The sequence below is a fragment of the Melozone crissalis genome, unplaced genomic scaffold, assembly GCF_028551555.1.
Source record: "Melozone crissalis strain CALT ecotype California unplaced genomic scaffold, PUWL_Pcris_2 ptg000004l_1, whole genome shotgun sequence".
NCBI lineage: Eukaryota > Metazoa > Chordata > Aves > Passeriformes > Passerellidae > Melozone > Melozone crissalis.
In genome coordinates, this window is record NW_026535782.1 from 5655171 (window position 1) to 5872347 (window position 217177).

The 217177-nt window shown below is 39.5% G+C and overlaps 2 protein-coding genes and 1 long non-coding RNA gene across 6 annotated transcripts; 1 reads left to right on the plus strand and 2 right to left on the minus strand.

Moving 5' to 3' along the window:
• Positions 1-14212: 14212 nt before the first annotated feature.
• LOC128937881 (uncharacterized) lies at positions 14213-16622 on the minus strand. Its single transcript, XR_008483111.1, has 3 exons — positions 15705-16622; positions 15457-15523; positions 14213-15168 (listed from the first exon to the last, which is right to left on the minus strand). It is a non-coding gene; the product is annotated as an uncharacterized LOC128937881 (long non-coding RNA).
• Positions 16623-17047: 425 nt separating this feature from the next.
• On the plus strand, positions 17048-72573 carry KMT2E (lysine methyltransferase 2E (inactive)). 2 transcript variants are annotated; one of them, XM_054278934.1, is made up of 26 exons: positions 17048-17322; positions 25786-25842; positions 35095-35279; positions 42069-42180; positions 42552-42781; positions 44360-44440; positions 44614-44672; positions 48793-48965; positions 49973-50011; positions 51608-51820; positions 53196-53326; positions 54366-54483; positions 54634-54743; positions 55593-55854; positions 56781-56879; positions 57623-57787; positions 58770-59078; positions 60899-61153; positions 61330-61474; positions 62182-62435; positions 62587-62643; positions 63502-64065; positions 66912-67213; positions 68919-69007; positions 69380-69471; positions 70301-72573. In XM_054278934.1, exons 3-26 carry the CDS (start codon positions 35209-35211, stop codon positions 71813-71815), a joined length of 5445 nt encoding a protein of 1814 aa, XP_054134909.1. In that variant the 5' UTR covers positions 17048-17322; positions 25786-25842; positions 35095-35208; the 3' UTR covers positions 71816-72573. The 2 variants fall into 2 exon arrangements, with proteins under 2 accessions (XP_054134909.1, XP_054134917.1); XM_054278942.1 differs by lacking the exon at positions 25786-25842.
• A 1611-nt stretch (positions 72574-74184) lies between these two features.
• SRPK2 (SRSF protein kinase 2) lies at positions 74185-202613 on the minus strand. Of its 3 annotated transcripts, XM_054278969.1 has the most exons (17): positions 202583-202613; positions 202401-202485; positions 115141-115292; positions 109190-109298; positions 108564-108651; positions 108226-108313; positions 103055-103161; positions 102521-102686; positions 100492-100517; positions 98812-99058; positions 97400-97888; positions 93574-93674; positions 93373-93480; positions 83394-83463; positions 82593-82685; positions 82073-82165; positions 74185-75852 (listed from the first exon to the last, which is right to left on the minus strand). In XM_054278969.1, exons 1-17 carry the CDS (start codon positions 202596-202598, stop codon positions 75668-75670), a joined length of 2223 nt encoding a protein of 740 aa, XP_054134944.1. In that variant the 5' UTR covers positions 202599-202613; the 3' UTR covers positions 74185-75667. The 3 variants fall into 3 exon arrangements, with proteins under 3 accessions (XP_054134944.1, XP_054134937.1, XP_054134928.1); XM_054278962.1 differs by lacking the exon at positions 82593-82685; XM_054278953.1 differs by lacking the exon at positions 82073-82165.
• Between the last annotated feature and the right edge of the window lie 14564 nt (positions 202614-217177).

The window sequence follows — 217177 nt, forward strand, 5'->3', positions numbered from 1 at the left end:
CTTCCTTTAGTGTACTTTCACCTAGGGTAGTTGGAGAAAAGAGAAAGACTTGTTAAATGTTGCAAAACGAATTGCATTTCACCTCCATCAGCTGTGCAAGAAGAGCAGAAAAAAAGATCTGGATGGATTAACTGGTTTTGATCATTTTGCTTAGGAAAAAAACCCAAAACACCCCACAAAAAAATGTTATAGGATTATACCACAGTCTGTCACTGCAATGGAAGTAAAGCAACACATCTCAGTGAAGGCTTTCAGCGTGCTGGGGTAGGTGCTGTAGGCTTCCACATTACAGAGACTGGACAGAAAGAAGGTACAAGTCATTTTCTAGGCAAAATAACAATAAAAATACCCAAAGAGTTTTGTTAACATCACAAGCCACATAAGAGAAATAAATTCCATTCTGCTCCCTGCCGTTCCCATCTGGTTTCAATTTGCTAGAGAAGACTGAAGCCTGTATTCAAAAAACAGACTGAGTTGTAAACATTAGCCTCTGCCAGCATTACCAGTAACTCATGAGGTTCCAGAGTTACCATGGAAAGGCAAGGGGAGGGTAAGAGAAAAAGGTTTATGAAAAAGCAGGACTTACTCTGTCATTAAGCTCATTTTATTGCATTGGTTTAATCCATGAAATGAAAATGAAAAATGTTTGACGCTCACAAGACACACACTTGCAGAAAATCCAGTTCTACTTATTTCTGTTGTTTTGCAGCATTATGAAAACAGGTGAAAGTTGAGAAAAGTTAGAACAGACTGCCTGGGCCACTGGATGCCTTTGTTTTATATAGCTTGTAATTACAGGCTGCATACTGTTGCCCAATTTATTTCTTGTCATGTTATCAGTAAAAGATCCCTCCTTCATTTCCTGCAGGAATAGTTTTGTTAAATTGTGACAAAACAATGAAACTACAGCTGAGAGTGTCTCGTGGTAATATTTAACAATATGCCTTGAACAAGACTTTGCCCCATCTCAAGCCAATAGTTTCTAGTTAACTGTGCCCCTGACACAAGGCAGTGATGTGCTTTGGAAATCCACTCACATGGTTAAACAGTGAAAAAAGGAAAAGGGTATGGGCAGAGATTTTGCATGATGTGAAACACAGTCCCTACAGGACTCTATTTTGACTAATCTTAGGTCCACAGTCAGTCCCAGCTGAAAAACTGAATATAAGAGTAGGAAGAAGTGATCTCCTTATTAAACACATCAGTCCTTTGTTCACAGCATAGTCACACAAATGATCAGCAACTGGGGTGATGGAGCACTACACTGTGCCATCAGAACATAGGACTTGTAAAGAGCAACTGCAGAGAACATCTCAAGCCATGATTGCCTCTGGCATCCACAACTGCCCCAACACAACACTTCCTAGCTCAGGCACAGTAAGAAGCTGTTTCAAGGCTGAGTTGAACTCCAGTCACTCACCTTGATGAACATGGCCCTGCTGCTAATCACTCATTACTAAGCTGGGTTACTACTCAAGTAGTTACAGTCTTTTCCAACCACCTAGCACAGGTCTATGACTTCTCCTCCAGCCCACAGGTCAAGCTGAAAACCCCATCAGCTGTCTCAGTGCTGTTTTTGGCCATCCCATGATTCCAGACTTCTGCACTGACTCCCTGATGACAGGTATCATTAGCTAACAGACATTAACTTTCAGCAGGTTCTCATGCAAGGCTTCCAGTGTTCTTTCACTATTTCTAAAAACGGCTCCCATCACCACAGGCACTTCTCTTACTCTTGGATTAGCTCACCACACTTTTCTTCTTGATATCATCTCACCTCACCAATTTCCCCAGCCCCTTTCCTCTAGCTTTCAGTTCCATCTTCCTAACTGGAAATCCCTAATTTCATCTTAATGCACTCCCTTTAGCCTTACTGTATTATACGTCAATCTACCACTTGCATCCCATTACTGATTCTTCAACAGCACCAGAAAGCTGTAACAATGTGTTTTCTTCTTTCCTTTCTTCTCAGAGGTTGGTGCAGTTAGAAGTAACTACCAGTAATATGTGTTCATGCACAGATTAGAGCAGCTCAGGGTGACCATCATATGAAGAAGTTAGCCCAGTCTTCTAGATGTAGATAATGTTATTCTCAGCCTGCAGAGGATACATGGCAACAGGCCACATCATATCTAGCTAAGCCACATGCTTCACACATGTGAAGTATGTACAATCTGACCAGAAGCAGGAATTGTGAAAGGCTTATTTTGAAACACAAGCTTCTTAAAACCACACCCCCCACTCTTCCCATGAAAGGCTCACAACTTGGACAAGGTTTTTGGTGAGCTCTCAAATAAGCAGCAAAAGGCTTTATTCTAAAGCATCAAACCACGAACTGGAATGTGATTCACCTTTCAGCCTCAATTCTACTATCTCCAACTTCATCAAGAACAGCAGGAGAAGGCAGCAGCCCTCCTTATGTTCAGACTGCTCAATACCTACAAAGAGCCTGGCTGCAGCGTGCAGACCCTCCTGTCTGAAAGCAGTGGATACTGAGTTATGCCCATCTTTCATGTGATTCACCACTTCAGCTTATATTTATATACTGTTTAACAACAAAGGCTCCTTTTCATCTCTTTATAGGGATATTCCTACCAATATTTAACCAGCTAAGTATTCACAAAATTTTTAGTTTATTATTAATTTTGTATTGAATAAGACTGTTAGAAAATGGGAATCCCCTGCAGAGCAAACTGCATAGGTCCATAGAACTACTGACAAAAAAGTTTAACTAGCATCAAAATTCTTGATTTTTCATCAGCAAATTAAAAATATATTTGAAGCCAACTGGAATTGCTTAACTTTCTCACTAGTCAAGTAAACATACTCTGCTATAGCTTCTTAACTGAGTATAATTCAGACATCAGATTAAGATTTGACTGCTTGTGCCTAATTAGTGATGCAAGAGGTTGCAAGTCTCTGTGAGCAGACACTCCATTTTCTCCAGAATTCAAGATATTGAAAGTTGCATTCAGCTTGTTCCCTCTCATACACAGTTTGTTTCCCAAAATATAATACCACCATAAAATTTTTGCTTCAGCTAGAAGGATCAAAGTAAGCAGCAAGAACTGTTCTGTCTCCTAACATCGTAACTTTAAATGAAACAAGACCCTAGACCTAACTGCAAACCAATATCCCCCAAGACAGCATAACCATCATTGCTAAATAAGTGGAAAACACACAGAAGTCTGAAAAAAAAACACAGCTCTGCATAGTAGTGTAGTTACATTTCTGTGTAGCTGCTGGAGGAGCATGCTAGGACAAGCCTGGTGTTTCTATCTGGCTCCACACATGGGGACACTTCTGCATGCCAAAGCTAGTATTTTTCTACTTCTTGCCTGAGTGATTCTAAGCCTGCTCTGCACACGCTGCACAGTGCCAAGAAGCTCTGTACTCCCAGGTGGATTGCTGCAGACTGGTTTTTGTCAGGAAGAGTGATCACTTATGAAGTGGATGTGCACACTGATGGCAAATGAGATTCACACAATAGGCCCAGACACTTTTTCTCCCCAAGTTAACACCTGGGTACTGCTGCCAATACTCATGCAAGAAGAAAAGAAGCAATTATATTGTCTTACACAATTTTTACAGTAAGCAGGACCAAATGCATTTTTTGCCTCTCCTTGTTAGGAAAAAAATCCAAGGCACTGCTATGGCTTTTTTTTTGCCTCTGGATCAAAGTAACAAAAAACCCCCTGAACTGCCAAGTGAAGCAGTCTGGTATATCTTGAACTGAAGAAGTACTGTTACCAAGTTATCACATTTCTTTGTTTTATAGCATGGATATGTGCCAACACCTACAAGTAGGATGAATTTGTAGCTATGTAGAAGAGAAACAACAGCTGATATAAAGATGGTTATTGCCTAAATATACTAATGTTACATTAGCTAAGAGGAACTGAGGTATTCAGTTTCACTGATTTCTCAAGTTAGTCATGCTTGTGCATAGCACCAAAGTTCACATAACATCAACTAGAGGACTAATTCTAGTTATAAGCTTCAGTAGTTGATTCGGAGACTATTCATATGCAACTATGAAGTAAACTGTGGACTTGTTTCAGTTGAAACTCTCTATGCCTTTGTGTTGGTTCAAAGGGGAGAATACTGTCTAAGTGGCTGTACTACTCCTTCCACAAAGCAGGTCAGGAAATGTACTGACCTTGTTCAATAGGAACTGGTAAACCAACTCAGGGGTTGCTATATTTCTTCTCCTCATTAACGTACCCAAGGTTCCTGGGGGAGGGGAAGACAGGAAGCAAGTACTCTTCCTGCTCCCCCAACCTAAAAATAACTGAGACAGTCTTTCTGCAACATTTAAGCCACACAAGCACTCAAAGCCTGAAATATTTATACTCTGGGCAAACAGTCAGAGAACTCTCGCATTTTGCCCAGTATCTTTTTATCATTATCCAAACAGATCTGGACATTGTGGCAGAAAAGTTTACTTTTCTGGGGGTATGCATGAGCCTGTTGCCAGCTGTGCTCTTAAAACTACAGCTTTTTTCCTGCCTGTCAGTTAAGCTGTAACTGCAAGCCTATTTTGATTTGTGAACTTGAGCACTAGCTTCCCCTCTTCAAGCACCTCTTGCTCTGTCTTGAAAAATCTGCAGGTTTAGCAGAGTTTTTCTTTCACATTAGAAACCAAAGGAAATAAACACCTCAATAATAAAGTTGAATACAATGTTGGGGAAAAAAAAAAATGAAGCTTAGCACCATGAGAAAATTGACAGGAGAAACACCGCATACATTACAAAATAGGTAAAAAACATTATCTATAAACATGGAAATTAAATTCCTAGCAACTGAGCATTGTAAAACACAATACTGATTGTGCTATTCAGACAAATTTAAGTAAAAGAACATTTACAGGATTTGGGAGGCATGCATGCTCACAGCCTTCCTTACTCCAGTTCTCCTGCATTTAAAAAGGCAACTGATTTGGTTGTTAGAAATTCTTCCCTTTCAAAAAGCTACAAAAGGAGACCGGGCATGAACATCTAGTTCCAAAACCGGATTCAAAGTAAAAGGCATATCTAGTTAAAGATAAGCACCTTCCCTTCTGTACTGCAATCCCTCATTCTTCAGCCAGTATCCATGATTTCTTGATGTACTTCTCACAATCTGTTCACTGCATGGAAAACCTGCAAGCTGATTTAGGCAGTCTGTTTGGCAGGTGAACACTTTGACATAAAACTGCCATTCTTGGAGCCAGCCTTCAGTCTAGCATTTTCTTTTGAAAATCAGAAATAACAATTTCAATCAGATACAACAAAACTACCTGAAGTTTTGAAAGAGTCCTTAAGTTTGAAAACAGGAAAGCTTAACTCTTACATGCTATATTGTCAGCTCATACATACTATGAGCTGACCATGACATACAGAGTGTACCTAGTTGTATGCATGCAGAAAGCTGGGCAAGGAGACAATCAGGGAATGACTTTCTACTTCCACAGAAAGAAATCTCCCAGTCACCCTCTCCACCCTGAGACACCAAAGCTTACTCAAATTTCACATATGGGCAGGAAATCAAAGTATACCACATGGCCAGAAATCTGCAGTAGCTCAGATGTGAGTTCCCAAAGGGAAGGAAGTTGTAGTTAAATACAAGTCCAATCTGTGCTTCCCTCCACAAGCTCCAGAGGATGAATGGAAAAAGGCTGAGATTTCCTGCTGCACAACAGCTAGGAATCATGTGATGTAGGATGCAGCATAACTGCCTGAAATGTTACTTACAGGCAGATCCCTCTAAACTGATCTTTCAGAATTCCACAGTTGCATACAATGCCTCTGTTTTCACAATTTCTATGATCAGTAGACTACAGACATACACAGCCTTGAGCTGCTTGAAAGTTGTACACTGTTCAAGAACTACAGGTTAGGCCTGTTTATTTTCCAACAAAGACAGATTTCAGTCAGGTTCCCTTCTTACAATTCATCTTGTTGCTGCAGTTAAGGGTAACCCCTCCACTGATGATGTATTCAAGTTCGAGCTTTTTTCAGTTCCCTTTTTTTAAATACTAGGGGAAGAACAGCTTAGAGAACCTAAAAATGCTGATAAAAATATTGTTTTAGCAACTGTTCTCTGGCAAACATCAGGAATACACTTTTGGTTCTACCCACCCTTCTAAAGAGCTGCAGTTACTGGTAGAGGCCTCCATCATCCTCCCTTTGTCCATCTGTAATCCTAAGCAGTCATTCACATATACTGGTATTTCATACTTTCACTGGTTTAGCCTCCCTGTGCTGAAAAACAGCTAAACAGGCTAAATGGACCTTGGGAATATACTGTATATACACCCACTATTGACAGAATAATATATTCAATTCTTATTTTTCCTTGGAAGAGCCAGAAAGACCAGGAATCCCCATTCAAAAATTTCCAGTTGAGAATCAAACCTAAAGGAGTCTCAAAAAGATATCACATGTCAGACATGCTACTGCTTAATGGGACTCAGAAATACATATTAAAATAAATGCTTACATTAGACTCACGTAACAGAAAAGCAAATGAACTTAATGAAACATCTCATCTTTATTTATGATATGGCAAACAGCATTTCAGCTTATGAACTACAGTAGAAGTGTTTCTTAGTAGTAAAAAAAACCCTTTCCTTCACTCCAGTGCCAACTGGGCACATCCAAAATTCAGATTCAACCAAGAACTTTAGAAACACACAAAGAAAAACAAGGTCTACTGGACCTGCTTGTTTTAGACACATAGTTCAGTTTTTGCTCTTTGCTGATCTATTTCTATAGTAGGACTGATGATGCAGAAGGATAATATCAATACTAAAACAAAATTCATTCTTGCACCATGCAAGAAAACCCCACTACATAAACTGTTACTTCAGATATCCCTTAAAGGCTTCAGATTTGAAATGTGATCCAAGACTGCAACATGCTGCTTTTAAAAAGATGAAACAGATGTTTTACACATATTAATACACACATCCAACACAGAATGCAGAGCTTACTTTTACTGAGTGCAATCAGTACATAAATCTTGCTCAATGCTATTCAAGCAAAAAGAAGCACCCAAAGCAAGACACTTTGTTCAATACATAGGTGGGCTACAGGGAAAAAAATCTAAGCTTAATGCAGCACCTACAGACACACAGAAGCACCGTTCAGCAAGTCACTTCTATGTGGAAGGAGCATTTGTAGACAGCTCACTAACTCTAAGTTGTAATAGGCTATCTACAACTACATTGGAAGGCTGTGAGGATCAGTCAAAATTTGGATCAGGAGAAATTTGAAACATAAGGCACAGCCACCACACTGAACAGAAAGTATATGAGTATATTCTTGTTAGGTTACAGAAATATGTGGGATTAATGAGGTTTGTTTTAAGTGAGTTAACAGTTCTAGAGCCCATTTCAGTGTCATTACATTACTGAAATTAAAGGGCATCTTTAAGCAAACAGACAAAAGGTACCACACCCTTCAAAAAGATCCCCCTGCTTTGCTCACTGTAGGATGAGCTTAAAATAGGCCCAATGCTAAGTTCCTCTCCTTCCTTTAAGCAGAAACACTTGCCCTACAAGGCAAAATTTAGGTAGCTGCTCTTCTCCTTGGTTTCTGTTAACTACTTCAATTTACTTAAAGGGGATTATTAAGTAGCCATACCACTGAAACAGAAGACAAGACAAACTGATTTAACTAACAGCTGCACTTATAAAGCCACTAATATTTGTAGCACACAATCTGTGAGAAGTGTGGAATAAGGGCTTGCCTATTCTAGGAAAAAAAAAGAAATCAGAAGACCCTCCACTGTCAACTCCTAGATGTAGAATAGGCTTGGCTATAGCCCACAGGCATCAGTCCTAATAATACTTTGAAATTACAATTCCCTCCCATCAATTAGGTCTACACTAGCAATTGCAGGGTCCCAGGAGTGTCTTGAAAGAGTTCTAAGACACACAGAACTCAGCATGTTAATTTGCTCTGTATAAATCATTTCATAGGAGCATGACTTTTTTTCCTTCCTGTTCATAGTAGTTTCCCTAGTTTGAAATATCCCTGCCTGCCAGTTTTAACAAACAAAATCAAGTCTAAATGCTTGATTTGCATTCTTCATTTTTTGACCCAAACTACATAATACAAATTCTCTGAAGTAGTCCTTCCATTCTGGACTTCCCTCTCCAGCATAGGAGTACATGAACACCTATATTTAGTGTCTGTACTTCAGGCCTAGACTAAAGCAAGCAATGTTAGAAACAGGGAGAAAAAGCCTTAAAATACTAGTTTCCTACAGAATCACTTGCATTTTTATGCAGTTTTCCACTGTTAGTGAAAATGTAAAGGTGGCATACAGTAGTGTCACACAATTATAGTAAGTGGGCTACCACAAATCAGTAGCAGATTAACCAAACCTGTTGTGCTCAAGATTCATCAGGAGAGATACCATTTAAAGTGTTTAAAGCTCTCTTCTTGCACTCTCTGGAGCATAGCAAAGCAGCTGCTCTGATACTAGGCATCAGGATTCCTATTGAAGTTTGGCCAGGCTGTCAAGCACCACAGATCTACAATCTTCAAGATGCCAAGTTGGGAGGGATCCATCAGGACCATGGAGTCCAACTCCTGGCCACAAGCAGGACACCCTGAGAACCACCCCATGTGCCTGAGAGCACTGTCCAAACACTTCCCAAACTCAGGCTGGTGCTGTGACCACTTCCCTGGGGGAGCCCATTCTACTGCTCAAGCACACTCTGGGTAAAACACTTTTTCCTGATATCCAACCTACACATCCCCTGCCTCAGCTTCATGCCATTTCCTCAAGCCCTGTCACTGGTCACAGGAGTGAGGATACCTGTACAATCTTTTATTGTTTGTACTAGAGTCAAGGAGTCAACAGCCCACTACCACTATTTCCCAGTGGATCCATCATCTCCCCTCTGCAACAGCAATCAGGGCAGTTCAATTTCACTGTCACTGAAGAGGAGACACTCAAGTTCAAAAACTACTGTTAGCTGAGCCCAGACATCATGGCTCCTGCATAGTCTTTCCTATGACTATGCAGAGATAGGGAAGCAGAAGTGTTTCTCAGAAACAGTTTAAAAATAGGATCTGACAACTGCCCAGCATGCCTTTATAAGCTTATGAGCTTGTTCCAGCATATGTATGCTGGGGTAATGGAGCACAGCTTTGAAGATGAATTTGAAGTAGCACCACTCTGATAAAAGCAATAGTTTGGTTTAATGAAGAGTAGTCTTCTAAATCAGGATATTTGTGACAATGACATTCAGTACTATTTAATAAATCTCTAATTAGATGACCCATAGTTGTTCTGGATGGAATTTGAGACAGCCAGCTCACCCTGGCTCAACAGAAAAGACCACAGCGCACAATCTATCATCAGCCTGACAAACTGGGCCACAAGCACAGTGGCCCAAAATGAAGCAGCACAACCATGGCTTAGCATGAACCATAGAATGCAGCTGGTAAAGCTGGAATACTGCTTGGGCTGGAGATTAAATTACTGTCTCAGTATCATGAGCAGCCACAGCCTCTTTGAGGGATTCTTTTATCTGCATTAATAAAGTGGCACAATTCTGTACCTCCAATTTTTTTTACTCACTTCACTAAAATTCAGGGAATCATATGACAGTCCTGTGTCATGACTAACCTGCTAATAAAGGCAGGAATGTGGAAGGAGGGAGTTTAGCACAAGAACTGGATGCTAATGCTTGTTTCCCAGCCACCTCTTCAGCTTAAGCTCTTGTGCCCCCCACACTAGTTCTAACACCTCCTATCTGCCACACAAGCTAGTTTTGGACTTGTATTTGGTACATCTACAGCAGCTGTATTAGCACTGGATCAAACAGCTATCAAAAATCCATACACAACAGCCAACTGGACAGAAAGAGACTAACTTCTGTCAATAAAATACTAAAAAGAAATACTAAAAGATATTATTCACTATTTACCAATCTACTGAAGCTTGCTGGAAACAAATCCATTACTATAAGCAGTGGTACTCAATGACAAAAAGGTCCCCATTCTTAGTGCACCTTTCTGCTGTCAGACACCACAGAATGGTTTGGGTTGGAAGGCACTTTCAGGATCATCAAGTTCCCAGCCCCTACCATGGGCATGGACAACTCTACTTGGCCAGGCTGTTCAGGGCCCCATCCGACCTGCCCCTGAGCACTTTCAGAAATGGGACATCCACAACTTCTCTGGACAACCTATTCAAATGCCTCACTATCCTCTAAGCATCCCTTCCTAACATCCAATCCAGATGGCTCATCTTTTAGCTTAAACCCATCTCCTACCACTCCCTGCCCATGGAAAGAGTCACTCTGTTTTTCACAAGCCACCTTTAAACACAGGGAGGCTGTAATGAGGCCTCCCCAAGAGCCTTCTCTTTTCTGTGCTGAAAAGCTCCAGCTCCCTCAGCCTGTTGAGTATTTCTGTTTTGCATCTGAACAGACCACACTGAGTAGGACTGCAGCAGTCTTCACAAGCTAAACCTTTGAAGGGACATGATATATTGCTGCATTTCTACTTTTGAGCAACATCTACTACATGACCATGCCACACTAACAAGCTCACAGATGGAGCAGTCACAGTAAGAAGTTTCAGTACAGTTTCTTTTCTCCAACACTTAATAAGCACAAAAACCCAGTAGCTAAGATTTGTTTGGTTTCTGAGCTTACAAGGGACACAAACTCTTGCCTTCTGTGACAGGACTAACTTCAGCTGTACTTATGGGATGCTAGAGTCTCCAGTTCAGTAAATTCCCAACTCTGGCACAGTCCAAGTCTCCAAATTGGCAGTATTGTCTCCCATTTTCTTCCTAAAGATCCTCAAAAAGTACCATATTGCATCAACTGCTCATGAGCCATTCAATCACTGGTTCTTTTCATCAAAGACTGCTATTGACAGCATTTCAGGGCTAGTGCTGCATTATAAACATGTCTGAGCAGGACCTCACTTATGAAAGTAGCTACTTGGACCTTAATACTGCTCTCCAAAGCAACCAGTAGTTCATCAGAAAGGCTCTACTTCAAGTAACAAGGTCATGCTGGAAGGACAAAACAAACTAATGCCCCACTTCACTACACAGAGGTCACAGCAGTGAACCTGGTACAAATTCCCACTAATTCCAGGATTAGGAGGCCACACAAGAGCTTTAAGGTTGCCTCTTTAAGTGAGGAACTCAACTGTTAAGAATTGTAGAACCAGCCAATAAACTATTTTCCTGCTAAAGCAAAACCTTACTAATCTCAATTTTTTTTCAGAAAGATTCATTGTAACAGAAAGCCTAAAGCAGTGTGCAAAGGAAGTTCTTGTCCTGCTCCTGTTTGAGCACTGAACACAGTCAGTCCAAATCCAGGTGGATAAACTGATCAGCTCTCAGTCACTGGAACTCCTTTTTCTCTTGCAAATAATGCAAATTCATTTGGTTAGTGACTACCAGCCAAATTCATGACTACTGTGACCCACAGGCATCTCTTTTTATGATTAGCTATGATCTCATCCTGTAGAAATACTTCTTCACTGAATACCCCAGCTATCAGATTATCAGCTACTTCTGGATGAAGTAAGTTTGTTTCAGGTTTTACCCTGAAACAAAATAAACTTAAATCTAAAATCCTTTGAACACTTAACTAGCCTGTAGCTGAGAATAACACTTCACTTAATTTTACAGGCTACCAATTCAGTGAAGCTGAAGTGCTCTTGCTACCCACAACAGAAGGTCAATCTAGCAATGACTTATTAACTCACAGTTTAGAATTTTTGTTTTTGAGAGTCCCTGTCTCAGTGATTCTAGCTCCACTAGCCAAAAGCCTTTAAGAGGTGCCCCTCAAAACTCCTTAATAACTGCAGCTTTCCTGAGAAAAAGCATACCTTACTTCACCAACAATTAAAACCTGCATATCTCCATTTTCCCACCAGGTGCTTCGTTCTGCTCCCGTTCAAACAGGAATGTTTGTCAAGCCACACAATGAGGAGTCACATTAGAAAGCCATCCATTACTATTTGGCTTATGTTTCATCCATTCTTCACTTCTATTCCCCCCAGGATCACTTGCAGAAGCAAGAATGAACAGCTGAAAAAGTGCAGGATCATCTTTCAGCATGAGCACTTTTAACTGTCGCAACTATGACATTAGTGCATAGCTGGATCTATTACACTGTGAGTATCTCTCTCCTTTCTCCCCTAAATACCCTTGAACTCCTGTCAGTCCCTTTGTATGGCTAAAGGTAAACAACTGTTTAAACAGCAGGTCTTAGCAAGGGCTCAGACCACACATGCATGCACAGACAGGCTACCAAGGCAAGTTAGAGCCACAGGTCTGACTGCTGGAGAGCAGCCAGCCCATTGGAGTATCCTCCTTAAGGAACAAATTGAAGTGCTGTAGAAATTGTTTGTTTCCCTGGTAAGCTACACACCATTTTTTACCCAGTCTCCTACAGCTCTTTTCTTCCCTTCAAGATTAAAACAGCTTGCATCAGAATGGCTGTAGGGCACTCTGTCTCAAAGAAATAGACACATTTTGGTTTTACTCATCTCCTGCAGCACAAATAATTCAGAATTTATATGGCATTGTTTTGAGACTGCACTGCAACACTACCAGAGCTACTGCTTCTTTCAAGGTAACTGCTTTCCTGAGAATTGCTAATAAAAACAACCTTGAAACAAACAAGGAATTACTACCAGGTCATTAAAGCTTGCCTTCATTTCTATAGCTTCATAAAAGCACAGCCACACCTCCATTCAAGTACTGCTGCAATAGAGAGCTTTTAAAGTAATTCATTTCTTGGTTTTCAAGCAAAATCTGTTATCAAAGTGAGGTACCTAAAAGGCTGCTTTAAGAATTAACATTCTAGCTATATAAACTATTCTATAACATAAGCATTCAAACAGTCCTTACACAGTGAGGCAGGCAATTACTGTTTCACAATTACAGAACACATGCCTAAACACAAATACTAATAAAATGTTTTTTCCCCTCATCTTTAGTTGAAATTAATGTTCTCCCTTTAACACATCTCTTTAACACATCTGCAACAGTCTTCACAATGTCAAGTCCCACATAAATCAGTGCTGTTCTAAAAGAATCACTGTACACTGAAAGCCTCTCTGGAAGCTTCCATTACAAAGGAGTATTTACCTTGTGTCATATGATGCCTACACAAGAAGAATCAATAATCCAGTCATTTTAATGTTTGATCAACAAACCAACTGCCTCCTCCTAACACCATTTCCAGTAAGCTTTTTCTTTTGGTTCACAATCTCTAGGCCTCAAGAATCTTGCTCTTTATAGTCCACACAGAAGTCAGTTGGCACAAGGCCCCCCTGGCAGCCACCTTCTGACACTCAAAGGAGAGGAGCCTGCTCTCACAGAAAACAGAGCTTACATCCTAAAACCTAAGCTCAAATGAGACTACAGACATATGAAAGCTTCACACTCCGTCATTCCTAATTACTGCCTTCTCCCTTTCTTTCCTGGTATCCTCTGTAAACCTACAAAGGAAAAATGTAACACTGTTAGATGCTTCCAATCCTGTTTTTCTACCCCTCCTCCCACAACACAGGGATGCCCTGCAGGCTATATATGCGACCAATATGAACTACTTACAGCAGCTCCCAAGTCCCCAGTCAGTTCTTATATAACTGAACTCCACCTCACCATATTACTTATGTAACACATATTAAAGAGCAGCTATTATACAAAAATCTTCTCTATTAGTCATACACTCAGTTACTTTCATTCCTGTTCTCAAACAGCACATTTGTGAAATAGTCAAGCTTTATGCCCATTCAGGTTGCCACTGTGGAGGTAAAAAGAAAGAAAATCCATCTATCCAGGGAGAGACTAAGAATTGAAAAAGTGAAACATTTCCAAATAGAACAAACCAACATCTTTAAATCATCAACAATTTTAACTGTTAATTTGTTCATTGGGTTAGATGCCATGGCTAAATTTACACTGTGGCATACAAGAACAAGACATGGGAACTAGCACCGAATTGCTTTGAAAATATGAGAAGCTCAACCAAATTGTAACAGGAGTTGCATTCCTTAAAGAAAAGGGTTAGGATTGGAAAACATACATTTTTCACATCCCATCCAGCAAATATTGAAATTTTTTTTAAAAGACCCGGAAAAATATATTTGCCAACATTCCAGGCCTATGTAATAAGTTCATTTGCCTCAAAGTAAAACATGGGGAGTCCTCACAATATTTGCAGACCATATTTTTCATTTGCACTAAGTACAAACATCAATTCCCGTGTTAAAGATGCAGGCCATCTGCGGCCTGACTTTGGAATACACCTATCGCTCCACAGAAAGCTGCTCAACTCCTGCAACAGGATTCAACAGCACACAAAGAACAGCGATCCACTTCTCCTGTTCAAACAGAATAAAGTCATAAACACCTGAGAGATTTTCCCTGGGCCTCCCCACCCGTACCCCCGGCAGAGCAACACTGGAACAGCCATGACCTCCTCGGCAGAAGAACAACTCCGCACGGCCTGTAACATTTTCCTCAGCGGCTTTAATGAGGTCATTTAGACATCGCTTAAAACGACTGTTCCAGTAAGAACCACTCCATAACCCCCTGCAACTTAACTTAGAGCAGAGTGCCTTCGCACCGAGCCGGCTCCCACGCTCGGGCGGAGCCAGCAGGCACCCAGGGGGAACTTTCCCTGGCGGTGGGTAAAGCCTTGCGCAGAGAGGGGGCGGAATGGAAAGCTTCCCCCAAGAGGAGCTACACCCTGGAGGTGGGTGGAGAGTAAAGAGAGAAGCGAGAACCTTCCTCGGCAGCAGCTACACCCTCGTGCATAAGGCTGATGGGGGAAGGGAACCAGCGCGGGACCGACGACGTTGTGCAGGAGGAGGGGGAGGGAAGCCCGGGCTCTCCCGGGCAGCCGCCGCCGCCTAAGCCAGCTTGGTCCGCAGCCAAACCCCACAGGAATGCAACGCGGTCACATGACCTCCGGCGGACGTGCAACTCCCTTCCCTCTCCAGGGACACCCTGCGCCATCTTGTACTGACGCAGTTACAAAGGCAGGCGTGAGTTGCTCCCCTCTCGCTCGTTTCCCGCTCCTCTCAGCACAGCCCCGGCACTATTCGGGAAGGAGAAGCCCAGGCCCGATCCTGCTTTTCTTTTAGCCAGCTCTTCGGGGACGCCCTGCCCGCGGAGTCCTCCCTGGCGCTGAGATCATGGCGCCCGTTTTCTCCCTTTGCCTCCCCCGACAGCTCCCGACCCTGCCCAGCTGCGGCTGCCCCTGCTGCAGGATGATGTCAGCGCCAGCCAATCAGGGCGCGCCGGGCCACACGGGCCGGCCCGGCCATTGGCTGCCGCGCCGCTCCCGCCCCCCTCCTGACTCGGGCTCCGCCGCGGTTCGCTGCGGAGCCGCAGCCAAGGCACAAGTGCGGGGAGGGGAATAGGAGGGGAAGGGAAAAAAAAAACCCTACACAAAAAACCGACAACCAAACCCACCAAGACGCCAGCCGCCATTTCGCGCAACAACAGGCAGAACCCGAGCGAACAGCCCCAGCCAAGCGCCCTAAGGAGAGAGAGAGAGAAAGAAACAAGAGACACACGCACAGAAGAGTTAGACAGGAAAAAAAATACCCATAGACTCCGCCATGATCACAAGAGGTTTAATCGCCCCCCCTCCTCCCTCAGACTTAATGCCCCATTACAGCCGCCTCCTCTGCGTCCAACCAGCTAGCAGATCCCTTCACCTCGGCTCCCTCCTGCCGCAGCAGCAGCTCTTTAGAGCCCCAAACTCTCTGTGCCCAAGGTGTGGGGGGACGCTAGTCTATGGCGCTGCTGCTAACTGCTTCTCCAGTCACCCGAAAGTGGCGGCTCCATCGAGGCACGGTAAGAGCTGCCAGCCCAGCTTTTATCTGGTGCCCCGAGTTTGCGCACTGAAGAAGGCTCGCTCAGCCCCTGGTGGGCGTCGAACGAAACCCCAGCCGCCGCCTCCCCTCCCTCCATCAGCCGTAGCGCTGGAGGGGCTGAAGCCGGGCAAGGGAGGCAGGGCGTCGTAGGGGTACAGCGGAGAGAAGATATGGTGGTTAGAAAGACGGGCTGCTTACGAACGGCAGGAGCTGTGTTTGCACTGAAAGGCTGAGCGAGCTCCTGGCAGTGGCAGCGCCCGCTGGTCTGGATGGAAGCGCGCCATTCCTACTCCCCAAGCGCTGTTCCCTAACGGGCAAACGAGGCTCGTTCTCTGCTTGTCTCATTCCCTGCAGAACAGAAATGCCTTCAGCGAGTGCAATCGCATTCGCTCTGAGGAAAAAAGCTTTCTCCCACTTGCCTTTGAGTCCTAAACGCTTCGGGGAAGATTCTCAGCCTCGAGTGTCTTACTGAAAGTTTCAGTCAAAACCTCCTGAGCAGGTCTGCAAAAACTCCCGCTCCTTTGTCGCTCCCCTCTTCCCCTCCCCTCAGGTAGTTCTTCTGCGTGTGTGAGATCCAGCGGGTCTGCCCGGCTTTTCGCGCAGTTTAGGCCGAAAATGTGCTGTTAGAGATTCATAAAGAACACGTATGCTGACAGCATCGACGGTCGTGAGGAAGAAGCCGGAGGTTGGGGGTGTGAGAGCGGCCGAGGAGGCAGTTTTGGCGTTTATTCCTCCGAGGATGCAGCTCTGACTCAGACACCCTCGCTCCCGCCCGCGCTCGGCCCCACAACAGGCCGGGACGGCGCCCCCGCCCCTCCCGCGCGGGCTGCGCCGCCGGGGCTGCGGATCGCCCCCGGCGCCAGCCCCCGCTGCCGCCGCCCCTCCTCCGCTGCCCTACTTCCCTCCTCACGGCCCCCCTGCCCAGCCCTGCCGCAGTCTGGTGCCGCGGCCGCGCCCAGACCCCGGAGCCGTTCTGCGTGTTGCAAAATGGACTCTGAGGGCTCGGCGGGCGCGGGCTGCGCTCCCGGCCCGTAAGCAAAATGGCGGCTGTTTGGCTTCGCCTTGGTAACCCTGCCCCTGTCAGGCGGGGCGGGTGAGCCCCGTGCAGGGGGAGGGAGGGGAGAGCGGACGCCATTTTCCCAGAGAGAGGCAGTGACATAGAAGGGAGCGTAGGAGGCTGGAGGGAGGGAGGCACGGGAGCAGCGGCGGCAGCAGCGGGGTTTGTACACAGGTCCCAGGGCAAAGGCGCCTTTGAGCTGGTCCCTGTAGGGTTCTGCGCACTGAGCTAGGTTTGGGGGGAGGGGGGGTCTCCTCTTTCCCTTTCTTTTACTAGAGCCTGCTGAGGGCTGAGTCCTGCCTAGGGTAGGGATATCCGCAGTGGGGTTGTTGCATTGTTTTGGTTGGGATAGAGAAGGGGCTCAGCTGAGGGGTCCTGCTGCCTGGCCTGTGACCATTACAGGTGAGTCTTTGGTTATTACGAGCTTATTCTGCTCTGGGTGCTTTGGGGGAGGGGGGGTGCAAAAAGAGTGAAATGCGACGGGAATGTCTCATTACCTTCGGTGCGAGTATAACTCCTTCCGACCCTGAAATGTGTTTAATTTCTGTTTAAGTTGCTTTGAATTTGCTTTTCCTTTTGTGGGGTTTGGTTAAAAAATGGCAGGCTGTCGCTATATCTTATGAATATGGCGGGTTACTGTAACTGGAGGAGCTGAGGAGAATTTTTTGGCAGTTACGCCAGATTTATGCATTATGCTCGGAAAATGAGCCAAAAGGAGCTATTATGTGACAACATAGGCTTCCTTGGGCTGGCGGTTTTCAGAACGGGTTTGTGCGTTATTGGGACTGCGTATTGAGTTTTACGAAGCTTGGGGAAGCCTATTCTTTTCCTCCATCCTGTATATTTTTGCTCTGTGGTACTAAAATGGCTCTTTATAGGCCTAATCTCTTTGCCTTCCACACCCCCGCCTCCCTGCCTGCCTCCCTGTTAATATCTCCGCTTCGTGGTGTAACCTGGACAAACGGAGAGCTGTCCCCAGGAGTTTCTGTGCCAATTTAAAAGGGGATCATTCTCCCCACCCCCTTTCTCGAGGCTGTAAGGAGTTGGACTGGTGCACCCCTTTCTCGCTTTAGTTTCTGCAGCCAGTGTTCGTGTTCCCTGGGTGGCATATTTCATTCTCTTTCCTGAAGCAGTAAGTGTCGGTGGGTTCGGCCGTATTGCTGCAGACACCGGGGAAGAGAAACAAACGGTTCCCTGTGTACTACTAAATAGGGGAGAGAAACATAATATAGCCTGATTATAAAGGTCCTGTATTCCCCCATACTCGGCTATTAGGGAACGTGCGGTGTCTGAAAGCCCTGAGGTCCCTAAAATGCTACATACTACGTGTCATCAAAAGCAGAAGTTCAGTGCTGCATCTAGATTTACGAATGTTTTAGTCTGTTTATTTACAGTAGCTTAAAGGAATAATAACGAAGCGTTTTTGTTACTCAGGGTTCAGATCAGAGAACAGCAGGAGATATCCGTGGCAGTACTTGCAATGCATGATTAATTGGTTATTATCACTATACTTTTGAAGTTACTTTTTTAAAAATGTGGAGCAAATTTATTAATTTCCCTCTTTTGTCCTTTAGAGATTCTAAAAATGGCGGCCTCAGGCTGATGTTGTGGTAATCTAATCAGCTCGGGTCCTCCACACCCCATGCAGTGCGTTTGTCTGCAGCATATTAGTGTCTTACTATGTTAAAATGAAAAGGCTGTTCCCTTCAAATAACGTACAAAACAGCTCTTGGCTTTTACTGCGATTTAAAAATGCTGTGTTCCAGCTGATTAATTTTATTGGTTATGTGTGTGAAAGGCAAGCGAACGAGACCACTCTTGTCGGGGAGAAGGGGGGTGGAAAGAGGCAGCAGACTCAGGCAGCTCCTTCGAGGGGTGTGTGTGGTGCTCTAAGGTAATCTGGGTTCGGGTTGGTGAATTGGAAAGGCTCCTGCGTTTGTGATCGATACGGTGCAGCTGTCTGTCCTACTGACGGCATAGAATCAGTAATATTTATCAACCACAGTCGTGGATTACGGTCACTAAGACACTCGGCTAAATTCTTTGTGGAAACACATTTGTGAACGTCACGTTCATCTTCCAGGAAATACCTTCACTGGACATCGGTGTAGTAATTCCATATATTCATAGTTAGAGAATACAGAATGAACTGAAGGGAATAATGCACGCGAGATTATAACCTGTTACTTTATTTAAAGACACAGAATTTCTTCTACTGCCATGTAATTTTGGCATTGCATTTTTTTCTTCAATTTTATATATTGCTAGATAAATTGTGTATGTGATAACACAGATACAAGTCCTGAGGGAAGGTGCGATTCCTAACGTCTAATTTTTTTCCTAAATGAAATATGAACCATTTAGTATCACCACTATAAATATGTTTGAGTGGGGGGAAGGGAGGTCACAAGGATTCATTATTTGGTAGTTGGTGTAGTGTGCTCTGATACATACTATAGCAGCTGCAAATTGTATGTTTTAAGCAACAATAACAAAAAATAAATTTTCACCTTTTTTTAATGCCTGTCTTTATTCTTGTCCTTTAAATTAATGAGATATGAGTTCCTATTCCAGTATAGCTTTAGAACCTTCTGGATTTAAGAAATCAAAAGTGAGGTGTTGAAGTGGCAAAGCTGTCTTCAATCTGTGATGAATTTTAATTTCAATACCATTTAGAAGCACTGATGTAGGATTTGAGGTATACTTGAAGTTGAACAGTAGGATAGACTTTTAGGGTATTGTTAATGCATGCCTTTAGTGTGTTTTGAGGGCAAAGGCTGAGTGATTTCATTAATTCTCCAGTAATGCATGCTCCCATCATCTTTATTTATATAAATACAATTTTTTCTTCTAAGCCATGTCTTATTATCTCTATTTAAGAGTACATGAAAAAGACAAAGAATATATGGGCCTTTATGGAAACCTTTTGCCTTTTTCTTTCCTTGCCTTCAGTTGGAAGCTGCTGTTCTTGCTGCTCTACAGTCTGCAGCTCTTCATGGCTTCTGTCATGTTCTCAAGCAGATATCTGATTGACAATTAGAGGAAAATAACCTTGTACACTTTACAAAAAGTGTTTGGGGGAGGGTAATGAAATAAACCAAAAATACTAATTTTCAAATTTTACAGTTTGTTTTATGCACTAAGAACCTCTTGGGAATTTAGAGATCTTCCAGAGTTTTCCTGTATGAGTTTTAATGACTCAGTTTGCCTTCGTGACTCAGTTTCTCCATTTGAATAAACAGATCTCTGGTTTGTTTTAAGGAGATGAGACTACAAAACAAATTCTACCTTTATTTTTTAACTCCATTGATGTTTTTATTTATATATTCATAAAGAATGAAATACCCCCCCACCCCCAAAACTAATACTAGCTTCTTGAAAGAGGGAAGATCTGAAATCTGAATTCTTTTTTTTTTTTTTTAAGAATTCTGTTCCACAAACATTGTGTCACAAATGCAATAATGTGGATTGGACTTATGAATCCATTTATATTAAAGTTTTTAATATCTAAAGGAGAATTTTGCTTAATTGTCACTCAGGCTTTTGTGTGAGTGTTTTTGCTGTCTGGGAAATTCCAGGGGGGAAATAATACTGACTCTTTAGAGTAAATCTAGGGAAAGTTTCTCTTAGGACTAAGTAACCTCTTCAGGTTACTCTGAGGTGATGCAACTCCTGATTTCTCCTGGACAGCATACACAACTATTACAGTTCTTCTGGAAAGCAGCAGAAATGCAGAAATCAGTGTCACTCTGAAGGCTGAAATGTTTCTCCAGTTCTGTTCTTGGTTTGACTAAGGACAGTCTTCATTTTGCATGCATGCTAATACTAATTTTAGTAAGGACTATTTGTGGGACTGAGTTAAGGAGTGGTGTATGTAATTGTAGAATCATGGTATTGTTCTAACTAGATTAATGTAAATGAAGGTTTAATGAAAGTATTTTGCTGTTGTCATGTGACATTCTAACAAAATTTAGTGGGAGGGGTGTAGATGGGTAAAGATATAAAATAGAAGCCAATTCAGACTTCTGCAGAGATCCTAAAGAGGTGCATCTGTGTTATTTGCCTCATGACTTCCATGCAGATGAGCATTTGTGAATCTCTCAAAACCAGACTTTGTTGGAGAGTGTTTTTTCAGCAGGTACACTGTTGAAGTGTTTCCACTGTGCAAACAGTTCTGATTTATTGCTGAGAGTGACACTTCAGGCATCTCTGGGGGAAAACATTTCCACAGATGAGAAACGTGGATTAGGGGAAAAAATCCTCAATTCTATGCTTCCAAATTCTGGATTATTTAAAATATTAACTGTAGTGGTCTTTTGAATGGTGCAAAATGGATATTTCTATCTGCTTCAGTGTTCATATTTTTTTAGTAACAGAAGAGTTGTACTCACAAGACCTAATCTCTTTGAGGATCCAAAATTCTGCTCATAACCTTCACATTACAGAAAAAACCTGCTGTAGTTGTGTTCAAAGGAAAGCTGCTGTTAACCTTTAAGGCATAACAAACAAGTACTTAAAAGAAACCTTTTCAAGGTTTCATATACTTGCTAGGAGATACTGCTATTATATGTATTTCCTTCTGCAGATCTTAATGTAATAATGAAACAGGATTTAAGCTGTGTTGGTTGTTAGAAAATTTTAAGAAGACCTTTGAAGACAGTTAGTTTTATTGCACAGAGTATATTTTTTTAACATGCCTGACCTAAGTGGTTTTGTATCTTATTTTTCAAAATTAAAATGTGGGTAGGAACTACAGTAAATTAGTGTCTATTCAAGTTATGTGTTTGAAAAGTGAATGTGAAGAATATATCATAGTAGCACACAGATTGCATCCTGTGCAAGTAGAGTATATTTGTTACTTTTGCATATTTTATTACCAGAGTGCTGCCTCTTGTTTCATGTGATAGTTCATACCCTGCTCAGATGGAGATCCAGTGCTGTAAAACCTGAGTGAGACTTTAAAGGGACCAGCAATTTTGCAAATCAGGCACTTCCAAAATAGTATTGTTCCTAGTTTGAGAATTTAAAATTAGCACTTGGATAGTTTAGGTACTAAAATTTCATATTGCAGGCTCAGGTTAAGGAAAGCTTTTTTATTTTATTCTCATTTGTAGTTGTGTTTTTTGTGTTTTATGCCGTCATAATCTAGGTAATCGTTCACTTTCCTATCTTCATCACAAAAGTAAATTGCCTTCAAGTTCAAAGACAAGATGATAAGACTGAATTTTAATGACATTATTGTACTTTATATTGCAACTTAAGAAGGAAGCCATATAATCTGTTGTTGGCCTCCTTATCACAGAATGGTGTGGAGCTGGAAGGGACCTTCAGCAGCACTTTGTTCAGCGCCCGTGCCGTGGGCAGGGACACCTCCACTAGAGCTGGCTGCTCCAAGGCTCATCCAGGTGTGCCCTTGAACTTCCAGGAGAGGGAGGGACATGTGCTGCTTCCCTGCACAGCGTGTTTCTGGTGCCTCAGCAGCCTCTCTGGGAAGGATTTCTTCCACCATCTCATCTGGATCTCTCATCTTCCTAAAACTGTTCTCCCTTGTCCTGTTACTATCTACTCATGTAAAAAGTCACTCCCTCTTTTTTATAAGCCCCTTCTAGGTACTGAAAGGTTTCATTGAGGCATTTGGAGCCTTCTCTTCTCCAGGCTGAACAACCCCTGTTCTCTGAGCCTTTGTAGGAGAGGTGCTTAGGCCTCTGGATTATCCCTGTGACCTCCTCTGGATCTGTGCTAACAGATCCACTTCTCTTTAGTGCTGCAGACACCAGGGCTTGACAGAGAACTGCAGGTGGCATTTCTTGAGAGTGGAGTAGAGGGGCAGAGTCACCTCCCTTGACCTGCTGCCCACACTGCTTTTGGTGCAGCCCAGGGCATGGCTGGCTTTGTGAGCTGAGAGTGCACACTGTGAGTTGTGTGGTGCTGCTCACAAACCAGCACCTGCCAGCCTCTGTCCTCCTCAGGGCTCCTTCTCCACCCATGCTCTGGCCAGCCTGCCCTTGTGCTTCCTGGGCACAGGGGCAGCACCTTGCACTTGGCTCTACTGAGCTTTGTGAGGGTCACACAGGCCACCTCTCAGGCCTGGCAGGGTCCCTTCCCTCCAGCATGTTGGCCACACCTCAGAGCCTCATGTCACGGACAGACTTGCTGAGAATGTGTTTAATCCATGTCGTTTTAAACTGCCATGGTCCCACTAGCAGTGTGTGAGCAATGCCACTCAGCACTTGTCTCCACTTTGACATCGAGCTTGGCAGCTTTTGCAGCTTGTACAAGTGCAGCCATGCAGCCAGTTCCTTACTCACCAAATGCTCCATCCATCACTTCATGTGTCTCTCCATTTCAGAGTTCAAGATTATTTATCACTCACAGAAACTGATCAAACTAATAGCCTGTATTTGCCACTCAAGACTTTAAACTTCTATATAGAATGGTAGATTTGGGTCTTTTACCTTGAGGAGTTCTGAATATTCCAATTTGTTTGGTGTTCATTGCTTTTTAACTCTTCTAAATTGATAGGACTGGAGATACTTTCTGACTGTTGGTGATGCTCTTAGCTTGCCTTGGGTAGACAGAGGGGCCTAACTTCTAATTAGAATGGTTATAGTGGGCCTGAGTTGAAAACTGTATCACAAAACAGATGATAGTCAAGGCTAGATGGTTAATCCTGCTTTAACTATTGCTTTAAAGAAAATTTTCTAATAAGGAGTGGTTTTAGTCAGTTCTGCTTAAACTGAAGATTTGAGAATTACAGCAACTTTATATATAACTTTGGAGGAAGGTACAGAGTGATTACATGTCTCTTTTGGTTTCCAAACCTATCATTCTAGAACTGTGAAAGAAACATGAATACTTTATATATAATTCATAAACAATACAGTAGTTATTTTACTGGTGATAAGGGTGAGGTTCCTCCCTCAAATGCCTTACCAAGTGATTCCACTGAATTTTTTCCTTTTGCTTAGGATAGGAACGTTTGATGCCAAACTTTAATATCTTTAATATTATGAAGGATTTTCATGAATGACTGTGTTGTGGGGTTCTTTTAAATGCTTGTTCCCTGTCTTACTTTCCAGTGATCTCTTTTGTGCTGAAAGACAAAAGCCAACACTGCTTTTTGTTCCCCTCTGTGTGGCAGTAGTAGTGAAAATTAAAGCTGTTTATTGAGCTTCCATCATTGGGCAGAATTTCTTTGTGCTTATTTAAAAATCAGGTATTTTATGTCTCTGTTACTATAATTGAAAAATGTACTGAAACCTCCATTGAAAACACAAAGCTATGGAGTTAAAATGCATGGAATGGAAATTTCTTAACTCAAATAATACAGTTTTGCAAAATAATAGTAAATAGTTGAAAATAAATCAGTTTTGTTTTCTTGAAAGTCAGAAGGATCTTTTGATCGTACACTTCTGTAATTTTTCTGTGTCCTTGAACATGAAATAGTCCCTCCATCTGTTCTCTCATGTTTTCTTGCCAGTATCCTCCCCAAGTTTTTGTAAAGAACATTGAAATACTGCCAAATTGTTATGAAAATATATAGTCCAGGTTGAACTGTAGTTAATGGACTTCTTCTGACTGCCAGAAAGAATTAGAAGTTTGTGTTTGAAATAATGTGACTTTCTGACTTGCTTGTGTTTTGATTCCTAGGCATAGGTGTAGCAGTCAGGTGAATGTCTACAAATTGCTTCCATGAGTAAAAGTAGAATCACTGTTGAGCTATTTAGGTAAATCAAGTGTCAGGGATAAAAAAGAGGAGGTAGTTTTTGAAATCTACATAAGTGAAATCATATCAAAACAAAAATATGCTGAGCTGAAGTTAGACTTGAAATAAATAAAAAGAATTTACTTCTTCTGTAGTAGGTAGCTAATAATTGCAGTAACTCCTAAGTCTTATTGAGCAGCATAGAAAAAATTAATTAGTTTATTTGGGATCATAAAGCCCACAAAATATTTATACTGTTGAAGGCAATGCCAATATTTATTTTTAGCCACCTGTTTTTTCACCCCAAAATCTGTACTTGTTGGGAGGAATATTGGTGACTGAATTGCCATGAGGTATACTGTTATATTTCATAAAAAATAAATAGACTTAGCCCATACAGTTGTAGACGTGAATTTGGGTATTCTTACAGAATGTGGACTGTATATACTTGCAGAAAGCCTTTATTTTTTAGGATGTTTGTCAGAATAATAATGTAAGATATCAGATAAAATGTTTTCATTGAGAGTAATTGCTAAGTCACATATAGGCAGTTTGTCTGAGTTTAATCAATAGCTTTTTATCATTTTGTGCTAGATGGAGAAATACTCATTTGCAGTAAAATAGCTGATGCAAAAAAATGACATAAAGCCAAGATATTTTTACTGGGAAACTACTTTATTAATGTTCCTAGCCTTTGAATTTTTCTTTAAAGGCATTTTATATTTTTCAGTGATAGACTGCAACAGGCTAATGTTAGGTAGATAATATAAACTTCTCATAGCAATATGCAATATTGCTATGAAAAAGTAATTTTACACCTCTTTATGTGCTGTGGTTGTTTTGTATTTTACAGTTCCTTGGCTCCAGCTCAAATAATTGATGGTTTTTGAATGGCTAGGACTTTCTTGTGTAATTTATTTTAGAAGTATAGCAGATGTTTAGTAAACTTACTGACATCAAGCAATTGGCAGTTAATTTTCAGTCCTGGGTGTTGAGTTCTGCAAATAGAAAACCTAAAATCTGTAAGTGTGGTGTGTGTTAGTGTATCTCTGTTTACTGTTTCTTTCATTGATTCCTTTTCAATGAAGTAATCCTTATTCTCTCTCTAACTGCTTTTACCTTTATTTCCTTTCTACCACTCATTCTTTTTCTCTTCCTAGTCCCCTATTTTGTCTAACTTCCACTGAGAGAAGAAAAGGAGTGAAGAGAGAGAAGAGGTAAGGTCAAGCCTTCATGTTTAAGGGACTAGCATAAATATTTGAGGAAGAGACCTTGCTTTCATTCACAGCAGTAAGCAAGAGCAGCACTGTAGTAAAGGAAAATCGCTTATGTCCCATGGAAAGCAGCTTTGTGTTAGCAGAGGCTTGGCTGAACTGGCAGACTGACTCCTGGGTTGTGCTCCCAAGCATGGCTTGCTTTGTGCAGGCTGGAGTCTGTGTGGCGCTTGCTGTCCCCTGTGTACCAAGGGAAGCCTTGTGATGTGATGGAAACTCACATTTTTTATGCATCTTGGATACCATGAAGGAGGCAGGGGTTTTTATTTCCCTGTTTTAGGTACTAAAGTCTGACCGATTCATAAAGTTTGGCTGTCATTCCAAATGTGACTGGTCTTTAATGAATGTAAAATCCTGCATTTGTCTCAGGGTGTTCCTGAGCTGAATCAGGTTGCCCAGAGAAGTTGTGGATGTCCCACACTGGAAGTGTTGAAGCCCAGGCTGGATGGGGACCCTGAGCAACCTGGTAGCAGAGGTGTCCCTGCCTATGGCAGGGATGTTGGAACTGGATCATCTTTCAGGTCACTTCAAACCCTGGCCATTCTGTGATTCTGTGCTAGTGAATTTTGCTTATTGGCACTATTTTAAAAGCATAGTTTGAGGAAGAGTCTTACTTTGTAGTTGGTTGTAGTAAGAGTGTTTCTTAAATAAGTTGGTCTAATGATTAAGTAGGTCTGTGTCAGTACAACCAATAATGTGACAAAACAGAAATTTGACAGGGCTGGGAACTTGGTGCCCTTGAGCTCTCTGAAGCTTTCTGAAAGTGCAAAAGGAGCTGGGGTTAACTATGAGCAGTGTCCTGTGAGGAACAGGGAGAGGGAGCGACGATTTTAGCCATGATCTGTCATGTGTGACTTCAAACCAGCCACAGCAAGTACTGTTTTGGGTTTTTGTCTGTCTGACAGGGTACATGAGCAAGGCTAGATGGACATGAGTACTGACAATGTGCAGGTGACCCTGAAGGATACTGAGGGGCTTGTGAGTGAGGCTAGAAGCAGTTAATATTGTGAGGAGGAAGAAGATGATGAGAGGGATATAGAGAACATTAAATCAGTGGGAATGTTGGAGCACACACTCCAAATACCAGATTTCTTCTAGAACAGGTTGTTTCTTCTATATGATTTGCAGGACTTGGTCATTAATTGGTCTTAATTTGTATATTTGAGTGTGCCTACTGTGTCTTGTTTTTTCTACTCCCTTTTTGTTTCAGCACAAATTAGAAGTAAGCTATCTGTTAATTACCACAGAAAGCAGCAAACAGTAGCAAAGGTCTGAATTTGGACTTGCAGTTGTTTCTAAGTCTGTGCAGTTCTTAATGCAGTGGTGTAACATCTGGAAGTTGGGTATCCATCCTCATCTCTTAGGAAATCTGTACAGTTATGGAGCATGCTAGGGGAAACAGAGAGAACTTCTTTGTATGTAAGATTAGTCATTTATTCATGTATTCTGCTTCTAGGTCTGATTAAAGGCGTTACCTCCTGAGAAACAGACAGCAATGAATAAATATTGATTACTTTATACATTTATTTTATGGTATGTGTATATATGCTGCTTATTTTTGCCATATTTGGTGTTGATACAACTATATACATATACACATGTGCACAGTAGAGTTTATTATTTGAATGGTACCTAGAGTGTGCTATTAAAATGCCAGCGTCTCTTGCTAATTTTAAAAATAATCTCATTTCTTGTTAGATTTGTATGCTCAGAGCAGTAGTAGAAAGCAGCAGTTTAGAAAAGCATGATTTTGTTTAATGAAACCTTCTTTAAATCTTCCCTCTTATTCCTTTCCAATTAAAAAGAAAGTTAAAAAATCAAACCCAACAAACAAACAGAACCCAGCACACACCTCCCAAACCAAAAACAAACAAAAAAATTCCAAAGGAGGGAAAATCCTGTAGGTAGGAAAGCCAAGTAATAAAGCTTAGTTTGTTTGCCTTGTGACAGCTCAGGACATGAGTTTTCACTCTGTGTTTGTGGAGCCTGACAAACTATTGATAGTTGCATTTTTAATTCGATTTCTGCTGTATAGATTGTGCCAGGGCATAGGTCTGTCAGCTTTCTTGTGGTCAGGGGTGGTTCCCATGACCATGTGTTACAATTATCGGCCTGTAAATGTGAAGGAAAGTATGACAAGAATTGCTTTTCTCATGATTGCAAAACGTGTGTACACACATGATGTAATTGCAGGGAGGAGGAGAATGTTTAGATTGCATTCTCAATAAATGCAGCTCACGCATAGAAGATGCATGCTGAGGTAATAAAATGCAATAAAACAGAATGCTAACTTTTGGTCACCTAGTACCTGAGATGGCTTTGTATAAACAAGTGACAATAAGATATGCAGGAGTCAGCAGAGGTCTGAAAGCAGTAATACAGTCTTGGAAATCTTTGCATCTTCCCTGAAAGGCCTTATTGATATGGGAAACAATAATTAGTTTTGTAGTGGTCCTTTGTAACTTTGGAGCTAACCTGGACTCACAGTAGTGTGAATTTTCTACTGGGAGCAAATGGAAATTGAGAGTGCAACACTTGTACATTCAAATTGACTTGAAGTTACAGCCAGGTTAGCATTGCATGCTGGTTAAACTGAAAGGTCTTGCTTTACTCAAGACTGTCATATTTGCATATTTGTGTGTTTTAACACTGATTTATTTTTTATCTGTGAATCTTGTAACTCTTCTTCCTTGGTCATTGCTTGAGAGGAAAATTGACTGTTTCAGCAATTTCATTTGTTGCTTCAAGTTGGTTCCCTTAAGATTCGTACACATCTAATGAAAATGAGCTTTTATATATACTGTGTGTATTGTGATACTTAATATAGCTCCAGAAAATGGTTATTAATTTCTTGCCTGGATTTAAAGGTGTGAGGGAAGGGGTTTAGCAAAAGGGAGCCTCTTCTGTGCTTGTGTTGAGGGGAAATAAGCTCTTATAATCATGAGGTGAACTGTCCATTGCTGGGTAAACTGGGAAACAATGAGACTTTTTAGATGTTGGAGGGGGAGAGACTGACAATTATTCCTGGCCATTTCAGGTACTCAATTTACTACATATGGGAAAGTGACTGCTTTCACCTTTGATGTATTTTGTAATTCACTTTTCAAGTTATATAATTTTGCTTTTAAGGAATGATAGTTGTCATATGTAGATAGCTTAGAAGGTTTTGATTAATTTTTCTTCAACTCTAGTTATGTAGATTTTGTATATAGGCCTTGTGAAAGTACAGAGTATAGAGATGGTAATTTGGTTACTGTATAAATCCTTCTGTAGTGACATGAGTTAAGGACTTCATGGTGAAGTTGTATGCATCAGTAGAAAATCTAAATAATTATTTATCTTAAACCAGCACTGTTGCATCTAATGGAATAGCCTGGTTAGGGGGTAATTAGAATTAGATTTTTCTCCTTAAACCTCTGTGTTTAGGAAGATCCTGGTAATTTGCTTTGCAGAGCCATTCTGTGATGAAATCTCCCAAATCTTGAAACATCTAAACATCTAATAACTATTCTTTTATCTTGTAATTTTTGATGGGTGATAACTGCAGAGGAAAATACTGAAGACCTTTACATGTATACAAAATTCATAAAAACAGGAACAAAAAGATTTAGTGTTTTTGTAATGCCTAGTGAGGTGAGAAACTTGAACTGATCTAGCAATCCATGCACTTAAGTTAGTGTAGTCTTCTGTTTATGTGGGAAAATTCTTATATTTGAGATAGGATATAATTTAACTGTAAGCTTAATTCCATGTTCCACTTATGTCCCTTTATAAATTAGAAAACAAATGTTAAGTTTCAAGTTGCTTTGAATCTCTTCCTCTCTTCTAGAGTAAGTGTATTTTTTCTAACTTCTGTATACTTTTTGTATTTGTCACATGACAACAATGTGGAAATTGTTCATGGTAAGGGAAAAGCAAGGAACAGTGACACTGCCTGTAAAAAGTTGTCAGAGATGTGAAGAAGAATAGCAGAAACAGCTTTTATTTTTATTTTTTCCTCTTTGGTTTTTGTAGTATTAGACATAAACATTGTTAAAAAACCCCCAGCAAACTAGACACCCTCATCATAACATAATAATAATATTTCTGTAAGTATTATAAGTAGTAATGCTGTCTTGATATATTAGTGTCTCTTTAGGATTTTTTTATGTTTAAGACAAATAAATTGTTAATGGTGTTGCCACCATCTCTTCCTGATTTTTATGAAAAGTTTTGTATGTGCATCTAGGCAAGGGCTTTAGTATTCTTAGGCATACAGCATAGGTTCTAGCAGGTTTAACACTACTGATGTAATTTCAGGAGATCACAACTTTACCTTCTTCAAGGTTGAGCTGTCTGTATTTGGGGGTTTTCCTCCTTTGGGTACCAGTGGCAGAGTTAAGTTTCTTCTCCTGATGACAAGTGATCTTAGCAGGACGTGAGAGAAAGGAAACCTGTGGTCTCTGCTAGACCACAGAATAATGTTGTTTTAGTGGAATACCTCAGGGATAATGTACGAGTTATTTCCTGTTCTTTAAAGCATAAATTGTGCTCTCTGTACAAAGCCACAGAGATTAATATTTTGGAATGTATTGCACTCTTACACTTCTGGTTTTTGAGTACAATTAATTTATACAGAAAAGGGTCCTGGTGTCATGAGCAAAGTGGATCATAAGAAATATGGTGAGGCTTCAGGTTTTTTAGACGTGATGCAGCTGTTGTCAAAAAGCTCCTGTGTATTTTCTGGAGACAAAGAGAAGTGCCATTTGAAGTGTAAATCAGTATGAGTGAATGGTGAAGTGTGATGGATGTGAAGAGGTTGATCTTGCACAAGATAAATGTTTTAACCAGAAATTTGTCTGGGTTTTAAGATGAACATTTTAGTATTAGGGCAAGATAAACTTTTTTACTGCAACTAAATAAAACAAAATTGATTTGAATAAGGGAATTTTTTTCCTCCTATAATAAAGCTGTAGGGTGATTATGAGAAAATTTGGTGAATTTAGGAAATTGCCAACATGCTTTCAGAGCTTAGAGTGTACTGTTACTAATGGAGTAGACTATAACAAAGTTGTTGTTAATTAAGGTACAATAGATGAGCCACTTTGCCCAGTAAAGAGCTGATCAATGAACTTTGGACTAGCAGTTTTTATATGGTGGCTTTTAACTCTGTGACCCTGAAATTAACTGGAATAACCAGTGTGGTCTTCCTGTCTTTCAAGTTCATGTACTGCTTGAAGAAAGACTTTCTTAAACAGTAAGTTGTGGAAATGAATGTACCTATGAAAACAGTTTCTTAAAGGCCATGGATGACAGTTTGTCAGAGTTCTAAAAGAATAATTACTTGAAATAGATGGATACTTGCAGGAGTTGGAAAGTACCAAATCATGACAGTAGATAGTATTTTATGACTCATCTAAAATACCAAGCTTCAAAGGATAAGCAATCTCTTCATAGATAAAATTCCCCAGTGGTTGTGTTACTTTCTTTCTGAACTTATAAAAATACTGGGAATATTAGTATGTCATGGCAATGCTTCTGATTCTGGCATGGTGGAAAATAATTATTTTCCATCATTCCAAATTTAACATCACTGTAGGGATCATAATTGGATGGCCTATATATAAGGTCACAGTTTTGTTTAATAGGTGGGTGTAGTGTTATTAATTTATCCTAGATCTCCCCCCACTCTCATTACAGGCGTTTGTTGGGGATGGCTACTCATAATTAATGAGCAATGTTTGTTTGAATTAACTTGGCTATGTAGGTATTGCAAGCCAGTGACTGCCTGCATTCTTCCATACTGAACTGTAGGCAAAGGAAAAGCTTTAGGGAGTTCTGTGTAATGAAGGTGATAAAAACCAGTGAGTATTGCAGTCATGTTCCACTTCCTTTTAGATAAAACATGTTTAATGCTCTTCAGGCAAAAACATCTTGATTTCTCAAGTTTCTGACCTTACTCAGTGTAGATCAGGTTATTAGAATTTTTTCCTGAATTCTGACAATCTGCATTTGAATAACTTGCCATAGGGCAGGAAGTTGGTTTTGGTTGAGTCTCCCCTTTTTTTGTTGGGTTTTTGTTGTTGTTGTTTTTGTTGTTGAGTTTTTTTAGCATGAATGGTGGTGTATTTGCATTGTCCTGAATGGGGACATGGATTAGCCATTGATTTCCAGTCTATACATAGCTGTAAAACATTCATGGCTCTTCTTTTTCTGCATTATGTTTTAAAAAAGCCCCAAATATCACTTGATTATCAGATTCAAGGGACATTCACTGACAACACAGAGAAGATCTGCTTACCAAATCTGTGATGATTGGGTAGTCTCAGGTGTTTTATGTAAGTTTGGAGATGTCACAGCCCCTGAGAGAGCTTTCTAAATGTGTCTTCTTCAGTCTCCAGGGCATTTTTGCCTGTGTTGTTTTACAGCTGATGCTCTAACTGGTTAGAAGTGTTTAAAGTAAATCTTTTAAGAAAAACCACACCATCAACAAAATCAAGTTTAAGTGCAAGAAATACCTAAGTGAGGATCTTGATCCCAGACAATGGTGTCTAATATGTCTTTTAGACCTACATTGAACCACTAAAGCTGTTTTTTAAGAATTACCTAATGACAGGCATCAAGTAAAAACTGCATTCTGCTGATGATTTGGCAGCATTGGTCACACTGCAGGGAGTACTGGAACAGCAGTTAACCCTGGCCTAGCTGATTTACCTGGATTTAGAAAATTTATGGCTTCTTTAAAGTTATTGTGTAAATTTTTTACTTTTTCAGAGGATAGGGACTAAATGGTGAGTTGATGTTTCCTTTAAATTGAAGGTACACCCATTCAGGGTTCTGCCCTATGAGTAGAGTTAGCTATATGGTGGGAAAATGACTGCTCACTTCAACTGTTAAATGGGCTTATGGGTTTTTCAACCCTTCTATTGAAAATATTCTATACCTGCTTTTGATTTAACATATTTTTCTTGCTACTTATTCTTGACAATAATATATTTTTTCTTAATTTTTTTGCATAGCTAGTGATGCAGTTTTTTACTTGTGGTATTTAGTAAGAAAATGCTCAGTATTTAAATGAGGAAAGCAAAATATTCCAATGGCTACTTGGCCCAAAAGCTTTCTAGTTCATTGTATTTGGTGTCTCATGTAATAGGACCAAATCACACCTTTTGCTGTCTAGGAGGCTGAACTAGCTGTAGGTTTAGGCACTGCAGACATCTTGGCATGTTCTGAAGTTAATTGCCAATCTTCACTAGTGTTAAAAAATTTACGAAGTTAGATGAAGACTTGCTGCCATCTCATACTTGAGAGATGTCTTGTACATGCCACTTTGTCATCTTGAAGGCACTGACCTAATCAATAAAAGAAGACAGTTCAGATTTAATTCACAGGGTTTATCTGAAGTCCATTTCTCACCGGGACTTGTGCTTTTTGTCAGTGTAGTGTTTGGCAAGGATAACGTGTTGAAATGAAGTTCAGCCAGGATAGGTGCTGGATTCTACACCTGGAATAGGGCAGCCATGGATGTATGGAGAGACTGGGAATGAGAGGCTGGAGAGCAGCAGGCACAGCAAGGGACTGGGGGATCCTGGTCCTGACTGTCTGAACAGAGCCAGGAGGGCCACCCATGTCCAGGGGCCATCAGGCACACCAGCACCAGCTGGGCAAGGGAGGGGATTGTCCTGCTCTGCTCTGCGGTGGCCTCATCTCCAGTGCTGGGGGCTGTTTTGGGCCCCACAATATAAAAAAGACATTAAAGTATTAGAGAGTGCCCAAAGGTGGTGAAGGACCTTGAGGAGAAGCTGTATAAGGAGTGACTGAGGTCACTGGGTCTGTTCAGCCTGGAGGAGACTGAGGGGAGACCTCACTGCAGTTACAGCTCCCTCATGAGGGGAGCAGGAGGGACAGACCCTGATCTCTGCTCTGTGGTAACAGTGACAGGACCTGAGGGAGCGGCCTGAAGTTGTGTTGGGGGAGGTTTAGGTTCAGCACTATGAAAAGATTCTTCCCCCAGAGGGTGGTTGGGCTCTGAACAGGCTCCCCAGGGCAGTGGTCCCAGCACCAGCCTGACACAGCTCAAGAAGCGTTCGGACAGTGCTCTCAGGCACATGGGGTGACTCCTGGGAGTGGTGCTGTGCATGGCCAGGAGCTGGTCTTGATGATCCTCGTGGGTTCCTTCAAACTCAGCACATTCTGTGATTCTGTGAAAATACATTGATCTCAAAGTTATTGTGCTCATGTAGACATCAGCTAAGATACAACATTTTGTGGTATGAGAGGAGTGTCTTTATTAGGCACAGTATGTGCTTCATTGCAAAGTGGTTTGTGGTCTTGCAACTTTGACATTTTGGTGAGAGTTTGCAATTATTCATTATGTAACTGCTGAAGGTACTGGGCTACTTTACTTAAATTACCTAGTCACGTGTTAAACCTGGTCTGTGTTACTGTATAAAAGTGATTAATTTACTCTTCTGTGAATAGCTGGGAGCTGTTCACATTTCTCTTGTACTTGGTTGGGTGTTCTGCCCTGTGTAGCAGGGGAAGTGGGGGACTGGTAGTAACTGGCATACAGGTTGGATCCTACATTCACTCGTGTGAGTCAAGCAGATTGTAGTTTACTCTGCAGTTAAAAACTACTACTGATTATTTTTATTTTACTCCTTTAAAAACACTTCCAAAAGTGGTACTGAACAGGCACAATATCTTCTAATGGTGATTTATTAAAATGGAAAATGTTTCCTATCGTTATTGTGAATTATTAGAATTATTTTTTTTAAAATACTACGTGGCAGTTAAGACATTTGTTTTCTTTTTAAGTGCAAAACAAAAGAGAACAGTGCTGGCTGAGACTTACTTGCAAATTCTCTAACTGGGTTTCTATTGAAAGGTACAGCAACTAAGCTTTGACAGGAGAGGGCCAGTCTATGGCACTTCCCTGATTGTGCTGGGGTTTTTAATCAGAAATTTGAATGATTGTCCATTTGTAATATATTCAAGTTTGGGTATTAAGACTATCACTCTCTTTAAAGAGGTTTATTTGCAGTTAATTTTAGGGAAGATTGAATGTTCTCCTTTTGCTTGTGTAAAATACAACTAGCGAAGTAATTGTGACAGATATAAATGGCAAATTTTAAAAATAAAATACATGATGTAAAATTGCCTGGGTTTGAAATGAGTTGACTTAATGTGGTGCATGTTGTGTTTTGTTTTTGGCAGGGTTTGTGGATGCACTTAGATGTTTGCAATGAGCACTGTGGCTGGCATGCCCCAGTGTTTTGGATACCAATGCATAGGACTCCGTAGTAATCGAATTTATCAGAAACGAACGTCATGAGCATAGTGATCCCATTGGGGGTTGACACAGCAGATACTTCTTATTTGGAAATGGCTGCAGGCTCAGAGTAAGTATGTGAACATAATTTGTAAGTGCTCTTGCCTATTTTTTAATTACTTTACTTTTTTCCTTCATGGCCATTTTTTGAATACTGTTGGAGAAAACTTGAAGAATTTCCTTAGTTTTTTTTAATTTTTAATTACTTAAATTAATAACTGTCACTTCATTCTTATGTCAGTTTCTTCCACTTCAGGGGAGCAAAGGAGAGAAGCTGAATGTTTCTACAAGTGCATGCTTTTCTTGCTTATCAGACTGACAAATAAAGATGCTGCTTGGGTAACTTCTCATGCTTCAAATATTTTGCCATTTCAGTTTCCTTTTTAACTACATGTAAAAAATTTTTTTGATTTTGCACGTTAGAAAGATAAAATAATTTGGTGCATTAAACTGCAAGAAAGTAGTAGTAATCAAGACAAGTGTGTGAAGATATGGTATTAGCATTTCAGCTAGGCCTTCATTTCTTAAAATGAAGGCCTAGCTGAAATGCTAATACCATATCTTCAGAAAGTTATTTCTAATTGTAAAGCCAGTAGAAAATGATTTAGTAACTGTGTATAAAGGGTTACAAAAGAGCTAGTGAAATCATGCATTCAGTAAACTCTGACTTGGCACCAAATATTGTGGTGTAGTGAGTTTCTGGGTTTTGGGGGATGGGGAAGGTGACATGTGGGGGATTTTTTAGGGTTGGGGGGAGCTGTTGTTGTGCATGTGTGGTTTTTTGTGTTGTGGTTCTTTTCTGGTTTTTCCCTGTAATCTCCTGTACAGTATTGATGGGCTAAGGTTTAGGAATTGTTGATCTCTGACTGGATACATTTCTTGTCAAGCAAGCCTTTCTGTGCATGTAGCACACAGAATGTTTAAGAAGCAAGTGGTTTTTCTTCCGAACTTTGAAGGAAAGTTTAAGGAGAACTCTAGAACAGCTTTTTAAAGGGTTGTTTCTCTACTGTGCTTCCAAGTATATATGAGGCTATTCTAGGTTTGTGCCATTTATTTGAAGAGAACCAAGAATTTGCAATTCAAAAGTTTTTGTTACAATAATTTTTTAAAGTTGTTTTATCTTTTCATATTGTAAATACTCTTAACCTTGGTGCAGAAAAAAATTTAACTGTAGTGAACCATTCACATTTCTTTTCATTTTTTTCCTGTGCTTTTCTTTTATGTTTAGAGAGGGTCATGATTCCTGAGGTTGCTGACATTCCTTGCAGACACAGCATGTCATGCTGAAATAAAAATAAATAAATTTAGTTGTCAGTATAAACAAGATAGAGTTCACAGTGTGTTATTTGCTTGATACTGTGGCAGAGCGACCCAGTTAGGAGCTACTTTTCTTCAGATGTTAAGTGGCTGTTACCACTTAGATTAATTCTTGTCATCTCTGCCGTGCTCACACTGAAATGTGTGCAGTTGCATGATTGGTGTACGCTGATTTAAAAGCCGTGTCACTGTCACAAGAAGTGTGACACAGAGGTGTGTCCCTAATCTACCAGCTTACACAGTTGTAAGCCCTTGCTATCACAATCCGTGTGGTTTACTCTTTGTTCTTGTGCATTTTCTTGCAGAGGGTAGCATGTTGGATGTGGGGTGTATTGGTTACAGTCCTAGATGGTCTTTGAGCAAGTTGTGGGGTTTTCCCAGGAGGGAGGAGCTAGAATTTTTCCACTGTGACTGGCAGGTCGGATATTGCTTCATCAGTTGCTGAAGCATGAGCAAACACAGGAATGGGGGAGTGGCACACTTGATTATGCAGCAGAAGCAGCTTAGGGAAAAGCTCTTTGTGTAGTGCAGTCTGCTAGTGCTGAAAGATTTTTCCTTATATTTTGAACCAAGGCATAAGCCTATTAAAAGAGGGGATATTTTATATGATTAATAGTTCCACATATTTTAATAATTGTAGCAAATAGCTGTGTGTGGAGTAGCCTACTAAGAGGTTTAAGGATCTTAAAAATTGAGTGAAATAGTTTGTTTATATTACATGTACTTAAGTGGAGTCTCCAGATAGATCTTTGTGTCATTGTAGTAAAAACACGCATACTTGGCCTTTATGATCTTACTAAAGATGGGGATTTGTGACATCTTAGTGGTAAGGTGCTTGTACTTGTAAGGAGAACAAGCCATTTCTGAAGGTTCAAAAATGAAGCTTCCTGGCTTCAGAGAGTGCTTGTGGAGTTTAGAGTGTAAATACAAGCTACACATTGGGAAATGCCATTGATGGTGCTGCTTTTCTGGTTATATCCATACATGTTTTTTAGGGAGAAGACCTGTATGATAAACCTCACAATCACAGTGTAGAGATCACTGTACTGAGTTCAGTATGCAGGAGAGAACATTGGTGGAGTCTTACCTACAGACAGGATCGGGCCAGCCTCTACTTGCAGGGCCTGCTGCAAGGTGCTTAGGTAGCAGAACCCAGTCCCTGCCAGAGAAGCAGTCCTTGGTTCTTGTTGTCTGGCTGTCATGTGTCTTTGGTTAGATGAAGTGTCTTGAAATAGAAAATGTTGTTTCTCATACAAAATATATTGTGTTCTTTTGTCTGAGATGGTCTTCAGCTAGATACTGTTCAGGTGTGCTGGTACAAACAGAAAACAAACCTAAACTCCTTGAAAATTAGACCCATCAAACTGGATTGTTGGAAGATGGATGTTGCTGAGAGGTTGCATTTGGAGTTCAGACATGTTCAGGAAGTACTTGTAGTATGCTTAGCTCACAGCCTAAAGCTTGGATTCCCCACCTGCCTTTGAGCATTTTAGTGAGATTTTGTTTCTTGCTTGTATATCTATATATTTATGGAAGTGGTTGATGGCCCCAAATTGCAACTGACTGTATTTTGGGTATTAGTCAAAAATTGTGTGCTTTTTTTTTTTCTTTATCTTTTCCTTTTTTAAAATTTATTACTAAATGGTCAGAAGCAAACAATGTTTAAAAGGAGTGAAGTGGGGGAGATGACATTTTAGAGATGAATTGGCTTCCTTTGAATCATTGCAGGTTGATTTCCTTAGTACAGGTTAACTAACTACAAAACTGTAGTGACTGAGGTTTTTTGTAAATTAACTGGTCTCGGGTGTTGCTTTTAGTTTCTCACTAATGCCATCTGCTGGCAACATGCGGAATATTTTGTTTCCATTTTAGAAATGAACAGTAGGAAATGACTCATAACATGAAGTTGTTTCACTTGCTAAATGAAAGTTCTGTCAAGGCTTTTTTTTAATATGGTCATCTTTGCATTTTAAACTTATTTTAGAAAATATTATATATTTATTCTGATTATATTATATTATTATAATATTATATATTATTATATATTATATATAATTATACTAGTATATATAATTATTATATATTATATATTATATATAAATTATATTATTATTATTATATTATATATTATTCTGATTTCAAGGTACAGTAATGTCTTAAATCACTGCTGCCCAAGAGCATGTGGAAAGCTTTTGTGTAGAGCTTTTTGTTTTGTTCCCTATGAAGATTTTGCACAGATTTGAGTTGCTGACTACAATGCTTAACAAGTATATATGATATTTTAGCAAAATATCATGGTCAGTTTATCACAGTAATATTTATTTATTTAGGAAATAACATTTTGTTCAAGCTTCATATATACTGTGTTGCAATACAAACATTGTAGTTTGGATGAAAACCAAAAATACAATAAATATCTTTTAGTTATGCAGTAAGGCAGCAGTTGTTTGAGGTGAAGCTGAAAAATGTGGCATGATCAGAGGACTGACAGAATTAGTACCTCAGTCTGACAGAATTGGCTAATGTCCAAAATACAAGCAAGGAAAGCCTTACAGTGTTTTCACAGCTCTGAATGCTGACGTGTTTTCCTCCTGAAACCTTGCTTTCTGGGATGGCTGTAGGAATGGCAGTGGTGAAATGAGGGATGTCTGTCTGTAGTACAGTAGTTAGTGCCTTGCTGCTTGGACCCTGCCACTTGAGCCCAAAAAAATCTAAAACTTGATTTTTAAATTAGGTAGCATCTCATGCTTTAATCATCTGTACAATTAAATATTTTACCAAGAGGCATTTCTTCTCAAAGCCTATTCTGAGATGCCTATTTCAGAAGAAGGGTTTGACCTTTGAACAGACAGGTGTATAGAGGGCATCTTTTCTGTTTGAGGTCAAGCACATGGTTGGCAAAACCGGGAATGATGAGGAATTCAGTAACCTGTTTGTCAAATTGATTTTGTCTGTGGCTCTCTGAAGAATGGTGTTCATTCTGTACTGGTTTATGGCATCTGTGTCACTTTCCTGTTGGCTGTAAAGGAAATCTGTGATGGTTCATTTCTAGTTTAAGTGAATGCTTTGGAGCTCCTTCCCTTAGTTCTTGGTTTGTTCCCCACTTCCCCAGGCCAGTGCAGTGGGTAAATGGAACAGTAACAGTTACAGTCAGAGCTCTAGTGAGCATCTGGTATGATTGAAAGTAATGTCTGTGCCTGGATAAGCATTTAAAAAAAGTTTTACTGAAAGCTGATTGTGCTCCAAATTTTTTAATAGTTGCCTTTCTGTATCACCTGACTTTGCTCCCACCATTTTTCTGGTTTTCCTTGTTCAAGCAAAGATGTGCCTTTTTCTTAGTAACATTGTTCTCTGAATCTGTTTTATGAGTGTTAAAACAGTTGGTGATAAATGAATGTTTTTGGAAGCTTTACACTTTTGCTTCCCACCACTGTAAATATTAAATTTTGTTCTCTTAAGTGGTTTATAAATGGCTGGAGTAATAAGAAATGGATGTAGGGTGTTGGGTATATTGTCTTGCCTCAGGTCTTGAAAGGGACCTGGACTATCTTTTTGATGACTTCTGTAGTCCGATGATGAAATACACAACCTCCTTTTTAGGACACTTTCATTCTGGTATCTTTCACTGAATGTTCCTGTGTTTAAGTAGCTGGTATTTAGGTCATAGTAATACTTATTTTTAATGAAGGAAACTCTCCTAAATTAATCCAGCATGGATTGTACCAGAATCCCCTCCTGCCTGTCCTTAGTAAGCCTTCCTGCTCTGAAAACAGAGTATTTTTCAGCAAGACCTAGGTTGAGCATTGAGCACAGAGGGGATAAGAGTGCCTGTGCTGCTGCTTGTCCCACTGAGGAAATGGGGAGGAACAGCAGCAGAAGCAGTGCAGTGGTCAGGACATCCTTGTTCCTGGGGAATCTAATTTCTGCCATAGTCATGATGGATGTGTGGCTACTGCCTCATTCACTGGCATTTTGGTTGGCTGGGTCATCACAAGGATTACTGGAGCACAGAAAAGATGTGTGATTACTGCACAAATGTGTTGGTAAATAAGTAAAAGCAAATTGGTTGGAAAGGCACAGTTTTTTCATCTTTTGTCTTTATTTTAGTCATGAGCTTAAGTTCTAAGCTGTTTCTAGAAGCTAATTATAACAAACTCCAAATAAAATTGTATTTTCAAGTTGTGAAAGAGTGTAAGAGTAACTGAGGATTTTTCTGCATTTATGAGGTAACAAAGAACAAGTGCTGTCAGATTTGGTTTGTCTTATGCTAGTCAGAAGTTGTATTTTTAATGTTAGTACTTCACATGATTTTTGTGCTCACATGTTTGTTCACTCTCTCAAAAAAAAAGGCAGCTGATGACTTTTGGAGACAGTAATCTTTTTTTTTTTTTTTCCTTTGGACTTCAGAAACTAAAGCCCTCCCCCAGAAGTGCTTTTACCTAGTTTCTTCTTAAACAGTTTTGTCATTAGGGTATTAACCTCACATGGGAAAAAGCTCTTAAGAAGAAATGGGCCACCAAACCCATTAGTAGGACACTTTCAGAGATGTGAAAATACCACCCTTTGTTCAGAAAGTTAATGATTAATTATATTTTTTCCAAAAAGTAACAAATGTAGGTTTCTGGTGTCCTTTTAAAACAAACTAATATTGCTTCATGGCACAGCAAAAAAGTGTCTATTAATGTGTAAGAAAAAATCCCATCAGTCTCTGTTTTAATTTAAGATTCAGGAACACCAAGTTTATTTTAAAAATTACCTCAAGGAATTAGTACGATATGTGAGAGGCAATAGAATTCACACATAACAAAAATAAAATTAGAAAACTGAACCAGACCTGATTTGTAATGTGAATCAAGTCCACTTCAGTTCTAAATGTTGATATTTTGTGGTGCCTTTTGTTTTGTTTAAAAGAAACCCGCATTAGTAACCTGGATTCATTTCTCTTGGTGTTATTAAATCATATGGTGCAGTGAAAATACTGCAGGTTATCTCAGTCATGCACACATGAACAGCTGCTCAAGAAAGGCCGTGAAGATGTAATTTTGTGTGCTCATCTTCCTGTTCTAGTATTCCTTTATCTTTCTTGTTTTGTATTGCGGTTTAGTGCATATAAGACATAGTTTGTATATTGAAGAAGGCACTGCCTTTGATACAAAACCTTGTCTTGCAAATTATCAGCTTTTTCTTTCTATCTAGAGATAAATAAATAGAAGCTGCCTTGTTTAGCTGATTAGCCCTAGTTGGATGTGTGCTCGCAGGAGCAGCCGGTGCGGTGGTGCCGCCGCTGCCGCTGTGTGTCGCTGCAGGGCTCGCTGGGTGTGCGGCCCCGGAGCGCGGCATCGCTGCTCGGGCTGAATTCCCTTCGGCGGCTTTGCTACCGTCAGTGAGCGGCCGCCGGGGCTTGGAGCTTGTTACTGCCCCCATACTGCTTTAAACACGATCAGCAGGAGTTAATTAGAAGTTGTGCAGCAAGTACCTCCAATTTATTAATATAAATTACATAGTAATTGCATTTGTTGCTCTTCTGTCTTTTGCCTTGCAGACCAGAATCTGTAGAAGCTAGCCCTGTGGTAGTTGAAAAATCGAACAGTTATCCACACCAGTTGTATACCAGCGGCTCGCATTCACACAGTTACATTGGTTTGCCCTATGCAGTAAGTTTTGTGCAAAGTATTCTGTACGTAATACATTATGGAAAAATATGCTGGTTTTATCTGGATAAACTGATTCATGCTTATCTTTCTGTATCTTATTGGGAGTTGGGTAGGTCAGATAAAAATGGTCTGTCAGAAGTAGAACATAGTGAACTTAAATGTATAACATAGTTGAGAAGTTAGAAAATAAGATTGAATTGGGATATAAAATATAAGTACAAAATTTAAAATATTTTAAATATGTAAAATTGGGATATAAAAATATAAAATCTTAACCTTTTACTACAAAATTAAGAAGCCTGAAGTTCCTTGCTTGAATAGCCATCAGTGTATGGGCATTTACAATAAATTACCTTTTCACAAAATTCCAGGACCATAACTATGGTGCTCGGCCTCCTCCAACGCCTCCAGCTTCTCCTCCTCCATCAGTGCTTATAAGCAAGAATGAAGTAGGCATATTTACCACTCCCAACTTTGATGAAACCTCCAGTGCTACTACCATCAGTACGTCAGAGGATGGAAGCTATGGAACAGATATTACCAGATGCATTTGTGGCTTTACACATGATGATGGATATATGATCTGTTGTGACAAATGCAGGTAATGCATATTAAAATAACTTAAAAAGTAAAAATTACTTAAGGCTGCACTGAGAGTGAATGTAACTAAATGGTGTTTTAATTATGATGAGTCACAAAAAATTTCCTTCTATCAAAAAAGTGCTTGAAGGTTGTGTGTTTTTCTAATAGGCGACATAGTCAGTTCAGGCCAGCAATTATTTTATAATTTAATTCTTGTCAGTCTTGACTGCTCATGAATTTGGTCATGCCTTTGCTTGGGCATTGCTGCTTAATAAGGGTACACCTTTTTTCCCCTCTAAAAAGGATGTCTGTGGTGCTCTGTCCCAAGTTATTTGTTAGTAGGGTAAAATGAAGACCCAGGCATTACTTAATGTGCATGTACTGAGTAATAAAGCATCTTGGTGAATTATGTATATGTAAATCAAAGAACTTGAAGGATGCAAAATAATGTGAAAGAAACTTCTTGAGTATTGGTTTCTCTGTGCATGATCTTTCTGATTACTCTTCATTTTTCAAAGGATTTGGTTAATAAGTATGAAAAGACTAACCTGGGTTCTTAGTGGAGAAGCTGAAGTTAAATATTTAGACTTCTGAGTTTATGCTCAAGCACCTACCTGATCGCAGTGTAATAAGAGATTGCTTTTGAATACTTGGAATTGGAAAAATAAGAATATAAATTTTTAGAGCTGATACACTTAACAGGAGAAAACAAATGTTATGTTTCTACTCTATTAGCCTGTCTTTTTAAATTTGGTTAATGAATACTGCTGGATTTGTTAGATCTTTGTGTATTTATAAAACAATAGTTATAGCTAGTTAAAATATTAATTTGAGCTCCATTCTTCTCTCTACTTATGTAATAAGCTTGTTAGCAATTTCTGATGGTCCTAAATTCTGATAATCTTGCTCATTATTTTGAAATGTATTAAGATGTTTTTTCCAGCAGTGGAGCTGTAGGCAGTCACCAGTTAGGTAGAGTCTTTCTCCTTTGAAGAAGAGATTCTCTGCGAGGAGCTGTGAATTTACCACAACTCTTTCCAAGTGGGAAGATAATTCTTTTTGTGTCCCTCATCCTTCTAGCAATGGAGGGCTGACTATAAACTACTGTTATAGGTTAGACTTCAGTCTAGCAAGCAGTCTCTTCCCTGACTCTGGGAAGAAGTTAAAGCTCTTTCTTTGCTGTGCAGCAATACTACCAGTTTTATAACAGGGTGTATAAAAATGTGTTTCTCTATATAGAAATACTTTATGTACCCATTTCTAAAAGGGAATTGAATCCTTTTGTTTAAAACCAAACCTCTTGTTGCTATGTAAAACATAAGTCTTGTTACTGAGGGTGTTTGTGTCTGTCTTGTTCTCTGTTGTGATAATTTACCATTTTTTTTCTGATGTTGGAGAAAAAATTCCAAGAGAGAAAACGAGTCAGCTAGCAGAGTGGTGGCAAAGATAGTGATTGAGATGTTGTTTTAAGCAGTATTGAATCTGAGTAAAGATGACAATGAAAAAAAAAAAGAGCAGCTTACTTTCTCTGTGTATTGTGCATGCAATTTTTTAAATTGTTCTTTAAAGTAGGGATTTTGTTTTGATCTTTTCATAGTGTCTGGCAGCACATTGACTGCATGGGGATTGACAGACAGCATATTCCTGACATATATCTGTGTGAACGTTGCCAACCCAGGTGAGTAGTTTGGTTGATTTTGAACTCTAAAACAGAATGGAGCAGTGCACAACTGGTATTTTTCCAAGTATCTGAATGTTTAGTTACTTTACTGTTTATTCTGTAATAGTCAATGGGAAATGCCAGAGGTGTGTTCTAATACTGAAATGTGCTGATTTATTTTCTAATTTCAGGAGTTTAGATAAAGAAAGAGCAGTGCTGTTGCAGCGAAGGAAACGGGAAAATATGTCAGGTGAGTAAAATGTAAAGCTCTTTTCTTAGTAAAGGTGATAAAATAAGTGTAAATTATATATAAAGACTTCAGAGCACATACATGGTTCCTACAGTTTTGAGAGCCTTCAGCATATAAGGTTCAGTAAATCAATGCCTTTTACTTGATTGTATTTTACCAAGATAACATAGTATCGGAATTGTTGTAGCTCCACCTGTTTTATTAATGGTTTTCAGCACTCTGGGTTTTTTATAGCAGTGTGGAATAATTCAATCTGTTCAATAGTGATCAAGTTTCTTAATAAGCAGTGTTGCTTTTATAATAACTGTAACTCCTTTAACTAAGGTGCTGAAAAAAAAGTGGAAAAGCTTTAAGTTTCTTCTCTTGGAATGAGAGAGGATTTCTAAGTCTTCTTTCATTCTGGAAAAAAATTTCAGAGAGAAATCCTAATTCTTATATGTTGGATGTAGATTGGGTGTTTTGGTATGGCTCTGGAGTTTTTTGGACAATGGGAAAAGTTGTTAAACCAAGCCCATATGATGTAGGTAATAATGATGTTTTGAGGGTTTTTTGCCTTTGATAACCAAGGTGGCATGTAGTGCAAGTACCCATTTCAGTCTGAGTATTTTATGCAAGTAGTTCTTGAGCTTTGAAATCTTGAACAGGATTTCAAAACTCACCTGGCCTAACTTGTCAGGAGTTCTGTGTGGCCATTACCAAAGCCTGTTGTAGAATTCTTGGTTGACAGCTGCTACTTTCAAGCTCTATTACAAAAGTAATAACCTGGGAGGAGGTCATCTCCTAAATGTAACATGTTTTACTTCCAGATCATGTCTCTGAAGTAGTGGAGTGTGTGTGTGTGTATTTGAAGATTTCTTTTAAAATTACCATGTAAATATGGTCCTGCTTCCCATGTCATCTGGCTTCAGAAAGTCTGAGGGGTGTGTGGCACAACTGTGCTTCTTGGTGCAGTTGACACTTGGTGTTGTCTGGTACTAAGTTGTCTAAAGCCCTTTAAAGGTGTTAATGACCTACTTACAAAACCAGAGTCATTTTTTGTTTTGTCTGTTTTCATTTTAACAAAACCAAGCTCAATTTATACAGTTTTGGTTGGCCTACTAAGTCAAATTTAAATTGTAAAAATTTTTTGAATTTAAAATGATTTTTGTTGATTCTATTGAAATAGCAGAACAAGTAGATTGATAATTCATTTGCAGTTTATGAGTTCACTGACTGCTCTGATAATACTGTGAAGTGGGACTTGAATTTTCATAACAAATAGGGGAAGTTGATGATCTGAGCTATTTAATCTCTTGGGATTTGCAGGCACACTATCTGATCATTTACTGGTAAACTTAAGTGAAGAGAGATTAAAAATCTTAGGAGGAGCTGATGAGATCTTCCTTTGAAGTTAGTGTTTAACCCTCCTCAGTCTTGATCAGTGTTCTAAATCTGTTACATGAATTCAGTAGGAAAGGAAATACTAAATGTTAAGCCAAAGTATCAAAACAGTTGAAAGGCAAATTCTGGTTCTCTTTAATCTAAAATGTGATCAAAGTGCAGTATTGATTACTGTGATTTATAATACATAACTTGAATGTCTGTGCTTACACCTCTTAATTTCCATTTAGCTTGGGTGAATGTACTTTATGTTGACTGCTGTACAGTTTGGTTGGACTCAGTGGTTTTGGATATAAACTGAGATGTGTGACATTAGTAAAATGGGCAATTTTCACTGATGATTGCAAGTAGGAAAAGCGAAAGTAGCATCAATTTGAATGGATCTTTTCAATATTTTAGATACTCAACAGAAGCAGAATGTTACTTTTAACTTAATTATTAGTAATTTACAGGTGTTTGATAAAAGGTAGGACTGCATAATTTGTCTGCTCTTTGATGAATAAGTCTGTATATATAGGACTTTTCACTTAAATATGAGAATTCTCTAGAGTAAAATATCTTTGTTGTAAAGATTTCTAAAGAGTTACTGGTTTAACCTTTGGATGAAACACAGCTAACAGTGGGGAGAAAGTAGATCGGTTAGTTTGCTTCAAGAAAAGAGCTTTTAATTGAACATTTCACATGGTAGAAAATTTTGTGTGTTAAGCTTTTATGTGTAACCACATCATCCTTTTTCTGGCAATGTTCTTAGCCCATTCTTCTGGGCCCTGTGGTTGGATGAGATGGTGTTGATTTTGTTTTTCTGGTATAAAAGTCCAGTTCTGGTGCAGCTCAATGTGCAGTGCATTACTGACTGTGGTTCAGTGAACTGAGCACCTTTGTCAAGCCAATACTCTCTCAGTTGTATACTGGCTGTTTTGGGTTTTGCTGGGAAATTTCTTTTGGGTTTTTGGGTTTTTTGGCTTTTTTTTAAGATGAGATATCTCGATGTGTAACATAAACAAGGATGTTGCTTCAAGCCGTTTGGCCTTGAAATTGCTGCTGTCAGGATCACTTGCTGCTTATGGGTAAAATGATCTGGGCCCAGAACTTGTGAAATTTGGAGAGTTTGTGATTTTGCTTCTGACTGCAAACTCAAGATCTCCCCTTAGTGTGCTTTACCAAGGCTCTTCAAAGTGAAAGCAGGTTATGTAGGTTAGAAAGGAGTGTCTCAAAACAACTCCATGTAATTACATGTTCAGCTGAGGTAATTATTTTTTACAGTAAGTTAGAGCACAGTGCAGACAGCAATACTGAAATGTTGCTTCCCTAAGGAAAACAGTGTTTTGTGGGGTTTGGGGCAAGGGGAGAGGTGTGTGGCTGTGATGTCATGATTCTGCAGGCACTAGCGTATGGACTGCAGCCACTGACAATTTTAAGTTTCTGTTTCCCAGACATTGGTTATTTTGCTATTTACTCTTCTTTGATTAGACGTTTCTTCTTTCCTTGTGCTTTTTATGCTCATTTAGAAAATATTCTCAGCAGAGATGTTAACAAATTCAGTAAACATCATAAATTCCTAGCTTATGAAATATAATTATGTGCCTGATAAGGTGTTCAAAAGAATAACCATGATGGTAAGGTGGGATTGTTTACTATGCACAGAAGAATCCTGTTAAGGAATGTTGTGAGCAGGAAAAATCCAGAGTAACCAGAGTAGCTGGAGTTCTTTATTTAGTAAAGAGGGTTTTGAGAATTAGGACTGCTGAGTGCACTGATTAAAGCAACATCCTTCTGAGAGCAGAAGGAATGTTTTCTCTGCTCTCATATTAAGTATTTGTAAAGCTTGCTTCTGTGCTGGGTGAGAAAGTTTTACTTAGTGTGAAGTGTATTTACTGAATGCAGAGTATTTGGAAAAGCTGCTAAAGTCTGAGAAGCCTGTACTGAGCACATGCAAACAACAGTCTCTTATCTGTGTGCATCATCTCTCTTCCAATCCTCCCCATCCTTCACAGCCTTTCATCTTGACAGAACTAGGGTAATCCTGTTTCAGGTCAGGATATGTGTTTGTCTGACATAAATGCTGATGTATGCTAGATTTCAGGCTTTGGCCTTTAGGTCTGTGAGAGCACAGCACAAAGAAAAAGTATCTGTCAGTTTATGTCTGATCATCTCTTTTCTCTTCCTGAGTAGCAGAATGTTACTGTTGGGGATTTTGAGTACAAAAGGCTTTTGGCTAAATTGACGTATTAACCCTGAAAAAGGCACTTGACAGTGCAAATTGCAGCTGAAATAGTTGATTATGACTATGACATGTGATTAATTAATAGAGCTTCACAAGAAATGCTGGCCAGTCATTAATTTTAATCCCTTCCAGAATACAGTCATCTGAGGGAATCCAAATGCTGTATTACAAGTAAAAGCTATATATAAGTGAATGTGTTAACAGATTTTTTTTACCTTTTTTGTTCTGGTTCTAATTTTGTTTAAAATGGAATATGGTCTTTAATTCCATTCAAAGAATGGAATTTATTCTGGTACCTTTTTCTTACCTTGCATTACAAACCTGTCTTAATTACCAGTTTCTCATTGGTCCTTCATTTTCATGCTGTTGCAACTGTTGGTGAATTTTGCATATGAATGCTTGGAGCATTTGTCATTATGAATTTTTGTATTTTGGAAACAGATGTAGAGTAACTAGTGAGTGTTCTAGTGTTCTTTCTGCAGTACTTGATTATTTAGAGTGTTCTTTGTTTTAAAGATGGGGACACCAGTGCAACAGAGAGTGGTGATGAGGTTCCTGTGGAACTGTATACGGCTTATCAACACACACCAACGACAATTACTTTAACTGCTACAAGAGTTACAAAAGTTAATGATAAGAAGAGGAAAAAAAGTGGAGAGAAAGAACAGAACATAGCAAAATGTAAAAAAGTAAGTGAATGTAATTTCTCTTATTACTTTGTGTTATAATTTATAGCTATGTGACATTTCTTACCAAGAGACACTGATTTAAAAATCAGGCTATTTTACTACCTGGGTTTAGCTTGAAATATATTACTCTGCAGTAAATTAGTGTCTTCCTGGGTGCCTGACCCCCACGACTCCTCCTTATTTCAAGTTAATATATCCTGCCTGGGCATGTTCAGTTTTATAATGGAGGCAGAATCTCCCCACAAGAATTGCATTTACTGGACCATTTGAAATAGTTAGAGGTGGTACAGAACAAGCTTTGGGTTACCCAAAGAAGAATTCCTTGGAAGTCTTCATTTGTGGTGGTTTTAAGTACAGAAATGTTTGCCATTGGTTGTCCTGATGTGACTCCATTTATTTGAGTAGAAATTGTGTAGAAGTGTGCTGTCAGAAAGCTAGCTGCTAAACTAATTAGAGTAAAAAAATAATGACATTATGCTGTTTAGCTGCAGATGTACAAACAGTATATGTGAAGACAAAACATATGTGAGGAAGTAAAGTACATGAAACTTCCTGAACAAGTGGTTTTCATGGTTAATTTCCTTGGCTTGTATGAGAATTTTGTTCTTTAAAACTTCAAAGTCAGAATAAGTTATTGATGTCTTTTTTGCTATCTTTAGTAAAATGTTTCCTTTTGATTGAATAATTCTCAGTACAAATCAGTTGCCATGTATTCTTCTGTTACCTCTGATATTTTAGCTTGGATTCTGAATTTCTGGAGAACCAAGTTGTAATGTGAGAGAAAGGTAGAGGTACCTGACTACTGTGCACTTAGTTAGGAATGCTGAATGCTTTTAAAATACATTTTGTGAGACGTAACCTCTTACCTTCTTGAGATTTCAGCATGGTTTGTTCTGTTCTTTTCATCTTTTGTGTTTAATTGAAAAGTTGTTCATTAATAGGTTTTCAATTCCTTAAGAGATTTTGTATTTCCTCCAGTGAATATGAATATCTTAATTTTATTCCAGGCATTTCGAGAAGGATCCAGGAAGTCTTCAAGAGTAAAGGTAATGTGATTTTGTTTGGGTTTTGTTTCATACCTTAACTGTATGTTACTTAAATAATAAGCATCAAGAATATAATTGGGGCTATACACTAAGAACTATTCTCTTCTTGGTAACTAATATATTACATATGCATCATAGTGATTTTAAATTAAGGCATGAGCACTACATCTCTGTCCTCCGAAATTAACTGAAATAATTAGTGCAAATTTTTATTTCAAGAGCCAGTGGATTAATTGGCGCTCATGTGTGCTATGCAAGGGAGTAAAATTGAGTGAACGCTTCATTTAAGTTTAGTGGTTCCAGCTTTTCATAACTGTTTAGCAGCAAAATAATGAAATAGCTGTACTGAATTTGAAAGCTAAGTTAGTGGTTCTGCTCTGTCAAACCTCCATCTACACCTGGTGGGACTCCTGTATATCTGGCAGGATTTTAATCACTGGTACTGGCATAGTCTGAGGAAATTTTATTGGGATGTCTGCTTTGTAAGATTTAAGCAGTCTTTAAATTTTCTGTGATATAAAAATGTGCATGGTGTGAGAACTAGGTATTTCCATAGTTCATTCATACTTGGAATATATAAAAACAAGTGGGATGCAATTTATGCTTCAAATGTGTAAGATGTGCCTTGGGAACAGTGAAGACTGAATTGAGGAAGAAAAATCTCTAATTTTGTGGGTTTTTTTTAATATGGTGCTTGTAAGGTTCCATTGTTTTTTCATGGCTGTCTTAGCATCACACCTTTGAAATGCTGTTTGTATGTATGGTTTTCTTCATGCACAAAAGAAATGTAACCAGGTCAATTGAATTGCTGAACTACTTGTGTTTTATTAATGTTTAATAGTGTCTCTGCTCAGGTGGATAGAAAAGGGAGCGTTGGCTGGCTGCTGCTGTCCGTAAGGAGCTTTGGTTGGCTGCAGCCTGGCTGCTGCTTGTGAGGTCTGGAGGTACAATGGCACTTTCTTTAAAAGTGAAAGGATCTGAAGCACTGCAGAAGGAAATTGTATAGTGAGGAGCAGATAAGGAGGGAAAAATTTTATGTGCAAAGCCTGTAACATTAGAGTCACAACCTTAATGTAGCAGGTGTACGGTTAGTGAAGTTTAGTAAGTTATGCAGCAGAAGAAAAGATACAGCATGATCTTTGAAGTTAAAAGGAGAATGAATATCAAGTCTGTGTATTACAGGATAAAAGCTGGAGTTCTCTGTATTTGCATATGTTCACAAAAGTTGAGTGGGCAGGGAGACCTGACCCTCCAACTCTTGCACTTAAATTCGTGATGCAGTGCAGTTGTGGGAGGAAACAATGTCACTCTCCATTCTCATCCCACTAAGAGCAGGAGTCACTGTTGAGGAGGGAAAGCATTCCTGAATTTGGGTGATACTTAATAATAAAATTCTTTAAAGGACGAATGTAATGGGACGGAATTTAACTCAATGTTTTTAAGTAATACAAAGTTTTATACTAGACTTGCTGAAGAAACCCAACCCATAAAAAGTGGCATACCTTTGCCTATCAGTTTGTGTCTTGTTAAAGAATTTTTCTTTTTTTTTTTTAATATCTTGCCTTCTAATATCTGGTGACTTACTTCAATTTTTAGGGCTCAGCTCCAGAGATTGATCCTACTGACAGTTCGAACTTTGGATGGGAAAATAAAATCAAGGCATGGATGGATCGCTATGAAGAAGCAAATAATAACCAATACAGTGAAGGTGTCCAGAGGGAGGCACAAAAAATAGCTCTCAGATTAGGCAATGGAAATGACAAAAAAGAAGTCAGCACCAGCAATCTGATTTTCAAACCTCCAGTAGAGGTAATGAGCTGTGCCTTGTTGTGTTACTGCATGCTCTGTTTGTGCCATGACATTAGATGCCTTAAAGAAACCCCAACCAACCAAAAAACCCCAAACCAAAACAAAAAAAAGCCACAGGAAAAAAACCACAAAAAAAGGGACTTCACATTCACTTTCTTTTCCTTGTCTCACCAGATTTGAGCATCAGAATTTTAACATATTTTTCAGATTTTTACACATCCTGTAGCACCCTGGTTATGTTTACATTTGCATATCATTTATCCTAAAAAGTAGCTAAGGTGTTAGTTTCAGCCTGAATATTGGGTTGCCCTTAGACTGTCTCTTGACACATAGTCAGCTTTAGTCAGCTTTGCTGCTGTTTCTCTCTGAGAGATACCTGGAGTTGTTACAGTAGAAAGAACCATTAGAAGTGAATTTATTTTTTCCCCCTACTGTGTGTATCATGATGTTCATTGTCTACATTTTTCTTAAGGTGTGGTAAGTGTTCTGGATGTTCATGGTGGTATTTCTGATACTGATTCTTTTTTGACTCATGATCCTGTAATTTCTAGTTTATGAGGAAATTGTGCAATGCTTTCATCTAGCCTTATTTATCAGTAACTTACCAGTTATTTACATGCTTAAAATCAGAGCCATGTAAAAAACTTAGCATTTTGTAGCAGAAATCTGGAGGAGTAGTTACTGTAGCAGATTAATGGAAGCATCTTTGCTTCTTTTTCTCAAAGACCATAATGGCATATGGGACACCCTCCTTAGAGGATTATCCCTACTTACAGAGCCTTTTGCCTACATAGAGGCTACTTCCTTTTTCATTGGTGATGGCAGTTATGAGAGGTGTGAGTTCACTAATTGCCAGGGTATGTATTGGTTTTTAATTAAAGCCATCCTTCCATCTAAAGATATGAAAATGAATTTGGAAACTCTGTCAGGATTCTTTTTTTTCCCAATTATTATGTTATTCCCTGTTTTGATTTTTCTTTAATGAGTTGTGAATGTCTGCATGTTTTGTTTTGTTCAAAGGAATTGTAGCTTTTTGAAAGTGTTGTGCAAAACAATGCAGCAATTCATCCTAGTCATGGTGAGAGTTAAGTGCACTAAAGGCTATAGTACTTGAATTGTAAAAACATGAATATGTTGGTTTTTAGCCATGTCCTGGAGAGCTAGGGCCAAAGCATTCCTTATGTCTAAATTGATAACTAGTGGCATTGCTAGGTGAGCAAGACAGCTTGGTCAGTTCAGTCTGGAGGTTTAATTACAAAAAGAAGGGGTTTTTTTAGTTAATATAAAATTGTTTAATAGTTGTGAAAATATAATATGCTATTAATGGAAAAATGGTAGAAAGTAAAAATTCATAAATGAATCTATGTCTTTACAGAGTTATGTGCAAAAAAACAAGAAAATTTTAAAGGCTGCCAAAGACTTGCCTCCTGATGCACTTATTATTGAATATAGAGGAAAGTTCATGCTGAGAGAACAATTTGAAGCTAATGGATATTTCTTTAAAAGGTTTGTTCATTCTTTATGTTTCAGTCAAGTGATTGTTAAAATGATGCTTGCCAAACTGTTGCTTCAAGTACAAGTGGATCTTAGTTACCAGCAGGGTCTTGTATTTTACTTTGTGTGATTAAAAGTAATGACAGCTGGAACCTTTTCTGTCCCCTTCTCTTCTGGATATCCTTACAGATTTATTCAGGAACTGGTTTTCTCTTTTTTGTTCCTCCCTGATTATAGAATTCCTGCATGCTCAATTGGGTAGGAAAAAGACAGGTTCTGCCATCATAAAATAATGACTATATTAATGGTAAAAGTTTTATTTTTTGTGAGAGAAATGGATTTTAAGTCCACAAGGCTGAGAATGAAATTGGACACAGATCAGCTTGGGGCTGTTTTACTGCCAGAGCTCTCTAGTTAGTTTACTGAGCAGTGTGTGGCTGCTTCCTTCTTCTGTGGGTTGGTTTTGATGCTGCCACTAACTGCATGAACACACCTCCTCAGAAATTTGCAGAAGGCCTCTTGGGGGAGATGGAGCTTTTGCTCAGTAAAGATACAAGGTTCCTTGGAAAAGCAGAATTTAAAGTAGGACTTCATAAAGTATTTGGAGGCCCCTTTCCTTCAGGAGGGTTGGTGCTAGTGATGCTGCAGGTATTAGGCAGGGATGTGGTGGTCTTACTTTTTTAAAAAAACTATTCTATGTGATGTATAAATTTCTGAGTTTCATTTTGTCATAAAAAAAGTTAAAGAAATTAGAAAAGCTTTAACTGTGTGTCTTCCATGTCTAGTGCTTGCTGTGTTAATGTTCTCCCTGTGGATCCTATGCAGATGATACAGGGCTGTAACTCCATTTTGAGGTATTCTGAGAATATATGTGGGGAATATATCATTATAATACATATAATGAAGCTTGAACATGTCATTCTTAGATTAGCCTCCAAATTTGGTGTATTGTACCAAGCATCATGTTACAAAGCTGTCTAACAAGGAGAATAAGCACTGTTTATTATCTTGAAAAATTATGAAATTCCCAATTTTCTTGTGTGTTTTTCAGGCCGTACCCATTTGTTTTGTTTTACTCCAAATTCCATGGGCTAGAAATGTGTGTTGATGCAAGAACTTTTGGAAATGAGGCTCGATTTATCAGACGTTCATGTACACCAAATGCAGAGGTGAGCTCCTTTAGAAAGTTGAACTAGGTTTCATTTACTTAGGAATCTCCTTTTCCATGAGATTCCTGATAATCTGAGCAATCCCTACAATTTTTATACAAGAACTTGAAAGTAATTCATGATAATATAATAACATTCTCTTGATTACAGGTGAGGCATGTAATTGAAGATGGAACAATTCATCTTTATATTTACTCCATCCATAACATTCCAAAGGGAGCAGAGATTACCATAGCATTTGATTTTGATTATGGAAATTGGTAAGTATTTGAGAATACTGTTCTAAAGTACCTCTGATGCTCAGTAAGTTACTTTGCAATTCAGAATGACTTTGGTTTTGCATCATTTACTTTCTTGCATGTTTTAATAACACAAAGCTCCTTAGGCACTGTATTTACAGTGAACAATGTGTGTGTGGGCAGAGTTGTGTATTTTTATTACTGCATTCTGTGGCCTGCTCTTAAGCCAGCTTGGATGCAGTGCTGTGCAGACCTGCCTTTGCTGCTTGACCTGAACTGTGTGTGGCCAGAGCACGTGTGCTAATCAGCACGGGTTCACACTATCTCAAGATACTGGGCACTGTTCAGAGTTGTAGACATACTCCTTCTAAAAATACATAATAGTTGTGTTTAGTACCTGAAACAACTGACAGCTTGTTTCGGTTGAACAGGTTTGAATTTCCTGTGTATTCAAGTGGAACTTAGAATTGTGCAAAAGTGAACTCTGCGTTTGGTGTGCTTGTGCTGTAAATTGTGTTTGCCATTTTTGCATATAAAATGAACTCTGACTAAATGCATCTGGTTTGTGTTGGTTATATTTTCTCCTAGGATTATACTCAGGTTTTAGGTGTCTTTTGGCCTTCAAGCAGAATACTAACTTGAATTTAAAGGAATTCTGTGTGGCAGAGCTAAAGAATTAACCTGTAGTTACAGTTTTTGAGTTACAGTAGTGTTGTATATTGTGGTGAAAACTCAAGTGACCTACATGTTAACATGATTGGTTTGCATTATAGCAGATGTTTAATGTGAAATATCAGTGATTCAGTATTGAAGGGTCTCATTGCTGTACAACCTAATCAAATATGCCTTCTCACATTTAATTACTTGCAGTAAATACAAAGTGGATTGTGCTTGCCTCAAAGAAAATCCTGAGTGTCCAGTTCTCAGACGTTCCGAGCCTACAGAAAACATCAATACTGGATATGAAACTAGAAGGAAAAAGGGAAAGAAAGAGAAAGATGTTTCAAGAGAAAAAGAGACTCAAAATCAGAACATCACATTGGATTGTGAAGGAGCAGCCACCAAAATGAAAATTGCAGATAATAAACAGAGGAAGCTCTCTCCCCTCAGGCTGTCCATTTCTAATAATCAGGTACTGACACAAAGATGCTCAGAAATAATTTAAACTTTCTCATTTGAGAGTGATTTTTGATCTGTGTTTTGTGTCATGTTTTCAAGAAATGATAGCTGGTATATGGAATCTTCTCCTGGTCTTTTTATGTAATATACAGTGCTTATATAGAACATTCACAGGAGAACTTGTGTTGTTTTTCAAAATTGAAGAGTAGGAATTGTGGGAAGAAAAAAGCTGTTAAAAGTGCATTTACATTTTCCCATACACTTTCTTTATGGTAGCACCATATGTATCACCCCAGGAAAAAGCTACTAATTGCCTGGTGTCTATGTTTAGATATATATTTTAGGACAAACTTTCAATCTTTGTCTAGTCCTTTATGTAAAAGTGAAATCGCATATAGGACTAGTGAATGCTTAATTAGTTTCAAAGTTACACTTTCATGCTTGTTTTTTCTTTGAAAACAGAAAACCATTGTTAGTTAGGTAACTTCTGTGTTTCCATATGATGTGGCACCATCATTAGATTCTATAGTGAATGTTCAAATGGAAAATGTGACTTCAGTTGAGTACACTTCAGAGCTGAGTAAAACTTCTGTGTAATTGATAACATCTATTTTGGCATTCATTCCATTTCACTAAAAATAACACTTTTTTGTGGGTGGATAATATAAAGCTCCTAACTATTTAACTGATTATAAAATGGTTAGAGCAGTGGCCATTGTTAGTGTCCTAAAGTTTCCTTTGTTTTGAAGGTTTCATTCTGATACTTCTTTTTGCTTGGTGGGATGAGGGAGTGGGGATGGAACACTTTTCATCCTGATTTGTTAGTTTGGCTGCTTCGGATGTAGTGGTCTGAGGATTCTTAGTTCTTTGTAGCTTTCAGTTCACTCTGATTTGCAAAAGGAGTAGAATTTCTGTAAAACAGTCGCTTCCATCTTGCAGGAGCCAGATTTTATCGATGATATAGAAGAAAAAACTCCCATTAGCAATGAAGTAGAAATGGAATCAGAGGAGCAGATTGCAGAAAGGAAAAGGAAGATGGTAAGTTGGGAAGCAAGTAGCTGCCTAAAAGGCATCATTAAGGCTTAGTGACACCTGCTCTTCCTATGCTAATTGCTGCCTTTTTGTGGGCTTGTACAATCTGAGCATGTGCAAAGTCAGATCCTTACATGAACTTAGCCTTAAAATGCAAGGCTTGCTATTTGAGAACAGTTCATCTGGGTTCATCACTGCATTCTGACAAAAATCTGCTTTTCTCTTTAATTGTATATCATTTTTTAGTGTCTTTAGATGATTTCTGCAATGCCTGTTTTAGATCTCATTATTTGCTCTTTTATTATTGCTTGTGATTTGTAATGTCTATTTTTATAGCTAGCATTGGGAATTAAGATTTTCCCCTATTTTATTTTAATTCCCTACTTGAATAAAAAGTCACAAAAATCCTAATTTTTTGGTTTTGGTAGAACAGTGTTAATAAAAATAGCATCTTAAAATCTTCCTTTTTTGTTAGTATTAAAAAAATTAGGCAAGTTCTTAAATTCAGAGTAGGATTCTCTTGTTTGTCAAGCTGGTATGGATGCAAGCCTTTCTTCAGAAGTCCCGTATTTGCAGTGATTGTAACATATCCTTTTAATCTGATCTCCTCCTAAACTTGATCTTCATGTCAGACATATACTGAACTTGTTTAGAAGTACTTGAAAAAATAGAAGCGAGAGTAATTAAATATTTTGTATGTATGGAAGATTATGACTAAAACTGATCGTGATTTTTGTTAAATCCATCAGACAAGAGAAGAACGGAAAATGGAAGCTATCCTGCAAGCTTTTGCCAGACTAGAAAAAAGAGAAAAAAGAAGAGAACAGGCTTTGGAAAGAATCAGCACAGCAAAAACGGAGGTTAAATCAGAATGCAAGGAAGCACAGATTCTCAATGATGCTGAATTTATTCAGGTAGTTATCTGGAGCTTTATTATAAAGCTAGCTTTTAACATTGCCTATTTTATCGGTTTGGCTGGCACACTGCATGTTAAGATGTATAAATTTTTTTATCTCCAAACTCAATTATATGTTACCAAAATGTTCTTTGACATTACACTTTATTAGCTCCTGATTTTTTTTCCAGATAAGATACATATAGAATTCTTTAATGAAGAATTTCAGTTACATGAATTTATGCAAACATACACACATACACCCACACTAGCTGTGTAATTCAGTCTGTCTTTGAAGTTCAGGATAGAACATTTATCAGTGTTGACTTTAGCCACAGGAGGTGACTGTCCTTAGGCACCCTCTGTAACCAATGGAGAGATATTTGTTTTTTTCAGTGGGTTTTTCAGGAACGCTTACTAGTGTTCCTGAACAGATAGTATTCTAATATTTCTGTTATTTTAAAGGAAATAGGTTAGTCAAGTGTTTTTTTTCTGAGTTCTTGCAGATGATACTTCATGTTTTATAACAGTTTTTAACTCTGTTGTTAATGGATGCTTCTTAGTTTGCAAATACTAATTTAATGATTCCCAGTCCAGGTTGTTTCCCTGAGCTGTGTATGTCAGCATTCTCTTAAGTACCTTTTGTGACAAAGCTAAACACCTAGTTAAACTATGAATTGCTAAAAGAATATTGGATTGAAAGATATGGTGAGACAAGCAGTTGATTTCTAGCTTATGGATGAATGAATGTTGTGATCTGACTGGTGATGGGTGTGTGTGAGCACTGCTGCTGATGATACAGCAGGTGCTTGGGAGGAAACTACAGGAAATGCTGTCATTTGCCTTCAAGGAGGAGAAATTGTTGTAGTTCTGACAACAAAAATGAGATTGAGACTTTCTTCTGTAAAAGAAGAGAGAACTGACTTCTTTTCTTTCCTAAGAAAGATAAGTAGCTCTAGACATGTGTGGGATCTGATTACTTGACTTTTGTCGTGTCCCAGGAACCGGCAAAAGAAGAAACTGCCACCAAGCCCACCCCAGCCAAAGTTAACAGAACTAAGCAGAGGAAAAGCTTCTCCCGGAGCAGAACTCACATCGGGCAGCAGCGCAGGCGGCACAGGACCGTCAGCATGTGCTCAGATATCCAGCCCTCCTCTCCTGATGTGGAAGTCACTTCACAGCACAACGAAACTGAGAATACAGCACTGGTAGCTGAGCCTGAAACAGAAACTGTTGTTACAGAAATGGTTACTGAAACAGAAGCTCCAGCACTTAGTAAATGCCCTACAAAGTATCCAAAAACAAAGAAGGTAAGTCTCTTGAGGGATGAGGAAAAGATGGACCTTAACAGAGTTTTTAAAAAATTATGGGCTGCTTCATCAGTGTGCAACTGCATGTATGGGTTGTTTTTAAAATGTTTACTCATTTCTTGAAAAATCACCATTGTATAGTCACTCATTGGTAATAGATTAAAATAGGAGTAACATCGTTTGGTGGAAGTTATTTTGGATTGAAGACACTTCCAAATTACATCTTCAGAGCAATTTGGGAACAAAATGTTTTCTAAATGAACTTTCTAAATGGATTGAATATATTTTGAAATAACCAAAATATAATTAAAGCTGAATTTAAAGAGAAACCCAAGGAAATAAAAGTTGCCAATCCTTTGTTCATTGTATGCTTCAGATAGCAAACAATATCTCCAAGAAACTCACTGACTCCTAGTACTTCTCAGCTGTGTTCTGATGTAAATGGATCTAAACACCACAAATGTGTATGTGCATGTTTGGAGGGAAAATTCTTTACTTTTTAATGCTACTTTTCTTTTAAATTTCTTTCCATTAGATGCATTGCAAAAAAGTACAAAATGGCACAATATTAAAAGACACTCAAAAATCTTGTATCTGCAAGTACAACTAAAGAAGTACATCTTTCTGCTTTAAATTTCACAGAATGCATTAAAAAGTATTTGTAGTGTGATTTATAAGAAAATTTTAATCAGTGGAGGAAAAGGGGGGATGGGGAGTCAAAGGTCAAAACTTCTTGTCAAAAGAAAAACAACAATTTTAAGATGGTTTTCTATCTTAAACCCCCAAACATAATTTAGATAAGTTTTTTCCCAAAGGTACCTGAGTCATTCTGTAACACTGCTTGTTTGCATCACTGTTACATTCTTGTGAGGGGGAACACTTCTTCCTTTCTTGCCTGTTGCATAGCAGAAAAGAAGGAAGAAATGTTGAATACTCTGAAACAGAAAAAAAGAGCAGTAAAATTCAGGCTTCAGGTATCTGTGAAATGTCTCTGCATTGCATCCATTGTACCCTAAGTGCAGAGAAGGTCTTGCTTTAAAAATTAATAAAATAAAAATGGATTTTTAAAAGACAAAATAAAATGTATTATGATACTTTGTGTTAAAGTCTTGATATCATACTAATATTATTTACTGTTGCGTGTCCTTAATTTTGAATCACTGTAAAATCCAGGAGGTTAGTTTATCTGTTAATAAAAACTAAAATTTACTGGCATATTTTTTAAAACACTGAACTAGCTAGGAAATACTAGCCTTTTTGGACCAGTGTGTCTTTGTGTTCAATTACACCAAGTTTACTACCACAGTTGGAGAGTGTTGAAGGCAGCTGCCTGACGTGTTGGCTGAGGCACAGTCCTGACAGTATGGAAATCAGATGAGAGGCTTCTTTAATTTTGCTCTGTTAACGTTACACTATTTGTCCTCAGCCTGGTACTCAAGCAGAAGTTGAAATTTTGTTTTAGAATTCTGTTACTGAATTGACATCCTAATTGATGTAGATGCTTTTATTGTAATGTTGAGTGAGAATTAAATGCAGAAGAACTAAGTGTAGTTTACAACAAAAGGAAATAACTAAACACCCCTGTCCCTCCCCCAGACTGGTGTGTCAGCAAACCTGTACTGATTTTTTCTGCTGTTCCCATGATTTCACTAAACTGAGCTCATTCTTGCCAGGTCTTCTTAAACTTGGATCCTGGAAACTGTATCTGGTTTGTGTAGTAGTTGACTAGATGAATAATTCAACTAAACACTTCTAAAAAGCCACTGGTAAACACACTCATAAAGTACTAATTATTGTTTTTTTTTTCTTTCTCTGTTTAGCACTTGGTTAGTGAATGGTTAAGTGAAAAGAGTGAGAAAGCAGGGAAGCCTACAGACACTGTGCCAGAAAGGCCTCTACGCATAACCACAGACCCTGAAGTTCTGGCTACCCAGCTGAACTCCTTACCTGGCCTCACTTACAGCCCACACGTGTACTCAACTCCAAAGCACTATATCCGCTTTACTTCTCCATTCCTTTCAGAAAAGAGGAGGAAAAAAGAACCTGTGGAAAACATTACTGGCTCTTGTAAGAAGGTAACGCTTCCCTTCATTGTGGTGTTCTATCCCATATTAATTAAAAAGAAATCTTTATTTACTAGCATAAATTCAGGCAGAAAAAGGCTGTTTGGGAAACCAGTCGTGCTACACATTTTGAAATGTTCATCATTAAAGTTTTAAGTTGCTAATTGGAACTTCTTGGTTTTTTACAGCGTTGGTTGAAGCAGGCTTTGGAAGAAGAAAACTCAACAACGATTGACAGATTTAATTCACCATCACAAGAGAGATCTAGAAGTCCAGCCATCAATGGTGAACATAAAAGTCCTTTATTACTGAATGACAGCTGTTCCTTAACAGGTGTGAAGCTTTTGTAAATACACCATATAAGAGCTATGATGAAGTAGCTGATTGTGGAGCACTGTGTTTTTAAATTGATGACTTGATGAAAATTCCAGGGATATTTTCATGTTTCCTGATACTTACTTTGAAAGAAATGTTTAGTTGCATAGCAGTTGGGAATTTTTCCCCTTTTAATGTGTATTAATAAGAAACCATTATATATCCTAGCATTTACAGTCAACAAAAGACTAATGGTTTTGCTATTAGTATTAAGAGGTCAGGTTATAAATTTAATTTTCTATGCTTTCTATATACTTAGAATCCCTTTAAAACTCAGTATGCCAGTGTAGTGCACAGGGGGAAAAGCTGTGTAATCTTGTAGGCATAATAGAAAATTGGAGTGCAGTAAAACCACCTTTTAGCTGAACAGTCTTAAAAATGCATAGAATTTGACTTGGCCTTCTCTGAAGGCATAGACAGTTCTTCCCAGCATCCTGGCACACTGAATTCCCTTACTGATATATCTGTAGGCTGCTAAGAGTTTATTTTTCAGGAAGCCTGTGGGTTGTTAAAAGTTCATCTCTCAGCAAGCCTGCCCTTCAGAGATTTTTTTTATCTTAAAATTCGTTAATTTGGAATTAACAATTTCATTACCTAAATTAATTAAACAGCTGTGATTGTTCTATCTAGAAATCATACAACTTTTTTCTAATTTTAACACACAGATCTAACCACACCACTAAAAAAACGAAGACTCTATCAGCTGTTGGAGTCTGCTTTCTCAGAAACCTCCACACCTACTCCTTCTCCCTATGCCACACCAACCCATGCTGACATCACTGCCTCCGAGCCATCGTTGTTTGCCACTCCTCCCCGGGTGAAAACAGAGGATGACGCTTGTCGAAATGGTTACAAACCCATCTATTCACCAGTTACTCCTGTAACTCCATGTATACATGGAAATACCATGCACTTTGAGGTGAGATTTGGCGTGAATTCTAGAGTGTTCAGAGGAAGTGTTCAGACATTGCAGTGTAAATCAGTATTTTGTAAAACTCCTGCTATAAAATGCAGGAGAGGTATTTCTTTAGGCTAAAAAATTGACTTGCAATTTCTTCTTGTTTATTTAGAATATTTCCTCACCTGACAGTTCCCCAGAAATAAAAAGGCGAGCTTACAGTCAAGAGGTAAGGAAATTTGTAGAACCTGCAAATGGTATCATTGCAAGTTCCTGAGAATTTAAAGGCTAACTTCCCCATAGATTTTACTTGCTTTCTCCTTTGTATTTCCACTTTACCTCTTATATTTTCTATTTTAAACTGGTTTCTCTCTGTATCACTTAAAAATCATGATTTGGATCAGGATCACCTTTTATAATGGAAAGGAGTAACTACTGCAATTTGTAAATAGGAACAGAAAGAGAACATTTTGTTTTCCAGGCTGTAGTTAGATTCAGATTACCATTTCTCCTTGTTACCAGCATTTCTAAATTGTTTCTGTTGATCCCAGTTATGCTCAAAGTGAAAGAGCAGAGCAGAAGGTTAGTGAGTCAGCATAGGCGGTGGATTAGTTGAAGAACAAGTGCTGTTGGAATATGCCTGGGTATTCCCAGCCTGCAGGGGGCATGTGTCCTGCCATAGGGCTTCATCCTAAAATTCAGAAGTGTCTTGGAAAAACTTCCTTGTCCTGCTTTGAAATAGGTGTTTTGACACTGAGGGAGGATTGCTTTTACATTGAAGCAAGTGCTTTCAAGCTTCCTGGCCTGGGACTTGCTCCTTTTGAAGCTCTTCCCCTTTCTCTGCCAGTCATAAATAAACCCTGACACTTAAATATTTATTTTTATTTTTGTTAATGTACATTTATTTAAATGCTTTCACATAATACATGGGAATAGTAAAACTAAGAATCTGGCTGTAGAATTGTTTCTTAAAAATTCATAAATTCATGGTACTGGCAGGCCTTTAATCCCACTTAACAGCACATCTGAATGTCAAATAGGTTTGATGGAATGTGAAGAAGTAGTTACATGTTTTTTCTTCATGCAGGGCTATGACAGAGCATCGATTCTAGCACTGAATTCTTTCAGAAATTCCAACCTGACAGAAATGGGCCTGCAAGAAATAAAGACTATTGGATATTCTAGTCCAAGGAACAGAACTGATGTCACACGGCAGTGCACTGGAGAAATGGAATCTGTGTCAGACCTCCAGCTGGGACTCGAAGTAATTGAGCAAAGTGCACTGCATAAAAACCTGGAAGCCCCCACACATGATAGGACTGATTCAAACAGCCAATTAGAAACTGCTCATTGTGGACGGGGCACAATTTATTCTTCCTGGGTAAAAAGTCCTGACAGGACAGGTGTAAATTTCTCAATGAATTCTAATTTGAGGGACTTGACCCCTTCACATCAGTTGGAGGTAGGAGGTGGATTCAGAATAAACGAGTCAAAGTGCCTGATTCAAGACGATGCGAGAGGCATGTTCATGGAAGCATCTGTTTTTTGTACTTCAGAAGATGGAATTGCACCTGGCTTTGGAAGGACTGTCAATAACGACAATTTGATGGATGGAAATTGCACACCCCAGAACCCTCCACAAAAGAAAAAGGTTATACATTTAAGAATCATTTGGTCTGTCTTCCATTGTCTGCTGATGATGTTTCTATAACAGAAAGAACCCCATTGTAATAAAAACCAACTCATGGCTCATATTTACACACTACAGTGTAGTAGACATTCAGGAGAAGTACTGAAGGGCAAAGAGCAAAGCTGCATAAAACTATTAGTAAATTTATTTTTCCAACGTAAAAGATACAAATTCTATTTCATATGAGTCTTAAATGAATTGCCCAATAAATAATTGCTTTTCAGGTTTGAAAATGGTTGCTTATGCCACCTGGTGTTTACAATGCTCTGTTATACATAATATATACTATCATCTTAGAGACCACATACTGTGAACATCTGTTATGAATTAATGCAAGAAGTTGCAAGAATAGATTTATGTTACTCAGACTTGAAAGTTACAACTGCACAGAAATCCTTAGTTCCAAGAAATATTTTTCTTGGCTTAATTTGGTTTTTTGGGGTTTTTTTTATTGTTTGAAAAATAAGCTCAATCTAAATTTGCTACTCTCATGAAACAGTTGTAGATAAGTGATATTGTCATGGCTAACTCAAACCAGGGTTGGAAGTTACTTTGTCTAATTCTTAGACTGCATTGTACTGTCAGGTTGACTCCCTTTGCAGAAAGAATGACAAAGATGGAAGGCAGTGGGCTCCAGTGTACCAGTTTGCCTGTTCTGTCTCATCACAGACTCTAGTAATTTTTCTTGTTTGAAAGGTGTGATTTATTTTCTTTACAGAAGTAGTGGTGAGGAGGTTGAGGTTTTCTGCATGTGTACATGGCTGCACAGTGGGGTCCAGGGCTTTTTGGTCACATTGCAGCCCCTTGTATATTCTTGCTGCTCTGGAGCATCCTGCTTTGGTGCACTGAGGAGTCTCCCTTCAGTAGTTCTTCATCAGAACTGGATTTTTGTTTACTTGCTTCAAGCTGAGACATAAATGGAGCAATATTGTAGGAGCTCTGATCTTACCTGGTCACAGCCCTGAGAATTTGATAGATCGTGTGTGTGTTACTGCAGCCCTGCTAGTTTGGCAAACCAGAAAAGAAAACAGAAGCCAAAATTCCTGTAACTTGACAGTCGTCTTTTTCTGAAGGGTAAATTAGGCTTCACAAATCCCAGCAGCACTTAGTACTTCAGTGACCCTCCCCAAGTCCCTTGCTGGCAAGGGTTGCTCCAGGTTGTTACTGCTGAGAGCTTACACTGCACTAATCCTCCACTAAAGAAAGGTGTGGCTGCCCCTGACACCCCCAGTCCCAAGGTTCTTGTCTAAAAGGCTCAGCTTGAAGAAACAGCCAGAGCAAAGTGCATCTGTACCCCTGAAAGAGAAGAGGGTTTAGGATTTCTGAGGACACACAAAAATTTGGAACTTTAGACAGTATAAAAAAAGAGGTGGTGGGCTAGATCCCACCTAAGGTGAAAGGTGAGGATTTGGGAATTTTGTAGGAGACTCATAAAAGCCTTTTCCCTAGACAAGCAGTATCCTTAGGTAGGTCTTTGTAGGATGTTTTTGCATATTTCTGTATTTTTGTGGACATTTGCTTCTCTTTTACTGTTGCACAAGTCCTTTATCAATACAGACCTGTACATTGTGCCACACTACATGGGTTCCTTAAGTTTTCTTTAAAGCAGTATTCCTTAGGGGGTCCCTGTTACATGATGTGGAAATAATACAAAATTGTTTGAAAGTGAGATCAGTTCTTTATCTGAACTTTTTTATGCAAAATCCTGTATTTTTCACTGTTTTTACCCTGACATGTGGATGGGTCTCTAATATATCTGTTTGAAAGCAAACAAACAAAACCCCTTAGGAATGGAAACAGCCACAGTTTTGGTTTTTCTCTCTGTTTAGAAATGGATGTCCAGTTTTATAGAGGATTAAGCCAGTTAAACATTAATTTTTTTTCATTATTGCACTTCAGTTTGTTGGTTTGGATGCTGTATGGGTTCAGAGCAGGATGTTGATAACTAGAAGAAAATCTGTAGACATTAAATGTAATTTTTACCAAACGAGTGTAGTTACTCAATAAAGTAGGTCTGAAGGTCAATATTTTAGCTTTGTAATTCAAATCCTGAAGATTCATGGTGAAAACATTTGAGCCTGTATTTTTTTCACTGAAGGCAATTTACTGACCACCAAAACTGGTTTCTCTTACATGGAACTTTGGTGTAGTGATTGTATATACATAATACATTAAATAGGAACCATGTGTCATTATTTATAGTAATTTAGTTAGCTTAAAAATATGTTCTTAATCAGTCTGTCTTAAAGGACAGTAAAGACAAATTCAAAACAAATGGGAAAAATAAGTTGAAAATTCTGGATGTTAAAAAAAGGCATGAAGAGCTTAGTGAATTCTTTGATATATGAAGCAGAAGGGGGTAGTGGGTTCTCATGCAAGGGAGTCAGTCTGAGACCTGGATGTGACATCTCTTGAAATTAGCTTTACTAGATCAGTGTAATAGTAAAATTCTGCAGTTCAGGAGAAACTGTAGAGTCCTTTGTAACCACAGCCAAGAGTATGACCTCAGCAGTGGACCTTTTGCTGACGTGTGTCATCTGCTGCTTCTCTGAGGCCGAACACATAATGCTTCTCTTGGCAGAAGCACTTTTTAATATCACCTTTGCAGTTGGTAGCTCAGTACTCTGTAAATTCCACTGCAGCTGTGGTGAAATATCTTCAGTTAATTTCTGTCCTTTTTTTTTTTTTAAACCAGTTACATGGTACATATTACTGAAATATACAGTTCATTTAACAGAAACTGTGAGAAAGAAAATGGGTAAAACTTCCTTTCTAATGTTTGTTTGTGGGTTGTTTTTTCTCCTCAGGTGTCCTTGTTAGAATACCGCAAGAGGCAGCGTGAAGCTCGGAAAAGTGGCTCCAAGACAGACAGCTTCCCCCTGGTTACTGTATCTCCTCATGCTGCTGGTGCAGGAAATACAAGCAGTAATAATGGTGCTAGTGATGGGTATAACAACAGTGCTGAAAATGGGGAGCAAACTGAAAACACTGCAAGCCTGCCTTTACCACTGCCAACTGCTGTTTATAATGCAGCTCCAGAGGACACTGGCAACAACTGTGCAGTTAAGGAATCTTCCTCCAGTGAGAAGAGTGAACCAGAAGTTCAGTGGTGAGCCACAAAACTACAGGATTTCAGTTTAATTTGGAAGAATTATTTATATGAATCTAAGTCTTTGGTATTTGAAATCTATTTTTCATTAAGACTGCTGTTGCAGGTTACTGGCTGGAAGCTCTTCTTCCAGCTCAGTGAAGAGTTGTCTTACCTTTTATCTCAGAAATACAGCAGACACCTCATAATGATTCAATTACATGAAGAATTACCCAGAAGATACTTATTAAATTATTTTATCTTCTAATGGCAAAATAGATATTGGTTTGAGCCTTTGTGTCCTTGTATTTCCACTGCTTTGTCTGTGAGATGAAGAGATTTTTTCCTGTTAAATCTCAAAGCCTTTCCAAAAGTACTGTAGGGCATAAGGTGCAGCAGGAGAAAAATCTGTGCTGATTAGCAAAGGCTTCTGGAAGACCTTAGGAGGTCTGGTTTTCAGTCCTGGCTGGAATGTGTGTGGGATGTTTGCTGTTGCTGAATTGCCCAGTGCAGGGCTGAGTGCAGCCTGGCCAGCAGCTCCTGCTCAGCTGGGAGCATGTGGTGACACAGCATTGTTGGTGTTTGCTCAGTGGTTCCTTTTTGCAGACCATATGGGCAGTGTGTGCAATGCCAGATACTCCAGACAATCCAGATCCTGAGGAGAGGTGGAAGTGTGGATGGGGAGAAGATGGACTTCAGTCTGTGTAAAACACTGCACAGATTTTTCACTGAGATTTGGTAGCTTTAAAATAGATCAGCTGTGGTGACACCGTCTCCAAAACATTAGTAGTGCAAAATAAATCCTGCTGATGTTCTTTGTACTGTAGTGGTGGTGTAACTGTAGTGAGGATGAACCATGGGCTTAGGAATTGAACATCCTTCTACTCAGATGCTCCAGCTGTTCCAGAAAAGAAGATTTTGTAAGCCAGTTGACAGGAGAACATAACAGCCACTTTTCAGTGGAACACTGAACACTGCACTTAAGTTCACTGTGCAGAAGCTACTGCCCTAAATTGTGGAAACAGACTCAACAAGAAGAATTTACTACTTAGATTTTGCAGGAACCCTGCAGAGCAGCACCAAAACTTATTTCAGTGCAGCAGTGTTGTAAAGTGATGCCATACATCCTTGCCAGAAAGGAAAATAGTTTTGTGGAGTGCTGTCACTTAGGATGTTCTTGGTCAGGTTGTGATTGAGAGATGTAATGGGTGTTAAGAGAGATGTGACTGTCACTGCATACCCATTGTCTGGCAATTGAAGTTTAGAAGTTTAGACAGAGATTTGTAGTTGTACACCATTTAGAGCTGTGCATCCGCTATTAAAGAGCAGATTCTTAACAACAAACAAACAAAATTACTACTTCCACTTCTGGACAATGAGAGTTTTCTGCAAATTGAGACTATGAACCAGTACCCGTGACCTTTATTTTTTTACTTTTCAGTTGTTTAGACAGAGAAAAACCCACAGATCTTCAGATACTTCCTTAATAAGAGGAAATGCCAGTTTTTTAATGTAACATGGTTGCAGGAAATGACTGTATTTAAAGTGGGAGAAAATAGCTACAAACCACTTAAGTAATAATATTCCTTGTGCACAACCAGTTATTTGGTTGTTACATGCAGCCAACACTGTAGATTTTCTCTGACTCTGTATTTGCATCTACCTTGTCCTAAATTTGGGCCATGGGAGTACATCCTCTTAAATTTAAAATGGCCTTCTCTTGCAGGACTGCATCAACCTCTGTGGAACAAGTGAGAGAACGAAGCTACCAGAGAGCTTTACTTCTCAGTGATCATAGGAAAGACAAGGACAGTGGTGAGTTGATTCACTGTTTTTGAAGATACATCAGTCTAACCAGTTCCCCTGTGGTAATCTGTAATAATTCTAATAATGTGTTTGGGTCTGCTTCATCTGTAGGGGGAGAATCACCTTGTAGGCCATGCTCACCGTCTCATGTTCAGTCTCCATCTCATTCAAATCTCATTTCCCAGTTGCAGCTTAAGGCCCCTTCTTTCACTGAAATTACAGAAGGTCAGTAAGCAGATGACCTTGTATGACACTTGAGATATTCAGTGGTCTAACAACAGCTTTAATAGCTCTTTTAAAGTCAAATATAAAGTGCTTAGTGATTTCTGCAAAAGATTTAATTTTCCCGCTTTGATATTTATGTCTGCTTTATCTCTGTAGAACCTGATTCTGAAAATCCAGAGCCAACGTCTGAATGTCCGTCCCCAGATACTTCCCAAAGGACTTGTAAGAGTCCATCAAAAGCAAGCAAGGTAATGCAAGGTGTTTGCACAACATGCATAGGAATAGCTCCATCCAGCTCTGATTCACCTTTAAAAATGTTAATTGTAGGATTTACTACTTTGGTGACATACACACATTCATCTACCTGTGCAGTAATTCAACATAGGTAGATATTTGCAAGAATATTTGTCCATATACACTAAAAAGTGGGTTTATTTGCTGTGCTTTCAGTAGGTTTGCATGTTTATGGATGAGAGAAGAGATTGTATCTGTGCTGTTCTGAGGTGTGAACGCTGAAGAACTGGCACTCAGAACCAACAGCTGTGATGTGACTTACCCTTAACAGGAGCTTGCTCTTGCTCTGCAAGAGTTTGGCATTGTTTGGCAGTCTGATAATATGGAGAAAGATGTTGAGTAGTGAAGTGATTCAGGTTGTCATGTTTAGTCTGTTTGCTTGCACTACCTCAGCTTTAAAATTTTCAGTCACTCTAAAAATTGCTTTATTCCTGTAAGTGGTCTTCTCTGGAATTACTTCTTTCAGATTCAGAAATCTACAACTTTTAACAAAGAATGGATTCAGACTTTGACCTAATGGATCATATTTCTGTTACAACTTTAAAATATACTTCAGTAGTCTTTGACTTGGAAGAATTATTGATATATACTTGATAAAAATAGTACCTTCTCAAGCTTACTCTGTTACTGATGTTTTTCTCGCACCAAATACATATCCTTCACCTTAGCACTTCTTCTCACAATCTGGGGAGGAGAGTGTTCTGAGATGTTCTTTTTTGTTCATTGCATGCATGGTTGAACATTTCAGACACTGAGCACTGACTGCCTTTCTTTCCATTCCAGCCCTCTTCGCCGAGTCCTGTAGTTTCAGCACAGCCTCTGGGGAAAACCCCCACCAAACCAGATTCGCACTGGGAAACTGCAGCTGCTGCACCCGAGACTGAAAGTGCGAATCCTCCCAAAGCTGAGCTGCAGCAGAAACAGCTGACAAACAACGTCCAAGCACTTTCAAAAACTCATCCATCTCAGTCACATCTGCGCAGCTCTGCTGAGCAACTTTCACATTCACAGAAGTTGCCTTCCGCACCTTTGAAGCTGCATTGCCCCCCTTCGCCTCACGTGGAAAATCCCCCCAAGTCCTCCACCCCCCATGCGCCTGTGCAGCACGGTTACCTTTCACCAAAGCCTCACTCACAGCAGCTGGGATCTCCATACAGACCTCATCACCCACAGTCACCTCAAGTTGGGACGCCCCAGAGGGAAACACACAGGAACTTCTACCCGGCGGCGCCGGCCCTCCAGCCCAGTAACCAGGCGCAGGCTGGCGGCCCCCTCTTCCCACAGACATCGTCAGGACAATCTTCAGCTTCCTACAGCCAGTTTAACCAACAAAATTTGAACAGCAATGCCCCACCTCCCCCACCCCCTCCGCCCCCTTCTTCCACTTACTATCAAAGCCAGCAGCCCTCTGGAAACTTCCAGAGCTACAGCCAGCTGAAGGGCAGCATACCCCAACAGACTGTGTTTTCATCTGGACCAAATCAAGCACTTCCTGGCACTGCGGGTCAGCAAACGGTGCCGGGCCACCACGTAGCTGCAGGGCATTTTTTGTCCTCTCAGAACCCCAATATTCATCACCAGGCATCGGCATCTGCTGCTCCTCCTCCTCCTCCACCGCCACCTGCTCCAGGACCCCACCTTGTCCAGCAGCAAAGTACTCATCAGCAGCACTCTGTAGCACATGTTGTCGGTCCGGTTCACGCCATGGCAGTGGCTCCTGGATCACACATTCATTCTCAAGCTGCTGGTCACCATTTGCCACCGCCACCTCCGCCACCAGGTCCTCTCCCCCACCACCAAGCTCCCCATCCCACGACGGGACACCAAGGTTTGCAAGCACAACACCAGCACGTTGTAAACTCGGCACCGCCTCCCCCGCCGCCCCCTCCCTCCGGCGTCATGGGCTCGGGGCACCACCCCTCATCAGCACAAGGGTTACACCACCCCTCTCATCAAGGACCCCCCCATTTCCCTTCCAATGCCCACACGAGCGTCTCCTCCTATTCCTCTCAAGCCCCACATCACACAACGTTAGGACCTGGACCTCAACATCAGCCTGCTGGCACAGGACCTCATTGCCCGCTCCCTGGTCAGGGTCCTCACATCCAACCTCAAGGACCAAACGCTATTGCAACACCCACTGCTTCCGGCTTCTGCCCACACCCCGGCTCCGTGAGCCTGCCCCACGCAGTGCAGGGGCAGCAGCAGGCCTCGCCCGTGCCAGGACAGATCCCCATCCACAGAGCACAGGTGCCACCCACCTTCCAGAACAATTACCACGGCTCGGGGTGGCATTAAAACAGATCCCTTTAGTTATAAACATTTTTAAAATGTTCTGTAATATAAACTGTGTATATTTAATATGTACCTATTCAAGGTACTTTTTAAAGCTTGTACATGATACTTTGTATAAAAGCAAACACCAGTGCTCTTCCATTGTATCCTTTCCATTTTTTGCTTTTTAAAATTCCTGAAAACGTGCTGTTAAGCCAGTATTAGGTATTTCTTTTTATTTTGTAAGTGGACATTCCAGCTGTTTTTTCTGGCAGTAGGTTTGATGCTGCATAATGTTTAAAATTTTATTGTTGCAGTTAAATTCATTTAGTGAAAGTTTTCTATATTACTTTTATACATATGTAATTAAATAAGTACACAGGCTAAGTGATGGCACTAACAATTTTTTTTCCATTTTCTGTCAACAGTTTTTTGTGTGCATAGAGATAGGAAACAATGCAATACAGATTTTTATAGTTTTGGTGTGGACATGGCTTTTTGTTTCATCAGTTATTTGCAGAAATTGTAATTTAATGTATAGACTGTTTCTAATGTCTCGGACGAGTGCTGTAAATACTGTATTTCTTTCGCTTGTAAAGTTGCTTAAAGCTTCTTTCATTTGATATAGTATTGTATATAATAAGTCTTTTGCAAAAAAAAAGTGTGATCTTTGTGAAAGTAGTACAGTATATGATCTTTAATTTTTTTTAATATACTGTCACATTGCAGCACTGGTTGGGCATTTTAATTCATGTTAATAAATCACAATTATGTCAGTTTTACCTACTTGTCCTGAAAGGGTGCTATATCAGCAGGAAAGTGGCCTTAAGTCTCTGATGTCCCTGCTCCCTGTGAGGCTCTTCACTTCTCTGCGGTTTCCAGCTGTGGCTTCCCTGCTGTAGCACAGACAGATGTGGAACAGCCTGGAGGAGGGGGATTCTTTCCCCTGCTCCATTCAGAGGTTGAGGAATGATCACCCCCAGCACAGCAGTGTCCTGTATTTACCACGAGGGTCAGCAGGGCATTTTTATGCTAGAGGTGACCTTGGTCACAGAGCAGGGAAGCACCTGCCCGCTGCAGGACCTTTCTGCTGGGAGGAGCTGTGTGGCAGTCTGGGGTTTTCCTAAGGGAAGTGATTGATTGCTGCTGCTGCAAGCGGCACTAAGATGGTGCTGTTGTGCTCCTCAGTGCAGCCACTCTGTCTGGGTGAGGCTGTCCCTCCATCTCAGCAGGAGCTGCTCTCAGTGCTGCTCACACAGCAGGAGCTGCTCAATGGCTCGAGCAGAGAGCAGATCCCATGTGTGAGGAACCCTGAAAGGGCACAGGAGGGAAAGTGGCTGCTCCTACCCACTAAAAAAAGAGTTAAAAAAGGGGGCCACCTTAAATTCTGATTTGCTTCTAACTACAGAAGAATCTTGCTAGTTAAAATCATACACTAGAAGTGCTTTCCTGAAGACTTGCTGGCTCTGCAGCATGCACACAAGTTCCCATTTTACACTAGCATGTGTAGTGTAGGACAGCATAAGGCTCTCAAAAACAGCAAAAAAAACCAATGCAACCTCTTTGCAGTTGCTCAGACACTGATTCTGATGTGCATCATCCTGTCTAGCCCAGAATCCAGATCTGGTTGCCTCTCTTCCACACCTCCAGCAACAAAATCATTTCAAACACAAGAGAACGTTAAATACCCAACTGTGCTTGGCAAGGTCTGAGTGCAGTTCAGGGAGCTGCTGCGCTGGGGAGCACAACAGCACAAGGCCTGGGCAGGGCTCCCAGTGCTGCTGCAGCACCAAGGCCGGGCAGAGGCAGAGCTGTGCCAGCCTTGGGCTGCCCCTGGCACTTCATTCCAGTGCCAGCATCTGCTGTGTAGTCAGGAATGCATTTGTAACCAGGCACTGCAGAGCTGGGCTGGGTGTGAAGCTGAATGTAATTTTTACCTCCATTGTGGCATCGTCCTGAGCAGCGTTGTCCTTGCAGCCACAAAGAGCAGTTCCAGGATGAGGGTGAAGGGACTCGGTCCTGAAACCCAGCTGCTGCAGAGGCCTCAGCACTGGACATGGACAAGAGAGTTTCACACTGTGGTGCCTTGGCAGTCTCTGCAGGAGTGGCTGCCCCAGCTCGGGACGGCACAATCGTTCCCTTGTTTACAGGACACAGCTGGTAGGAAAGACGCTTTTTTTTGGTCACATTTCACCCAGCAAACCACTCCCAGCCACAGCCCCTCCTGCCACAGGGCCTGTGGGGCTGCTCTGACCCACACCAGGTGATGTGTTCCTTAAATGAACATCTGAGCTCCTTTCTCTGGCCAGGACAGGCCCCCACCTCCCACCCCTCCAGCACCCCCACCGCTGAGTCGTGGCTAGGCAAAGATTCCAATGACCAGCAACACTGTCTGAAAAAACAAAACACTTTAATTAGACAACTGCAAGCACCTCAAACAACTGGTTATTGTTACAGCATGGGGCTATCTTCTCACAATCTAGTTATTGCAAAGGCATGTGAATAAATTTTATATGGACAAAGTCAAGAAAAAAGTGGCACTGTAGTTACATGAAGATCAGGAGTAAGCTTACATTCATCCCACTGACTTCTAAAAGAGGCCCAAACACACCTCCGTACTGTACATTCTAAAATCTGTATTGCCTATAAGCTTCAGCCTATGCAGCTTTTTTCCTAGGAAACACATAATTGTTGCGTGCAACTTACGATGGGCAGTCGTATGTCTACGGATGGGAAAGAATAAAGCTAGTGCAATTTGTTTTAGAAACATGTAAAGCTATGAATGGAATGAGCATGATCTTGCTTCTTGGATTATTTAACCCACTGCACTGTAAATATCTGCAGCTATATCCTTCCTTAACTGATGCCAAGCACACACTTTTATTATAAAAGATCAGTAATTCTACACAGAGAGTGGTTCTCATGCTCTACTTTTAATTTTTTTTCTTTTTCTTAAGGTATAGTACAACTTACAGTGCTTATAAAAAGGCAACACCATATGGTACCATGTCTTCACTATCACATTGTAAGGGAAATTGCTATTTTTCTTTTCTTAAAAGCACTTAAAATAGGCAAAAGTTCTAAAAGGGAGTGCTAAATGATAATGCATACTTTATTAGAAAGAAGTCTAGCCTTCCTTTAAAGTGCCGTTTGGGGAATGAAATCCTGTAAACCAGAGCCACTTTGTTTAAAACCCAATGAACAGGAACTGCTACAGAATAGAAAGTTTACACAATTCCTTAAAGCAGTTTAAAGTCCACTACATGCAATTGGTTTGCTATAAAGCTCTCTAAAACTTAGTCGCTTTACTCTGAAATTGAGTCCCCAGTCCCATATTTAAATGGAAATAAACATTTACAGGGTGCATTTACATACACTATAATACAAGAATGACATCCCTTTGCCAGAAGATAAAATTGTACAATTCCTTGCCGTAACTCAGTTCTGACTTGATAAATTTCTTACACTCGTAAATTATATAATATGCATCAGCTAAAATATTTTTTTTTTTTCATAAATAGTTACAAAACTTGCCAAAACACATGGGGGGAAGTTTCTTTTGTTCAAAAATCTGACATCTGAATGTCACACAACACAAGAAACAATGCTTAAAGACACGTTAAGTGTTTTCTGAAGAAAGTGGGTGAGTAAACTACTAGCTGAGGACAAAAAGACTACCCTTCCCCAAGAACACAGTGCACAAAAAGCAAAATGTCAAACAGTACCTCAAGCAAAATAAAGGTCTGAGGATTGAAGCCAGCTCACGTGTGATCCTGCTAAAGATTTTGTGACAGTCACCATTTAGGTCCAACGCATTGGAAAGTGGTTGCTGGCTTTTTTTTTTTTTTTTTTTTTTTTTACAGCTGGGAGATTCTGCTAAGAATTCAGCCACGGATGCCTAAGGCATTCTCCAGCTGAAGCACGTTTCTCTGGGACCATTTCTAGCATGGGGATCAGGAAATCTGTAAACTGTGCAGCATCTTCATGAGGCCAACCATACTTCTCCACAAGCACATCAAAAAGACTCCAAGGTTTCAACTTGGTAATGTGTCGGAGTTCTCCTGCAAACAGAAATATTGATGGCATTAGAAATCAAACACCCTTTTACTTGTGTCAGTGACTAATCCCTGTTTGTTTCTCTCCCACTCTGCATTCACAGCACCTTGCCCGGGCTGGCAGTCGCTGTTTAGGAAGGGGAGTGCACACCAAGCTTGCTCGAGGTCATCACAGGAGAGGGGTGTGTTCCATGTCCAAGCCAAAAACTGTTCCTACAGCCATCAATCAGCACGTTACACCTGGACTCCAGTGATGCTTCCTGCTGATTTCACTCTCCTGTGCACACAGGCACTCATGCTCCCACCATGGCCAAACCTCACTGCAGGCCTCTCCTTCTCCATCAACCAAGGAACCCAAATTTCACAGAATCTGCTCCAATCCCAAGATGGAGGGCTCAGAAACACAGGTCCTTGCCTCACCACGTGGCATTTGCCAGCAATGCAGCACAGCACTGATTCATCCCTAGCCAAGCCAAGCAGGGGTTTGGTGCTCCAGATTCTGCTCCATCTCCCAGGCAGACACCCCCAGAAAGGCTGGTCTGAGTCCCCCTGAGAGGGAGGCACCTGCTGCTGCCCAGGTCTCTTTCAACCAACCACCAACAAAAACGGTGGCAGCAGCTCAGGACTGGGGCTCCCCCCAAGAGGGGAGACTTTGCCAACCTGACCAAAAGGAAGGAGGTGAGAACTGTTCTGCCATTCAAACCAGCAACACTACCCAGGGCTGTCCATGGGTCATCCAGCACGATGGGGAAAACTCTTCAGGTTCCTGCTCCTCCACTGTGTAGGAATGAGGCCCAAAGCCATGAGATTGCCATGAGGTACGCGGGGAAGGGATTGCTGTGGGCACAGGAGGGACGAGCAGCTGCCAGGCCGAATGAGCCTCACTGCTGCCACCAGGACACTGATCTGCCACCTTGTACCACAGCCTCTGCAATCCAGGCTCTCAACAGCCCTCATTCACACGTGGTGTGGCTGCCCCCTCACCACTCAGGATGGCAGTAACAGGGAATTTCACTACAGTCACACCTCCACTTCTCCCAAAAGTGTAAATCTGACATGGGACATCCTCCTTGGAGAGGATGAAAACAAGACCCCACCTTGCAGACAAGTCAACAGGTTTGCTCCTTTCTCCTCCCCCAAGCAGGGACATCTCTTTGGTAACATCTGCCTTCTGTGTCAGACCACAGCCAGGAACACCTGTGTGCAGTGCACTTACACTCTGCAGATCCAGGGCATTTATCACCAACAATCTAATGAAACTCTGGCCTCTTGCTGCAGCAAACTACTGCAGCTGGCCATGAATCTGTGTATGTGAAAGCTCTTTCTGAATGTGACCAGACTTAAGACTGCCTGATCTGTTCTGATCAGGAATTAAGCCCTGCCACACCCAGCCCCTCTGATGTTTGGGCACCAGCTGAAACACAAGGGCAGATGTTTTCTGCTGAATTTCTATACTCTTAATGCAACCATCTTGAGCATGTGTATAAGGCAGACAATCTCCACTGGACACTGCAAAAAGCACTTGAGAGACTCCTGTGGTGCTTCTGCACTGAGCAGAGTGCTGGGGTCTCACCCAACACTGGAGGCTTCACAAGCTCACTCCAACACCTGGGATGGGGCATCCAGGCCACACTGCTTGTCACCCAAGTGGTTTCTCAGCGTGCTGCTTGTCCCTGCTGTAACCTACTGCCCATAAAATGCCATCTGACACCAGCTCATGGCCAGTGCTCCTGCACATCCCTGTGGCAAGGGAAGCCCCAGGGCAGGAGAAGTAACCCGTGCCCATCTGACTGCCCCAGGGGCTGAACATCTCAGTGCAATGATTTAAAAGCCCCAAAGGCTCAGCAGGCCCTGTTTCTGCTGCCTCAGCTCTCAGCAGCAGGTCCTAGGCACAGTGCAGTGCCTGAAAAAGCAGCTCCAGCTGCTGTCACAAAGCCCCACAAGAGCAGGAGTGCAAACAATCCATCGCCCACAAACTGCAGAAACAGGAGCTCGAGGTGTGCTGCCCACAGGAGGAACAGCAGCAGAGGCCACGCTCTGCTTTCTGTGTGAACACTCACAGTGCAGGCAGGTCCCACCAGCACCCACAGGCACAGAAAGGTTTTGCTTTGGGCCCACAGCTGCCCACACAACAGGAAGCACAGCACACCTTGGAGCAGCATCTTCATTTCCAGGCTCACTCTCAGTCCTTTAAATCTTTGTGCAACCCTGAAACTTCACTGCTGAAAATCTTACCTTTTGGAAGGTTTCCAAAAGAGTGCATTGGTGACTGCTTACAAGAACAGGTAGTAAATTATGTAAAAGGAATGCATGAAGTCAAATTACTGCCCAAAAGTGACAGAAAAATGACTTGGTACTGACTGCAAGCACAAAACTACTAGGAAAAAAATCATGTCCATGGTTTCTCCAGCTCCCAGCATTCACTGCAAGGGCTGCTGTAATCATGTGCCAAACAAGGCTCAGCTCTGAGGGAGGGTGGGTGTGTGTTCCCATCCAGCACTGTCATCATCTCTGCATTCACATTTTGTCATTTCCAGCATCTTTCCCCTCTCAGATCTAAGGTAAGATTGCACAATGAGGCTCCTGTGCCACTGTGGAAGGAGAGTTCTGCTGTTTGAGTACTCCTCATTGTGTGACTGCCCATGCTAAGGCCAGCACAATAGTCAGCAGTTTTTCTGCTAAGGAATAAACTCTTTTAGCACTGTGGCTGAAGTTTTTCACAAGAAATTCCATGAAGATTGCAAAATCCCTTAAGAAGACAGGATTCAGTAAAAAGTATCTATGTGGGGGCCACGCTTAAACTAGTGCTTCAGTTTTCAGTAAGGATCATGATGCTAACTATGGAAACAAAATAGGGTAAGTAAAAAGAAAATCAACACCACTTAAGTGGACACAAAGTCTTAGAAATAATTTTCATGTGGGTCCTTCTCATTTCTATCTAAAGCATGAGAAGAGCACAGGAAATGGAGGTGCCTGCCAAGTCATATTTTCACCTAGTTCAAGATGTTTGTACCATGTAGCTGGAGGAGAGCAAGGCTGTGCCTATATTTAAGGGAGAAATTTAAAAAGCACAAGCCCCACCAGTCTGACACCATCTGTATTCAGGGCATCAGCATGCATTTTCAAAGAAGTGCTAAAAATGTAATACTGAGAGCTTCCTCAGAGAAGCTCTTTATTTGGATTTTTGATAGTGAAGCACACAGGAGATAATCTGCAGAGGACAACAGAGTTGTCAGAGCTGTAAAACTCCTGTTGCCAAAGCAGAGGCAGCAATGATCCCTCTGAAAAAGGAAATGTTAAGCCAGAAGGAAATTACTAAAAAAAATTTCAGAAGGACCAGGGGAGAAAAATGCTATTTAAAGCTGTCTCTGCTGACTGTAACACTGAAAAAACCAGAGCTAGTTTGTAAAATTTGTCAAAGACACATTTAAGATGTGTCACCAGGCAAGAGGAGGATGGATCACTGAACAGTGAGACATGGATGATGTGAAGAACTGGGGAAGCAGCAATGGGATTTAATCTGCTGCTACACGTCTATGACATGATCCTGAGAACCAATTCCAGGGCTGGTGGAGCAGTGCTGGGAGTGAGGAGCATGGGGGGAGCCCTCCTCCCCTCCAGGACATCACAGTGAGTGCTTCTCATGGCTCAGCTTCCAAAGCAAGGCCAGCCCCAGGCCAGCACCTTGCACAGGTTTAGCTCACAAGGAAACAGGACCAGCCAATACCAGAAGAAAAATAGAAGGGAACATGGTCTAGGAATAACAAAAAGATTTTACATTTTAATGTCAAAACATATTAATAATTCTTACAGTCAAAAGAGCTTCCATGAAGACACTGAAGAAGTGGACTCCCTGGAGTCCTTTACTGGGCTCAATCAAGATGAGACTCTATAAAAATATGTGAGCATTTGTGTCACAGTGTAAGAAGCAACTTAAAAATATGCTTTTCCTCTTTTAAATGCATCCTCCTATTAGAATGTCTAAAACTGCTTCAGGCAATTACTGAGAAAGGAATTGATCCTCCAAACTCTAAGTTACTAGCACCTTTATTTTTGTGCCTGGGACTTCAGCAGCACAACTCAGATGTTTAAAGCATCTCTCTGAGGTCACACTTGCTGATGGACAGGAGCAAAACTCAAACTGATTTTCACCCAAGACTGATGTTTTCAAAACAGGAGCTCAAAGCAAGATTTCTAAGCCCATCCTCAGACCACAGTGAGAAATTCTCCGAGAGCCCCAGGCCTGTACCATGAGGCTTCTTATCTCCAGTGCTCAAGCCACAAGAAGTTGAGTACAGAATGCAGCAGCTGCTGGCCAACTCTGCACCTCCCTCTCACACCCTGCCAGCCCCCCATGCACAAATCCCAGCTGGGGACAGCAGAGGCTGGCAGTGCTGGCGTGGCCAGGGAAGAGGAAAAGGGTGCCTGATGCAAAGAAAGATGCTCAAGGAAGGACACTTGGCACCTCCTGTTTTGTTCCACAAACATTTCAGCTTTCCCAGCCCGCAACAGCAGAATAACTGTTGGGTATGATCTGAAAAAGCAGCTTGGTTTGTTACTCCTTTGCCTTGCATTTGAGATCCTCTGGTTTAAGCAGAAACAGGTGGGATCCAGTCTACTTAATCTTCCACAGCAAACCTGCACTTTTATGTTGTGTGGTTGGTGAACCAAGCCTTTAATCCTACCTTAAGTCGCACCCTGAGGATGCAAGAGGCACCCCCAGTGCCTCTGAGCAGTGTCACTGATGTTCAGGCCCAGAGGACAACACTGACACTCTGCAGCTGAAGATGCTCATGGAAGCACCAGGGCCTCTCCACATCACAGGAATTTCACAAACTGCCCTCTCCTGTGCCCTGCCCACACTGCAGCTACTGAGTAACTGCTGGGTCATTTTACAGTTCTGCCACATCACTAGAAAATGCCAACCTGTCTGCTGTAAGGTGAAAAATAAAAATGTGAGATACATCCCAGCAGCTGCAATCCCTGACTGGAGGTGCTGCAGTGAATCTCCTGCCCAGCCCTTACTGCTTGATACATTTCCAGACCCATGGGCTTGACTTTGTACACCTCAGTTACCAGGAGACTGTTTGAAGCCCTCTGACACAGGCCCCCTCTCTGCCCCCCAAGGCAGCTCCTGAAGCTCATCACTGCCTGCTGTGCAGGGAAACACTTGTTTTAAATCCACCCTCTGCAAATTCCACTGCCTTTCCCCCAGCTCTTACACGGTGAGTGCTGGCAAACAGCAGCTCTGCCTTCAGCTCATCCACCGACTTTCTGATTACATAAACCTCACTCCACACTCAAAAGCCCCACCAGCCTCCCCCAAAGGGCAGCTGCTCCCTCTGGGACCATCACTGCTGCCCTGCTCTGCACTGCAATGCCACTGGCAGCCTCCTGAAGGACACAGAGGCACAGGGAATCAGTCCCTGCTGCAGCAGGAGTATCCAGCACAGAGCAGGAGGGAGGGTCAGCACTGCTGGGAGGGCATGGGAGGGTCAATCACTGATTGTGTTCAGCCTCACAACCCCGAGCTCCAGAGCTGCCAGCTCAGCCCCCGGACACCAACACCTCACTGGGCAGCCCTGGGCAGGGCAATCCCCAGCTCTGTCAGCAGCAAAGTGCCCTCCCAGCTGTGCTGACAGCCAGGATGCTCCTGACAGAGCCTGTCCCTCCACACAGCACAGGCTGTCTCACAGCCGAGGGGATGGAACACACCTGGGGCATCACCACGTCCCCCACGAGTCAAACCCTGCCCTCAAGAGCAGCCTGGGCCAATTCCATCTGCCCTGCCTGCTCCCTGGGTGTGACAGCAGCTCAGTGCCCACTGCCCAGGAATTCCCTTCCTGCCTCTGCCATTCCTTACCAGTAGACCCTGCTGGACACCACTAGCTGGGATCCAAAGCTGCTGGCAGATGATTTTTCACCTCGCCACAAGCCATGCATCACTTGAGTCCTCACACTTACAGGAACATTAGACAACAGATTCACACAGACACTTGTTAACATCCACACTTTGCTGAGTACATCCCCAAATGAATTTGAAATGAAATTCTGAAATGAACACCTCAAATTGGGGCTTTTCCCAGAAAGCCAAGTTTACATCATAGATCTTCTTTAGTAAGTGCTCTCCATTTAAATGGATCTATTTCTTCAGTACCAATAAATGAACATATTCTCCTTTTGGATAGTATTATGCTTTAAATTAGTGTTGCATAAATACCGTTACCTTTTTTGGTGAAAAACTCCTTGGAATATTTCCCCAACATAGCGTATTTTCGAGGGATTTTTCCCAGCAGTTCAATGATCAATGCTATGTGGTCTGCATTGGAGAACATTGCCAGCAAAACAGAAACATACAACAGTTTAATCAGTACATTGCATGCACACACTAACACTGGCCCGGTACAGACAGAAATAGATTGATCCTGGTAAAAAACACATGAGCACACTGCTCACTCAGTGGCTACTTTGGAAGGATGCTTTCAGCAAAACTTCCTTCTCAAAACAATGAGTGGCAGCTGCCACAAACAAATTTTCCCATGTAATTTAAAATGTACCAGTAGTTATTTTTCAGAACATTTGGGTAAAAAAAAAATTTCAGAGATTTGTGGGAATTTTGCTTTTCAAAATAGAAAATTTTGTTGTGTGATTTCAGGAAATGCTCCTTGCTGGGACATGATGCAACCAGCCACAGCAATTCCACTTCTGTCTGCGTCACGGCACCTTTCAAAAAGAAGAGGTACTACCTCTGCGATTGAAGAATTCCCGAGAATATTTTCCAGATAGAGCAAAGTGCCTTGGGATATTGCCTAGCAGCTCTATGATGTGTGCTATGTGGTCTATGAGGGAGAGAAAAAAAGGATACGGGAGTGGAAGGGGCAGGGAAAGGATGGGATAAAAAAGAAGAGGAAAGAAACTGGAATTAGTAAAAAATCAGAAATAGTTTCAAATCAACAATGTTTGCAGCAAATCCATGCAGAGGTTTCCAGGATCAGCAGAGCTCTGGCATCATTAGTAGCATTTAGGAACAATGAATGATGCCCACATTACCACTGCAAAGAGCATTTACAAGCAAACAAGCATGAAAATGGACAGGTATACAGATGGAAGCAGGCGTTAACTCTGATTTAAAAAAAATAATTAGTAATTGCCTAATGCAAATAAAAATACACAATGTAAACATTATTCCAGTGTCACTCTTGTAAAGAGAATAACAGAATAAAGTTCAAATTTGTCGTTTCTCTTCTAAACTAAAATGTTGTTATTTTCAATCAGGTTTCCACACATATGCAATCTTACAAGAAGGGTAGTTTAATTCCTTCAGGCAGTTGTTAAGTGGATGAATATCTGCAGAAGGCAGTTTTTGCCCACCCACTGCTAGTGGTGGAACTTAAAACTAAAAAGAAAAAAAATCATATTTATACTCTGAAAACAACGTGTATGAACAGTTCTACTCAAATACAAAAACCCCACTGTAAGCTCACTGGAAATTTAAGAGGTGTATGAAAATACAAAGGAACTCTTACAATACCTCAAAAGAGTCATACCTTCATCCCTGGAATAGTCTTCACCAGAGTGTGGCTCAAACAAGTAATCTCCAGTCGCCAGCTCAAACGCCTACAACGCAACAGACACAGTCAGGGGCTGCAGAAATAACGCCTTCCATCGAGAGGTGTCAGCACAACACCACAGCTCCCTCACAAACCACAGGAATCCACACTCGGCTCCAGCCTGACACTCAGGAGCAGCCACTTACCTGGGGACATCATTCCTGCACAGCAGCAGCACAAACCCAGGCTCTGCACAGAGCCCCACGTCCAGCCCCAAATCCAGCCCTGTGTGGGGCTGGGGCTGGAGCCTGCCCATCCCCAGGCACTCTGCCCTTGCAGGTGGGATGAAGGAAGGAATCACACACAGGGCTGGAGTGCAGCCCCTCCCTGCAGCCCTGGGAGCCCTGGGAGTGCTGCCACGCTCAGAGCAGCTCCCCAGGGTCTGGCAGTGCTGCTCTGAGCCAGCCTTAAACACAGCCTCACCCACTCGTGTGCAGTGTGGTGGTTGTGCCAGCCACCTGAACACATCAGGCATTTCAAAATATAATAATAATATATATAAATAATACAATATATATAATAAAAGCTACACATGTATCTGACGGGTATTTACCTATCAGGTTGCATGCTGGAGGCTGAATTTAAAAAGTCTGAATCACAAATAAAATCCATTTATGACTATAACTAATCACTTGAAATTAGCCAACAAAAAAATCCATTCATGGCTATAATTAATCACTTGAATTAGCTTCTTGGGTTACTCTAAATCTGAAAGAGTTTTTTGAAACACTTCAATGGTGGGAGTAAATGGCGAGATAGATACTGATGGGGAATCCAGAACAGACACCAGGACATCAGATCCCCTCAGGGCAGGCAGGGATGCTAGCCCTGTGTTAGGTGAGGGTAAAATTGACTTTCTCTGTATGGGTGTAACGAACATGAAAAGCTGCAAAGCTCTGAAGCACCTATGAGAGCCCATACTTGTGTCCAGACATGGATTCATCTGGTCTAATTTGTTAAACTAGTCTCTTTCAGCTCTGGCTCACCAATTGCCCAAGCAGCCACAGGAATCTAATTCCTTCCAGGTGGTTTAAACATCAAACTATTTTCCATGTCCAAGACATGGGAAAACAACTGATCCAGAAAAGCATTCCAAAAATCAGGCAGAGCTTCCGAGCACAATTCTAGGACGGGATTCCACTCCATTAGAACATTTACTACAAAATACTTGTCTCCTGAAAATAGACACTTTTCTGTTCCAATTTACAAACTAGAGTTGTTAAATCACCTGTAAATTTAGCCTATTTATGAGCATTTGGCTTCTTCAAGCTGTGAACTGCAGTGTCATCCAAGTGGGCTACAGCCAACATAACTCAGTGCAATCACACACGGCAGCCAAGAAAACAGGAACACCCCTTGTTGACATTTCTGCTGATCCTATGAACAGGCCTTTAACTTCTAAAGTTACCACCACTAATAAACAGTCATTCACTACTTTTCTTATTCCACTCTTAGCTCAGGATTGACAGTTTGCATTGTACAGCTGAAAACAATTGGAATGATTTCATAAAATACCAGGTTTCTAAACTGAAATAAATGTTAAGAGCAGCCAGAAGTGATCACTGGGATAGATCTCTGAACACACCACAGAGAACACTGTTATTCTGAGGTGAGACAGAGAAGACCCAAGTGTCCTCTCTGCATCTCATGGCAATGAATTTATTCATAGGGAGAGCTGGAGCAGCTTTCCCAGGAGAGCACACACCAATGGGGCTGATTCCCAAGGACACTGAGGAACTCCCTGCTATTACACACAGATCCCTGGAGAAGAATGGAAATGCAGCTGAATTTAGCCACAAGGGTAGACTACACAAGAATATAGTTTCTGTCCATAAAATGAAGTATTAATAGCTTGATATGTCTGTGTGGGACTAAAAAGATTAAACTGAAAAACTGTGAAAACTGTTTATAGAGAAGCACAAGAGGTAAGCATACTGCTGTGATGCTCTGAATTTCAGATCAGTTTGTGTATCACAAGAGCTGAAAATTCCCATAGATTTGGGATATTTTTTTTGTATACCATCTTCTCACTGAACAAAAACCACAGCTTTGGAAAGTGACAAAGATGCTTCTCTTGTCCTTTTGTACAGCTCTGACTGCATGCCCAGGATGGGCTGGGGCCGCAGCACTTCACACATTTCATTTTCTGACTCTCCCTAAAGGACTCCAAGAACAAAATCACTTCTGACTCTGATGCACACAAGGACAGCCCAGAGGCAGGTGCTGTGGTGTTTGCAATGATGGTTCTTAGCATCCATGGAAGACAATGTCTCACAGGTTCATCTGTGGCACCTGGTAATATGTTCCCAGCAACTTTCAGGGCAGACTGGCTACACAGGGCAAGATAAATGAAATTAATTTGTCCTCATATAAAAAAGAATAAAACCCACATCAAGGTTTTTGTCATAAAGAATCAGTGCTAGAGATACATTAATAAACACATGAATAGCTGTAAGAAGGACAATCCCACCTCGGGACTGTATCAGTTTTTCTGCTCTTTTAAGCACTCTCCAAAAGGGTGGTGCCCTGGAAAGCCCAGGCTGGGATGGAGTGGGAGCCATGCAAGAGCAGATCTGTGCTGCTGCAGACTGAGAGCCACAGCTCTGGCTGTGCCACCACTGCTGCTCTGCGCATCCTCAGCACTCACCCACACTTCACACCCACCTGCAGGCACAGACAACCCCCAGACCCCACAAGGGAGGTCACTGACACTCTGTGATGACACAGGGAGACCCCAAGGGCAGCACAATGACAATGGGTCTGCTCTGCCCAGCTGTGACCAGTCTGGGGCCACCAGCGTGACAGTGACCCTGTCCGAGTCGGGAGAGGTCAGGGAGGAGCTGAGGCATTACAGGGGCTGAGCAGAGGAGGCAGGAGGGGAGGCTGGCAGGGCTGGCTTTGCTCAGGTGGGAGAAGGGATTTAACTGCAGCACTCCAATGCATGAAGGCAACAGTGGAGAAAAACAAGTTCAACTCTCCCCAGTGAACAGACAACACAGGCAGCAAGATGGGAAATTCCAATCAAACATGAGGGAAAAAATTCTTTGGTGAGACTGCCTGAGTACTGGGACAGGACAGGACAGACTGACAGTACTGGGACTGCTCAGAAAGGCTGAGGAAATGCCATTGTTATGGGTACATCCTGAGGTATGTACCCCTCAACTGGACATGGCTCTGAGTGACCTCATCTAGCTTTGACAACAACCCTTGTTCAAGAAGGAGATCACTTTAAAACAAAATTTGTCTATAATTTCTGTGACGGTGTTCACAGGGGTTCTTGGATGAGGGAAGAGATGAGGATATGACTCCATGTTTCAGAAGGCTTGATTTATTATTTTATTATATATATTACATTAAAACTATACTAAAAGAAGAAAAGGATCTCATCAGAAGACTAGCTAAGAATAGAAAGGAATGATAACAAAAGCTTCTGTCTCAGACAGAGTCCAAGCCAGCTGACTGTGATTGGCCATTAATTAGAAACAACCACATGAGACCAATCACAGATGCACCTGTTGCATTCCACAGCAGCAGATAATCATTGTCTACATTTTGTTCCTGAGGCCTCTGAGCTTCTCATGAGGAAAAATCCTAAGGAAAGGATTTTCCATAGAGGAAAAATCCTAAGGAAAGGATTTTCCATATAGGATGTCTGCGACAAATTTCCAGGATGCGACAAATACAGACTAACTATATTTACTTATTTTCCCTTTGAAAGTAATAATTTCTAAAAATTTCTGTCAAGTTTCTTGACAGAAATTCCAACTCTAAAATACCATGATTTTTTTACTTAATGTTGACATTTACCTCAAGACAAGTCAGCATTTCATTTATTACTTGGAGATAAAAAATTAGATATATCACACTCAACATATGGCACAGAAGCCCAAGGCAACCATCCATCTTTACTGAGTGTTCTGGCAATTTCTACTTACCACTTTCCTAAGGTTCTCACAGAAAACCAGTCTAGACTGCTTTTCTCCATCTGCAGATGGTGAACCTTCCACAGAAATGGTTACACTGCTGTTTTATAGGCTCTGAAGAGGCTCTCTGTATGTGAACCCAGCACAGCACAGACCTGGTGCCATCGCTACATAATGGAGCCATATCTAAACACACAATTGGAAATAGCTACAATTTCACTGTGTGACAGCTGTGCACTCAATCTGCTGATTGAAAAATGGATGCATGCCTAGGGAAAGCTCTCTGGGAGAGGACTGGAAGAACAATTCACTTGGACTGCATCAGCCTCCCTGAATTGAAGCCCCAGCTGGAAAAGAACAACAAGCTATAGGCCAGAATTATTATTTTGACAGGTGAGATGCAGCTCTTGGCCAGAGCTTCTCCTACCCAGCTGAAATGAAGAGATGTGAATGTGAAGACTGTAACTGCTTTAAAAGCAGGTTTGGTTTTAAGAACACTGTTCCACAGGTCGGTGGGAGCATGGAAAGATCAGAAAGCTTTCTGGGATACACACACCAGCTGACAGCTTGTTCTCCCATGGACATCTCCCCCTGAAGGGTGAGGCAAGGGGAAGAGTATGAAAGGCATTTTGCATGGTTAGTGCTTGTAAGGAAGGCCAAATATACAAACCAGAGACTTGCATGGGATGCTTGGAAAGGAAACAGGGTCATTTTATTTGCTGTACTCCAATCTTGGAATCATGCATGCTGAGTGGCTGTTTTGGAAAGTCAGCTCCTCTGGGAAATCATTTTCTTTTGAGTGTTTCAGGTTGTCCACCCACCACCTTCAGGAAGGGTGCACAGCGAGTAATAACAGCATTCTGTACTGGATCTGCCTACTGAAAAATACGTGCATAGCAACTTCAGCTTTTTCTCCCCTCGAAACCACATTTCTGATTTTCAATTTTTCCTCAAAATACTGCTTCTGTGCAGACTGAAGCTTGTCATCACACCTTTGGTATGTGCCACTCACACATACTGACATGATGATACTCATGATCCCATGGAGACATGATCATTTTTCCCTGCTTACAACAGTGAAGAGTAGTTAAGGACAGCTCCCTCTCCACTCCACACTGGAGAACAGCACACAAAGAAATAAACTGGGGGCACAAGGCTGCAAGGCACCCACAAGCACTAACATGTAGGTTTAATTTTAACATAACTTAGGATATCCTGTTCATTCTCCTCCATTCTGTTCCTCTGAGTTCTCTCACACAAACAGAAACGGCCATGAATAAACCCCAGTGCTGTAAACTTGCCTGCCTTGTAGTAGCACATCCTTTGTTTTGAAAGCTCTTTGTCTGTCCCCTCTGCATCACACCTTGTAGTGTTTTCTTTCATCATCTGTCTTCTCTTTGGGTAGATAAAATACCAAGTACAATTTTCACCTTCTCTGACTTCCTGCTGATCTATGGCTGTCTGTTTGCTAGGTCTTATTACAAAGAGAAGATATTGCAGGAATCACAATCCTCCACCAAAAACACCTCAGAAAAGTGTTAAAAACTTAAAAAGCCTTGTTCATGTCCCAGCCTGTGACACAGTCACCTCTTGCCAGCAGCTCAAACCAAAGGTAATGAGCAAAAGTCAGATGATGAGATTCATCACTTCAGGTGCTTTTCCTGTCCCCAATCCAAGGAGACTGGAACAAGGAAAAGCAGTGGAATGATGGTGCTTGCAGTCATTTCCAGAAGCAATACAAAAGGATGCTGTCTGCCAGTACTAACTCCCTTATCTTGCCAGGATTTCTTGGCAGCAGCAGTGGAGTACTGTGTTCTGTGTTTTCTGGGATTTAGGAAATGCTAAATCACTCAGAGTCTGTTCAGTTGCTGCTCTAAAGAAAGCAACTGCTCAATACTGTTAATGTGGAAATTCAAACCAATACAACTAAATCATCAAGGATGTTTTCAATCCTGTCAAAGGTACTGCTGCCTCCAAATCTATTCCCTTTTTTTGGGTGAAAATGAGAGATGCATCTCCCTGCTGGCAGAATTTAATTAGGGCTTAGTACAGGAAGGGAACATCTTCTAGAATTTAGTAAATGTGGAGAGATTCCCAGTGCGTAGCTCTCCATGAGAGGAGCTGACAGTTCCACATAAACAGGCCACAATGTTAAAAGAAAAATAAAAGGGCAGTGTACAATTTCCTTAACCAAACTTATGTGGGTCCAGCAAATGACAGCAACAATCATTCCAACCAAGATCACCAAAGTCTAGAAACAAAATATAAGTTACACTTTCCAGAATTCTTTACCAAGCACTGAGCAAGCAAACAACTCCACTGAGGACTGGAAAAGCCCACTGACATCCAACCCCTTTCACAGCACTTCATGTACGCTCTGCACTGATTATAAGCCTCCAAAGATATGGATCATCCTCTTTCTTCCCTTCCTTCCTTCGTTTTTTCCTGAGCAACTCTGCAACTTAAATCACCTGAGCAGAGGACTGGTACTGGTCTGAGGATATTCACACTCATCCTTTAAACCTGATTAAAAGAAGTTTGGGGCAGAAGAACTGGGCCATGCCAAACCATTTAAAATTAGAAGATTCAGCTCACAGGCTGCTGGCTTACAATGCTACTTATTCACTGACATAACACCAAAGAAACAGCACTGCAAGATCATTAGCCCTGAGTTATCTTGCCCTCTTTTGCTGTTTGGGTAGAGCCCTTACATGGCTCTGATTACAAACACTCCCAGCACAGGTAATTCTGGTTAGAAACTGGCTAGTCCCATACTAAAGTCAATACAAATAAAAAAAGGACTTTTCTTTCCTGGAAGTTGCATGAAAACCATCACACTCCTGGCTAGACAAAGCCATCCCAAACTAACTGAGGCCAGGTAAAGAATGCTCTCCATTCAAACACAAGGTACCTTGTCCCAAAAGATTCCTAAGGGGGTATTCTGGAAGTTGCTGTGCACACAGAACACAGATGCTTTCCATGTTCAGGGCCTGATTATCAGAGGTCTTGTTTAAAAACTTCATCTTCATCCTTATTATTAAAGACCGTGTAAAATGGACTGGCAAATGGTATGATGGGAAAATATATTCTACTGCTGCTGAGATAAAAAACAATCTTCTGTGCTTAACACACTTTATGCCATAAATACAAGCCAATAGAAGAACCAGCAGCTGGGCCACTCATGGTCAGTGCTACCCTCGGTGAGCAAGATTATTTCATTAGCAAGCAAAATGCAGTGAAAACCTTGGGCTCAAATGGAGATCTATCAAGCACAAGACCAAGTTAAGACTCCAGGTGAATCCTGGTACCAAGCATTCCAAGTCATCCTTCATATAATCCAGGACACAAAGATTTGTGAGTTTTATATGCACATAAATCTGTGACACAGAAACCCTACAAACACTAAGTTCCAAGAAAGGCCCTTTTTTTGCCATTTTTTAAATGGAGATGTGAGCTAGAGTATCTGACACAGTAGTAGACACATAATACATGGAGAAAATCTACTTTGCCAGTTAAGCAGTGTTCATGTGTGCTTGGTGCTGTCACATTAGGTAAAGTATGGATGGATGGAAACTTGCCAAGGAAAAGTAATGGCAATACTGCTGGACCACTCATTTCACACAGTACTGCTTCCAAAATATCCTTAATGACTCAGGACTGGTACTAGCAGAGCTGCCTCTGCTCTCCTTTGGGAGTCCTGGACATCAAGGCTAACAGGGTATCTGAGCTGTATTTTGGCTGAAAATAAACCCACCTGCTCCAGCAGACAATCCCTTTGAAAACACAGTAAACATGGAACAGAGTGAATTAAATATGAAACAAGAGCAAGATAATCTAGAAGGGCATTTTCTGAATCAAATCTAGGTACAACAAGGAAACCAACCTTGAGAAACAAGTAGAGGCATTAAAACACTTTGGCACTTCACAGTCCTTGACTGCCTTAGGGATTGGAGAGGTTCACACCATAATTTCCAAAGACAGCCTAAATAAATTCGGGAGTTTGCAGCTCCACATCAGGAATGCTTTCCTGGCTGTTAATCTCTATTACAAGTCCTCTGCAGGAAGAGGTATTAAGGCCTCCAAGGCAATCCCTACCTCAGAGCTGTTTTCATCTGATACAGGATCAGCATCCCCAATGCTCTGACCCATTTTCTCAGCCACACAGCAACGCAAACACATTCTAGGGTTTTTTAAATGATGATTTTTTTCTGTGAGCTTGAGAGGCTGCTCTCTATTTTTTACACAACTATACCATGATGACAATTATATTCAACAATTGTATGTAAGTGCTGTAATGTTATAAAATTTCTACTGTATTTCTTAAGGACAAAAACCTAAAGACTGTGAAAGAAGACAGAATTACAGTACTTCTGCCTCAAATGCTTTACTACCTGCCAGGCTTACATGACAAAAAAAGCAGAACTACATTTTTCTCTTTAAAATGGTGAAATTTCATACATAATTGTGAATCTGAGTTAAGGTACCTCCAGTGGCAGTGATGCTTTAGGCCTTTTTCTTTCCCTGAGTCTGAAGCAAGCAGGAACACTTACATAACACAGAGGAGAAGCTGTAATAGGCTGGGAAACCCCAAGTATTGCAAGAATATTACATTCCTTAGATGTGATATTGCTATTTAGTACCCCTCTTTCTTTAAATTCAGTTCTAGGTAGATCTCAGCCTGCTTTATGTGCCTTTAGCTCCAAGACTAAAAGACTTTATAGGACTATAAAATTAGCAGTGACAGGTACAACTTCAAGATGAATACAGGGTGTCCAATAAAATAAAAGGTTATCAAGTTCAACTGAGGTTTACAAAATACTAGGTAAAAGAACAAAGTCTCTATAATGACTCTGTAGTTAGTTAAGAGAAGAATAACTTAAGGAATTAAAGAACAAACTGAGGAATATTGTATATGCTTTGTTTTCAATGTAATAGAAAAATTCTCCATTTTGTCCCCAAACAGAAGAGTAATTTTGGAAATGGATGGGTTTGCTGTGTACTAAAGAAAAAGCTAGTATTAAACTCTAGAGCAGACATACTTTAATTTCACTTATGGGATAGCTAGCTCCAACACATGGCTTGCTGAACTTATAATATCTGTAGGATTTTATGTTCCTTTCAATCCTCCTCCTCCTCCTCTCCCTCTGAGCTGTGTAATTCTTCTCATCACCCACACATGCAAACTGTGTCTAGTATTTGATCTTCTCCTCCTCCTCCTCCTCACACACTTACTCTTATCAGACATGTATTTGTAAAATATAAAGATTTTATTAAGATTTTACTTTTAAAATATGCAAAGGTATTTCTAAATTTGTTTTTCTGGATATACATACTGTCTTAAATGAGAGGATGCAACGTGTTCATCCTCAAAGAGATATCAAGGTGTTTCAGAAAGCTGCATGATCAAGTTTTCACTTTTTCTGTTCTATAAAGACTCCTAAAAAGCTGTAATTTCAGTTGTGTTAAAACTAATTCCACAGAATGTTACCACATATTTTATGCCAATAAACTGAATTCCTACTCTTGAAAGTTTAGAACCAAGCCTAATCCAATCCATGTTTTCACTGCACTTGGCACCAATTTAAAGTATTTCCCTATTTTGCTATTTCACACAAGAAAAGGGAATGCAATCACAGCTAACTGTAGCCCAGGTTCTAAGATTGGAATGAAACAAACAGTTGTACTTTGTCAGTTACATTTTGTCATGCAGAACAGACACGTATTTTTTCTCTAAACTTGCATGTATCTGGCTACAAGTTTAAAATGCATCATATGAAAATTAGATGTGCTCTCCAAAATATTTCCTTTTGATTAAGAAGGCTTGAGAAATTGAAAGAAAGGGAAGAAATCATCAGCAGCTATCTGATACAGCATCATTTATGATAATAAATTTGTGTCAAAACATCAAAAACATCCCCATCAGGCTTCCTCACTAAATAAACAACTGTTTCAGGAGCTTCACTCTTGTAAAATACGCATTGCATTGCTCTTACCATACATGCTGTACTCCAGATATCAGCAGGTGTACTGTAACCTGCTCCTATTAAAACCTCTATGGATCTGTACTGTCTTGTCTGGATGTCTTCTGTGAAGTGTTTGTGCTAAAATAGAAAGAACCACATTAATGGGGAAAAAGCACTATAAAAAGACCTGTGCTAAATAGTGAACAGCTAAAATGATGTAGTTCCACTTACCACCCAGCAGGCATTCCCCAGGTCAGCAATTTTAACTCTAATTTTATCTGCATTCCTTGGGTCCAGGGGATTCACCAGTAAGTCAGCAGCACGAGTTTTTGCTAACACAAGCAAAATGCAGAACAGTTAGAATGTTAAGCCCACTATTCATTATCTCTAAGCAGTTTTGCCTTGACACTTTGTTCAGTGTTGTCATACACCGAATACATGAAAATAATTTGCTGAATGTTACAAGAAATTTAAGCAACATAAATAGGATTTCTTCCCCTGATTTCTAAATATCCTTATACATTTCAAGTGCAATTTTTTTGCATTTTTTAGCTGCCAAATGACTCTTACTACAATAACCAGAGGAGCTTCTAAGCAAAACCAGTATGTTTCCAGGAACAGATTCAGAAAATGTGAAAACTCAGACTCCAAGAACTCACCCACTACACACATGAAAGGTATGTTCTTGGAACAGTTTGGTTGAGAAAATAAATCCTGCACTTCCATGCCTGGCTACAGTAAATAAAATCTGGCTGAATTCTTCCTTTTTTTTTTTTAAACCTTACCCAAGGTGTAAAAGACTCACCAAAACCTGGCTAATTTGAGAGCCATGGGGGCTGTCATGCTTTTCACAAAGAATTCAGCATTCAAAGTCCCCTGAAGGTCCTATTTGCATCAATTATGATCCAGACTAAAAAGGCAGAACTTTGATCTTGCAATCTTTAGAGGCTCTTGGGACACTGAAACCTTAACACCCCCAGCAGAGGTGCTGCTTTTCTCTGTTTTGACATTCCACCTGCTGTTCCTAAACTGGGAAGAGAGCAGATGAAGGCAGAAGACAGAAGCAGGCATCACACATCACAGGGAAGCACAGGACTGGTCTCTGTTTCCTTGCCCCAAAGCTGCAAGGTGTAAATTGGAAACTGAAGGTAAGATAAGAAAGAGGTACTAGATCCGAGGAGCACCTGTGGCTGCAGTGACCTGATAAGCTGGAGAAAGCCTTGGAGTAGGAAAATACACCAGACATGGCACAAGGACAAAAAATGCCGGATGTCTAATGGAGAATTAGGAGTGACTGAAATCAGATGGAGATGTTCAGCTGCTGGCACAGGAAGGCTGAATGGGTCATCAGAGCACTGAATTTCAGCCAACCAGAAAAGAAAGTGGCAGGGCCCACCAGAGGAGAGAGGGAATGAAAATACAGGACTAAATAGCAAAAGGCAGAGGGGGCAGTGACCACAACAAACAGCCCTCTAAAAAAGCTGGAATGGAGTCCAAGACTCAAGTTTATAAAAAGCATCAACATAAGGAGAGAAGTAAAACACTCAAAAGATAGGAACTAGTAAGACTAGTAAGCTTAATACTAAAGTCTTCCCTTAAAAACATGCTGCATAGTACAGTGCAATATTTTTAACACAATCACATGCACTACTGAAGACACAACAGGACCTTTCTCAGTTCAGTAGTCTTTGCAAAAAAAAAAAAAAAAAAAGACAATGCTGGATAAATCCTTCCCACACGTGTTGTTGAAGGACTGCAGAAATAAAGTCAAATGAAGGGGGGAAAAGCCCCATGACTAAGACATCTGAATATGACATTATGCAACAGCTTTCTTCAACCTCTTCCTAAGAGAGGGACCTGAGCTGGCAATAGGCAAGTGCCTACACTTTTGTGTTTTTCTAAAAACTTGTGATGCTTAAACCTGTCTCTTCTTGGATTCTGTATTTGACAAACACAGATTATTTACAACTGAAAGTGAAGGCAGAGTAAGTGTATTTTCTAGAAAATACTCACAAAAAAGCATCCAAATAAGTTTAACCTTTGAACAAAATTAGTGAACGCTTCTGTGTCCTAGTTCCACAAAAACTAGGAAATATCACCTTAATTCTCACAATCTCTGCATGACAATGTACTTAGCAAACATTCAAACACTGGAGAGAGGAGGAGGAGAGTCGTGAGGAAATTAGAGATCTATCTTCAGGGCATTTGGTCACGCAGTGAAAACTTGAGAAAAACAAAAACTGCTCACCCACTAAACACAAACTGGTTTGTGCACCAAATAAAGCAAGAATCCCAAAAAAATTAAGATGAGACCATGCCACTTAACAATGCATAGCAATGCCTAGAGAAAGAGGAACAAATAAAAGTCTACTTCAGTACAAAAAAAAGGAGAATAAAGATATGATGAAAAATTATGTAGCACTATTTAAAAATATTAAATAGCCTCTAAGTCCTGTATGCATCTTTCTAAATACCTTCACCTGTTTTATTACTGTTATACTCAATGTTATTATTGATGCCATTAATATCTCTAACATTCAGCTTTTCTCCCTTCTTCAAAAAAGTCAGCTATCACTGAATTTACCGTCTGTCTTCTCTCTTTGCAAGAAAGGTGTGTGAACTGATGGGATAACATCAAGGAGGAAGAAAGTAGGTTTTTTTCTCCAGCTAGGGAGCTAAGCTGTTTCCATGAGGACAAAAGCAGCTTTAATCTCTGAAGACATGAGGATTTTACACACCACCCCAAGAAAGCAGCAGTGGAGTCCTTCTGCCTATTTGCAGCTGGCAAAACAAAAGAAGAAACTACCAGGCATTCAGGAACCTCCTCTGTATTGTTTCAGGGACTTGAGAGTGTAAGGAGGTGGACTAAAGCCTTATTTGCCAGGATGTTCCAGAAATGCAGTTCTACTGAGCTGTATTTTATTTCACATTTCTTACCTTACCTGTCAGACCCTGTAATAAACTGTGTGAATTGCTCTTCTAAAGTCTTAAACCAAGAAATACACTTGAATGCATTTTTCAATGCAGCTCCAATTCATCTGTGACAATATTGATGTCAAGCTTGGTGATCTTCTCCCTAAGCTCCCATTTTCTTCTATCTGCTCACAGATTTAGAATCTCAGTATTTTCTTTATTAAAGCTGAAACCCATATATTTATCATTTAACCACTGGCAATATAAATAAGATCTATGTGTAATATCCTGAAGCTATTTAATTCAATGGCAAAAATCCAGCTCTTTGCAAAGACACCAAGATTTCACCTTCCATGTCTTCAAATGGATTTACAGGCAAAAGTTCTGGACTGATGGCCAGAATTTAAATGTCCAAACCCATGCTGAATATAGAAACACCACAATGAGTTGAGGGTTGGCAACATGCCCTGTTGAGTATTAATAAAAGGTTAAAACAGGAACTGTTTGACACAGAAAGAACAATTAATGAATGAAAACACAGCATAATACAGAATTTTTTCAATATGACTGAGAAAAGATGTGAAAATAAGTAACAGATAGAAGCAGCAGCCAGACAAGCTCAAACTTGCTACAGTTCTTCTAAAACAATTCAGAGTACTAAGCAGTGGAACACGCTTCAATCACACTGGATTATAACTTCATTTGTCCATTTAAGAACAGGTATTTTTTCTTTTGAAAAATACATTTTAAGCCAACAATAAAAGTTACTGGGCTTAAAAGATGGTGTATTAGTGACTTGTTATCAAAGGATATCAGGTTACATGATCTCATGCTCATCTTCTACCTTCAAACTACAGGAATGATGCTTATTTGCAACTATAGATTTCCTTTTCTCTTTCATGTGTAGACTGACTTGTCAATGCAAATGTTTATTCTACAATAATTTGTTTATCTAATACCCCTTCAAAGCAAGTTCTAGAGTGGAAAATAACTCATAAATTACAGTTCTGCAACAAAACCCATCCAATTCACTTAATCTTTTCTTAACCTAACCACTGCCTTTGCATTCCATTTACCTGCCTCTTTTATGTAATACAATACACACCCATGCTACAAGACAAAAGCCATTAAGAGGAACACTTACTTTTTGGCAAATCCCCAGTGCTGGAAGCTGAAACCGTTCTGCTCCTGTCATGAGATGGGCTGCTCTCCTCCCTTTCAGTTACAGTGGATCCTTCAGACACAGCAGAACCACAGGCTACAGACTCCAGAGCCCCAGAGAACACCGACACTGAAAATTCCGAGAATTGGGACTCTGGAATTTTATGACGTCCATTTGGCAATTCACCATTAAACTGTTCATAGGAGCTGCTATAAGAGTAATCACTTTTTGCATTTGGATCATCAAGATTATACTCCTCTGGATTTGGACATTCTTCCTCTTCTTCTTCCTCATCTTCAATCTGTTGTTCCAATAGGAATGGGCCGTTCACAATATGGCCGTTTGTTTTGGGGGATTCTATCCACTTAGGGTCTGTAGAGTCAGTGTTGACAAGCTCCTGCTCAACATCATCATCCTTTTCAGTGTTTTCCTTCTCTGTGTCTTCTTTTTCATCCTGATCTTCAGCTTCACCTGAAAAATTTCAGCAAGCAACACATTACATCACACATCAACAAACCAGACTAAAATTAGGCATTCATCATTTTTAATTCTTTAGTAACTACCTGACTTCTGACATATCACACAAGGAAACATTGAATGTCACTGAAATATGCAAAGCTTCAAATCTAAATTAAAGGTAAAAGGATGGACTAGTAAGACTGCTGGAAAAATAGAAAATAGGAAGGGCTTCAGGAGGGAATAATCCAGAAGAGAATAATGTTATGAAGGGCAGATGAATCAGGCCTTGAATGCAAGTTTTTAAAATCTAGAATTCAACCTATGTCAATGGAGTCATCACAGAAGCAGGAAAACTCTTTGTAAAAGCAGAACTAAAACAAACCAAACTGAACTACAGTCTCAGTAGTTACATCTTTATCAGGACTGAAGAGCTGACAAGAAAATCAGGGAAGCCAGAATGGAGCTGGACCATAACGATTATGGTCCAAGTCACTAGGGCTGAACAGGAATTTTAACAAGTGAAGAAGTTGCAATCTTTGTTACCTGAGAGATCGTTACAACAAACACTGTAAGAAGAAAAAGGGAAAGAGCAATGATGACTCCAACTATGTCAATAACATTATAGAAAAATGCCTCTTATTGTTCTTCTATTTCATCAGGATACTCAGTTATTCCACTCAATGTGGCATGGTGACTTATGTGCTTTTTTGAATACTTTATAGCTATTCACACTACTATTCATGGCCTTCTTCACTTCTGTAGTAACTTTGATTTTTCTTTACCTTTTGAGGTTTTGTAGTTACAATTTTAACTACAAGAGAAAATGAACTTAATTACTGGAGATTTTGTTCACTGCACCAGATACAACACAGCACAGTTACACTTTCTCCTCTGAAACAGTAAACTCAGGGGCAATAAAAACAAGTGATACTGACCATCATCATTTCCAGGTTCTTCATCTACTACCTCTTCTATATCAGCTGTTTTTAGTTTCACCTCTGGGTGGTACTCATCTTCTTGTTCATTTGATGGTACAGCTGAGGTTACATTTTCTTCTATTTTTTTCCTTTCAGCTTCCCGCTCCAATTCTTCTATTTCCTGCAGGCGTTTTTCCAGCAGCTCAGCTTGCCTCTTCTGCTTTTTCTTCAGTTTTTTCTTTTTGTTTTTGGATATTTTTCCAACCTGAAATATTAATACCGAAGAAAGAAAAAGTAATTATTTATTTTCAAGGCATCTCACATCAAACTAATTTACAGTTTCATTACCATTTTTTTGAAAATACTAGATGGCAACTAATTTAGTAATTATATTACTTTTTACAGTTTACTTCAAATCAAGAATGATACAGGATTGTATGAGGCAAAAATCCACCAAAAATTTTTACACAGTTAATCGTGTTTTTACATGGTCATTATTAGATACAAGAGCAAAATACATTTATACATCTAAGATGCCATAATAAAATTCTTATGATCCCATAATCTTGATAAACACAATAATCTTAAACTTAAATCCAGATTAACAGATGATTCTGTATGTGGAAAATAATCAGGTATCATATTAGCTGTTTACATAGAAATTCAATGCCTTATTTCTCTCTCTGTACAATGCAGTTAATAACCAGCAAAAGTATTCTGAGCAAAAAGACACAAGGAAACAAAAGAGACTAGAAACAGTGAATTCTAAACAAAACCTGGGTTTTTTTCAGCTATTTTCTACTGAAAGGAATGCATTTTTATTACTCTCTTCTGGCCCAAAACATGAATTACAAACAGCAGATGGCCATTATGAAGTTTCTCGTTTTATATAACATAAGGATTGAAAAACTCAGGTACAACAACAGGGAAATGAAAAGTGAATGCATTTTAACAGAATTGTGGCTTCCATTTCTACTATCTGATAAATGAGATCTATTCATTTTTCATTCATTGTTTAAATATCACAATAAGAAATCCTCATATAATCAAAAAATAAAGTACAAGGTAAAGAGAAAAACATTTCCTCAGAGCTTTATCTGTTAATCCTGTTATTTCCATAAAAAGCCATGGGATCACCTAAACAAGACATTAAATTTCACAACCCTAATAATTTTCATCCATGTTGTATACCCACTGAAATGATACATGTTCTGTACACACAGAAAGCAGCGTTGACCACAGATATTTCTGAACAGCTGTATTACCACTGGTTATTTCCTATATGCATGTGGCAAAGAGATCTTTCAAACCTCAGAAAATTGCCTCAACTTTCAGGCCTTGATGATTAAGGCCTTTATGTCCTTAAGATATCTGCAATGCACAATATTATTGCATTCTCCCATTTTTGTCAAGATTTGGACAAATGGGTTATTCATAAAGAGAAGAAAACAGCAATGCTTAACTTAGTTTGACATAGCTATAGAACTGAATGTCTGTGAGAATTTCCATCACAGAAATACTGTGCTTAAAACTGGTAAGGCCACAGACATGAAAAGAAAAATGTTCTTTGAAAGATAAAAGCTTTATTCAAAGGAAGCTCTTAAAAAGGGTTGAGGCTACTAACAGTCTAATACATATTAAAAGCCAGAGAAACACAGAAAATAAGGCAGTTAAATTGTATTATATAACAATACTTACAGGCTTTTGTTGTGGAGCTGTACTCACTAAAAAGACAAAAAATAAATTGTAAATAAAATAAAGGTTTTCTTTTTCAAAAACAACTTCATTAAAGCAAAAACAAGTAGAAATAATTTTAAAATATTCTTAACTAAATAAGGCAGCGTTAAGTTTACTTTGTTAGCCAGATTTTTTACTCTTTACAAGTACATGCTGCCTGAAATCATTTGATGTCTCCATTAGAGCATCTGGGATTGGAAGGAGCTAGCAGCTATCTGTGCTCACTGTGCTGTGCTTGGCAGACAGCTCACGAAATTTAAAAAAAAATTAAAAAAAGGCTGAACCATTAAGAGTGGATAGAAATCATGGAATGGCAGAGCAGGTATAGACTGGTTTAAACAGTTCACAGAATATTAGCAAAGACAGAAAAGCCAAATACTCATGTGTCTTACTCTGCAACGAGGCAGTTTGATTGCTAGGGCTGGAGGCATGAAGAAGTGCCTAAGGCAAAAACCACAGCATATCACAGAAAAAGCAGCTCCAGCACGGGCCTTTGAGCAGCTCTGAGCAGGATCCCAGCAGTGACTGCCTCTGATGGGATTGCAGTACTGGCACACTCACAGAGCACCACAAGGCACATTAAACCTCCCCCTGTGATCAAAACCAACAGAAATATCCAAAAACAGGAGACAGAAGCAAGAGGAACTGAACAGGGGAGAACCTCTCACAAACCTCTCCAGACACACAGGCCTATGGCAATTAAGGAATGCCAAAAAAAATATGGAGTTGTTTTATAGGTTCAGATCCTGCTGCTAAACTCAGGGAAAAACCTGCTTGAATGCCCCTGAAAGGGCAAGGTTTTCAAAAAGATTCTTAAACCTGAGCACTATCATTGTTATAAAAAGAGAAATTATACACAACCTATTCTATGTGTTGCTGTAAAGGCAACACATGCTCAGCTCCTGTGTGGAAAGCCATATATTTAATTACAATTTGCTAACAACCAAGTGTGACAAGAATGCCATTCCTTAAAATAATACTTATTTTAATGTCAGGAAGCAATATAAAGGCTGCATGAATAAAAACAAGTTATTTCCCACTTAAATAACATAAAACCTCTAGCTATGTGATTGCACATTATGACAAATTCAATGTAATATATTCACCATTTATACAACTTTTCATCTAACAATATATAATGCTAATCCAGTGAAATGGATCCTGATCACTGTATTTGCTCCCAATACAGAAAGTATTTTTAGCATACCTCACAGGTTTTAATCTGTGATATATTTTCTGACAATATTACAAAGGGAATTATTTTTCCACTGCCTGTAGCTGATGTGCTCAATTAGCAAATTAGTAGCAACCACAGTACTAAAAATATATAGTACATAGTACTAAAAAGAAAATTACTAGAAATGCCACACTTCCTCTTTGTCTTTGCTAATTGCTGTGAACTTTTTTACCTTGGCTACTCCTAGCTAAACATAAGGTACAGTTGCTATCAAAACTCTTGGCAAGCTTAACATAAAACATTTTATACCCCTAGGAAAATGGGCTTATCATGAGTTCAGTTAGGTACAATAAATTCCATTTTTAAGGGTGAAAAACTGTGAATGTAAAACTTTTCATTGCATCTTAAAACTAAGTTACAACAAACAAAAAGGCTGATGATTTCACAAAGATGGTGGTGAACTTATAGCAGAACTAGACATAATTTAGGTAAGATTAGTAACTGTTGTCAATATTAGAGATGTAAGCTTCCAATGTGACTAAAACCCAGGCATTAAAGGTTGTGGGATGGGAGGGGAGTAAGTTTACACCAATAAATCTTTTTCTGTTTCCGGGGACCCTGAAAACTTGAACATGCAAAACCAGCAAAAAATCATTTCTCTGACAGCTTCCAGAGCAGGGATAAGAATTAAACAGAAATGCATTTTTTTCACACGCAATTATTTAAAATGTGAATTGTCACTGGACAAAATACTGCTAGCAATACTGTACTGCTGGCAGTTTCCCACACTGCATTTGAAGATGCTGTTCATACCTGCAGAGCCAGAGGGGGGAGGAGCCCCAGCCTTCTGCCACTCGGTGGCCTCAGCTGCCATCCTGCGCACGTAGGCATCGTCCACACACATCAGGATGTTCTCGGGCTTTATGTCCGTGTGGATGATCTTGCACTTGCTGTGCAGGTAATCTAGACCCTGAAGGACCTAATCACAGAGGGATTTTTTAAAAATCTGCTTCAAACTGCAACTAAATTAATTAAGAAACTCAACTTTCAACTGCATTTTAAAATAAGGCTGATTTTATCACATTGCTCAAAAGTGCCAAGAAATTGGAAAAAATACGTTACCAAGTAGTAGCACAAACACGTAATTTTCCACTGCAGCATGGAATTACAGAAGCTTATGAAGCAAAATTGTTTGATGCACAGTAACACCAGTGCAATCTCACCCCACTGAGATTAAAATAAAATTATCTCAGATAGTAGTAAGAGTTCAGTTCAAATATTGTAATTCAAACCTTCAAACTGTTAACAATTGTGGAAAAACCTGATTAGAGTATTAACTAAACTTACCTGTCGAATTATGCTTTTAACACAACGGATGGGAAGGCCTTGATAATTGGACTTGATTATCCATTTTAGAAGATGATGTCCAAGTACTTCAAAGACCATGCAGACATCTGCAATTTAATTAAGGATAACTTCCAAATAAACTTGTTCATGAGATCAAGTTTGCCTGTGTTCTGGCTAAAGGAGTCATCATCCCCTTTAGAGGGAAAATGATTCCCCCTAAAATGAGCATGGTAAATGCTTTGGTACCTTGTTTCAATGATATATAAACCCAGTGTCCAACTGCAGAGTGAATTAAAATAAAACATTTTAATTACACAAATCTTGTCCATTACTTCTACATGTTAACAACAGCACTAGGGTGAATAATTAAGAAAGTAATTGTAAAAAGTAACTAACTAATTTTTCTTTTCTTTGAGACAGCTGAAAGTACTGATTTGGCCTATGATCCCTATTTTTTAATAAATTTTAAATTATATTAATAGAAGGTTTCAATAACAAAAGTGTGCAGCAACCATGCTTTAGAAAATGAACCATAATAACCATTTTTTATTAAGCTGAATAGTCACTTGACAACAAATACTAACATAGTATGAGAATGGATCTCTTAAAGCCTACAGTTTTAACTGCAGAGAATAATGGCAATCACCAAAGAACTCTCAAGCAAAGAAAAGCAGAACTCAGAAACAACATGCAAAAAACACAATGCCAAAATATTTAATTAGCACAATTTACTACTGGCTCCTGACAGAGGCAAACAATCAATTATCAGGGGAGATTATTAGGACAAAACAAGATGTAGGAACTTCCTGTGATTTCTGCTTCAAAGGCTTTCTAAGTTAAGAGATTCTACACCCACATGCCTGGGTAGGTTATCTTTCTATTGAGAAAATCTTCAACTACTGAAGCTAATTTAAAGTTTTGCCATCACAACATTCTGGCAAGCTCTACAATTAGACTACATTCAATTAATCCTCAAACATGAGCTGAGAATGACCTTAATGTACCTGGAAATCAGAAAACATGTTAAAATCTTAACTACATGATACTATAACCTTGCAAAGAACAATGCAGTACAAATAACCAAAAATTAATTGATGGATATTGCAGGAAAATCTCGATGAATTAGACTATGTCAGAGACCATTCATACAGAAGACCACTTCTACACTGTTAGAAATCTTACCTAACTTCTTTAAGTTTTATTAACTAGAGTCTTGGCAATTATCTTAATAGTCACTGTCTTGTGTTAAAATGAGACTTACCTTGTCTGTCAGTTTGTCACACACATTCTCCTCAAGTACCTACCTATATACATAAGGTAATGCAAGTTTTAACATCTGCATCCTCTATATTGAAGTTACACCAATAGTAAAAGGTCTCAAGACCGGTCAAAGCACACTAACACAACTGTTGCCAACAGTTAATCTCATTTCACATTCCTGAATTCCTGTTTTAGAGGAGACACTGAATAGTCCTTTCCCACTCACATCAGCTGGGTGTGCTCAGAACTCCATCCCATTCAGGAGAGGAAACAGCCTTGGTTATTTTACCCCACAATGAACACAAGTCACTGTAGTGCACACAGCCATCACAGGATGAGCAGAGAGCATGAGCTCTGCAGGGCTTATTAACTGAGCCCACACAGTCAAGCTGCAAAGCTACAGCAGCACAGATTGCAAAAAGGACACTGCAACATTCAGAAATGAAATATAGGACACCCGCCCACAGTCTTTCAGACCATGCTGCTGCACTCACCAATGCACATTCCTGACATTCCTTGCACTTACAGAAATGTTAAGCATTGCCAGTAACCAGAAGAGAAAGGGATGCAGGGAAGTAAACAGCTGAGAGGCAAGGGAGAGCACCAAGAAGGAAGATGTAAGAGGAACGGCAGAGGCAGGCAGGAAGAGGGAAGGTCATCAGAAAGTGATGTCTACCTGAAAAAAAGAGATTGCAACATTCTGCAGGGAGGACTTGGACAAACTCAAGGGACACTCCATACTGGAGAGACAACTGGAAGGGAGAGAAGATACAGAGCAGGCTCAGTGTTGGGAGTAGGTATGCAGAAATGTGCCTGCTGTCTGATTTACCACCCTGATCTGAAAAACATTAAACCTTAAGCCAGACTGCCCAGAACAAGGAGTTTGGGAAAAGCTCTGCATTAACTACTAGGAAAGCAGCCTTGCAAGTCCCAGGATCCTCCTACAGCACCAATAACCTGACTGGTGAGAAGGTCCAAAAAAACCCTGAAGCCCACCTAGGAGACATGCTTTTTGTGAAATTCTCTTCAAAGCAGCCCAGGGGATGGCTCACAGGACGAAACCAAGTATGGCAGCAAAAGTGAAAGTAAATCTAACATTAATCAGCTGACAAGTACTGGGAGCTGTTCTTTCTTGACTCAAATCCTACCTGTAACTATCTATCTATAAACACACATTACTTAAGCATTTAGAAATATGACAAAGGATAAAGGCTAGTTAAACTCTAGTACCAGCACAGAAAACTTCAGGATGCATCTCAGTTGCTTCTGGATTGGCAGCATTTAGACACTATGATATAATAATCTATATTCTTTGGAGATACATTTATTACAATCACTCATATCATCTGACATAATGTCTGATTGTGTGGGAATGCTTCCTTCTTTATTTTTCCACTTGTCTCTCAAAACTTGTTCCATTATATGATTATCTGAATCTTTCATTAAAAAAATGCTACACTAAAATGAACACTTATTGCAGCTCTAATAAATGTCCACTGCAAACAAACATAATAATTCACACTTATTGAAAACACCAAAGTGCTCAAGATCATAAATTCTGTTATTTCACGAAAAAGTCATAATTGCAATCTTTCAAAAATAAACAAGTAGGTAAAAAATTACCAGCCTAGTGCAGCATCCCACATTATTAAAATTCCTCTGTACATAAGCACTTACTGCAGCTCCTAGGAGAGAGAGGACAGTTTGCAGTCACACAGTGCAGGCCAATGGCTCTGCACAATCCCAGCTCTGTTCTACACGGTTCTTGATAATCTTCCCTGTTTGGAAGCTCCATGACATTTTATGGTATTAGCCATCCAAAGGATTCACCCATCTCTCTTCTGTCTTGTTTTAGCTTTTAAATGCATTCCATAACCAATAATCAAGCCTCTATGAAACATATGTGGTTTTATTTTATAGTCAAGCAACAGATATTTAGTGAGTTGCCCAAAGGAAGCTGGAAACAGCAGAGCATGGAAAAGATCTCAAATTACTCTACTTCTCTCAACCTGTGCAACTCAGTGACACTAATGTAGCACTAATATGGCATTTTAAAAAGTAAACAGCACCAAAACGTTAAAATCAATTACCTGCTCCATCCTAAGAGAACCTACACCAAAGATTATTTTCCCTAGAACCTAAAAAGGAGCTGATGAAATAATGCAACCAACCACTGCTCAAATAACTCAGGATGCACAAGCTGTTCTCAGGAAAACTCAATGCGTAAGATTGAGTTTGGTATCATATTTTTGCTGGCAGTCAGGACTTTGACAGACTTCCAGATGCAATTTAAATGTGAGTCCAGCATCAGTCCATCCTGTACACTGGTACTTTTCTGGAAAATGTACTTTTCAGTAAGGCAGGAACATCTGCCTTCTACATAAAAATTTCTGTACCATCAGTTTTCAACGTGAAGGCAAAACTGAAATAGAATAAATCAACATCAGCTATCTAGTTTTAATCTGCCAATGCAAATCTACCTGACCCCTTATTTTTCACTGGCACATGGTCTCTTTTGGCCTTCTCAGTCTAAGTGCTATAGTGCAATAAGATATAAGCTTGGATATGATTTCAAAGTATTAACACTAACAAAATTTACTTTTCACACCTAGAAACAGCCCTCACATTTAATACAGTGGTATACATGTGAATCTTATCAAGAATTTAAGAACATTATTGGGAAATTGCTCTGATAAAGAGATAAGAGTTACTTCTATGTATAGCTATAAATGCTTTATTGTACTCCTTATTTCATATTAGTGTTTACAATAAAACAGTAAATCAAAATTCTTGGTTTCTAAAAATAATTATTCTTCAACTGTACTACAGTCAGATGAAAACAGATAAAAATGGGGAAAGGTAAAGGAGATTAGACACCAGTCTGTAACTGAGAACACCTAACCCCACACTCTCATTCTCACCACATACCCAAAGGCTCCATAACCAATGCCAAGAGACAGATCAGTGGGATGAAAGCTGCTTGCACACTTCTGGCTGGAAGGATGCTTTCTAGTGAGCACTCAGATTTACTGACAGTCACCTTCTACATTCCTCTCCTAGGAGATGGGAGTTGGTGAAAGGTGCCTTAATCTGATCTGCTGAAGGCACATCCCCAAAATCAATGTATAATCAGGCTCTCCAGAGCAGGAACTGTCTCTCTGGCAATGGGACCCATGAACAATGAGGTCAGCTACTGGGCTCCAAACACAACATGCACACACATAAGTCCAGCTGTAACAGTAAATGAAAGCACAGTAATATAATAAGCCACTAAACAACCTAATATAATCAGCAAGGAGAACTCAGTTTAGCTTGACTCAAATTAAATTTATTCACAGACCCAAAATTTACACCGAGAATTAGTTGGTTGTATTTTACTTTATCTCTCTCTTTTTCCAGCACCCCTGTTTTGTTTTTTAAAGAAAGCTTTCAAAGACAAAGCTTTACAACAAGCTTGCCAAAAACAAGGTTAACACCTGGCCAAAAGATGATTACATAAACAAGAGAAGCATCTCCATGACCTCACACTTCTCACAAGAAAAACCAGCTTTTTCATGACACTGACAATTTCTCTTTACCAGTCTAGAACAAAAAAAATATTTCTTGTAAGCTTCAGTAATTACAAATGTTTTCAGTAAACTCCATTTTTTAAGCAATCTGTCTCTAATTCTACCATACCATGAAAGGATACCTAAGACTTCTTTTTGAATTTTGCATTGTGTTTAGAAAAGCTAAGTTACTTTCACTCCATAGAGTGCCTTCCACACTGCACTTCTCTTGGCATCTACATACATTTTGGTGTTTCTACTTTATATATTTAAAGTAAGATTAACTAGAAAAAAGCCAGAGCTAAATGCTTACTTATTTTAGTAGAATATTTTAATGAGAATGCCATGTTATCAAAAGGATACGAATTCCATTCATTCCAGAAATTTTGAAGTCATCAATGAGCTGTACAACCATATCCTTGTTGGGATCATTAGGGTCACTTTCACGAACCTAAACCAAGAATGCAAACACTGACATTTTAGGGAAAAATCCACTGTAAAATACTGATTAGTTAGATTTCCACACAAACTTATGCATTTTGGAGCTTCAGAAAACATATTAATTCATAATAAGTCAGATGTTTAGAGGACAATATGTAAAAAAAAAATCAAGAGTCTAAAAATCAATTCTCTGTGTTTTTTTCATTCACTATTACTTTTATTATTGTTATTGAACACTGTATTGCAATGGTGATACTTACACATTTGAGTAACTTTATTTCATCCAAGGCTGTCTCCGTATAATGCTGGGCACTTTTTACAACTTTCATTGCAACAAACCTTTTTCCCCTTGAAAAGAAGAGAAACATTTTCAACATGCACATTGAGCTAAAACAAACATATTTAAAGGTTGGGAAATTTTAAATAGACTATTTCATAGTCTAATGCATTTGTACAGAAAATGCTGAAATTACACTAAACAACAACTTTTAACAACACTGTGCTAACAGTGTAATTATTGATATTTTAGTCTCCTTGATGCTAATGTCTCTACAAGAGGAATCTGCTTACACATTTTATCATTTAATGAAGGTAACTACATTTTTTCATTAAAGATACAAAAGAAATAAAAATATAAGTTTATTCTTGCATGCTCAAGACAACACACAAATTCAATAAGCAAAGCTAATTTGTCAAAGAAAATAGAATTACATTTATTTCTGAGAGCTTTTATAAACTACACTGTTAATCAAGAGAAAAATAAGACTGTAGGCATATTTTTGCACAAAAAGATAGCAAACATTTACATAACTTTATCATGCACATAAAACAGAAGTAACTGCAAACAAAATAAAGAAATGTATTAAGAAAATAATTGTTTTCTTACTGCATATCCCAGCATAGCCAGACTGTAGAGAAGTGTCCCCATCCTAACTTTCTAATGACATGATACCGGCCATTGAAAAGGTCGCCAATTTTCACTGGATGATAGCCTCCTTTCATGAAAAAACAAGTAGAAAAAAGAATATTTAGAAAATAAACAACAATTCCCAGGTTTTCAAGTAATTTTCTTGTAGTATAAATCTTCCACTTTAAATTGTCCTGTACTATAAATAGGAAATATAAAGAAGACTCTAATGGTAAAAATTCTGCCTTGCTTGGCCTGGAGGGGAAAAACTCATGTCCTATAACTACTGTAGAGTTTATTCACCCTTCTCTCTTATGGCTTTTATTTATGGTAATATAACCATCTGTTCTCTATTTCCTCAGGCTTATCTCTCACTTCACAGACAGTAAAGAAAATATCTACATTATTTCTTTATCATATTTGAAGCCTCTCCAGTCAACATATTTTGGATGATTGCAGAATCTCAACAGAGATTGTTTTAATTCCCATTTGCTTTCGAGTAATAAAAGCAGCAATAAAATACTTCCTGAGAAAATGTTAAGAACAATGCAGACTTCACTGCTGCTCTTCTACTTGGCTCCTGATCCACAGCAGCAATGCATTTTTCTGACATCTGAGGGTTTTACAGTGAGGAGGAAGAAGAGAAAGCAGGCAGCTCTGGGCTGTGTCTGAACTGCTTTTCCATTACTGAAGTCTGCAGTCCAAATTTAAACCACTACCCAGGTTCTCCACAGCCCCATGAGGCAGAAAGGCCCACAGGACAGAGCAAGCTGGAGCTCAGGTTTCTAGAGCTGTAATGCAGCCTTTTATTTCCTTTGTATTTTGGAAGACATTCTTACTCTTGGTTAGAACACAGGGAAGACAATGAACACACAAGGTTTTTATTCAGACCCTAACTCACCAACAATAACATCCATAATTTTGCCTAAATTGCAGACAAATAATAAAGCTGCACCATGTAACCCTCCAGGACACCAGCAGCAGACTCAGAGCAGCTTTCAAGGAACCACTTATTTATCTCTTTCTGGTCCTTCACAACGTCATGCCCAACTGTAGCAGGATCCTCAGTTACTGACTAATCCATCTAGAATCAGGAAAACCTCCAACTACTTTCTCGAAGTTTCTGGATCTGTTTTGAATCCCCTGAAAATCCTGTCAGAACTGGTTAAGACAACAATGTGAATTTATAACTTAATTCCTTGAATTTAAAACAGAAACTTCTCTCTTATCTCCTTTTATCTGTGGGAACAGTGATGTCAAATCTGGATATATTTTTGTTCTCTTTTTGCTAATAACATCTTCTGCCTTAACAGAAGTTCAACAGTTCTTTTATGAACTCTCCCATGCTGCCAGAGCAGAATAATAAATTTAACACAACTGTGCTACAGAATTATAACGATTACATACTCAGGAGAAGGATAAAGCTTAAATGACACATTGTGTTAGATGTTGGTGTGCCTCACAAACTCTACAACACACACAGCTTTGATAAATGTGTGCTGAGGTGTAACTGCAGGCTTAGCAAACAGCAGACACAGCTTCCCCAAAAGCTGACCCTTCCCTTGGGGCAGACCTCCCCAGCCCTCCCATCACTAGGAAGGAAATGCTCATGGAAGCTGCCAGGACAACCCACCCAGCCCAGCAAAATGATACTTTCACTCCCACTGATGAGGTGTGCCACCCTCAGTAAGGATGCCCACACTGGCTAGTGGGAATTCCTTATTTCCAAATCAAAACCCAAATCACTTTTGGAACACCTGACTGGATTTACCCTCCAGTAGAGAAGGGGGGACCTGGAGTTACTGCCCATCTGCAAACAGAAACAGCATCAGCCACAGATGAAACCTGAGTCTACTGCACCTTCACTACTACAGAAATTTTGCTGAATAAACACAAATACATGAATTGGTACTGATACAAAAATTGGAAACCAAACTAAATTTGATTTTGTCTATTTAAGCATCCTTCTAGTAACAGCTGATGGAGATATTTAAAAATCTGGATAAATATAATCATTATTTAAGATAGCTATTGAGTGGTTTAATACAAACAAACAAAAATCTAATTACTTGGTAATTTTTTTGCCCCACAAAATTCTGTGCAGGATGATGAAGTCATAGATGCAACAGGAAAGTTAAGAGAACATACAGGAATTCTACTTTTCCATTACTGAAAAGGTATGCACTTGTGAAGTGAATCAAATCTGATGACCTGCAAAATTTATATGAGATTTCCACACAGATACATCATCACAGATAAAAATATGAACCTAGGAATAGTTTAGGCAAACAAGAGCCTTTTAAGTCTGACTCTACACATAGCTTTTAGCATACTTGTACTTCAAAGGGTCAAAAATAAATCAAAAACTTGTGATTGTTCCTTCCCATCAGACACAGAAAAGGAAACAGCACAGAGAGGAAATCAGACAAAGACACCAAAGGTAATAAATTGAGGCTTGGTAAGTTATTTTAGTAAACTCTACATGTTGGTAGCATAACAATACTATATATGTAAAACCATGTTGTTTTGATCCCTACACCAGTGTCATAACTAATTATAACAATACACCAGCATATGTAACAGATGCCAGCAGTGGGAGCATATATAGCATATGAGTATATATACTTCACAAGATACTTTCCACTGTCCCAAGTCACAGCAGGAGCAGTTTTGAAAATAATCTGTTACCATTTCTGTACATGTTACTCTCTGATTATTCCTATCAGCACCATATGCATTTACAGGTTGTGGACAACCACGTAACAATCCACTTAAGTTATGTGTATATCAAAAACTGGTGCCATTCTAAGATGAACGTAACCATTTAAGTTCTCCATGATACCAAAAGTATTTCTAAGTATAAGTAACAAGAAAGCATCTATGCAAAATTAACAAGCTGATAAAAATTATGTGCTTTTGGAAAAACAATACTGGCATTTGAAAATATGCAATGTACAAGTGGCACTGCTGATAAATTAACACAGAAAAACCCACCCTGTTGTACTGCAGCACACACAGAAGAAAAAAGTGTCTCTCACAGCTAGCTAGCTACATGCATGCAAGAAGGAGGGTCAGAAAAATGAGGTCATTATTCCTGAATGTCTCCTGAATGTATTGGTAATTGTAGCTGGCTCGTTCTATGTTTGTATAGGGAATTATTCCCTTTGTGGACTGGATGAATGGGAGACATCTCCAGGGGGCAGAGAAGATGATCAGAGAAGCAAAAAATTCCAATTACATCCATGACACAAGAGACTCTTGCAAAAAAAAAAAAAAAAAAAAAAAATCACCAAATGTTTCAAGGCTTTTCAGAGAAGAAAAAGTAGCTTAACAAAGTACCCCCCAAAAAACCACGCAGTTGGACGATTGATATTTCCATTCCTCAAATAAATATTTGAAAAGCATTTCATGCAAATTCAGTAACACAAACAGAAGTAATGTCACAGACTCAAACAGGCCCTGGGGGAAGCCCCCAGGGAACGGAAGTCAGTCTGCTTTTCACAGATGGCTGCTAGTCAGTCTCTTTCACATCAGGTGCTAATATACACTGATCCAATTCCCTCATTAAAAAACACTACTATGACTATTTACTAATCACCATGTAATGTGGTCAAGATGCAAGCTCAGCACACAGTAACATACCCTTAAAAATAAAAGTAGTAACAAAAATACTCTACAGGAAGTACAGCTAACAGGCCATATGCTGAATTCCTGAAAAAAATAATTATATACTCATCATCAAAATTCCCCTCCTATAAAAATTCAGACTGGGGCTGAGAAGAGATGAAGTATGCTCTGGGCCTCAGTCAAAAACCCTGGAAGACTGCCATTTTGAAGACAAATTTAGGAATAAAAGAGACACTCCAGCAGTAAATGGTAATTTCCAAATCTTTATCTTCCCCTCGCTACCCAAAACAGAAAAAGACACTCAAACTAATAACACATCTCTCCAAAAAATGGAAAATGCATCTAAAAGCCATTCGGGAGTTCTTTACCAAACAACTTAACTCATTCCCTATACAGAACATAAAATACATAAACAAATCCCCATGTGGTCATGAAATTCAGATTCTTATGGAGACCCTCCCTTCAGTTGCATGCCAGCAGACTGAAAGAAGGAAATGCAGTGCTCAGTCTTACAGGAAATTAGGGTCAGAAAATAAGCAAATCCTCTACTGAAGCAACAAAAGCACTGCTCTCATAGACAGAAACAAGTAATGATCATGACATCCAAATGAAGCAAAGCCTGAACCATCCTTAATGTACTTTAAAAAATTCAAAGCCTCAGGATCAGAAGAATTCAGAGGAACCTTTATGCATACAGAAGTTCCCTTTAATTTTTCAGGAAGCCTACAAGTATTCTTAGTGTAATGTATTTTATTTCAGAAGTATACAGACCTCACTACTGACCTGCTCTAGTAAAACAGGTAACTCATAAGCAGGCTCTCTACTTAGACTACTTTTTTGTTTTGTGATCTAGCTTCTGCAGATGGTGACATTTTTGCAAAGGATACTGGAAAACAGACAACAATGAATTGTTTGAAACTAATGCAGCCCTTACTTCAGGAAAGAATAAAGTCAGAGCTTTGAAATGCTTAATCTCAGGGAAATACAGATGTTTATGAGTACACAGATGTTTAAACAAACCCTTATTCACTGATGGAACACGTTAAAGACACCAAAAGAGTTATCTTACGCAACAAATGTGTTTTAACACAAATTAAAAAAAAACAAACCAAAATACTTGAGCATGGTTCAGCTACATGTTTTTCTCTTCCCTCCTGCAGACTTTGACATCTAGTTTGAGTTTATTGTTCAGCTTTCACTATTAGCATTTTTAAGCCACTTACACATTTGAAATATAATATATTAATAAAACTTCTTACACCAAAATGAAATACTCACTTTCCATTGTTAAATACGTAAATACAAAACACTTTTCCAGGCTAGGAAGAGGAATCCTTGAAATGGCACATTTTCAGGCTTACACAGAAACTTCTGATTAAGAAGACATCACATTTGACACAGGAAGTGGGTTTTGATATGAGGAATACAGAATACCAGATACAGTCAGTGTGCATAGAGTGCTTTTTGACTATTCAAAAATACTGATCTGAAGAGATAAAATTCTGATGTATGTATTCTTGAAATCTACTACAACAGGTAACCCAGAGTTGACAGAACTTTCATTTACCATTTTTCATCTAAGTACAGTGTACACTCTACCCTAATGGGAACAGATTTGCAACTTTAGCGGTGACATTAAAATAAATTTAAGTATTGACACTGTTGTACCACAGTCATGCTTTTATGCATTTAACAAAATTAAAATCTGAATATAACCAATACAAAAAATAAGGAAATTGAGTTAAAATGAAGATGTAGAGAGCCTCATACAACGCTGAGAGCTGTGAAAGACACCACGTGGAAAAAAAGCATGTAACATCTTAGGCTAGTGCAAGTGAGAGAAGAAAGGAAAAATAAAGGACACAGTTTAAAAATAAATTTAGGAAATGCTCCTAAAAGCACCAAGGCATTTTGGAACATTTTGGAGTATGAGTTGTTTGTCTTGGTTTGGGTGTTTTTGTTTCTCTTACAACTCACATGAATCAAGGGAAGTTTGTCCTCTATTCTTATAATTAGGACATCAGGAAGAATACAGGGATGCCACACTTGTGTATCTATTGAAAAATGCATAAACAAGCTATGGCTAAGTGAAAACGTAATGCTGAAGACAATTATAAATTAGGAACAGCTCATCATTTCAGATCGTGATGCATAATTGTTTCAGGACCTGAAATGATGAGCTGTTCCTAATTGTTGTACAAGTAAATTCCGTAATTAAAGATCATCTCTTTAAAAATCCCTCAAGAACCAGAACCAGACTGGCGTGGCAGTGTTCAGCCTCAGCAGCAGTGACATGCACTCACCTTTACAGTAATCTGCGGGATCCTCCTGCTCCTCATCGTCGGAGCCCAGAATCTCCTCCTCGGGCTCGGGCGGGGCGGGCTCCGGCAGGGGCGGCGGCGGGGGCGGCGGCGGAGGCGGCGGAGCTGAGGGAGCTTTCTGCTGAGGCTCGGGCCTGCAATGCACACACAGAGAGCACACTGAGCACAGAGCCACCGCAATGGGGTACGCAGCCCTGCAGGGGTGATGGAAAACCAGAGAGCACACTGAGCACAGGGCCGCGGCAATGGGGTACCCAGCCCCTCAAGGGGCAGCGGTGGCACAGAGGGAGCTTTCTGCTGAGGCTCGGGCCTGCAATGCACAGAGAGCACACTGAGCAAAAAGCCACCGCAACGAGCTGCCCAGCCCTCAGTGGCCATGAAAAACCACAGAGCACACTGAGCACAGGGCCACCACAATGGGGTACCCAGCCCTGCAGGGGCCATGGAAAACCAGAGCAGCGTCTCACGTTCTCACTGTCACCTCTGACATCACCTCTGGGACACTGGGGAGACGTGTACAGAGAGGAACCTGGCCAAACCAAGAGCAGCTCCCATGTGAAAGAGCTTGCAAAAACTCATAAAGTATAGAATCAGACAGAGATGAGCTTCTGAAATCCCTGACGAGCAAATGATGTACAGAATCAGATACAGAAGTATAGTATAATCAGTACAGAATCAGATACAGAAGTATAGTATAATCAGTATAGAATCAGATACAGAACAGCTTTTGAAATCCCTGACATTAGACTCATCTTCTTGAGCACAACTGGGAAGAAATACCTTTGCAAAGAACATCAAGATATTCAAAAGCTCCTGCCTGCTAGCTGAAGGAGGAAAGATCTCATTAATACACAGCAAGAAACAATCTAGAGACACTGACCCAAGCCCTAATGCACTTCTCATCTGTAGCTCCTGCCAACACTGCGGAAAGCTGTATCAGTATACAAAATACTGAAAACATCTATTAAAAAGTAAGAGAAAAAACCTCATCTTCCTAGGCAGTTTATGATGCTCATCTCAGGGCATATAATATGCTTTAATATGCACTAATTATTTTTTTAAAAAACCAAACCAAAATCAACAAGGTCTGACACCACCAGGCAAGAGATGAGGTTGGTTTTGTCTTGCAGTGCCTTTTTTTTTAAATAAACAATGAAAGTGAAATTAGATTTTATGTCCTGTTCCAAAGAAAGCTGTACTTGGTTACTACAAATTACTCACATTTCAAAACTGACTATTTTCCACAGACTTCAGTCCAGGCTTGAAGTGATATGACCTCTCTGTCATATAATTAAGAAAGCCTTTCCCAAACAAGTTGATGCTGTTATTTTTTGTATTCATGCCTCTTGCAATAAAAAGTATACACTTTCCAAATTCATTTGCAAAGTAACTTCAGCATTTGCGGCATCAAAAGCTGCCATAACTTACATATACATCTGCTTCAAATTAACCACATCTAAAAAACCACCATATTAACAGTATTTTGTCCTTTCTGTAATAAAAAAAGATAAACCTGTAGTTGGCTGATATTTCAGCACCTAGAATTAAGATCCAAATACTTCCTTCATCATAAGTAAAAACTGTACTTATGTTTATCCCACTTCTAAGTCATCTTCCTCATAATTCCTTTTCCTTTTAACACACTGCAATTGTTCAAGACAGACAGACCATTTGGAGTCAAAGAGAACATGGCTGGTCAAAAACAAATGCCACTGGCAACACTCACCACCTGCACAGCAGCTGCAATTACGCCTTTGCTTGAAAGGACATCACTGCAAGCTGCATTGCATACTAAATTTATCTGCCTGCTACCCCTTTCACATAATAAAATTCTTCAGTCAATAAATGGTCAGATTTAAAAAGGGGTATTTTGAACTAATTTATCAAGTATTTAAGTTATTATGAGAAATCTAATGAAGTAAAAGAATTTACATCAGTTTTAACCACATGCAACTAGAAAAAAGAGGAATCCATTTGTAGGATAAAAAATAAAAATATTCGCAGGTGTTCCTACTTAAAATTATGTTGGTTGTTTGCCTCCCTCTTTGATTTTTGGCTCCCAACAGATGTCTTTATCTGGTACACTGAGAGGAAACTGCAAATGGAAGGTTCAGCACATTCTCTGTCCAGCTAATCCTACTACAAACCAGATTTCTGACCCTCCTGGTTTCATGGTGCCCAGCAAGCTCCCAGTGACAGCTCCTACACCTGATCTGAAGCTTAAACCCAACAAACCATCACAAAACAACCTACATTACAAACCCTGAAACTTCATCTGCTGGGCACAGGACCATTTTGGATACATAGATCAAGAACTAAGAATACCTAAAAATAAAAAAATACTGGTTGGACTTGATGGCCCTAAAAGTCTTTTCCAGCCTAAATGATTCTACAAGCAAGAAGAAGGATGCACAGTGAAATAGCCTGTACTTCATCCATGTGTCTGAAAGCAGGGTGCCAGGAACACAGGCACATCCATCAGTGCCTGGACTCCTGATTTTGGATGGTACCATCATCTTACTTTGTTCTGACCACAAATATCCCTATTACTATTTTGGTCACATGAAACGGTACAACTGTAGAAAATGCAGGGTAGGGTAGGGAAATGCAGTGTGGCGATAAGTTCAAAAGTTCACTGAAAAAAGTTAAGAAAACAGGGTTATTCTGAGTCCTTCTCAAGCTACTGTATTTGATTTTGGTTTGAAAGGGGTTATTTTTCCTGTCTTCTATCCCAGTTGATTTTTATATTCAGAAGTGTTTTCTTACTGTCCTTTGTGGACACTAGGAAGGAAGTAAAGATATTACTGTATTTCCTTTCAGAGTTATTTATGATTTTTATCTGCAAATAATAAAACACTGCTTTAAATTGAGGAAGATCTTGGGTTTATCCATTTAGCTTTGCTTGTATCTTCTGGAGCAATCAACTATTAGTACAGAAAGATGAGGGAAGGAAAGAAACATACTGAGTTACATCAGTCTGACTGCTAATTCTGCATTTTGGCAATTTTTTCCTCTAGTTTAGAATTCTTAGCAAGAGATTCCTATCGTTCTTTAGTTTTTTTCACTTTTACTTTTCTAGGATATATGTAAAGATCAAGTCTTCAACACTTCACTTGATGGCTTAAATTCTGCCTACAGGTTGAGTAAGTCATCCTGGCATCCCCAATGCAATTTCCTCTTCTGCCAACTCATAGTTTCACAGTGTTAGGAAGGGCATCAATGAGAGAACTCCAGTTTTGCTATTTCTGAATGGCCTTTTATTGAATTGCAAAGATAAGCTATGATGAATGCTTCAACTACATCTTCATTTGCAATTTAGGGCATGAATATACAGTTTATTCAGCTTAGATTTCATTTTTTCCAGTACAGTCTGCTAAATGTAAATTATTTTTTCTTTTGAGCAGACTTTAAAATATTGTTGACATTAAAAAATCCAACCATTTAGAAACCTGTGAATCACAAACACAATCTCCGTCTCCTTTTCAGAAATATAATTGTCAAATACTATTAGAACATATAAAGCTGTTCAACAACCATTATTTCAAGTTATTAGTCTTTCTTATTCCTAAAATGCCATGCAATGATATGCATTAGGTAACACATGCATGCAGAGATAAATATTAAACTTGTTTTTCTTTCTTCTGAAGAATCACTTGGTACTCTGTGGTCTACCACTATTAGACTGTTCATCACCACCCAAGCATAAACACTTAATTAACACAAGAAGACGACACACCATTTCTAGACTCTCAGTATTTTGTCAGCAGGTATGCAGAGAACTGACCATCTCCACTGGCTACAATGACAAACCTTATAATTATATTGAAAGAAACACTAAAAACAATTATCAAACACTAGCCAGCATTTTTTTTCTTTTAATTACTGCCTTTTCCATGGGCAAAAATAAATTTACAGCAAAGTCCAATCAAAACACAATTAAATCCTATTTTTAAACTGCTCTTAGAGGGAATACTTAGTAAAATACAGAAGAAAAGCTGAAATATTTCTCCTCCACAGTGAACTTGAAGCAAAATGCGTCAAAACCCTGCATGGAATCTTACAAAAAATCAACTGCCCACTGTTATGAAACATAACATTTCTGACAATTTAATTTTACTGTTCTCCCTCATGGACATGTTGCTCCATGCTCCCACTGGGTAACAGACAACAGTAAAAGCAATCTCCTTAACACTCAAACCTTAAAATGCTGAGAATATTATACTATCAGAAATCCAGAAAATTCCATTCTTTTTTTGTTGTTGTTGATGTTCTGGGGTCATTTGCTATTCTTCTGTTCTGGAAAAGGTAAAACAAGAGTAGTGAGAGTGATTAAAATCGGAAAATGTCTTTTATATGGGAAGCATCTGAACATAGCAGGACTCCCCAGCCAAGAAAACAAGACAGCAGAGTGCTACAAAATCTAGAGAGATACAGAGAAGGCAAATAGGAAATGGCTGTCCACTGCCTCATCCCATACAAATTGAGCCAAGCTGACAGAAAACTCAAAAAAAAAAAAAAAAAGACTCATGCAATATGATGGTAAAAACTAAGGTGAACTTTTTTCCCTTGGGTATCATGGTTATTTAAGAAGTTATTTAAGTTCAAATAGGGCTCAAAAAAACTCATGGAAGAAAAGGTGACTGATGGCAAAGCCAGGACTGGCTGTGACTCAAGCCCAGCAGCCTGGAATGTGGAACAGCATTCAGCACACCAGGGCACAAGCCTGCACTGCTCCCCAGGAGCTGCTGGCTCTGCTCCTGGCCAAGGGGAATGCAGGAGCACTGGGGTCTGTCCTCCTGCAGTCACTCCCTCTTCACACATTCCTTTCTTTTCCTCAACTAATGAATGATTTCCATTACTAAAAACCAAAAGAGACTTCGGGCCTCTTTATCCGAAACCCTCAGAGACAAAAAAAACCTACGTTTAATTGTTTGTATTATGAAGCAATGGATAAGAATGTCTTACATGTAACACTGTTATAGAAGACTACCTGAGGAAAACCTCCTGTTCCCATGAGGAACAGGCATACAAAAGCAAGAATTCCTCTCTATAAACACTCTGCACTCATAGTGACTACTTTTAGGTAAACAAAGCTTTACCTTCAAAGTGGCTGAAACCTGCACCTGATTCTCCTACCTTTAGGAAAGCATCATTTCAGAAGGAAATCAGACTGTGTCAAATGAAAAAAAAAAAAAAAAACTTGGGAAAAAGAAATTTTTCAGATTAAGAACTACCTCAATCTGAGGGAAAAACAAAACTTCCCTTTAAGATTTTCAGATGAACACAACCAAAGACATTTTTCACTAACAGGAAATGCGAATAAAATTAGGTCAAAGGACTTCTTCATGTATCAAATAAAATATGGAACAAACTAGATTCTAGTTTATATGAACCTTTTGCCATGTCCACAGAGGTTCTACAGGAAATTTCAATCTGAAGTGGTAAAAAGAGGAAGCAAGGGGGAGGGTGAGCATCAGAAGAACTGCACTGTAAGCCTCCCAAGAGATGAGAGCTTTACAAAATCAACTAGTGAGTGTGGGTCCATCTCTCCAACTCCTAAAAGCAACAGCTTTTATGTTCCTAGGCAAGGCTCTCAAGGTTCTGTAGCGTTAAAAGTCTGAATCCCCACACATAAATTTCTTACAGCTGTTATTAATTGCTGAAAGTCTCAGCTATTTGGATCTCTTTCTCGTTTGTACAAATGGTGTCTGCTTTACGAGCTGAATTCTTGCCTGCTCTTTTTTCTCAAATGCAAATTTAGCTTAATTAGACAGGTGCCTTCTAACACTGAGCTCTTTGAACCGGAGGCAGCCTTAAATGGAGGCTTTCTGAATAAATTCACACACATAAAACAAACAACAAAAAAACCATAAGAAAGATCAAAAGAATACTGAAGTTATCACTCAAGGAACAAAATTATGTTCCATGTTTCAAGTAAGATTTTAAGTGTATTGTAATTCAGAATATTTTTAATTTTAATAGCAATGACAAATCATTTGTAATTTAATCATTCTTTTTAATTATGCCAGAGGTCATCTGACTGTTTTCGGAAACAGTCTACAAATCCAGAAGGAAACAGGGCATAAGGAGATGTGTTTTTAACCAACTCCAAGAAATTGTTGATGTGAACTTCCAGAGACAGCTTTGCTATACCTGAAAAGCACTATTTGTGTTCTTACTGTAGTACAAAACAGTACTACCATCTCCAATTCTAGGAAATTTATGCATAAAAAGAGAGAGCACTGGTATGTCACAAGCATGAAGCAATTTCTCCATCTGGTCATTATAAAAAAAAATTCTAATTCCTCCTGGGACTGTTAACATTCCTTCCAAAGATACCATCCTACCATCAAACATTAATAGAAACAGCAGTAAAATCCCTCCCAGAAAGGAGCAGGCTGAGACATGGTAGCTTTTGTAACCTCAAACAGCATCACAGAATTTTTCATTCCCACCTTACTTGCTAGTCTTTTGGAGGCCACCTTGGGCTTGAATGGATACTCAAATTCCCAGTGAAATGCCAAGGAATGCTGCCTTCTTCCATTCCAAACAGCAGCTACTATAAACAAATGCCATTTCAGCAGCAAGTGCTGCAGTTTTACCACAGCCCAGCCCAGCCCAGCGTCACAGGAAGGGCACACTGCCAAGGGCACAGCTGAGGGGACCCAGCAGCAGCCTGCCATTACACCAAATCACACCCAGCATGAAGCAGTAAAGTCTGCTGAGTTTAGGAGGGAGCTCTTATGGCCTTTCTCTGATAAAGTTACACCATGTTCCCAGAAGGAACTGGTTTCAAGCTCTGAAAGTCAGTCCCAAATGAAATTTTGTTCTCAAACAAATGCGATTCTGTTAAAACATTCTTAAGTCAGTAAACCAGAAGCCAAATGTACCCAGAAAGCCTCCAGCTTAATTGGACTTTAATATGTTTTCTTCCTCAAATACTGTTTTTCTCACAGAGCTGTATTTTCCAGACAAGTATCCATTACAGACTTGCAAAGGAAAAAAGTCAACAGTTAATTAAAAAACAGAGACCCACCTGGCAGCACAAAAAGAAAATATATAAATAGATACTCAGCAGCTTGTACCTTACCTGTATTTCTAGTCACCAGTAAAGTGTGGTAAAGGCTGAGAATGTTAAAATCATAGAATATTTTGAGATGGAATGGACCAACCAGCATCATCAAATCCATCTCCTGGTCCTTCAGAGGACAGCCCCAAAAAACACATTGTGTTTTGTCCAAATGTTTCTTAACTCTTAACTTCACACTCACCCCTGTGACCATTTCCCTGGGGTTCCAGGGCCCAGCCACTGTCTGTGTGAAGAACTTTGTCCCAATATCAAACCTAAACCTCCTTGGCTCATGTCATGCCATTTCTTCAAGCTGATTACACAAGTGAAGAAATCAGTAACACACCTTCTGCAGAAGAGGTGACTGTCAGATCCAGCTTCACAGAGAGACATCAGGCACTGGGCAACCTGAGACCTTCCAACAGGCATGTCTGGGTGAAGATCCAGGTCACAGCTGATGCTGTGACTCCAGCAGCTACAGGGAATGAGTTCCAAGGCATGACCAGACCAACCCTGAGCAATTGTTCACTGCTGAGGCTGGGGATGAGGGTGCCTCTTTGTGCCCTTCTGCACCAGCTACTGACTCTGCCCATTGCCTCTGTCAGCAGCCCCCAGATGCCATGGTCTGGTTTCTGGGTACCATGTACTTGATTTTTACACTCTGACAGTGGAATGGCCTCTGTGGAGAGGAGCCTTTCCCCATTCCCTGTTTGCCTGCTGTGGTTGCTTCACTCACTAGGGGCTGTATTTCATAGGCATGGCGGTGGTTACACTGTGTTTTAATCTCCAATCACTGCTCTGGCAACACCCAAGTCTCATCAGGAGGTCCCACAAGAGCTTTTGGCTAAAAAAAAAATAGAAATTCCAAAGAGCTGAAGTGGAGAAATAGAGCTGTCATAAATCCATGTATTATGTACTGTTCAATGAAGAATACAGTTTTCTATATATACATCCTAACAGGTCAAAATTAAACTTCCACCTGAAGTACATCACATATGGAATACCACTCCAATGCAACGGCTAAAAAATAACCTAGTCTCATAAACCACACATGAAGCTTCAACTTCTTCAAATCCTCTTGCAACAAGAATCCCCTCTCACCTGCAAGGCTTCTTCCTCTAAGTGCAGCAACCTCCACTTCTGACCAACAAGACAATCTGACAGAGAACACCAGCAGATGGTGACAGCAATGGCCACTATTCTGACCTCTTTCTCCCCTCACCATGAACGCACGATGGATTGCTTTTAACAGAATGACTCACGAGTGTATAAATGGAAATTAATTTTTGACTTTCTTTCTGGCATGTTATGTTGTAGTATTTATTTTCTGCCTTTCTCTCTGGCATGTTAAATTATAGTGTCTTCAGTCTTTCTATTAATAAGATATATTCAGGAAACATGCTGTTGTTGCTTCAGTATCCTACAGCTGCCACTAGCAACAAATGTACATGTTTTGAAGGAGAGGGGGAAGAATCACCCTCTGCTCTCCAACAGCCCTGACCCCGGTGAAGTCAGCAGACTGAACTTGATTTGACCAAAACCACTTAAGTGACTGACCATTTGAGGTCAAATATGGACTGAAACATGAATTCATAACTAAATTACAAAATACAGCACTTCATTCTGGCTTTATCACAAGACAATAACTCCTTCAAGGAAGTATATATTCCATTTATTCGTTAGAAACCATATGAAGACAACTAAGGACAAATGAAGCAAAATGAGCTGAAGTAAACCGACAAATACAGTGCTTCACTCTCCCTTTTGCCCATTTAACAGCCTAGTAGAAAGGATTTCATAGGAATAGTGAAGTTGTAACCCTTCACTTGATATCAAATGCAGTCAAGCAGCAGAGTACTTCTTGCCTTTGGTTGGTTGGTTGGTTTTTTTTCCTGACCCCTAAAGCACCCTGGAAAAATGTAATCCCGATTTCATGTGATCATCTCAGTGCAAAAATGCATTTTTCATGTCCACATTTACTTAATGTTTAGAAGACCCATTCATCCCATTAAGGGAAACGCATCATGCTCTGGATTATGTCTGGGAATTCAGTTCTTCAGGCAATGAGAGAAGGGTAAGCAGAGAGGCATTTTGCATTGGACATAACTGGCAGGTGAAAAAACCAGAGCCTGAAGGAACAAGACTGCATGACTAAGCCAGCAATTAGAAGAACCTCTCTGTCTGCTGCAAATACAAACATTTGCTGCAGTGATAAATTCTGAATGCTCCAGTTGGAATTCTATTGATACCAGACTTCTCATTAACCTTCTTTTCAAGAAGCCAGAACAAGCACTTTACATGAACTCTTTACATTAAGACAACTCCTTTTCACTAACAGGTTTTCCTTCTAAATAAAGCATTGCACTCAATCCTTCAAGAAACACACAACTCCTCTCCCAAACTTCCAAATCCTAGTAGCATTTCCTCTATAAAACAAGAGCTTTAATAAATCTCTTCACAATTCCTACTAGCATTTATGGAAGTAGCAGCTTCCATTGCAGTATCATTAAAACTGATAAAAGCAAGCTAAACAAGCAACTCAAAACATTTTAACTATTAGACATAAGTTGCAAAGACACCTATAATGCAAAAACTTTTTGCTAGTGTTCAATAGTCAGTTATACTCTTCAATTTTAGGTATATGTGGTCATAAGTACAATACATGAAATGTTTGCTCTGAGCTTCTCTCTGTATATCGCTCATTCCTGTTAATTTAACACTAATTTTCCTAAAATAAATAAGTAAAAGCAGTAAAAAGATTGCAGAGTTCAGCTGCAGTCAAAAGCAAGCAAATGGAAAACTAACAGATGTTTTTCACAAAAATTCATTATTACCCAAATACAGATAAATAACAAGCAGCTGGTTTTAGCTTCATGACCATTTACTAAATCTTTCTGTCTTCTTGTCTTCATAGAGGCAGTAGCAGTTATTACTCTTCAAACACATGAAAATACTTTTTATTTGCATAACTTTGACAAACTGATCTTTAAGAAAGTAGTTACTTAAGCTCCTTGGCTTAAAAAGTTTCTTTTTTTAAGTGCCTAGATCTCTGATTTTTTTAAAGTTTACTTTTCATACTTCTTAAAGGAAAACTGAAGTTGATCTCTTGGCCAGCAACCTCACAGAACATGGCATATTTTATTTATTTCATGCAGATGTTGTTTCCAAAAGCCATTGCATTCAGCATGCTCTCCTGTCACACTCACTCAATGAAGAGGTTGTCATTCTCACTCTCTAAGACACCTCCATGTGCCCTTTTTGTCTTTCCAGACGTTTCCAGGGAAATGCCCTTCCATCCTTTATTCACATCAAACATTTGTCTTGGGGAGTTGTAGAGGCAATTTTGGAGCTTTCCATTATTTTTAAAGCTTGCAAGTGAAGGATGTCTCATTTGGATCTTCAATAAGCAAGCAGCCATTTCAGTAGAGTTAGGAAAGTCACCCCAGTATTACAGAGCACTGTCCAGCTGGCTTGAATGAGGCAGTTTTGTATACTAAATACTGTGATAATTCCTGTTGAGATTTTCAGAATCTATTTTGTGTCAGCAAGTCTGAGAATAAGGGTTATCAGACCATCTGACTCATCCCAGCCTTGGCATGCTTTACCTCACAGCATGGATGCTGGATGACTCACTTATTGGAATATTCCTACTTCCAACAGCAAGAGAGAGTCTCATCCATGGTGGAAAAGCACTCAAGGAATCCCAGCTGTCGTGATATCCCAGATGAACTGCCTCCCTTGTGGAGAAGATGCAAGTATTCAAGAGGCACTTGTCTCCAGAGTGGGATTTTTCCATATCCTGTGTCTCACTACCAGAACGCTGTGACTGAAGCTTCCTCTACACTAGGGCAGTAAACTCTACAGCTCAGGAAAGGAAATTCACCTTGTAAATGTAAATTCTGGACCCAGTTTACAACAGGACAGCAACTATTACTTCCACAAGGCTACAGCCTCCAGATCAGTTCTTTTCCAGGGGTAACCTTATCTCAGAGTTTGTCATGAAGGACAATGGTGTCTGCTGCACCTGATCCCACACAGAGCTCTCAAAAACTGAACAATTTTCCTATTCCATATTTCAAAAGTCAAATGTCCAGAATAATTGGCATGGCACAGTAAAGATCAGAAACACTGTGGTGCCAAGTTCTAATGGCAGTAAAGAACAGTGATAGCATGACTTCAAACCTGTAACATTTTACAAGCAGAAACTGAGGTCCAAGGAATGTGGCAAGCTTACTGCTGCTGAAAATGTAAATGTTAAGGTGCTATGGTGGTGACAAAGCTTCTGATCTGACTGGTGCTAAAACTATGAAACGTTACATATGTTTGTGATGTGCCAGTGCTGTGACTTTCACTGAGACAGTGTCAAAGGCAGCTGAAGTCTTCTCTGCCACTGGCTCAGTAACAAGCCTCAGAGAAGTCTTGAAGATATGCAGACTCTCAGTAATAATGAATGCTAAAGAGCTGAAGAAAACTCTAAGTAGAACCACTTTGTTCCAGGAGATGAGGCTAAGAACTGGAAACATAGAAGGATCCTCTCCCCTTATGTACATATGGTTCCTGCAGAGGCAAAGTTGGTTTCCTCCCCCTGAATGAAGATGTGAATATGCAGTCAGTGCCACTGTGCACACGGGCTATCACCAAGTTTTGATTTGCTAAACCTCTGAAAACATGATAGCTGAAGCACAGGCTGATGGCAGGATGGGATGGAGATATCCCACTATGAAATGAGACATCCTTAAATCATCAGCATGACAAGGCAGGCAAGCCTTGGACAGCTGTAAAATGCCTTTGAGCTTAATCCTGATTGATAGCGTGGGTGCCAGACATAGGAAAAGGCTAATATTCCTCCATGAACATTTCATCTACTTGGATTTCTACAGGAGTTCCAGCTAGGGTAAATCAGTTCCCTTTAGATATTTGATGAATTGTTGCTAGGCAACATCAGACACAGACTAACTGTATAGTGCCAGGGTTGGGAAAGAAAGATGATGATTCACAGGGATGAACAGAGCCCTTCACACTTCTAAAGAATACTGCTTCCAGTTTGGTTAATCTTCTCAGAAGGTTTGACTTCTCAGAACATCCCACTTCACTGAGGTGGAGCAGTACTTTGCATGTAGGAGGAATACAGAAATGCAAAGAGATCACAGAATCACTGGGGTCAGAAAAGACCTTTAAGGTCGTCAAATCCAATCATCAACCCAGCACTGTCAAGTCCACCACTAATTCACGTCCCTAAGTGGCACAGGTACACATCTTTTAACACCTCCAGGGTTAGTGACTCAACCACCCACTCAGCAGTCAAGATGAACAAAGCTTCACCCTAGTCACATCAGAACTGCAGGATGAAGAAATCCCTCCCCTAAATGACTCCCAGTACTGAGTACCACTGAAGGATAACAGAGGGTTGAAAAAACAAACAAGCAATCTTTTGCAAATCCAGAACCAGAGCAATAGGACTGCCATAAAAAAAAAGAAACATTTCTCTTTAAGTCTTTGTGACTCTCTAATTTCTTTGTGAAAATCATTTGAAAGAAGTTCAGAAGGTGAAAACTAGAAGGAAAATGCTAGGAGACTATGCCTCAGTCTATTTTGTCCCTGTTCTGCCTCAGGACAAAACTTCCTTTGTCCTCAGTACACACTGCTATTTCCATGCAAATATATCAGTTATAACTGTGTATATATTTAACAGCAGCATCCAATCTATAATATTAGATAAAATGAACAATTATTTTTTTATTGCAAACAGCAAACAATAAGCTTCAATTTCAGTTGTTAGACATATCTACCTATCCAACAAATTTATAAAAATTGCTGCATGTTTTTGTGCCTTGAAATACATTTCCTGTCTAAAAATGTAGGTCTGCATCTCTTCCCTTGCATAAAAATACCAACCACAGCACAGCATCAGCCTTTCTCCCAGTGCCACCGTGTTGCCATGGAAACTGGACCCGATTTCTACTGCCAACATAGGTTCCATGTAAGCAGGAAATGAGCTTAAGTAATATTTATATAATATGCAACAGAGAACATATATATACAACATTTAGATTTCACTGGAGGCCTCTAGACAGGCTGAAGCAGCTTTAAGTAGTCTCAGATTGTTTCTATCAGACATTCAAAGTATATTTTCATTACCAGCCTCAAAAGCATAGCATAGGAAATGCACACATATGTGGAATTCAGTATATTCCTTTCTCCTTGTTTTCACTTGAAAAGACAGACAAGCTCCACACTTCATAAGTAAATAAAATTATGTGTTGAAAAACACTAGAAGTTAATTTATTCCTTTAAGAGCCTTACTCGCAAAAAGGCATGATAGGAGACTACGAAGGCTATTTTTGTAACACAATCTGAAACAAAGGAAAGCCAACCTAACCTTCAGTTTTTCCCATGGCATGTCTTTCTTCTTTTTCCCTCCACCCCATTTAAAAAAATTTCCTATAAAAACACTTCCCCACAATTCTGGTGGGGGTTTGGTGTTAGTTTTTTCCTCTGAATACAAGCTGTGTATGCCCACAGCCATAGAAGGGACCTCTGGAGATCATCTGGTCCGACATCCCTGCCACTCCAGCCAAACCACCTAGAGCCAGCTGACCAGAACCTCCTCCAGATGGCTTTTCTGGAACATCTCCAAGGATGGAGATCCTACCACGTCTCTCATGGGCAACCAACCCGTGCTGGTGCTCAGCTTTCAGCACCAGGCATGAGATCAGTAGACACAACTTCTAAACAGCAAACAACCCACTGAATGATGGCCAAAATACATTTTCAATACCAAAACAACTTTGTTAGGCAGCCCACTGTAAAATGACATAACACAAAGTACCTTTCAAGCGTACTTAAAGGGCTGGTAAAGAGACTTTCACTGTCTAATTTCCCTCAACTCTCTTAGACTCTCTCAGAACACTTTTTCAAAGGTAACATGTTTTGAAAAGAACTACTGGTCTTAAGCATTTTTTTTTTTGGTCTGGAAGAATTTCTTACTTGAAATATTAGAGAGGGCAACAGAGGCAACACGTATTCTCTATGTGCAGACAACCTCAGGAAGACTGAAAAGCTGGCTTGATCTGCACAATCAGAAACATAATTTTTACTTCAAGTATCTAGTTCTTCCCTATATTATAAAGCCAATACTCAAAATCTATTCCCACAGTCAAGTCTTCCTCTCTTTCTCAGCTATATAACTTTGCTTCCAAACAAAATCCTTTAAAGTTGCAAACATTAACTGGAATGAATTATCTTGAGGGCAGAAATCCCATAAAAAGGAGCAGATGCAGGAACACTTGAGCACAACAATATTAGAAAGGCCATTCTAGGTCACACAGACCAATAACCTATATTTAGAAAAACAGCTACATGCAGATGTCAGAGGAAAAGCATAAGAGCAAACCAAGCACACAGGGATCCTTCCTCCTGTAAGCAGGTCTCCAGAAAATGGCAGCTCAGAGGCCACCAGATGGGATTCCTGTGTATTTAGTAACTCCCACCTGATGTTTACTCCATAAATCTATCCAGTTCTCCTCTGAGCAAATGGAAACTTCTAACCTCCATCTCAGATGGCACGGCATGAAATTCCAGAGCATACTTACACCTCTTCCAAAAGATCATCACCTCGTGTTTGTTCTGTATCTGCCAGAACAACTCAGAGCTTCAACTGAGATCCTCAGAGTCTTGTCCTGAAAGCCTGCAAACATTCATTCTGCAGTCACCTTCTTCCTGGCACACAATTTCAGAGACATCTACTGTACACCCTCTGCCATCTGTTTGTCAGCCTTGAAGATTCCTACTCAATTTTGTCTTTTCTCACAGGAAAGCTGCTCTACAATTCAAGATCCTACCCTTCACTCTTCCCTGAACCCTGTCATGCTGCACTCTTTGTACACAATATTCCACAGGCAATGTGTGGAGGGTGTATATTTTGGTGCAATGACATTTTCTACCATGTTGTCTCCTCCCTAATTTCTAATCATGTATTTGCCTCTTTTTATCACAACTGAACACGAAGCTGATGCTTTTATGAAGCATCTATTTAAACAGCATTCACTAAATAATGATTATCACCCCAGGATCCTTTATTTTATATGAAGTTACAATTATTTTTCAGTGTGCATTGCTTCAACATTTCTTAGGCTGAATTTCATTTGCCATCCTGACATCCAAAATGCTGGTATTGAGTATAGTGAACTGGGCCTGATGTAGCTTTTTTGACCAAGATCCACCATGATAACATGGAAGAGAAGAAATACACATACTTCCATCACACAATATAATCAAACGAAGTTTCTTTGTATCTTTGGGAAAGCAAAGGTTTAATTGATTTTTTATTTGTTTCTAACATCCTAGGTCTATGACTAGCTCATATAGCTGTGACTCCCCAGAACTGTCTATTTATTTCATAATGAGAGTGTGATTACGGTATGAGTTATTAGATCTTTAAATAGAAGTAGATTAATCAGTAGCACTAAAAGGAAATGACATTTCCTTTTAAAATATCATTTTCCATTAAAATAATTATGTATCTCATGAATTTTAAATAAATAAGATTCTAGAATTGCAAAGAGACCTGAAATTAAAAATATTTACCAAAGACTCCTGCTCTGCTTTAGTTAAGTTGGACAGCACCACAAAACATGTGCTTTGCAAAAGAATGCAGAGAAGACATATTCTCTAAAATAATTTCATCTTTGACTCAAATGTATTACTCAGGTGTCTTTCTTGAAAAAAAATATGCAATTTTTAATATAACCTGTGACTTCAAAACAGTTATCTCTAAACTTGAATTTCTATGGATGTGATGAAATAATTGTCACTGACAGGAAGAAAGTATCAACATGAAACACCAGGTAGTACCAACCAAATTAGAATAATTGCAATCATAACTGCGATTCTGAAGTCATATGCCAGGAAGATAAAATGTACCTACCTAATTGAGAAAGGTGAGGAGACGAGAAACTAGAACTTAGAAACCTAGCTGACTTCAACTGTCAACAGCAATGGCAGGAAAAAGGGGCAATTTACACATCAGGTGACTACTAAAGAATAGGTATTTAATTTCAAATTAATGACTGCTATATTAATAAATAAATTTTATTTTAAATATTTTTTATGGTGAGATTATAACAATTGAGAGATAGGGTTGCTTAAATTCAAGCGACAACTGTTTACACTTCCAGAATATGAATAAAGTAAACCAAACATGTCACAAAATTCAGTTTTGATCAGAAAAACTATACTACTTTGAAAACAGCTGCACTAAAAATATCCTAGCAACAAATGGTGAAGATAATTGAGAACAATTTTAAAATCAATAGCTGGGGTTTTATTGTTAGCTATTTGCAGAAGTCAAAAATCAGTGTAGGCCAGAGAGCTCCAAGCTTACAGCAGATTTTGGCTTAGCAGTCCAGAGAAGACAGCAGTTTCTTCAAGCAATTTATAAATTAGTAGAAGGCTTCCATGTGTTTGTAGGAAGGCAATATATTGAAAATTTTGTAAGTTGTGCAGTGCAGTATGTTTTAATTTCACTTGATTATTACGACTGTGAAGAAATCTCAACTTTATAATGCTATTTATTATTATTCAGGTGATCGGAATACATCCAAATAAAGATCCTACAATATTGCAGCAAGCTGCAACTTAATCCAATAACATAAAAAGTAATTTTCCCTTCAGCTATTTCTGTACAGACTGCTATTCTCTCAGAGAAGCCTGTTATTTACCTATGTCTATCATTAAATAAATAAAAAGTAAAAAAATATTTCTGAATCATTACGATCTATAAAAATGAATAATAAACCAGTTCTAGTTTGAAAGCAGCTGCTCTTCATGCAAATGAGAACTCCAGTACCAGAGTGATCTTTGTTCACAGTGTGAGCATTGAGCATCATTCTCAGCTGCACCTTCCACAAAAGGTGTACTTTCCACTGCACATGAACAATGTGCATTTGTCAGTAGTCTGAGGAATTTTAGGATCAACTGGGCAAAAGGATAAGATCACTGTAACAAATACAACTAAATGAACAGGAATGAATCCTTAAATAAAAACTGCTTTTTAAATATGAAATACTAGTTTGCACTTCAAATTCATGGTAAACCTCAGGAAGTTTACTTTTTCTTAAAATTTGTTTTCTGTCAGATCCCTCTGGAAAAATTACAACACTACCTTAAGTGCTAACACACAATCACATCTATTTGAAATAGTTTCAAAATGTATTGCCTAATAATCAATGACCAGAAGCAAAATTTTTATAATGAAGTGGGTTTTAAGACCTATGGATATTTGGTGTTTGGTTTTTTTTTAATCTGTAAAATAAAACACCAATCTAAGCTAGGACAAAGGTAGGTGAAGGAATATTTCTCTGCTGTCTTCAAGGCTTTGCTCAATGCAGCCTCTCCACACAGAGCCTCCAGCTGACCCAGCCCAGCAAGAGCAGAAAACAGCCAAAGGATATAAACAGGAAGATACATTCATTTATTTCCTCTAAATTTTCTGACTCTGCTAAATGTTTAGATCAATTAAAGGAAAACAGACGTCAGAAATGTGACTTAGCTCATGTTTTCTTGCCTGGTTTTGAACTGTGGCTGGAAGTGCAGGTACCACAGCCTCCATTAAAAAAAGGCTTTTGCCTCAAGAGTAGGGATCACAGCAAGAGGAGTGTGTAGGTACAAAGATTCTGCTTCATTTGTGAAGCAAAAAAACCCTACATTGTTTTGCCCCTTCAGCCTCTGCTCCTCCTTTTTTCCATTTATTTCAGCTAATTGTATTTATTACTCAGTTAAGTGATATATTATCATGAAAGTAAACCCCAATCTTCTTGACAAAATGTCAGGAGTAGACAAAAATTAAGCACTGCCTCTCCCCTTTTGCAAAGTACAGGCTGGTTAACGGCCTATGAAAAATGTATTTGCAAAACAGGGTCCTTAAAACCCACAGCCCTACATGTTCTATTCTGCAACAAATTTTTGTTCAGGTTGAGGGAATTCTCAGGAACCAGAAACAATGTCAGCAAAACTGCTGTTATAGTTTTCAAAAAACAGCGCCTTAATTTGCATTGTAATCCATGTGCAGTGCAAAACCTATGCAGACTCCACAGTGAAATAAACAACATTATTTGCTCCTTACAAAACAAATCTATGATTTCAGGGCACACAGATACTGGGGATGAGGACCTTTGGAATCATAATGTGAGACTTTATTCCAGATGTCCTCTAAGAAACAGAAAATTATCTGAAAATAGGTTTGAAGAAAATGCAAAGCTTTCAATTTTCTTTAGATTACCTGTCAATTGTAAACTTATATCAGGCTTAAGAAGGATCTTGTTTTAAAACTCAAATGCAGCAGTCAGGCTGCATGTCTGTACAAGAATGGTTCCTTAGGAAAAGGCAGAAATATTGGAAAACATAACTTGTTTGTTGCAGTGTTACTTCCCATGCTCTACTTGCTTTTGTTTAGTTCTTTTAGACTTGTTTTTTTTTAATTCTTTAGAGAAGATGAGAATCAGGATGCATGTGCTCTTAGTGCTACATGTGACTACACCTCAGAGGGAGCTCAAACTGCTGCATTCTCCTACTCATATGTCCTGGAAACTGAGTTAATCACCTGAAAGGCAGCTGCAAACTGCCCTGCCTCCATTCCCAGTGCTGGAGGAGCCAGGACAGAAACAAGTAAAGCAGTAGCCCTTTTTTTTTTTTTTTTTTAATAAAGTAGAGAACACTGGTGTGGCAACATGCATGAAATGAGTTGCTACATTTTGTTCTCCTCAGCTTCTAACAGTTCTGCAAGGCTAAATAACTGAGCATATGATTCCATGACTAAAAGAAGTTTATGGATTTAGGTTGAAGAGAAATCCCTACAATGATGGTAATACACTGACATTTTGGTTTTTTAACTTAAATTACATAGCTCTTTGAAAGACATTGGAAGAAACTCACTAGGGGGAAGTAATTCACTGTTGGAAAAGATCAATTCTAAAAATGAACAGACTGCCTAAACTGCTAAAACTCTTGTTAAAATCCCCAGATTTACCAAGCAATCTATCTGAAAACCACAGGTACTTGAAACAGGGTATATTTAGCCTATGGCTGATAATAAATCTACAGTTTTTCTGCCTGCTTCCTTCTTCTCAGACAGAATAACAATTAGGAACTATGCTCAAATGATCTGCTCAACTTAAAACTTCACAGAATTTTTTTAACTGTAAAATTGCATGAGCTTAAATACAACTAGTAAATTCATCTTCTACAAGCTAAAAATTACTGTAAATCAAATAAAAGGGCATGTAATGATTGCATCATTAACTATGCTGCTGCAATAGTGACTACAAAGACTGGGCAAACTCCTCTGCAAGAAGTTAAATGCTTAAGCTCAAAATGATAATGTGGCTATGAACAATGAGTTCCTTCATATTTTTCCTCTAAATCAAAATAATAAAAAATTAAATTAAAAAAATCAAGTAAAAATGTATTTTCTTAGAAATACACCCCTGCAGGTCCCACTTTTACAGCTCAATAACCAGTTCAAACCAAAGGAGGCCATGTTTTGCAGAACCAGCCACCTAAAATAAACATGCAAAAAGGACAGGAAAGTTCAGAAATTACTGCTGCAAGAGTGTATGAATAGAACAGCAAGTGACAGTTTTGGAAGTCTGCTTTCCAAACAGCAGAATCTGCCCTCAATTCTCCCAGGATAGAGCCTGTAGTTAAATCAAAACATGTCTGAATACAGGGTCTAATCCACTCTGAAGCTTATAGATGTGGGCACACTCTTCTGCCATGACAGGCCATACTTCTAAAATACTTTAACTCATAACACTAACACCTTTTATCTGTTTTACTCCTCACACCTAATCTACAATAATTTGGGAACATTGCAAATAATTATGTAATTTTAAAAGGACAAGTAATCCTGAATGGTAGGATAAAGAAACATTGCATGAAAACTTTAAAAGGACAGTCAAACATCAGAATGCAAAATAAAGTCACTCAGCATTTTTTATCAGACTCAGCCTTCACCTGCAAGTGCACCACAGTGGTGTTAAAACTGTAAAGGCCTAAAGATAAAAACAGCAATAATCTTTTCATAAACAGTTCTTGATACTGGGAATGATAACCACACTAGTATTCAGGCTTAGAGTTGTTCAACCAGACTGACAGTGAGTTGGCTCTTGTTAAAGCATTAAAAGAGTAAAAAGCTCTAAGCCCAAAGATATGTTCACTCTTTAAAAGTAATTTAATTTAATAAAAGCAAAAGGTATTATGTAATTTCAACAGTTTGCATTGCAAAGTTATTTCAGGAAAACACCCTCTTGCTTGTATCTGTCCAGAAGATGGACAAAGGATTTCTGCATAGTTGCAACAATGATCCTTCTGCACAGAGACAACACAGAAATCTTCAGATGAAGTCTCACAGACCTGACTTCACTTCTCCAGGAGATGCCTTTCAGCACTTCCCCAGTGCCAGCTGCCCCAGAACAACCCCATATTCACTGCAGGGAGAACTCTCCAGCAGGCTGCTGCCAGCCCTGGGGCTCAGCTCCGTGTGCTGCTGCCCAGCAGGGTGAGACCTCCAGGCCCCTCTCCCACTCTGGGTGCCAGGAATTTGGCAAGAGCTTGCTAAGTGTGAGCAGTGCCTGAGCAGGTCCACGTTGAAGAGCTCAGCCAGCTGCAGGCACAGGTATCCAGGTGCACTCTGAAGGCACAGGGAGGGATGCTCATGGAGTGCCCATGAGGTTCTGTCACTACTCCTCTACCCACACAGTAAGGTCAGACCACTACAGATAACAGCAGCCTTATCAGCACAACCAGGGAGCTTCAGCAGAAAAGTGGAGATGCCACCTTTGAACATAAAAGCTGAGTGCTTTTGAAGGACCTACTGCTCATATTATGGATTTTGAAGGACCTATTGCTCATATTCTGGATTCTCCTCTCAAAATTACAGTATGAGGGGAAAAAAATTGCTATAGTAACAAATTATAACATGAAGGCATCCAGTTCAGACTCTCATTTTATACTTAAGATTAAAAAAATGTTCTCCTAAGAAACAGGATCATTGCATTTCCTGGAGATGGGTACAATTACTGAATGTATACTTACATCAAAACAAAGCCTGGAGTTTAAGTCACTTGCCAAAATATTACACTCTCTCCAAAATCAAAGGAGTTCTTTTTAAGTAAAAGCGAGTATCCCAGGCAGGACCTGACAGTCAATAGGCTGATTAGGAAAGGAGGTTCTTTGTAACCACACTGTAGAACAGTCTGTGTAAAAAACAGGCTAAAGATAAACTTGAATATTGTGAGAAAGAGTCCAGAGAAACAGAACAAATTAACTGTGTTTTCCTTCTTTCAGAAGGGAGAAACTGCAGACCAGAGTCACACAACTTTTACAACCCCTAAATCCAATTTCACACCACCTGCCTTCAAAGTTGCAAATGGGTCTGGCTGAGTATAATCTTACTCTTCAGTACTGCTCATGAACTGTCATTCAAATTAAAAAAAAAAATTAAAAATATGGACAAGTGGGTGTAATATTCAGGCAGCATGTGCTACACGTACACAGTGGTGAAAGGGAACTCAGCTGTCAATAAGGCACTATTAACAACTATAAAAAACTTTACAACTAAGCTTATAAAAATGGCTTTTCCTATTGCTACAAAAAAGCAGTGGTATAACATTTTACACAAGGTTATTTCCAGCATTCTAAAGCATTGCTAAAGCTCTGGACAAACAATGCATCATTGAAAATGGCTTGTAGCATTCAGTAAATAAATTAGTGTGTGGGTACAACCAAAAACTTATGGCAGTACTATGGCAAACAGAGACTGAAGTTATCGCAAGACTGTAGTCACATTTCAGTGAGAGAGATTGAAACTAAGCTGGGAGAATCAAAACAGAGATCTGAAACACACAGAAGTGACAAGATGAATGTGATGTCAGCTACCATATGCGAGAATCAGAGAATGGAATTTGTACACCAGTTATGAAAACAGGAAAGCTATAGTTGAATCTACTTAGATTTAAAATGGACTCCATTCATCTGTAGGAACAGGCTATAGGATAGCTTGAAATTTCTCTACTGTAACAGAAGCAAATCTTTAATTAAAACCAAAAGATAACTTCTAAATTTTTTAAATTCTTAATTTTTAGGCCAACTTAAAATCAGGATTGCAACCTAAAGCCATTAAGCCCTGAGGTTAATTTAGTAAATTAGAAAGACAACAGAATAGGAATTTTCCAAGAATTAGTACTCATCTCACAACAGAAAAATTCAGGTTTTGGTTCTCTTGAACTCCAAATCACTGTCATGACTTCGTTAACTCTGTATGTACTCCCAGCCCTTCTATTTCTATAAAATAGATGCAAAATGTATACCACATATATATAAATTAACCTCAAAACCAGGTAAGTGCTGAAAGGGTTTTTTCCAGTTTTGTGTGGACCCCATGACCCTCCATCAATCTCACATATACTGTAGTTACATTGCCACTGAAATCAAGAATTATGTTGCACCCATTTAAGAGTTTTTTACTTAAAAACACACACATGCCCCTAAAAGAGAACAACTTCAGAATCCAGAAAGATGTAGGATTACCTACCTCCCTTCTGCAAGTTCCTTATGAAGCTTGAAAACCTGTACATTTTCCTTTTGGAATTTAAATATTTTCCTTGCTGGTTCTTACTTTCAACATAAAACTACCATCTATGTCAGAAGATTCTGTAGGTGGTTAAAACTATGTGATTATGCCTTTAGATGATTAACCTACGATTTAACATGAGATGTGAAGTTTTGTTCTGTTTTGTCCTTTCCACCTCAGTCTGCCTTGAAAGGCTTCAACAACTCTGCCACTTTAATTAAAACAGTGAGAACTAGTAATGCACATCTGACTCATGCAAAACAGAGAATATACCAGACTAGAAATTTTATTTAAAAAACGTAAAGAGCTGGATGAGTTCAAAAACATTTCTGAAAGTAGGAAGGGAACATTTCAGAAGACCTTCATAACTTCTGTATTCATTTCAAAAATGAGGTACAAGTTCATTTTTTCTTTATTCTGTACATGGCATGTCCAAGTGAACAATCATTATACAGAGAATAGCTATTGCCTTTAGTGTAGCACCTGAAATGGCTTCAACAACTTTCTGCTCACCATTTCAAAACAGTCTTCACAAGGACAGAAATATTTTCTAGAAAAAGAACACCAAGCTTGTGATTTTTACTATATACTACTGATCACTTCCAAACCCACACATATCAACTTTTTCTTATCTACAGACATGAGACTGTAATTGGAGATCTACATTAACCAAGATCTTGAAAAATATAGCATGAATTTGCAACTCTCAATACTTTGTGTACTGAGTATATCAATCACTTTCCATGTGATTTAACCCATCTTCTACAATTTTAATATAAAACAGCACAACTGTTATTCTACCTGTAGAGGTACAATAATCAACAGCTGCAAATTCTCAACTTCACAAACATTTTTCTTACCTAAAGAGTTCAAACATTATCAGTGCCAAGTGTAGTCCATTAATGTTCAGTAAGAAAAAAGATAGATTTACTCGTGCCATTTACAGATTATAACTTATTTTTTTCACAAAATAAAAGTTATCTTGACAATCCAAGTAGCTACTTTGAGTTCTGCTAACAGAACAGTTACACTGAGTCACATTAAACTTCCATCTACTTTGTCCATTATCCTGCTCCTGACAGTGGCTGAAAGTGGACACCTTGGGAAGGGTACAGGAATGATCAAAACAACAGCCAAACACTGGCCCACTCTGCAACAATTTGCCACAGATAAAATCTTTATATTTATCAGTCTTCAGTGAAGTATTTTTCTACAAACTTATTCAGTCACTCCTTGAACTGATAAAAGTTTAACATTTTGTGCCAAGAACTTCTACCCACTTAACTGCCCATATCTGAAGAACAATTTCCTTTCTGTTTGTTCAAAAATTGCATGCAAGCTTCCTCTATGGGAAGATACAGAAAAAAAAATTATTTGCTTTCTTAATTTTGCTCACCATTTCATATTTTCTATGTAATTTCTCTCAATAATTTTATTCTTTCTGAGATGAAACCCATATTTAAGGCACAAGATAGTGCTTAATCACCAATTCCTTTCCTGACAGTTTCTAACATCATCCTTACAGTCCTTCTAAAGCACTGAGCTGCGACTTCTGTGGACCCAGCGTTCCTTGAACACTGATAACTGCACTAGATCCCATCAGTAGATGTCAAAGGTTTTCCCCCCATGAGCTTCATTTCACATTTCTTACTCCTTTATGCACGTTATTTCCCTCTTATAGCATTTTTTTTCTGAAATTTTTTCAGCAATCCCTTAATTTTACTATCCAGACCGCACCAGTATGACTATGGTCAAACTCCCTACTTCAAGTTTCTCACCTCCCTCCTCTCTCTTGCTCAATCCACCAAAAAGCCCCCAAAGCAAAACCAATCAGGTTAAATGCAGCAAACAGAAGAGTCACCAGTGATACAGCTGAGGCAAGATAGGACACAGAATAAACATCACCAGAAGGAGGAATCGATACCTCCCCTCCTTCCCATTTTTGATGGCAGGAACCAATCTCCCATTTTCCTCTCCTAGGGCAGAGAGTGAATCTGTGGCTCAGTCACACAGATGAGGTCAATCCAAACTCAGAGCTGCTGTCAAAGAGGCAGTTTTGCTCCTCTCTCTCACAGCCAAGGGCACACAGCCCTGCCCTCTGTCCCACCACTCCTTCATCCATGTCTTTTGGAAGTCATCCTAACAGCCTGAAATATAACAGGCGAGTTGCAAATTAAGTGCAAAAAAATAACCTGATGTGGACAGAGGATGGAAAAGTTACTTCAATGGCAATGAGCTCTTGGATTTGCTGTTATTCAGTGTATCTTTTGAGTGATATTTATTAGAATTATCACTTTAAAATCTCTACAATTCACTTGCATCCAGCTCAATTCTTACAGTGAAAAGGACTTCTGCTTCTTTCCAGGCACTTCCTGTGCCTGTGTTTGTGTTCACATCACTGTGCATGTGGCTCCCTAATCCACACAAAAACCTGCTCCCATCCTTTGTGGCAATTTTCAGGCTCATCAAACCTTCATCCAACTGATTACATCAAAAGCACCAGTGCCAGCACTAAAGATAAACAGAAGAAACCCGTGTTGGGTATAAGGCAACACTTCAATCACTGGCTTAAGCCTACTGTGAAACTGCGGCCTTGTGGTGTTTTTTAAACATGAAATATCTTCTCTGCAAAATTTTATACAGAATCTTAAGAACTATGCAGTAACACTGCAGTACAAATGGCTTAAAGGGTAAATACACACAGTTCATTATGGACTCACAAAGAGCAAAACTCAGGTGAGCTGGGTGATTCACTCAAACATTTCTCCTGCCAATGATACTGAAATAAATATATATACACACAAATCTTCTCATCCTCCTGATCTGTGCAGTATGACTTGTACTGAAAATCATTACCACTCTATGTAGATTTCAGCATCATCTTAACTAAGTCTTATTGACCTGATTAATTAAACATTCTCTATTGTAAATTATAATAAAGGAATGCAGCATTTTTGAACACACTGCTTTGAAGAATGTTGAGAGTATATACACGAGTGAATATTTTATAATGACAGATATTGCATGCATTTGAGCCAAAACATTTACTAGAGGTAAAGTAAAACTTTACTTACTCAGAGTATGTAAAACTTACATTTTACTTTATTAACAGAGCTCCTTTGCCAGGTGTTGCCTTTCATCTCAGGATGAAACCCAATCATGCCATATTTTTAGTCACTGGTACTTGAAGGTCCCTCCTTTTAAACAGCTTCAGAGAGAGCAAATGCCATCACCCTAAGTCACCTTGTCAAAAGCTCAGTGACTTGCACAGATTTTTCTTCTATCTCCATAAAGAGCTATCAACAAGGCTGCCCTGTCTCCTGGGGTTACTAAAATTTAGATCAAATGTCCTTTCATACTAGCATGATCTAGCTATGCACTGTTCTAACTTTAAAGTTAAACACCTTTCCTGCAACAAAAACAACATTTCAGACACAGCAAAGTTGAAACCATTATTATGGTCTGTGGCAGTTACCTTCATGTTTCAAATGAGTCTTTGACAGCTTTTACATCTCCAGCTTCTGGCTGACATACCCAACTCACTGAAATAGGCAAAACTAAACAAGGTAATTCTTTAGGGTATTTTGGTGGGGTTTTCCCTCACAATTCAGAAATTTTTTTCTTGACAGTGTTACTGTTAAACTAGGGTTAAAACTCAGAAAAAAATTCATTCTAAGACTGGTCTAAAAAAGCCATTATATTGATTACAGATCAGATCACATTTTCTCATTCCACAAATAACTATTTGTTGCCATGCATGGTACTTTCAGGAGGATGTTACACTGAACACATCATTACTTCATATGAATTCTAACAGGACTGCCAATGCCTTGTTTTGGCAATATTCTCCTTTTTAGAAATATAGAGATGATGCATCACATGTGCTGGACATTTAATCTTTGTAGGTCAAAATGTCACATATTTCTTTTGTAAATATCAATGACTACATTGTCAAAACTTTATCAAACAGAAACAGATTGCCTTAAAAGTCTAACAAGTTCCACTGCTGCCAGTAAGCACTGCTGAGACAAGAAATCAAACACCTTATACCACACATATTGATTGTTGCTGTTGATCTGTGAATTAGACAATGCTGGATAAATTAATGCTGAAAAGAAATTGTAAAAATGGAAACCATCAAAATGCAAGGATAGCAGCTGTCCTGGACACTTCTGGAGAGAAGTAATAAAATGTCATGCTCGTGATGTTCCCATCAGACAACCAGGATCCAGAAGAAAAACCCCATGAAAGTCTCAACTTTCATCCTCCCAAACTGGAAGGAACTGGGTGATAAAGCTCTACAAGACCAAATGAGCCTGTTTTGTAGGTGAGTTCTTTTTCCACATCAGCCTTCAAGGAGTGGCTGACTTTGCAATTCCTGAGTGGGAACCATGTACCCAAGAATATTTCATAGTTTTTCTTACTGCTGTTTCATTTGAATGTACCTTAAACCCAAAATACCCACGCAGTATGTTAAGGTGAAGATTGCACTATCTAATAATTAAGATGAAAGAAATGTCTGCCTACGTAGCAGGTAGACATTGAAGGATTGCTAAATAACTCAGGTGGAACTGTGCATGAACTTTATCAGGCATTTGAATATGCTGAAAGACATTCCATATTCTTACTTAATACAAATGAGCTTCCATCTAGATCATCATATTATTTTATGCCAGAATTTCTATTAAAACCTGAAATTTCAATTGCAACATTTTCTTTTAACTAATGCTACAATGATTGCCAACTGCAGCTATAATAGCAAGGACTACAAGAAAGTACACAAAATAATGGTGAAGCACTAAGGCTGCCTTAATATAGTAACAAGAGAATCCTAGGTGAAGTTCTAAAAACCTAAACACGAATGTTATGCTCCCATACAGCATTCAGGCTCTGGCACTTAGCTGATTCCCCAGTGAACTAACTCAGCTCATTGTGGTGAAAACTTTTTGGGGCAAAGAGGACTTCAGGAGGTTGGTGCTAGTGGGGAAAGCTGGACCAGTCATTTGGGCTGCAAAGCACTGAGGCTGCAGTGAGCCCTTCCCACAGAGCCACACACCACAGGGATTAATCCCTGCTAGTTCCGTGGGAAGCATAAGGAATCTGGGTAAACCTGTCATGTCACCAGCACCAAAATCCTGTTACAGGATTTGCCAAGCAGAAATGCAGCAACTATCCACCTCAAAGACAGCTGGGACAGTGTAAGTTATCACCAGCTCTCTGTGCAAGAAATCAGCCTTCCTGTAGCAAAGCAAACAGAACAAAGAACTAATACTATACCCACAATTCATTAATCATTAATCCCAGTACTACCAGACACTAATTGCCTAACAAGGAGGGCAGCAGCACTGCCACACTAACCAAGCAATCCTCCCATTCACAAGCATGGCTCGGTCACGGTGTGCACACACACACAGCAAGCACCTGCCAAAAGCTACAGAACAACTGCTGTTTGCTGCTGTTACACCATAAAATTCCAAGAAAGAACAAGCCTCATCAAAAGGTAAATCAAAGTATGTTAAACCCAGTAAAGAATTATCATAACCATGCCTTAGTTCCTCACTGATCCATAACTGCACAACACAACATGGAGAAATAAAATTGACAGTAAAAATGGTCACAAGAGTGATCAAAATGGCTGAGAATTAAAGCAGTATGAATACAACAACGTTTGAGAATCAAACACAGGCCTTGTGCTTTGACTGTCACAGGCTGGCATCATTTCAGCCACGGCACAATCACATCCTGAGGGACAGTAATGACTTTTGGTGCTCTGCTCAAAACCCGAAGGACTATCCAAATAAATAGTTATTGATGAGTCCTGGAGGGAGATAGATCAAGCTTTCCTCAGGCAAGGATGTTCTAATCATCAGCCTGCTAAAAGTAAGCTAGAAACAAGAGTATTAGATGGGGACAGATAGCTTCAATCAATGTGGGCATAAATTAACGCTGCTCATTGAAACCAGAGTTTTGCCAGCCTCAGTCAGTATCTGTTTCTTTTAGCTAATGCTTTAATGTTTGCAAACTGCAAGTGTATCAACAGTGGAAACAAAATAAGGAGTCATCAAAGCAATGCTGAGGTATTAGGACTGACTTAAAACAAATGCAAGAGAATATCAGGTAGATTTTCAAGTTTTGTTTGAAAACAATTGGGAGATACTAAACCAAGCTAAACACATAAAAATTTTAAATATATATCTTGTGCCTTTACATTTCAAAAAATTTCTCAAAACTGAAATATCATTTTTTCTAAAAAAAACAACTGGGGAAAAAACCCTTCTCTTCAGACAATACACATATCTTTATATGTATGTATATCAAGTCTCTCCATACTTGCTTGGAAAAAACGTGCATCTTTCATACTAAGAATCCCAGTCTTTAAGAAAAATCAAATCACTTGAAAGAAAAGTTCTAAACAGACAAACCACAGTCATACAATTAAAGACATGCTAGCAATCTCCTGTGAATAAAACACTCTGTGTTTATATTGTTAATGAACCTAATTACACCACAACACCACCATCATGTTAATTATGTTTATGGATTCCAGCTCAACAAGAGCCTGGATTGGAGCCTGAAATATGCAGATAAAACCACTGGCAGTTAACTAAAAAAAAAAAGAAACCTTGAGCAGTGCACAATATGACCTATGCAAAGCACAGTATATTCAACAGATTTTGGAAAAATTAAACTAGTCATGTCAGCAACACTGGAACAATAATTAGTAGTATCTAGACATATTTGCCAAATTTAACTGGCGGGAAGCTCATAAAACTAAGAAAACTATACTGCCAAATGAAATATTTATTGCAATAGTATGATGAACCAAAGCATTTGACACTGTCCCACACAATACCCTTATTTTTAAACTAGAGGGACATGAACTTGACAGATGGACCACTTGTGGATAAGGAACTGGCTGGATGATGCAGCCCTAGGGTGGTGATCAACAGCTCGAGGTCCAAGAGGGGAGCAGAGAGGGCTGGGGTGTATTGTGTCCTGGGCTGCACCCAAAGCAGCACAGCCAGCAAGTCAAGGGGCTTCTCCTCCCCTACTCCACTTCCACTTGGATGGATGCACTGTGCCCAGATCTGGGACCCCCACCTTAAGAAGGATATAGATCTGCTGGAAGGAATCCAGAGTAGACCACCAGGATGGTCAGAGGGCTGGAAGAGCCCCTCTGCTATGTAGACAGGCTGAGAGAAGGCTCTGGCAACACCTTAGAGAACCTTCCCGTAGCCAAAGGGAGCTGAAGGAAAGCTGAAGAGGAACTTCTTACAAGGACACGTTGTGACAGGACAAGGAGGAATGGCTTCAAACAAAGAGGGCAGGTTCAGTGAGCATGCTGAAGCACTGGAACAGGTTTTCCATCCAGAAGATGTACCACAAACCTGGCAGTGTTCAAGGCCAGGTTGGATGGGGCTTTGAGCAACCTGGTCTCAAGTGGAATGTGTCCTTGCCCATTTTAGAGAGAGTGGAACTAGATGGTCTTGAAGGTCTCTTCCATCCAAAAGCATTTTATGATTCCCTAACCATTACTCTCCCTTATATTTCATTTTACTCCTTTGTAAAATAAACTGTGCACTTCATGGCTCCTGGTAATTTGCATTCTGAAGTCAAATCAACATAGAAAATGACTTACAAACCCTCAACTTTACATGTTCCTACCTAGTTAATGATTCAATCCCAACAAATCACCTCCACTGACATTTCGTTGACATCATCCATACTGCTACAAAACAGCAATTTAAATCCTCCAATCTGGCACAAGGAAACCAATCTTTATTTCACCAGTTATAACAGTTTCTACTACATTCCACAAAATAACATTTTAATTAAAAGCAGACTTTTGCATTGCTATGGAGTTATGGGATTGAATACTAACAGCAGCAACAAATGTGCCAAAACATAATTAGAAAAAAACTGGAAAACTCCCAGTCTTCTCTTATATTTTAAATTAGAAAACTCTGATTTTCAGCTCTGGAGGATCTGATTAAAAAAGCATTAAATTACTTGGGAACAAAAGATAAAATTAGATGTATCGCGCTCATGGCTTTGGGACAAAAGGTCAACTATGCTCTTAAGCAATTCCACCTGTAAAACAGTGTGTAAACAAATAGTAGCTTCCTGTAATACCTTATATTTGCTGCACTTCACAGAATCATAAACTCACAGAATTGTTTGGGTTGGAAGGGACACTAAAGCTCATCCAGTTCGACTCCCCTGCCATGGGCAAAGAGGACACCTCTGACCGGGGGGGACTGCTCTGTGCCCAGCCCAGCCTGGCCTTGAACACCTCCAAAGAAGGACCATGAGGATGGTGAAGGGTCTGGAGGGGAAGCCACACGAGGAGAGGCTAAGGTCACTTGGTTTGGCCACTCTGGAGGAGACTGAGGGGAGAACTCACTGCAGTCTTCAACCTCCTCAAGAGGGGAAACAGGGGCAGGTACTGATCTCTTCACTCTTGTGACCACTGACAGGACTAAAGGGAATGGCCTGAAGGTGTGTCAGGGGAAGTTTAAGCTGGCCATCAGGAAGAGATTCTTCATCCAGAGGGGTGGTTGGGCTCTGAACAGGCTCCCCAGGGCATTGGTCAGAGCACCAGCCTGACAGAGCTCAAGTGTTTGGACAATGCTCTCAGGACAATGCTCTCTTGGTGTGTCCTGTGCAAAACCAGGAGTTGGACTCAATGATCCTGATGGGTCCCTTCCAACTCAGCATTTTCTAAGATTCTATGATAATACATTCCTCCTCCAATCAATTAAACTACTCACAAGAATTCATTTACAGATTGCAGCATGCACAATACAAATCACCAAGGTTTACATTTCAATAAAAATAGCTGTAGCCCACTAATTATTATAACGTGCCTATCCTAACAAACACACAATGCTATGCATTTTACAAGTAAAGTGCTCCAGTATCTAAAGCATCTCTAAGCATGGAAAGGAAGGTTATCAGGAGGAAACAATATGGATTCAACAAGAGGAAACCATGTGTGACCAATCTGATACCCTCCTACAGTGACATGTCTGGCTTGGGATGGTAAAAAGGAGAGACAAGAAAAATGAAGGCTGGAGTGGGAGCTAAAGGGAAAGCTGTACAATAAATCTCCCACTGTATTATTTCCACATAGAACCCCACTGCAACTGAATCTCAGATTACTTTCTGCAGGCAACACTACACACATGAACTATTAGTTGTGAACAAAACAACAAGGTCTCAGAAGAAGTTTAGAGAACCAAGAAGTTGTTACTCTCAGAAGCTTTCAGGAGTTAAGGAAGATAGGTTTTTTTCATCTGACTCCTACATGTTTAGACCAACGGAGCAGGGTGATGAAAAACCACATGAAAACCTAGTGAAGCTTTCTAGAGAAGAAAAGCAACATTTAGAAGGAGGAATAAAAGCTACAACCAAAACCCAGGACAGTCTTAATCTAAACACTCTTGCCGTAGAGAAATCCAGTGGAAACCTGGCAGAAGCCTTGAAAGACAGATCTTAAAGCAGCTCACACCTGTCCATGGGAAAGATCTGACAAGAACTATTTGCAGTAAAGGGCAAGAGTCCTCAGATACCATACAGAATGAGCTGGAAACAAACTGCACTGTCCAAGAAGGTAATAAAGTAGTGTAGTACACACAATTTTTTTTTTAAAGTTATATTTTAGGTATAGCATTTTTATCCTCCAAATTTTATGTCTGTGATTGAGTTACTCTCTAAGCATTCAGTATTTGGCTGCAGTCAAGGCTGAGACTTGGGCTGAATACCCTCCTTTCAGTCTCAGGAAAAAAAAGGAACATTAGGTCTTTTACACAACAGCTGAAAAAGCAGGGGAAAAAAACAGCAAAAAAAATGCTGTGCCTGTGATTTCAGGAGAGAGTTGCGTGGGGTTTTTTGGGTGTTGTTTTTTGAATTTTAAAGGGGGTTTTTTTAGTACAGTACTTGCTAGACAGGCAGACTTGAAAACATCAGCAAAATAGCTGCTTGTTGCACTTTGTTTCTACTCTGCTCAAGCAAACGAGCTCTGTTTACGTTTTGTGTAAATAAACAGCACTGCACATATACACACAAACACTCCCAACCTTCAAATCATATATTTCTCTTCCTGAGAAGAACAACTTGGCAAAGTCTCAAGTATTAGCTATCTCCTGGGCTCCGAGAGTAGAAGTAATACATGCCAGGTTTTCTGAATGCTGATGTCAGATAGCCAGATATTGACTAACACACATTGTGGCTCTGCGTCTTTTGCCTGCTCAGCTACCTTGCAAAGAACTGAGCAGTATCTCCATGTCTGCAGCTCAGATTAACATCTGGCCTTCCAGTCCACCTCAGAGACACAGCCTTGTTTAGAATGAGAGTAATGTGATTCTTTTTGCCTTTTTTGAAGTGGCACTTTTTGACCACTATTACCAGACACCTCCTTTCTGGACCAGACCACAGAGAGTAGGATGTGAGACAGTTTATGGTTCAGAGGTGTTTACTATTATTATGCATCCCTGTGTTACCTCAAATGGATTTTGTGACAAGCACAGACACCAGGTCAGCAGAGGAAGGAGCACTGCTTGGTTTTGGTCATGCCTCAGCTTTGCCTTTATTAGATGTATGAGCCTGACACATCCAGCAGTGTACGTCTGAAGCACAGAGTATGCGTCTAACACATGCTAAGAATATACATCACTCTTCCTTTCCAGAAACATAGGTCTAAAAACTAAATAGAGTTACACAGTAGACAAAACTCTGTAATGTCAAACTTCCAGGAGACTGAGAAGTAGTAGCAAAGCACTGGTGCATTTCATATCCTCAGCTAATTTCAACCTCTTGGATGTCCGTATCAGATGGCCAAGAATGCAAACAGACTAGACCCACTTTTGACAGGTGGTACTAGGCCCCTGGGAGACCAGTGTCAGGTTATCTGATTGAATAGAAACAGATCCAGCAAAGATCAGAAGCAAAACAACAGGTCAACCCTAACATCCTCAAGAGCAAAAATGGAGCATGTGAATCAGCTACTCCCACGACTATCAATTAGACCATATTCCCCCAGTGTGAAACCTACCAAGATGAGTCAAAACTCTTCCAAAAAAACACCCTGAAAACTAAAGGTTATTGCCTTAAGGGGTATAGGACTTATTATGGGATGCAGGGAGAAAGAACATTTCGGGATTGTGTAAAACTTACCACAGTACTGTGAGAATAAGCAAAACGCCAGGAAATGTTCAGGGGAAGGTATTAGGTGTGGAGGAAGACTGGTATAAAAGTGGCTAAGGGAGAAATAAGTAAGAGAAAACAGCAGGCAAAAAGGATAAATGGGGCAGGTCCAGTACAAATAAGCACCTGGTCCATGCACTTGTCTGACCAAGCCCTGTCCTTGATCATGACAGTCCATCCCATACTGTCAACTAAAACCCTATACCTGTTTTCTTTGTGGATACGCTTTCTATTTTGAGTGTGTATGCGTGAACTCAAGCCAATTTCAAGTCAGACTGGCCAGTAAGTAAGGTCCAAGTGCCAGCAGCTCAAGTGAGAATATGAATCTTGAGGGCTCATGCATTTAGGGGTCAGAAACTACCTAGAGCATTTAAAACTGGCTGGGAGAGCACACAGAGCTTTGTGGGTGAGTTTCTGTGAAAATTCCACCAGTGGACTTCCACTGTGAGGAGCTGGAAAGGAGGAAAAGGACAAGGCTGTCCATGCAGTTCTTGCCTCAATGCTCTGTGTGTGTGTGTCTATGTGGGTGCCAATAAAAGCCCTGGTTTGAGTCTCTGCTGCCCTGCACAGCCAGCTGTGGATGCATTTTCCATGCATTACACACGGGCATGTGCATGCACACACACCTCTGGGGAGGCCATGCTCCTCACTGCCTGGCCCTGGGGACACAGCACTCACCAACTCAGCTACAACAGGAGATATTGCCCTGGGACACAGCATCCTGCACTCCTATTCAGCTACAACAGGAGATATTGCCCTGGGACACAGCATCCTGCACTCCTATTCAGCTACAACAGGAGATATTGCCCTGGGACACAGCATCCTGCACTCCTATTCAGCTACAACAGGAGATATTGCCCTGGGACACAGCATCCTGCACTCCTATCCAGCTACAACAGGAGATATTGCCCTGGGACACAGCATCCTGCACTCCTATCCAGCTACAACAGGAGATATTGCCCTGGGACACAGCATCCTGCACTCCTGTCCAGCTACAACAGGAGATATTGCCCTGGGACACAGCATCCTGCACTCCTATCCAGCTACAACAGGAGATATTGCCCTGGGACACAGAGCCCTCCATGTTTGGCTACCTCTAACAACTGGCATGGCTAGAATGACACATACCTTTAGCAAGTTTCTTAGCAAAGCTATCAGTAATACTTCAAAGGTGAAGTGTCTAAATCTGCCTTAGGGTTTGAGTTTGGGGTAGTCTTTAAGACTTTTAGTTGCAGACTGTTTAAGCTGTTCTGGCATCTGCTGGAGCACACTCCATGCAGTTCTGCTAAGGCATTTTTTAAAGCCCTGAGTATTAAAATGATAGTTAAAAAAATCCATTGGCATTCTCGGACACTGTCCTGCTTCAACTGGATGACTTCTGGTTCTTTTAATAGCCCTTGAAATTCCTATGTGCTAAACACATTTGAAAAGAATCTTGACCAGTTCTTTCCTTTATGTTTTCTTTCCAAACCAGGATTCATTTAACAGAAAAGTAACATAAATAAAGCAAACATACAGGTGAAACAAAATACATAAAAATAAAACTACAGAAATATATTCAATAAGATTGCCTTGGAGAAACCTGTGAAGCAATTTCCATAAAGAACAACACCACTCTAAATATGAATGGTCTGCACAAAAAAATCCCATGTATTCACTGGCAGCACACTGCAGTTGGGGTGCCCAAGGAATAGGATCTAAGCTAATTCATTGTGTCAGTAATCCACTCACAAATATCAAGAGTTCATGAGAGAAAGAGGAAGAGTTTTTCCTTGATCACCAAAATGTCTCTGTAAGTTCATTCTTTTACTTTAGTTCTGGAACATAAGCATTCTGAGGATGGCTGTATCTCTCTTTATTTGGCTTTCTAGACTAATACTCTGAAACATTAATTACCTGGAAAAGAGCCGAGTGAGATTTCTAAGTCCATGAAGACTGGTTGTACTCTTATTTACAACAGAATGAAAGTTTTTAATTGATAAAAATGTACTTCAGAATCACTATGGCTGATGATCTTTTTCATACCTTAGGGAAGTCTTGGTCCAAAGCTGTATTAGTCTTCTTGGAAGCTGGCACTTGTCACAGCTGAGGCACCCAGCAGCAGTGGAAATTCCTGATTCTTGTCACATATGAAACAGGAGCTGTCAGAAAGGCTTTGCACTGTCACACTGGGGATGACAAAGCACCACTCAGAGGAAACCACCACACGTGGTCTCCTAAGGGTAAGGTAATCCTTTTATAGAAGGATTCATAAAGAGCAGGGCTAACGCCAAACATCTTCCATTCTAGTTCATGGCATGAAATAAACAGAGCTGGATGGTGTCTGGTATGTGGGCACAGCAGGAACTGAATGCTTCTGTGGACAGTGCCTGCAGCAGCTGAAGACAACAATGAGAATCTGTAGGTCCTGGTGCTGGATAGAGAATAACAGAAGAGCTGTCCACTGAAACCCACAGAAATGTCAAACACCTTTCCATCTCCACCAAAAAAAAAACCAAAAAAAACCCCCCCAAAAAAAAACCACAAACATCTGCTGGGTATTTTCTGACACAGCAGTTGCAAGAGAAAATAATGCTGTCTCTTTATAGTAGTATCAATGACAAAAATAGCACTCCCAGTTTCTTCCAGAACTAGTAAAAGTTAAGCTTTGACAACATAGGACAGACATGAAGTTTAATAGGAGTTTCTGCTGCAATTACATGACCTCCTTGGCCCCCAGAAAAGACAAACACTATCACCACACACAGCAGAACTGAACACAGAAGGATGAGCCCTTGCCTTCTTAGAAAGGCTGTGACCATCCCACTAGATTTGGGGCACAGGAAGTTGTTTCAGGAAAACAAAGCAATGAATTCTTAAAAGGTTTCATGTTACTCCAAATAAGAAGTAGGTTCAAGAAATCCTCCTTTCCATGGAATTAGACTGCACCAAGCTTGGGGAAAAACAAGTCTGGAAGATCAACCAGCCCAATATAGATATGTTTCACAACTCTCAAGAGAAGAAAATACCAATTTATGGTACTTATTAGCAGATATCAAGACAAAATTAGGATGCTTTTATTAATACAGAGAGGTTATTTAAAGTGCCTTCATTAAACACAATGGTCAAAACTTCATACAAATAGAACATCAACATGAGATGTGGTTCTGGTTTTGAACATTGTCCAGCCAGGAAAAAGAAGCAACCAACCAGCCTGACTGACCTAAAGCTATAACCAGACAAGGAAAGCTCTGTAGATATATTTTGGTGAAGAACACGGGCAGAGCTTGGAGCTGCACACATTTCTTTGGTAATTGAAGCTTTAAAGACTAAAGAGAGAAAAAGGGAATGAAGCAGAAAAAAAAGGAAATCACAGTTCACTATCCATCTAGTCACAAATATCAGCATGAGTTTGGCAGGCATCCTAGGTGAGATAAATTTCATCTGTTTTTAAGGTAACAGTGACTGCTTAGATTTTGTCAGAGATCACCCAAGACTAAAGGCGAGTTTTGAAGAAAACAGAGAAGCACCTAAGGCAGATACTGGTTCAGGAGTGTAAAATTCCTGAAGAAGTAACTAGTAAAAGACCTTCTGGTCACAACACCCTTTGGACAGAAAAGCTATTTTTCAGTCCACTGGAAAGTTTAGCTATCCTCCAAATTGTACAGCAGGATTTACATAGAGTCAAAAGCTGAGAGATGGCACAATTTCCTGATAATATGCATATAAAACAAAATATGCAACAAAATGGAATGCTTTAATCTGCATGCATTTGTTTAATATGTTCCTAGCATCCCTCAGTAACTACATCAATTCTGGATCAGTGAAAACACATGTATCACCACACAGTAAACTCACTGAATTACATTAATATCTAAACATTTTTTTATTAATTTTTAAGTATATAATATTAATATGCATACAATATGAATATACAGAAAACCACAGATTCGTTTATCCTGTAACACACTACAGCAACTACAGAAATGAAAGCTTTGGGCATAAATACACATTGTTTTATGCAATCTATCAGGTAACATTCCTTTTCCATCCACCTAGGGGCTGGAGTGGACATTTCAGTGAAGGCATGACCAATACAGTGACTAGACAAAATGTTTCAAGTCATGAAACAGACTAAACCTGTAATACAAAATGCTTTGCTTAAAATTATCCATTACTTTTTCCCCAGACCTTTTACCTGGGATAGAACTGGAATACCTTAGAAAGTATATTGTGCAAGTCATGGTTTTCCAATCTTTTACATACCTTTTGTTTCAGCCATTGAAGAACTGTGTTCAAACCACCACTGGATTGCTTGAGTTAGTTTCCAGTGAATAGTTCTTGTACAGGAAAACCTCATACAATGCCCCAGAACTTTCCATCTCTCCCTTTCACAAAATTCTCTCATTTTAGTTCCAACAGGAACTGACAAAATCTGAGGTTTTACTTTTCAGAAGTTGTATTAGAAATTTCCCTATAATAAATACCTCACAAATACCTGCATGATGAGAAGTTGCTAATAATTTTTAAAAAATTACTGAAGAAAAAAATTAAGAAGTGCACAGGCCATCTGAGTAGTAGGGATACTAACGATATATTTCACTTGTAATTTTTTTACCTATAGCAGAAATACCAGACAGAATAAAGCGAGCAGAAAATATATTTATAGCAGAAATAAACTGAGTCTATCCCTGGAAAGCAAAATACACTTAAAATTCTTAATCTTTTCAAAGCCTACTTATAGAGGCACTACCAGTTAAAAAAAAAAAAAGTACAGTGTCCCCTAAAAATATCACCTCAACATGCTCCACAAGTGGCTGCTTCTACAGAAGCTATTTCCATTTTTTCCTACACAAGGACAATGGCATGTTGCAACATTCCTTGCCTCCACATCCCTTTCATATTTCACTTTAAAGCCTCACATGCTAAAACAAGTGAGACCGTGGAACCTTTAATATGAAAGCCACACAAAACATAGGATTTATTTTGGTCCAGAACTGGCAATCTAAAATTAAGCACCTAGTGTAAGAGAGCTCTACAGGTACACTGTCACCCAACAGAGCTGGTGGTGGACTAAAGTGCCTCCCTGGACAAACAGCTTAGGGCCCACACTCAGCTATGATGATTTTCTTTCTACTTCTGAGATAAAATACAACAAACAGAATAAGCTTGTAATTTTGGGGGAAAAAGGGGGAGAAATATATATTGGTCACTGTTACCATTTATTAAAAAAATGAGAAAAGTTATAGTTGTATGACCACTAAAACTAGATATGAACTGTCCTGAAATGGAAGATGTACAAAATTTCTTTTATCCTACAAAAAAGAACCAGTAGAAAAAAAGACAAGATAAAGAAAATACAGTATTTTGAAAATGTGTTTTAAAGTTACTGGAACTGATAAAATAGTTGCATTATTCTGATAACTATTTTTTTCCAGTGTAAGTTACATAAATAATAGAATCATTATCTTATAACGCCCTGTTATCTAACAATTATTCCAAACCATTTATCTGACATACAGCAATATCAGCTTACACATCATGTTGTTAGCTGATGGTTCTACTTTTAAACATTACTTCTATATTTATTACAAGTTACACTTCTACCTTAAAAGTAGTAGCATCCACGAATAAATTTAAAAAAGAAATACACACACATAAAAACAGAATAAAAAAAATCATTGATGTTCTGAAACCTGGAGGAATCTTTCAACATCATAACTTGTTTCACAATGCCTCCTCTAAAAACTAACATTAGGTCTGTCAGAAAAGGAAGTAGACAGTACTCAGCCTCCATCTTTTTCCTTCTTTCTCATTACTTCAGATTTCTTCCTCCTTTACTTTATCCCTGAATGCCTCCTTGGCATGACCTGATGAAGAAACTATGTAAAAGCAGTGAGAAATGTATTAATTTGCTCTGCAAAGATAAATTACAAAGATAGAGGGGTATACATACCCCAAGGCTTAAAAGAAAACCAAATAAAAAGCCAAAGCAAAACCACCATTATTCCTTAAAACTTGCCTGCACCACCTGACATCAAATACATCCACGCAGATTAACACAAACTTGTCATTTGAAGTATCTTCCCTTTACTGCTATTTATGAAACCCCCCAAAATGATGAAAATTGAATTATATACATACCAGCTACCTAATTTAAGACTACTCATGAGTGGCTGCTATTAATTTTTTCAAAAAACACTGAAGCAGAAACTCATTTCAAAGAAACATGCATATGCAGCATTTGTATGAAGAGAGAAAAAGAGCAGGTCAGACACTTCAGACTGATCAGGCCTTGCTAATAACCTTTATGAGAAAATGCTCCATGGTAAAACTACATTACTGACACAAATTTAGAATCCAAAATCAGAGCTGAAGAAATAACAAGTTCTTTATCCTAAAATGTGAAAAAGAAAAGTACTACATACAGGAAGGCTGAAGTCTTAAGAGTATCAAGTCATCCAGGTGGAAGAATTAACTTTTCTCAAAAAGAAACAGAAACTTGCCAAGAGTTCCACACAGCCCCTAAAAAGGGGAGGAAAAAATCTGTGCAGCTGAAAGCATTCCCTATACTGTAGATGAGAAGAGTGCACAACTCATACACCAGAAATAAAAATATTTTCATTTTCCTGGAGGGCTCCTGGAAGACCATCCCATCTCCATCTGGGGGCTGCTACCTACTCCCTCAGGACATTTGCAGCAGTAACCTCATGCAGCCCCCAGGGAAACACTAAGAACATGGTGGTTTAATTACTCCTCATTAGATAAGGAAACCAGGTGAGTGTCACATTGTAAGCACGCTGTAGGAAAACATATCAAACATATCCATGGTCTCCTTCAGGCTCAGCATCCAAACAAATCAATTCAGCACAGCAGCTGCAGTGCGCTACCTGATCCCAGCCCACGTGCACGCTCACATCCCCAGTTACCTGGGTTACCTTATCAACAAGGAACAGGACTTTGGCCCAGGGCAGCATTAACTACCTGGAAATTCAGGACACAGAGACTCTGCCTGATTGTGTCTGCTCAGGAAATATCCCATAGCATGCCAAAACACAAGTATCTTAATCTCATCACCTCAATTTTGCAACTTCAGTTCTTCTAGGGAGAAGGTAAGTGGAAAGGAAGGATGAATCTTTGAAAAATGTCTCAGGTTTGTATTAATTTACTTTTCAAGGCTGCCAAACATCTGAGAGGTTCCTCAACAAAAAGGTTCAACTTTCTTGCTAATGTATTCTAAAAGGTTCTTAAATTCATAACAAACAACTATCCTAAGAGAATGCTGCAGGATTTCTAAAATGCTGAGCCTCCATAACAGCCAAACCATCCATTATATCCCAGCTTTCTTCTCATCACTAAGATGTGACAGCATGATGAACTTGCCAAATGAGCAGGAAAACCTACAAACACTAAACTGTCTTGTGAAAACAAAGACCAGCCAAAGAAGGAGGCAAGTAATGGGCTTCTCTCTCCTTCCTCCTGTATTCCCATTTCATCAGGCTCTGTAAATGCACAGAGCACCTCCTCTCCCCTCCCCTCTGGCTATGCAAGCACTGTCTAGCAGCCTCTGCTAGCGTGGAAAACAAGAAACAAGCCATGGACTCTTTCAGATCTTCACACAGCATTCCCACACGGAGAACTCAAGCTTCACAAGAAGCCCAACCACTGAGGAGCAAGGATTAAAACCAGCAATAAATAAATAGGCAAGAATTCATTCCCTTTCTGTGTTTTTCAAGAACATGCATATTCTCATGTCTGTATGGCATAAATACACATTGCACTTCTTCTACAGAGCAGATTAGGCCAGTTTAACAGTACAGACTCTCAATATTATAATTATTTCTTTTTTAAAAATCTTATATATTCATTTTCAAAGAGCCTTGAAAGGAACTGGCAGCTAATAGGATAGACAGCACTGTTTCATAACAGCTTGCAAAAAAATTCAGTCTATTTTTAGATGGGTGAAAAGAATGTGGTTATTTAAAAAAAACCAAAAACCCTCCTAAGAAATAAAGATGTTTTCATTTATAACTGACCATGCAGCTGATATGTTAAACCAATTTCCAGGTGAACAGTACCATATATTTAAATCCTCAAAACAAATCTGTGTGCATATACAACAGCCACATTTTAATCTTTATTGAGTGATAACACATCATGCTGTTTAAAAAATCTCACTTTTTAATGAATCTCATTCAAATGAATCTCAGACAAATGCATCTTTTTCTAATTGTGTTAAGATCTTTTAAAAGGACCTCTTCATCTAGGACTACCATTAGTACAACCATGAGCATGTTCTGCTCAAAACCAGACTGATCAGATGTCGGGTGCTGCATAGCACTCATATTGATAAAATAATAAGTATCTGTACTATACACCAAATTCCCACACAGCAATGCCAACGTAAGTCTTTCCAAAAATCAAGTTAACACCTGTTTCCTTTACTATTTTCACTCCATCATCCTCCCTGTTACCACCACCATTTTATGAGTCTTGTATTTAAAAATTTTAGGTATAAGAGTGGGATAAAGGTTAAAAAATAAACACTTGCATTTTCTTTCCTCATTCTTAATTTTGAACAAGTAAATACTAAAATCTCTCTCAAACCTCTTCTTATATATCTCCATTTTGGAAAGGTGACTTAACATCCCATTCCCCCCCACCATTTTCCGAATCTCTTATTGCTGGTATTTTGTTATAACCACAGCTGGTGAAAGGCAATGCAGTTTGCTCCTACATATCATACCTAAATATACTTATAAATCAAAATAAATTGCTCATTTTGGTTTTTCAAACCACCCATGCCACACAGCACTCGTTCATTTTGAAAGATGTCTTTTAGCCTGTTTCCTTAAGATAGCATTCAGTGCCTTATCATGTCTCTCTGTGCTGAGCCATTCAATAAAATAAACTTCAGCTCATCATTTCAGCCGAACAGTTTGAGAGCTTAAAATTAACAGTATTTTTTTGCCAACATCCAATATTAAAATGGTGAAACAGAACATTGAGAGGGTCTTTTGCATACAGCCAAAATGTTTATTGTAAATAATGGAGGGGAAATGGTATTATGTTTTTCTAAACTGAAACAGTTTCAAAACCAAAAATGCCCTAAAATGCAGCTGCAAGCAAAACAGAAGTGAGCAGGGCTGGTTTATTTAAATCAACAAAATAATCACCAGGAGGCTATTCCACGTCAGAAGACTTAAATGTACATTTAGTACCTTGAAGTATTTCCCTAAAAATGAAACAGCTACTTGAAATAGCACTAATCTGATTGACAGATAAAATAATTGCTTTAAAAACACTTCTGAGTCATTTTGTCCTTACCTGCAGGCATGAACCATTACTGCATGCAGCGACTGCTCCATTTCCTAGCACAGACTTGAACGGGGATCACATCTATCTTACAGAATGTGACTAATAGGGGGGATTTGCGATTCCTGAGCTACTTTCCAAAGGACACTCCCTTTTCCACATACCCGGGCACGAAGCGCTCGGCCAAGTTCTATTTGCTACCGATGCTCAGGGGCAGGGGCAGCGCGGGGTCTGTGCGGGGTCTGCGCGGCGCCGCTCGCCCGCCTGACAGGCGCGGGGTCTGCACCAGCCGGCCCCGCCGCGATCCGCATGCTGCAGCCCGCCGGGCTCCGGGCACGGCCGGCCGCCCGCAACCGCGGCCAGAAGGCACAAAGCTGGGCCGGGAGAGCAGGCGGGGTGGGCACGGTGCGAGATCCAGCATGCAGCACACGCGGACAATGCCAGCAGCCCCGCGGAGGCAGAGGGAGAAGCCCCGCGTTCATGCGGACGGGGATGCGGCCGTACCTTTCTGGAGAGGACGACTTCTCAGAGTTAACTGACATCAGCAGCTCAGTCTTCTGCTTGATTTCTGGAAAAATCAGAAAACGTTCACCACGGACGCCGCCTGCCCTCGCCTTCCGGAGGTCTCGCTTCCCTGCGCCCTTTTGTCCGCCGGAGGCCCGGGACGCGGCGCTGTGCGAGGCCGCCCAGCCGCGCTCGGAGGGCCGGGCCCGCGCACATGACCGCGCACGGCGGGCGGAACCATCGCCGAGCGGGGGGCGCCGCTCCGCGCCCGAGCCCGCGGGGGCAGCGCGGGGGCCGCGCCACCGCTGCCGCCGGCGGGGGGGACGCGGGGAGTGCCCGCCGAGGGGGAAAACTCCGAAACAAAAGATTCCCGGCACGGATCGTCCTCCCGGGTACCGTGCTAAGAGGTACTGCACACCCGCCAAAGCCTCCACATCTAAAGCCCTGAAAAATATGGCTCTTTGAATAATTTTTGTCACAAAAAGCGAGGTATCAAATCACTACTTTCACACACGGGTGAGAAACCAGACGTGGAAAACGCTAGGCACGCCTGGATTTTTGTTTTTAGTGGTCTGCCTCTAATGCCCCCCAAATACACTTTGAAAAGTCATATTTTCTTTTTTCTTTTTCTTTTTTAACACCTAGTGATTCCCCCAGAGGGTGGTTGGGCTCTGAACAGGCTCCCCAGGGCAGTGGTCACAGCTCCAGCCTCACACAGCTCAAGAAGCCTTCGGACAGTGCTCTCAGGCACATAGGCTGACTCTGGGGAATGGGCCATGCATGGCCAGGAGCTGGGCTTGACAATCCAGGGGGGTTCCTTCCCACTGAGCACATCCTGTGATGCTGTGATCACCAGGCCAGCACCTGTAAGGCCTGGGCTGGTCCCTCGTTCCCAAATGCTCGCAGCACACCCTGGCATGAACACCCGGCGTGCTGTCACCGCGGGGAGATGCACCCTGCCACCGCTTCACAAGATCCAGATAAGCAGAACAGACACTGCTGAAAAGTGAATTCCCCAGGTGCTCTGGAGTCGAGCACCCAAAAAACCCGAAAGAACAAAGGGATGTGAGCCTCATTTTAAGACCATATCCTTGCTGGAGACCGTAGTGCCACCTGTGGTAATACTGGTAAGACCTGGGCAACACTATGTCCACTTGTGAACTGCCACAGTAAAGCTGAACTGTTTGGAATTAACCATTCCACAGTGGAAGACCTTCAATCTGACTTTTCTTCCTCCCTTCATACATATCTCAGGTACAAAGCCACTGAAATTTCTGAAAACAGAAGAAGAAAATCTGTGTAACTTGATTGATTGTTTTTTCAACCACAGTTACAAAAGTATTATTACTATCTGAATGATAACTCTCATGCTCTGGTGGAAGACTTGCAAGCTAGAAAGTGATCATCACCTTTTTAAGCATATGCCACTTGTTCTTCCCAAAACATACTGATCAGAAGAACCTCCAAGAACTATCTCAGTTCTCACATCCAAAGCAGACGCTTCTAGGATCTTTGAAAACATATCTGTGAAATGTCACTATGTTCACAACTGGCTCCACTACATAACTGCAAGTACCATCAAAAACTTCTTTTACTGTTGTCCATCCCAGGCAGCAAGTGGTCCTACAGTCACAGCTACTGGGATACTTCTCTGCACACCCAGACACACATCCCAATGCAGGGATGAACTAAAGTTAATTTCTCTACCACAGAGCCTTGACACCAACTGACTCTAAATATAGTCCTCAACTTCAAAGTCCAACAAATTTTTAATTCCTTCTGAAGATGCTTATAAATTAAAATTGATTACATAAACATATATTTAAAAGGCAGGATTTTATAGCAAAACAAAATCCCCAGAGTTTGGAAGGAAGTGATCAAATTATTTATTCCATAACTAAGCCTCCACATAGGCTTTGCAATGGATGTCCAGAGATTATAATACTAAGACTTTATTGCTAACAGTACACCACAAGATGCTAAAAATAAATCCAAGATATAAGTTTTTCACCACGAACTTTGAGTCCCTGGATTCTCTACAAGATGTACAGACATTTCTCCATGATGGTATTAAAGCACATAATTTAATTTTACTTCTAGTAACCAAGTGACAACAAAGACTTATTCAATATAGCTGCAAGAAGAATTTCAATAAAATGAGACCTCATAGGAAAAAAATTCCAATGTCTTAATGAGCATTCTACTCCACAATTAGAGAACACTCATCACAAGGTTCTGGGGTTTTTCTTTCCTGTTTCTCTTCTGTCAATTTGAAATATTTTCTTATTTTGGATTTACCAATCTTCTGTCTCTGCTACCTGAGATTTTTACAAGTAAGGATCCCTTTTGTTCATTTTTAAAAGCAAATCTGTACCTTTACACATCCATATGGCACCAGCAAACTCAAACTGATACCATCACTATCACTCCTCATACAAAACTGATTGTGGGAATATCACCAAAATAAGAAACATGAGTTTTACATTAAGTGCCTTTAGGCCATAAGAGAATAATGGCTGCAGAAACAGCAATGATCTCATTTGCTTATTTTGATTATTTATAAATTACATATCCAGAATTCTGGGATAATTTACAGAATTTATTAGAACTTAGAAACTGCATCCCAAGTGCAAATAACACAACAGAAAAATCCCTTCAAACTGCAGCTGCCACAGCACCAGTCTATTGGCCTTTGAGTCTAGAAGAATGCAAATTACAGCAGTATTTGTTGAACTCAAAGTAACAGAAAAAGAAAAGAGAGGAAAAAGGAAAGTTTTACAATTGAACAGCTCTTCCTGGAGGTTTCTTGGTTCAAGACCCCCCAACCTAACACAGAACTAACATTTCCACTTTACCTCAAGTACTGTGCCACAAAGGCAAATGCTGGGCTGCTCAGGACCTGCACCTCTTACAGATTCAAGGAACCACATCTTTCATGGATTTTATGAGTGGATTCAATAACGGTACTGATCAGCACCCAGAGGTACAGGGAACTTCTGCTGAGTGAGCAAGCATTTACAGCCTGACTGAGGAGTTTTGGGTTGTCCTAATTTCTGAGGCCACAAAAAAGATAGCACTCTACATAGAACCACATCCAGGACAGACCATAACACTGACTGAATAAAAGCTGACGATGAATGAAAATTAGAGCTTGCACATCTCAAAGCAGCAGTTAATGCAGTAAATTTTTTCAGCTACAAAATACCAATAAATTCAGGTATGGGGTATGGTTGTCACTAACTCCTCAGTCATTGCATGCACTTATCAGCCCACTTTGAGTCATTTTGCACTGTGTACAGATCAAGTGGCAGACAACTGGCTCTCAGCCAATGCCTGAGAGAAGCAGATACACTAAGTCTCTAAAGCCATACTATTCAAGCTGTGATTGAATGAAAACAAAAACCAGAAAGGCTCTACACTGCCCAAAATGGCTTCCTAATCATCATGACTGTTGTTCTTTCAAACCAAAGGAAAGCCAAAACTAACCATAATTTTTTTTTCTTAGCCTAGATGTTTGCCTCTTCTGATACATTCAAGTGGAAATTGTGTGTTAAGACTAGAGAAAAAGGCATCAGATGAAGTTAAAGCAAGAAGGCATTTGCTAAGCCAAAAAATAAAAGCAGAGTCTTGGAAAAATGGAGAGGAGAGTCCTAGAAAGAGATGCTGGCAGTTTCTGGACTCACAGGGGATTTGTCGGAGAGCATCATATCAAAAGCTCCAAGCAACCTGAAGTTTCCATACCAAATTTAGAACAAACCATCTCAGAAATAATAAGGGAAGAAACTCTCCACACAAGATGAAGAAGAGAAATTCTGTTATTTCAGCAGTGTGAAAGAAGAACAAAAAAAAATTATGTGGGAACTAGGGATATCTACATAATCTGGAAAAAATAAGAGAGGAGCAGAATTAGCCTGGAGTTTTGTTTATTTATTCTGTCAATTAAAAAGAAATACACAAGAACTCTCCACAATAAAAGAAAATAAAAAGTCCTAGCTGCTGTTTAGGCACAGATGGAGAAGTGTGGACAAGGTATATGGCACTGCACAAACTGTTCCCTGTGACATATGGGTAGATATCAGAGTCACCACGATCTCAAAGTCAACTGACAGAAGTCACTGTTTCACTAAAAATTTAATCATGTCTACCGCAAACAGATTATCTCGATGGTCTACAACATGTTCAGTCAAGATTAAAATATCTTACTGACAGTGCATGCATTAAATTTATCCAGGGCAGAGATCCACTGTTGCAGAACTCACCTAATACAGCTTCTTCCTCCCACCACCCCCGTGCCTTTTGGGAGCAAAGGAAGAGACAGAGTAGCATCTAAACATAAGTACCTTCAATTTTTTGCAATATAAACCCTCCCATACAAGTTTCCATACATCCTTTTTAAAATAAATATTATAGTAAACAGATGCAAGAAAAATATACTTCATTTTTAATTAACAGGTAGGCTTGTCCACACATTTTGTTAGTCAAATCAGATCATAAACTAGCAGGTTTAGTGCTTTTCTTCCCTTTTCTGTGTGGTGTGTATGTTAGGACACAAGCTGAAGGTGCTTTTAGCCTTTCTTCTACACTATCTTTAAACATGTACTTCCTTTTCAATATCCATCCTAGTCTATTCTCCACTAAATTTTCCATCCTTGCATCACAATTACAGCTGCTTGGATCTTACAATTTGCCTATAAAACCCTAATCCTACTGCAAGTTGACTACTTCCAGTATTACTCTTAAAAGAAACAGTCCTGCTTCCCAAATGAATCTATGAAGACAGATCTGAAACTATTAAACAAATCAAATTAATCAAACTGTCTATTCTAAGTAATTTTTCAGCCTTGAAGTCATGAAGTGCACTAGGAACTTTGGTATCAGTAATGTGATTTTATGTGGACAGATCTATGTTTGAGCTTTGGATAATTGTGCAAGTGACATGCTAAACAGCACAAAAGGCAATAAATTTAAATTCTTACAATGAGGCACTGGGCCCTAGACAAAATGAGACAGCTTTGCACACAACTTGAGAAATTCACTGCTTTATATGTTTTAGATCACGTACTTTTAAAATAAATAGTTCCAAAAGACTGCTAGGATCACAGGCTGTGTGATGAAAATGGGATTCAAAATGGCACAAACACAGAGCAAGCCTAAATTTGATAAGCATATGAATACTAAATAGGTTAGTATTGAAGCATAAAGAGTATAACTGCCTTAAAATAAAATCTTCTTCCAGATGTTACTAAGCTTTTGAAATGAGGGAAAAAAATAGAAGCTTTATAGACTTCTTCAGGTCTCTCATGCGTAACATTCACATCAATACTGATACACAAGCCAGCAACTACCTCACTGAAGAATAAGTGACAGAAAAACTAGCTGCAATCTTCTCTTGAGGAGATTACATTAATATTCTTAGTATTTTTCCTCTTCAATATGGTAAATAATATTTCTGCTCAGAGCATGAGGAAATTAGAACTTTTAAGGTTATGCCAGACTTGTAATATTAAAATCACCATTTTAAGAAACTCTTTACTTCCAAATGATAAAGCAAACTCTCTCCTTTCCTAAAGACATGTATTAGAAAAAGTCAGTAATATTGAAATGCATTTTAAATTTAAACCATTTTTGTAAGAGTTGTGCTTTAGTTACTGCTCTGAAAGCAAAGCATGTTTTGAAAACAACACTTCCTTGTCCCACACACAAGTTCTAGAGACCAGATAATAGACACAAAGGGAAGTTTTTCTCTGTACACTACACAAGTTCAACTACAGCTGGGTCCCACTCATGCTCAGCTCAGTAGACAATATCTAGGAGTCAAGACCTAATGATGGAAAAAAAATAGAATTTTTTTTTAAGTCTTTCCTTTTCTCTTGCATAAAGGAGAAGATGGATTTACTCAGTATCTACAGGTACATTCCATGGATAATGTTAATAGTATTGACTCCTTTGGGGTTTTTGAGAAAAAAAAACTATATGCTGCATCTAATCTTCTCCTAGTGATCTGAGCCACTGCCTTTTACATTTCTGATAAGACTTAAAAGTACTAGAACCATATGCTCAGGTATTTTAAAAAACACATTCATAGTAATATCATTGTTGTCCTTCTAAACAGTTTTCCATATGTGAGCTGTGGTTGAAAAACAATACTTTCACAAAATATTCTGAGGAAAACGTCTTCCTTCAAAATGGCTGCTAGTCCCAGTTAGTGCCCAAAAGTTAAGTCTACCCTAATTCTTAAAGCCAGGCATCTTCACATGCAGATGACACTGCCAGTTGCTTAGCACTGTTGTCCTTAACAGAAATAGTGGCCAAAGCTGCTCTGAAAGACAGTACATAGCTTAAATGGTAGTTGTTGCCTTGTTTTAGCAGAAGAAAATGGAAGACTATCTCTTGAAAACTTATAGAAAAATGGTATTTCATTCAAGAAAAATAACAACACCAGTATTATTTAACAACTTCATTTCACTGAACCTTTACCATGAGAAGGACACTAAAAAACACAGAATACAGAAAGGAGTGAAACGTGGCAGGAAGGAAGCACACACTGCAGATCACAAGAGTGAAAACAAGCTTGAGAACAAGCTTGTTTCTACTTCTCCAAAAGAGAAAAAGGAATACAAAATGCACAGAAGAATTTGCCATTTACTTGTTTAAATAATTAGTTTCCAAATATATAAATATACATAATTGATGTAAGTTACACCCTTGAAGAATTTTTAATGCAGTCAGATTATATATTAATAATTTTGAAGGAAGTTTGTAGATAAATTTGAAGAAGCATTAGGTATTTCAGGAAAAAGGCATTACTACATGCTACAATTAGTCAATAAATGGCCCATTATGAACATAGGGAAGCAGAATTATTTATGTTTAACTAGTTAAACATAACTATTAATTGGAATTTCTTTTAGTCATTCACATAACATAACTAAGCCTGGTTGACATGATCTGGTACTTGATCTATTAACAGACTGTAATATTCCTTAATAAAGTGTTTACTGAAACACAAAGGTGGCAATAAGAGGAATTCTTCATTCTCATAGTTCTGCTGGGTCTGGCAGCATTTGCTGTACCAGAGGCATGCCCAGCACCACGTTGCTTTTCCCTCCTTCCTCCCATCTCCGGCCAATAAACAACTCTGACCAAAGTTTCTTTGAAAATCCATGCTTTTACAACAAGTCATTCTGCAAAGAAAAAAAAAAAAATTCTTCATTTTGCATAATTACTTGTCAGATTAAGTACCAGGAAGCACACCAAAGAAAGCACTCTTCACCCCAAATGTATCTGTGCTAGTTACTTCCTAATTACTGATGTATTGAACTTTATTATTTATACATATTTAAGGTTTATGAGAACAGTTTTGTTTGGAGGGGACAGGGACAGAGTTGAGAACATTTCCTAGAGCTGCCAGAAAACAGAAAGCTTATTCCTACAAGTTTATTAATTTTAGGGGAAAAAGAACAAACAACCCAAGCCAAAATATTCTTAAGTATGTTAAAGGTTATCCTTTGTCCTTTTAAAATCAGCTGCCAATTGCTTCCTATTACTAGGCAAAAAACCATACTTCCATACAGAAACAGCTGAGCACAAGGTAGCTAGAGACAGAGCGAATAAAAAACTTATTACTCTGTTAGATAAAACACAGTAAGTAATTTGCTGTATTTCCAAACCTTGTCTAGAGGCAAGTGCTTTGCCAAGCATACATGGACAGCTTTTCTGCTGAAGCTGAAAAAAATTCAAGTTCCAGCCAAATAATGAGTGTTAGACACCCTCAAACTACAGAATTTCTAATATCTTCACTATCTTAAATCAATGGACAGAGCAAATGATTTCTGATTTCTAATCCAAAATATTTCTATTTTATTCCCTTTATTTTCTTGAGTACAATTATTACTGTGTTAGGATCCTTCTGATAATAGCATTTTCTTTCAGGTCTATAATTGGCCTGAATGTCTTAAGTGCTGTTCAAATTTTCAACTGCTATTATTTTTCCATCATTGTTATGTGCTTTATTTTCAAAATTCAAGGAGAAAAAATTGCTCTAATGTAGCAGATTGACAATTCCAGTTTTAAAGGAAAAACAGGTTTCTATTCATCCAAACTGAGTCAAGCATATGTTACCTTATAAAGACTAAAGCAGTGACTCATAAAACCTTGCACACACTGATTCCTCCCTCTCCTAGGAGATGAAGCTACACGATTTACCCAAAAGGATTAAATGAGGTCACAGTTATTGAATACATGTTATAACCTTAAACTTCAGGTTAAAATTTCTTCTTAGTCTTATTTTTCAGAACCATTCACTGTTCTAAAAAGCCTTACATCTTTACTTTTCCTTACAAAATTTACAGATAGAAATCCTTACAGTAGAAATGTTTTTAAATTGAGATATTTAGCACATTTGCCCTATGCTTTTCAATATGTTTTTATATTATGATTTTTATTATGATTATTATCACAGTATCTACACAACTGATTTTTCCAAATATTCTTGCAAGCTTTTTGACATTTCTTATCCAGCAGATCATCAGGCTCTTATACTCCTTGAATTTTCAGACGCAAAGACATTCTAAGCCCTGTTCCTCTAGGACATGGGAAGGACTTGTTTCACCTTTTCCTGCGTTCATAAAGAGTACACACAGTTCTCAGAAAAAGCTCCATCAAAAAAATCACATCATTCCAAGCCCAAAGCAAGCTAAAAATCTTTCCACTTTAGCAGTGATTTGTGCCCCACTGGGACATGGGCCCATATGGTGATCAGCTTACCTTAAGTCTAAGTCTTGAGGAACACTGGACAGGTTACAGAGTTGTCTCTATCAAACTTCATATAAGATGTTCCATATTGTTTATAACAGAGACAAGGGGCAGAATAGGAAAAGTGTTTTGCATGAAGGAATAAGAGCAAGAGGAGCATCCTCAGCAGCCATTAAAAGTGCCAAAATCAAGATATTGATGCCAGCTGCACCATGGCACACTCACCAAATAACATCATATACTCCTGGCTTTACCTCTAGTTCCTACATTTGGACACAGTACAACTCCTGTGTAAATAAGGCTGACCACGTCCACTCAGCAGTACAGGCTCAAACCAGTCATCCTTGAATGAAACAGGAAGGATTTGTCTCACAGCAAATATTGAACAATATTAAACAAACCTCGAAATTCTCTATCTGACCAGTCAGCCACCCTTCAAGTACGCTCTTTGCAGCTTGTTCCTTGTTGAAAAGACAACTGAAGGGCCAATGCAAGCTCTGAAATCCTGCTCGTGCCTGTCAGACCAACATCAATTACTGCAAGAGAAGGCTTTGGATCTGTGGCACCTGCACACACCTTTGCTACCTCTGAGGTAAAGCACACAACTGGCAGAAGAAATTCAACATGAAAGCACCACCACTTCCCAACCACTGGAGATGCAGGAGCAGCAACTGCAGCCATCCCTGCCTCTGGCACGGGGATGTGCCCTCCTGCTGCCATCACCACACTGACAGCAAGAAACCCCTGAGACACTGCCTGGAAGGAAATCACTGTCTGCTGTAACACACACCCCCAGTAACAGATAAAGCTGCAGTGATCACACCTGGGAACAAAGACAATTCTCTGTTAACACAGCATCATTTTATTACCTTAGATTTTTTTTTGTTAAATAAATGGATCTACCTATTCTTAAATTACATCTTGATCAAGTTTAATCTTTTGGAAACAGGATCATCAGTAAAGCTGTAACACAGAAAAATTAAATTTCAGAATTATTACTGGAGATAAAATTGTAACGAGATAAAATTGTAACGATGACAAATTTCAAATACGCATGCAGTGCCCACAAAAGGAGGGACCATCTAATTATATTGCAAGTGTTTTTCTCACACATACCATCTTCACTCTTTAATTGCCAATGCTCTGGATTTACATAGCAACATGAACATTCTGGGGATTTTTCTACTGGGCTTCTCTGGAGTGCAATGGGCATAGCAGTAACACAGGAAAGTATTTCCTTAAACAAAGACCCCACACTGATAACTTGGCACTCAGCCAGCTGACACTTCCTGTTTGTAAGGAACGGAAATACCTTTCATTCTTCAGATGCCTGTCTTTGTGAAGTCTGACTGTAATTACCACATAACACACATATATCCTGAATATCTGTAATTGGAAATATTGGAAAGGACATACTACATTCACAAAAGTGGAAAGAGAAAATGTGAGGTGTTTCCAGGTAAGGGAATGCCAAGAAAGCCTTCTAGTCCTGAAGGACTTCTATTACGAATATTTTTAATGCTATAGATAAAATATACAACATGCATGCAAATACATGTCAAAATATCCCCTTGCTTTGTTTTTGCTCTGTTCTTCAAAGAAATTGGATGATTTAAAAAAAATTATACAAATGCAACAACAATAAATGACTGAAGTGGAATCTGGAGAAGTATCTGTAAATTCTTCTGCAAGATGTGAGATTTTTAAAAATCTGATCAGAAGAAAATTCTGGCTACTAAGGACAAAATATTTTTATAGGAAAGAACAGAGTTGAAAGCAATCCCAATAAGGGAGGTATTTACATAAAACAGAGGTTTGTCCAGACCTGATGAGATCTGATCCTGCAATTAGTAAAGCTATTTAGATCTATGCTGCTTGCCTTTTTTTCCTGTTGTTCATTAATATCTCATCTACAGTGTATCATAATCAGCCACTGCTGATGTAAAATTACAAGTGTTCTTGGCTGGCCTGCAAAACTACCTCTTAAACAATAAGACTTTCAAGGTTGGTTTTTTTTAGCTCTGCTTTTTTTCTTTTCACACCCTCTCCTCTTCTCCATCTGACTTCCCCATCACTTATTCAGCAATCATATGAGAAACCTGCTATTGTCTTGCCTAAAAAGCTGGCTACAAATAGTTTCTTCTGTAGTGAAGACACAGCGATGTAGGTGGCGCGAAATCACCCCGTGCTCTTTGAGCGTGTGCTGATGTCGCTGTGGTACCTCCATCCTCTCCAGGACTGCATGGTGCAGCTTGGACTGCAGGGTGTGCTGGAGGGGCAGGACAGCAGCCAGCCTGTCCCCAGCCTTCTCCTCCCTGCACTCCTTGTCCCAGCCCATGGCAGCACTGCCACCTGCCCAAACTGATGGCTGGCATCTCCAAACCAGGCTCTCAGGGCTTCCACACGTGCCCGTCTTTTCTGGGAATCTCTGCTGCTCAGAGTGACCCCGAGATGTGTTAAAAGTCTCTTTTCCCAGCCCTGCAGTTGAAGGAGGAGTCAGAATTCTTCAGCTGTAGTTTTCAAGGTTGTTTATTTTCCTGTTATCTATAACATTCTGAGATCTGTTCAGCAGGTAGTCCAAGGCACACTGACTGCCCTCAGAGGCGGTGTTATCTTTTATACTAAAAATTACGTGTACATTATTTACAATAATGTCTCAATACCTATCACCTATGTTAGACACTATGCTCCTACCTTTAACCAATCCAAAAGTGCCAGCATCACACAGAACATGGATGCTAGGAAGGAGAAAGAAGGACAAAACCTCCCCAAATTCCTCCCTCTTGGGACCCCAAACCTCCATTGTAAAAATCTTAAAATTCTACTTTTCAACCTGTGATAAACTAACTACTATTCTACTTAAACCCTCCTGACTTGCAATTCTTCATACAAAGGTGGTAATTTGCTCCGTGGGTCAAAATCAAAGTGACAGGTGTCTTGGGCAGGGGCTGGAGCCATCCAGGACAGCCAGAGGGATGTCCTGGGTTCCAGCAGTCTGTCCCTGCACACACGAGGCAGAGACTTCACTGCTGGCAAGACAGGTCTTCAACAACACAAGTCCTAAGTTTGGCAGTGGTTAGAGCAACATTTAAACAATATACAATGCTGTAAGGGCTGCCAACAGTGTCAGTTACGTCCTTCATAAAAATAAAACCCTACTGAACTAAAAGAAACTGTTTTAGAAACTGATCAGTGCAGATAATCACAAAGACATCAAAAGGAAAAAGAAAATGGGAAGACAGATTGGCAGATAACACTCTACCTACTATTTTAGATTTTGCTGAGGACTCAGAGCAAGGGTTCAACCTTAGAGCAAATTTCCCTTTATATAAAACACAGGTGAACAAAACTGAAAACCTTGTTGAATAAAATAAAATAACCTGATGAAAGAGCATGATAAGTTGTACTATCTGAATTCTCTTCCAGTTTCACTATCCTATTCACCATTCCCTAAAGTATCTAAGTTTACAGTCACAGATGATACATGCTTGAAAATCAGATTATTCAAGTTTCAACAGGACTGGCAGGTCTAGCCCAGACAAACCTCACCAATGATCACCCTGGCTCCCATACAAGGAAGGAAACACTTTTCAAAGATTATGTATTTTAAGTGCCACTACTACTTCAACCTATCTTTGGGAAACATGGAATGTGACTACATTTATATCACCTTTATTTGCTCCTGGTATTTAACACTCATAATGAGAAATTATGAATAAGCATCATAAGAAGAGACCATATAACAAATTGATTCTAAATAGTGTGATTTTCCTAAGTTATGAGAACCACCAGTATAACTTCAAATGTTAATTAGAAGGAAAAGAAGTGTTAACATGAAGGAAAAGTTGGGAAAATGGGCAGAAATCACTGAGAGCAGAAAAAAAGTGAAGCAATAGAAAAATACAGCAAAATTTCTGGAAGAAAGAGAAGGAACATTGACAGAGGAAAGGTATGTTGCCAAGGCAAAAATAGACAGCTGAAGACAGTAGACAAAGAAGGGTGAGAAAGCTCAGGAGAGTGTAGGAAGAAAACCAAACTGAAAAAGATGAGGACTAAAACTTGCAAGGGAAAACACTAAATGCAGCAAATGTGTTCAAGTGAGCTGATGGGAGGTTGTTAGGGAGAAGGACAAGAGCATTTTGAATATTTTAGGGAGGACTGATGTGAGCTTTCCTATCCAGTGTCTAGAGGGTACCCCAGAATATGCACTGGAAAATAACACTTGCTTTCCACCCAAAAGGACGTAACAGCAAGGACATTACCACTCTGCCCCCATGGCTGCACTGCCGCTTCTACTCAAACAAGCACCCAAGCAATGACAAGAGAAGCTGAGGAATGGCAGATCTGCAAGTTGCACCCATCATCTTACATTTAAAACCATGTTTTGGAGATGTCTATATACTGGAAAATATGGTATCTTGAGTACAAAATGTATTTAGAGAACCTGCAGCATCTATTTTTTAACATTCAAAATTCAGCTTTTGCCCATTGTGAATAAGGCAGTATAATAACATCATGGAAACATTTAAAAATTGGATCTTCTTCAGAGTTTCGATTAGTTACTCTTCATGCTTATTATATAGAAGACTGGGGAAAAGAACTTGCTTTTTTTACTTTTTAAATATGCAACACCCACAAATTGCTACGTTAAAGTTGGAAAAACTTCCCATCAAAATGAGTCAGCAAACCATTCCTCCAACAAGAATAAAAAAAGGGCAAGACTTAACATTGCCCTGGTTTATTTTTACTTAGAAATATCATTAGGAAAAATGATTGAAAGTGATAAAATATTCAGACTTCATCCCTCTAAGATAATTATTACAATTATTTCATCCCTCTGTTAATATCCTTGAGAAAGCACACAAGGGAACTAGATAAAGAAAAGGCCACATCCAGAAGAAGTGTAAATTAAATTATTTTATGTTAAGCTTGTCTATGTCCAACAGTCCTCTTAAAAATCTAGCTGGAACAGTTGCAAAAGCTACAAAACCCAGCATTTGCAGGTGTATTAAATCTCTAGCATACTGTCAAGATCATTGAGGATATCAGCATTATTTTTAAGAAGGAAAAAATGGCTTTCCTACAATTCTACTTGTTCCACTGGCTGAACAGGCACAATGAGAATTCTCAACCACTGACTTTTAGACAGATTAAACAAATTCTGCCTATTAGTGTCTTCATCTGAGTTACCAAGCTCCTTTTACCACAGGCAGGGAAATTGCCTGTGTTGAGAGTTCACCTCATTACTTGGTTAATCTAACCCCAAACAGGCTGAATCCCCCAAGTGCCAGCAGCTCCCCACCAGCAATAAAGAAGTTTATATAAGTATAACCAGACAGAATGTGGATGCCTACACTGAAGACAGCTACATGAGATCAACTGAATCCCACTTTCACTGCACAGATTCAGGTGATTGTATCAATTCAGATAATCTTCACCCATTTGGTTACCAACTTCTGCTGCCATTTAACATGAGATTAAAATATCACTTATCACTCATCTTTGTGTATTAATGACAGCAAATCACTTTCCTTCTATAATGTATAAACAGGGAAAGAAGACTGTGGTTTGGGTGGTTTTTTAGTCTGTTGAACAGTCATTCAGCTGTTCAATTTTTAAAATTGCTGTCATTCATTGCAATCCACACAAAATAAAAGTTAGAACAGGAACCAATATACCTCCAGTAGTACATAAATCCCCTTACACAGACACAAGTCATCAATCACATTAACATTTCATCTTGGTTGAAAAAGGAAATAACATGGATATGACAAAGTTTGAAAACAGGAAACACACAACAAACCAGGGAGAGTATCAGTGGAGAAAAAGTGGAGTGCTTTAAAAAGTTCATAGAAAATTGTAAGAATACACAGGCATGTTGGCTGAGAAAAATAATTTTTAAAAAGTAGACAGGGAAAAACAAATTTCTATTGTATTTCCTCCTTATATTTATGCAAAGAAACAAAAGAGCTAATTTTTTTAAGTAATATGGCAAGATAGATGAGGAACTACACAACAGCACAGAGAAATTTAAATACTGATGGGGATGCACTCAGGCTGATAGAGTTAAATGGGATAAATCTAAGCAGATATATTTGTGGATTAAGAGACATACAGGACTGTAAGAACATTTTCAGACACATAATGCCCCTAATCTCTATTTATATGAAACTCCTGGTTACCAAGCCAAATGTTTAAAGCCTGTGATGGGTAAAGGCCATTGTATAATCATTATTTTTATTTAGTGTCCTAGAAAATTTAAAATTTCAGGGACAATAAATATATTGCTACTGTTGGCAGCACAACAGAATTATCAGTGTAGCCATTGTGTTATTTCCAGAGCATGAGTGATCCAGCACAGGTATGGCCACAGTTCTACAGGCAGGGCCAGGCTCTGAAAAACGCTGGATACTGCCAGAGTTACAGCAACCATTATGGACCCTTTTCAACTCAGCTGTGCTTTCTGTTTTTCTTTTAAACTTTGAATCTAATACCACACTATCTGTTCACATACAAGCACATGAATTCCTGACAGAAGACAAAGTTTTAGACACATAGCAGGTTCAAGGAACAGAATCTTCATCAGAAAGACTGAATCATCTTGTAATAGGGCACATTTTAGCAAACATCAGTTGAAAAGTAGCTGAACAGAACAGTTAAACAGTAGAAGACATAATCCTGTAACCATTCCATGAACTAAGGTATCAAAAATCTACTAGCAGGCAGCTGAATGATAGAATAAAATTGAATCTTCCACAGTCCAAGTAACAGGCAAAAGAGAAACAGGTCAATCAACAAAGATCTCATCTTTTGCTGTGTGGCAAAATCTATCCCAGAGTGCTGACATGTAGTGTTTTTTGTCCTGACTTACCACTTATTATAATAAATGTTTATATTAAAATAAATAATGCAACATTTAAAAATATAAATATACAGTTAGAATTCAAACCAGGAGCATGATCATTAAAGTGAAAATATTACCTTTCTTAGAGCTAGCTTTTATTATTAAATCATGTCACAAAGTAGAAATTATTTTATTTTGCCAATTAACCTGCAGTGTCAGACCAGTGAAATATCTTTAAAGAAAGATAATGAGAGGCTGTCTAGCGATGGCACAGGTTGGCTCATGCCTGGCATGCTGCCCTGCATACAGATTGGCACCACAGCAGCTAAAATTACCTCTCCATCACACTCCTGACAATAGCATGCACATACTGAGTGTCCAAGCAAGAATAACTGCATGAGATAATCAGAGTTTAAAAACAAACACACACAACATACAACCATACCCCCCAAGTACTTTCTGTGCATTTCAGGCACAGCACCCACAAGAATCAGTCAACTGGAGGATAACTGAGAGAGTTTCCTTCCTTCTACTTCTTTTTCCTTTTCTGTTTTTTGGTTGGTTGGTTTTGGTTTTTTTTAACTTCTCCTCGGAGATGGAGACATCAGTATTTTGCAAAACAGCCTGAAAGAGCAGAGGGTTCACATAGGTGTGGGATTTTTAGTCACTGCAAGTCATTTAAGTCATTACAGAATACCAGAAATGCCTAACTTGACCATTTGGCCATACCTGTAGAGAGCTGGTGTATGTGCACCAACTTGTGCAGAGCCTTTTTTTGCCTCCTCCCTCTTGCCCTTGGACAGACACAACAATCAAATATTCAAGACTGCTGCTAATTTCACAAATTTTGCCTTAAGTCTTTCAGAGTTTAGAGCCTAGATTTGTCCCTTTTTGCCAGCCAAGGAGGTTTTGGCAATGCTAAAACAGGCACAAGTATGAGATTGAAATATAACCACACTTAGGGGGTAACCAGCAGAGATAAAATCCTGCTAACACATGACAAAGGCAAACATGTGGCCTGCATGTACTTACTCAGATGTGGTGTCATGAACCACAATCCCAGTTTAAGCCCTCTGTCAGGCTTTTACTCATCTTTCCTTACTTCATTGAGAGTACGTAGTCTTGAATCACATCAAGGATTCCTTTTTTTTGTCTTTCCTTAAGACTATTTTTGTATACCAAACAGACTGTATATATATTTAAGCTGTGTGTTAACCTATTAAGATCTGCCCAGAGAGAATGTGCTCAGAGAACACGTTTTAAACTACTAGTCTCCTTTATACTGTTCATTTTCTCAAATAGCCTCATTACATGGTGGCATTGTTGTGACTGGCTCAAAAAGCAGCCACTTTCTACTAAAAATGAAAAGAATAAGTAAATTGTTATGTATGAATGAGGACAAGCATGGTGAATAGCTGTGTTTTCCATTTTTGAACACAAAGCTATGTATCCCACAGCTACTTGAAAATATTGCTCCTGATTAAGTCATATTCACTTCAGCTCACCTGACCCTGTGGGTCAGCCTGGTGTTTCCATGTTTGAAGAGCTCACAGCAGGTTTCACCACATCTTTACAATGCTGATACAAGAACCATCTCAGTCTTGCTTTACCCATAGAACTAGACTGGCTCTCTAGAAAAGGAGGACATGCTCATCATTGACCTGAGTTCTGCCCTGTAAGACTCATTCTGACAAAGTATAATGAAAACATTCATTAGTTTGGCAGAGGGGAAAAGGGGTTGAAATCAATATTTTATTACAGCCCGTGTTTAAATCCCTCTAGTAATCCCTCTTCCTTTGCAGTTTGCTTTACTGTTTAAAAAAAACCCATTAGTCATCTTTTTCCTGCAGCATTCCTCAGGGCAGACTGATTATAATAGTGCCTTCTCTCTCTTTGTAAGCAAAATGCTGTGGAGGACACTTGGCACTGATGGTGCTCTTGAAGCACTGCTTTCCTCTCACCTCAGAGACAGCTGTACTGCACACAGCTCCTCACAAAACCACAATCACGACCAATATGTACCAGGATACATTTGTGATTTATTGACACAGCACTGTTAAGTTCATTTGAAATTCAAAATGCACATTTTTCCAGTGACTGTGCAGAATGTCATCTATCAGGGAGACCCCAGACATGTTTCCCTTTTGAGGACTATTGTACTGCCTTCCAGTTAAAATCACTTTCTTTTTCTTTGCACATTAGTAAGTTCTTTCTGTACCTTCACAAAGAAATGCTAGGATAGGTGTGTTCCAAATATGTATTTACATTATGGTATTAAAGCCTTTTTGAGATACATTTTCATGTTAAGTCCTTATTTTTATCTCCTATAGCATTACAGACATGGAGCATTTGTGACAGACTTCAAAACTTACTAAAACTCCAGTTTTTCATATTCTAGCTCCAACACTGCCATCAGACAGAATTCACAGCAAACACTGAGGATCCCCTCTACACCAGCCAAAACATCTTACATAATAATGAAGTGTTTTTATACAGAGTTTACATTACATTACCCTCAGATAGGGTTAGAACACACTGTTCCATATAAAACATAGAGACAAAACTGCTTCCCTGATGGAGAGCTTATGGGCTAAGAATACAAGGAGTGTACCATGGGGGAAGAGAAGGCAAGCATGGCAAGATGAAAACATTCATAAGTGCATCTGCACAAGTAACATTCATCACTAGAGTAATGCAATTGCCAACCAAATCCATCATCTCCTCAACTCCTCATGGCGGTGATGGCAAGAAATGGCTAAGGAGGTTGAAAAAGATGAGTGCAGCAGCTACAAATGTTCGTGATGAAGGGTATTTATAGGACAGGAACACCACAGGAAGAAGAATGGAGCATTTACAGGAGATAAGGAATGAGTGGGCAAGGTTTACAATGCTGACAGATACGCAGAGACAGAAAATGCAATCAGATTTGCACATGAGGGAGGAACACAGTGGGCAAGTGCAGATAATAGGGAAAAAAATCATCTGGCTCAGTTTAGAGCAAATGCTGATGGAAGAAATTTTGAATGGATACTTCAGTCAAAATAAGAAATAGAATTCATTGTGTGTGCCTCTTGGGAGGACTCAAAGGGATGATCCTGCAGCGACTGAGTTGGTAGATACAATATACATATTTCCTTTCTCACATAAATTCTTTTACCTGCTTGGGAAGCTGCCTTATAGTATATAAATATATTTTACTGCTCCCAGCCTCAATTAAGATGCTCTTCTGCATGTTGTATTTTAAGTCACAGCACAGTATCATGCACTCCAGGGTTTTTTGGGGGGGGGGGGTGGTTTCTTAATTCTTTTCAGAGCTTTCATGATTCCATACCAACTTCACATGGAATGAACCAGCAGTCTAACACAACTTCATCTGCAATATGTTATCTTTAGCAGCACAATGTTCTTTAACATATGGAATTAATGTTATGCAGAATTTGAAGAAGAAGAGATTGGTAATAATCTTGCTGCAATGCCTCTGAGAGCAGGAATGGGAAAATACTATGAATTAAATGACTGTGTCTTCTAGAACCATGTACTTTAAAATACTTCCCTGTTGTTGGCTTCATGATTTCACTAGATAACAAAACTATATTGATTTCTTAAATAAATGTGTATTTCTTTACATCTCTACTGAATTCTGTATTCACTTACTTATATGCCTGAATAGTAGGATATCTCAGGATTATCTAACCTTTAAAACAACAGTGCATACATCTAACACTATGGATGTCTGCTTTTTGCCTCTAAGTATGCAGCAATATAGAGAAACTGCTAACCACCATTTATATTCTAATGTTTTCTTGAATCACACATTTCTGTACCATGAATTGGGCAACCGCACAGTGCCACTGACTGCTAGGAATGATCAGCCATGACACATGACCAGTCAACATTTCCTTTCTGCAGCTGAACCCAAAACACAAAAGATGCTAAATTACTCAACTAGTTCTCCAAAAGATGATCACAGGTCTCTTTCCCAGATTCTCCAATATCTTCAGAGATCCAAGTAGCCTTCACCCACTCCAACCTTCACTCAATCTACTCTGCGAGGGTGCTAAGCATCATTTGAAGGACAAATTTGGTATGCAGAATTTCTAACTTTATGTAGCTTGCCAAATCATGCAGAAGAAAGGTTAAACAACTTTATCTATCTTAAAAAAAAACCAAAAAAATCAAAGGTCATACACCTAATGCTTTTTTAGAAATAAACACCAGCTAATAAATGAAGATCAAAACCTTTTTTGTCTATTGATTGCTTTTCTTCTCATTCTTGAGCAGAAAGTCCTGTTTTAAGTAAAATTATGCTAATTAAATGTAATGATCTCATAGCATTATCACTGTCAAAACCACTACCTGCTCACTGAGAAGAGCCCCCAAAGACTTCAAATTGTAAGTCCTCAACACAGGGATGAGTGTGTAATCATCAGGACAAACCAGTTCAAGGTCCTTGCTTTTCTACCTTCAAGACAATTGATTAAAACAAGTTCAATGAGAACAGATCCAGAAGTGAGAAAAATAACACAGAATGAATTGATTCAAACCACTGAGTCTTCAGTGCAGCTGTCAGAGACATCAAAGCCTTAGGGACAACTGCAACACTTATGTTGAAAAGTTTATGTAGCTTCTAATGGCTTTATGTTTGCATGTAGTGTGCGTACAACTCTGAATCTCAGAAGGTCCCACCTCTTCAGTGAGGTCCTAACTGACCAGTGTATTTAATCTATGTCCCATTAAAAATGAAGAAGGTAAGTAGAAAGGCAGAGATATAACTTCTGAAACCTAGTGGGACAGGGCTTCACAGGATAATGCTTTAATATTTGTAGACCATCAATCAAAACAGGGAAGGCCATATTTAAGGGAATTCATTTTCAAAGCAATAGTTCCTGTAATTACCTAAGAATAAATTGACTATTGTATATTTAATCACTACAATCAAAAATACAATAATGTAGAAGAATTGTCATTCTCTTTGAATTAAATATCACAAGCAATCCCCAGATTGGGTTTGTGCTTGAGGTATTTTTTCCTATGGGAAGGACAAATCTCAAAATTCAGAAGAGCTGATACTGATGAGGGAGTTCATGAGTTACCCTGAATGAGAAATGTCCAACAGGGCTTCAAGAGCCCTCAGCCCACAATTTCTTTCAAGAAGGCAGCACAAGAGAGAATCTAAAACCTACTAAGATGGCAATTTTAGAGAATGTGAAGTAATTTTCTCTGTTGGAGAGCTGGCATATAGTGAGCTATCACAATGTTCAGTATTATTTACAGAAAACAATTACAGACCTTACCATTATCTGAAAGATAAGTTACTATATCAGGTTTAGACTTCTGCAAAATAAAATACAGGTATAGGAAAAAAAAATGAAACAAAAAAATTACATCATTCTCCATGTTAGAACAAAAACCACATATACAATATGATAGCTCAATGTGTCTCTGCAAGCCTGTGCATTGTGCTCTGGGATGACCCTGCTTGCAGGTCCTGTACAAGTTCCTCTTCCTTACACCAGTGGCCTCTGTTCTGAAAGAGCATCAATGCCAGCAGGGAAATCCTTCAGACAAAAACTTTGAAGTAATGAAGTTCAAACCAAATTTTTTTCCCTTGCAAGGCAGACTAAAAATCAAATACTGCTCCAAATTGAAACACCTTGAGAACATTTATAAGAATTGATCTTTTCCCTTTACTTACAGGCCATTATTAGTTAGTTATTTTCTTACCAAAGCACTGGAAAAGCTTCCTGTCTCCTATGATGTATTAGGGCTTCAGGTTTATAACTATACAGTTCATGTAAAAGTATTGCTATATAGAAGAACTGACATCTTCAATCATCTCTAACATAAGTGTCAAGAGGTTGCAAAATAAGCAAATTATTTTTAAAGCACATATGGTAAAAGATAAATTAAAGCTTTGTCAATGCACATGAACCTGACAAACAGTTCCACTTTGGAAATTCTGTAGTACACAGATCTATCACTTGAAGGCATAAAAAATAAAAAACATTTGTTCTGCTTAAAACATCACAAGTGTTAAACCCACTCTCTCATTTTTGATCTGCTTTAGATCTTACAATTAATTCCTGCTTTGATGGAGAACCTGACTGCACAAATATTCTGAGTGCCTAAGACAGTATTTAACTTTCATTTGGCAATTTAATAACTGTAAATGAGATGCACATAAACAAAGAATTTGTTTGGAGAGCCCCATCAGCTGATGTCTGAGATGGGAATGAAAGGTCCCCTTTGTCTACCTAAAAGATGTTTTTCCAAGTGACCTCTGGCATGTCACTTAAATTGAAAGGAGGAGCCTGAAGCTTTCATGAATCTGAGGTTATATTCCTATGTGACCTTTGCTAAAGACTTGGAATTTACCTAGCATAAGTTATTCCAAAAAACATCAGTTTGTTAAATTTAGAATATCAAATGGGCTATAAGTAACATCAAAAATGAACAACATGTAGAGTCCAAAACAAAATTAAATGTACGTCTCATGCAAAACAAAATTGTCTGGTTTACTGATGTCTTTCAAATAATAATTCAAGAACACTTGATTTGAATACTTCAGATATTTTTAGCAAGTAGCTAAAAATCAGTACAAGACTGAGATTATAAATGTAATCATATTCATCTCCTTATATGGATTTATTAAATTACCAAAGGCCTTGATTTCAGTTCATCACTAGCAGCAGCACAATCATATAATGAGGCAAATTCAGACTGGCTCATGCTGGAATAATCCACATTGACTTAGCACTTTAATTACTCATGTTTCAGCCTGCTATAAGCTACTGTAGGGTTTTCCTTTACAAGTCAGGGGTTTTTTTTCTCCCATCAGTGTCTAAATAAGTAGCTACGTATTCCTAGTTGCTTTGGGTTTTTATTTCCATGGAAGTCTCTCCAAATATGAATAAATGCCCTAATGCCTGGCTTATAACGTCATTCCCCAAATTTGACCCAGAAAAACTTAATATGCCAATTTCTATGATTAATTTTTTTATTAAAAATTCCCAAGCAGCCACCTTAGTGATCTAATTTATTTTAAGTTAAATTAGCTTTCTCTCCCCATTGTTCTGGTATTAAAATTAAGCTGTGCCCCAATGCAGTTTTGGTGTTTTAACCTGATATAGGTAACTAGCACTTGCATTGCTCTTCTCACACAACTTAGCCTTCCAACCACCTCTGCCCACTCCATACTTTTCACCTCAGCACAAGTGCAAAATGCCACATCTAAGGCAGTTACATCACCCTAATGGTATTCAAAAGCTAAGTAACACAGTATTAGCTTCTCAAATAATACCACACAAGCTAAAGAGCAGCATAAAATTCCTAACTATGGCTCTCTGAAATTCTAACACTGGGGCACCATAACATACATATTGCAGTCCTGAAACACCCCATCTTCAAAGCCATATCCACACTCCTGGTCACTGCAGTTTAGATATGCAGATAGATCAGCAGTCTAAAGCCAAAAATAAAGCAGTGTAGGAATACCTAATTCTTGCCTAAAGTTCAGTCTTAAAAGCACAGTGATGACATTTCCATAAGCTTTGCTTTCTACAGCCATTCCACCGCAGCCTGGCAGTGAGTCACAAATGCAGTCACAAATCACAAATCCATGTTAGACACAAGTTCCAGGTTTGCAGAACACAAAAGCCACTTTCCAAAGCAGCACAGCATAAGAATAATCTTCACAGCAGCACAGCTCCCTCTCCAGCACAAGGTAAGTCCACAGCAGGATATGGAATAACAAGGTTATCCAGGAGTAGTTTTTCTTAATGACAATTCTGATTAGTATTTATGGTGATTTCAGGGAAAATTTAACCAACTACATAATTTAAGTAAGAGAGAAGTACCCTTTGCATCTTCCCTCCCACACTAATTTTCACATTTAGTAATATTTATTAAGATATATTTGGATTATATTCTTTAATTGTTAAAATATTGAGATTTTGAGTATGTTAACTACAAAAATTCAAAAGAGTAGGTAGAAATACTTGCAAAAATAATTAATTACAAGTACACTATCATAAACAAATTACATAATTAACAGAACCTGATTGTCCATGATTTAAGCTTTTTTCCTCACCACTGTCTTACTCCAGTCACTGCAAGCTTCTCCATTACCCTTCAAAGACACCTTCCTGACACAGGACAGCAAAACTCCAACACTGCCCAAAGCAGAGGTGTTCATCCAGCACTCCCTGCCCAGCAGGAAATTCCAAAGCATTCTCATGGTTTGTCTTTGAGACCCAGATCTCCTGATCTGGTTTTAACACTAGTCTAGAGAAAGACTAGTCCCAGTCACTTGCAAACCCTGTTAGGACCCTGGAAGATTTTGAAACTCAACTTCTCTGGAATACTACCTGTACTTAGAAGTTACAAAAATGTGTTCTGGCATTCACACGATTTTCAGTCTAGGACTGATTTATATGCACATCAAGGGATTTCTTAACATGTAAAGCTCATCTTAGCCCTTCAACATGCCAACAGGGAGATTCAGTTACATTAGCTGATGCACTTTAAAGCAAATTAAAATAATATTTTAAACCTACCACAGCATGAAGAAGAGAAACCCCCTTTTACCTCACAGACTATTTTAGACAAAAGCATAAGCCAATGTCCTCTTGGCTCTAAAATCCACCAAAGCAAAATGTAATTTTTACACTGAAGAATAAAAAAGAAAAGTTTTGTTCAAAGAAAACCTCACTGTAGAAGAGGGCAGCACTCACAGAAAATCTGAACAGGACAATAGGAGGGATATTTCACCCATCTTAAAGTAGCACACTACTTAAGTTGCTCATTCTTCAAGTTAAAAAAATCAGGCTGTGTAATATATCTCAATAGTTACAAGGACAGTTGCATTTTTATTGCATAGTCCCCATGCTCCTAGCAACAAACTACAAAATATCTAATTCTAAGAAACACTCTAAATCGTGCATTTTTGACTGATTTTATCAGTCATGCAATACAAACTGAAGGAGGAAAGAATTCAACCCAAGCATGCAGCTGACTAATGCCCAGTATTCTGCTTGCTGCCACAGAACTGCCAAACCTTTCTGGAAAGATTAGGAAAAAAAATTTTAAAAATATTTAAAATACACTAAAGGGTACTAAAAGATGCAGCTTTTTTTTTTTCTATGGTTGTGGAACTGACTTCCTTTTACTATTTACATTTGTGTTTATATTCAAACTGTTCATAAGCACACAGATAATCAGCTGTTTAGCCAGCTAAAACTTGAATTGTGTCATGTAAACAGGACTTATAAAGAGCTGTGTAAATGATATGTCAAACTTCATTCATGTTTGACAGAGCAGACACCTTTCACTGCAGGAGAAATGAAGTAAAAGTCACCATGTAGTTTTTAAACAGGTAATTACTTGGACACAAATGGAAACAAAGTTTAATATAATGGGAACACAATAGATTCTATAGCATGTAACTTGATTAACTTTCCAGACAAGACCTTGGACCTAGGCTACTTGGACAATTTTGCCTGAGACAACATAAACATATAGGAGAAAACTCAATACAAAAGAAACACTATTTTAGTTTGTGTTCAGGATTTAACTAAATGAGCCCTGTAGCCAAACTGCATTGCATTTGCTCTTCTTTTACAAAGTAAAAAACAAGTAAGGAAAATAATTCTACTACACACAAATAAATGTTTTTGTACTGCAGCTACCAAAACAGATCCACTTTGCTGAATCCATTTCTCAAAAGCATGCAGTACTGAATAGGAATGAAAATCCACAAGGGGAGCAGACGGATTCAGATGATTTATGAGCAAAAGCCACTGCCATCTTCCAAAATCTTTCAGACCACCACCAAAACTCATTGTCAACTTTGTATTTATTGTGGTTCTGCAAAGTCACAGCAAATAATTTTCCCCTGCCTGTCATATCACAATGAAAACAGATGAACCAGAAACACTTTTTATTTCAGGGTCTACAAACACACACATCCTGCCAGCAGCTCCTGAGCACAAATCGTAAGGGACAGGAAGAATCAGTGAACAACTTTACACACTTCTGGTGATTTTAAAGAAACAACAGATCAATTAGCCAGGGTGCTGAGTGTTCAACCTGTGCTGCTTTCCAGGATCCCCTCCTTGCCAGGAGCCACATCGCCCCCAGTGCAGAAGCAGCTGCAGTCCCTGCTCCCCAGGGCTGTTTTGCTGCCAGACACAACACCAGGCACTGCCCTGCTGGGTCACTGGCAGGCACAAACCAAGGGCACACCTCCAGAATTTATTCTGTCTTCAAGAAGCAGAAGGGAAAATAACAAAACTGTTATTTGCATAAGGAAAAAAAAACATTAGAAGCATGTGAAATCTGTAAACTTTAAAGTGGAAAACACAGCAAAAAAAAAAAAAAAAGTTAAAATTGCCTTAAATGAAGGGAATTAAAGCCAGCATTTGCAGCATGCGAGGCAGACAAGAAAACAGACATCCCACAAAGCATCCCACTTTCTGATGTGTCTTAGACAAAAGTACAGGGCTGTCTACAGAGCACCAGTCCTGATGGGATACTTGCTGAGGCAAGCAGTTCCAGCAGTCCATCTCTTGGCTATGTTTTTGGGTATTTTAAATTATTTGAGGATTCTTGTTTCCAAAGGAAAAAAAACTCTCCCAGACATAAATGTGATCAGGGACCAGCTTAGTGATTAACCCAGCTGAAATTAGTCAAAGACAATTCAGCTTTTACAAGAACAAGGGCATTCAGTACTCACTCTTAATAGGATTAATCAGTAGGAAAGAAATATTCAAATGAAATACAATTCAAATATCAGGAAAAAAATTCACAACAAAGAAAGCCTGATGGCACTGAAGTCCAAGGAATGTTCAGGTTGTGACATGGATGTCCTTGTCCCTATAGAACCACGAGCTGCCTCAAGAGGCAAGGGAGCAACACTAAGGTAGAAAATCACAGAAAAGTATTAGAAAACTGTTAAAGGGAGACCTATTTGAAAAGACTCAGATATGGTAAGCCTGTGGTAACACAGACACTAGACCATCACAGAAAGCAAAGCACTCAGAACAACAATGCCAGGAGGGCATGGACACACTGTGCAAAGTACATGCCACACCTGGAAGAAAAACTGTTAAGCAGCAATGACATAACATTATTTTTGGATGAAATAAACCCTGAGAAAAAGGACAGCTAAGAGAATTCCAAGTGTTTCTTCATGGTGGAAGAAATACATCAGGATTCAAAACTGACACAATGACAGAAAATGCACTTTAATACATAACACAGGCAAGTTTCTGCCTTGCATTAACACAGGCCACCTCAAACATAACCAAGATACTTCACCTACAGAAACATGCAATGATGAATACCAGGAAGAGGAAAAACAGCAAGAAAGTCAGCATTGGATTCTGGATCAGAGTCTAAAAACCTCTAACAGCATTTGCCAACTCATTCTGCCTGCTAAGTGAATTTTAGCATTTGCATTCCCCGCTCAGTTATCCCAGACACAATATCAATGTGGCTTTACTGATCCCTATGCCTAAGACAGCCCATAGCCATGAAGCACTTTCACACAGCCTCTAACAGTATACTGTATAAACTATAAATTATTAAACCTAATAAAAACCTTAATAGCAGCAGACTCTACAGGCATAGGTCTTACCACAATACAAAGCTTTGGAAATACTTTTCTTTTACCCCAGTAGTGTTTAAATGTCTACTGTAATAGAGTAAGATTAAACCACCCACTCTTACAGAGGCAGTGCATGCGAAGAACCATGTTAGAGTAACAATACCATCATGTACGATGTAATTACCTACCTCAAAAAGAAAATGGAAAAGAAACTGAAGTTAAACCTGTAAAAAAACTTAAGCAAACAAAAATTAAAAATCCTTAATGGCACAATCCTTAATTGCCTAGACCTCATATACTAGACATAGCAACTTATGAGAACACTACCCCTGAATTCAGGAAGCACTTAGAGCTTCACAACCTCTCTGAACAAACAGCCCAGTCTGATCTATGACAGTTTACTGGGCACAAAGACCATCAAATCAAGAATCTTCAATATCACTTGAAAAGCAGCACTTGAAGGGAATGCTTGTGCTGTATCAACCACACCAGAAATAGATCAGGAGAAGTTGCATGACATCAGAACTGAGAAACAGTCACTGCAAAACCCTAATAGACAGCAGACAGAAAGAAGAAAGGCAAAATATAAATCACTCCAAGATAAATTAGTTCCTCTAATGACTGCCTGATTAAATGATTATAAGTCCTAAAAAAATAAAGACTAAGTATTAAAGCAATGACAGCATTACCTCCTCAGAACTACCCAAGGGCCACAGCAGGGTTACAGACATGCCCATTACTGACAGGACAAAGCATTGGAAACAAACCCCAAAAAGGTAAAGCACCCAGGAATAAAGCCGAACAAGAGCACAGCATACTACACAGATGTTTCAAAAATGCATGTGGAGAGGTCCAGGCAGGATGGAGCAGCAGACAGGAGCTCCAGTAAACCACACTGAAGCAGAAATATCACTGTTACCACATACCAGCAATTTCATTATATGTATTCCCAAAGTAATAACTCAAACAGGAGCTTGAGCAGGAACACCAGCAAAAGCATCTTCAATCACCATGCTGAAAAAAGACATACATATCTAAATAAAAGGAGCAGACACCTCAGATAAGAAAAGCCCTGTGACATGGGAAATGGTTTCTGTATGGCTTAGCTGAGCAAGTCTCTTCAGTCTTCTCTCTCACATACACACCCAGCCTGTGTGCTGTACAGTGGCACCCACACCAGAGAGGATAAAACCAGCACACCCATTAATAAGTGTCTGCTTGTAACAGACAATTGCATATTTCATTATTTCACCCACAGCCATAAGTAAATTCATATTGATTTTAAATTAAGTAGTTTGAAATGTTTCATGTTCACATCAATAAAGATTTGTTTCTCAAGTAACATTGATACGACCCAACTTATTCTAACTGGTAGGTTAAAACAAGTTTCATCAAGAAGTGGTATGATAATAGTTCATCTTTGCAAATGTCTAACAGGTATTGCAGAAACACAAAAAAGAGAAAACCACATTTCCTCTCCATCCAAGCAAATACACCCAGCTGTCCTCAGCCACTAATCACCCACACCGAGTGCTTTGGAAGAACACTTCCTCTCTACATCAAGAAAATCTTGCATACAACAAGTTGTAATGTTTTCACTTCAATCAAACCTACTCCTTAGTGCCCCATTTTAGATGACAACTTGAACTGCATGTATTGGAAATTTTTTAATTGATATTGCCACCTAGCGGCTTGTTTCAACAATATTAAATAATCATAAAAGCCAGCAGGAGAACATCAACATCTACAAGAATTTTCCCAAGACCCATCAAATAGAGTTTTTCATCAGTATAGAAAAATCTAATTCTGCTTTCCACCCAAAACAAAGGAAATCCTCAATGACTACATACAGAATTAAGCTTAAGGTAGTACATACTCCCCAAAATAAAATTATTTCTATGGCCAGAATAACACAGCATCATAAAATCATTTGGTTTACATTATGCAATAATGCAATATTGAAAAACTCTCCAAGCACATAATTCCAGAGGAGAAGTACCACTATGAAAATCTATCTATAAAGTTTCCTTTTTTCACTTTCTTGAGCACAAAATAGAGGAAGAGATTTCCCATCTCTCTGGTCCTCAGTTTAATGTAGGTCTGCTGTTGTGTTTCATGTCAAGATGATCTGAATAGACTAAACACAGAAATTAAAATGCAGAACAAGTTCTAATATAAGAGAAAACAATTTTCAAAACAATTCTGCTGGCAAGAGCATCTTAGTTAACGTGGTGGTGTTTGCAGGGGTCCCAGGACAAGGGAAGAGATGAGAATTTTGGCTTCATTTTCAGAAGGCTGATTATTTTATGATATCTATTATAGTAAAAGAAAATTATATATTATAACTGTACTAAAAGAATAAAAGAAAGGATTTCATCAGAAGGCTAGCAAGGAAAAGAAAGGAATGAGAATAAAATCTTGTGACTGCCCAGAGAGTCTGAGACAGCTGGACTGTGATTGGCCAGTAATTAAAAACAACCACATGAGACCAAGCAAAGATGCATCTGTTGCATTCCACAGCAGCAGATAATTATTGGTTTTCTTTTCCTCTGAGGCTTCTCAGGAGAAAAATCATGGCAAAGGGATTTTTCAGAAAATATCACGGCAACAAGTTATATGAGAAAAGAAAAACTAGACAAGAAGTTCTTAGCATGTATGCAGCTTTTCCATTGTTATTTCATGTAATAATAAATTTGTTTCAGTTGAAAAAGACTGTGCATAAGTTAATGGTTCCATCAACTGGAACCATTGACTTACCATCACCATGTTCACCACTAAACCATGTCCCTAGGTGCCACATCCATGTGCCTTCTGAACACTCCCACAGGTGGTGATTCCATCACTTCACTGGGCAGTCCATTCCTTTGGCAATCTGACCACCCCTTCAGTGAAGAAACTTCTAGTACCCAATCTAGGCCTCCCCTGGTGCAACTTGAGGCCATTTCCTCTGCTCCTGTCTCCTGCTCCCTGGGACAAGAGGCCAACCCCCTGGCCACAGCCTCCGTCAGGCAGCTGTAGGGAGTGATAAGGTCACAGCCCTGAGCCTTCTTTTCTCCAGGCTGAACACCCCCAGCTGCTCCCCATGAGACTTGTGCTCAGACCCTTCCCCAGCTCTGTTCCCTTCTCTGGACTCTGTCCAGCCCCTCAATGTCCTTCTTGTACTGAGGGGCCCAAACTGAGCACAGGATTGAGCTGTGGCCTCACCAGTGCCGAGCACAGGGGGACAATCCCTGCCCTGGTGCTGTGGCCACACTGCTGTTTGTAAAACCCAGGTGCCTTTGGCCTTCTTGGGCAGCCTCAGCCAGGCACACACAGCTCACTGTGATCCAAACCAACACACACACAAAACAGAGTCCTACAGTCACACATAACCCTGCTCTTTGTTCACACCACAGCCATCTTCAGTATCTCGTGGAAGCACTGGTGTTTATCACATAGCATTGGTAAAAACTGATTGATAAGACAGTAATTTTCATACTTTCTGCTTCTATGTACCTATTTCTAATGGACAAAAATACTTACTTTTTACCTTGCTGCTTAAAAAACCTACATAATTTTCATGTGTCTGTGCATCCAAGCTTTTTTCACAGCATGAGGTTCAACAAGACCAACGCCAGGTCCTACGGTTTGGTCACAACAGCCCCAGGCAGCACTACAGGCTTGGGGCAGAGTTTCTGGAAAGCAGCCCAGTGGAAAAGGACCTGGGGGTGCTGGTGTACAGTGGCTGAACAAGAACCAGTGCATGCTCAGGTGGCCAAGAAGCCCAATGGTATTATTATAGCATAGTTCACAAATAAATATATATTTACATACACATAGAGAGAGAGACTGGTTATTAATGCACCATTTTTATACATTTTATATAAAAACAATACTGATGTCATAATCAGAAAAAGAATTATTATTTTCCTTAACCTTGGGGAGATACACAGACCAGGTCTTTTGCTTATACTATCATCCTCTAAAAAACTAAAAAGATCTCTCCATTATTTCCTGCCATGTTTCTGATCTGCTTCAGAATATCAAGTATTTCTATAATGAAGCTAATACCTTGAAAATGTGTTCAAGCCCTTTCAACTATATTTAGCTAAAAAGTTTATCCAGTGTTTAGTCAGTTCAGTGCTACATAGCTCTGTCCTCTTATATTTCAAAGCCCTTAGAGTTTCTTTCATGACTGCAGGTTCAAAAGTTCTACTGCAAGAAGAAATAACAGCTTTCTAATGAGGTGCTGAATAACTACATGTTAAATGTAAAGAAAACCAAAAGCTACTCTGCAAACCACCAATATTTAAAGACAGTACTTCAACAAGATGCAGCCTTCAAAGGTCTCTCCAAAGCTTATTTGCAAGTGAGAACTTTCCCACTACCCAGATTTTCCCACTAGCTACTACTGCAGCTCCCAGCAAGGAAATAATTCAGGATAAAAATAAAATAGTTTAAGATTATATAGACTTTCTGTAAAAACAAAGCAGGTTGTATTGGAATCTTAAAGCTAACCCTCTTACAATTTCTCAAATGTACAGGAAGACCCTCTTTCTCTGGCAGCATCCAGGTTACCTGGACAGAGAACAGTGATTGCTGCTCACCACGGATCACACTAAGCAAGGTCACGGAGCCAATAAAAATGCTGCTGCCATTGTTTGTAATGGGCCAGAGGCTTTGTGTTAAGGCAAGCCTTGGGACTTTCCACGTTCTGACTGAAGGTTTGGCCTGCCTGGAGATTTGTTTTAGCATTGAACAGCAACAGTCCACTGATCAAAGGACTATTCCCTACTTTTTCAGCTATTGCTTCACCTTGTACAGTAGTGATGCATAGCACCCATTGTTATACATGTATCTGGAACTAATATAGAAATAATAATTATTCTGTGTAAATAACTATTTAAGATGCTGGAATAAAATGCAGTATAAAGGGTTCAAGATATGGAACCACTGCAGAGGACAAGAATGTAACAGGATGATACAGAGACTTGGGGCTACAAACATCTCACCAGTGTTCTGCTGGCTGCAGAACTGCACCCACAGAAGTGACAAAGAATAAGCATCAAACTGTTGTGAAATACACACCATTATATAGTAAATCTGGATGGCTTGACATTGATTGTAACATGGATTTACAAGGCAGCACAGAAATAACCTGCAGAATCACATAAAAGTTATTCAAATTGATTTCAGAATAAGGAGTAAAAAGTTACCAACATCAAGCTCACAGACCTCTCAGCAGGGCCAGGAGGCTGATGACTGGTGATATCCCTCCCTTCTCCCAAATGAAAGCATCCATCCCAGAAGGGTAAGCATGGCACTGGGGAAAGAGCAGGTACTACAAAGTTTGGCAATGTATCATTTTGTCTGTGAGCAACTGGAAACAAATACTGATATCAGTGTAACTCAAATATCAATAATTTTTTGGCTGGACCTTTAAGACATTCTAGCAACCTCTCTGAACCTGAGTGCAACAAAGCAGTGAGGAGAGACTCTGAGATTTGGAAGGGCAGATTCAGATGGATCCATTAGTAGCTATTTAACCTGCAGAGCAATACATGTCCAAGCTGCATTAATAGAATACCTCAGCAGCTGGTGGGGGCAGATCATGCTGCAAACATGGGAGACAAGCAGTGAAGAACTTCAGGCTGAGAAAGCACACAGCTGGAATACTCATTAGACTCCCTTCTTCCCAGCCCCCATAAAGAAAAGAGTTCAAATTAATTTATCATCCTGTAAATAAGACAATATGTTACTTGGAGGGGAAATAGCAAGCCATTTTATTTATACATACAAACACACAGACATGGTCTCTTCACCTCACTAAGTCCCCATTTCCAATTTTCACAGACTTATTAGAGCATTTTGGGTGCCTGCTCACATTAACTGGAGCACATGCACATATTTTCCCCATCAGTGAAACCCTACATTGTACATCAGTCTTTCCATCCTCTGCTGAAGTAACAGTCCCCTTACTCTGGCTCTGCCCTGTCTTCTATTTCCTTTCTCCAAACACCCCCCTTTATATTCCTGTATATGTGCTAAGATAAGCCAATGTCACTATACACTCACTGACTCTTCATTCTGATATTCTAGGTATATTCTATTTACTGGCAGCAAATATGGCCTTTGCTGCTTTCCATTGCTGCTGATAAAAGCCAAAATTCCATTTTTTCCTATGAAATGGGGTGAATATGCATTTTTCCTATGAAATGGGGTGAATATGCATTTAGTCCATGTGATCTATAATAACTCAAGTTTGAATGAAACCAGATCATCTTGAAAACAAGGCAGCTTACTCTTGTTATTTCACTTGTTTATAATTGCCATACATTGATGAGAACACTACAAGAAGCAAACACAAGTAAAAAGGTGAAGATACTGGGCAAAGAAGTGAGAGGGGACCAATTGTTCTACTTTGTGGTTTCCAGCCTCTCCTTGAACACTAAGATTACAAACTTCATCCCTGCTATGAGATTAAAAGGCCTTTATCTACTGAGTTTAAATTATATTCAAAGACTCACAAATTAAGCTTCCTATGTAAAGGCAACGGCTTACGTACATGCACATACATAACTATTACTCATTACTGCTACCAATGCAAATCAGCCATGAAATATGAAGTATAATGTATTTTCTCAAAAATAAAATATTGGCAGAATTGACGCAAACTGTGGGAAAAAAAAATCAATTAAGGATACAAGCACCAAAAGCAACAAAATCTTTTGCTTAGTTCTGCGGTATGATTTTAAAGCAGCTCCTTTATTACCAATGTAAATTTCATAGCATCAACATTGAAATATCACTCCAGAACAAAATCTGAGAAAAAGTTTGAAAAGCAGACTCTGAGAATTAAGATTCTTCTTGCTGGATATTGCTCTTTTGCAGCAATCATTGCTAAGTCAAACATGCCAGGATCTGGTGCACCAGAGTTCAGAGTTTAACACAGTAATTTAAACCATGTACAGTTTCATTTCAACTTAATACCTCGGGCTGTGAACTGTAATTAGGAAAAAGCTGGCACATATTCAGTTCCACTGCCCTTGCATATTAACATCATTATGCCTTAAAAACATTCTGAATAAACCAACAGGACAAGCATGTTCTCTGCACTTTGCCCATCAGGTCCTGATGCTAAGAAACAACTCACAGAGGTCCCATGAGGACTGGTTTGCTTTTTTAAATTTTTGCTAACTCTTACATTATTTTCATAATTTTTACCATAATTAAACACACACTGTATAGATTTAAGAGAGACATTGTCAACATACATATAATGCCACTTTCTGATTTAAAATCTCAGTCAAATTCTTCTACTTAAATGCATGTCTTCCATAAGAATTCCCACTTATTGAAGAAATCAGATGAAGTGATTTTTAGCAATCTATGCATCTCACAAATAAACAGAAAAGATAATTATTTGCTGACACTTAACTTTCTGGTTGTAAAACCATCATAAAAGGACTTTCTTTTACCATTTCATAGCTTTATTTTTAAAGTGGCTTTACTACTTGACATACTTACCTAAAATGTTGTTTGTTTTTAAGTGGGAAAGGAGCATAACAATGCAAATATGTCAAATTGTCTGAGTCACTTTGATTCAGCACAACTGAAAGAGTGAATTATTCCTTTTTACATGTATAGCCCCAAGTTATCATGTTCCTTTTTCATGATTTGCAAAGGCAGACTATCAGACAAATCCATTAAGAAAGGCCTAGAATTTTAACTATAAAATGAATTCCACTCACCAGACACTGATACATATAGTGATCCCACACACTGATGTATAGAAAAAGCTATAATGAAAACAGAAAAACTTTAAAAATAAATCTGTGGTTTTGCTACAATATATGTATTCAGCTGTAGTTTATTTTAATGTTCCTTGTAGTTGCAGCTATTAAAAATTCTGTTTTCACTGCCATGGCAAAGCACAAGTCAAGGATTAAAACAAGCAGGTTCTGCAGAGAAGGTACAAGTGGAAGAGAAAGGGAGTCTGATCCACTTAAACTTTATCTCAAGTTTTCATAATGATACAATTAGGACAAGATATGGCACTGTGTGAGACACAAGCTACTGAGAGTCACTCTGGAAACACAAAATTAGATCAAAATGATCATTTTAGAAGAGTAACATCTTTACTCTCAAGACAAATATTCTCATTACACAAAACTGATTCTCTGGTTTCAGAAATAAACATTCGAGAACACAAGTATCCTACTCTGCAATTATAAGAACAGGATAAATAATTTTATTTCCTGTACCATGTTTCTTATACAATATGTAAAAAATTAGTCAAACTTTGTTGCAACAATTTTAGATAAACTAACCAATTCTCAATAACACTCATTTTAGACAAATGAAGAAAAATTGGTATTGTCTATTGGTATAAATCATTTCAACCTTGTCTTTAAATGCTAGATTTACTAAACAGCTTGGATTAGCAGTGAGAACGCAACAATTAGAAGTAACTGATCCATACTAAACACCAGTGCACTTATCTAACAGGTATCTGGTGATCTAAAATATAGCGGTAGCCTCAGAGTAGTTCTTTAAAGCTTTATCTCACATTTTAAGTCCATCTGAGATTCATACACTGTGTTTTCACATCCTGCTTCTCCAAGAGCCTGGACTGGCTGGTGTGCCCAAACCACGTCTGCCCACAACAGCCTTGCTGAGTTCATCACAAAGCTCCCAACTCCCAGCACTGCTCATTCCTGATTAAAGAGCGTCTCTATAAAATGCACACTGTGGAAGCAACTACCAAAAATCTCTGTGTGTCATCTTCTCAACACTGTTGACACAATCCAACTTACACATCACTGTATAGAAAACATTTCTGGGAAACAAAAAAAATAAACACTAAAATCTCTAATTAACTTTAAAAAGAGAGGCAATGCCCTAAAAGTGTTTGACTGGAACGTGATTAGATGTCTAGGGAGCAGCATAATGGCCTTGGACACCAACATGTGCTGAGACACTGTTACTAATACACAAAACAGGTCACACCCCAAGCAATAGACTACCTTGAAAAAAAAAATCAAATACTTTTTCAGATACTGTTATCCATTCAGATGATTTTTATTCTTTTGAGCCAGAACTCCTAGCAGTATCATGAAGTTCCTGGTTGTATGCAGGTTTCCCTGACACTTTACAACATTCACCAGGGAATAAATCCTGGCAAAAGGGATCTATCATAATGTGCCTTCTGACACCAGGAAAGGGAACTTGAAAGAAAGCTTAAGCCTCTGATCTCCTCAGGGCTCCCTCTTTCATAAAAGTGCTGAATTGTGACTGCTGCACTAAAAAGAAATATCATTTACTGACCCATACAGCCTCATTCTAACCCAATCACCATTGTTTTGTAACTCAGTTACCTGGCAGCAGCCAAGCAGCATGCTGATACCTGTGTGTCAGTGAAACTTGATAGCAACACTTCCCTTTTAATCACTCACCTTCCAACTCCATCAGTCTGCTGCTTTTGATTATGCCGCACAAGGGCTGTAAATCTACTGGCCAGCCCTTACATACCAAAGCCTAGCACAGCCTATAATCTCATGATTGACACTTGCACATAGCAGGTTGAAATAAGCTTGAAATTCCTGAGGCATCTTGACTCTTACTTCACAGGTGAGTGAGCTACTGAGCTGTTACATAAGCATGAGAACTGAAACCTGAAAATAAAGCTACTTGTTCACAGCAACTGAGAAAATAATCTGCATTCTTAGATTCACAATTTTAAATCAATCCCAGGCTCATTTTGGCATCAAACTCAGACCTGCAGATGGCATCAAAGCCTACAGGAAAGAAGCATTTCAAGCATGCCCATTCCTTCAGTATTTTTCACTCCCTGGAAAGCCTCCTCACCCTATCATCATAACCCTCCTGTTCTTGGGAATGAAAGCTCTTCTCAACACACCTCTACTCATTCCCTGTGCACTGGGATTTAGGAGCTAGCTCCAATTTCACGGCTCCTTCCTGACAGGTACAGCAGTGTCACACATTAGCCACCCTGTCTGGATCCAGGCTCACAGACCTTTCAGGCTTGTGAATATCATCAGATGCTGCAAGTGATCCACACAGGTGGCCTTGAAAATCTGAGGGCTGCCACACTAATTTAAGTCAAACACACACCTAGGCCAGTATTGTACCATTGGGTGCCAGAAACATGCTTGGAGATGAGCACACAGGTGGGTCACTCTGTATTAGGACAAATTTGCTTGACAGGTCTTCAGCAAACAGGGGCTTGGAAAATCACACTGCACTGACAATAGCATTCCTAAAAACTACTGATGGTTACCTGTCTTAGCCTTCTTAAACCCACCTATAACTTGGACTGTACAACATATTGCAAAGCCACATTCTGTCTCTCATACTGTACTAAAAGAAGTTGGGTTGGGTTTTTTCCCACTGGAGTCATTCTTTGAATATCACTGTTTTGTAATGAGTAAAGGCAAGTTATTTCTTCTTCCATTTCTCTACCTGTAATGATTTCTTAGGCATATCAAAATACTTCTTAATCACCTTTACATAATTTATGACTAGTACATTTCAGATAAGCTGCCCAATATCCTCAATCACCTTTACTACCTTCTTCTTTGAGCAGTTTTCAGTTCTACATAATCTTTTTTGAAACAGTACAATGTGAACTATGTAATCATCATAAATGTAAACCACCATTTATAAAGAAGCACAATTTATTTTAAAACATTAGCTTTCAAACATTAAAATGGCCGTTAAAAAGAGTACACTTTATTACATATTTAGTCAAGTGCCTTACTTAAGTCTCAGCTGCACTTAACTGCATTCTTTTAATTACTTCTTACTTGGATTTTAATGATTTTTATTAATTACTTGGGGTTTTTTAATGATTTTAATGATGTTTTAAAAAATCAACATGCCAGTCTGTGATGAAGGAATAACATCACATACAGGTGAGCAACAACAGGGACGTAACAGGCAGCAGACAAACAGTTATTACACAGAGAAATTACTGGGGTGAAACCTGAGACCTGAAAAAGCAGAGCAGTGCAAAGGGAAGAAATATGTCCCAAGAGAGCTTTCTTTACAAACATGAATACAAAATCAATACAATTTTAATACAGTTTGAAAAGTAGTAAGCAAGTGATTTTAACACTGGAATTTAAGGTGCATGTACTGCAGCTACACTGCTCTGACCTTTATCACTGCAACAAGAACAGTAGAGACGTAATTTTTTTTTCCTCAGGGATAGGAAAATATAATTGACCTCTAACGATGGAATACTCCCTTCCATTTTAGAAAACTGCAAACTAAGCATTGATAATGGCTCAAGGCAACCAAAGCCCTTGGTTCTTTTAATCTCCTATGTTCAAATTATCGACTTCTAATTAACTAACTTCTGTTGAGGAAAACAGTGAGGCACCAATACTATCAAGAAGCATTATTTCACCAAGGTCTATTCAGCAGTTTCCCTTTAACCAAGAAGCTCAAGATAAGATTCCTTTAGCAGTAACACTCAAAGAGACTTCCTCAGCAGAACATTACTTCATTATGGAGGACATCGATACAAAAGTCAAAAGTCTGCCAGCTGCTTTGCTGGACAAAATCAGAGTATGTGGTATTTAGACATACACACTTCTTTAATCATAGGATTTTCCAATGTATAAGTTAAAATAAAAGCAGTACACATGAAATGTAGAAAAAGCTAGCACCTTTACAGAGATTCACTTTGAAATTTATACCACCTTTTTCAGCCAAAAAGCTTGTTCAGAATACCTTCTTTAAATACAAAAAGTTCTTCTATGGTTTTCTTAGGCTCAGATGCAGACTGCTGCAATTCTGTTCTGTTACATGTGCTTTATTATATTAGGCTTCTTTTTCCAGCCACTTCTGGAGATTATCAGAGATCCATCCAAACACAATAGTTTATAAAGGCAGAGTTCATCCTAAAAGGTGTATTACTGGGGTAGACAGTGGACACAAGAAGCCCTGCCAACTTCAAACAGGACCATCCCTCTTACACTTACCATTTGCTGTAACTGTTAACAGATTAAAAGTGAAAAATGAGGTAATAAGGATAAGGATTGTACAGAAGGGGAAAAACAAAAGTCTTGCTAGGAAAACCAGGAAGCAAGGGTTATCACTTCAAATATATGAAGGATGAGACAAACAGAACTTTAAAGATATAAATACTGGGAACTGTAATGACAGGTAGAGAGACAATGTTTTGTTTCTTCAAATACTAGTAACTTTAATTTTCTTTTTATACAACCCAGTAAAACAATGCCCATTCACAAAGTCCCCATAGGCAATTAGAACAGAATAAGTTATTGATTATTAAAATATAGGCTAGATTGCAAAGATAAGAGTCTGGTAGAATCACAACAAAAGCAATTACTACCAAAAGGGAAGGGATCAATTATGAATACAACTGCTATATAGTTACATTTTCATTTTATCATTTCATTTTCTTTGGTAGAGAACTGAAGTCACCTCATTCACTTTCATTAGATATTGGCACAACTTTGTGTTCTACTCTTCTGAATCTTTCCTAATCCTCCTCTTTAAAAGCTTTTTAAAAATTAACATTAGTTTTTTTGACATTCTTCAGTAAATTATCCCAAGAAGAAAAGAAAACAACAGCTTGAGGGGCAGATACAAAACCACTGCAGACTGTGGGAGGGTACAGCCACTCTCACATAGAAAGGCCAAGAGCTACACCCATGGCCTTCGGTCAGTGCCCAGAATACATTCAGCCAGTGTTCATGGGAACAGGAACTACCTCATAGATGCTGCTTCTAAGAAAAAAAACTACTTTAAGAGACTGGAAAACATTGAGGTAGAGAAACAGTAACAAAAAAAAAGCAGTGCATGACTTTTACACATTTAAGATTCCATAATAGTGTAATATATCCTAAGCCTTGATAGCTGTACAATACTTGTGGATTCAAGTTAGACATCTGGAAGTGCACAGTGCAGAAATCTGGCACTTCCCATGTTAGCCAACACAGATGTGCTGCACCACGGCAAAGTAACAGCCCATGGTCATATTCCACCTGCTCTAAAGTACTGCGTAAAAACAAAAGCAAAATCAATCTTGGTATTTGGATTTATAGTTTTGTATCAAAATGTGCAGCACACTAATCTTCTTTCCATAGGTTAACACACCATCATCTAGATTATGGTTTTTTTTACTTACCAAATGCTTTCTTTTAACTTTGGATAAAGATGTACAGTTGACATGCCAAAGAGGACAACTCTAACTGGGTATTCACCTGGGTTTTGTCACATTCACTTACAAATAAAGTCAAGTAAAAAAATATATCCAAGGTAGAAGTTTACCCCAGTGGAAGCCTGTACTGGTCTGAACATAAAGAGCCTACAATTCTGCAGAATGCAAAAGGCAGATGCACCTGAGGCCATCTGTTAGCAGTAAGTGAAGGACAGTAAACAGGCTTGTCTGCCTGTAAGCAAGTTTATCTCTGAACAGACTCAGGCACCTGTCAAAATCACTATTTCCCAGACCTCTCTCAATGCAGGCCTCCACTTTAAGGAGAAATAAATCACAGAGGATCCAAAATAACATTTTGATTAATCTTTTGTCCAGCTGAAAAAATACATGAGTAGTTTGAACACACTGCATGTAAATTCATCTATTACAACCAAAATCAAGTGCTAACTTATCATAATACAGTGAGATACTCTGTTTCAGTAGCCTGGATGTTTGATTTCAAAGTAAAGCCATCCAAATAAATGTTAGTATTACAGGTAAGTATAGGTATAGTCTTGATTCAAGACAAAGTGCTTCCTCCTAAAAATATGAGACACTCAGCTTCTATTTTCTTTTTTTTTTTTCATCCTATTGCAAAAAAAAAAAAAACAAAAAAACCAACCCAGATTCACCTCCACCAGTTCTCACTGACTTAGGGGGTCAACACTGAGCAGCTACAGGACCAATCTTACAGCCTTCTTTGGCAAATAAGGTCATAACTGACAAAAAGCTATTCAAAGTTCTGCAATTTTTTATTCTTGTGTCATCACCTTCATACTCTTCAAACAAAAGCCTGCAAGTAAGCTACAATAAGATATAACTCTCCTAGCCAATTTTACAAGAGAAGTCCTGCAGTGTCCTTTGAAGCACATTGTTAACAGCAACAATGGAAGTTACTCCATAAAGCTTTGGCCTGACATAGAAAAGTTTTCATAAGAACCACAGTAAAGAAAAAAAACTGCTTTGGACTCAAAACTAAGTTACAATTTTCCTGTAGTGAACAAATTCACCACAGGGAACCTATGGTATAGAATCTCCACCCCTCAAATCAACATTTTCATTTGCAGATACTGTTCATTTGATGTGCATCACTGATACCATATGCCTCTAGAATACTAGAATATGCTGTAGCAGCTGAATTTAAAGTAAAGCTAGAAAGAGGACCAAAGAGATACTGAAAATGTCTGATACTGGTTTTACCTGGGGGCCTCAACCATTTGCAAGGAGACTTAAAAACTTGAAAGGAGTTTTGCTTTCATGTAGAAGCACAAAACAGAGTAGGTCATCTCCAGAGCACAGGAGTGGTATGAAGAGAAAACATACACAGCAGAAGAGAAAAGAGGGCTCTTGTCAGCTACAGCAAAACCACTTGTTTCATAAGGCAACTGATCGGATTGGAGCCCTGCATCTGGAAACGCCGACTCAGCCAGGCAAGTGGCCAGCTCCTGACTGTGCGCCCTCACTTAACAGTAGCCAGTTTCTTCAGCAAACACAAAGACTACCAGTTCTGTACTTATTATGTCTCTGTGAGAGCAAACTTTTAACAAACTCACTCAGTAAAACATCCCTAGAAGTGATGTTAGCTCCCCTAAGAAGTGTATTGAATGCTTTATCACCTAAGAGTAGAAGTTTATTAACAGCCTTGTGGTTAACACTTAACTGAAAGCTTCAAAAAAAACTCCGAACCTAGAGCTACAATGAAATTTAACCTATTTCTGTTTTCAAACTGGCAAAAGACAAATCCATGTAACACTACAAACTGAAAGTTTTTGGAAACAAGGGAATCAATTGCTGCATATCTTGCACATAACATTTGTTTCCATTGCAGTAACCCCAAATTCAAACAACTGAAAGCACAATGCAGCTTTTACACAATGCTGGAGGAAACAGCATGAGTGGAACAGGATGTGAACAAAAGTTAGTCTGCCAAAGTCTAATCACCACTACACCAGCACCTCATCTATGTTATTTTTACCCATCCTAATGGGGAAAAAAAGCACTCATTCATTGTAACTAGGAAAAAAAAAGCACACCAAATACTTCATGGTCAGAGATAAATTGTTATTTCTTCCAGTAGAAGTCACAATAAGACCTTGCCCCTTGAATCACTTGCCATAGCAGAGAGCAGCATCTCTCCCCACCACATATATCCATCCATCCACCATCCACTGCTTCCCAGTTCTAAGACTAGCCAGCTAGGAGGAGAGAGAATGAGTGACATCAGGATGTATTTCCCTGTCAGAACAAAGCAGGTAGACTGGATTCCTAAGTAACAAAAACAAAGACAAGAGCCTATTGGCAACTTAATGAGTCACCAGTAAAGTCCCACTGCACAAAACACAGTGAAAGTTAGTGACACAAGCATGTAATCCTTCATGGACAAAAAATGAAAAGTGTCCTAGGAAAGAATGAAGTGTGAACACTGTAAAGATGGAAGAATGTTCCTATGTGGTTCAGTGAGCAAGTATCATGAGAAAAGATAACTGGACAGTGACAAGAACATGAAGGGCTAGCGGAACACAAGAAGGAGAAAACAGAGAACAACTTCTGTTCTTATCTGTAGGATTAACAGAAACCAAAGCAATACTGGTATCAGCATAGCTGGCGATTAGACACATCTGGGAAGGGGAAATAGTCTGATGGTACCGAGGAGGATGAGAAAAGGACTGCCTGTAGATGGGACAATGATGCAGAAAGACACCTCGGAACAGAAAGCACTGGGAAAGGAGACCACAAAGATGAGAGAACTGGAGGGAGACCCAAGAGGAACACGTGGGCTGGGGGCAGATCCCCCACAAGCCGGGGGTTCTCAGGGCCGGCGGCCGGAGCGCCGGTCGCGTTCCACGGGGCACGGGGCGGCCCGGCCCGAGGGATGCTGAGCCCGGCGCCCGGGCTGGGGACGGTGCCCGAGCGGCCGTGGTGACACCCCCCGTGGGCGAGCCGGCCCGGGCGGGTGCCGTGCCTGCCGGGGGAGCCGCGGTGCGTGCCGCGGGACCGGCAGCCGGGACGGCCCGGGGGTTACGGCAGCGACGCGCGAGGGGAGCACAGACAACGGAGGGGGCGCGGGGGGAGGCTCCGTCCCGGCGGGTCGGGGGTCCCCATACTCACTTTTTGTGAGACGCCGGGTGCTTGTCCCTCCTGCCGGCCGCCGCGGACTGCTTGGGCCGCCGCCTGCGGGCCTGCAGGGCCAGCACTGCCGGGAGAAGAAAACAGCCGGGAGCCGGCGTGAGCAGCGGCGGCCGCGCAGCCCCCCCCGCTCCGCCCTCCCGCCCGGCACAGCAGCGCGGTACCTTTGCGCGAGTTCATCGCCCCGAGCCGCGCGATGCTCGGCGGGCGCGCCGCTGCCCAGCTCCGCTCCCGGCTCCGCTCCCGCTCCCGGCCCCGCCGCCAGCCGCGACCGCGCGCCCGGCACCGTCCGGCAGCATCGGCACCGCCGCCCCGCGCCGCCGCCGCCGCTGCGCAGGCGCGGGGGAGCGGCGGGGCCGCGGCCGGAAAGGCGCGGGCGGGGCGGGGCGCGGCAGGTGGCGGCGGGCGGGCGCACCTGAGGCGGGAGCGGCCGCGCCGAGGTGGGGCTTCGTCGGGCGGCCGAGCCAAAGGGAAATGAATTCTGCTAAGTTTTGGGACGTGATGGGAGTAGCGGAGCGATCCGCCTTGCTGCCGTGCCACGTTGGGAGCTGTGGGAAGGGGCAGAGGAGAGAGGCGGCGGGCTCTCTCCACGGCAGCAGCTGGGGCGAGATCAGCTTTAGCTTGTCCCGAAACCTGTGTGGGGTGAGGTGCCAGAACCAATTAACCTCGTGGCCAAATCCAGGGAAATTAGATTTCCTTAATTCTGATTCTCACTAAGTTGTTTGATTATCATGACGGACAGCTCTTGGCAATGGGTTTTTTCCTGCCAAAGGCAACTTGCTGCCGATGGTGCCAGGCGCTGCTCTGATTTGGCATAGTAATGACCCAGTGAACACTGTCACTTCTTACCTGAGCTGTGCTTGACAGTGTTATGACTGAAATTTTGTGCCATCTGTACCTTAGTGCCTGGGGCCAACATGATCTGGGTCATAGCCAAAGCTCCAGACTAAGAGTGAAGCTTGTCTGGGTTATCTTCCCATGCCAGTGGAATTCCAAGGCATACTAACTGAAATGGAACAGGGGATGGTCATTAAATTTTGAGGCAGAACTGCCTCCCTAAGTGGCAACACAAATAATCCACAAGGATGAAGATCCTAAAAGCAGCTACAGTCAAGACATTATGAGAGTGAAGGGAACTAGCAGTAATTGCTGGTCTTAAGTAATTGGATCACTGAGATTTCATTTAGACAGAAAATTGAATCCCTAGGTCTGGTTAGTTCAGCTTAGGAGGGGTAGAGCCACAGAACCATAAAGCTAGAGAACCCAAAAAGGAGGCACTACACTGTATAATGCTTTTTTGTCTGACTAGAGAGCCTGGTGAACAGAAAACAATAGGACCATGAAGTTACTAAACTGCAGCTCTCATAAGGCACCCCAGCTGCATTTCTAAATCAAAACATCGTCCCATCCTCCATCATAAAAGTACACAGGAAATAAACATTTTCAGTATAAACTGCTACCAGTAATATGCAACACTGGTAGGTTACATTTCTCCCTTACTGTAGTTAGTCTTTTAGTTCAGTGTGATAGGTTAGGTTACAGAAGGCTTTATTGAAATTTTGAAGGCTTTCTGCTAAGAAAATTTAGGTGCATGAAAATTAATAAGAGCTGAATGCTAAGAAAGCAGATTTTGTATTTATTATTTCCAGGCAAATTTTAACTTCACTGGTTAAATTGTGTGTGTGCATGAATACCTGTTCCTGTGTAGCAAATGACAGAGAAGAGCAGCTGATAATGGAGAAAAGAGTAAGACTTGCTTTTTTTCTTTGTCAGGGCAGTGCTGCATTAAAGTTATCTTGTAGCTATGGTTCTAGAGCAGAAACCATACAAGGGTCATGGTCATCTTTTCAGCAACTTGTGCCATTCTATTTGCTTTAACAGGAGTTTTATATGTAGAACTGATTGGACAATTGTGTCTTAGATAAGTACAGGGAGCTTTGCTTACATCAACAGGATTATAAATCCACCAGATCTGGAGTCAGGAAGGAATTTCCCTCACGAGCATAATGTCAGCAACATAATCAGGGCAAGGGAACAATCTGCCAGCACACAGAGAAAGGAATTGTTAGGACTAGGTGGGGGTATACTATGCACACAATTTCATTCAGTTCTAGTGGAAACATATTTTAGGACTGTATTTTATCGGGATTTTGTTGTTTTCTTCCTCCCCAACCCTGCCAAGCATCACTCAGAGGATGATCATGCAGAAGTGCAAAAAATCACTGAGACTCTCTATGTATGTATAGAGGATTACCATGTGCAATTAACTGACTGGAGAGTAAATTAAGGTCAGTAGAGGCTAAACATATTTCAGAAAATGAAAAAACAAAAACCAACAAGCCCCCGCCCTATTTCTCAGACACAAGAGAATAACTCCCTGAGAAGACAAATAGTAAATGATTTTTTTAAAAATCACAAGAATAATTTTATTTATGTGCTTGTTAAGAAAGAGTCTACCCTGTTTATTTGAATCCACTCATTTAAGGGAAATTTTCCATCTTTATTTAAATATACATCTTTTTCAAAAGGAAATGATGAGCCAAGAGAGAAGACAGACTAAATAGCAAAAGGAAGCATTTGCAAAATCATTGTTCAACATAACGGTGGACTGAGCCAGAATGTATCTGCCTGTATTCTCTCTCTGAACACTTTATGGGAACAGGTATCTGTTTGGTTGCAGGGATTACCACAGAGCTCATTCCCTCAGGGGAAAGGCACTGTGAGGTTCAGGTGATATGACCTCTGCAGAAGGGAGGGACAACAGCAGATTTAGGTGATCTTAGGTGCAAACGCCAGGAGAGAAGAAGAATTAAGTATCAAATTATGGAATGGTATTCTTCCCTGTCTGTAATATAGCTTGGATCTGATACCCACAGATGTTTGGTTTGTTTCATTTTCACCTAGCTTTGCAATATTCCCTTACATATGAAGACTAACTTCTCCTTTTGTACAGAATAAGAAGTTACCTAGCAGCAGTCCTATAAACATGATACTGTCATCCATCTGAGAATAACTGAAAATTCTTCCTTCAGCAGAGGGATGTTAGAAAATTTTGCTCTGATTTCTGTACCACTTCCTTTTAGCACTGCTTTTCCCACTCTGTAGTAGCATGGGCTCATATTCTTATTTCTGCACTTCTCAGAAATCAGGATATGAGCCAACTTCACACTGCTCTTGCACAGAATGGAACAAACATGAAATAACACATAAGGCAGAGGAAGGAAAAAACCCAGCAAAACGATAAGTGGTGGAAAAAGGAAAAAGAAAAATGTAGTGAAAGGAAATTCCCAATTCCAGGCGAGCTCTCATTAATATGCAAGTCCAGCCTTCTCATCCTCTCGCCTTTCATTGTTGTCTCTTGTTCCTTCAGTTCCCACCCCCACTCTAAATTTCTTTAAGTATGACACACCCAAGTAGGCACACAAACAATGAGTCTGTCCTTCTCTTGCTCACTTGAAGAATTTTCTATCTCCCAAAGTGGTTTTTTCCTTCTCCAGTATGTAAACAAAGCAGAGGACAATTCTCAGCTTGGTTTTGAGCGACACAGACAACAACAAACTTACAGATAGGAAGGATTAAGCAACAGTAACTAAGTAGCTGAGTTTCTTGTAAGGTCAAGACTATTGGCTCATCAGTGCCTCAGTATAACCAGTTAACATTAATAGGAGCATTGCACAAGTTAAACAAGAAAAGTAGTCTATTATCTCAGTAGTGTAATGAGAAAAAATAGCAGGAAGCATGAGTTGGGATTTCCAAAAAAAACAGGAGGTCAGAAATTCCTCAGTTTAGATTCCTGGCTCATTCACTGATTCATTGTGCCCTTCCTAAAGCAAATTACATGACTCACCTGACTGATTTTCTTCATCTATAAAATGGTACAGTGCATGCCAGCTACACAGCGTTTACATTGGTAGAGAACTCTTGTTTATCAAGTTAATTTGGATTACTAATAAAAGAAGAAAGACATAAAGGACAAAGCAGACCGGTTTAACACCAATTTGACATGAAATTAAAGACTAACCTGTGCCCAGAAATAGCTGCATCAACCCAGATATGTATTGAATGTTGTTTAAAATAGGGCATGAACTGGCATGACTTAACTCAGATCTGAAATAGAATTAAAACAGACTCTGGCAATATTTTTATGAAAATATTTCTTCTAGTGTTGAAGCACGCAGATTTTCAGAATGACTCATTCTAGCTTCCCCCATTACTTCCAGCAGGCTCCCAAACACCCCTTCAATTAAACTCCCTCCAGTTTCCTGGGTCCTTGTCTTAAATTTCCTCATTAGACTCCACTCTTGGTTCCCAGCTCTTTACCCAGCTTGCCCTTCTCATCTTGACCTGCATCAGCTCCTTTTTCAAATATATTGTCTTTTTTTTTTTTTTAATTCTGTTTAAATTGGATAGTTTCTTCTTTCATGCTGATTAGAGGTCAGCAAGGGAAGAAAGGATCACTGAAAGATTAGCAACTGCTCTCATTTTTCTGCTCAACCTAGACACAAGCAATTATAGCAAAAGTTTCTCAGCAGTGATGCAGCGGCGTTTTGGATTCAGTCCTACAACTTCTTTGTGACTGGCAGCTATGCAGTCTGGTTGTGCATGTGAGAGATTCATCTGCTAAGTAAGCATGGAATATTTTCAAACTTAATTATTAAACACTCACATGTCTCCAACATGCACAAGATGCTCTTTTACGAAATCTTATCATTTGCCCACATTTAAGCAGATTTTCCTAAGGATTTCAATGGCACATCTTTGATATTAAGGCCTTTTTCTATGAAATCTCAGACTCCTACTCAAAGGCAGGCATTGCCAACCAATGAGATGAGAATCCATTAGCAATCAGATGCAGGGCTTACCCTGTTTCCCTTTCTCTTGACTTGGACTACACAAACAAACATCACAAGAAAAACAATAAGGGACAAGCCATAAACTTAAGCAGAATGTAAGAGGAAGAAATGGGCTCATTTTCTCTGGGAGAATAAAGCTTCTTTCTTCACTGTAACCTCCCCTGTACTTTTACTTTATACAAGATGTTTTCACAGCCTTCAGAAAAATCAGACACCAGCTGACTAGTAGGATGATGCCATGTTATGTCAGTAGTACCCCAAACTCCTTTCCTCACACATCCTGCAGTGTGACATCGCTGCAACGCCCTCACCAACTCCCTCCTGGGACATTCACAGCCACTGCCCCACTGCTGCTCAGTGAGCCCCAGTGCTCCTTTGCAAACTTCCAGATTACAATGAAATCAACTCCTGGGGGGGAGAATGGCCTGCAAAGCAACACTGGCCAAACAAGTTTGCCTGGGTACAGCTCCCGAGCTTCATCTCAACAGCAGATTTGTCCTGTTTCATAGGAAACAACCATTTGGTAAAGGATGGCTCAGTTACACTGGCAATGTGCATCAGCAGCTACAATTATCAGGGTACTATTGCTTGCCATTAATGCACAGAACATTGCCTCTTTTGCTCAATTAGTTCTGACTACATACAGAATCCAAGAAACTACTGGGGTAGAGGGGCATCTCCGAGAAGTGGCTGAGGATTCTTTTCATATTATCAAAACAGCATTCTTTTAAAAGTATTATTTCATTACTCAGCATGGGATATTTCATTCCATATGATTAAAGTTTTACAAAGTTAACAGTAACTGGATCTTGCAAAGTGAAATGCCAGCCAGCTTCATAGTCATAGGCATTACCAGCCTGGTTCATAACTGGTATGAACTAGCCATTCAATTTCATTCTCTCTAGATAAGTCTATAACATATCTATACCATGTAAAACAGCTACAGGATTTTTTTCAAAAGCTGAAAATCTTACAGCTAATTGTTAAAATAAAAGCAGAAATAGCTTAACTTGTTAGCCAACATTGTTAGCCTTCACAAAGAACTCATGAATGAACCTTGTTATTTTCAAAGAACTGGAGAAAGACTGATTATCCACCTCTAGGCATGGGAAATTCCCTGTGCTCCTACTGAAAGATGCATAACATCAAATCACAGTGAAAATATTATAAACAGTCAGCTATGTTCATTCAAATCACAGAGAATTAATCTACTGCAATCTGGCCTAGTGCATTGTTTCTCAGAAATTAATTCCGTGGGCTTGATTTTTTGGGTTTGATTTAATCATGTTTTACGCCCACTTTGCCATTCATTGTAGTAACACAAATGACTGTGGTAGGAAATATTCACATGCTTTTGCCTTCAGAGCTGCAAACTATTATAATAAACATTAAGAATGTAAATATTGTCACCAAAGAGTATGTCTTCATTGCACTGTTTACTCAAGTCAGGCCTTTAAAATCCCTACACTGTTGGAATATATTCACACAACAAGTCTGTATTATTTACAGTAACTTCTAAGCCATGAAGATTTTTTACCCTTTTTCCAGAATACTCAATGCCTTACTAGCTGGGCTGCCCTGGTACAGATAAACCACAAAACTAAAGGATTATGGCTATTTCAGTCCCTAGTAAGGAAGAAATCCAGTGTAGGACAATGATTTCTTCATTCTTCAGATACATGACTTTAACTTGATTTGAAAATAAGGGGGTTTATTTTCTTCAAACACTAGTTGCAATAGGTATATAGGTCCATTTCCTAAAACCTCCTCCTCTGTTCTAACTTATGCATTATTCTTAAAGTAAGCACAGAATTGCAGAAAACTGCAGAAAAAGCAGAATGGCAAGAAGCAATTGCAAAATGGTGACAGATTGTGATTAGTTGATGGTAGGATACATCCGAATCAACATGTTTACCAACATGCTTGGCACTATTTGCATTCAGTGAACAATGCACTGGACCATTTAAATGGGAACAGAAGCAAGAAATTATACTGTGAAGTCAATACACCCACAGCATGCCTCTTATCATTGAAAACCCAGGAGAACAGAGGGCCTTTTCTGTCTCTTCCTTTGAACTGTAGTTGAAATGCATGCGGAAATATGATGATGTTGATGGCTTTTTGTAGTCAGCAATTTATCTAAGACTGTTGTGGTTATAAAAACAATGGTTGGACTTGATGATCTTAAAGGTCTTTTCCAACCTAAACAATTCTAAGAGACTATGATCTTTGCCTGCCCTGATCAAATTTTTGAATAAGGTTCTTTGTCCTTTGTTTTCCCCAAAATAATACATAGTTCAAGATTAAGAATTCTGTTACAAACTGAAGTATTGTATGAAATAGTACTGGGAATTTACCTGCAAATAAAAAATTTGCAGAAATCTTATTTGCAGTGAAATTAATCTCAATTGCAATGGAAGTCTGCATTGCCAGCATACTATTATCTTTTTCTGGTCCTCATATAAAATAATTACATATGTCCAAATAGTCTTTCATTTCAGGAGTTAATGATTGGCTGTTATTCTTTAAAATCTGGAATTACCTAGCCAGCTGAAGAACCTGATTATGGGAGCTACAGGTCCCCTGTATATCACATACAACCTGGTAAAAATGGACATGAGGGGAAAGAGCAGCTCAAGAAACTGTTCTTGATTTTGTAATATGCATTCTAACTTTCCAGTTGTTCTCTAAACTCTTGGCAACTACTGCTCATCTCCCTTTTCACAACTCGAGATGCACATTAGGCCCATGTCCAAGGTTTGTTTGCAGCAAGTTATCCTTGAATCTTTGTTGGTATTGTTTTGTTGGGAGTTTTTAATTGTTGTTGGATAAGGGTCCTTTTCACCAAATGTGTGTCTGATTTGGCCCACAGAGAGAAGAAAGAAAAAAAAGTGTCACCCTATAACACTTTGTATCATGCTGAGCCTTAAATTAATATTTTATGTGCTTACTCTGCTTTCATTTCATCTCTTTTTTCTGTTCAGAAACAGTTGTAGCCCATGCTGCCAGTGTACAGAGCTTATAGTATTTCATATTAATGCATTCTTACACAGGGACTGGGATGGTTAGGGAGGCCCTTGCGGAGGGATGGGAGCTGTCAGATAAAAGGGATGTTTACCAGTTAAGGTTTCAAACAGCAGTGCCATGAGAATATATTAATCAGCTGGAGATCTCAGACTGGAAGAGGAAACAACTTTTCCCAGTATCTGGTAGAAGACCATTTTAGTCTAGCAGGCAATTAGCCAGCCATTGAATGGAGAGAGACAGTAAGCTGTAGGACAGATACAGGGAATTCTCTCCAACAATTTCACTGACCACTGTGATTTTCCTCATATTTCAGTCATTTGTAAGACTCATCAAGCAAGAACAGGGAAAATACACAGTTGAACATTAAAAGGATCCTGAATTATAATGCCAAAGCTAGCTAAAAATAAATCAGATTCTTATCTTTTTGGCTCGAAGGCATCCTGTGAACTAAAAGAGACAAGAGACCAGACACAGAAAATTCAAAATTATTTCTTCACTTAACACAAGTAGGACTTAGCATGGGCACTCCCTGGAACAGTGCTTTAATGGTAGCAGTTGTGTGGCACTCACAAAATTCAGGTGTAGATAAAAAGGCAGGCACTTGGTTCTCACTAAGCATCTAATCCCAGCTTTCAGCAAGTTTAACAGTTACCAGTTAAACCATGCCTAGAGAAAATCCTTAATTGCAGAGGTAAATTTTCACCAATTGGAATTTATATTGGATTCTATGTGCACATACCCAACAGAATAAGGGTCCCAAGGGGAAAAAGGAGCAGAAGTTACAACTCCTGCCCACAACCAAAGGAACAGTCATACTATGCTGTCTGCTATCCCCCATACCAATTAATACCTGCACAGGTTATGTTGTGGTGATGCTGTAATTCTATCCATCTTCCATCCAGTGGCTGTTATCAGTTCTGTTTCTGTGTGAGCCAGTCTGTCCTTTGGTAATGTCATGGTGTCTGTCCATTTGGCTGTTTTTGTGACCTGCTCCACATCACAGTTACCACTTCACAACCTCTGCAGCAGGAATTTCTTTCAGTACAGCCCTTTCTGCCCCACTCTAAAATCTGATCCAAACTGTCCTGCCTCAAAAGCTGTCCAGTGTGAATGGACATGCAGATGTACCTTCTTTTCCTGATATTGAATGACTCCCTACTTGATTCTTTTATTATCAGACTTACAAAAAGTGTTTATCTGTAAGAGTTTGCCATCCTGAATTATCTTTTTTCCTGTGCTCACCCTGAGGACCACTAGCAGGTTGTGTAAATCTCCAGCTAGCTCACAGCATGCCCGGGCACAGCTGTCCCAGAAGTCTCTTTTTGCATTGCTTAAATGAAATAGCTGTAAAGAAATGGGGAAAGTAATGTGAAAACAGGGACTTAAACTGCTGTATGGTCCCTCATGGAAAATGGGTAAGCAGACAGACCAAAATAGAAGTTGTCTTGAAGTGTGCAAGGCCACAGAATAGTACTGCAATTGATGTTCACTCCACTAAATAGGTGGGATGGATACCAAATGACTTTAATTTATCCACTTAGCTAGGCAGATAAGACTAGACTCAGGGGACTTCAAGAACATTTCCTAATATGACTTTTTCAGGAAGAGATTGCAAGGAATAAAAGTATAAGCCATGCTTCCTCTCCTGCCCTATTTTTGGACAACACTGGCCTTGTGTAACTCTCAACTTTTCATCTCTCTGAGAAGAAATGCTTCAGAGTTTCATCACAGTAATTTTAGGTTTTTGTTGTCAGGAACAAACATGCCTTCCTGAAGTTTTTTAAAAGCCCACTGCAGACAAAGATCCAGGTGCAACTTGCATAAGCAGGTCTATGTTAGCTCTAAATGAGCCAGCCTGGGTACTACAGCAGCAGCCTGTTATTGGGGCCCTGTGGTTGCTCTGTGCTAAATTAGTGAATTAATGAACTAGTAACCTAGAAAATTAGCAGGCTACACTGCTGGATAAATGCAAGTCAACTAGTTAAAATTAGCTTAAATTTGTTTGGAAAATCTGTAGTTACTCTACAAAGATGTACAAAGCAGAGAACTGTGTCTGTGATCTTGGACCTTACATTGCACTCTGCCATGTAACAGTATATTACAGTCTCATTGCCAGCTGAGTTGGAATTCAGGACCTGGAATCCCCAGCTATTTCTCAGCCTTACACTGAAATGAAATCCAGCCAATCTTGACCTTCTCCACCACCTGGTTTCATGGGTGGAATAAGAATTGGGCATGAGGCCAGCAAGCAGCAATGCTGTGCTCTGGCATGGTCTCTGATCTGGAGGAACTAAGGAGCTAGGGTTTGGTTATACTGAGCAGCACAACACTCTGCAGTTTAGACTGGACTGGGAAAGTTTAGACTGTTTAGGATTAATCATGTGTTGAATACTGTGTGTATAAAAACCTTTCTTTTTCCTAAATTTAATGACTGCTTAATCATGCTTCCCCAGCAGACAGTAAAAGAGCATAAACACTTTAGATTCTTTCCCCATTTTCCTTAGAATAGTCTATCATTAATTTCCTCTTTCTTAAGAGTTATTTTGTGGAGGTTTCTAGGCTTGACCTCTGGATAATCATCCCTCATTGTATATCGCAACATTTCACCCCATATATTTAAGCACTTAGACTTTAAACATCTCTATTTTTACTACATTCATCTTTTAAGGAATGTTTAATTTAATTAATGAGGTCATGGCACCCTAACTCCCAACTTCTGTTGGCAATGTTCAAAAACTTTGCAAAAAAGCTATCTAAAAAGTATCATGTTTGTTGTCATGCTGAATTTATGTTTGTTTCCTAAGCAATACAAGAAAGACATCTATTAAGGAAGAGCAAACACTCAGTTAACCACAGACAGTTTTTTAATCAAGTAGCATTTAATTAAATTGGAAAATTATCCTTTTGTAGGGCCCAAAATGTGGAACCTAAATAGAGATATATGTCAAATTGTTCTTCTTTGAAAAAGTGCTACAGCTTGCAAGACAGTAATTTCAAAATGTCAAGAAACATTAGCCCCAGAACATTTGAAATGCCAGAAATTTTTAGTTACGTTTTTAGAGTTTTCATGCTAAATAACTTATTCATCTCATAGCTCATTTAACCTCTTTCTTAATTTCTTTTTCTGAAGTGGAAAATTATTTGTTTCTAGTAAGTGCAAGCAATCCCATACTCTAAGTTAATTAAAACATCTACATGAAACATCCCTACAGCTATCTTAATTGGTTTTTTACTCCTGTTTTAATTTTTAGTGGGATTTCTATTAGTATTTTCTTAGCATATTTTCCAAGAAAACAAGATTTGTATGAAGGGCTGGACTCCCTCTGATATATTTTTAATTAATTGCCCGATTTCCAATGAAGCTGGGATTGTCTGCCAGTTATTAGTCTCAAAGTTACTGTGAGGACACTGGGATAGCCACTGCTAATGTGTCTCTTGACAGCAAATGAAGGGGAACTGAGGAGCCTTCTACTCTGTTTGGCAGGATTTGAATGAGTCAACCCATTCTCCTACTGTGGTCCCAGCAACAAGCTGGAAAAAGGCAAGCAGAGGGTGCACAAATGATGTACAAATGATGTACAAATGACTGGAATTATGTACAAATTACCAGAATTACAAGGTGGGGGGAAGGCATCTGAGATATAGAAGGGAGCTGAGGGTATTGGAAGGAAGTCTAGGAAGCAAAGAAAAAGGCTGGAAGAATATTTTGATGGCATCATGGTGGGAAGTTGTAAAGAGCACAGAATACAAATTTATTAAAAAACAACCTATATTAGTTTTACTACTCATGAAACACAGTAGTGGTTTCATGGTTCAGCACTGTCTTATTTTTGGTGAGAAAAACTCAGCATGCCTTTATCAATATGCTGTTATTGACCATGGGGGGATTCAAGTGACTTGCCCTTGTAATTTTTGCAGTTTTTAAAAAAGTTCTGAAAAATCCTGAAACTGAATTCTTTTAACTTGGGTAGAGCACTGTGAGCTGGCTACCTTGAGCTGCCTGGAGCTGATCTAGATACCTGGAGCTAAACACTTCTGAAAATTTGTCTGCGGTGTGTTATAGGATATTTTTTTTCTCCATATCAGTTCAATGGAAAATACTGTGTGCTGCTAAAGGATGCAGATGCTGTTCACACACTACATAAATGCATTTTGTAAAAATACACACTTAGGAAGGCTTTTTTAAGGGATCTCTTCTGTATGTATCTAAGGAAGTATGTGATTGAACAGCTCTGTAGAGGGATGCTTCACAATGTGTTAAGGAGCTTTGGTGGTTTATTAGACTGCATGGTTGTCAGAGAGAAAGCATTGGAAATACAATGCATTTGTACACGATTATTCACGTTGTAATTGCCACTCTATCCTGGACTGTATGCCTGTAATGGGAAAAGTAACACCAGGAAAATGAGTGGAATTATTATTTGTAGGCCTGCAGTGACTAACAGGGACATGAAAACCTAATGGACCTATGAAAGAACACTGTCTGCAGAGTGTGCTGTGCACAGGAAAGTGTCTGTACAGCACAGGGCTGCTGTGTGGTGTCAGTGCAGCAGGGAGCACAGTGTTTCTGTGGGGGCTGTTTACCTAGCTTGGCTATCGTGATTTTCAAATGGGACTTTGCTACTGCACTGGAAAGAGTTTTTCACACTTTCTCAGTTTGTAAGAGGCAGTTCCAGACCCTATTGTAAGGAGGTGTGTAGAGCCAAATAGCTGCCGATTAATGCATTCTCTTCTGTGCCTGGAGAATTTTATGGATTACAGTGAATAACAGGCTAATTTGTCTCCTAAAGCATAACTTGATATAAATGTGATTTTCTGCACTACCTAACTTGGGTTAATGGAGTGTTGCTTCAATGTATTGTGTTTCTAGCATGTTCTGACTGTATCCATAATGTCTTTGTGTGACCTGAACTTCCTATTCATTACAAATTGGTGAATAGCAGTAAGCAGTTCAACAAACAGGTATTTCTTAAGCTGTCAAACTGAAAGCCTGCATAACCTAAAGAAAAGTGCAATCAGACCTGCCAACTGTAAACAATAAATACTTCTAAAATGTAGAATGGCTTACAAATAAAATAAAACTAAAAAGTTAGGTTGACCTGCAGCTCAGCTGTAGTTTATGAAAACATTAAGAATGTTTTCATAAGAAAACAAAAGAATGAAGGCAGCACCAGTGCCTGGTAACAACTCCCTGCTTTTCTGCTTTTTTCTCTTTCTGGTGCTTCCATGCACAGTGTAACACACTACAAGCATACAAAAGGAAAGGGCTGCAGGGTTCCTTGAATTGTTCCAGTCAACTCTCTTCATGTTTGACTGCTAACTCCCATGCATAGAGATTAGAGGGAGACTGGAATAGATTTAAAAGTCTATGAAGAAGCTGAAGCAGCAGCAGAGAAAGAAGTAGGTGCTCATTGCTTCATGCAGAAGCCTGAAAATGTACAGGTACTCTCCCTGTTTGGCCCTTCTTTCACCTTCTCTCTGTAAGAAATTATTCAGAAATTTTTGAGTCTGCACACATTTATATCTGAATTTAAAAAGCTAATGTCAGTTTCTTAGTTAATTTTTCCTCCAGAATCTGCATTCTTCCAAACTATTTTATCTGTTCCAGCAGGAGTTTCAGAATTACTTTGGGCATAATGTTATGTGCTGCACATTTCTATTTGATTTTCTGTAGCATCATTTACTGAGGCTAGACAGGAAAATGCCCAGACTTTCCAAACTGGAGCACCAGACTGCAGTGATAGTCTGGTCATTTTTTTGTGTATATGTGGTAGAAATAGATCCACCCTTGCTTCTATTTCTACAGAATAAAGCCATCAATCCCAACTGTGTCAGCATAGAATTTTTACCTGGACCCACACCCACAGGCAGCAGGCAAACAGTGGTCAACAACAGAAAAAAACCCCAATATATTAAGAAGTTCATTTAGATATTATTTTAAAGAAAGGGCTTTATTCTTGGAAAAAGCAGTATGACTGGCAGTGAACCAATTGTCAGGGAACAGAAAATAAGGAGCTGAGTTTATTAGTCAAGGCTGTTTGTCTTTTATAGCAATTCATCAAAAACATGCATGTGTTGGAAGCCATAGAAAGATTAAAAGGTATTTTTTCAGTCCTGGAAGAGGAGACTGTCCTTTCAAGGACACAATGGTGCTTTTCAAAAGAGCAGTGACTGTGAAACTTGTCCATCAATGGAAGGCTCCTTTCAGAGCAAATCTCACTCAACTGCTTTAGGGAGCTATTCTCTAACATTCACAATTGACTAAAATTATTGTTGCATAAAATATCTGTAAATTTTACTTCTTTGATATGAGTAAAAGACAGGGGAAAACCCAGATAAAACTTAAGCAATCACTTTCTGAATGGTGTCTGTTGAACCAGGCTCCTCCCTCACCACAAGCTAAGAAGAAGAAGAAGAAGAAAGAAAACTCTGGACTTCAGTATTGAGAGCTTGCTTGTCTGACTTACCCCAGCTCAAACTGTGACTGGCCAATGGGACTTCAGCCAAAAACACTTCACCTCTCATTCTCTTTTCCCTGCTTTTTCTATTCCACTTCAACACACAGTTTCCACAGAAACAGAGCAGCACAAATAGCACAGGTTTTGGGTGCCTTTCTGGAGAAGTAAATGTAACAAAACAGTCTGCATTTAATGTCTCATTTTGCTGAAAAGCTTTATTACATTCAGAGGTTATCTGGATACTAAAAATTATATTTAGAATTCTCTCCTTTTTAAACCTTGTGTAGTAACTCCATGGATTGTCTGACAAACTGGCACCAGAAATATGAATCTAATACTCTATTTTATCACTTGGTTTAGGGCTTTTTCAGATTTCTTTCCTCCTTACTATTCATCAGCAACATTGACAAGTGTCTAACAG

What these genes read in the sequence shown, in the direction of transcription:
- KMT2E (XM_054278934.1), top strand. Translation starts at nt 35,209, where the DNA reads ATGAGCATAGTGATCCCATTGGGGGTTGACACAGCAGATACTTCTTAT. An exon ending in TTTTCAAACCTCCAGTAGAG is followed by an intron (nt 51,821 to 53,195) that starts GTAATGAGCTGT and finishes ATGTCTTTACAG; the next exon opens with AGTTATGTGCAAAAAAACAA. An exon ending in TTACTGGCTCTTGTAAGAAG is followed by an intron (nt 61,154 to 61,329) that starts GTAACGCTTCCC and finishes GGTTTTTTACAG; the next exon opens with CGTTGGTTGAAGCAGGCTTT.
- SRPK2 (XM_054278969.1), bottom strand. An exon ending in TTCTGGAATGAATGGAATTC is followed by an intron (nt 103,162 to 108,225) that starts GTATCCTTTTGA and finishes ATTAAATTGCAG; the next exon opens with ATGTCTGCATGGTCTTTGAA. An exon ending in CACTGGGGATTTGCCAAAAA is followed by an intron (nt 93,675 to 97,399) that starts GTAAGTGTTCCT and finishes TGCTTGTGTTAG; the next exon opens with CAAAAACTCGTGCTGCTGAC.